Genomic DNA, 288,358 nt, shown 5'->3' on the forward strand with positions numbered 1-288,358 from the left:
ATCATTTCTCAGTTTGAAAAATAAAATAAAATTAATGTATTAACAATATGTGACGTTAATATCTGTAAGTTCATCCAATTTTATATTTTCAGTTTTTATTATTTTTATTTGGTTTTCATTTATTTTTATTTCAGTTTTAGTAATGCTAACATCTTTTTTTTAATCAACTATTTTTATTTTACTTAGTTTTAGCTTTATTTCAGTTAACGAAACAATTTTCTAATAGTTTTAGCTAACAATAACAACATTACAAATAACCTTTTCTTTGCATTAAAGAATTAAACACAAAAATAAAATTTTCACATTTCTATTTCTAAACTTTCCATAATGTCTTCCTCTATTTCTATTATAAGTGCATTGTTTTATATATATATATATATATATATATATATATATATATATATATATATATATTACATTTATATGTAATATATTAATGTGAGATTACTTTTCTTCATGGTTGAATTGATTACATTTATTTGATATTAATATTCACAACATTATTGATTCGATAGGTCTTAGTATATAGCCAACTGTTGCAGTTTCTATTGAATGTGTGTGATTTACTCTTAAAACAATCAGGTTTGATTGGAAAGAGAGAGGCAAAAACACGCTGCAATCAAACCATTTCTGAAATCTATTAGCTTTCCAATGTTTCAAGATTTCCACTTCACCGTGTCAGTGGAGAGAGAGTGAGACGGTCGATGTCTGTGAAGCATGAAAGATATTCACAGCTATTGTGCCTGTAGACGGTGGCCACGCCCCCATCCTGACATCCAGCCTGTGATTGGTCAGTATCCTGAATTCCAGCAACAGCTCTTGGGTGTCTCCTCCCACTTTTTGTCTCCACAAAGAGCTCAGCGCTGAATGAAGTGAATCAGCCTCAGACTGTTAGAACAGTAAGAACCTTTTCTCCCCGTCTCTCTCTCTCCGTCTGTCTCTTCAATCCCATCTCTCCTTTTCTCTCTCCATTTCTCCTCTTCTCTATCTCACACACACAGACAAATGCCATTATATACTATCCGTCCATCCATCCATCCATTCATCCACTGCACAGTCCAGTAAAGGATCAGCTAGACAGGGAAAAGCAACAGATCATGCTCTCTGAAGCAGATCCAGCACAGCTCTGAGACATCAGCCTCTGGGATGAGACTCCATCCATCCTAATTCTCTGTCCTGAAGACCTGGACAAAAACAAAACAAGGACATTGCAGGCACCAGAAACTCTGGACATAACATCTGGAAAGGATTCTCGAACCCAAACCAGGTCCACAGGGACTTCCGAGGGTGCTTTGGTGTTTGTTTTTCTGTCTTGTACGGGGCTGGCGAAGGGGCCGGTGAAAGTTAGCCAAGACGCCGCGTGCTGTGCTCCGCGTGAAGAATGCCCAGGCGCGCCTGCCCAAGCCGGTGGACACGGCGCCGGCACCTACGCCGGGCCTTTACATGGAGCGCTCGCAGAGTCGCATCAGCTTGTCTGCTTCCTTTGAGGCCCTGGCCATCTACTTCCCCTGCATGAACTCCTTTGATGAGGACGATGGCGGTGAGTGGACTTATATGTGTGTCTGAGAATGTGGGATTGCTTTTGACAAACCATGACACCTGGAAGTTAGAACAGAGGTTATAGGTACTGGTTGCAATAATGCAGCGATCTGGTCTGGAAGCCAAAAGGTTATGGGTTTAAATCCCACAAGACGTATATGAGTTTTCACCAATGCGTCCTTAAATCGATCCAAAACATAATGGCAATTTTGGATGAATTTGTTCAATATGATTCCGATAGAAACATATAAAGCTGTGTCTCATTTCATAGGATGCACCCTCCAGAGGTTGCATGTCGGTCACATACAAAGATCAAGGATGTGCCATTTGAGAAAAGTAAACATTATAAAATTGACTTATTTCTTGTGAGGCGTAAGTTATTGTTATTTCTTTCTTTTTTAGATCAATGGTTACTTTTCTGAAATGAAGCTGTTTTAATGACACATTATAAGTGTGACCTGCAGAGGGTGCAGCCTTTGAGAAGAGATGCAGCAACAGTTTTTTTTATCAAAAAAGTAAGCATGAAGGTCCATCCCTAAACATAACCGTCAGTGGGATGTAAGCAGATCGTATGAAAACATATGAATGCGATTACAGAATAGCCACCAATTCACAAAAATGAAAAATATTTACGAATTGCCATGAGATTGGATAGTTGACCAAAAATGCAAATTCTTTCATCATTTCCTCACCCTTGTGTCATTTCAAACATTTATGGCTTAAAATAAGCTATTTTTTAAGATTGTTGAAACTGTTTATCTCTATACAATCAAAGTCATTGGGGTCCAATGCCACACTGGACTCAGTGACTTTCAATGTATTGACAAATGTGTGTCATACAGGTCTGAATTAACTTGAAGTTGAGTAAATGATGACATAATTTGCAGTTTTATGTCTCTTTAACCAAGACACCCCAGGTTAATCCAGGGAATGTACTTTGGATAAAAATGCCTTCTAAATGACAAGTTTGCTTTCACTCAGCTATCATAGATAAAAATGATAATCATGTGGTTTTGGGACTCATTTGGGTCAGCAGCATTTAATTGGTGCAAAATGATGTTCAGTTCCTTTCCCAGTTTGGGGTTATTGCAAGCCCCCAACTCTTGAAAATGGTGCCACGTGCATGATTTGGAAAGGCCATGTTATACTGTTCATTTTGATATGCAATAAAGTAAATGGGGTGGTTGGCCATCTGAAATGGTAAAACAATTGTTCTTTATGATGAATACATGCATATGCACACATAAAACGCTTCCTCCAACCGGCATTCTAATCAGACAGACGTTTTTATTAATGAAGGCATTTAATCACAGTGTTGACACTCAAATGTTAATATAGATGTGGTTTTCTCCAGGTATGGCTGTGGCTCATTTCAAACGTCTGATTGCAGTTTCAAATTCATCAGCAGACATCATGGCGTTAATTTAGTGCTCATTAGAAATATTCCAACTGCTCACACACACACACACACACACACACACGCACGCACACTCTACCCTTGGCCTGATTACAGACTTCTCTGCAGGAGAGAGACTAGTATCGAGAGGAAAGATTGTGCCTAGGTGGTGATCATCTTCATTCAACATGTGTGCATCACACACAAACACACACTCTTCTCAAAAACAATGTACACTTAATTGCACTTTCTGGTTTGGATAAAAAAAAAAAGCATGCACTACTCCTCATGTGCATCTTAAATTTTCACTTTAAGGTTTAGTTTATAAAATTGTGCAAACATTTGCATGATCATATAATATTGCGTGAGAATTAAGAATATGGCCGTGTTTATTTTGGCCTGTGTTGTGTTTGAATTTATAGCGTACGCTAATGGTTTTAAACTTATAGGCCTTTCATTTAACTAACCAGCTCACTGCATCTTCTTTTTTTGCTGATACATACTTGCATAAATCAACTTAATCAATGCAAATCACACTAATGAATATTCTAATTACTGGAACACAAATGAACACATTGCAAGTGCTTTAGTTTAACATCTATTGCTGACTGTCACATGACTGCAAATGCATTGGTGATTTAATAGCAAATAAGACTCAATACAATGATACACTGTGCAAATTACAATTTGATTTCTGGCTTGTGTTATTGGACATACTATTTGGGATGGTTTAAACCTGTCGTTTATGAACATGAAGATGGACGAAGAGATTTTCTACAAAAGAAGGGGAAAATGTGAAACAAATGCTGTAATAATAACTCGCCAGTGACACCCATAATTTACTGCTCAAACCCCGGGATATTTTTAACCACAAATATAGAAGCAAAATGATCTCATAAAAAGATAAATAAATAAAAAATAAGACTCCTGCATGATATTAATGCTTTTCGGATGGATCCATTAATCTGAAAAACGAGTGGAGTTAATGATGTCTTTGTCTGTCCATTTCTGACAAAGAGACTGCTGAATGTAAAGGTCCTTTGGTTGTGTTAAATGCACATCTCAAAACACCTGCAACCGAACTTGATAAGTGCAACCTGCTGAGGGTTCACCCTTTGAAAAGAGATACAGCGACAGTTTTTAGGAAAAATGTTAGCATGAAGGTCCATCCCTAAACACAACCAGGGTCTAAGCAGATGGATAATAGTTATGAATTGCCATGAGATTCGATAGATGACCCAAAAATGAAAATTATATTTTATTTTTATTGCTTTTTTTCTTAAAACCCTTTCTGGTATTTGTACAGTTGAATTTTGTGGTATTCTGTTTTATTGTAATTCTCTTCAATGCCAATAAAAAATAGACCACTATTAAATGCAGTTCAATACCTGACACATAGGTGGTGAGTTATGAAGTGGTGTTCCTACAGTTTCTGGACTTCTTGTTGTCATTTCTGCAGCAATTCTGTTTTCATTCAGGGCTGAAAAACTGGCTGGAAACTTTGCCGCTTCACATCTGGTTAGGAAATGGCATCAAACTGCATTCATCTTGAAGAAATGATGCCGAAAACCAGCATAAGCTGGAAAAAAATGAGCTATATTTTAAATGCACTGAAAAATACGATAACATCTAAGTTAACTGGTTTTATACAAGTCAAAATTATTATTTAATATCGCTGAATAATCCTAAATAAATTAATTTATACTGAAAAAATCTAGCTCTTAAATGTAAGTTTGGAAAATACAAAATGAATGCTAGAAAGACACATTTTCAGGGCTTTTCCAAGTAAATATATGAGTGCTGTGCGACCACAAAAAAATTGAGAAACGACTTATTCCGGTACATTTATTTAGCATATAATCATTTGATTAGTGTCCTCCCAAGCTTTAACAACTGTGTTAAAGTTTCTCTGTTCAGACTGCTTTCACCATTGCTTTTTCTTCACTGTGTGTTAAGATTTAATCTAACAGCCCAACAAGGGAGTTCAACACCTATATAACACACTCGTTCCCCAGCCACGTTGATACGAAGGGCCTGAAGCCTTTGTGGCATGCGGCAGATCCAACGTTGCCTCCCACCGCTTGTCTTGGTGCATTCAGACTTCATCTTTCATATCCTGTTTGCTGTTAACGCTGTTTGATGAAATGTGTATTAAGAATCCCAAAGCACAACATGTCTCGGCTCCCCCTTCCACCAGCACAGGAACGAATCTCTGCCGAAGAAAGGCGAACGCTCTGAAGTCTTGAGGCTTATTAACCCTCCTACACTGACAGGTCCTGCATTGATGCTGCTGCTCAAAATAACCCGCAAACAAACACACGCACGGCATCAGTGAGATGTCATATGGCGGCAGGCGCACATTCTGTGTTGCATAAGAGCGTAGTGAATCAAGGACAGAGGAAAAGATAGAAGGAGGTCAGGGTGATTGATACTTGTAGCATGTGTCTGTGTGCATGAGATTTAATGCTGACACTGATTATCAGCATGTGTTTATGGCTCCGGTTTACAAAACTGGTGAAGGATGATGGGTGATATTTATATTTTAAAACCAAAAAAACAACTTTTTGAAGAATCTTTGTGTTGCCTTTCACACGTTCAAAATTTATATTTGATTCAGATCTTTGTTATTGAAACAAAATAAAACAATAGCTTAAAAAATATTTCAAAGTGTTGCCAAATACCGTGCCTTAATTTTCATATACTTCTTTTATTTCACATTAAATTAGCTTCTACGTTTTACATTAGAAAACAAAAACATGAACTATAATTTAAATAATAATAATAAAAATAAAATAAATTATTAATAATAATAATGCTTGTTATGTGCCATTTTCCCCAGGATTTCTATATTGCCTAAAATATCCAGGTTTTGACTTTGTTTTCCTGTTTTCATACTTGACGAAGTTAATGATTGAAAAGTAGTTTGACCAATAACATGCAGGCATTGTACATAATCGACCAATCGTGGCGCATGAGAAGGCACAGGATCTACAGAGAAACCCTCTCCCTTCCCCAGCTCCACCTGTATGGATCTGCAACGGGGTGATTTCATGTATATTATATATGGGGGTTATTTAATATGTGTTATGTGTGCAGCAGCAGTATTTCCTGCTCACGGCAGCATGTCTGTGGATGTACTGCCAGTAGCAAGTCTCGGCAGGAGCTTAGCAGATCTGTTCCACCAACACCAAACATTAACATTGCCATGTATATTACCATATTAAACTCTCTGAGAGTTGTAAAATTTAAAAATCTAGTCTTATTTCTTATTTTTGAATAGGCGTTTCTGGCAAACTTATCATCAGAATCAGTCAGGACTCATTCAAATAGGTCTGGCTGTGAAGTCATATCAAAAGACAATCTGAAGTGGCATCACTTTATCAAATGTTATGCTCTTTTGAAATGTCATGAAACCATTTTTTTTATCATAGAGACTGCATGTCTGTTTCCAATGTACAAGTTCAGTTATTTAGAAAATGTCAGTGTGATAAGTGTGCAGTGGTTGATTCTCATCAGCTCATATGAGCCACTGTGTGTGTGTACTGATACTGAATCGATGGCCGCTGAAATGCTGTTCGATTCCCAGCCATCGGGCACAGGTGAGAAAGTGATCTGTTGTTTTTTTCCCCAAGTGCAAAAGAGAAAAAGTCGGCCAGGGTAAAAAATCTATCACATGACGCCAGTGTGAAGACAACAGTCTGTCCAATCAGATAATGAAATTTCCTGTTTCACACTGATGCATAGTCTGACTCATAATATCATTTATTGTTCCTAAATTCTTTGTTCTAATACTATACCTACATGTTGAAATGCTCAATAACTCTTTCTATACAATGCTATAAAAAATTATTTTAATGCATGAATTATGTTTTGTAATGCACCTTATAATGCACTGTATGATCTCATGAATATTTGTAACCACACTATTATACATAACAATACGTAATTTTAACTACTGTATACTATTTCTGATGTAATACGGAATGTTCAAATATTATTATTATATTTGGCTACAATTATTTATGAAAAGATAAATAATGCATTATATTGTGGGTTACAAATTTGTATTTCATACTTCAAAATTTTATGTTTAATTACTTTAATTTAATTTGTTACTTGCCATTCCTCTGTAATTGTTTTTAAAATTTACAAGTAATTTCTGCATCACCTCCACACACTTCAGCTTTAAACTGAGCAAATAAATCTGCAAATGGAAAAGGACCAAATACACATACTCTTCATTCTCTGTAAACATAATGATGCAGTTTCAGGTAAATTTATTTGATTTTAAGGACGTAAGGAGGACAGACAAAAAGATACTGAAATTAATAGTGATTGTATCGCAATGTTTTTTGTGCCTCAGATTATTTATGCACACACAAGCCTAGCAAATGCAGCACTGATTGATCTCTCTTTTCTCTCCCAGCATGACCTCTGGTAGTGTAGTGTGCAGGTGCATTTGGTCTGCACCCTTTGTGTTGGCATATGCAGTCGGAAAGCACAGCGATACAGTGACGCATGGGAGCAAGAACAGATGGATGTGCACAAATGCTCAGATTTACCTGCTGTCATGTCCTTTACTACAGTCTAGAAGTGAAATTAATGTTCTGAACTTTTATTTTCTCATTACTGTTATATACAGTATATTTTTAGGCTTAATTTTCTTCATGCAAAACAAACATATACCTTAAATATAGTTTTCATATTATATAGTGGAATACAAATTGTATTTATTTTTATTTTTTTTAAGTTTAAAATCAAGTTTTCAATTTTGAAGTAAAAAGACTGAAATATTATTCATGTAAACCATACTCCAAAAACAATGGAGTGCATTAAGATTTTCTTTTTGCATTGTGACATTATTTTCATTTTAATACATATTTAATAACATGTTTAATAACATCATTTCTGAATAATAAATAGAATTAAAATCTTATTACTGTAATACAGTATTTTGAGGCTTAATTTATTTAATACAAAATATAACTAAACATTTTTATACAATATAATGTAAAACAAATATAATATTAAACATAACTTATTTTTTTTTATTTTAAGTAGAAAGAGGGAAATAGTATTTCTTGTAAAACATACGCCAATAATCTTTTTCATTTACAACATTGAAAAATAATTTTACTACAGTGCATTGTTTTTGCTTTGTAACATTCTTTTAACTATTCTGAATTCTAAATATAATAAAAAACTTATTGCTGTAATACAGTATTTTGAGGCTTAATTTTTTTATGCAAAATATAACTAAAATGTATTTTAAAGAAATTAAACAAATAATTTAATATATAAATATTATATAAAACATAACATATATAGTTTTCCATTTAAGTTAGGGATGAAATATGGTCCAGTTCTTGGCAGGTTTTTGTGAGATTTACTGTTTTTGATCTTTGGAACAAAATAATCACATTTCGTACTAGCAGGGTGTACATCCAATAACTTTAAGCTCTCATAATTAATTCATTCATTTAGAAGTGTAGTTAAATTGAAGAATCAATATATATTACAATGAGTATTATATCTGTATAATGATGGAATAATGGGATAACATGTGTCCCCTAATGCTAATCACTATTGTAACAAATGAAGATCATAATTGAAACTCCTAACCAAACATGAATTTGTTTTTAATATGCTGCTTGGCAGAAGCGTTCAGCGAGCACATCAGTTTAAGTAGCAGTTGACTTGTGGAGTAAATCACAGCGTGTTTCGTCTGTTTTATATAAGCCACTCTGAGCAGATCTGCAGAACGAAATTGTTTGAAGCTTCACACAATGTCGACACTCACGCGCTCAATTACTGCCGCCTACACATTATGACTGAAGTATCTGAAACAGCATCCGGTGGCCCACATTTTGAATGGGCACATTGTTCTGAAAAGACATTTATTCAAAGCTTTGACTTAGTGGTATAGTGGTGATCATGCAGGAAATATGAGTTTAAGTATGGCTTGTGTGTTGCTTTCTAAACTTGTTTTCTTCTTGGCTACTCTCATATTTTCAATGTACTTTAATGTCATGATTGCTTTATCTTAGGGATGCACGATAAATATCGGCCGATAATTAATGTGCATCTCGTCGGTAAAGCCGGCTTTACTGACGAGATATGCATTAATTATCTGCCGATATTTATCGTGCATCCCTTCTTTATATATATTTCTGCCAAATAATCAAGCAGTACAACAACAACAAAACATCCAGAACAAACTGCAAACACATGCAACGGATACTAATAAAAAGGTAATTAAAATGTTAGATTCTACACAAACGTTTTTTTTTAAGAAATTAATTACTTTTATTCAGCAAAGACACATTGGGTTGATCAAAAGTGTTTCGAGAGATTTCTTTTTCAAATAAATGCTGTTGTTTTGAGCTTTCTATTCATCAAAAAATACTGACAAAAGTATCATTGTTTCCACAAAAAAAAAAAAAATTAAGCAGCACAGAATTATTTCTGAAGGATCATGTGACACTGAAGACTGGAGTTATGATGATATTATGATGTAATGAAATTACTGTTTTACTGTATTTTTGATTAAAAAACAGCTTTGGTGAGCATAAGAGATGTCTTTCATAAACATTACAAAACCTTCAGTGTATAGTGAGATGAAATCAAAGTTTACTTTGTTTACTTTCTTAATACACATTTCTGATCTCATAATTATTCAAGATTATTACAAAACAATTGTTTATAATCGTAGGGATATGTCTGATTTAAGGTGGTTGCACAGTATAGATTAATACTAATATTACTCTGAGGAAAAGCTATTAACTGATGGTCTGGAGTGGTGTGGATTATTGTGACATCCATCAGCTGTTTGGACTCTTATTCTGATGGCACCCATTCACTACAGAGGATTCGGTTTGAATTTAAAATGCTCAGTTGACTGCTAAGCAAATAAGGAAAATATATAAATGATATTAATACAGATCTATTTAAATGAACAACAATTATAAAATACTGAAATTATAAAACAGAAGACAAATGTTTCAATCTAAAGTCTGTTGTGAACAGACTCTTGTCTCTGGTCTGCAGCTACTGAAGCTCCAGTATGAAAAATCAAACTCATAAAATCCCAGAAATATCTCAGGTATATTAATATAACTCTGATATATTAGATTCTGATAAATGACCTTTTGAGGTCATTGTCCCCCTTGCATCCATTTATAGCTCAGATCTAAGCTCTTACGTTCACAGTTTCCTGATTCTTATTCACTTCTCATTTAGCCTGTAGGCAAAACATCGAAGCTGAATTTGGGCAGAATATGAATAAATATTTGGCATGACTTTTGGCTGAGAAGAATCATCTGTGTATGATCAGATTCTCCACTGTGATTAAACAGATGGGCTCACATCTAACAGTCAGCACATGCTTAATACTTCTGTACTTTGGGGATTTTAAAAGGATTTTAACACATTCTTATGTGGAGCTGACAGTGAACCTTACAGGGTAAAAACATTTCCAGGGAACTAAAAATAAAAAAGAATAAAATGTATTCGAAATAAGTGTTTTGAAGAAAATGCGGTGGCCTATTTATCCATTTTAGTTTGATTAGGATTTTTGAATTGTGATTAAATTCATTTAAATTTGACTGAATTCAAATGAGCATAAAACCTCAAAATGTGGATTTTACAGGTTATTAAAAAAAAAAAAAAAAAAAAAATAATTAAAAGAACTTTGAAGCATATTTATCCATTGTAATTTGACCTTTTGCATTGTGATTGCAAAATAAAGTCTCAAAATGCATCTGTAAGTTCTAGTTTGAAAGTTTTTTTTATATATATAGTAAGGACATTATAGTAAGGACAATGAAATACAGTAAGACATTTACATGACAATTTTCATGAGAATCAACCACTTCCATTAACAAGTAGTTATAGTAAAAGTAGTTATAAGAGCAGTGCTTTGGTTGGAAATCTGGTTAGAAAGAAAGGTCCGGATTTCCCTCTTTGCTTCAAAAGCAGTAGTGGTGTTGGGTTTCGCATCTGATTAGGGAGCGCAGAGGTTATAGCCTCCGACCAGGCATCTATCAACATCACTGCAGATCAATAGACCTCTAGTGCTACTGATTTATCAAAGAGGTAATAGATAATTAAGGCAGGCTGGGGTAATGAGAGGTAATGGCATGATCGATAGCATGGACAAACCAGAAAACTGACATGCTTATTTAGATGACAATCAATGTCTGGCCTAATGATCTTCAACAAACTATGTTTCAATCAGACCCAAGTTAAGAGTATCCTATTCCTGTAACCCTGCACATGCACAGTTCCTTAGCAACACATCAAAACACTGGGCTTTTAAAGAGACAGTTCAAACAAAAATGTAAATTATGTCGTTCATTTCTGCTGTGCAACACAAAAGATAATGTTCTCTGTGTTCTTTTACAGCTCTAAGCTCCAAAAAGGACAAAAAACATAAAAGTTACCCATAAAAAGCACACTTTTGCCTGTTTTTGGAGCTTCAGAGCTCTTGTTGGAAAATAACTTCTCCTATTGTTAAATAAAATGAAATGATAGGTTTATAACAACGTGACTGATGGCAAATGACAAAAAATGGATAAACCATTTAATTAAGTGAATGGCGCACATATTTGCTTTTAAATTTGCATATCAATCTTTATATGTTGTTCTTGTAATCAAATTTAAAGGAAATCAATTTGAATGCCCTGACAAGTGACAAGCGTGGGGCATAAACCACAAGCAAGACGAGATAACAACTAGCACTTGTTAGAAAAGCCTCTTATTTCTTTCTTGTTCGTGGTAAATTCATGAATGTCACTTTGATTAATGATTGTTGGCCATTCTGATAAAATGTGATACTTTATCCGTTATCAAAGGATCTTGACAGCACAGAAAACGCTGGTGAGATGTCCAGGGAACAAAAATATCACACTTACACAATATATAATTAATGCCAAAATGAAGTATTTATAGAGCGAATTCATTATTGCTCATACTTGTTTTGAAATAACACCCAACAACCCACTAGCACACACTCAAAACCAGTGGATGATGAAGTATCAAATACTCGAGTAAAAGAAAATATTAGTCTACTCCAGTAAAGCATTAAGTAGACTACTCCTTTTTAATTTTGCTGTTGAAAGTATGAAAACAATTTTTTAATGTACATAAGGATTACATTTAAAAAGTACTAACTGATGAATGTTTATTTTGTTATTTGAACTTATATATTTTTAAATTGAATAATTGTATAGTATATATTTTATATAATCCTACTGTTCAAAAAGAGAAGGGGGGCTTTTCATACACATCAAAACAATAAATATATAAAAATATTTTTAAATTTATATTACTGATAATTCATGTGTGCAAATAAATTATATATATATATATATATATATATATATATATATATATATATATATATATACAGTATTTAAAAATGAGGAAAAACTAAATATGTGTTGACAAACAAGACATCACAGAGCAAAACGATAACAAGAAGGACGCTTTACAATACTAGTATGAAACTCAACAGCTTAAGAAATGTCGTGAAATAAAAAGTACAATACAATGCTTAGGAATATAGTTAAGTAAAAGTTTCTCATTGTAAAAATACTTAGTTACACCACTGCTCAAAATAGCCTGGAAACCACCAAACAACTCCCAAGCAGCCACATAGCAGCAATCAATCAATCAGAACATCTTAGCAACCACATGACAACACCCTGGAGACACCCAAATGCACATGTAAAAATCACGTTTTGCTATAGGACTTGACCGATTTTTAGTGAAAAGGTGAAATGACTTTTTCAGGGATGTTCACCAAACATAAAAAGGCCAAAGAGAGAGAGAGAGAGATGCAGTGAAGCACACTGCTCTTGTCTCCCATAGCAACCCTGGCATTTCTGGTGCATTTCCTGATACATGATGTTCTGTTTTGGAAGGTTACGTTGACATGCTAGTTAGGATGTGCCAAGTGCACCAGAGAGGCAGGAACAGACAAAAGAAGACTGTATTTTTAGGAATGGCCTAACTAGGTCATGTGCTTCACAGCCAAGAGAAAGCTGTGAAAATGGCTGCTTTCCCATCACTGCAGAGAGCGTGTGCTTTTCATGTGGATCGAATGCATTCAGCTGTCAGAAATGACAAAAAGAGATTATATGCATGCATCAAGCTTACTTTCTGTTGCATTATATATATATATATATATATATATATATATATATGTATTTATTTATTTTTTTATTTTTTTAAGTAGCAAATCAGAATATTAGATGCTTTCTGAAGGATCAAGTGACACTGAAGACTGCAGTAATGAGGCTGATCACAGGAATAAATTACATTTTAAAATATATTCATATAGAAAACAGTTATTTAAAATTGTAATAATTATTCACTATGTTATTGATAATAACAAATTATAATGATTTTGCTCAAATAACTGCATCCTTGGTGAGCATAGAGACTTTAAACAAAATTTTGATCGACCCCAAACATTTGAATGGTAGTAAATATTTACTGTATGTTTTCCTCTTAGAAAGGAAGTAAAATTAGTTGGGAACATTGTTTTATGTTTATTTACTGTGTATAAAGTGCATGCAAAAATAAGTAACAAAACCATTATGAGATGACATCCAGCTTTGAAATGACTCTGAAAGTCATTCTCTGAAAAGAAATGTATTCGTGAGGTCATGGGCTAGTAAAGCTGATCCCCTTCACCTTTACTAGGAAAAGTCCAGGCTTTGTGAATCTGTCCTCTAAGCCTTCAGAGTTCAATAAGCCACCACTACAGACTTGAATTATACAAGAAGATTATATTTTTCAAAGGATTTATTTTTAATACAACCAGTGCACTACCTGGCGGCAACGTTATCACAACATTTTTATTCAGTCTGATATGGAGAGGATTTGATATATAACTTGCTTTTTTCCAGTGCCTTGCCAGGAATACAAGAATAACATGGATATTTCTGAGTGATATCTTAAATCATGCGAACTTTTATGTGCTGGACAATAAACATTCCCACAAAATTACACTGAAGGAGTGACTAAAATCAGACACTTGGTTCCAGTATGAGCAACAATCTAAAAATTTAAACATCTTATGAATTAAATGTTGGTTTGTTGAACTGACCTTTCTTTCTTTGTTTCAGACCCAGAGGGCCGCAGGTTAAAGGGCATTCAGAGAAGTACAGAGACAGGGCTGGCCGTAGAGATGCCCAGTCGCACAGTCCGGCAGGCGAGCCACGAGTCCATCGAGGACAGCATGAACAGCTATGGCTCGGAGGGAAAGTGAGTATTACAAATCAGGACTTCTCAAAATATTACTTTTCTTTAAAAAAAAAAAAACACCCAAAAATGACAGTTTGCTGAAAATGGCTCACCCTCAGACCATCCAAGAGTTTGTTTCTTCATCAGAACAGATTTGGAGAAATGTAGCATTCCATCACTTGCTAACCAATGGAAGCTCTGCAGTGAATGGGTGCCGTCAGAATGAGAGTCCAAACAGCTGATAAAAACATCACAATAATCCACAAGTAATCCACACCAATCCAGTCCATCAAATGACTTCTTGTGAAGCAAAAAGCTGCATATTTGTAAGAAGACGTTTTTAACTTTAAACTGTTGCTTCCGACTTCTAAATCCATAATCCATAGTAACGCTTCCTCCAGTGAAAAAGTCCATCCCCTAGTTGTCCTCTCACATCAAAATCCACATAATAGTTTAGAACTGTTTTGGCTTGTAAACTGTGCTTGATCTGTGTCTCATGATTCAGATGAGATGCATTTTTCACTAGAAAAAGGAATATTATGGATATTAGGGACTCATATTTTAGCTGGAAGTGATGGTTTGAAGTTAAAAACATCTTAATAATGGATTTGTTTCTTACACAAAGCTTTTGACGTCATAAAATGTTAATTTATGGTCTGGAGTTGTGTGGATTACTTGTGGATTATCGTTTTTATCAGCTGTTTGGACTCTTATTTTGAAGGCACCCGTTCACTAATATTATAAAAATAGCCATCATCACTGTGATGACTCACTTCAATACTGAAAGTGAAAAACAGACTGCTTCCAAATATAGAATCTGTTATTTTGCAACCACATTTAGTTTGTAATCAGTTTGATCAGGTGATACATTTGATGGGATAAATATAGAAAAGAGGGTTGCATGACATTGTGTAAAAGTGCAGGTGAGATGAGAAAAGAGCTTCAGAAATCTACCTTTGTACACAGCCTTTGGATATTATATTCAGCTACAAGTTTCATCCAGACAAATCTTCCCTTTTCTTTTTCTTCCTATCCGAAAAATCTACAAAAAACAATAAAAAAATATTTCTTCTATCTTTTGACAGCCTTAGTATTTATATATATATATATATATATATATATATATATATATATATATATATATATATATATATATATATATATATATATATATATATATATAATTAAAAAACCATTTCATTATTATTAGTATAACAAAACAAAATTAAAATCTGGAATCTACTTAAATACCCTTCATTGTGAATAACACAGTTATATAGGAATCAAAGGTCTCACATTCCTATTTTATTTGGTTTGGGATACATTACATGTATTATTGCATTACATTTCTCTAAATACAGGGATGTTCATCCAGTAACTCTCAGGAGATTGTGCTATCTTATTGATTATCTAGCAATAAATAACAAGTGTTTGATTTATCCCCATAAGTTACATAACCAACAGTATAAACCCCTCTTCTCAGTAATAAACCTTTTCTCTGCCGGCTCAATTTCTGAATGAAATCCAGAGTTGAGAGCTTCTGTGTAGATGTACTGTAAACTCATTTCAGATCTGGACACTGTCTGGAGTGTCACATCAAAGCCGCAGGTTTTTATCTTATTTTAGCTCTGTGGAGGACAAAAGCTGTTTAACTTCAATTCTATTGTGCCAGAAAGTTTTGCACAAGTTTGGATATATAAATGGAAAAGATATTTGCTGGGTTGGGCTAGTTTGAACCAGGGCTGTTATCATTATAAAACAAACAAACAAAAAACATTCCTGTTACTTGAAAATAGCGACATTTAAAAAACCTAATTTATTTCAGCTAGTTGCCAAATCAACAATTCTCATTTTCAATCAGTTTGAAGTTGAAGTAAAACTACTAAATCTAAATAAACCATAAAAATAAAAAGAAATTGATAAAAATAATGATTAATAACTGTAATATAAACATGTTTAAAAAAGAAAAATGAATAAACATGACACAAACGCACACCAGAATTGTTATAAGATTAACTGAACTACAGTGAAAATAAACAAACAAATACATACATTTGAATGAAAAAGATAATAGTATATCAATATTTACCACAATATTTATAATATATATTTTTTTTCAAATGAACAAACTCAAATTGTAAATGAATTATCAAACATTACGAGACATACCATGTCCAGAAATATATTTGGACATGTAAGGCACACTTAAAAAGAATCAATGTCATTACATTCGATGGTAACACTTTACAATACAGTTCAATACGTTGATATGAACTAAGAATGAACAATACTTATACAGCATTTATTAATCTTAGTTAATGTTAATTTCAACATTTACTTATGAATTATTAAAATCACGAGTTGTGCTTGTTAACATTAGTAATGCACAGTGAATTAACATGAACTAACAGTGAACAACTGCCTTCTCATTAACTAACATTAACAACGATTAATAAATACTGTAATAATTGTATGGTTCATTGTTCGTTCATGTTACTTAATACATTAATTATCAAAGCAAGTGGCAGTTATTTAAAAGAAAGATTGCACATGTACTATTTTCATACAAAACATGATAATATAAACAACAGATATCTGGTTCAAAATGAAGACAAAACATATTGGGACCAATTGCCAAAAGCTAAAATAGAAACATTAAGAGAGGATGCAAGATGATATAAACTTGAAATAGAATCATGAAGATTTTTCAGGCAAAATCATTAAAATGAGAACCACTCATTAATAACAGGAACTTCTGAAATGTGCTTGCAGACAGTTCACTTCAAAACAATATGTTCAGTTACACAACTATAACAATATGTTGCGCTCAACTGACGGTCTATTCTGCATAAATTTCCCCTCAAACTCTCTGTCCAATACCCAGAGCTCCATTAGAAATTCACATACAGTCAAAAACTCCACACAAACCTTACGTAATGTAGTTGGAAGCTCTTCCTGTGCTGCTCCATCATGGGAGTAAAGATCCAGCCCAATTCAGTGGGATTACTGCACAGTTTATAGAGCGTGGGGATTGCTGCCACCACTGAGGATATTTTACCATATTACATAGCATCTCATGCATCTCATGCATCTCATGAATACGTAACAGAGTAAAACATAAACACTTATTGTTAGTCTGGACTTTGCAACCGTGATGGAAACTTCTACAGAAGATTCTGTAATATTTATTGAATATCTAGTGTTTATTTTGATCTGTTTCCATTGTGTGTAACTTGTCTTTTATGCAAGATAAAGTTGGGCTTTTTGGCTTCAAATACCTAAAATGTTATGAAACATTATACAAAAATGTATAAAACATTACAACTTAAAAAAAAAAAAAAAAATCTGAAAAAGCTTTACTTTACAAGGAGCACTATCAAAACATTAAAAAGAGGACTATAAGCATTGTAAACACTCAAGAGTATATGTAAAAAGAATAAAAATGATAACTTTACTCAACATTACACCAAAAATTATTAAAACATTTTAAAAAGTACACATTTCTTTAGTTTCTACTGCAAAACATTAAAGTCTGTTGATTTCAAAACACAATGCAAGCATCATCTTGCTGCAGCTGTTATTCAGCTATAGAAGCATAGCTGATTATAGTTGTTTAATAGGGGCTTTTGCTGTATTAAAACACAAATAGTATGAATCTACTGTAGATTAAAGACTGATGCACTTTCTCAGTTATACTCCATACAAAGTTTTGAATCTCTTGCATGTCTGACCTGAACAACTCCCACTTTTGTCAGTAAAAATGTCTTATTTGGGGAGCAAAAGAGGCCACTTTTATGGGCCTGTCAAAATGCCCTAGAAAGCAGCAAGCACTGATCTACCGCCCTAATTAAAACTCCAAAAGCAAAACTGCTCATGGTGCATGGGCCAAAAATATGATCATATTATTTGTCCTCTATTAAAATCACAATTTTGACAATTTTTTTTTAAGAAACTGAAATGTAGTGCAAATAAGTATGACTGCAAAGGTGAATGCCCTTATAAGTTCACATAGGTCTTAAAAAAACAAAAACAAAAAATAACCATAGGTTTGACATCTGACATCCAAGTTCAAATACTTAATTATGAATAAACTTATTTTTTATGTTTTGCATGAAACCATGCATGTTCTACCTTTCTTTAAAATCAATTGTATTTCGTATGCTATAAAATTCCTAAATTTTTTAAAGCCCAAATACTTTTTGGGGCCTCTGTATAAAATTAAGGCAATGATGTGATCTATCTTTTATAAATTCTCAAATAGTAGGTTAAAAATCTAGCTAAATTGAGAGATATAAATATAAAAGAAAAGCAGATCATCTTCATTTAGGGTTATTATAGTTAAATAAACTTAAAGCAATAAAACATATTTTCATTACTTCAATATATAAATAAAATAAAATATCAAAACATTTTTTTATTTCAACTAGTTGCAAAGATATTTCTCACCATGTTCATTGCTGAACTTGATATAGTTACATAAAATAAAATAAAAATGAATAAAAACTATATAGACATATTTAAAAACAAAAACGAATGGAAAAAGAAAAAATGTATTACATAAAATTAAAAAGAAAATAGAACAACAAGAAAATAGAAAAACTAATTCAAATATTGCTCCAACTACAACAGTATCTCACTGACACTAAAATAACACGGTCTCCATCACATTTTAAAAGAAGTCTGTGCTCTATTTCAGATATATAAACATTTTCCACATACCTTTCACTTTTTCTCTAGAAAACAATAACTCCTGTACTTGCATGCAGGAATGGGGCCTCTGTTTAGAAAGGTTTGCATGCAATGAATACCAGAGCGCCAGAAGAGCAGCACAGAGACAGTGATATATAAAGCAATTGAGAGCAGTGCGCTGAGATGCCATGATTAACACATAACACAGACAAATGTTTATTCTAGTGACATCAAGAATGTGGCGTGTAATATGTGGAGCGGTGATAGGTGTATTTGTCACTCTCCGAAGCGTTTGTATGTGTGTTTACTGATGACTGCTGCTGACGCCAGTGCATGCAGGGGCCAGTGACTAATAATGACTCTCCGTTTTGCCAGATAGAATGATGGAATGTCACATGTGAGAGAGGACTAGGGTGAAAGGAATAGTTTATTCAAAAATTAATGTTCTGTCATCATTCACTGAACCTCAAACCCAACCCAAGCTTTCTTCTGTGGAACACAAATGGAAATGTTTTAAAGAAACACATATTGGTCCTAATAATAAGAAACACACACACACACACACACACACACACAACCTTAAAATTAGTCCCACTTTAGTCTTCTGAAGCCATATAAAATAACTTTGTGAGATGAACATATGTTGTATGGTTAGATGGACTCTGTGATTCTCCATTTGTGTTCCAAAAGGAAACAACATCAAGGGGAGAAAATTAAGATGATTCCTTCAAGAACAGAGAGAGAGAAGCAGATAGAGACACCAGACGAGAGACTAATGATGAACTAGATATTGACATGGGACAAAGAGACAAGAAGGAGTGAAAAATGAGCAAAAGAACGAGGAGGCGATGAAAATGGTATCTCTTGGGATGCCCAGTCTGAGTATTAGGCATCAGGATCGTCTGGACCCTCCCAAAAGCATTTTAAAAATAGACCTGTGCGGAGACGACAAGCGAAAGAGACAGAACTGGGAATGGGTGGAGGGGCGCTGGAGGGAATCGAGGTCAAACCACAGAAAGAAAATTAATTATGAATCCGTCCACATTAGTATGGAGGATAATTGAGAACAAACACAGAGGAATGGAAATGGAGAAAGGAGAGATGCGTTTGAAAGGAGGTCTGAATGAGAATGACAGTCATATAGGAGCGCCTATATACATTTAAAAAATCTATCTATTAAAAATGAAGAAATGTGTCATTTCTGTGCAGAAAAGCAAAAATACTGACTATTTTCAAACAGGTTTCCATACTACTCACCCCATCTGCAATTGGTAGATCAAAACAAATAATCCTGGCCCAAGCTCATGCCATTCATTCTGCCAATTGGACTGGCCGGGATGCTCAAATAAAATAAAAAATGTTTGGGGGGAATCAACCTGGGGTGCATTTCCCAAAAGCATAGTTGCTAACCTGTTAGCAACTTAGTTGGTTTGCAATGGGAAATTGTATTGCAACCAACAAAGTTGCTAACTTAATTAGCAACTATATGTTTTTGGGAAATGCACCCCTGCTCAGTTATAGTTAGAGGAAAAGAAGTAAAAATGAGTAGCATGTCTTTCAAAAACAAGATCTGCCTAGTTTCAACTTTTACATCTTCACACAAGATGTAAAAACATCTTATGTTGGGGTGGTTACATTTGCTCAAACAAGCACCCTTTGGCCATTTTTGCTCCCTTTCTTTTTTCTATTTTTTTTGTTTGCAGAAGGAAAACACACTTTTTGCCACCACCATCTGTTTCTGTATCTAAAATGGATCTTGTTACAAAAAATTAGAGCTAATTAATCTCATCCGAGCACAAGTGGCTGCTTTCGGTTTGCTGAATTTTTTTTTTTTGAAAAAGCTGTGATAAGCAATATGGGATTCTTCACTTGTGTATATAGCTGAAATTACATCAATTTCTTTAAGAGGATCTACCTTAATATTAAAAAAAGATAATAATATAATATAATATAATATAATATAATATAATATAATATAATATAATATAATATAATATAATATAATATAATATAATATAATATAATATAATATAATATAATATAATATAATATAATATAATATAATATATGTCATAGATGAATATAATTATTTTTTATACTTAAAAATGCATTAATTAAAATACAATTATATTAATAATAAATAGGACCTATTTTAATGTATTAAAGTTATTTTATATATACTGTCAAAATGTATTTTATGGGCTAATATGTAATATTTTGACAGTACATTAAATCAGTGGTTCTTATGTAATTAGTTTATTTAATCCTAAAATATACCTTTGTCTTTTTGTTTAACCTGTTAACTGTAACTCACATTTTTTAACATAGATTTGAAAGTGCATGATCCAAACCTAGATTTTTAGAATTCATGACTGAAAACATTTTGTAACATGACTTTGATGTACCATTTTCATGGTAAAGCAATGTTTGATTTTAAAGAATGAGTTTCAAAGAATGAATTTTGAGATTTTAAGTTTTGAAGTGATATATCATTTCTGATGATTTCTAAAGTATGATAGAGAAAAAGGCAGAACTCGTGTTATGATGTAGGTTTTTGAGGTGCACTCCTGCCATAAATTAATCTATTGCTTTTCCTACATAATTTTTAACAAAAAATAAAAAATTTCTATTTAGGAGTCTTAGACCTTTCCAACGATATATAGTTTGTCATGATTAGATTAGGATTTAATTGTAATATAGTGAAGTAAACGTAGGCGTCCCGTATACAGGACAGGGTGACAGTTAACAGGTTTTAAAATATTGTTTATAATTTAGTAAATCGAACTGCAGCTTGTTGGTTTAGTTTAAGGCTTCTTAATTGAAGATGTTTTAGGGGGAGAAGATTAATCTGAAGAATAATTTTGGAAGGCTGATGAAAAAGTGGGCAGTCACTGTTGTTAGATGAAGGCCAGACCTCCTGTTTCAAGAGGTCATGAGGGTGAATATGACATGGAGAATGCAGCTCATCGTCTAGAAACACATATACTGAAGTAATTTTTGGCCGCATACATCTCAAATCTGCCTATAGGTACAGGAAAGCAGTGTGATTATATGCGTCTGCACTGGCTTTACTCCAGCGGAGCACTCGGCACTATCAAAGCAAAGCTTCACCGTTAGGGTTAAAGGCTGTCTATCCTCATTACATAAAAGAGAAGTGCCTTCCACCCATCGATCCCGTCCCATCACAGAGCTAAGCCGTTATCAGTTCAGCCATCGCAGAATAAAGGAAAACTTGTAATGTCCGTCATACATTGCTCATCTGATGTGAATCTTCAAAGCCATCACAAGCAGCACACATAACAGCATCATTCTGCAAAATAAAATTGTTTGTCGAATCCTGAATGCTAGACATTTTTCTTTAAAGAGATGGTGAGCTGAATATGAAATAAACAAAATGTTTGGAAATAAACTCATGTTGCTTAACCTTTACAAAAGACAGAAAACAAAATGTTCTGAACCTTATTTTAAAGCAGCATTGTGTACTGTACATATATTATATCCAGCAAAATATGTGGTGGACAAAATAGAGCACTCAATAAACTGTATGATTAAAATGAAACTTTTCACAGTAACCCTGCCGTTTTCTTCCCTCTAGTCTGAACTACAGTGGAATGTGTTTAGCATCAGATGCCCAGTTTAGTGACTTTCTGGATGGGATGGGACCTGCTCAGTTTGTGGGCAGACAGACACTAGCTACAACTTCATTGGGTGAGAGCCCTTACAGTATATACGTCAAACAGTTAATGTAGTACAAGTGAACAGGCTTTTCTTTAATGCAAATAAAAGTTAGCCATATAAAACCACACATTTTTGTATTTTATTGTGTTAAATGATCATTCAAATCAAATCACACATCATCTTTTTAGATGTGCATATGTAACTAAAGTGATGGAGAGTGACATCTTCTTCTATGCACGATAACTGGTTGGTAATTGTCAGAGCTGCTGGTCAAAAGGTTGCTTGTATGACAAAATATTCAATAAAATAAAAATTTAATTTCAAGAAATGGCCACTGAAAGCTTACCAATACTAGTTTAATTCTCAAATATTGTAGTATGATTCTGTGACATGAAAGATATAGTTCCTGAGATATGAACAATAACAAAACATGTCTATATGGTGGCTGTTTGGCCAAAATGACCAATGAGCATCAGTTTATAATCAATAAAATAATATTAAATAAGACACCAATTTTTTTGCATAGTAGGTACAGACATTGTTATTAAAATATTGGTAACATTTCACAATAAGGACTCATTAGTTAACATTAGTTACTAACATTAACTAACAATGAACAATACATTTCTTACAGTATTTATTCTTTGTTAACATTAGTTAAAAAAGTAGAACTATTCATTTATAGTTTATGTTATCTCAGGTCCATTAAATAATAATAAAAGATACAATATTTGATTTCAGTAATGTATTAGTAAATACATTGTTATTCGTTTTTATTATTATTTCATGCTATCTAATGTAGTTATGTAATGTTAACAAAGGCAACCTCATCACCAAAATATTAAAATAGCTCAAATCAATACAATGCTGTTGAAAAAGAAAGAAATAATGTCACTCACCCACATGTCACTTGACACGCGTTAACGTGCATACTGATGTTTGCAGGAGATGTTGAGATCGGTCTAATGGAGAGGAACGGACAGCTGGAGGTGGAGATCATTCAGGCTCGAGGACTCATCATGAAGCCTGGATCTAAGGGCCCTCCAGGTGATTCATCAGACAGAAGGATGAACCTGATGGAGCGATTAGATTCATTTAGCCAAAGGACAAAACTGACTGCAAATGTTTATAAACCGCTTCTCAAATACACAAGTTTCTCTTAGATTTTTTTCCTATTCTTATCTGAATATTCATTATCCAAAAGTGTGTGTGCGTGTTTTGAAAAAAGATGGGAAATCAAAAAGGGACATCTAAATCGGTGGCTCTTCAAAGTTATTTAAAATTTTTAGTGTATTTCAAGGATGCCGTTTGAATTTTATTTAATCTTTTTCAGCTGCCTATATTAAAGTCTACCTTCTGGAAAACGGCATCTGCATTGCCAAAAAGAAGACGAAGTCCGTCCGGAAATCGTTAGATCCCCTTTACAATCAAGTCCTTGTTTTTTCAGAGAGCCCGCAGGGGAAGGTTGTACAGGTAAACTTGATTTTTACCTTTTCTGAAGAAAATGTGGGTTACTTGTGCAAAACTTGCTGCAATGAGGGATTTTTACACATTGCTGTGCGGTTACAAAGAAGTTCTGGATGATTTCTCTTGCTAATTTGGTTGTTAGAAATACCTTACATTTTATTGTCCACCAATCAAAAAATGTCCAAGTACTTTAAGGATGGTTTAAATCTCAAACGCTAAGCATGAGCTATAGAAATAGTGTTGCTTGCCTTATAAGACTGCATCATACTTGAATTTCACGATGCATTAAATATTAAGGTGTCAAGCACTTCAAATGCATCTGTCTAGTTGGTTATTTAAATGACAAAGAAAATAGGCTTTAAATTACAGCAAAGTTTACCCACGTCTTTTCCAATTTGGTGTAATTTCTCTGTAGGTGACATGATGTCAGTGCATGATCATTTCTTATGCATTCCCTCCATCATTTAGTTCCACTGCAGAGAGAACTGGCAGAGAAACAGCAATGCAGTGAACACTTTATTTTTAGCAGCGGTGAAGGAATAGGGGGAAACGTTTCAAATCTCTCTGAATTAGACATTTTTCTAAGGACAACATTTATGAAAGTCTGTCACAACAAACAATAAAGGTTAGAACAGACTGCAGGATGTTCAGGAACATCGGGTGGTGGGAAAAACATCTTTTGCAAGTTTAATCACTGGTTTACGACATCTGTCATTATTATGTAATCTAAGGGAACTATTAGATTGATCTAGGACAAATTCATTATCATGTTTGGAAAATCAAGTTATTGCAGTTTACTGCAAGATGGATGAATCACACAAAAGCTGTCGAGAACATGGCCACGTCATATTATGTCAAAAATAAAAATAAAAAGAGAGAGAAATTTGTTTTGCTTAAAGAAAACGTTGCTTATTTTAATTACCTATTGCACTGTAACCTTATTTTCTTTACAATAAAGCACATTTTCCCCCAATTCTCATGACTGTAATGCATTGAATTTCTACTACTTTAATACTGACAAAATATGATGTAGTATTTTAATTGTAAAAGAATTATAGACTATGAAATAATTTGTTGATTCGTGGCCTAGTGGTTAGAGAGTTTGACTCCTAAGGTTGTGGGTTTGAGTCTCAGGCTGGCAATACCATGACTTGAGCAAGGCAACACCCAACTGCATAAATGGCTGCCCACTGCTCTGGGTGTGTGTTCACGGTGTGTGTGTTCACTGCTGTGTGTGTGCTCTTTGGATGGGTAAAATGCAGAACATGCATTCTGAGTATGGGTCACCTAAAATATGCTTTATTTTCTTTCTTTATTCACCCAGAATGATGGAATTAACAAATAATGACCATGGATTATGGTATATAAAAAAGTGAGAATTCTGAAATGAACTACAAGGATTGTATACACATTAAAAATTTAGAATATTTTAGTCAAAAGTACTTTTTTATTGCTCCTTATGATAAAATAATACTTCCATTTTTCATGAACAGGTCATCGTTTGGGGAAACTACGGCCGGATGGATCGTAAATGCTTCATGGGCATGGCCCGCATCCTATTGGAGGAGCTGGATTTGACAAACATGGTGATTGGCTGGTACAAGCTTTTCCCCACCTCTTCTATGGTGGATCCTACGATGGCTCCGCTGATCCGCCACTGCTCACAGCTGTCTCTGGAGAGCACCGTCGGGCCGTGCTGTGAACGCTCATAAGACTAACAACTCCACTAGATTTATTTTTCTCTGGAAGGGCTCTCACAGCCCCCGATCCTAAGAGTGCTGGCTGTGCATGACTGCGGCACCGGAACCCTCTGGAATGTTCTAGAATTTCTTCAGAACAAATGACCTTTCTGCAATATTCCAGAATTGACCACAGAGGGAATGCTCTTTTTCAGCCTCCGAGACCAAGATTTCAGGACAGGCAAAGAATGCAGGCCAGACGTCTGGGCTTTATTTTAGCTTTCAACACATTAGCTTGTGATGGTCTGTATGAGGAAACATCCTCAAGTTAGATCTGATTTCCAGAAAGCAGGTAAATGTTTGTGCAGTCATCATGTTGGGTGCTGCAGTGGATTGGATGAAACGGATGGGTTCGTGCAATATGACATCCAATAGAGACAAGAATGTATCGGTAATAAAAGGGCGGTTTTGCATTCATTTTCTTGTGTAAGGAACAATACAAGAATAGATATACATCTTAAAAAGATTCAATATGTGTAGTTTGAAAAGAGTCGATGATTTCGTTTGCACACAGATCTTTTTCTGTTTGTGTCTCTTCCGTTTCATCTTTCTCATTACTCAACAGTGCCAATGCTGCCAGCGAGTGGCTTTATTTGTGGTTAGTGTCGATATTCAGTGATATGAATCAGTAATCTAAGCAGACACATATTTAAAAAGACAAATTTTACACACTCTTCTCCTGAACGGTGACATAATCCTGATGAGGAATTTTTAATGTCATTGTATGCTTTTCACCATTAATATTATATGGGAAAATTTAAATGGATGCAAGATGCTGAAGTAACATAGTGATTATATAATAAATGTGAGTAAATTATATACTTACAGTTAGTGGTCGACAGATATGATATGATCAATGGCTGAAACCAATATCTAGAGAGCAGAGTGACATAAACAGACATGTTATATACATAATATAAATGCCATGTACATGAAATGGGTGAATTTAAATGAACACACTTTTAGAAAAATATTGAAACGAGAGAAATCTGTTCTATCCATTAATAAGGTTGTGTTTTTGACCACTTATGTTAAATAAATAAATAGTATTGGTCAAATTAATCGCCATGCCCAATATTTAAGAGTCTATTACTAATCATTAAAAGATATTTTAGTTTTGCACTTTATAATCTTAAATGTCTTTCTTATAAGTAACTGCTAGTTTGGGATAAGCCAAAGTTCATTTTCTTCTTTATACTATAATATTATTTGTGACTACGGGATGCAGAATCTTTAGTAGCAATGATAAGGCTGTAGCATTAGATAGTAGCATACGCATGAAAGGCATCTTAGTTTGCCACCATCTAATGAGATTTTGCATGGAATTGATTGATAGCGGATTACAGAGCATTTCGCTGGCAGTCGAGCAAACATGTAGCAGCGGACGATCAAACGAAAATGCTGTTACATCGCACTGAGATGTGCTGTGTGTCGTCCTGAGCGTCGGGGATTAATAAATACTGATACAAATGTTTTCATACGTCCTGAAATCATGAAACATTAGCACAGAAAGCCAAGAAAACGGCATTCTACATAGCCAAGAATTATTATACTATTTCTGAAATAAATACACTATTTACCACTAGACAAAAGGATTGTTTTTTTTGTTTTTTTTTTAAGATTTATTCCTCTCAGAAAAGTTCAGGAGGAGTGATTATTTCAATTAACACTGAAAAACGTACCTCAAATACCCTCAACATAATCATGTTGTAAAGGCCATATAAAGCACTGCCACATTCTTTTTAAAAACTTTCAAACTTTATTGTCTTAAAAAGCAATAACTATATGATTTTTTTATTTGAATGTTTTGCTCACTTTATTTGTTACAGGGATTAAAGCCAGATTGTCTCTGCATCACATTAGGAACTTCTGCATCCATGTAGCAATATAGTACATAATTGGTTTTAGAAGAAGCGCTGAATGTCCGAGATCCACATTTTTAACATGTGTTGATGGGCTAAAAGACAATTCATGATTTGGAAAAACCTTTTTGAGCACTGTAGTGATTAGCATTGTATATTAATATACATGAATTTAATATAGCATAATTTAATCAGTGTCATGTCAATCGGTGTCTAAAAAAATCATATATTTTGGTCTGTTTATTGTAAATAGAAAACTTGTGGGCAAAACAACAATAAATCATCAGGGTCTTGTATGGGAAGTCAACATTGGCATTTAGTTTTTAGGCTTTAAGCAACACATTTCTCCTGTTTACATCAGCATGAAGTTATTGCTGATATTTTACAATCTGGATTGGATATTTAATTGCTTTTAAACTCCAAATAAACTCCAGATGTTATGAAAGAATGTGATTTATAGAATATAAAATGAAATATCTCCATTCCACATGTTGAATCATTAGGAATAGTTTTGTAACGCCTTAACTTGTAAACCAGAGGTCTTAACACAATTCCAGTTTACGATGCGGAGGAGAAAGAGCATGCGAGAATGTCATTCTGCTTTTATTTCTATTCATTTTATGTCTTTCTCTTTCTTTTTGTATTTACTATTACTTTAATCTGATAAAAAGTCATGGCCTTTTATCATCACATTTTTCACCACACAATTTTATAACTAATTAATCTACCATATCAACTATACTTGTTGAAGTTGATAGGGCAAAATGATCAACATATTCCTATAAATTGGATGCTGTGATATTTTTCTTTGTGGAGGTTTAATTCCTTATTACTATTCATTATATGTACATTTGAATTCGTAAAATAATGTCACTGTTGATTAATGCACAATTTAGTGTATTGTTACTCTGCTGAAAATGGTTATACAGAATAAAATAGTTCACTCTGATTTACAAAACACATTTTTGGCTGATGATTGCCTGATGCTTCTTGGTCTTAAGAGGGGATTTACCCTTAAACCATCCGATAACCTTTTCCAACTAACTTATAATGTTAAGCTTATTGTGCTCGGCAGAGAGAATCAGATATTGAGTGTTATAGTTAGCCTGTCTGTCTGCTGCACTCAAGTCTTTATCAGGAGATGAAATGGCTTTTTAAGAGTTAGATCAAGGAAAATTAGATCAAGCACTCTTGATTTGGGAATTGAGCTGAATGTTGGTATTTGGGGGATATGGCACTTTTATTATCATGTGTGTGTGTGTGTGTGTGTGTGTGTGACCACTGCCACTTACAAAAAGTGACAGATGAATAATTGTGTCCCTGTTTGATGTAACTACAAAGAATAAAGATTGCTTTATATACATCAAATGCATCCCACACACATACATTTCAGAATATAACTTCTTACATAAAAAACAATAATAATGATAATAATAAGTATTATTATGTATTATTTATTAGTCTAATATATATATATATATATATATATATATATATATATATACATACATATATATATATATATTTACACACACACATACACACACACACACACACACACACACACATAGATATATACACCCACACACACAATTTGATTTATATAATTTCTAAAAAGTATTATTAATATATACTATGTAACATATAGTATTAATAGAATGAAATATTATATTATTAATAACTTGTTTTTAGAAATTACAATACAATAATATTACAATTATATAACTGACATATTATATTAATATTACTACTAATAAAAATTATAAAATAACTGATGGTTAATTATACAAATAATAATAATAATAATAATAATAAAATGAGACATCCTCTCATTAGGACAACGGTAAAACAATTTTTTATTGTAACACAAAAGTGGTTTTATTTCATCCTTTACTGACAGGAAAATAATTCAACATCAAATAAATAAATAGTTGTTTTATTTACTACAAATGCTTCTGTAAGAAGGTTATTGTGCTTTCATTTTGAAAGAGGTTATTAAAAACGAGCCACAAACATCGAACAATAAAACAACAGCACATTTCTTAAAGTAGACGCAAATTAACAAAATGTTCAGATGCACCAAAGCAAAAAAGACCTTACCCCTATATTCTCACATGACCACACTGATTTGTCATTGAATTACAAGCATGAAACCTGAGATGATTTCTAAAACATGTCTAGACATCAAAGCTGGTGTGCAAAGCATTCAGAGGATGCCTGATGTTTGATGTGTGAGGAGACAAACACGAGATCCGTATATTCCCTGTGAAAACTGTGAGCTCAAATATAGATCTCCTCACTACTAAAACGAAATCCGCTTTCAGACCAAGTCATGCACCAGAATGGACACAGAAGAGCATATGTTCATCTCAGAACGTTCAGCAGGTTTCTGGAACGTTCTCAAGGTTCTAACATTTCGTCTTGCTAGAAAAAAATTATAAATAGAGGGCTAATTTGAAACTAGATATCTAGAACCTAACTTAATGTCATTTAACTACACTCAACTTGAAAGTAGTTAGTTTAACTATACGCATATAATATGCATAAAAACAGCAATGAACCATTTTGACATGCTACACCAATACTTGTTTGAAAAAGTAGGTTTTTAGTGCAAATATAACAGTATTTTGAAAACAGCTGAGATACTGAGAAAAATAAAGTTCAAGAAATAACTAGTTACTTTTTAACATTGCAACTTATGGTGCATTCAGGTCATGTCAGTTAGATCATATTTACAAGTCGTTATTACGAGTGGGAAACTCTGAATTTGGAGCATGTCAAAGTATCTGTATTGGCAGTAAATTTGAAATTAATAAAAAAAAAACATTTTGTCATGTACAATTAAACTACATAAGCTACATATCCAAAACATTATGTTATTCTATAATTACCAAAGAATGCATAATAATTCCATCAACATCCTATATTGAATAAAAACAGAAAAAAATCAAAAACAATGATGCACCCTATTCATCATTTTGTAGATGTAGATAAAAAAAAAACCAAAAACATTGAACTTTATGTAGAAAAGTTGAATCGCCATCGTGTTCCGACCAAAGTGACTTGATAGCACCTAAGAATATAATTACAACTTGTTAACTCATAAGTACAAACTTCCCAGGAGGACTTGAATGCAGCATTAACAGCTTTCTGGGACATTATTCTAGTAATGTGATTATAATGTCATCATCCTGGCCCTTCCAGAGCATCTCGCCCTCAAAGTCCACCATCTTGTGTTTGCGACAGCGTAACAAAATTCCCACAACTTTATCAGAGATCTTAACGTAGCGGTCAAACAGGCGGCCGAAGGTGACGTAGATTCGTCCCTCTTTATCCCGCTGGCCCATGCTGCGTATGATAAAACACATCTCCTCCATCTCACGGTGGATGTGTTTTTGAGCCCGATCGGCGCGTTGGGCTGTTTTGGATCCATCTTTGGGCTGTCCGTATCCCGCGTCGCCCTTTTGGAGTCGAATAGCCATGGCATGTTCATAGTCAAACTCTTCACTGAAAGGGTTGAGCTTCTGGCCTTCAATGTGGTCTTCAGCGAACCGCTGCCACTTGCTCCTCAAGTCATTCATCGTAGTTATTTTAATCTGAGAGGACAAGATTCATATGTTATTCATGACCATTTATTCACATCAGAAAGTGTATGTTTTAAAGAATTAGTGCCCTATCATACACCCGGCACAATGCGTGGCGCAGGTGTTTTTGCTAGTTTCAGCCCGACGCAGTTCTAATTTTCACATCCTGTGCCGCGTTGTTTAAATAGCAAATGCATTTGTGCCCATTTTATCACCCATGGGCATGCTTGTCTAACAAGTGCAAGTGTGTTCAGGTGCATTGTTGGCGCGTTGCTATTTTGAGGAACTGAAAATAAACTGCCCCATAGACCAACTCAAACCTGGTCTAAAGTCTGGCGTAATATTTTTTCTGTTAATTCAAGAGCTTGTTAGTAATTTGCGCCTATAGACAGGTGCACAAAAAGCCTACACTATGCTTATTACACACACAGGGATGTGCAGCAGCAGCAACATTTTTAAAAATGAAAAATTACATTCAGCCATGTAAATAGCGAACCCGCCATGGCGTGAACACAACTGGTTTTTAGAGATGAAACTCTGATTGGTTTATAGCATGTTACACCCAAAAACACCCATTACTCATTAAGAGACATCAGGGTGACATCATCTACAAAGGCTTCAGAGGTTATTAATTATTAATTACTAGTAGTATTAATAATGATAATAATAATAAACATTCATAGTAAGAATAATAATTCACTTTAAAAGATAAAAAAAATTTCATTTTCATTTGGACTTTAAAACATTTTTTTACAATAATATATTATTCATATCTTGTTTAAGGTGTAGACAACCTGGCTTGTCACCAGACAGTCAAATTACACTACTGTCTGTCTGACATGCCTGAGGATTACTGTTAAATATTTCTCAGGATGTCTTCAAGGGGCACTAATTTCACATGGGCGCCATCTGAACCCGTGCTAATGCGTCCTGTGAAATGAAAGCTGGTGATATACAAATACCAGATCGACACAGCTGTGATGGATCTCACTCATCAAGTTGAGGGTGAGCATGATGCTTTTCGAAGGTCAGAGTAAAATGATCTATCACTGTATTTATTTACATATATTCCATTGAGTTTATGAAGGAACATTATGCTGCTGTGACGATACAGTTGGACTGTGACTTGTTCTAATGCTCTAAAGCCCAGATTTCCATTATTATTAATAGGGAAAAAATATTTAAGGTTGGCTGTGATTTTCATCTTTTCAACCAAGAAACTTGTATTCAACTATTTAAAGAGTCATTCAAAAACATCAAAAGATTCACTATCAAAACACGTTTATAACTATAGATTTTGTGAGTACTTTCAGAGAGACAACCACATTTAAATTAAAGGGATCATATGATGCGATTTCAATTTTTCCTTTCTCTCTGGAGTGTTACAAGCTCTTTGTGCATGAAGAAGATCTGTAAAGTTGCAAAGACTAAAGTTTCAAATCCAAAAAGATTTGATTTTTACAGTGTGTTTGCCACAAACCGGTAGTATCAGTTTTGCTTTAAATTTGTTTTTAGGCTTGCCATTTATAATTAATGTCTTTATTATATGCCACTATAATTTAAGTGTGTACAGAAGTAATACACTAACACTATACTAACGCTATACTAATGCTAAACTAAAGCTAAACTAACGCTATAATATCTAAGCAATTGTGGGCGGAGTTAGTGAAAATAGCTTTTGCTAATAAGCTTGGCTATGTGCACTCAGTACAAACAGAAATTACCAGAACATAGCTTGAATTGAACAGATAAACACACCTTTTGTCTGTTGACATGTTTCTTCGGTTCACTCTCATTCTGATCACTGTTGTCGCTTAGAGACACTTCCTCCCCAAGACCACTGTCCTCAGCATCTGAACCACTACTTCGGGATCCCAGCGTCTTCACCAAAGTTCCAGCTTTCCCACCACAGTAGCGTCTCCTGGTGGGAGATTCATTGCCAAGAAAGTTTTTGGTGTCCTCTGATGTTAGCTGATTGGTGTTGATCTTCTCCTTGATGATGTTCACTAGGTCTTTTCCATATTCAGTACATTTTGGCGTGATGCCTTTAGTCACGGTCACTGTCTTGATCTGGTCGTCCGCACCAACTTCGCTATTCACCGAAACCACACGAGGAGTAACCAAGAGTTTCATCTCACTCTTTTCCTTCTGCTTGTCTTTCGTGTCCTCAAGGATGGTGTCGGGCATCCATCCACTCGGGATCATGTCTTGCTTTTCTGTGTTTTTGTTCGCCCAACTTTGCCAGCTTTTGGCGAGGCTGTTCACTGTTGAAGCCACCTTGATCTTTCTGACGGCTCTGCTAAAAGGCCGGTTTTGCTGGACGGCAGCTGTACTCATGGCTCTTATTGTGTTTTCCTGGTTGGTGAGGTTCAAATCTCAAGGTTTGTAATCTGTTTGGATGCTGCTGGTGGTCACTGGTGTCTTTTATATGAATGGAATGAGGAAGTGTCCTCTGAGGTGGGCGGTGTTACATTTCTCTGGATGCACATGGTGTCCACTATGACCCCAAACATGCAAATGGAATTTCTCCAGTTGAATAACAGGTGGCCATGTTATGACCAACCAAAAACACTTCTGTCTAACCATGCAAACATGCAAAAAACTTTTCTGACTGCGTCTCTTGTTTTAGATGCACCCATGATCTCACAATACCCTAAAACCGCTCAAGGACGCCTATAGATCCTGATGAAACGACTACAAATGCATGCTCTTCTCCACTGCCATGGCATGTTTTTGTACAACGTGCCAGAACTCAGTGTGATGATCTATTTTTGCAGACTGGGTGTTGAATTGTGCATGTGCGCGCTTCTGTTGATTGATACACAGGCCTGTTCTCAAAGCGCAAGCCAAGCTATTTTAAGCAGGAGTCGTGCTGAAGAAAAGCTTATCATGAGCCTTGGATTTGCACATCCCCTCTGTTTCATTTATACAACCTTGCTGATAAAATGGTGAATGGGATAATTAGAGTATTAATCTGCTAGACATTTTCATAAGGCTAACCATTAAGCAACTAGGTTACTGCAGAGATAATGCGTAAAGCAATGGTTCATAACTGCTGTGTGCCAACCTCAAAAAGGGGCTGCAGACCTGTTCTGATAAGGTCACGCACAGCTATGATAAATTAAAATAATAAAATGTAACTAGCCATATAATATTTACCATATTTTTCATCAAACTCTGCAATATTTTCTAGGCAGAGTGCTGCAATGTTAACATTTAAAAGACAAATAATGTTTCTAAAATCAATACTGGACTTTTACAAGCCAGAATTGACCATTTTCTTATGCAGCCATGGTCATGATAAACATTTAGCATAATTCATGGTAACATTAATAGATTTTAAATGTCTGACGTTTTTGCTTATATTTGTACAACAATTTTGGTACTTTGTTCTGTCACCAGTTGTAAAATGTAATGCAAACACTTGCATTGTGTTTCAAACCCAGCTAAAAACAAGTCTGCGTTATACTACATTATAACGTGAGAACTGATAAGGTCACACACAAAAATGCTACATTTAAATACGGTAATAAAATGCAATTTGAGAGACTTTTTTTTATTATTCAGCCTTAGTTATTATAATAATTATGCATATAATATCCATATTTACTTTGGCACTTGGGTCACCATTTGTAAAAATGTAATGTAAAGACCCAGTTTGCACTGACTTATACAACAGGGTTGATTTTGTAGTATTTCATACTAAATGATGAATCCTGCCCTAGATAACTCAAAGTGATGCTACCTTAATTGCTCAAGGATTATCTGAAATCTGTGCGCGATAAATATATATCCACCTCTTAAATGTCTTTGCTTGTTTTTAGCTCCCACACAAGATCCCTGAATCTTTGGGGACAAAAATAAAAATGACTGTCATTTTGGATGTTATTTCTCATCTCTTCCTGCTTCCTCTGGCTTTTGGTGACTCACATATGGAGAAGTGTACCGAGGAAAGAAACCGTCACTTATATCACCGCTAACACCACCAGCTGGATGCACTTACCAGCTCAGAATGCAGCTAAACACGCTTATTAAAAGCTTCACTGACTGGCCATTGTAGCATCTCCTAATGTATTTGTAAAAGCAAGACATTCACAACCTCAGACAATTCACATTTAACTCATTCGGAGATGTAAATGGCTTTTGTAGTAAGAAAATAACAAAGGAGATATATCTCTCTCAATAATAGCTTTAATATTGCAATAAATAAATCTCAAAAACAAAATTATAGGAGAACAAATCAAGACTTTTCCCTGTCTACTGTTTCAGAAGAGATTTCAACATCTCATCAAATGTGTGTTCAGATTTCCCAAGTCTCACTATGAACTCAAACATTTCTCATCAGACTCTTCCAAGGCCAAATAATCAACTGTTCTGAAATTTCTGCAATGTATTTGTATGAAAATTTTGCCTTCCACTAAAAACTATTATTTACATATTTTAATGTAACATAACTGAGAACTCTATTTAGACTCAATTGTCCTTGACGTATACAACTCACACTACACCAGATGATAAATCTATTAGCATCGAAAAACACATTACAATAAATGTGCTTTATAATAAATGTCATGAGCCGACATTCAACTGAGCTCTGTTTTCCAATAATAATCTGAATGCATGTCTAATCTCAGTTGGGAATTAGTGCAAAGATTGAACTGCATATAGAATCATTTCTTCTTTTGAGCAGTCGTCTCATTAACAGACCATGAGTAATGGGCTAATCAACAACACTGTGCTAGGATATGACGTTAGCCGTGCACAGTAGTCAGTCGTTTACAAGCTTTAGCGCACACAGCTGTAGTAGTTTGACAGCTCGGGTGTCATTAGAAACCAGCTTGGATGAGACAATTAGTGTCCTCGCATTCCATTTGGTCCACGTAAACAAGCCAACCCAGCATTTTAGCACACAGCTGTATCGCTAATTGTCTCTGCTTATGCTAACCAGCAAAAACAGGGTTGATTTTGTAGTATTTCATACTAAATGATGTGTAGCACCAGCTAGCTCTGTATTAACAAAGGTCATTGATAATAAGAAGTCGCCTGCAATGAAATGGAAGATGGTATTAAAAAAAGTTTATACTTATGTTTGAAACTATATTTATGTTCACACATTATGGTCAGCCCATGCTTACAAAATAACATGGTATTTCCACATTTTTTGGTCATGGTCTCATCACAAGTCTTTCCTGTCAGGATAAAGTTATGAATGGACTCTAATAATAGTGGGTTACCGCCTGACAATGATATTAGAATGACATAAGCTCAAGTCACTTTGTATTTCTGTCTTTGTTCTATTAATAGACAACCTGACCCACAAAGTACCCTCCTACTATATATATTCACCACCATATTTTTACTATGCTTTGTCAGTAGCTTTGGTATGACATGGTTGTAATGCTATCACCACAACAGCTGCATTACATTATTTATTTTCGTACATTTTAATACTCCTTTATCTTTCTGGGGCGGCAGTGGCTCAGTGGTTCATGTAGGTTGTCTACAAACCGGAAGGTTGGTGGTTCAATCCCCGGCTCCACCTGACCAAGTGTTGAGGTGTCCTTGAGCAAGACACCTAACCCCAGCTGCCTCTGATGAGCTGGATGGCGCCTTGAATGGCTGACATTGCAGTCGGTGTGTGAATGTGAGGCAACTTGGAAAGTGCTTTGGATGGCCATGTGGTCTGTTGAAAGTGCTATATAAATGCAGTCCATTTACCATTTCTCTTGTACGCCAATTCTACTTTTTTTTGCATATGACACAGATGAACTGAATATATCAGTGGACAACCTACAATTACTCTTATTTAAAAAAAAAAAAAGAAAAAAAAAAAGGAAAATCCAAGGTACCTCCAAGAAGTAGTATTCTTTATTTGTATGGCGAATCATTCTGTAGCATGGTATATTAAAGTATTGTGCGTTATATGTATTGATGTACTGATGTATGTATTGTTTTTTTAATGCCATGCCAGCCTCTATAGTTACTTTCATTGGGAAAACTATACTTGGCTTACTAATATATAAACAGTTTTCACTCTAAAATGCTAGTAATTTTCACAATTAATTACAAAGAAACAGCAAGTAATACATTGAATCAAGAAGTAGATGCCATATTACCACACGGACCACCTAATTTTGCCATCCAATGAGTCTGAATGAACAAACCAGATACATAATAGTCAGCAGGTACTGCGAAAGATGTTAAAGGACACCAAGACGTCCCTCTCTCTTTCTATGTATGACGAAGACTGGTGTTGTTGTGAGTCATTTCTGTGTATGACTCAGATTAGATACTCAAACTGTCCTCAGACACTCTCAGCACCTGCTCAAGACACACACGCACACTCTAAAATAAACCCTCCTTCTCCATTTTTCCTTCTTACCTCACCCACCCACCCCGGTTTTAAATCTTGAATCTGTTTTGTCTATTGCTTTCCTGCTTCTCTTTCTCATATCAAAAGATGCAATCAGGTCTGAATCGTGAGCGTGTCGTGACCCTTGACTGCATGCAGACTGAAGTCACTGACTGTGCTTCGTTGAATACGTCTGATGAGATTAGACAAATGTCAAGTCATTCTACACAAGCCTCCGCATAATCTAAATGATTTATTGATTTGCTGTAATAGCCCCTGCAGATATTTACTTTATAACCTCTTGGACAGCAGATTGGAAACATGTAATGAAAGGTGAGGGGGACAAATGCTAAGTTTATACATAGTGTTGTGTCTAGTATTACCTCAGAAAACACACAAACACTACTAGAAAAATACAGCACAGCGTGAAATAATAATAATAAAAAACAAATCATATAATGTTATCCATAACATGTGTTTAATTCATCATGTTTAATTATAGGTGTGCTCTTTTGCGCTATTTTCATTATCAAACAGTATGTGCCAAGGTTATTAACATTACCAAGAACACTGTGTTTCAAATAAACACAGCCATTATGCTGATCCATGTAAAAACATAGAAAATGTGCATGCACATGCCCCATTTTGACTGCAGTTAACAAAGGTACATGCAGAATGCATCTCTGTAATGTACACATCATTCTGTCACTGTCATGAAGTTTTCATGCTTAGGTGTCACACATGAACTTCAGCATTTCTTTTAATACTACCATCTAACGTCATATATATTCATTGGCAAAGAAAATTTTGATTTCCTATTCATTTCTGAAGAAATGATACATAGGTATTACCGGGTAAAATGTATGAAATGTGAAATAAAATTGAGATATCCAACACTTTCATACTGACATTCATGTATAATTGAACCCTAATGAATCAGTTTGGCAGTAGTGAAGCACTAATAAGTTATTGATGACTGCAGCGACATGAAGTCTGATAGGTCACTATCATCTATTTATAATAACAAGTACTATACTATCATGGTATATTGGGCATGTACACAAGCATTTCCAATATATAATGGCTAAAAAAAGGACCATGATTCTACCATGCGATTTATACAGGATAAGACATGGCATTCTTTGAAGGGAAATTACAGACTTTTTTAAAGCATATACATAAAACACATGTATGTATTTTTTTATTTAATGTTTGTATGTGTGTGTGTTAAATTCTTATAATGCCTTGATATTACATTGCAAGCAAGATAAAAATATATATACAACATCATATATTAATACTAAAATGAATGCACATAATCAGAGAGTATAAAAGACTCCATTATCCAGTTCTAAAATTATGCTTCAGCATGGACATATGAATGCATAAAAAACAGACTAACATCAAAGCAGCCATGATACATTAAACCACACAGAAATAGATCCAAACAGCAGCATAGTCTCAGTATCCTCAGCTTCCCCATGAGCTAGAATGTTTACGATCAATCTAGAATAGCTAAAGCTGAGTGCATTTACAGACCCCCTGGGTTAAGAATGATGGGATGGGACAGCTGCATTACCAACCACTGTTTTGGAGAAGTGTTTTGCATGCCAACATTGCAGACAGTTTTCCATGTTAATTGCATACGGCACATCAGTGACAAGGTACCCAGGGTGAATTGTGACTACATCCATCTAGTGGCTTATTAAGGTTAAGGAAATGTTCCCAAATCTATACCAGTTAAGCTCTATTGACGGCATTTGACTCGCTTCTCATTATGTAAAAAAACAAGCAAGATTCAGATTTACAGTATTGCACTTGAAATGGAAGTTTATGGAAAAGGGTATTGAACCAGGATACATGTTTCTGTTTATACACCATATCAAAACTGTAGTCACAAAACATATATAGGCCTAACACAGGACTAAAAGGTAAAAATCACTATAAACTTTATCTATGCAAAGTTAACTGCAAATATTTTAAACCCCATTATAACGATGTCAACTCTACAGCTCAAATAACACAATTTTGAAAGGAAGTATTAATATATTTTACAGTATGCTACAGTGAAGTCCATTGTAAGTGTTACACTGCAAACGATCAAATTATTGTTCATTCTGGTTAAGCTATATTTATATATCACATACACACAAACACACACAATAGCAATTCATTTTGAAACTGTCAACATCATTTCTGTAATTTTATCAAACAACATGTTATGTAATAGAATGAAACAAAATAACACAACAAAACATCAGAGAACTCATCAAATCAATCGCTAATACTAACTAATGTTTGCACTGTTGTTTTCCCTCCAAAATTAAGTCACTTCATGGAAATATCTTTTATTATTTAAAGGGATATTTCAAAAGACGATCAGGATATAGAGTGTTGACAGAGAAAAAAATAAAAATAAAACTACTGTTTATTATCAGTGAAACGTTTTGAAACACGCTTGAACCAGACAGAATCAAATGAACAAACCTGTTATATTCCTAAATATTATAAATGACAATATCTGCTCAATATACGCTCAAAATTATTTAAAGTTCGTATCTCACGTAATTGTGATTAAAAACCTAAATACTATGGTTTCCATCTTTAATATTTACATGTTTATGCGCCTTTTACATAGTTTATTACGACAAATGAAAACATAAGCCTACCTCATAACACCAGTGTGACCCTGGTGTTAATCTCTGGTCATTTCACCCTTACTAATAAACCACTGTCCCCATCTGCCCCCTACTGCTCAAATCTGACCATCTGCACATCATTATGAAATATTGTTTCCTATATCTTGGACTTTGGTATCTTGTTAATATATATGAATTGTAAAGATAAATATAAGTAAAATAAAAATGTACTGTGACCGTCTGCAGTAACCTAAAATAAGTTTCTGTGGTTTAGACATCCCTCTAGCTTCTCCAGAGGAGGGGCAGAGCCAAAACAACAACAAAAAACTGAATCGAGGTCGGAAGAGGAGGGGAGGGCGAGAAGGACTGAGAAAAGGAACAAGAGAGAGAGGATGATATAAAAGAGCAAAGAGGGTTTTGAACACATCCAGTTTCACTTCACACAGCTACATTACTGCTCTGAACTACAGAACTCTTCAACCAGACCTGAAAAACCTGTTGAAACTGTTATGGATATAATTCAATATTTCATTATATTTCGATTAATCCTTTATAGTGGTCATGCTGTAGTTCTGAGGTGGTAGATGCTTGTGCAGCCTACATACAGAGCTGTCAGCAGATGGCGCTAGAGAATAACTTCTTATCAAAACAACAGCCAGTTTGACTACCGTCCCACAAGGTTAATAATGTCTAACATTTTTCAGCTATCTGGGTAATATGGTTTACGGTGTCAAATTCTTTTTGGAAGCTTTTTACAGTGCAACGGCCTTTCATATTTTCCCCTCAGCTCGCAAGAAGATACTCATCTAACAAAAATATGAGAACGTTACGAAACATTCAATTTTTTCTCTGAATGTTCTCTGAAAACGTTCTAAATATTATCTTTTTTCAAACATTATGGAAACTTTTGAATGTTCTCAAACACGTAACATTGTCAAATTAAAATGTTTCAGCAAAAAATTGATTCATAATGTTTTTGTATGGACGTTTATATATATATATATATATATATATATATATATATATATATATATATATATATATATATATATATATATATATATATATATATATATATATAACTTTGAATGACTGTTCTATTAACAGGCTGCTGAAAGAATGTTTGTTCATAACGTTGAGAGAACCTTGCCAGAATGTTAGCCAAAGTTATGAGATTATTCCCTGTAAGGATTAGTTATATGCAGTTTGATTATTAAAGATCAATCATTATAATTTAAATGCTATATATAAAGTATCTTAACAGATCGACTTTTGAAATATGTTTCAGAAAAAACAATTAAGACACAGTGACCTAAACTGCACCAAACATCTATATAAGAAGCACTTTATTGCTTATGTAGAACTCTTAAAACAAAACCAAAAAAAAAAGGAATATCTGATATGACAAATTGACATTTTTACAAAGTGAATAAAGAATCAACAAGAGGGAATGTCTTCCATATGCTCCTGATGTTCTTGGCAGAAAGTTGGAATTCAGTTAAATAAAAACACTGTTTGAACTAGGAAGCTTGAACCACAAAAAGACAGGAAAGCCTTTGGCATCTTCAACTTTTAGTTCACAATAGTAAAATAAACGTCAACCTGCTGAAATCCTGGTATCCAGTTTGACTCCAGAACTGATCTGTAGGGTTTATTATCAAACTGCAATGATATGTGATGAAAGGTTTATGGTCATAAAGTATTAATACCACAGCAGCATCTAAAAGTATTGTTCACACTGTACAATTGTAGGAACAGTCAGCTCCTATCAGCGTATCTGCTGTCTAACCACATGACCGTCATACTGTGCTCCTTAAAGTGCATCCTCCTAAAAAATGACAACTAATCTTGAAATGGGAACAACAGGACACACAGAACATATTTAAAAACATTAATAAAGAAAATATAGTATCTTTCTCTTGCATACAATACATACACATCACACGGGTACAACAATTTTAAGGCCAGAAACATACTTTATGCAAGTGGGCAAATGCAGCATATTGCTTTCGAGTTGCTTTAAAGAATTTATGTACAAAAGATTGCAGAAAAGAGTTACATTCAGTAGCTAGTTCTAAACTTCCCAAATAAACCTATTCTAAGCTGCCCGGCAAGATTTACTTGCAAATGTTACTCCGTTAAGACCATAAAGATTATAGTTTATGCTAAATAGCCTCCATAGCAATACTAATAACACGTTAAACAAATAGAATTTAGTCTTATTATATTACACACTGGAGTTAGAAGTGTTTGCATTGACATTCTTGCACAGAGTATGTTTCAGGCCTAAAAAGGACAAAAAAAAAAAAAAGAAAGAGTTGCAAAAAATGAAAAATATCCAGTTATTAAAAATATACATAACATTATACAATGACTCAGTCTAACCAGCTGACTTGCTAATAAGCTACACTAGCAACACTACCATTCAAAAGTTTGGGGTCAGTACATTTGTTTAAAGAAATTAACACTTTAATTCAACAAGGATAAATTTAAATGAATTAAAAGTGACAGTAAAGACATTTATAATGCTATAAAAGGTTTCTATTTCAAATAAATGCTGTTCTTTTCATTGTTCTATTTATCAAAGAATACTTACAAAGAAAAAAATGTATCATGATCTCTACAAAAATGTTAAGCAGCACAACAGTTTTCAACATTGATAATTAAGAACTGTTTCTTGAGCAGCATTTTAGACTGATTTCTGAAGGAACTTGTGATACGGAAGACTGGAGTAATGATGCTGAAAATTCAGCATCAAAATTAAATATTTAAATAGTATATTCAAATAGGTATTTTAAATTATAATACTGTATTTTTATCAAATAAATGCATCCTTGGTGACTATAAGAGATTAAAAATCTTACCAACCTCAAGTTTCTGAATGGTAGTGGAACTAGTCATCTGTCTCACTAAATTGTTAATAGCTATTATCTTTTACAAAATAGCACCTTTTAGAAATTAAGGTTATTCCTCTTGAACATCCAGAACAGTTCTGGAATCAGACTCATTAGGTTTGAAATGTTTTCCTTTGGAATTACATCATGCCACAATTTTGCCACATTTTGACACCATCACTAAGAGTTTCAGGTTATAAGCCACACATGGACTCAAAAAGTTGGTGTAAAGGTGAAAGACAAAAGTAGGTGTAACGGTGAAGCATGTTTAAATGTGTAAAAAAGAATATGGTGGCGTAGTAATGAAACCGAATATTCAGTCTGATAGTTTTTGTCCACTCCAGCTCTCTGTAGTGAAACATCGCTGTTCATCCATTAAATTATATCTTTATTTGCCTCCACCTTGTTGCATCTATGTCCCAAAGCAAGCACTTTATGTCCTGTCATTATCAATATGACAAGCTTGTGGCAATGCTAATTTATTCTCGTCAGAAATCAGCTGGACGGATCATCATGGAAGTGGACCGGAGTGAATAGCTGGGTCCTCTGAAGTGATGCCACTTAATCCCATTGAGCTTGCGGATATTGTGACCCACGGTGTAGTAGATTCCATTGAGGTTGGACAGACCGCAAGCATCAAACCACCAGCCTGAAAGAATGATAAATACTTGACACAATTTTAGGCCTTGATCAGTGTTATTACTGTTAACTAACACCAAATCTATTAATAAAATAAAATAAAATATTAGATGATATGAAAATGATACATTTTGCCTCGGCAACTGTGTGAAATCAGTTTAAGTTTAATAACTGGAAATAAATAAAAACTTAAAAGTACTTTTATGCTGCCTTTTGTCCTTTTAAGAACTTGATAGTTACAGAGCGTTTTTACTGAATGAAGAAGAAAAAAAAATCAAGATATAAAAAATAATTATTTAGCATACCACAAAATAAAGAAGGTCATACTGGTCTTGGAACGACATGAGGGTGAGCAAATAATGGCAGGCTTAAAAAATTGCATCTCCTCAAAACAAGCAAAGCCCTTGATACATCTTTCTCCTCTATAATGTGTCTTTTTATTTTTCTCTCCACAGTCTATCAGTGTTTCAAAGAGTATGTTATTCCCACTGTGCGGTCGATGTCTCAGCGAGACCTGTCAAAGCAAACTGTGATTCTTCAATAAAAACCAGACTTTCACTCTTCAGAGAGGACACCGTCTGTCTATCCCTGATTAAATCAGTATCACCTCCCGCAACGCGTGTTTAGTTTGGACAGGCCGCACAGATGGATCCATCTTTCCATCTTTTTATTACCATTTGAAATGCAAACAGAAAGGGCACTTAAAGTTCTCCAGCCAGTTCGACGGTAATTAACTCCAACAACTTTCAAAATCAATAGCAATGCATGCTATTAAAAGCAGTTTATCTTGTCCCCCAGTGGTGTGGGATCTGCAGTCGAGTGCAGCCATAGATTAAATTGTTTGCATAGCGAGCATTGAAATCACATCTGAAATCTGGATGTGTTTTACATAATTCTGTGATGGGCTAGCGTTTTCTTCAGTTAGAAGAGGATCAGAGGGATTTTTCATGACAGTTTCAGCTTAAAATCCAGGCCACAGGTGAAGAAATGTGACTGCGAGGATATGAATGTAGATGGCTTGTGTTCAATAAGTGCTGTCGAGTGCCTATCTACAATCAGATTAGTCTTTACATAACAAGTATTTTATGTCAAATGATCATGGATGTGACAAGACTGTTTATAATCTAAGATCATGGACTTTGCTCGGTTCTGAAGATGTTTTTATCAATGGGATGGCAATTAAAGATGCAAAAAGCAACTTCACTGATGGACATTAAATATTTGTGTGAACAGGAGAATTTGATTAAATTGCAAGACACTTTCAGGTGAGAACTAAATCTTCTGATAGTATTGTCTTCTGTAGAGCTGCTTTACAGCTGAAATAAATTAGTTTGATGATGAATTCTGTGACTGTTATTGAATTAACTGAATTAACACTGGAGCTAAATAATGACACATGTCTTTTGTAGAGCTGCTTATAACTGAAATTTTGTTTGATAATTCATGAATTTTTCACAGTCATTGAACTGAACTGAATCAACCCTGAACTGATTCAAACTGAAGAATGACACTATTGTCTTTCTCAGAGATGCTTTACTGTCTAATATTTGAAGAAGTTTGCTTAAATGATTTTGTTTTCAAAAAAACATTTCAGGAAAGCATGTTTGAGTGTGCAGCCTCACATTGCTCAGCTAACAGCTATGCTTTTTATGCTATACCACAAACTCATCTAAATCTGGGATGACCTGAGGGTGAGTCAAATTTGTTCAAATTAAAATTTGTTGAGTGAACTATTCATTGAAGTACTTCTCAACATTTGAACAGTTTGGTTTATAACAGTTTGGCTCATGTGCAGAAGCTCACCTCCGGTCATCATGAGGGCACACTTGCAAACACACTTGTCGTTGTCAGCGTCGCGAGTGCTGAAGCCTGTGCCGTTTGATGCTAAGCTACTTTGCTGTCCTGCAGTTCCACTATAACTTCCTAGCGAGAGTCTGGAGAAAGAGAAAAACATTGCAAGATTATGATAATGATGCCAAACCTTATTAAATGATCAGGTCTCGCACTGTTATCAATCTTGGTTGTTATGTTAACACAGGTGATACCTGTACTGTTGTTTTTCACCGGCGAGCTGGAATTTGTCATACAGAGCATAGGCTCCATTCTCCTCCCAGTCCTTAAGTTCCACTCGGAGGGAGTACTGGGCTTGACTGGTGATCAGGTGAACAGCCTCATTACCCAGCCAGTGCTCTCCACTAAGATCACCGAAACCCTGAGAGAACAACATACAATGAACCAATGCTGTATTCCATTCATCTTGTAAAGGCGGGTTTTCAGACTTCCTATTTGGGAAAGCTATAAAACGGCAATTGAAAGAAATCTGAGTGGAAACTTTCCAGATAAGATTGTAAATAGTTAATTAAACACACGCACGCACACACACACACACACACACACACACACACACACACACACACACACACACACACACACACACACACACACACACACACACACACACACACACACACACACACACACACACACACAAAGGCGTCAATGAGTCAAAGTTAAATGATAATCTCTGCTGCCATTTTGCCTTTTTATACTTCTTTATTACCACTTTATGATTAGATATCAAGCAGGAATATCACATTTCCAACTTTAAATAAAACACAGCATTAGACACAAGACAACTGTTTTGTTTCCTTGAGATAAATAGGTGCATTGTCAGTCTTTTGTTTAGCAGAAAAGAGACTCATCCTTTTCAGCTTTTTATAGAAAGGTAGGCTCACAATAACATTTGGCAAGATGAACAAAATGTAGAAAATTGCAGTACTGATTTTCACTGCTACAGTTTCAAGAACTACCAGTTTTCAATCCATTTCAGCATATTTAAGCACTTAAAATATCAGCAGAATGTACCAAACAGCTCAGCTACTGCCAGTGATGCCAATCTGTCACGTACAATTTTAGCCGCCGTGCTTCATCCTGTTTTGGCTGCTTTTTGAGTCTATATATGTCATCAGAATAATGCCAAACTTGTAATCAAGTCTTCTCAGCACAGACAGAAAATCCTTTCTTAAATGTCAACAATTTCTTTAAACATAATCAATATGGATTTTCATCATTATCTACAAATGCAACAAGTTTCTTTGTCTGTACACTGATATAATGCTAGAGTGGTTGCTGTGGTATTCTAAATGGTTGTTATGGGTATTAGTGTGGTTGCTAAGGTTCTGCACAGTCAATTCTAAATGTTTTGCACTTTTTACATCTTCATGTCCACCTACCAGTTTGTAGTCTTTCCACCCTTTCTGGAAGTTCACATTTCCGTTGGCTCTGTGCTGGAATACCGTCCAGCCACCTCCGCTTGTCACCATATCACAAAAGACCTGTCAGAAGGATATGAAACATCTCAGTCTCACTCTCTTATATTTGTGCCGTTCCTCATTCTGTATGTCACAGCCAAGATATATCACACTAATTCCTCATACTTGTGAAAGAATGCATCCCACACCTTGGTTGGCTCGGTCATGTCTCCGATGTAAATGTGGTAGACTCCACTGGTGTTGTGACCGGATTTATAGGCCTCGGCACAGTCTCTGAAGTGCTGCTCATTTGATGAGAAGCCTGTAAGGAACAAATACAGAGGCTTTGTGGTTTAGAGTTGATTTGAACGCAAGTTGAAAAGATAATCAGCAAACAAAAGAATGATGCGGCATAGCTGTAAGTGTGAAATAATTTAGACAAGGTCTGGTATTCCTGTGTGAATCCATACTCTGTCTTATGTATTTTATTTTGTGTTACTGAAATAAAGTAAAAAATTACTTGCTACAAAGAAAATATTAAAAACTTACATCTCTCAGTGAGTTGCTTACTTATGAGTAAAACTAAAATTAAATCAAAATATAAAAAAAAAAACTAAGTGACCATTTTTTAATATAAAATATATTAATTCAAAACATTAATAAATACTGTAATAGTGTATTAATTATACTAAAGTAACACTGATTTGAGATGTAACCGACTTTATTAGCATAAAAAAGTAAACTAAAACTCAAATCTAACTTCTATTATTTTTTTTACTTGAAATAAAATGAACTTTACCTGAAATGAAATATAAAATATTAAAAAAATAAAATAAAACAGAATAAATAAAAACAGAAAATAATCAAACAAATTCAAAACATTAATAAAAATTTGATACTAAAATAACACTGATACATATGATGCAACTTTTTGTGCTGAATCTTCACATGCTAAAGACTTTTTATGGATTTGTCACACAGTGTGACAAAACAAAACGACGTGGTTTCGGTTGTCAAAAAACTAGATTTATAATCATTACATAGCCTCAACTGTTCAAATATAAAACCGTAGTGGTCTAGTTTTGGGATGAGTCATTTAAACATTCAACACAATGTGTTTGTCAAGAATTTGAGATAGAGTTTATTTAGAAAATTTGATACATTTGGTTCTTCAAATGAGAACCTCCACACAAACATTTATAAACTGACATGTCTTCTGTCCATATTAAATGCTGCAGTCTTGATTTAGCTTATCACTGTGTTTGTGATGCATGTGAACTTCATCCAAGACACGAGAGCATGCTGCCAAAGACATCACTAGCAAGAGCTTATCCTCTTCTCTCTCCATGAATCACAGCTCGATTTATCATTAGCGTCACAGCTAATTAACTAAAACTTTCAGGTCATGTTAAGTATCTGCCACTAGATTTCTAAGCTGTTATAAGCTCAAGAATCAGACATGACCATCATTCTTAGACAAGTAACCTTACTTTGTACTCTAACCAGGTGTTGAGTCACTTTTCTTTCCTCACAGACAGTGAAATGTTGCAGCGATGAAACCAAAATCAACAATGACATTTGAAATGCAAGTTCAAGTGAAACATCATGCACTTATACGGCATGATAGACAATCTAGGTTGTTATAGACTAATATTCTGAGCTAATTTTGCACAATTTATGATGATAATCACATGTAAACAGAACAAATACAACTTGTAGACTTGGTGCTGCTGTCAGGAGTCCAAACAGCTGAGAAAAACATCACAATAATCCTACGAGCAATCCACCAGTCCTCTTCAATTCAGCAATTCATATCTTGTGAAGCAAAAAGCTGCATGTTTGTAAGAAGCCAATTGAAATTCTGTATCCATAATATTGCTTATCTGAATCAGGATAGAAATATGCACAGTTTACAAGGAAAAACCATCCAAAACACTTTTTCATCGGAAGAAGTGTTATTATGGATTATGGATTCTATTCTGACCAGATGCAACAGTTTAAAGTTAAAATGCCTAGTTTCTGGTGATCATGCAGCTTTTCACTTCACTAGATGTTTATTGATGGACTGGAATGGTGTGGATTATTGTGATGTTTTTCTCAGCTGTTTGGACTCACATTCACTGCGGAGGATCCATTGGTCAGAAAGTGCTGTTAAACTTATCCAAATCTGTTCTTGTGAAGACACAAAGTCATCTACATCTTCTATGGCCTGAGGATGAGTACATTTTGAGCAAATTATAATTTTTGGGTGAACTATTTGATTAAAGGTGTGTACTCTTACCTGTACCAGAAGACACCATGCCGATAAGTGTGTGTATGGACTTCATGAGCTGCTGATGTTGTCTCTGTAAGACTGAGTTGTTGCTGCTGGCCGCACTCAGCTGTCTCTCCAGAGCCGTAATGGCAACTGTCTGTCTTTTCACCAGGTCCTGCAGCCGCTCCTTCTCCTCCCTCATGTCCTCCAGCTCTGTCCTCTGCTGTGACTCCAAGACCAAGACTTTACTCTCCAAATGACTGGTGGAAGCAATGTATAATGCATTCTTTAAAAACTTCTACTAATAGTTTAAGTCAAAAATAAACTTTTTCAAAGCATCAACAGATGTTTCTAAGAAATTCCTAGATAGAGCAGGAATGAATGCCAAATGGAGACATTGGGCCTCCACCTTGGGACTTGGGACTACAATAGGATGGATAATGGTGTTTTGCAACCTACAGGAGTTTATTTTAAACATTTAGACTTAAGTATTAAACTTTGGCTCTCAACCCGTCCCTCACCAGTTGCACTAGACATGAATTCAACCACAAAACATTTGCCTTTTGAGATGAAGTGTGCTATTACTTTTAAGATGTCAGCAACTGCCCAGAATAACCTAGCAACAGGACAGAATACCCCAGTAACCACCTAGAAGTCCCTAACAATCACCCATAACACTAGCAATAAGCCAGAACACTGCTCAAAATAAACTGCTCGAAGTACCCTGGCAACCACACAGAACAAACACCCTAGCAACCATCTAGTAATCCCACGCAACCACCCAGTACTACCAAGCAATCAGCCAAACATTCCATAAATGTATGTAGATGTAATTGAGGGTACGATTAAACAACAACTATTGCATTATAAACTTTTTTTTAAAGCAGAGAGACAAAAAATATTTTGTCATTGTAAAAACAAATAAAAATACTGTATTATGCATGCCAGGCCAGTAGTTGGCGATATCACTTTTAAAAGAAACACTACGCGCCTGCACAAATACCTTTAGACTGAACACATAATACGCACACACATGACATCATTGCTTTCACAAATTCATGTTTTCGTAGTTTGTTTTCAAATGTTTGCTATTGTCGTGGAAATGAACAGCCAAAATGCATAAAACGTTTTCTGTTTTTTAGTTGAAAATGGTGTTGTGTAAACATCCTCTTAGTCTGCAGTTTCTTAACAACAACTTTCTGAGCATACAGCATGTACAGTTTACATAAAGTACCATCGATATAAGCATCATACCAATATGAACTCATATGTAACCGGTCCTACTCGCCTCACTCCCAACGGGATTCGAAAAGTGGTCTCCGGCGAGGGAGGTGGGCGCTCTAACAAAGAGGCTAAAGACTGCAGCCTCTAGCATCAATCACTAAAGCACCTCTTGAGACCAGGGGAATAAGGTTTACACACACAGTTCTCACTGACAGTTACACTCATCCCCCTAAAACTCACTCCCATCCGGGTCACGGCACCAAATGTAACCAGTCCTACTCGCCCCACTCCGAGCGGGATTCGAATCGAATTGTTACTAAAGCTGTTTGGTTTCTATTGTCTTGTGGGTTACTGTGTCATGTGAAATATCTCTGATCTCTGAACCTTTAGAAAATTATATTTTCTTAAAGTATTTCCACAGTGCTATACATGTAGGTTCATGATTTAGTGTCTGGATCAGAGGAGATAGCACTGAATCAGTCTCGCCCGCTATCAAAACAATTTACATCTGCACAACAATGAGCCACTGCTACAAAAATGAGTTTCTGAGGAACTCCACAAAATCCTGCCGGCTTTTATCTGTGTGTGATTTAGTGAGCGAGTGTGTATGTGAGTGCTAAAAAAATAACACCACCCGAGGGTTCGAGGCCGAAAATAACTGGAAAGCAAATCAAAACCCCATTGAGCCATGTAACTGGAAGCTTACTTTGTTAAATTACAGTAGATAGTCATTAAACATACTTTGGTTGCCAGTGGTTCTGGATGCTTATGTTTATAAATTGTTCATGATTGATTACACAAATAGTTTCGCACAATCGTTTGGCATGGACTGTTGAAGTCCCTTGCCAGAGTTTGTAACATGTACACAATGCTGAGCAATTGTTTGCTGCTATTACACTATGAAGCTGACCCTCTCTAAACCTGCATCAATTCTGGGAGCAATTATCAAGTTGTAAGTCATCTTGGAAAGGTCGAAAACTCTCTGTTCTCACTCATACGAGAAACATGAAAAATTGAATTGTTTGTAAAGTAGTGGTCCATTATAATTACGTCTGATGCCCCAATGCAGCTACCAAAACATCACTAGCAGCACAGTTCAATTGGTCGTCAAAGTTGAATGACAACAAGCGTTATCTGTATAATCTAGTGAGAGCCAAGTACAAAGTTTTCTGGGAAACCCTTTGTTCGGCTTTGTAAATGTGCAAAGGAAACTTGCCTGGGGTCTGCTTTCTGTGCAGTGCTTACTCCGTAGTTATTAAACATTACAAACAATCAATTAGGTTGCTGATTATTTCCCTTTACAAAACCTTTACCCCTGCTTTGCTCTCCGACTGGCCAGTATGGGAAAATATCGCTTTGAGAACAACAAGAGCGACAAGAGTTGCTATACACTGTGTGAACGTGCAGTTGTGGACATTATCTGACCCTAAAAAATGACTTGCAGAGAGCTTTTGGCTCAGCAGTTGTTCAGAGTTGTAATGAGCACAATTACATAATGCAGTTCTCAGTTATGACTCACTCAAGCATCATTTTGTAAGATGTTTCTCATACAATATCATTCGAGAAATAAAATGGACACAAAAATGAGAGAACTGCTGCCATGTAAGGAGAATAAAGCTATACAATGAATGTGGAAGAATATGATTATCTCATTGCTGTCTATGACAAACAATCAAGATGTTTTGGTTGATACAGTCACATTAAGTAACTGGTTTGACAATTTTCTGCTGATGTTACCATAAAAAGTAAATTTTAAGTTACCAGACAAGACAGTGTTACAGTGTAGACTGCATTTGAAGCAGAATGAAATGTAAGAAAAAAACAAAGATTCATTAAAATGTTTACCTGTTCTTGTCTTGAAGTTTGGAGATTTCTGAAATCTGTGTTAAGAGTTCCTTCTCCAGTTTGTTTGTTGACAATGAATTCTCTAATAACTGGATTGCAATTCTTGATGTCTGGTTCATAACCTTCAAATGGAATTCAATAAAATGAAGAATGGGAAATTACAGAAAACTATCACTTTATATATGACATGATACAGTGGGGTCCTAAAGTCTGATTGTTTGACAGCATTTTAAACAAAAAAATGATTTTTTTATTTTGTTTAAATGACAACTAAAGCAACTACCAACAAATGATGTTTTCCAGAATGATTTTAGATGTTCTTGAGCTTCAGTGGAAGAAAGAAAATCGGACAGTCATTAGATTTGATTTGTGAAAAATCATTATGATTTTCCAATCACAATCTTCCACCATAACATTTCTATGTTTCATATTTTGAAGCATTTAACAACTTTCCAGGTTTATTTCCAGGTTTAAATTCAGGTTTTCAGTGTGGTCTATAGTGTGTGTATATATATATATATATATATATATATATATATATATATATATATATATATATATTAAAAACTTTAATATTGTGATATATAATTACAATTTTAAGCAACCGTGTTTAAAGTGTCACATGATCCTTCAGAAATCATTCTAATATGCTGATTTACAGCTCTAGAAACATTTCATATAATTATCAACAGAAACAGTTGTGCTGCTTAAAATTCTGTAAGTATTCATGCATTTTTTATAAAGTATAAAGAGATTACCTTGGCTTCAACGACATTGAGTTTCCTTGTTTGCTCTGCGGTTTGGGTGAGCAGGTTGGTGCCGATCTCCAGCATAGTGGCCGTCTGGTTATGGACTGCATCAGCTTGAAAATGCACCATCCCTGTCTTCTGATGGATGTAGTTTTCTAACTGTTGAGAAAAGGAAAGACAATTGGGATTTCAGATAATACTGCATATTGCAACATGTTGGACTGACTCTTAAATGATAATATATTATGGGGGAAGTCGTGGCCTAATGGTTAGAGATTCGGACTCGTAATACAAAGGTTGCGAGAATTCCAACTTTCCAGTAGATTTTTTTTTTCTTTATGTCAAGAAGATTTTAAAAGTATGTTTTTACTACTTTTGTGGAATGGAAATGGTTCTATGGATGATAAAGGTTCTTCATAAAAACAACTTATTTTTTAACAGTGTATGGTTGTTTTAGTCCCATTTGTCATTTCAAAATTCAGAAGGGTGTTTACGAGGGCCACTTTTGCGGCGGTGATGTGTCCTCTCTGCTTCCTTTCTGAGAAGCACTCAACAGTGTGGACTCAAGAGCTGGAAAGTTGATCACAGGATTTTTTCCATTACCCAGTGGGTTTAAAATCCACTGGGAGAAGATCCAGTGCCAGGCAAAGGTGCAGTATAGTGACCCTCAAAAAAATAAATAAAGCATCACCAAGACTACACTGACCCTGAGAGAAGGACTAATGAAGGATAATTTTATAATAATGGAAATAAACATGTTAAACCCTGAGGAAGAGCTATGCACTTGATGTGGTCTATCAGAACTTATATGGAAAAGGAAGATGCTTTTTGATGTAGAGACTGTGTTAGAAATGTATAATAGTGATATTTCAACATCAATCGCTACAAAACGCATTCAATACCCTGGCATGAATTGTTCCAAATAGAAGAACCATTTTTGGTTCATCAAAGAACCTTTTAGTGAACAGTTCTTAAAAAAAACATTTAATTATTTGTATGTAGAGCATTTTAAATATCTAAAGAACCTCTTTCCACTATAAAGAACATTATTTGGAATGGAAGGAAGTTCTTGATGGAACCACTGATGCCAGTAAAGAACCTTTACTTTTAAGAGTGTATGTTAGTCATAATTAAAACATGATGCTTGGTTTGCAAAAATGAATTAACGCAAACAAGAATGTAAAGGTCAGGTTTTCTTTTGTTGTTTTCGTCTCCCTAAAGACGCAGTGTGTCCTGACCGATTAATTGACCCAAGCTTCCTGCCTTGGATTAAAATCACATAGGACAAGTCCAGCTTGGGAACGCTGATCTGGATTCAGTTGGATCCGCTTTACGAGCGCTAACCAAAACCAGGTGTTTCATCTCATTTTGACCGGAGCTTCCTTACTGTAAAAACACCACCAATGTAAAGGTAATGTTCTTCAGAGACTATTTCTGCTGAGTCATGGCGATCTGCATGCAGTCACGACACGAATGATCCTTCACACACACTACAGATGTTTATAGGAGATCACTTCAGAATGATTGTGTTGGGTTGTTTGCTTCATAAAGATTCATGCAGATGACATCATTTTCAAAAACATAGCAGTATGAATTCCAGTAATTGTTTCGTGATCAATCATTGTTTTGTTTGTTATAAACTAGCTACTCTGTCATTTAGCTGACAAAGTGATTTATATGACACTTACGGAGCAACCTGGGGTTAAGTGTTTTGCTCAAGGGCACATTGGTAATAGTTCATGGATCAACCCTTGTGGGGTTTAAAAGTATAACTTGTCTGTTAACAGCCCAGATTTTACGCTGCTATATATTATCAACATGGGTTAAATGAGGACAAATACTGATTTACAAAGAAAAAAATAAATGGTTTAGTATTATAGTTTTTGGGATTGCACTTAAATTACATCAGAATTTATAACACATTTGTTAACATATGTTTTTATACGCAATTGTTTTTTTTATAATTCATGTATATATATATATATACACACACACTGACAAGACACTGATTATTGATGTTTCATAAAATGAAATGAATGATTAATAAAATAAGAAAGAATGAACATATTGATAGAATTAACATGATTTGATATATCATTAAGATTCATGCAGATATAAATAAATGAATAAATATTATTCAATTATGATAATTGTATAAATACAAATTAATGAATAAATTCCATTGTTTTTTATTATGATTAAGCATAATAATAATAACAAATAATATTCATCAGAACAAAATGAGAAAACCCCTAGACACTAAAGTAAACATGAAATCAAAATGGACTCTATATTTACATTCTTAAAAAATGTTCCTGGTCTTATTGCATAGGATTCTTCAGTGCATGTTATTTTATAGAACAAAACTGTTCATATTTATAATCTTTAATAAGTCCTGCACACCCATATTCAGGTCTGACAAACCATTCCCAATGGGTATAAAGTTCTGTATTACATTTTGTTATCCATACGGAAGTAAAATGGGTTGAAACGAATGCCGTTTTCTGTTTCTAAATAAAAGAACCATGTGAAACTTGAAAAAAGACATTTTGAAGAATGTTCACACTGTTCTTTACTATACAATGAATGTGAATGGCCACTAGGGGCTGACAAACTTCAAAAAGCATCATGGAAAACAATAAAATTAGCCCATATGACATGTATTTCAAGTCTTCGTGTGAGGAACAGACTGTCATTTTTTTATGGAAATCCTGCTTGACAGATGCGGTCACAGCCTTGACTTTCACCAGTTGAACACTATGCTATAAATTTCCCCTTTTTAGAGTCTTATGGGTTTGGAATGACACAAGAATGAGTAAATCTTGACATCATTTTAATTTTTGGGTGAACTATGTAACTGTAACAGAGTAAAACAACTCAAACAAACACACTGGAAAATCGCTGTCAGTGTTTAGCCTTTTTAACACATTTGATTGTGTTCAAAAGATCTGGGAATCTGAGATTTGCCACATGTATACATTGCAGGAAAGCTGTCTGCGGTGTAGACAACTTCATGAAATATAATGGGAATGTTATAGTTTCATTGTGTCATGTTTCTCACTCTCATTATAAACAGGGTTTAAGACAATACATATTCAGAACTAGCAGTGTCATTCTACATGATGATCAGATTTTAGTGGCTGTGCAACTTGAGTTCTGTTTTCTCATCTGTCAGGATTTGCTTTGACGTCTACTGCTATAGGCCCGGAAACCCCAATGATTATTTTTAAAGCCAAGACCTCTGAGAGATTTTATCATTAATACTTTTCTGCAATTAATTATAGGCCATGAATAAGTTATGGAGATACGTTACTGACATGTTTATGAAAACGGCTCAAAAGAACTGTTGGCTCCAGATCAGCATTTTGTTCAGAAAGTCAGGAATTCATCATATACTGACCAAAATGTACATTGAAAAATTACATTGGGAGAAGGTACAGGATCCCACGATGCAAATTGAACCGTTTTAAAAACCTGTGTCTGTGTCTATCAAGTTGCTAAATCTAGAGCAGTGACACTTATTTTTTTATGTGTGTGTGTTTTTGGATGGATATCTATTGTATGTATTGTGTGTGTACCAGGTTATGTTGGAGCGTTTGGAGTCTACTCCAAATTTCCCTACTAGGGACAATAAAGTATATTTCATTTCATTCAAAATGTGAATCAGAGGTTGGGAAAAGCATGTGAACTGACCATGAGATCTGCAAAATAATAATAATAATAATAAATAAATATATATACTGTATATATATAGTTTAGGACTGGTAAAATGTTTTAATGTTCTAAATAAGCCTCTTACGCTTACAAAGGCTGCATTTATTTGAACAGATATATCGAGAATATATTACAATTTATTACAATTTAATATTTGACAAAAATCTTTTGTAACATTATAAATGTGTTTAGTGTCACTTTTGACCAATTGAATGCATTCTTGCTGAATAAAAGCATTGATAAAAAAAATAAATAAATAAAGGCACTCTATGCTTTTGTCTGTTCCACTCAAAATATATATGTTATAAGTTAAAAACAACTGAAGTGGACTAAGACAAACTACACTTATATGTTATATACAATCTTAATATCGTATTATTTAACAAGTATTTTTCTCAAGTATTTTAAGATATTTTATTTAAAAAAAAGTCTAAAAGACATTTATTAAGAAGCATTATTTTAAGTGCAAATATAACAGTGAAGAAAATGTGATTGATGCTTTTTCTTGCAAAGGGTGATATCAACATTAAATAAAGGTGTTGTGGCTGATTACCAGGTTATTGCCATGCAGTTAATATGATGTTGCTATGGGTAGATGATTGCACACTAATTGAAGTCAAAAGAATATGTGATATATTGCTTGAGTTCCTACTTAAATGTATGGATTTTTTTTCACCCAGTTTATCATCTGCACATAAAAAATACTAGACCTAGTCGCGTTGAAAGGAACCAATAAGACACAAAGTTTGAGTAATCAGTCATGTTCACAGCACAAATGGTGCAGGACGGGTTACACACTCAGGTTTAATACTTAAATTACGGGTCTTTTGCTTTATTCCTTTTGGCAGCTTTAGCATACAAGTTTGGAGAAAAGAAGAGCAGTGTTCATCTTTAACTGTTGTGATTACTGTTCACTTTAGTGCTTTTAAGGGTCAACGCTCCATTTTACGACAAATCATGTCAAATAATGTCTGATGCGTTACATGACCTCCAGTGTGAAGCTGTTTTTCTTTGTGTGGGGGAAAACAGGAATGTGTATCTTGATTATTGCCATCATTTATATCTTAAAATATTGTCATCTTTTATATCTTTATCTTATATATGATAATAGTGATACTAATCTTCTGTATGCATTTTAGCAGGATATTCAGTAACATTTCTGACAGGCTGCATCTTGGGTCCTTCAGGAATCTTTTCCATAAAATGTTTTCCACCCTTATAAAAAAAAAAAATTAAACGTACTGTCTGTTTTGACAAGCAGAAAAACCATAATTCAAGCACATGTGGCCAGGTGTCTGTCTTCAGCTATGACCGTAAACATACATGCAGTATGTTAGCATACTACTACACTACTTCTGGTGTATATATACATATAAACTGTATACTGTACTACACCAATGGAGTTTTGATTTCTTGGCACAGTCACCTTTGTCTTGCTTAGTTGAGGACACTTCATTTCTGGCAATATTGTTGGCTTGATTGCACAGACACTATTATAGTTGGATGATGACATCACTGAATCAACAATGAACTGACTTAAGCTGAAAAATGTACTGTGTACTATTGTCCTCGGACATTACCAACACTGCAAAGCTGCTTTGACACAATCTGTATTATATAGGTGACTTGACTTAACAATACTGCACAAACTGGCTACATTTAGAATGCGTGTAGTTTGTTAATATGTGAACAGTAAAGTATGCTTACTGCATACTGCACAGTATATGCCTACAGTATGCTGCATACTGTATTTATTTTTTGTCCTACTAAATTAACTCTCCTGTCTGTTTTTTTTTGTCAGACAAAATAGCAGATTCGGCATTATGATTTGGTATAATTATGGTATAATTCTGAGATGTAAACTGAGATGTAAAAAAAGTCAGAATTACGATAATAAAAGTCGTATTTTTTTTTTAATTACTCGTATTATTTTTTATCCCGTGGTGGTAACAAGCAGCCTTTCATTGAATGGAATCAGGTAATGTGACAACTAGCAAACTAATGCAATAATCAACAGTGTTGCGTTATGTTACTTTTGCCTTACTTTTTAAATATGAGCAGGGCTTGATTGTTTTTAATATAAAAAAATGTATGGCAAATGTAAAAGCCCTTTCGCGCCAAAAACTTTAGTCATTAGTCATCATAGAGAAGAGGGTTCAACACTCTTCATTAATAAAAAAAACAATGAAGCACGTTTGTTAGTTTATCTAAAGTAATTGTTGCTTATTAGTATGGTTGAACTGGATCATCAAAGGTCAGCAGCAAAGACATTATTTAATCAAATGGGATTAGATACATTTGTGTTAATTAATTTTGATGAATACTACATTTTTGTTTTCTTGAGTGAGATGAATTAATGCACATTCACATTTAGTCTAGAACTACAATAACATCATGTTCACACAGCGCACACAACGCCTCTGTACTTCTGATTTCTCCCAATATGGGGGCAGGAGACTTGTCAGCCAATAAACTGGAAAACAAAGTAACTCAGATTTTATTTTTTGCAAATTAGAAAGTAATGTGTTACTTTACTAGTTACTTGAAAAAAGTAATCTGAGTATGTAACTCTCATTACTTGTAATGCGATACCCCAACACTGGTAGTAAATCCAATAGTATTCCATTCAGAACTTAATTACAAGTTTCAGTCATCTACTGCATTCATTTCAAGAAATACATGAAACTCTTTAAGCTTTCAGATTTGCCATTGTTTTAGCATTGCTCAACTCTAAAAAATCCCGTACAAAATGTTTATACACCACTGCGAAGTCTTCACAAATATAACATCTTTCTAAAAACATTTATTCCATAAATATTTTTCTATTCTGTTTATAATGTAGTGTTTAATGTTTGCAAACAAAGTCTGCTATGTTTTATTAGGGGAAAAAAATTAAAATGTTCCAGCTACAGAGCCTTTTTCCCCCTTAAATTTATTAATATTCCAGGATATTAAGTTTTGAACATCCTTTTATGGTTTTGAGTTCGTAAATCTGTAAGTGTGAAAAATATGGCTCAGAAGACCACTAGGCTCAGTATGCTGCCTAGTTTAATTTTATTATGTTATCTTTCAACTTTAATACCCCAGGATGCCTCACTGCTGACCATTGTGTGGTTAGACAGAAACTCAACAAATGACATGACTAACATGATTAACATGACTAGATTTGAGCTCAATTTAGCAGGCCTCCTTTTGTCACAAGGACTTCCTGAGTTTAAATTTTATGTTAATACTAGGACCAACTGTACTAAATTGTGGCGAGGCCATAGTGAGCAGAAACAGAGTTGATCCACAGGTAATCATTCCTGCAACAAATGTCTCACACATCTCACTTTTAAAATAAACCAGATGGATAAAATTAGTGGTGTCGAGTCTATAATTGCTCTTCACAATTTCTCCACTTTTCTAAAGAGGAATATTGATTTTTTTCACCTGCCTTTTCATTTTGTCCACCCACTCATCATATAAAATCTAAGTGAAGTCATAAATGACAGTCACTGATATTAAAATAGTGGGATGCAGACGTCACGTTAGACAGACGCAGACATAGATGCAGATGTCACGTTCATTCAGGTGGGTGCAGGAAGCAAAGTGCTATTTTTGGTCCTTTTTATAATGCCATAGGTACAGCTGTACTGGGCACCACTGGTAAAATGATGCTACCCTTTATGCTGAGCTCATATGCTATGATAATAAAAGCTTTGTAGGACCACATTATTTGGATAATTCAGTTAAATCTGATTCTGGTCCATGGAACAGAAAAAAATTCTATATGGATATTCAATATTAATATATTCTCTGTCCAATTTTACTGTTTTACTTTCAGTAAAAGTGTATTATTGGCTTTTTTTTTTAATTCAGTATCACTAAAATGATTTAATCATCAATTTCGGTTTTGTTTTTCAACCAAGTGCATCAAGAATTTTCATTTCGGTGCATCACTATTAAATAGATATAGAATTAAGTGAACGCATACACACTTTCGATCTTATTCACTACTAGTGTTATTGTATTAACACTGATATACTACTGTAGTTTTGATTAATATATTTTAGTCATTTACTCTCATTTTAAGTTAAACCTTTAGCAGTGTAAAGTTTGTATAGTTTAAAGTGTTAGAATAAAGCTACAAGAATGTACAAAAAAATACACAGGCTAAATGAGTTTAAAGATACTAAAAGATTCCTTTATAATGTTCTATGGGGGTATTTCATCTTATTTAGAAACATAATACTGCTATTGGGAACTATGTGTCCAAAACAATCTAGTTTTGTTTGGTACTACATTGAAACTCTTCAAGAAAAGTCCCTTTAGGATTGGTTCCAAATTTCCAACAGGCATCCTTGACTAGATCTTTTCAAAAGAGTCTCAGAGTGTCAGTTTATTGTAAATGGGAAACTAACAGTGCATAAAAACGACTGTGTTGATGGCTGGGCTGTTTATGGTGGCATTGAGCCACTAATCCATTATTACAGTGTGCCGGTGAGGGGACAGGAATGTGCACATAAAAAACAGCCTGGACAGGGATATTTCCAGCTTGTCCTTCTGACAGCTAAATATGTTCAATTAATTTGTGAATAGTATTAACATGCTCTCAGATTCACTGCAACAACAAGTTGTTTTCTCAGACAGCAATTAGACACTCATTTATCATCAATATGCATCATATGTTTTTGTACTATGATTAACATTCATCACACAAGCAGCGTCTAGAGAGAGTCTGGATACTCAGAAAAGGAAAGAGTGGGATGTTATGTGTCCCTCAATGGCTAAAGTGTTTAACCTGATGTTAAAGGGAAAGCCCTATGTGTATGTTCATATATATATATATATATATATATATGGAATATCTCCAGTTTTCTCTTTACTCTACAGTTTCTAAAACATTCAGAGTGAGGTCAAACAGAGAGGCTTTCAAAAAACACAAAGATCTAGTCTCTTGTCTCTATTCTCTTGTACTGAATGCCCCAAAAATACACCCGGTCTGAGAACATCCTATTGCTAATTCTGTCAGCATGGTTACAGAGACGCCCCACTGTCACAGCCACTGAAGACTTCAACATTACTGACGTGTGCATGGATTCGTCCCATTGACTCACACATAACCAGATACTGATGACTACAAGACTGATACTATATAAAGAGACCGAGGCTAGTTGTCACATGAAGAAGGACTATCAGTAAGTAAAGATTTAAGTCAAATGTCTAATGTGTCTGTGTGTGTCTATGATGACTAACGTTTCTGAAATTTTTACTGTTTCGTGAATTGTTTTTAATTTCCTGTTGAACAATTAAGCAAAATTCCTGTATTTCTGAATAGCGTGTGTCAGGGTTGAATGTGGCATTGTTTTTATACATTTTAACATACTAGAAGTTAGATTTTAGACACAATATTTCCAGTTATTTGTTGATTATTTTATTTTATTATTATTATTTATATTTCTTTTATATTTTTTTTGCTGAAACAGCGCAATAGATTGTTTGAACCAAATCTGAATCATATGTTTCTCCAATCAACACGCAGTAGCTGTATTTTTTTCCTGAATCATTTGAATGAATCTGTTGAATGATTGAATGACTCAGTCATAAAGAATTCACTTTTTTCTTATTTTTTTACTAATCAGAATTCAACGGTTCATTTATACAGTCGCTTGTTGCCACCTGCTGCAGCATCATGTTGATAAAAAAATAAAATGCCACAAAAATTTTTACCTTTTGGAAGCTCATGTGGCATTGAAAAAGAAAACAACTTTTTTAAAATGAATGCCATCTTACCTGGAAAATAGCTTTTTAAGTCATTATTTTAAACATCACACTGAGAGAAAATTACACGTGGCAACTAGCCCGATCTTGCATAGCCTATGTAAACTCTTATTCAATGTCATGGTTCATTATTATATTTTAAAAATGACCCCCCCCCACCCCCACCATAAAACTGCCATTTTTATTGTAAATTGTTCCCTGATGGATTAAAGACCAGAATTAGCTTCCATCCCGTAGAATTCATAAACAAGCCAAAGAGGATTGTGGTGAGCTAAATTTATGATTGTACTGGGATTTTGGTTATGGCTTTATCATCTGTAAACCCATCACAGTTGGTGAAGCTTCAAAGATTATGGAAAACAAATACAAAATCCAGAGCTGTGCTAAAAGATGTTAAATATACGATTGACCTGTCAAAGTAAATGTACGTTTTACAGCACAATCTGATAATGTGATCTGCCAAGCAGACCATCAGGGAAGAAAGCAGTCCATCATACTCAGTAGAACATAAGCAAGGGAAATCATATCATGTCATATCTTACCCTTTCATTGTACAAAGTCACCATTTCTGGTAATGCAATCAGATAAGGTTGAAAATTATCTTCAGCTGGCACAACAGATAACATCAAATTTTCTGGAACCGCTGAATTTGGGAATGAATTATTCTGTCTTTTGAACTGAATCAACTGATTCATTGAGAAGATTAGACTCAAGAGAAACATTGGGCTGTGGCAGTTGATTATGGTGCAATGCAGTTCACAGTTCATTTTTAAAGGACGTTGTGCAGTTGTTTCCATTATATTCAGGGAAGAGTGTATTTTCAATTTATTAGTTACTGTTTATGTTTTTATTGATATTAACAATTAGCTCTATTATTACAGCTTTTATTTTAGTTGTGCATTAGTAGCTTTATATTAAATTCAATTTATGCATTTAGCAGACGCTTTTATCCAAAGCAACTTACAGTGCATTCAGGCTAACATTTTTTACCTAACATGTGTTCCCTGGGAATCGAACCCACAACCTTTTGCACTGCAAATGCAATGCTCTACCACTGAGCTCTACTACTATTTAATTAAGCTAACAATTATATCAACATGCAGTATCAATATATCACTGTGAAACACAAGTTTTGAGATTATTGCAAAATGTTGGCAATTTAAAACATGAATTTACTGCATTTTTTAAACTAATTTGAACATAAATTATCTGACCATCCTTTTTATGTTCAGTTATATGAAATTAAAATTAAATCTAAAGATCCATTTAATGTCATAATAATGCTTCTAAACTATTAACCACTTTTCTCTGCAAATACTGATGTGCTTGAATACAATTAATTAATTAGCATATCATGTAATTCTATTAAAATACCTAATGCTGTAAAGAAAATTTAAAAAGCCACTCCAAAAAACTGTTGCTTAAATATTAATTTCTAATCTCGGGTCTAAGATTACTTAGAGGTGGAAGGGTTAAGACTATATTTGATAGAGCTAGACTCTCCCATCAGTTATGATTATCAGAGTTACTGCTCCTCTGGAAGACAACCATGTTTTCTTTGCAATTGAGAGCTTAAAACTTAAAACCGATGTCACTTCCTGGAGGATGATTTCATTATGGGCTGGCTTTTGTTATTTCAAGGGGTATATATAAAAAAAAGTAACAGGATGGAAAGTGACACAGGGAAAACTTTTCAAATGTGCACCAATTAAAACAATATTCATTAGAAAACATGTAATGTTTGAAAGTGTTTAAATGAAAATGGCAAATGATAAATAATTTATGCAGTAATTATAAATGTATAAATAAGTGTTGAATAAAATATTATTTCATAATTGATATAACAGTTCGTAAATAAAATATAAATCAATTTATATGATTTTTATGTCAGTTAAGTTCCAATATAATTAAGAAATTCATATAAATTATCAAAAAGCTGTTAATTTAAAGCTTTAAGGATTTTGAATGCAAGATTTTCAGTGTAGTCTCATACTTTAAACCAAACTGTATCTGACATAAAAATGTATTAGATAGATAGATAGATAGATGATGATAATGTTTGGAGAGAGTAAGACTCCCATCTGTAGCATTTCTTGAATGAGCATCAGTTTTATTCCATATAATGGATTATTGCAATTGCGTAATGTGCCGTTGGAAATTCTGGCTGAATCTGCCCAAACTGAAATTTTATACGAAGTTCCTTCACATCAGCAAGAAAAAAACAGAAGTGTAAGAAAACACTGTAAAGAACAGAACTATAACTCGTTACAAGGAAAGGCACAACAGATGGTCCAGTACTTGAGGGTTTTCCTTTTGTTGTGCTTGTTGAGGATTGAAACACTAATGGGTTTTCAAGTGGGGACAGGACAGGTTGAAACCATCTATTTCCATGTGATCACCACATTTGACCCTAAAACAGGATACACATTTATTATATTGTACTTGTTATTATTAAACAGCCTCTTTAAAGGAAATTGAGGAAGACAGTTATCACAGTTTTAAAGATGTACTGCATGCACATGGTGGTGGGGGTAAATCGCTGCTACCAGTTAGTATGAGTTGACTTAGAAAAATGCCTTTGATCAACCCAAGACAAAACCCTGTGCCTCATAAGAACAAACAGCAAACCTCAAGACTCTAATCACTCATCTGTAATAAGATTCAGCTATAGTTCCAGGTGTAAGATGCAATTTGGTTTTTGAAGTTCAGTCTTACTGAAGACCTTAACTTGAACTTGAACATATTAATTGCATTGCTTTGGTTCACAATGTGTTGCTGTATTATATAGTTTATTTTTATGTAGTCTCAAGATTTTTTTACATGGTGAGCAACGCCTCATGGTACCATCACAGAGAAAGGCACACTATCACTTTCCAGAACATTTTCATTCGTTGTTCCTTGCTGGTGACATTATCTTCCCAAAATGGCTATCCATCATAAAGTTGAAGTGTGCAATTTCTGTGCAGTGTAACCAACTGAAATGGCAAAAGTTTGTTTTGTTTTTTGGCTTTTACATAAGTAGCATTATGTTGAATTTAGATGCATACACAAGAGCAAAGAATGAGAAGTGCTGACTCAAGCACCCATAAGCACGTCTCAGGACACTTGTGATGCAAGATAAAGAACAGAGTTTGTGTCTCTAAATCCCTCTGCTTACTTAAACCATGTTTTCTTTGGTCCCTTATCATTACTGAGACAAACTCCAGGATATTAGCAGTATAAGGACATAGGATTATAATATAAGAGCATGATTTTGTAGTTAAATCCATGACGAAAAGTGTAATGAAGTACAATAATGTTCACACTGCAAAGTCAATAATACCACATTTATCAATAGCACATGGCAAAAAAAAAAAATTGCTGTATCGTCTGATTAGCTGAAATGTAATAGAATATGATAAATTATTAAGATGTTTTAGAAGATTAACAGGCCAAAAGATGAATCATGGTTTAAATTCTTATTATTATTATTTAAGTCAGGGACAAATTAAATCCTGGCCAAGCCAAGAACACTACAACACTTTTCAGCACTACAAAATGCTGTCGTTTGCTTTCATATTCCATAATTTATCCTAACATCTTATTTTGAGTCTGGAGACTCATAGTTCAAACCACACACACACTTTCAAATGCAACACAAAACACACTTAAAGTCATAGTTTAAACGAAAATAAAAATCTATCATTTATACTCACCGTCAAATTGCTCAAAAGAAGCAAAAAGAAGATATTTTCAAGAATGTTGGTAATTAAACAGTTGTTGGCAGCAATTGACCACCATAGTATGAAAAGAAAAAAATACAATGGAAGTCAATGGCTATCGTCAACTGTTTGCTACCAACATTTTTTAAAATGTCTTCTTTATGAAAGAAACTTTGAACAACTTTACGGTGAGTAAATGCTGATAAAATTTTCATTTTTGGGCGCACTATCCATTTAATATTAATCTTATATAAGAACATGATGAATGTCTAGTTGCTATGACAATTTATTGAAGTAAAATTATGTTTCTTTTAGAATTTTTATTTAGTTACTTTTACAAATAACATGTTATTTCTGTTTATTTATATACAATACAAAGGAAGCTCTAAATAGAAACGGTAATTGCAAAATAGTTTTTATTAATTTAGATCTCGCAAATGCATTTCTTGTAATTGGGATTTTTTTATCTTACACAGTGACTTCATTTCTTACAGAGTTTAAAATCTGAAATATGAAAGTTACACTGAATATTATACAATCAAAATGACAAATAAGATAAAAACGAATTAGGGTGCAAAACAACAATGAAAGGTCTTGAACTCTAGCAGAATTTCGGTAATATTTCAATGACAGCTAAATGTTCAGTAGATACAGCTCTGGTTCCAAAGCGCCTGTGAAGTTCAGCTCTATCAGCGAGGCGCTTGTCACTCTGTAGGAGTTCTGGCTCCAGGGGAGATCTCCTAATGTTGACTGATGTCAGTGAAAGCAACACAAGCGAGCCCACGTCCAGCTCTTCCCCAAGCCCCACATCTCTCTTTGCTCTCAAAGACACTTCCCCAAGAATGATAAACACGAGAGCAATGTTTGTTTAACAAAGTGAAGCCTTCTGCTGTGATCTGAGCCAAACTCAATATACGAGCAGGAAAAAATAGAGACGACATTTATAAGAGACAAGAACACGCAAATTTAACACACTGTGCGTATTATTCAAACTCAATATCTTGCTGTGCCACTGGACTTCTGCAGAGATCCAGAGTACAAAGCGGACATTCAAATACTTGAAAGCAATTTATAGGCATTTGGCTTAAAGAATCATTCAGAGCTGTCAAAAATGTGCATCGATTTTTACAGAAGATGCAAGTGAACTAATCGAAAATGACTTTAAATTCATTCCAGACCAAAAGTTATGTTACAATCAACGCAACAGTCTCCAATTCTCAGGGATCCCTAACATATTTGTGAGTCTCCCACAAGGGTACGACTTTTATTTCGAGCTCCTAGAGAACATTCTTCACAAAAACATGCGCGCTGAGTGAGCGTTTGATGTGTACGGCTCAGATTTGGCACGTTGATAGCAAGTAATCAGCAGTTCAGCCCCTCCTTCCACTCCCAAGGAAGTCCTGCAACCGTGGCGTTTTACAGGCTCATTAAAGACAGTGCCGAGACATCGTAAACTCGGCAGGCTTTCGCATTTTCCCATCCTCTGCTCTGTTTCATCTATCTCTCTCAGTTCTCCACTGAGGAATGATATGCACAATAGGCCAGAGAACAAAACACTATTAGCTGATAAGCTGGAGGCTTGTTAATATGATGTTGCATTAGAAGAAACAGCACATATTAGATCCAGTCACATGCTGAGAAGTTTTACTGTCTTCTTTTTGTATTTACTTTCTAACTTTAATTTTCTAAGTGGCTCTGGTGCGACGTTATAATTGAGCCACCTTTGCACAAACAGTTGAAAGCAAGCCTTTATTTGGCTCTAAATGTTGTTTTTACAGCGTCCTTGGAAAAGAGCATTGATTGCCGAGTGATTAATGCATAGCTGTCACCAAATTGCAGGTCTTGCTTCAGTTATGAGGCTTGCTGACCATTGGCATTGTGCTGTATTGCCAATAATTAGGCAAGCATCACTATTACTATTGCTCAAACTTAGGGTTAGGGATTTGAACAAACCCCTAACGATAAGTATTAAACTTTTGTGCATACTTGTCCTGCACAATTTGCACTACAGACGTGAATCATACCTCAAACCATGCGGCTTATTGAGGAGAGCTGGGATTTAAGCAGAAAACTAGATGTAGTCTTAAGATCATGCTAGACACTTATTCCACACTAGTCCAAACTTTGGTGGATATATCCTAATATATATATATATATATATATATATATATATATACGTGCTGGCTGAAACACGTCTCTATATGCTTGTGTGCACTTTGATTGTGTGCGAGAACTGCATGTGAGTTTCGATATCAGGTTTCTTTCGTGAAACATGACTCTTTCTTGTGGTTTAAAATAGCTTGAACGTGTAAACTGACAAATTATCTGCGAACAGTATAGGGTCTTGTCCATACATACCACGGATCAACTATAAAAAGGGTAATATATTTATAAAAATTTTATTTTAGATTTATTTTAGCAAGTAGAATGCATGGTGTTAAGTTGATGTATATATATTTTTTTTGGGGGGGGGGGGGTGATAGAAATTAATACTTTTATTTAGCAAGGATGCTTTAAACTGATCAAAAGTTATGATAAAGACATTTATAATGAAAAAAATTCTACTCAGCTGTTTTCAACATAATAATAATAATAATAAATGTTATTTGAGCAGCAAATCATAATATTTGAATGATTTCTGAAGGATCATGTGACTGGAGTAATGATGCTAACAATTCAGATTTGAAATCGTAGGAATAAATTACATTTGAAAATATATTCATATAGAAAACAGTTTTTTTGAATAGTAAAAATATGTCACAATATTACTGATTTTGCTGTATTTTGGATCAAATAAATGCAGGCTTGGTGAGCAGAAGAGAATTGTTTAAAAAAACATAAAAAAACTTTTGACTGGTATGTATATATATATATATATATATATGCAGCTTTTTCCCTTGCTTTTATAAAAAAAATCTTAAACATCTTAAATAAAGATGTTTTCACAACTTCACATTAACAATTGCTTCTTTTCCTCAGCTCCAATGTGTTTTTTCTATACCAATCAGAGCATTAAGCCAAAAAGCCCATGAATAGAAGTTTTGGCTGAGTGCTCTGAAGGATCTTTTCTAGTCATTTTCTTGTTATTCAGTGTCCAGCGAGGCTCCCACTCAAAGGGGTCTGGGGTTTTGCCATATCTCAAGCTGCTCTAAATGGGACGTACAATCGCTAATCCCTTGGCCTTTGAAGAACTCTTTTCCAAGGAGATCTCTGGTCCACGGTCATTACACAAAAAAATAAGCAAATACTTCAAATGGCTCCTCATGCTTTCCATATACTCCTATGCGCCATATACCAGCCTCCTCCCTCCTCTCTTTCCTGTTAATGGAGTCAAATACATGGCATGTCTCCTATTGCTTGTGAATGCAGTTATCAGGTAAAGGGTGAGCAGCAGGAGCAATCTAAGAGGGAATATCCGTTTAGTTTCAGTCATTTGCGAATAAACTAAACACTCCTCCTCCATAAACATTTTGCCCAATTATACAGCCAGACCAACACATGTACTAGGCCCTCAAAGGATTTTAATTAGCTTACTGAATAACATACATTCAAGTCAGCACATTCAGCCTGTTGCTTGTTAGCATTTTAAAACAATGATACATATTATATATATATATATTATATAAACATTTAACTCTAAATACAATTAGATTAGATTATAGTTAGTAGAGTTTATATATATATATTTATATATACACTAGGTTTTTAATATTAAATATTTAAATTTAAGCTATGTACATTTTATTTTACATTTAAGTTGCATTTATATTAAATTTAAGTTGTATACAGTGGAGTTCTAACTAGTCTTCTAACTATTTTTCTAAAGAATAATCTTAACTATTACAAAAGAAAAAAAAAGAGAGAAATTACAGAAATAAACAGAAGTTTTCGTGCTGCTTGTCATTTACCACAAATGTAATTCATAAAGGCATGAACGCAATGAGAGCAGCAAGTGTTTATAATTTAACGGCTCTTATCGGAATCTGACCTTTCCTTAACCAGAGTCGAAGGTCGCGTCTCTTTCCTGTCGAGGTGCAAGCCATTTCCCTTTGAGCCTGTCAACTTGGGTGGTGTACTGTATACATAGAGACAGATGCAAAACATGCCCATGCATGGCAAACTTTCACTCTACACTGTGGCACTTCATCTATTCATTAGCTCAATTAATGTCACCAGGCAACGTTCCCTTGAAGTGCCAATCAAGCATTGTATTCTACACATTTGAATGGAGTAATAAATCACTCTGCAAGGTCAAAATGCTTCTCTGGTTTTGTCATCTGGCTCCTGTTTAATTGCCACTTCTGTATTATCACCGAAATGATTGTTTCATCTATTTATTCAGATGTGAGAGTTCTTGCAATCTCACTTTGATGTCTGAAACCGGGCTTAGTCAATGCACTTGGCTGAAGTTGCAAATAGAGCCCTGTTAATGGAAATCACACATGACAGTTCCAAAAGCATTGGAGGTTTTGGAATCCGTCAAATGGCTGAGTCGCCTTTCAACAGGTCGTGTTTTTGGAAACCATTCTGTATTGAGTATTCAACCAGAACTTCTTTCCATTCAGTTTTGATAAATGTATTTGCATCGCTCAGCTTCTCAAACCATTTCAGCCAGCATCTACATCTGGACATTTGGCCGGCATCTGCACCCTAACAGTTCACTCATCTGAATATAAATGGGCTGCAGGTCTGAAATAGGGGTGCTCTGACCGGTATGATAATTTGTTAAATGATGCAATGCATCATAAAATCTGCAGTTTGGTCATTAGTTTAATTATTTTACTATGCTGAAGACCCACATTCACCTACAGGGACAATTTACTTTTACATTTTGAAATTGAATTTTTATTCAGACAATTAACTTTTCATTTTACACAATACATTATAGGCTAATAATTGTATTTTGGATAAGAAATGAATGCAGAATACATTTAATTTTGTTATAGTAATTATAACGACAATTAAATTCTGATGCACTGAATTTAATTGTCAGATCACAATGCACCAGTGCAGTTTTCAGGTTGCTTTCAAGTACTCCTGGTAAGTTCTTAATTATGAGTTTAAAGTCATAAACTACAAGGTCTGAAAATGTTTAGAATATCGGTCAATGTCATATTTATTTTCCCTCTTTCTCAAAGACAAAGCATTTTGGATGCTACTGCATCAAAGTGCATTAGGTGAGTAATCATAGTGTACATGGGAGAATGATGGTAATGTAGTTTTGTTGCCCAAGCCTGTTGCCTCATAAAGCAGCTAAACGAGCAGTATTATCTGGCAAGCTTTTCCACTATTTTTCATCATTAGTACACTAAATTGTGAACAAACTAAATTCCACCATCAACAATAACAATTTAAACTTAATTATGATAAATACCAGTTGCTTGCTCTGTGATTTGCCTCAGACTTGGACAGTTGCGGTTAAAAAAATGTGTTTATCACTCATAAATACAATTATTCCCAACATGACTTGAAGCCAGCATTGCAGCCCAACTTCAAATAAAATATTGCTAGTGCCCCAAAATATGTGCTTTATGTGAGGAACTTCTGAATTATCTAACATTTCATATTCTATTGCGAGAATGATGGGAAGTGTAGTTTTGTTGCTGAAGCCTGTCGCCTCATAAACCAGCTACAGTAAATGAGGAGTTTTTTCTGGCAAGCTTTTCCTCTTATTCTCTAATCTAAATTGTGTACAAACTCAATCAACATTAACAACTGAAACGTAATTACAATAAATTTCAATTGCCTCTGCCATGATTTTTTAAATCTGCATTCTCCCAGACTTGGAAAGTAGAAAATTCCTGACATGACTTGGAGCCTGCATTACACCTCTACTTAAATACTGCCAGGTTTGAGGAAATGAAAGATGTAATGATGCCAGTCACCTGTGTCTCATTATGAGGTCATTCTCACCTTCTGCAACCACTGCGTGTTGTTTTCCATGGCCGACTCCAGATGCTGCAGCTTTTGATTGGACCACTCGCCATCGGCCGGCGGGGAGTCCCGCTGAACCACGCTGGTCCCGCTCATCTGCTCCGTTCCACCCTGACAGCTCTCCATCTCCGGCAGGATGAAGGTGTAGCTGCACTGACCGTACTGCACCTGGTGAAGCTTCCTCCGCCTTTCGCCTCCCCCACGTCTCCCTTGACCGTTCCCTTTTCCAGAATTTACCAGGCCTACGGATGCCAGCAGCAGTGCCAATTGCCAACCGCTTCTGGCAAACCTCATGGCAGCAGGAGCAAAAGCAAAGGCCACCTGCAGTCAAGAGAAGGTGCCAACTCAGTAGTTCAAACTCTTTTGATGAAGGAACACATGGCTGAGATGCTTTTTGGACTCTTTTCTCTTTACAGTCGGATTGCAAGAACCTCTGATGCTGGAGAGGTTCCTGGTTTTCACGAGGCTCCCCTGAAGAAATGGCAACAGGCACTGAGGCACTGAGCCTTGAGTAACCACAACACACTCACACAGACAGATAAGAAGGCTAAGAAAGAATTCAAGGAGAAGCGGAGACAGCCCTTCTAAATGAGTCTCCCAATCTGTATGCTCTTACCATGAGAGAAAAGTAAACAAAAGAGGAGAACTTTCCTTCCTATCCCAGAGCAGTGTGTGAAATGACCGGAGCGAGAGAGTTCTGCCCTCTTATCTGGGAGCGAGGGAGTGTGTGGAGGATCGGAGGGAGGCTGAGGGAGGTCTATTAACACACGTTCTGTCTCTCGTCTCCTCTGTAGCATTTTTCACCCCCGAAGCCTGGAGGAGAGAGAGTTTCTTCTCCCCATTCAAGGCTGCTCTGAAATTGATTATGGGTCAGATTTAGCTCAATAATGAAAAATTCTCCACATAATTCTCTCTTAGGTAATAAAAGGGTTGTGCACCATTGAGAAATGGACTGAAATGCCTTTTAAATTCTAATTCGGAATTTGAAAATAGATAGATAGATGGGCAAAAATATAGTTTAAGTGACTCTATTTTTAGCATACAGATAAGCTTTTGCAGGCTCATTTCATGCTTCAGATTAATGTTACTTTTCATGAGACTTTTTAATGCACTATGCCCCTTACCCACTTGTTTATTTTTACATATTTTTATTTTGGTTCAGTTTGCAGTGAGGCTGTGCTCTTGGGGATAGTAGAGGTCAAAAAGAGTAACTCTTTGCCCCAAATGAAATCATTCTCATGGGAAACACTCGGTAGAGAGAGTCAGTGCCAGAATGCTCCTCACAATTACCCAAACTTAAGGTCCTTTTTTCTGAAGGTGAAACTTTACACGTAGCTATTCCCCTTTCCTTTGGGAATATCACAGCCGGATTGATCCGATGTTTGTTTTCACACATTGTGCATAGCTCTCTTCCACTCAAGGGTAGCTGTGTTTTATTGTACCTCCAACTCAGTTTTGTGTGAAGTGCTTAGCAGGACTGGCATAGCTCTTGGTATACATCAGGGTTTTCACCACTTCCAGCATCTATGTAATCCTGACCCTTTGATACTGCCATGGATTGACTGCATTTGAATGTATAATAAAAATTTACATAGTTTAATAGGATTAAACTGTGCAGTTAACATGCAGTGTCCTGTATTAAAACTAGGGGTGTTGAAATTAATCGTTGCATCGATGCATCGCAATGCAGATGTGGACGATTCTGCATCGATGCAGTAATAGACCTTAATCGATTATAGCCTTTGACGTCATTTGCATATACGCGTTTCAGTCACGCGAGTTTAAAATGGCGGAAGGAAGCAAAACACATACGCGAATATAAAAAAATGCACCTACAGTACCAATTTGAAATCTGAGATCTGGGCACATTTTGGTTTTTATAAACGAATTGGTAGGCACAAAGAGCTGGACAGGACACATGAGGTGTGTAAAACCTGTCAAGCTGAAATAAAAAATGTTGGGAATACGACTCACTTAAGAAATCATGTTAGACGTTTTCACCCTGAGATGCTGACGGCAGCTGCCCCAAAGGCCGACCCTGTATTTTCTGTATCTGTATTTATTAGTTCTAACTGCTCTGTTGTCTGTTGTGTGCAGACTTAAATTTAGTTTAATGTTTGCTATATTCAGGAAGTGCCCAGTGCTGTTATTTCATATTTATTTGATTTTATGTTGTATATTAGAGCTGTGCAGAAAGTTTTAGTTTTGAAGACTGTACTATTTATTATGGGTTATAAATTAAGTAAATTTTTATACATTTGTTAACATTTAAATACTTTTTGAAGTAGTACACTGCACTTTAAATGCATTCAGTACTTGACAGTTTCATGTGCCTTTAGTATTTATTTACTAGTGTTCACTTAAAACTAGTGTTCATTTACTATTTTATTTACTATGTTCAGACTTAAGTTTTATTTGAAGCAGATAAAATAAAAAGGGAGTTCAAATATCTGACTGCTTGTAGACTATTTACTGATGAAAATGTAGCCATGTGCAGGATTATTGAAAACCGAGGTTGCAAAGAATGTATCGTGATGCATCGTGAAATTGAATTGAATTGAATCGAATCGTTGACATGATAATCGTAATCGAATTGAATCGTGAAACCAGTGCCAATTCACACCCCTAATTAAAACATACACCAGGTAAAACAGCACTATTTGAAAGTTACACATTTTTATGCATGCATTTTTATATGATATGAAACATACTATTTTGCATGTAAAAATTACTGTACTATTATTTCTAAATTATTTTATAGAGCTTTATCCTAAAATCTTGATGTTTTTTGTGCCCACTTCTTCAAAGGTACAAGTTGTAGGACCTGCCACTAGAGGGCGCATTACCAAAACAATAACAATCGCGGGGTTTGATGACACTAAGAAGGAGCGTGGAAAGATGGGATTTGTTGTCTTCTACCCAACCGCTGACGGCCATCAATCAGACGATATGAAAACGATTACCACTTGTTCAACAGATATATACACTCGTGCACATTCAAACACAATAATTGGGCATACATGTGAGTTTAACGATTTGCGTGAGTAGATTACATAAAAAATGTCAATGCAAAGATGCGATCAGACTATGAATCAGACTATGGATCAGACGCGTCCTCGTGCGGGTCTAGAGATGCGATTCCCCGCGTTTGGCGTGTATGCCCCATAATACCAATCTTGTTGATCGTTACAATAGCATAAGTTCCTTTTCAGGAACTCGAGCTGCGTCTAGCGCTTTGGGGAACGTCCCTGACGAGACCGACTCTGAATATCGTGTGCAATCCGTCCATCGGAAAGGCGTGACGTCACGGGCGGGGTGACGTAGCAACAAGGAAGCTATAAAAGCACGTGCCGTGCAGCTGGCCTCAGCTTCGAATCTGTCAGCAAGCGCTCTGTGTGTGCATGTCAAAAGTCTGTCCTGTTGGTCCTATTTATTGTTGTCTGTCCCTTAGCCATTAAAAGATCGCTAAAACAGCTCAATATGCCAAAACAAAAGCAAAAGACCTATCATATGAAGGGCGATTCCAAGCCACGTTATAGATTGTGTGTTCCTCCCTGCCCTCGCTACATTACGAGTGGGGATACACACAGTTTGTGCGTGGCTTGCCTGGGATCGAAGCACGCTGAGTCGGCTCTCGAGGGGGCCGACTGCCTGCATTGTGAACGAATGCCAATGCGGATGCTTCGATCCCGCAGGGCTCTCTTCGAGAAGTGAGCCTTCGCAAGCGTTCCTCGCGATGCCGGTTCCGCTTTCGCCGAGGCGAAGCCGCGCCGGCATTCGTTGGGTTCGCAGATCGATCTGCTGGAAGGTATGGAGACGGGCACGTCCTTATCTCCTACCGTACCCACCAGATCTGCCTGATTCCGGGGTTTGGAAGCCCGAGCTTCGGCTCTTCCCCCCGAGCGTCGGGCTTGACGCTCTGCCTTTCTTTCTCCGAGGAGATTGATACGGAGGGCGTCGGCGAGCTTGTAGTTGCACAAACAAAGTTGCATAAGCACAGTATAAAACAAACAGTGTCATTATACGGGCAGCGTTAGTGAGCAGCTATTTAATCTCCGAGGGGATTAATATTGTTTGTGTGACTAAGCTATTCGCGCGCTGTCGAGGCAACGCGTGTATTACATCATTTTCAGTTTTGATGTGAATTTTTCCATACCCGACCGCGTGTCTGGTTATTTTAACTCCATTTAATAAGCAGGAGTTGGTTCTATCACTTCAATGTGTACTTTATCACAATCTAGACCGTGTTTACTTGTCTGATTGTTTGATTTCACTAAATTCTGAGGAATTTGGATTGCATTAGATTCTGAGGAATCTAATGACTGTTATCTAACTTCGAGAAGTTCAATATATCACTTTAATGTGTATTGTATCACAATCCAGACCGTATTTACTTGTCTGATTGTTTGATTTCATTAAATTCTGAGGAATATAATGACAGGTATTTGACTCATGAAGTTAGATGTACTGGAGGGACTGCTGGGCGGGAGCAGCCCCCTCCGCATACAAACAGTCACGACTACAGAGGGCCGCCCCTACTGGGGTAGAGCGGTGTCCACCTCATTACACGGTGCCCGTCTCACCTCAGTGCCCTCGGGAGGTGGGTCTGCCAACCCTGCCGGAGTTTCAGGGTGCAGCGGCCTCCAGCGAGCACTACTCAGTTATTTCCGCCCGTGAGCGTAGTGGAGCTGGGATGCTCGCCTCCCCTTCGGGGGCCTCTTACTCCAGAGATCAGTCTCGAGAGACTGATTCCCTTAGTACATTAGCTAGCAGCGTGGAAACTACTGCCAATGTATCTCAATGGGTCCTGCGCACAGTGGAAAGACAATAGTCGGCCTCCTGCAGGCTCTGGTTATGGAACAAAAAAGTGAATACCCTTTTTAGGAAGGAGGCCATCGAGGTGGTCCCTCCTCTAGTCAGGGAGTCCGGGTTTTATAGCCGGTATTTCATAGTTCCAAAGAAGGATGGGGAGTTGCGTTCGATCTTAGACTTATGTCATCTAAACCTCTCAGTAATGTCACTGAAGTTCAAAATGCTCACTGTCAAACAGATTGTAGCTCAAATCAGATCCGAGGACTGGTTTGTCACAATAGATCTCAAGACGCATACTTCCATATCCATCCTTCCACAACACAGGAAGTTTCTGAGGTTCGCTTTTGGGGGCAAAGCCTACCAATACTGAGTACTTCCCTTTGGCCTCGCACTCTCACCCCGCACGTTCACGAAATGTGTAGATGCGGCTCTGGTATCCCTCCGTATGCAGGGCATCCGCATTCTGAACTATATCGACGATTGGTTGATTCTAGCTCAATCAGAGCAGATGGCGGTTCGACATCGAGATGTCGTCCTCGCACACATGGGGGAGCTGGGTTTGAGACTAAACGCCAAGAAGAGTGTACTTTCTCCAGTTCAGAGAACCACCTATCTAGGCGTAGTGTGGAATTCGACCACGATGCAGGCACGCTTGTCTCCTGCTCGGATCGAGTCGATCCTCACATCAGTCGAGAGAGTCAAAGAAGGCCAGTCACTCACTGTCAAACAATTCCAGAGATTGTTAGGGCTGATGGCAGCTGTGTCCAACGTGATACCTTTTGGCCTGCTGTACATGAGACCCCTACAGTGGTGGCTCAAGTCCAAGGGCTTTTCCCCGAGGGGAAATCCACTTCGAGTTATCAAGGTCACGCGGCGGTGCCTTCGTGCCTTAGACATGTGGAAGAAACCTTGGTTCTTGAATCAGGGCACGGTGCTGGGAGCTCCTTGTCGCCGTGTAACGCTAGCGACAGACGCGTCCCTCACCGGTTGGGGTGCGGTCATGAGTTGACACCCTGCCCGCGGTCTGTGGAGCGATCGCCATCTGACATGGCACATCAATTGCCTAGAGATGCTAGCAGTCTACCGAGCATTGAAATATTTCCTCCCAGACCTGAGAGGTCACCATGTGTTGGTGCGCACCGACAACACATCAGTGGTCTCTTATATCAATCACCAGGGGGGTCTGCGTTCACGCCCCTTGTACAAGCTGGCACACCAGATCCTTCTGTGGTCCCAGGGCAAACTCCTCTCGATCCCCTATCGCTCTGCTCCCGGGAGTTCTGGCGAGAGTACGCCAGGACGGGGTCCGTCTGTTATTAGTAGCCCCGTTCTGGCCGGGCCGACCATGGTTCTCAGATCTAGTCTCGCTCCTCGACGGCTCTCCGTGGGAGATACCGATCAGGACAGACCTACTCTCACAGGCGCAGGGTACGATAATTCACCCTCGCCCAGAGTTGTGGAAGCTGTGGGTGTGGCCCCTGAGGGGGCACAACTGTTAGCAGCTGGTCTCTCAACCGAGGTTGTTGAGACCCTACTCCAATCCAGAGCTCCCGCTACGAGGAAACTGTACGCCCTGAAATGGAAACTCTTCACTTCATGGTGCAGAGACCGCCAGCTTGACCCAGCAAACTGCCCAGTTGGTACAGTTCTGGAGTTTTTACAAGCCAGGCTCTCTGCGGGGTTATCCCACTCCACCTTAAAGGTTTACGTGGCGGCCATAGCTGCTTTCCATGTCCCTTTCAATGATCAGTCAGTGGGTAGACGCCCCCTTGTTACACGTTTCCTCCGAGGTGCGCTGAGGCTGGGACCTCCAGTACGGTCCCGTGTTCCCCCCTGGGATTTGGTTGTGGTGCTAGAGGCTCTTTGTAAAGCTCCATTCGAGCCAATTCAGACATCTCAGACAGACATCTAACAATTAAAACTGCCCTGTTATTGGCAATCACCTCTCTAAAGAGAGTTGGAGATCTCCAGGCCCTCTCGGTGGCCCCTACCTACCTAGACTTTGCCCCTGGTATGGCCAAAGCATTCTTACACCCTCGAGCGGGTTATGTTCCGAAGGTTCCCTCTGTCACACCACAACCTATCGTACTGCAGGCCTTCTGTCCTCCTCCCTTTCGGGAGCCAGACCAAGAGAAGCTAAACTGTATGTGTCCAGTGCGAGCACTGGACGCATACGTCCACAGAGCTGCCCTGTGGAGAAAATCCGACCAACTGCTTGTTTGCTATGGTCCTTCTAACAAGGGTTCTCCTGCCACCAAGCAGACCCTTAGTCGTTGGATAGTCGAGGCTATCAACGTCTCCTATGAGTCCTCTGGTCTTCCCCCTCCTTTGGGGGCCAAGGCTCACTCTACTCGGGGTATGGCGGCCTCTAGGCCTTCTCAGCAGGTGTGTCCCTCTTGGACATCTGCAACGCTGCGGGGTGGTCCACGCCCTCCACATTTGTCCGATTTTACAATCTTGACATGCGAGCCACGCCGGGCTCTTCTGTTCCCTCGTCTTAGCTGTGCTCTTCGGATACACACTAGGCAGGGATTTGGAAGTCTGGCAGCGTTGGCACATCGTTCCCCAAAGCGCTAGACGCAGCTCGAGTTCCTGAAAAGGAACGCCTCAAGGTTACGTATGTAACCCTAGTTCCTTGAAGGAACGAGACGCTGCGTCGCAAAGCCTTGCGCTTGCTTCCCTACTCGAAGCTGAGGCCAGCTGCACGGCACGTGCTTTTATAGCTTCCTGGTCGCTACGTCACCCCGCCCGTGACGTCACGCCTTTCCGATGGACGGATTGCACACGATATTCAGAGTCGGTCTCGTCAGGGACGTTCCCCAAAGCGCTAGACGCAGCGTCTCGTTCCTTCAAGGAACTAGGGTTACATACGTAACCTTGAGGCGTTTTCTGTAAAGATACGAATCAAAACAACTCACCTGTTGAGTAAAACAAAAGCGAGATCGGCATTTCTTTCTAGTTTTAGTTTGTCGCAAAGCTCTCTCCATCTAGAAAATGCAACACCGATATTGATCCTCACTCTTTCTCTCCTCTTGTCCCAAATTCTTCTTGGGTTGTTTGGTTGGTCCGTACGCTTACGGGAGCTGTCCTTGTTGAAAGAACCAGCGACAGACGGTAAACAGTAATTATGTTCCATAAATAAGTAACACAATCCACCATAAAACGTGCAAGAAGAAATAATAAGGAACTGCTTAAAGTACACTAGTGGTTTGCTGGACGCTATACACTACTTCCGCATTTGTCCGTGACACTGTTGTCATGTGGTTTCTACGTCAGTAAAGGCGGTAACTAAGTGTAACTAACGTCATTGACAGGCGACTGCACTGCCCCGTGTCACTGTTTAGAATGGGAATTTTCTCAAGATTTACAAGTAGATGAAAACATTAGAGATATTGTTAGTAATCAGCTGGACAAAATATATAACACTAGCCTAGTGGTTTTTGGATATTATACTGCAAATATCTTACAAATTGTACCTTTAAACAAGAAATGTCACATTATATAATATAACAGCAGAGTTTATTAGCATAGCTGTGGTGGTTGCCCTGATTCAGTCAGGGCTGCTGGATTTAGTTACCTAATGTAGAATTTTTGTTTTAAAACAACAACAACAACAACAAAAGCCTAATTCAGACCAGAAATGAGCAGGGGAGAGAAAACAGCTTCCTGTCATAAATCATCTACCCTGAAAATTCACTCAAGGTTAATCTTTCTGGACAGTTCCAGTGTTGTCCTTTTGTCATCCCTCAGACTGTAGGGATTACAGTTTTGAGTTTGCGATTTACGGAACTGTTATGTAAGACGTAAATTAATCATAGAGACCTGATTTTGTAGAACCAAACCTAATATGGTTTCATGCCCAGAAAATATATTCAGCAAGTCAATTAAAATGGATGATGTACAGGTCAAGAATGAGATAAAAGTTTAAATGAATACTCAAATTAGTTTTTTCATAACATCGATTGTACCGTGATTGGTTAGCGTCTCTAGTGACTGAGGACCTCTTGCCCTGCAGCTTTGGTCAGATGGTGATGTAATCCACTTTCACGGATGTTCCTCTGCCATTTTAATGTAAAGTTCCTTATAAAGGTTGGAAATCAATTTTAAATATTGCTTATTATATTGCTAAGGTCTTTGATTTTTAATAATTTATGTAAGGAATACCTCATATGATCTATTAGTATGAGAAAAAAAATTATTATTATTATTATTAAAAAAATACACTCACAGTAATATGAATTTAAAATAATTTCATTCTATTTTAATTTTACTTCACATTGATTTGTATTCTAAATTTGAACAATGTAATTTAATTTCAAATTAATTTAATCTTAGATCATTTACGTCACTTACGTCATTTCTTTTATTACATGTTTATTTTAATAGTTTTTCTGTTCTTTGTGTTAAATATGTGTTAAATATTGTGTTGTATGTGTAGAGAAAACTACACATACAAGTTATAGTGATATCATTTAATTCTATTTTAATTTTAACTCACATTGATTTGTATTCTAAATTGGAATTTAAGTATCTTAGATTAAATTAATTAATAAAAAATTAGATCTCAAAGCTTTTTAATTTAATTTAATTTAATTTAATTGCCCGTTGCATGTTTATTTATTTATTTTACAAAAAAATTTCTCCATTTCACTCTATAAGTGTTTTGAGAAGCTCTCTTTAAAGGTGCTATATAAAATAAAGAAAATCTAAATTAAAATATATTTTTTGTGAGGAAGTTGAACTGTTCCACCCTAATATTTACATAATCATTTGGCAGAAGGACGCTTTCATTCAAAGCGACTTACAATAGATAAAATCTATCAAAAAAAAATTATATATATATATATATATATATATATTACAAATGCATATAATGATAGATGTTTTAAAAGAGCATCTTAATGACAAACTAGCACACTGTTTTACATATGGGATACGGAGGGGGACAGTTCAGCTTTTGAGTCAGAGCAGGAACCTTCAGGTAAAGTTTAAGCTACAGTATAAGCAAAACTAAACATGCTGGCTATACTCTTAGAAAAATATGTGCTTTTATGATTTATAAGGTCATCAGTAGTAGGACTGTGATCATTGTGACATACAACTGATGGCTTCATAATTAATATAGATTATTGAAAGTGCTTATTTCATATTGCAGAGAAACTCAGAGTGAGAGAGAGGGGGATTAAGGGAAAGATAATAGAGACAGTGAATGCCTTGATACTTCTTGTTACTTCATTTGATTATTTTGCCCGTCCACAGTCTAAGGATTTTGATTTATTTTTTAAGTATAACCCAATTCAAACATTTGAAAGAGTCAAAGAGTTTAGCAGTCTGGTGGACACATGAATTGGGTGGTGGTGACTGCAGCAACAGAGGTAGCCTGGGGTGGAGTCAAATTCCCGGCCTGATTTACTGTTCCAGTCCGCCACTGGTTGTAGTTATACTGGTTTCAAAGGAATTAACTCACAAATATACAGCTAAAATGTTTGAGAAATTCCTTAAATTGCCACCATGTGTCAGAAACATTTGCTCACAAGTTTTTGTAGTTGGACTCCAGAGGGTGATAAATGGTGAAATTTGAAAACTAATTAAGTAGATATTTGCTTACATACTGGCAAATTTCTCCTAAATATAAATCTCTGTTTGAGAGATCAAACGTGTGAAGATTCATCCAGACAGCATTTATGTCTGTAAGATTAGATGAACTGAAAACAATACTGATGTATAAACCATAATTAAAAGTCTTTTTGGCAATCCGTGCTTTCTTTTTCATTCTTGTTCACTCTCATTTTCAAAGATTAGGTCAAGATGTGCCTCACTCTCTCAGTAATGTTCTGCACCTGCACAAACATACACACACTCACTCTTGAAGCCTAACAAAAATAAAACCATCAGAACAGTATGACAACTTCTCAGTTTGGCCTGTCGGAGTGTGATGATAAGGATGATTGATTAACTTTCCTGTGATGATTCGGTAGCGTTTACGATTGAAGTGCATTAATACCTCATAAAGGCCTTCATTAGGCTGAGAGAAACTTATATTTCGCTGAGCAGGATTTAAAAAGAGATCTTATTGAAGTGCTAGAATTATAGTGCTCGATAAATAAATGAAAGGAAGAGTTCACCCAAAAATGAAAATTGGCTGAAAATGTACTCAACCCTCAGGACATCCAAAATGTAGATGAGTTTGTTTCTTCATGGGAACAGTTTGGATAAATGTAGCATTATATCACTTGCTCACCAGTGGATCCTCTGCAGTGAATGGGTGCCGTCAGAATGAGAATTCCAAACAGCTGATAAAAACATCAAAATAATCCATACCACTCCAGTCCATCAGTTAACCCCTTGTGATATGAAAACTGTGTGTTTTGTAAAAAATCCATCATTAGCATGTTTTTAACTTCCAACCATTGCTTCTGGCTAAAGCACAAGTAAACAACCTCTATCATTAATATTGCTTTCTCCAGTTAAATGGGTCATATGACATTGCTAAAAAGAACATTATTTTGTGTATTTGGTGTAATGCAATGTGTTTATGCAGTTTAAGGTTAAAAAAACACATTTTCCACATAATGAACATTATTGATTCTCCTCTATGTCCCGCTTTTCTGAAACATGTCAATTTTTACAAAGCACATTGTTCTGCAAAGCGAGGTGTGCTCTGATTGGCCAGCTATCCAGTGCGTTGAGTTTAGGTGAATGCCTCAAATATTACGCCCCTTACCACCGCGGTTCCCAATCCAGTCCTCAAGCCCCCCCAGAATATTTTGCATGCCTCTCTTAGTTAACACAACTGGTGCATGGTGCAGGTGCACTCAGGGTGTGTCCAAATCCACTTTTGCTATTTTAACGACAGAAAAACGGTCTGTGCTTTGTACTTAAAAACTGTCGTTGCAAAGTTGTAACTGCATTGTCTCAATCTGTATATATGGGTTGAAAACAAGAGTGTTGTACATACAACTCAACCACTGATTTCTAGCTGTATCATCTTTTGGAAGTCAAAATAAAGTAGTTTGGCTTTCACAGCGAAACACAACATCTCCACAACATTTCGCCGGGGGCAACAGCGAGAATAAAAGTTACGCCTTCTTTCTTTGCGTGCACATTTGGGTGGTGTTATGCAAATTTTCCCACTTGCAACAGTGAGAAAGGAAAAATTGAAATCGGATCATATGACCCCTTTAAAATTATGTCTAATCTGAATCAGGAGAGAAATATGCACAGATTGAGCACTGTTTACAAGCCAAAACAACAAATATATTTGATTGAGTTTGATGTAAAAGGACAACATGGAATGGACTTCTTCACTGGAGGAAGCATTATTATGGATTATGGAAGCAACTGTTTAAAGTTAAAATCCCTTAATGATGGATTTTCTTTCTTACAAGCATGCAGCTTTTCACTTTACAAGGTATTAATTGATAGACTGGAGTGGTGTGGATTACTTGTAGATTATTGTGATGTTTTTATCAGCTGTTTGGACTCTCATTCTGACTGCACCCATTCACTGCACGGATCCATTGCTGAGCAAGTGATGCCATGCTAAATATCTCTAAATCTGAAGAAACAAACACAAACTGGGCCTGAGGACAAGCACGTTTTCAGCAAATATTCATTTTTGTCTCCTGTTTGCAAATATTTCATTCAAAATAGAAATTTCTGTCATTATTTACTCAACTTCATACTGTCAAAAACCCGTGTGACTTTTTTCATACCAGTCTTTCAAACTCTGAAAGGACAAAAGCAACACAATACTAATAAAAAAGCAGGTCCATCTGGCTTGTGCACTATGTTCAAATACTTCTGAAACCCATGTGATCCCAGTTTTTTTCTAAAAACTTGAAAACCAATGAGCTTGAAATCATCAGGTCAAGTCTAAGGTGATGCATCTTCATGCATTCTGAATATAAACACATTAATATTTGCCAGTTAATGAACAGCTGTAAACCATAAAACATTTAGGTAAGATGATACCGAAATGTGTAAAAATGTCTAAAAGCTGAACTCTACCTTGTGATCATTATGCAAGTCCAATTTCATTGCCAACAGAAAACCCTAACAATCATTCACCCAATACCCTGATGCATATCTCAGTTCTCAGAAAGTTCAATCAACTGGACGCTATTTGGCCCAATTATTCAGATATGATGAAATCTTGACAAACTGGTTGATGTATTTTGAAACCGAGTAGTTATATGGCTAGTTGCTTTGGATTGCTTTTTAATCATTATGCTCAGCCCATAGGTCCAAGCAAGTCAAGGTGATGATTGCAGCCAGAGTGCTAGAACGTGTTTTCAATCATTTATTTAATCATGTATGTGATCTGCAGCGCTCTAATACTCCTGGGGAAGCCTTAGCTTTGGTTTTGACCAAAAATGTGTTTAGGAGCTCAGTGGTTTTGCAGTAAGGTCTGTTTTGGGCAGGTTTTCCACAAATGATGATATGTGACAACTTATAAGGTGAGATATGAAATACAAGAGAAACCTTATGGTAAAACTTTAGACATTTTCGTGTCTTCTTGTCCTTGAAAATAATTTTTCAAGGTTGCCAAACAGCATGATACATGTGAGAAAATTATAAAGTTCATAAATTCAGGTTTTCATTTAGATTTTCATATTTCATATTGTATATTTTCATCTAAAGGTTTTTTCATGGTAGTAAGAATAGCAGTCACCATGAGCTCTAGCCTGGACATCTTGGTCTCTGGCAAAAGTTGGAAGTATTTAAAGGGGCAACTTCAGAAGGTCATGAGCAAATGGCCATCGTGGCTGACAATTTTAGAGTCTTCACATAAACACAGTGCTCAGTTCCCATGACAACATAAATACACTGAAGTTTAATCGCAACCTCAGGCTTGTCTTATTAATAACTCATTTTGATTATTCTGTTTATATAAGCCTCTGGTGTTGTTTTATCAAGCAGTTGGTACTTGACTGTGAATCACAATTATCTTTCGAAAGGCAACAATCACCATCATACTGTTGCGATTCCATCAGGTCCTCTTAAACAAATTAGGGCCGGGTATTTTAACTTTTTGTCGAGTGTTGCCATTTGGATTTCTGGCTGTTTAAGGTCAGCGTAAATCCTATCTTATCTCTGTTTTTCTTACAAGATTTGAGTCAGTTTCTACGAAATCAAAACCACTCGTAAACACATTCCCTACAAGCTTTATTTCCTTTGGAGTGACCACTGGAGCTGGCAACATGGACCAGATTTGCAATCTCAAAATGTGAGCCAGCGAGAAATGTGTTTAAGGTTTAAGGAATGACCTTCTACATATACCAAGAGAGAAAATATAAACAGTTTCAATAAGAAAGCAATCAATCTTATCTGGAGGAGTGCACTCCATTAGCAATTTAAATGTGATGTTGTACATGCTATATGTCCTTTAATATATCATTCAGCAAATCATTTATTTTATGTGGAAAAGCTACACTTACAGTGTTCTGCTGATCTGAAAACCATGAATGTGTCATAGTATTCAACATCTGAGATAAAAGTGTCCAGGAATGGCAGGACATGTTTAATATCTCACATCTTATGTTCAGCTGTGATTAAATTGTGCAACTTGAAGCAGCATTTCAATGTCTATGCTTAGATGTATGCGAAAATGTGTCTGTTGGCTGTTTTAATTAGCCGAGATTTTCCTGATATTCAGCATAGATGGCGATTGCTTTTGCATGTGATAATAAATAAAACATCCAAAATCATCTCTTTTTTGAGGGTTTCTTTTGAGGTCAAAGGCATCACAATAAAACATAATATAGAACTGAAAATGTTCCAGCCCCAAAGCACTATTTATTGAAACAAAACTACAAAAAAAAAAAAAAAACCTTGTTCCTATTTTTTTTTTTTTGATGGATTATTATTGATGATTCCATTTTAGATATCATTACATGAATATATTCATATCTTTGGTGTGTGTGTGTGTGTGTGTGTGTGTGTGTGTGTGTGTGTGAAATTTTCCTGTTAGGAAAAAAAAAACTCTTAGTAATCACTGTTGCACATTTCACTTTCAAATAGGTTAGCCAATTAAAACACATGTAATTTACGTGTTCATAAAGTAGCAAAAACAAATTTTTAATGCTATAAGTCAAAAAGAGGCTCTTAAATGGTCAGGAAAACTAAATTAGAACTTTTTCTGGTCCAAGGAAGCTTGACAAACACTATAAATAGACTTAAGAGAAAAATAGGATAATTAACAAGAAAAATGTGACTACCAGACAATACGCGATTTACAAAGAATGCCATGTTTGTATCATATTTTCATTATACTATCAACAGTAACATACAAAACAAATGAACAAAATGGCATACTATTTGCATAACAGAATATTAGCTCAGCAGGACAACAGAGATGTAAAATAGCTTGCATAAATAGTAAGATTAATATTTATACTGAGGAAAGTATAATTTTACATTTAGATGAATATTTCACTCAAGTGGTGGTGTGATGACAATTTAAATGGTACTGAAGTAATTCCCAGTTCCAGCTCACAAAACACCAGGGAGGGATTTGTTTAGTTTGTTCTGATTTATTTTGCTCTTGCTCTATCGGGACAGTGACGAAACATATATAAATCTACGTAATGTTAATATCAATAGAAGATGGACTTTTTGCACTGGAGGAAGCGTTATTATGGACTTGTGTTTTGGCCAGAAGCAACGATTTAAAGCTAAATCGCCTTAATGATGGATTTGTTTCTTACAAACACGCAGCTTTTCACTTCACAAGATGTTAACTGATGGACTGGAGTGGTGTGGATTGCTTGTGGATTATTGCAATGTTTTTATCAGATGTTTGTCTCTCATTCTGACGGCACCCATTTACTGGTGAGTCAAGTCAAGTCACCTTTATTTATATAGCGCTTTAAACAAAACAGATTGTGTCAAAGCAACTGAACAACATTAATTAGGAAAACAGTGTGTCAATAAAGCAAAATGACAGTTAAAGGCAGTTCATCATTGAATTCAGTGATGTCATCATGCAGCTAAGTTCAGTTTGAATAGAATCTGTGCAATCATTTGCAATCAAGTCAGTGATATCACTGTAAATGAAGTGTCCCCAACTAGCAAGCCAGAGGCGACAGCGGCAATGAATCAAAACTTCATCGGTGACAGAATGGAGAAAGAACCTTGGGAGAAGGATCTGCTGCTCGCAGTTGATTTTGATATTCTAGGTATTATCAAACTGAGTTTTGAGAATGCAGCGGACATGGAGGACTATAATGTAACAAGAGCTCATTCAAATACTGAGGTGCTAAACAATTCAGGGCTCTATATGTTATAAGCAAGATCTATACAATGTTTAATAGGTAGCCAGTGTAGGGTGTTGACAGAACAGGGCTAATATGGTCATACTTCCTGGTTCTAGTAAGAACTCATACATATTACATATTTGTAATATGTAAAGCGTGAAGATTAATGGCCCTAGTACTGAGCCTTGAGGTACTCCATACTGCACTTGTGATCGATATGATACCTCTTAATTCACTGCTACGAATTGATGGCGGTCATGTAAGTACAATTTAAACCATGCTAATGCACTTCCATTAATGCCAACAAAGTTTTCTAGTCTATGCAAAAGAATGTTGTGATCAATAGTGTCGAACGCAGCGCTTAGATCCAATAGCACTAATAGAGACATACAACCACGATCAGATGATAAGAGCAGGTCATTTGTAACTCTAAGGAGAGCAGTCTCAGTACTATGATACGGTCTAAATCCTGACTGGAAATCCTCACAGATACCATTTTATTATTTGGAATATAGAATATATTATATTAGGAATATAATTGTGAGAATACTACCTTTTCTAGTATCTTGACCAGAAAAGGGAGATTCAAGATTGGTCTGTAATTAACTAGTTATTTGGGGTCAAGTTTTGTGTTGGTTTTTTTTGATGAGAGGCTTAATAACAGCCATTTCGAAGGTTTTTGGGGACATATCCTAATGACAATAACGAATTAATAATAGTCAGAAGAGGATTTATGACTTCTGGAAGCACCTCTTTTAGATGGAATAGCGAGCTTAGATGGAATAGGGTCTAACATACACGTTGTTGGTTTAGATTTAACAAGTTTATACAATTCTTCCCAGAAATGTAATGCTAAATTGCTCTAAATCTGCTCAGATGATGAAACAAACCTGTCTGCATCTTGGATGGCCTGAGAGGGAGTACATTTCCAGCAACTATCCCTTTAAAATTTGATTTATTTTTATTATATTTATGCGATTTTCGACTTTCACAAAGAGTCTCAAAAATGTTGTTTGATCTTTGAAAATCTTTAAAGATCTTTAAAAAATTAATATCAGTTCATTTAAAAAATGCACAACAATATATGTCAAGAATGTCTGCTAAATGACTACCTATAAAGAGTCAGCTTCGCATCAGCATAAACACAGAAACTCAATCTACTTCAGTCTCTTCAGAGAAAAGAGAGCATGCAAGGTTTAAGGAGGCATGTTTAACTACAGTCAGTTTCTAAGGGTATGGGGTCTGTGCAGTGTTCAAACTTCCCTCATTAATCGTCCTCTGAGTTGGAAACTTCCTGCAGCTAAGAGCACTGCTCCCTAGAGAGAAGTAATTTAAAGACTACAGCACAATTGTTTCATGAACGCTGTCCACAGCATTCTCTCTTTCACATGTGCACACAAACATAAACAAGCACACCAAAACGTCCTAACCCCCAAAACAGGACAGCACGCGATTGATGTCTGTTCAGGTCAAAGCTGACAATGTCCCAGAGGGGTTGTTTCGCACTTTGCATTTTGACAATGGGAAAACATTTTCTAGAATGTTGCCCTTAAAACAATACAAGGGCGAGCAATGATAATAATTAGTGAATGTCTATGTTCCCCTAGTCAAATAGAGGCTCTGTATTATTGCCTGTGTATGTGCATGCATTAGCGCAATCTTCTACATGCCAAGGTTGTATGTTATATTTATACTTCACGGTTTATATTGTACACATTTGTCACAAGGCTACATAAATCTGGGGGATGCTTAAAAGTTTTCTATATATACAATTAATGTTCTTTAAGATTTTTTTATGTTTTTGAAATAGTCTTTTATGCTCTACAAGTCTGCATTTATTTACAGGGAGACATTTTATTACAATCTAAAGTAACTTTTTTTTCTATTTTCAGCATCATGAAATGTCACATGAAATCATTCTAATATGCTGATTTGCTGCTCAAGAAACCTTTCTTATTTTTAGCAATGTTGATCATTTTTTACTGCATAGTGTTTTGTGGAAACTGTGACTCAAAAAGTTTGGGGAAAGTAAAAAAAAAAGTTAATTAGTACTTTTATTGAGCAGTATAAGTGCATTAAATGGACTAAATGAGATAGAAAATATCTGTATTTTCTATTCATCAAAGAATCCTGAAAAAATGTATGATGATTTCCACAAAATTATTATTATACAATGTTTTCATCATCTATATGAAATGTTTATATGTGTATGTATTTCTGGGTACTTTCTGGGAAATCTGAGCAACCAATTCATAAAATTGTTTCCTTCAATTACTGTTACTTGCATAGTACCTTCTCATTACTTACCTCAGAATCAGAAATAGCTTTATTGTCAAGTTTGTTGTTTGCTCACACAAGGAATTTGTTGTGGTGACAGAAGCTACCAATACACAGAGGCAACAACACCACACAGATAATAAGAAATAAAGATTACACATCGCAATATGTCACAGAAATCTGAAATGCAAAAAATTTCCCACTTTAGGGCAATTCACCCTATATATATATATATATATATATATATAGAGAGAGAGAGAGAGAGAGAGAACAGAAATGTATCTACAGTTGTGGTATAAAGAACTGTAGAAATATACTGATGGACACCCTTATGCTTGAACATGGTGTTCGTTATGGACAAGCTGTAACTAGCACAGAAGTACAATAACTGAACACCGCTCAGGTTCAGATCAGGGGGGCCGTTCCTCCCAATCACGCCCCTCCAGGTGTCACTGTCGTTGCCCACGTGGGCGTTGAAGTCCCCCAGTAAAACGACGGAGTCCCCAGTCGGAGTACTTTCCAGCACCCCTCCCAGAGACTCCAAGAAGGCTGGGTACCCTGCACTGCCGTTCGGCCCGTAGGCACAAATGACAGTGAGAGACCTATCCCCGACCCGAAGGCGCAGGGAAGCGACCCTCTCGTTCACCGGGGTAAACTCCAACACATGGCAGCTGAGCTGGGGGGCTATAAGCAAACCCCCACCAGCCCGCCGCCTCTCACCATGGACAACTCCAGAGTCATGAAGAGTCCATCCTCTATCGAGGAGTGTGGTTCCAGAGCCCAAGCTGTGCGTAGAGGTGAGCCCGACGATTGGTAGTCGGAACCTCTCAACCTCACGCACAATCTCGGGCTCCTTCCCCGCCAGTGAGCTGACGTTCCACGTCCCTAGAGCTAGTTTCCGTGTCCAGGGATCGGGCTGTCGAGGCCCGTCGCCTAGGACCTGTTTGCCTTGGGAGACCCTACCAGGGGCATATAGCCCCAGACAACATAGCTCCTAGGGTCATTCGGGTACTCAAACCCCTCCACCACGTTAAGGTGGCAGTTCAAGGAGGGGGACCGGAGGGTGTGTTCCAACTACAGGGGAGTCACACTTCTCAGCCTCCCTGGGAAAGTCTATGCCAGGGTACTGGAGAGGAGAATCCGGCTGATAGTAGAACCTCGGATTCAGGAGGAACAGTGTGGTTTTCGTCCAGGCCGTGGAACACTGGACCAGCTCTATACCCTCTACAGGGTGCTGGAGGGTTCATGGGAGTTTGCCCAACCTGTCCACATGTGCTTTGTGGATTTGGAGAAGGCATTCGACTGTGTCCCTCGTGGCCGGTTCTGTTCATGATTTTTATGGACAGAATTTCTAGGCGCAGCCAGGGGCCGGAGGGGGTCAGGTTTGGTGACAACACGATTTCGTTTCTGCTCTTTGCGGATGATGTTGTCGTGTTGGCCTCATCAAGCCAGGACCTTCAGCATGCACTGGGACGGTTTGCAGCCGAGTGTGAAGCGGCTGGGATGAGAATCAGCACCTCCAAATCCGAGGCCATGGTCCTCAGGAAGTCGTGGTCTAATGGTTAGAGGGTTGGATTCCCAATCGAAAGGTTGTGAGTTCGACCCTCGGGCCGGCAGGAATTGTGGGTGGGGGAGTGCATGTACAGTTCTCTCTCCACCTGCAATACCACTACTTAGGTGCCCTTGAGCAAGGCACTGAACCCCCAACTGCTCCCCGGGTGCCGCAGCATAAATGGCTGCCCACTGCTCTGGGTGTGTGTTCACAGTGTGTGTGTGTTATCACTGCTCTGTGTGTGTGCACTTTGGATGGGTTAAAAGCAGAGCACGAATTCTGAGTATGGGTCACCATACTTGGCTGAATGTCACTTTCACTTCACTTCACTTTCACTCAGTCGGAAAAGGGTGGCTTGCCCACTTCAGGTTGGTGGAGAGTTCCTGCCTCAAGTGGAGGAGTTTAAGTATCTTGGGGTCTTGTTCACGAGTGAGGGAAGGATGGAACGGGAGATTGACAGACGGATCGGTGCAGCTTCTGCAGTAATGCGGTCGATGTACCGGTCTGTCGTGGTGAAGAAAGAGCTGAGCCGCAAGGTGAAGCTCTCGATTTACCGGTCAATCTACGTTCCTACTCTCACCTCTGGTCATGAGCTTTGGGTCATGACCGAAAGGACAAGATCCTGGATACAGGCGGCCGAAATGAGCTTTCTCCGCAGGGTGGCTGGGCGATCCCTTAGAGATAGGGTGAGAAGCTCAGTCACCCGGGAGGAGCTCAGAATAGAGCCGCTGCTCCTCCACATCGAGAGGGGTCAGCTGAGGTGGCTCGGGCATCTGTTCCGGATGCCTCCTGGACGCCTTCCCGGGAAGGTGTTCCGGGCACGTCCCACTGGGAGGAGACCCCCGGGGAAGACCTAGGACACGCTGGAGAGACTATGTCTCCCGGCTGGCCTGGGAACGCCTCGGTGTCCCCCCAGAAGAGCTGGAGGAAGTGTCTAGGGAGAGGGAAGTCTGGGGTTCTCTGCTTAGACTGCTGCCCCTGCGACCCGGCCCCGGATAAGCGGAAGAAGATGGATGGATGGATCATGATCACGTTTATTAACCTCTGAGTAGGTTTGTAGACCGAATTATTAAAATTACTCATTCACAGCACACAAAAGGCGTTGTTGCCACCTACTGGTGTAATGACATAATCGTCTGAAAGAGTCATGAATCTGAGTAAATCTTTTTCATGCTAATTGGGATTAATCAAAATATTTACCACAGTTAGCAAGCTAGTGGACTGGGCCTCAGCTTTTCAGCTTGACCTTAGAAGTGTTCGCTGATGATAAGTTTATGTAATGCTAATAATAAATTAAATAATAATGTAAAATAAAAATACGATTTTAAGGGATTGTAAATAGCTCTGTTTGTTGAACGTTAACACATGGTGGGTGGGTGCATGTGTGTAGGGTTAAAAGGTTACAGCCATCTGATCGATTTACTTATAGCACACAGAGACACCTGTGTAACACAATGTTGTAGCTTAAAGGGTTTGACTAGAATGATTACCAAAACTTAGGTATGCACAATTGTGATGCTTCTCTTAGCAAACAGCACTAATAACAACTCAACCAGAGGCACTCTAATCATATGGAGCGTGTTTGCATGATTGAAAAGACGTGTCAGGTCGAATGCTGTTCACACAGCATCAAGCTCAACGCATCATATAATGTGTCACTTTACATTGTATATGGCATGTTTTCTCTGAGACTCTCACAGAGATGTTTAGGGTTTGTTGTGAAGTTTCATTGGGAACTGATGACCCTGCCCTGAGCGGATGACCTCTGAACTTGTTCGGTCTGTTGAGATGTAAAAACAGCCCATATGATGTACATTTCTATTGGAAGCCTCATTTAATGCAGTGTACAGTTATATATCAGGTGAACATTTCCATCTAGTGGCTGAATATGGAACAAGTGCAGAGGCTGGTACTGTAATGGTTGTTTTAATCATTTAATCATCAATTAGCATTTCACTTAGACTGCATATGCCCTGAAAATGGCCCTTTTTAAAAACAGGTCTATTTTATTCAAATTTAGTGTAATGCTGAAAAAGAAAGTGAAATACTTTCTTTCAAAACGACAGTAACCTGGTTAATTTGGAAAAATAAAATTACTAGAAAATATTTAGAAACTGTCTGAAACAAACACACTTATGGGTATAAACATGTATTATGGGAGGGCGGGGTTAGTTTACACTTTAATTAACCATTAGTTAACACTTTTTACTCCAGTGAATATTTTTCATTTATTAAAAATCTGTTTTTTCTCTGTACACATGTGTTTTGATTTCTAAAAGCTATTGAACATTACTGAACAGTATAACTGCACAGGAAATACATATCAACTTTTTGTGACCCTATAGCAGGGCATGTTTTAACAGTAAACAGGTAGAGATTTTACGTTAATTTGGAAGAAAAGAAAAAAAACGTTCAAATCTGTAAGTGTGTATTTAATATGCATTATAAGATATTCATTTGTTCTTCTATATAAATATAAACAACTGAATATAAACAACGTACAAAAAGCTGTATACAATCAGAGTATGCAATATCAGAATTTTTGTAAAGAGAATATACTTAAAAAAAATAACTCTATATCCCTGTAAAGCTGCAACAAATATCAGAATTAATTTATTTATTGTTTTCTTGTTTGTCACGTGATGGCGAATCCCTAAGCTTTTATTTTCAAATCATATTTCAAATATATATATAATCTCTTTCTTATCTGTATCATTTTCAGAACTGCTCAAGAAAAATAGTCCTTAAGAAACTCAAAAAAAAAAAAAGTAAACATTCCTTTGGGTGTAATTGCTTTAGCGAGCAAAACTGTGATTTTTCCAGTAAATACATTTCAGCTGCCTGAGAGAATACTGTGGAGGAAAGCGCAAATAAATCACATTGAAATCAGCTCATTCCCATCCTTCCCAAATCAAAAGCAGCATGTTGTAGAACATTTCAGTTTTCACAGGGGGACGATAATCAGTTTCAAAAAAGAGAAAAAAAGACATAAAGAGTTTAATGGTAGAGTTGAGGCTCTAAGAAAATAATGCAATATTATAGTTTAATTTAAGCTGTTTAGACAAAGTTTGCACACTTTAAGCAGGTTAACTTAGAAATGTACATAAAACAAATATTTATCACTTTTCTTAAGAATAAATCTGTGCCAATCATTTGGTCACATGACCTGTCTACAGCCAATGACACGGTTCAAGACTGAATAAATGGAGTACAAGGTCATGTTTTTGGTATCTCTTTGCACGATTTTACATCATTCTGTGTCTCTTTTTTCTCTAATACAATTATTGTGAAGAAGTGCAAATAAAAGGAGAGTATGTGGTTGGAAAACACAGAAACAGCCGAGGCATGCACAGAAAGATGTGAAGATACAGCTCAAACCACATGAAGCTGTTCTTCTGTTATTCATCAGATGGAAATGTACAGTGTCATAGTCCAATATGGATCTCGTCTTTGTCAAACCACACTTTACTGAAGGTTTAAGTCATGTGGTAGTGTTGGGGGAAACCCTTCCAACTTGTCACTTAATACATCTGCATTAAAAAAGGATGTGCAATATCTTGCTATATGTCACAATTTTTAAAGTAGCCATATAACAATTATTTATACAAAAATATTGTTATATATATATATATATATATATATATATATATATATATATATATATATATTACTAAAGAATAAAACTTTCGTTCCAGAACTTTACATTCTTTATGGAGATTCTGTGATGGTTCTGTTCCCGAAGAGCTTTAGCTTTTTCTGTGACTTTCTTCTTTCTTCTCTCCTTTCATTTTGCCTTTTATCTGTCAAGATAAAACCGTAAAACCATATAAGAAAGTGAATCATCTTTAAGTTATAAAATGTAGGCAGTGAAAATATATGTTCTTTATTATTGATGTAAAGCATTAAAAATTCAGTTTGATCACTTCAATATGTCTGTCACATCTATACCCAGAGAGATATTTTTATTACACCAGCACTTGAAATTCAAATTCTGCTGTGATGTTTTTGTGTATTGATGCATTGCTTTTGTTTTTCTGTTTTGAACATGTTGACACGACATATCATTTTGAAGTCAAAGAAAAGGGCCTTTTTGCTTTTATATTTGTATAATTTTGTTGAACAGAAATAACACAGATCTTGTCCATTAAAATCAACTGAAATGGCATAAAAAAAGGAAATTAAGTATAATATAGAAATTATCCTCATCTTCAATTGGGAATGTGGATGAATTTAAATATACTGTTTAAATATATTGATTAATTTAGCTCTATTTTGAAAAATATAAAAATGTCTAAAATAAAGTCTCAAAATATTAATTTGTCACTAGTTATGTGAAGTGTCTCAGAAAATACATTTTAAATACATTAATTAATTTAATTATGCTCTTAATAAAATTAAAGAGGCTGTTGACTTTCAGTGCCTTAGTTTTAATTCTACATGGGGAAAGCCAGTGTTTATTTTTTGTGTTAGTGGTCAATTTCTCGCTGTCATGCAATGGTCATGCAGCTTATAACCTGAGAATATTGTGTTAATGTTCATGTCTGGTTTGACTTTAAGATTCAAAATCAACAACAGAGGAGCTTCAGGGTGGCACATACTGTCATCTGAAGAAAAGAGCCCGAAGAAAAAAAGTTCTGGAGCAAAAGCAGAACAAACAGTGTGCAGAGGGGGGTGTTTGAGTATTTATTTAACATTTTTGTGTGCTAAAGCCAAATCATAATACATGTTTGTCTTTTTTAAAAATGACATAATAAAAGCATAATAAAACTGGAGTAAACAGATATTATGGCTGGAGGAGTCCGTCTGGCAAGAATGACACTTTCTCCATAATTGTCCTTTTTTCTCCTCTTGGATCTCTCCAATCTCTTTTTATCTGTTGTCACTCTCTGTCCTGCTTTTTACATGCTTTGATTAAAGCTTCCTAACTTCTTCGTTTTCTCAGATTATGCACACACAAAGCACTAAAAGTCGATATTTACAGCCCTGCAGTCATCTGTGTTAGCCTTACCCTCTAATCCTAAAACCAACATAAATCTCCATCTTAAGATCAGAGGTTTGTGCGTTATGATTTAGTCTGGTAAGTTTGGGTCACGTGTAGGGTCCAAACAGAAAACACTGGAAAATCTTCAGCTGTGAGCCGTTCTGAGATGTGCTGCCTGACTTTCATTAACTCTCAGGGTTACATTTGAAGACAAGGAAACTTGAAAAGAAAGGCAATGATCTTGTGTTAATCTAGAGGACATCCTAGGACTAAATTAATTCATCAGGTTCTCATTGGTCACACCACAAGTGAATCTTTGAGGTGTCAGCTTCAGAGATAAACCACAATGGTACTGATTGAGAACATCTGATGTGGATGGTAACAGTGCATTTTAGTACTGTTTTTGAGCTGTTTTTTTCTGTCTGAATTCTTATATATATATATATATATATATATATATATATATATATATATATATATATATATATATATATATATATATATATATATATATGTGTGTGTGTGTGTGTGTGTGTGTGTTTGAAAGAAGTATTTTATGCTCACCAAAGCTACATTTATCTGTTCAGAAATACAGTAAAAATCAGTCATATTTTAAAGAACTATTCTATGTGAATATATTTTAAAATGTAATTTTTTCCTGTGATCAAAACTGAATTTTCAGCATCATTACGCAAGTCTTCAGTGTCACATGATATTTCGGAAATCATTCTAATATACAAAATAATTAATATATACAGTTAATAAATATAACTCCTCTTTTCTTTTTCTTTTTTTGATGAATAGAACGTTCAAAAGAACAACATTTTGAACAACATTTGAAACAGAAATCTGTAACTGTAATTTCTTTACTGCTGTTTTGATTATTTAATGCATCCTTGCTGAATGAAGGTACTAATTTCTGAAAAATAAAATAAATAAATACAAAATTATTATTTTTTATTTAATTTTTTTAGTCCAGTTGAAACAGCTGCAATTACTTATTTTTTCCCTGTCATATTGCATTGCGTTGTTGGATACAACATACATGCAATGTATGCTATTCATGCAATAGTGCATGAAAGCAGAAAATGTGCATACTGTGCACCCACTGCATCCCATTTTCTCTCAAAAACAGTACTAAGTATACCATTCTAAAGCATTTTCTCATTTAAAAATGACAGCAATGGAAATTCTAATGATAGAAATGGCTGTCATGCAGTGTTTCCATCACACATGGGTGCCATTCACGGTGACTGAAGGTGACAGAGAAAATATCATGCTTCATTTTCTTAATGCCACCAAACATTTGATCTACCAGTGACAACATGATTTCAAGTAGAGCATCATATGGAAACAAAACACAATTTCGCAATTTAGCCAAGGAACCAATTTTTCTTTTTCTTTTTTTGATCTTTGTTTCGTGTAATGTGATAATGTGTAATCGTGTGAGAATCTACAAGAAAGATGATATAAAGAGGCTGTGGTTGTGCGTGGCCGTGTTTTCTCTCTCTCTCTCTCTCTCTCTCTCTCTCTGACTTTTCTTAGGGTCACTCCCCTCTGGCCTGGTGATTGGCTTTGAGACCTGTCAGTATCTATCACTGGCGTGACATCACCTCTCCCACAGCCGATCAAGTTTTCCACCTGCAGCCAATCAAGTTCCTGCCAGCAGTTAAAAGGACGCTGAAAAGAACGCGAGAGGCAACTTGTTTTGATGCCACTCTGTTTTTGTTGTTGCTTTGTACGCTTGCTTTGTACGCTTGCTTTCAGTAACCCTTTTGTTTTCATTGCCATCTTGTTTTGAACATCGTTTTGACATTTGTTTTACTTTATGTTTGATTTCGGACTTTTTGATGGTATTGAGTAAAAGACCCAGAGTAAAGTGGACAGGTAAAATGTCACGTGACTTACATAAAACAACACCTAGGTGACTTGATGTATATACACCCCAGGTAAGAAAGTGAATGCCAATTTCGGTATGTTTTGTTTGTTAGCTAGGGTAAGTAAGTTAGGGCGTTTTCTGACGCTGAAGATTTGACGTCTTTTCTTTTCTTTATTTTATTAGTCAGGTAAGAGGTTTACTTACAAGTTAGAATGAGTTTTGTTTTGTTCTTTTCATTTCTTTGGCTTCACTAATTGTCCCCTTTTTCTCTTGGGTTATTTATTTTTCTGAGATCTTTTTGAGTTGTAAATACTAATTATTTCGCCTTTCTTATATTCACCAGTATTACTATTACACATTTTTGTATACTTATTTTCATTTAATGTATAATAAATCATTTTTCTTTCACCATTAGTTCGTTACGTGTTGTCTCTTGTCACCCCAATCACACCGAAAAACTATCATGACCTCAATGTTACCTCTTTTGACCTTAGGCCATAAGAGTTCGTAACAAGGCTTAAAAATATGAATCACCTTTTGGACACCTTTTCTTAATCCTGCACTTTCTGTGCTCAGTCTGATGTGAACAGCCTGCGTCTGTTTCTTCAGGCATGTTTCTGGGCAGCTCATGGGTCCTGATCTGCTGCCCCCATCTGACACCGCAGCTCAGGCCGTTGTGCTGGCATGGGCTCCATTCACCCCAGAAAGCTAAGCTACTGAACACACAGCCTTCTGGAGTACAAACAGATAAGTGAGATAAAGAGTCACAATTACCTTTTTAATTTTTTCTGTATAGAAAACAAAAAATGTCTCGGTTACGTCTGTAACCTCGGTTCCCCGAGAAGGGAACGAGACGATGCGTCGATAACGCTTTGGGAACGCATTCTGCGTGAGTGCGTCTGAAGCATCCATGTCAACTAGTCCAATGGCGAGAGTGAGCGTCAGGAGTGACGTCACGACCAGGAATTGATAAAAAACCCCAACCGGAGCAACCGGTGTTAGCTTCGACAGTGCCGAAGCAAGTCGATCACAGAAACGAAGGAAGTATGGCAGGGAGACGCATCGTCTCGTTCCCTTCTCGGGGAACCGAGGTTAGAGACGTAACCGAGGCGTTCCCCATCGAGGGAGAGACGATAACGCTTTGGGAACGAGAATACCCAAACTGCCATATAACAAGTGCCTGAGTGTCAGCCAGAAAAAAACAACGGCTCAAGAATTAAAAACCTGAGACCCGGGAGTAGCGTCCAGGTCTAGGCTATAAAACCTGACGAATGTGAGTGGCGAGGACCAGCCTGCCGCATCGCAAACATCCTGAAGAGAGGCCCCAGATAATAAGGCTCTAGAGGCCGCCATACTCCTAGTAGAATGAGCTCTGACCCCCAAAGGGCACGGTAGGTCAGAAGACTCATAGGCAAGAAGGATAGCCCCAACTATCCATTCAGTGGCAGGAAGACCAATCTTAGGTGACCCGAAACAAACAAACAGCTGATCGGATTTCCGAAAAGAAGTCCGATGAACATAAGTGTCCAATGCTCGCACCGGGCACAAGAGGTAAGACTTTTCCTGGTCCGATGATGCAAACGGGGGAGGACAGAAAGCCTGCAGAACAATAGGTCTCGGAACAATGGTCGGTACCTTAAGGATGTATCCCTGCTTAGGGTAGAGAAAGGCCTTCTAAAACTATAGCCAGGTCCCAGGCCGGCACTCTAGTACGAGTTGCAGGTCTCAGCCTCAAGGTGCCACGAAGGAAACGAGAGATAAGAGGGTCACGACCCAGAGATGCACCACCCACTGGGGCGTGGAAAGCCGAAATGGCCGCCACGTAAACTTTTAAGGTGGATGGACATAGACCAGAAGTGAAGCGGTCCTGTAAAAACTCAAGAACTGAGCCAACAGAGCAGTGGACGGGGTCACACTGATGTTGGTAACACCAAGAAGAAAAAACATTCCATTTGAGTCTATAAAGTTTTCTCGTAGCTGGAGCTCTGGAGCTAAGAATGGTCTCAACAACCTCAGTTGAGAGACCACTCTCTATGAGTTGCGCCCCCTCAGAGGCCACACCCAAAGCTTCCAAATCTCTGGCCGGGGGTGAAATATAGTGCCCCCGGCCTGAGATAGAAGGTCTTTCCTGATCGGGATCTCCAAGGGAGGACCGTCGAGGAGATGAATCAGGTCCGCAAACCAGATTCGACTCGGCCAGTGTGGAGCTACGAGAAGTAGACTTACTCCGTCCTGGCGGACTCTCTCCAGAACTCCTGGGAGCAGAGCAACAGGGGGAAAGGCGTACAGAGGTAGCCTCTGCCACATCTGTACCATAGCGTCCAACCCCAGGGGGGATGGATGAGTAAGGGAGAACCATAGTGGACAGTGCGTCGTGTACTGAGACGCAAACAGATCCACTTCTGCTTGGCCATAAGATTCCCATATGAGCTCCACCACCTCGGGGTGAAGCCTCCATTCCCCTGACCTCAGCACCTGCCTCGACAGGGTGTCTGCTCCAATATTCTGAGTCCCTGGTATATACATTGCCCTCAGAGAGCGTAATTTCCCCAGGGACCACAGGAGGATCTGGTGCGCTAATTTGCAGAGTGGGCGCGAGCGCAGACCCCCCTGACGGTTGATGTAAGAGACCACCGATGTATTGTCTGTGCGGACCAGCACATGATGGTCCCTCAGGTCTGGCAGGAAATGCCCCAAAGCTTTGAAGACCGCCATCATCTCCAGGCAGTTGATGTGCCAAGAGTGATGATGGCTCTCCCACAGACCCTGAGCTGAGCGGCCTTCCATTACCGCTCCCCAGCCGGTAAGGGAAGCATCTGTCGAGATGGCAACCCGATGACAAAGAGCTCCCAATACCGGACCCTGGGACAGGAACCAGTGTTCTCTCCATATGACCAAGGCGCGGAGACACCGCCGCATGATCTTGATCGTACGAAGTGGGTTTCCCCTCGGGGAGAACCCTCTGGTCCTGAGCCACCACTGTAAAGGTCTCATGCCCAGCAGGCCAAAGGGGATCACATTGGACGCTGCTGCCATGAGACCCAACAATCTCTCTAACTGTTTTACAGTGCGTGACTGGCCTAGCTTTAGCTCTGATGTGGCTGTGAGGATGTTGGCTACACGAGCGGGCGAAAGAGCAGCTCGCATCGTGACCGAATCCCATACCACCCCAAGAAAAGTGGTCCTCTGTAATGGAGATAGCACACTCTTCTTGGTATTGAGCCTCAAACCCAACTTCTGCATATGAGCGAGGACGACATCTCGATGCCGAACCGCCAACTGTTCTGATTCCGCTAAAATCAACCAGTCGTCCAAGTAATTCAGAATACGTATGCCCTGTAGCCTGAGCAGGGCCAGAGCTGCATCTACGCATTTCGTGAATGTGCGGGGTGAGAGAGCTAGACCGAAGGGAAGTACCCGATACTGGTATTCTTTGCCCCCGAAAGAAAACCTTAGGAACTTCCTGTGCTGAGGGAGGATGGAGATATGGAAGTACGCATCTTTCAGGTCTATCGTGACGAACCAGTCCTCGGATCTGATTTGAGTCACGATCTGTTTGAGTGTCAGCATCTTGAATTTTAATTTCTGAACTGTACGATTCAACAGACGAAGATCTAAAATGGGACGCAGCCCTCCATCCTTTTTTGGAACAATGAAGTAACGGCTGTAAAAACCCGATGCCCTGTCGGGAGGATACACCTGCTCTATAGCATTTTTCGCTAAAAGAGATTTCACTTCTTGCTCCATGACCAGAGCCTGCTCGGGATGCACTACTGTGAGCAACACCCCGTTGTAGCGAGGGGGACGAGAACCGAACTGGATTCTGTAACCCTTCTCTACTATCTGCAGGACCCATTGAGATATATTCGGCAGACTTTTCCATTCTGTCAGACATTCTACTAAGGGAACCAGCCTCTCGAGGCTGGCCTCTGGTGTAATTTGAACAGCTAGTGCGGGGACCTGAAGCCGAAACGCAGGAACCACCGGAGCTAACTGCTCTTGAACCCCCCTCAGAGGGAGCGAGCCCAACGCAGCGTCTGAGAGACACAGCGCCAGAGACCCGCTGGAGACCGCTGCGCCCCGAGGCACCAAGGGTGGCGGGGTTGGCAGGACGGCCCCGTGAGAGCACCGAGACCGGACGGGCCCGTATACTGAGGTGTACACCGCACCGTCTCGGTTGGGGCTGCCCTCACAGGTCTGACCCATTTGGCGTCAGGACCTTTTCTTCTGAGCCGAAGCTTTCTTAGCGAGAAGAACGGTCCTCAGAACCGGCTTCTGCTTAGATTGCTTTGGCTGTGAGTGCTGGCTCGGTCCCCGTGATTTTTGAGGAGGAGCGCGGTCGCAACACTCTCTTTTTGAAAAACACGATATGAGGAGCATGAAGGCTGGGGCTGCCTTGCACGCCCAGCAGCATCAGGATTAGATCAGCGAGGGAGAAAACTTTTAAAAGCTTCAGATTGCTTTTTATTTTCTTGAAATCTTTCAACCACTTCATTCACAGCATCACCAAACAGACCTTCATGAGAAATGGGAGCGTCTAAAAGAAAAGATCTATCTTTATCTTTAATATCTGAAAGATTAAGCCAAAGGTGTCTTTCTGTAGAAACCAAAGCAGCCATAGATCTACCAATAGCACGTGCTGTTTCTTTAGTCCCCCTGAGAGATAAATCCGTAGCCCGACGAAGTTCGCGAATTTCGTCACGGCTGACTCCCTCACTGTTATCTAACTCCCCCAGCAGCTCAGCCTGATAAGCCTGAAGCAAAGCCATCGAGTGAAGGCAAGCTCCAGCCTAACCTGCTGCTGTATAAGCTTTACCCACTAAATTAGATGTGATCTTTAAAGGCTTCGTGGGCAAAGTCGGGTTCTTAATAGATGACGCTGAACCAGGGGAAAGATAGCTCGCGAGCGTCTGTTCCGCCCGGGGCATCGCTTCATAACCATTTTTTTTAGCCCTCTTATATCAGAATAAATGCGCACTTGAGGGCTGAAAAGACGTGATGAATATGGCTTATTCCACGATCTAGACAGCTCACTGTGAAGATCAGGGAAAAAAGGGAGACCCCGTGATGTAGGAGATGTTTTAGAAGACAGAAAACGCTCGTCTAATTTGCTTTTAGGACGAGCGCTCTGTTTATCAGATGGCCAAGATATATGTAACTTATCTACAGCTCGTGTTAATACATCAACCAACTCCTCATATGCTGGGGAAAGAGATGGCGAATCCTCTTCCCCCCTGATTGTGTCACCTTCACTGCCCGTTACATCTAACTCCTCGGAGCTAGAGCAACGAAGCAATTAGCTCTCCCCCCGGGCTGAAGAAGCCGCGGGGCGGGCTTCCGACACCGGAGTTTGAGCTATGGATCTCCCAGGTAAGGGAGGAGAAAGAGCCCTCGGACCCATCTCCAACCCCGCTGAGAGATCCATTTGCGAACCCCAGGAATGCATTCTCTGTTCTGCCTCGGCAGAAGCGGGTCCTGCACCCTGAGGAGCGCGAGGCTATACCATGATATATAAACTTTGAACAAGACAACAGTAAATATGACAGACAGGTTTGACACAGATCGCTTGCTGAGGCACAGAAAGCTAACACCGGTTGCTCCGGTTGGGGTTTTTATCAATTCCTGGTCGTGACGTCACTCCTGACGCTCACTCTCGCCATTGGACTAGTTGACATGGATGCTTCAGACGCACTCACGCAGAATGCATTCCCAAACCGTTATCGACGCATCGTCTCTCCCTCGATGGGGAACAACTGTTACCTCATAATTGTAAGGAATAAAGCATAATTGCAAAATATAAAAGTCTCGCAATTCTTGGATTCTGTCTTGTATTGTAAGATAAATTGTTTTGTATTGTCACAATTAACTTTCTTTTACCTCTTTCTATCTGCTTATTTATTTGTATCCTGTGGCAGAAACTGGCTTCCATAGATTTGAAACAGTCTGTATTGTATAAAGCACTATATAAATAAATGTGATTTTACTTGACTTAATCTTGACTTTATTTTTATTTTTTTTATCAAAGCTCCTGTGTGAGGCAGCAAGTCAAGTTTTTGCACAACATCAAGTTAATGGCATGTAAATACCCTGGTAAATGCAACCAGAAATTTTCCTCAAGACTATATCTGCTGCTTTTCATTGCCTTACATGAGAAAACATCTTGATATAATTGTTCCAAATAAAACAAGACTGATAGGTTTCTTTCAGTATGCTAATGAGAGTTTAATGGCATCTACCCATAAAGAAGGTCTGACAACGAGTAAAGCACTTACCAACACAGTCTGTGGACTGTGGAAATGTGCCCTCTGGACAGTTTTTGAAGCATTTGCCTTTGAAGAGCAGATGTCCTCCCTTGCACTTAGTGCAGAAGTCTTTGCTGAAGCACCTCTCACACTCTGGAGCTTTGCATTCTGGGAGAAATATTTATGAGGATTATAGTTATATACAGTATAAGGTGTGTGGTATTGTTCCAGGCTTTCTCAAGATATCAAGTTCTAAAGAGATTAAATAATAAGGACATATTTTGAAACACTACTATTATTATTAAGAGTTCCTTATTAATATTAGCAAGAATGTTAAATAAAGTATTAATATGAAATAGATATGAAATAAACACACAATATAATAATAAAGAAATACAACATTTCCAAGAGGTTTGGACATGTAGATGATGATTATTGTGTACTTGTTTGATAGTATTAACTATTGTCTCGGATGGACTCACTCATGCAGCGGTTGAGATCTTTGCCTCGGAGGCCGAAGTGTCCGGAGGGGCAGGAATAAAGACAAGAGCCGTGGTGACTCATGCCATCTCTGTTCAGGAACAGGAAGAGGCGCTCAGAGCAGCGCAGACAGCCATTTTCCTTCGAACACTCCAGACAGCTGCTGCAGTCCTCTGAAAACATTTCAAATCATTATTATCAAACATCGCAAGGGAGCGTGTCTAAGACTGCACACTGGGATTTAAGTGCAGTCACATTATCTAACACATTACACTTTCTACATTTGAGGGTTTTGAGATGACAAAGGCTACAAGCCTGTATGTCATCACTTTGACTGCTTGAAAAGAACCTGTTTTTTTTCTGTCACCTAACTAAACTCAAGAAAGTAAAGTGTGCATTTTAGCAATGCAGTACAGATATACATTTTGATGTGTGCATTATCATGATTAATTGTGATAAATGATGCAATCAGACTTAAGGTGAACTCCTGATGGATGATATCTCGAAAGAAGAATGTCAGCGAGACTCATCTTTTTTTCTTTTTTTTTACCTTTATTTTTACAGGCAAGTCATTAAGAACAGGTTCTTATTTACAATGGCGGTCTGACAAGTAGAATAACCACTTAGGGAAAGGGAAGTAGGGCTAAAATAAATACAGAACATTAGAAATATATACAGGTTAGCAATTAAATAAATAGGATTTAAAACATCAAAAGTCGTCAATCTATGTTTTGCAGAGCATTCCAGTCGCGAGCGGCAGCAGATTGAAAAGATGCAAGACCAAACGCAGAGTTGGTTATGGGAATGCTTAGTTGAAGATGAAGTGAGGACCAGGTGTTATATGTGACAGGCTTTGGCTGCAGCAGGTGAACTAAGTAAGGAGGTAAGTGGCCGAGAAGGGTCTTGTAAATGAAGGTGAACCAGTGAATTTTATGCCGATTGTGAAGGGAGGGCCAATTAACAGATTAATATAGAGCACAGTAGTGTGTATTGAAGGGTGCATTTGTGGGAAACCTGACTTGAGCAACCACCTAGCAACCACACAGAAGTCCTACAGATTTCAGCTCCAACCCTGATCAAAACATCTGAACCAGCTAATCAAGGTGTTCAGGGCTACTTGATAATTACAGACAGGTGTGTTGCAGCAGGGTTGGAACTGAAGTCTGCAGGATGGTAGCTCTCCAGGAGCAGGGTTGGAGATCCCTGCCCTAGAACATAGTCCTGATGGCGCCACACATGGCAGCCGAGATGCTTCGCTCTCCAGTTGTTTTAGTTTGTTTTTCCTGTTTTTTGTTTTGCATACTCAATCAGTTTCACCAGGGATGAACTGATGAACATTCGGCAGAACATACCACAAAGTCTCCTACCGGTAAGGATTTCTCACATTCTGCTGCTCTGTGTTTCACGGAAACCTGGTTGAATGACGCCATTCCAGACAATGTGCTCCATCTGGCTGGCTTTCAGCTGTTTAGAGCAGATTGCGACGCAGAATCAACGGGGAAATCACGTGCAAGCAAGACATGCTTTTACATCAATGAAAGGTGGTGTACAGATGTAACTGTGTTAAAGAAGATGTGCTGTCCTGATCTAGAAGCGCTCTTCATTAACTGTAAAAACCGTTCTATTCGCCACAGAAGTGAGAAGAGTGTTTACATTCCTCCTCAAGCGGACGTGAGTTTGGCTTTGCAAAAACTCGCTTATCATATCACAGAGATGGAGCACCCGAACTCTGTTTTAATAATTCTCAGGGACTTTAATAAAGCAAATCTTTCCAGTGAACTCAAAATACAGACAGCATGTCACATGCAACAGCTAGTGAGAATGGGAAATTGGTGTCAAACAGCCGCTCCACCAACAGCGGAGCTCCTCTCTCAGGACCTGAAGTGGGACAATCACACTGACTCCATTGTTAAAAAGCCCTACAAAGGTTGTACTTCTTTTGCCTGCTGAGGAAGTTCAACCTGCCACGGGAGCTAAAAAATCAGACATAAGAAGATTGCAGAGAACGGTTCAGACTGCTGAAAGGATTATCGGTGCTCCCCTGCCCACCCTTCAAGAACTGTATACATCCCTTTTTGAACTTTTGCCATCTTGCCGTTGCTTCAGAGCCACAAATACCAGTACAGCCAGGCACAAGAACAGTTTTTTCCCTCAGGCAATCTACCTCATGAACAGTTAAATGTTCCCCACTTTATGCAATAAAATGTGCAATAACCTTATTTATTTCTTACCACATCGATCAGTACATCACTGCATCTCACTCTATTCTATTCCATTTTATCATCTATAGCACAACTGTTCATACACAATTATTTATATTTCAATATTTGTCTATTTATATTTACATATGTGTATGTATTTTTATTTATTTATTTTTTTGTCTGTGTGTTGTTGTCTCTGTGTACTGGAAGCTTATGTCACTAAAACAAATTCCTTGCATGCGCAAGCATACTTGGCAATAAAGCTCTTTCTGATTCTGATTAAGACTTCCTCCTGGTGGATGATATTTAGAAAGTAGAATGTCAGAGAGACTCGTCTGACTTGAGCAACCACCTAGCAACCACCCAGAACACCCTAGAAACCACGTAGCAACACCCAGCATTTGCATGGGTACCGGTATGTATATTGCACGGTTAATCAAGTTTAGGCCCATGGAAAATCAAAATAACTTTTTATGTACAAATCTTAAAACTGGTACATGCAAAATATATATTTCGTTTAAACTTTGAAAATGCACAATATATTACTAAATATGCATTTTGCTTATGGCTACTTTTTGTTTTCTTCCACCTTCTATACAACTATCAAGTCCGCATTTAAAACCATTAGTGACCAACAACAACAACTGAGGTCCATTGGATAAAGGCCAGGGACTTTAAATAAAGTAACTGGTTCAATCCCTTCAAAAAAAGAGATATGAGCCATCACCACTGTGCCCTTGATCAAAACATGTAACCCTGGACTGCTCCATGATGAGCTGGATGTTGTAATAATTCAGCTGTATAAAAGCATCTGCTAAATAACTGTTTACTCTCTCTCTCAGTCTTTTTCTTTTCACAAATGTGTTCTTAATATATAGAGTGCATGCATGTGTACATCTGACTAATTCCAAAGACTTGAGATTGAAGTCTCTTGTCTGTGTGTGTTGTGTCAAACTGAGCCACTGGAGAGGGTCTGCAGGGGGGATATGTGAGGAAACTGCCAGATGGTTCTTATCTCAATGTCCTTCGTTAGGGAAATAAAGAGAGACACCACTGTCTAAAAAGACATCGGTGAGCCAAACCAAAATACTTACGCTGCGTTCTCATCAATATATTGTTCCCTATTTTCTGCATGGATGTCAATCAAATGAAATTGAGAAAATATGGGGAAAGATACAAATAAGAAATGAAGGCCAGATACTTCTATAATGCTTATGTGCTCAAATTGAGAAATGTTTTTCTGGTCTGTATATCTGTATTCTAAAGTTTTAGTGTTTTGTTTTTTAATAATTGGTTAGTTACATAAAAAATAAATTGAAAATGAGGGTTTCAAACAATTTTGCAGTTACATTTCTTTGGATTTGTGGCACAGCGCATCAAGATTTATTACCAAATGGTCTATATGTCAGTCTCGTTCTGCCGAAAATATGCATGTAACGCATTAAAACTTCATAATCATCGGGAAGAAGGAGACGGGAACCGGCGGACAATCAAATGAAACTTTAATAATAAAATAAACACAAAACAGCGCGGCAGCCCCTCACCGACGACTGCCGTGCACAAACAAAAACCAAACACAACTAAAATCCAGGCCTGGTCCTACTAGTACTTGATAAAGTGTCACTCCAAAATCACACACAAGCACAAGTTATATACAACTAATCCACTGAATGAACCTTTGGAGACAAATTTTTCATGCAGGATGAACTGAAGCCTCAATTGTTGTAAAAACAAAATGCCTAGGATACAGCAGCACTAAATTGCAACAAACACCACCAGTACCAGAAATTGTCCTGCTCCATCATTTCATCTTGCTGTATCGAATTATTTCCAGAGGGTGACAAAATATGCACTATAACTCACTTTTGCCTCTGTATCTATACATTCTCACTATACTCCCCAAATGGCCTTTAGCCCCAAATTCAGATATTTAAAAATCGAAATAAACAACTCTTTGCAAGCTAAAATATAATGGTTGCCAAGTAACGTAGAAGTCCTCACATTAATATAGAATTCAACTAATAATCACACACCTCTACACTCTTTTTGTATATTCACATAAATAACAGCTTAATAAATGGCTTTGAGTCAGGCTCATCCAATCAGATTTGAGAGCTGGAACTAAACATTGCATTTATGTAAACAAGCAATATTTTGGTTTTGGTATACGTACTGAAAGTACCATGGTAGCACATGAATTCCACTACCGTGGTGAATAAAGAAATACTCGAAAGAATACCATGGTACACTCTCAGAAAAAAAAAGATACAAAAGCGGTCACTGGGATGATACCTTTGAAAAAAGTGCACCTTTGTACCTTACTTACCCCTAAAGTGTACATATTGGTAACTAAATGGCATATTTTAGTACCTTTTGAAAAAGTACCTCTCCAGTGATAACTTTTGTATCTTTTATCTGAGTGTACATGTCCATAAACTATAGTGTTTGGTAATTTTCTGAACGTGTATACAGTTATTTTGCAAAAATAATTAAAAATAATAATAATAAAAAAATAAGACATTATCATTAATAAGCAGATATGAAACACAAAAGATAAATAAAATAAAAAAATGTTCTTACCGCTTCGTTTTCTTGCAGCTAACGTCAATATAAGTGTCTGACAAACAAGGGAGAGGAGAGCCAAAAGTTGCCAATGCATCTGGACAAGCAACAGGTTCCGTAACATCTGCCTGAAAGACTGCCTCAGAAAGAGAGACAGCCTCCTCTCTGTCTCATGGAAACTCATGGTTAACAGCCTGATGCTCACCCTGCCCACATCACCTGATCTCCACAAACATCTGTCCAATTTACCTTTCAGCTGTTGAGTAATTCTGCTCATTTCAGGATGTCATTTTGCGTGTATTCCACCTTTAATATCACATACCTGAGGCAGAACTCAAATTTTGACCTTTTTGTCAACCCACAATCCTCAGCCTAACTATTTCATCCCTCCATATTTAGATGGTTTAGAAGAGGTTTATTTTTCCAAAGACAGTGGAATACAGATTTTTTGGTTTGCTGTGGTTGTGGTGCCCTGGATCGTGCAGATCTCCTTCCTGTTCTCCGGAGCTTTGAGGACTGGGTTGTTTATTTTATTATATAAAGTTGAGGGTATCATTAAAGATCTGTGGGGGTGGAGAGTGGTGGGGTGAAAAAAGTGAGTGTATATGTATGAAATACATCTTGTGCTTTCCATCTGCAGTTTTTCATGGGGCAGTCTTAACAAACAGCAAATGTTTTACAAAAATGCAGGAATTAGACTAAATTGTATGGTACATGAATATGGTAAACATTCAGTCCTGTGGTAAATGTCACAGTAAAATTCATCAAACATAATACCATGGTATATTTCAATATACCATTATCTGATACTGCTACTGTACCTAGGTGTGAAATTCATCAACTGAAATTACGTATCATTCGAGATCAACCAAAACCGTGTGTCAAGCACACAACCATATCACAAAAAATGTAAGGTGGTGAACTCTCAAATCGACTCTGTGTTTGATAACCAGGCTGAAAGTGCATGGAGGGGGGATAGACATCCCACTAAATACACACCAGATGCGGTGGGTAAGATACTGGCCGTTCAGAGGCACGCCATGAGGCAGTGACACTACACATCTCCGTTGCGCTCTCTTCCAATCAGTGTAACTCCACTGGATTCAAAGCTCGCCGTCAGCCCTGGGTCTGTTGTGATGTCGGAGAACCCACTTCCCTGCTGGTTCTAGTTTGTTGGATTGTCTCTCTGGTTTCCTTTGAGGCTGTTATGGATGTACTGAGAGGGGCTGCTCTCCTCCACAGCCTTGAAGGGCTTGGTACTCAGTCTCATCAGAAGATAAAAACACAGACTTACAGATACATAACCAATATTACATAACTACCATTCTTTTTTTTTCAAAACGGTTTTTAGATTTTAGAATACCAATTCACATCTTTAAGGAGTCAACTCAATTTTCCATTTACCAGTTCATTTGAAAGAGATCATGCTTTACATAGGACTGCCATAAACGCATGCATTAATTTAAAAGAGAAATTCATCCAGAAATGAAAACTGTCATTATTAACTCAACCTCATGTTGTTTCAATTCCCACAGGATTAAACAATATCAGATGTTTTGGAGAAATGCACATTAAATGAATTAAATGCATTAAATGAATGCTTATTGTGACCTTGGATTGAATGGACAAAAAAAGCTTCAAAAGGAACCAAATGTGTGCTATATATGTGAAACATCTTATATGCACATACGTCACAATATGTAATTTAAAAAAATAAAACTAATTCCCATTAAGAGAAAAAACTAAATTCTTATTAAAAACTTATTCATTAGTTCACCTTAAAACACAAACATACAGATGACTGAAACTCTACAGTTGTGGCCAAAAGTTTTGGCAGGGACATACATTTTGTGTTTTGCAAAGTTTGCTGCTTTAGTATTTGCAGATTATTTTCCCACGTTTCTATGGTATACTGAAAAACAAATAGGTATATACGTTTTAAAGGCTTTTATTGGCAAAAATAAAAATGTCTATATTTTGTTTTCATAACCTCTGCCATTCACTCTGGATATTAGCTTTTGGGCCAAATCCTGACTGATGGCCATCCATTCTCTAGTCCATTCTTCTTGGTGTTGATCACAATTTGTGGGCATCTGCTTGTCCACTCACCTTTTGAGGACTGACCACGGGTTCTCTGTGGGATTGAGATCCAGGGAATTGCCAGGTTCCAAAATTTCAATATAATGATCTTCAAGCCTCTTCTTTATCACTCATGCTTTTTTGACATGTTGCTCCATCATGCTGGAAAATGCACGGATCATCACCAAATTGCTCATAGGTCGTTGGAAGAAGTCCCTCTTGCTGGGTGTTTTGATACCATTCTTTATTCGTGGCAGTGTTTTTGGGCAGAATCATGAGAGAGCCCACTCCCTTGGATGAAAAGCAACCCCACACATGAATGGTCTCAGGATGCTTCACTGTTGGCACGTCACAGAACTCATGGTAGCGTTCACCTTTTCTTCTCTGAACAATATATTTTTTTTTTCCAGATGTCCTAAACAGTTGAAAGGCAGCTTCATCAGAGAAAATAACTTTGCCCCAGTCTACTGGTGTCCAATCCTTGTACTTCCTGCAGAATTTCAGTCTGTCCTTGATGTTTTTCTTGAAGAGAAGTGGTTTCTTTGCAGCCCTTTTTGACACCAAGCCTTGGCCTCACTGCATGTGCAGATGCTCTCACATCAATCTGCTGCTATTCCTGAGCAAGCTCTGCACTGGTTCTGACACGATTCTGTTGCTGACTCCTCAGGAGGAGACGGTCCTAGCACTTAGTGGACACACTGGGACATCCTGTAGACTTCTTCACTGCAGTTGAACCTCCCTCCTTAAAGTTCTTGATGATCCAGTAAATGTTTCTTTCAGGTGCAATATTCTTTGTAGCAATTTCCTTGCATGTGAGGCCATTTTGATGCAAATCAATGAAGGCTGCACGTAACCATTGGTAACCGAGGTAACCATTGCTAACAACAACAATGATCAGAAGCACTTCTTCCCTCCTTTTATAGCAATTTGTCTGCTCTTACAATATAATTCGTATGATAGTAATATTACCTGACTAGTACTCATTCACACTTCCACATTTACTGCTGATATGTTAAGTCAGTTTATTGTATGTTAGCTGGTCATTTTGGGTCAGGATAAAAAAAAAAAAAAAAAAAAAAACAATGGCCAATGAAGCTTTTAGCAATAATTAAAAATACATCTGATCGCTCTACACAATAATCTAGAAACAATGTGAATGAACACCACAACAGCTTAACCAGCAAACTTTGCAAAAGACAAAATTTATATCACTGCCAAAACTTTTGGCCATGACTGTATTCAAAGTCTGCAGGTCTGGAGTGGAGAATGTACATGGAATGCATGAAACATTCCTCCAATATTCCACAGATGGAATGTGAGTTTGAAGATATTTCTGTTAATCTCAAATGGAATAAAATGTGAGGTTTATTATTCATATCCTTTTAGTATTAATTTGATTAAAAAAAAAATTCAGGGGCCAATCCACCCTCCTGTCAGTCATTTCAAAACTGAACATTTACAGTAACATTTAATAGACGGTTTTACAATATTAGCTGATTGACAGGTTGGGAATGGTCTAGCAGTATCTGTCTGTAAAAGAGAAAGACAAGAAGTGGAGACTCACTCTGAAGTGCAAAGAAAAGAAGCAAAAGACTTCACAGACTTCAGCTCAGCTATATAAAGTAGCAAAGCATCTCAAACAAGGACCATATGCTCCACCTGGACTGTGTGTAATGTGCTCAACAGGACAAGAGCAGCCAAAGCACGCTAACAACATCTCACACTCAGCATGGATTCACCCTCATCCATCCATCCATCTATCGTCTTTTATAGTTGCATACCTAAATTTCATGTGTTTTGACACAATGTTTTGAAGATTTAAAGCATTTCTTGGTAATGTTTGATTTTTCTTACAATGCTACTTGCAACCACACTATTGTGATTTTGTTATGCAGTAAAACCTTTACTAAGCAATCATAATTTATAATTACAGAAATATTTTTGTATCTAAACTTATGCAGATGTATGGCACATACTGTCTATGTAATGCTAGAATAACAAAATAATTATAGAAATAAAATAATATTAAAAACTAAGGAAGTACCGTCAGATGACTCTCCATAATACAGTTTATTTGGATGTTTTATCACGTGATATGTTATTGTGTAAGTAGCTTCTTGGAGGTGGTCTGGCTTTGATGTGCAATATGTGGAATAGTTTGTTTTTCATGATAATGCTGCGCCATGTCTGGACCTCATTAGGCAACCAGATGAAAAACTTCACACATGGTGGCCTTATTTTCAGGCAAACCTGAACCTGTGTGAACAAACCGACTGAAACTATGATCCCTTATTCTATGTATGTGATCTGAAGTCAACATATGCCTTCAAGACAGCTGGCTCTAGAGCTATATACCTAACAGACTTTGAGAAGAGAACTGATCTATTCTTTCTAATCTGAAGACCTAAAGTCTTTAACAGGGAAATGAAAACTGCGTTCGTTTGTTAGGTTTCTTTTTATTTTTTTTGCATGTCTGTCCCCTGTAGTGAGAGGAAAAAGTTACAAATGCTAGAGTACTATGGGTGGTTGCTAGGACGTTGCTATGCAGTTTCTATGTAGGCATTTTAGGAGTTTGCAATGATTCTACAGCATTTTATTTTTCAAGTGACTTCCTAGTTTTTAGGGGTACCGTGCAATTTCCCTATTCAAGTTAAAAAAGTTACAAATATATATATATATATATATATATATATATATATATATATACTCTTATCGGCCAGTAAAATAAATATCGCCGTTAATCTATTCTCAAAGTTGGGTCAGGAGCTGGGTCTATACTACGCAAGCTATGATGACTTTCACCTTGATATTTTAGTGCGGATGTATGAAATTACCACATTAAATGTGAGGTGCTAACATGGATGCTGCTGGAGCTGCCGGGTTTGCTTCAGGGAATTTTTTTTAAAGAAACTTCCCAATGGAAACCTCGACATGTCTGTTTCACACATACTCCGTCTGCAGTGCGTCTGCAGTCCGTGTGCGTTACGTGTGTGGAGCAGGAGCAGCACGGACTCATTGTGCTTTCACACAGGACACATTTGCAGCATTTAGTCCACAAACACAACATTTGTTCATTATTTTATATTAAAAAAATAAATAAGTGAAAAAATAAAAAATCTTTTTCACCATTGTGACTTTTATCACAGAGCAGTAAAATTCTTTCATAATCATTTTAGTTTAAACTCAATAAATATAAACAACATATTACTAATGCATTTGACTCATATAATAAGCTGCTCAAATAAGTGACGAAACATTTAAACACAACAATTAGCCTACTTTTCTTGTTAGGATATTGCAAATATTTAAAATTAAAACACCACTAGCAGAAACAGTCAACTCTCGTGCCATTTAAATCTTTATTACAAGCAATTGCACGTTTCTAAATGAACTTTGTTTTTCTGCTTCCTTTAAAGTGCATATATTATGTTGCCTCGTTTATCTAAAGGTGCTCTTTTTCTTGTTTTAAATATAGCCAAAAACTCATGTGTTGCATGTGAAACACAGTAGGCTTTAATTAGTATACATTTATTGTGAAATTACTGCATTTCCATGTCAAACCATGTTTATTTTTACTGCGAACAATGCACTGTCACTTTCATTCAGCGTGTGCAGCACAGCAAAAATAGACTCGGTATGTGAATGATCGCTGCACTGCTGCAGACGCACCGCTCCTGGAACGCACTGACAGACCGCAACCGCAAGCTGGAATCCGTTAACATGGGTGCATAAAAAAATGCGCAACGCATACAGAGTATGTGTGAAACAGGCATAAGGTTGTTTGCACCTTGTGCAATGCGGAATTAGTTTACTGTAGGAGTTCTTCCAGTCTCAAGTACCATCTAAACACAAAGCATCCCTTAAAGTGACACGACATTCAGCCAAGTATGGTGACCCAAATCCAAAGTGCACACACACAGAGCAGTGAACACACACACCCGGAGCAGTGGGCAGCCATTTATAATGCAGAGCCCGGGGAACAATTGGGGTTCGATACCTTGCTCAAGGGCACCTAAGTCATCGTATTGCCAGCCCGAGATTCAAACCCACAACCCTAGGGTTAGGAATCAAACTCTCTAACCACTAGGCCACGACTTTCCCCTTCCCCTTTTAGCTAATGCGGAAGATGCCGGCCAAGCACTGATGTAGCGCAGGGGAAGAGTCGTAGTCAAACTACTATGTTTGAGTGCAATCGAGGCAAGCCCGTCAGCACAGCTCTATCAGTACTAACAAGTACATCTTATTGAACATAATTTATTTTCATCAACAATTATCATAGTAGAACAGCTTTCTCAAGCAGTTTGTGATGCATTTTGGAAACAGGAGATGAGCCCATGGTCTAATGCGCCACCTGGCTTAAGAAACCTGTTCTCAAAGACTTACTTCAAATTAGCCATTTTAATCTAGATTAATCTAGATTAATTCCAAGATTACAGTGAGATTAATCTAGATGAAAAAAAATTATCTATGCCCACCACTGATATATATCTATATATATAATATTTAAATATTTAATTAATAAATTTATTTGGCAGATATATTTACAAAGATGCTATGGATTTAGGTGATTGCATATAGTTAAATACATAGACTTAGCTCCTTTACCATACATCTTTGAGATTTTTTCACATCTTATCATAAGATAGATAAAAATCATAACTCAGATTGCTAATAAATGTAAAAGCATACCTCTATTCTGCACCTAAACAGTACGTCTAAATGAAGCAATGATGTTATTGGTCGCTTTAGATGTCGGTCAGACTGTCTCATGGAACGATCTTGGCTAAACTAGGCTGAAAAGTGATCTAGACAAAAGTCTAGTTAGACATTACTGTTGCCATTTATAATTTTCATTAAAGCAGATACTTCTGAGTACACATATGACAGCAGTAAAGGCTGATGTAGATGGGCAGTACTGTATATTACTCTCATGTTGTAGTAATAAATCTTTCTTGAAGGGGAGCTACTGTATGAATCATGAACCCTTGAACTTTGAGTGACATCAATCATACAGAGACGACACTGAGCTGACGCACAGGCTCTTGATTGCTGTGGGCATCAAATGCACATCTGGAGGCCAGAATGGCAAAACAACAATTTTCAAAAGTTCTTTGAGAGCAAATGAGTAGTTGACAAGAAATGTCAAGCTGTGACAGCAGTGTTCTGCAGTTTCACATGCTATATAAACAATATTAAACAACGTTTTTCTTATATAATTAATCAATCCACTACTGTTCCAAAGTTTGGGGTCATTAAGATTTTTAAATGTTTCTGAAAGAAGTCTCTAGTGCACACCACGGCTGCATTTATGTGATCAAAAATCCAATAAAATAGTATACAGTGAAATATTATTAACATTTTAAATAATGTTTATTCCTGTAATGCAAACTGAATTTTCAGCATCATTACTCCACTCTTCAGCATCACGCAATCCTTCAGAAACCATTCTAATATTATGGTTTGCTGCAGTTCTTATTGTTATCAAATTATTGAAAACAGTTGTGCTGCTTCATCTTTTTTTACATTGTAAATGTCTTTACTGACAAATTTGATCAATTGAATGCATCTTTGCTGAATAAAAGTATTAAGAAAGAAATCTTACCCCATTAAAAGACTACTGTACATAAAACACTCAAAATCATGTCAACTGCATAACTATCCACAAATTCACAGCATTCTTCATTGACCAGATTTTCAATACATCATGGTTTATATACAGTATTTTGTTTAATACAGTATTTATAGTTTACTACAGGAGAAAGTCACAGAAATTCTGTCAAAGCAGAAAATATCCAAGCAGTGAATCTATTTGTTCTTTAAATAAAAGTTAAAAGGTTTGTGGGGCTCTTGTAAGTGCTGTAATTGAATGTAAAGCAACACTGAAGCACTGATTAGACGGCAGGCCTGCTCTCTGAAGTAAGCTTCTGTGCAATGTGTTTTCAGTGCACTGTAAGTCAAACCAGATGTTGATGTTTTTGTTATTTTTAGCTTGAGAATGTCAAGTAAAGCCATGAACAATGAACTTTCAATCGTTCACGATTTTAAAGCACAACAAAGCTTAAAACCCTCATTTGAAGGAATATAATGCACTGCACTGTGATGCATATTATTGTTGGGAGTTATTATTTCATAATGTTTACGTCCTCATCCCATATGTAAATTAATATTTTAGCCAGTAAACATTAATTAAATAAATGTATACACAAAAGAAACAAGAAACATAACATAGCCAGTAAAGATTAAATGAATAAATAAATCTAAATGGCATCATTAGGTTCTGTCATTCAGAAACATGGCTTTTCATACCACTGCTATGCTGATGACACTCAACTCTACCTCTCATTCCATCCTGATGATCCGACAGTAGCTGATCGCATCTCAGCTTGTCTAACAGACATTTCTTCCTGGATGATAGACCATCACCTTCAACTCAGCCTTGCCAAGACAGAACTGCTTGTGGTCCCAGCAAACCCATCGTTTCATCACAATTTCACCATCAAGTTAGGCACATCAACCATAACTCCTTCAAAAACAGCCAGAAGCCTTGGAGTTATGATTGATGATCAGCTGATTTTCTCAGACCACATTGCTAAAACTGTCTGGTCCTGCAGATTTGCTTTATTCAACATCAAGAAGATCAGACCCTTTCTTTCAGAACATGCTGCACAACTCCTTGTTCAAGCTCTTGTTCTGTCCAGGCTGGACTATTGCAATACCCTCTTGGCAGGTCTTCCAGCCAGTTCTATCAAACCTTTACAATTAATTCAGAACGCCGCAGCAAGATGAATGAGCCGAAAAGAATACAAGTCACACCTCTGTTTATCAATTTGCACTGACTACCAGTAGCTGCTCACATAAAATTCAAGGCATTGATGTTTGCCTACAAAACTACCACTGGCTCTGCACCCATTTACCTTAATTTATTACTTTATTACATACAGACTTATGTGCCCTCTAGAAGCTTGCGTTCTGCTAGTGAACGTCGCTTGATTGTGCCATCCCAAAGACGCACAAAGTCACTTTTACAGACTTTTAAATTAAATGTTTCCTCCTGGTGGAATGACCTCTCCAACTCAATCCGAGCAGCTGAGTCCTTAGCCATCTTCAAGAATCGACTTAAAACCCATCTCTTCCATCTTTATTTGACCCTCTAACTTTAGCACTCACTATTCTAATTCTATTCTTAAAAAAAAAAAAAAAATCTAACTACCTTTATTATACCTTTGTATATAATATATAAGACCTCTAACACTAGCTCTATACTTTTTCTATTGTATCTGTTTTTTTTATTATTATATTATTTAAAAGCCCTTGCTACGTGTACTGTGTTAACCTGAGACTTGTTATAGCACTTAAATATCATTGCTCTTTTTGTTATTTTTGATTGCTTCCATTGTCCTCATTTGGATAAAAGTGTCTGCTAAATGACTAAATGTAATGTAATTTAATGTAATAATAATAGTTATATATACAACCCGAATTCCGGAAAAGTTGGGACGTTTTTTAAATTTGAATAAAATGAAAACTAAAAGACTTTCAAATCACATGAGCCAATATTTTATTCACAATAGAACATAGATAACATAGCAAATGTTTAAACTTAGAAAGTTTACAATTTTATGCACAAAATGAGCTCATTTCAATTTTGATTTCTGCTACAGGTCTCAAAATAGTTGGGACGGGGCATGTTTACCATGGTGTAGCATCTCCTTTTCTTTTCAAAACAGTTTGAAGACGTCTGGGCATTGAGGCTATGAGTTGCTGGAGTTTTGCTGTTGGAATTTGGTCCCATTCTTGCCTTATATAGATTTCCAGCTGCTGAAGAGTTCGTGGTCGTCTTTGACGTATTTTTCGTTTAATGATGCGCCAAATGTTCTCTATAGGTGAAAGATCTGGACTGCAGGCAGGCCAGGTTAGCACCCGGACTCTTCTACGACGAAGCCATGCTGTTGTTATAGCTGCAGTATGTGGTTTTGCATTGTCCTGCTGAAATAAACAAGGCCTTCCCTGAAATAGACGCTGTTTGGAGGGAAGCATATGTTGCTCTAAAACCTTTATATACCTTTCAGCATTCACAGAGCCTTCCAAAACATGCAAGCTGCCCATACCGTATGCACTTATGCACCCCCATACCATCAGAGATGCTGGCTTTTGAACTGAACGCTGATAACATGCTGGAAGGTCTCCCTCCTCTTTAGCCCGGAGGACACGGCGTCCGTGATTTCCAACAAGAATGTCAAATTTGGACTCGTCTGACCATAAAACACTATTCCACTTTGAAATAGTCCATTTTAAATGAGCCTTGGCCCACAGGACACGACGGCGCTTCTGGACCATGTTCACATATGGCTTCCTTTTTGCATGATAGAGCTTTAGTTGGCATCTGCTGATGGCACGGCGGATTGTGTTTACCGACAGTGGTTTCTGAAAGTATTCCTGGGCCCATTTAGTAATGTCATTGACACAATCATGCCGATGAGTGATGCAGTGTCGTCTGAGAGCCTGAAGACCACGGGCATCCAATAAAGGTCTCCGGCCTTGTCCCTTACGCACAGAGATTTCTCTAGTTTCTCTGAATCTTTTGATGATGTTATGCACTGTAGATGATGAGATTTGCAAAGCCTTTGCAATTTGACGTTGAGGAACATTGTTTTTAAAGTTTTCCACAATTTTTTTACGCAGTCTTTCACAGATTGGAGAGCCATTGGAGAGCCTCTGCCCATCTTTACTTCTGAGAGACTCTGCTTCTCTAAGACAAAGCTTTTATAGCTAATCATGTTACAGACCTGATATCAATTAACTTAATTAATCACTAGATGTTCTCCCAGCTGAATCTTTTCAAAACTGCTTGCTTTTTTAGCCATTTGTTGCCCCCGTGCCAACTTTTTGAGACCTGTAGCAGGCATTAAATTTTAAATGAGCTAATTAAGTGGATAAAAGTGTAAAATTTCTCAGTTTAAACAGTTGCTACGTTATCTATGTTCTATTGTGAATAAAATATTGGCTCATGTGATTTGAAATTCCTTTAGTTTTCATTTTATTAAAATTTAAAAAACGTCCCAACTTTTCCGGAATTCGGGTTGTATATACAGTACAGACCAAAAGTTTGGACACACCTTCTCATTCAAAGAGTTTTCTTTATTTTCATGACTATGAAAATTGTAGAGTCACACTGAAGGCATCAAGGGCTATTTGAGCAAGAAGGAGAGTGATGGGGTGCTGCGCCAGATGACCTGGCCTCCAGTCACCGGACCTGAACCCAATCGAGATGGTTTAGGGGTGAGCTGGTCCGCTTAAATGTACTTAAATGTTACAAGAAAGGACTGTGAATGATATCACGTTGTATAAGTTATACACTATAAATTAATCAAACGCTGTAATACTTACATTGTGATCTATAGGATTACACAGTAAACTCCACAAACAAAACACCCAATATTTCCAGGCAAACAAACGATAGTAATAATTTGAATACATTCGGGTTAATATGTATATGATTGATATAGCGGGTGCTAGGGTATATCAGTTTCTATTTGGTTATGGTCAAAGAGTGTTCTAAATCAGATATTTGAAATTATTTGAAAAACAATTTTTCCAAAAGTGTCTCTTCGCTTTTAATGACAGCGGAACGAAGGGTTCAATCAGTTGTTTCCAGTCGGGAATAATTCTGCTCGGACCGCTTCAGCGTGACAAACAAAAATAAACATTTGTTAAATATAGGTTTAAAAAACCAGTAGACCTTGCAAAACCCAAGTTATATTAAAATTCAAACTAAATATTTAGAGTTACAGTTGCGGCGTCCATACGCTATGCATTCAGAGTGAAGTCGCTATTTATTTTCACGCAGACAGCGGTTTGTTTTGGTTTCATTTCTTCTGAATATCACTGTGTTTAAAGATGGCTGGACTGGAGCTGCTTTTCAACTGCGTAGCCAGCTCAATAACCTCTTCCCAAGATGCTCTGATTTGTTTTGTACACTGGGAAGTAGTGAAAAGTGGCTATAAATGTCTGGGCATTGGAGATGAGGTAAGGCAATGCTGACTCTTAACTCTTTATACGAGATAATCTGTCGCAAAAAAAGCAGGAATGTGTGTTTACTACAATTTCATACAAAAAGACACATAAGACACACTTTAAATATCTGGTTGTCATTGCATTACGTAAAATATCAAACCAACATAAATCTGCAGCAAATGGTGTACTAGTTTGTTTTAGTGCAAGGAATCACAAACATTTGCCTGATTAGAAATTATCAATTTCCAAAATAGCCTAAAGATGGAGAAAAGAAGTCAGAACTGCTTCCAGCTGGCTGGAGTGAAAGCAAGGAGCTGTACGCACTCAGATACAGATCAAATGATGACAAGTCAAACCTGCTTCTCAAAGCCTTCACAGTGGATTCAACCCTGATCTTCAATCTAATGGTAATAAAGCTGAATTACATGCGGTTCAGTCATTACTGCACGGCTTGCCATCACAGATGAGAGATTAATGTTTTTTTCACATTTTTTTGCAGGACTCCACGACAGAAAAAGTAACCGATCTCACAGTTAACGTAAGTGAGTATGTTGATGAAGCCAATCTGCAGACTTTTGAAAGGTTTGTGAACTTATTTGGTGCAGTTTCATGCTTTTTATGCTCTACATCATCAGTGCAAAATGTCTAAAATGCTTTTACACCATTTTCTGGCCTGTTTTTCATATTTTATGGGGTGTTTATGTTATAAAAAACTTAGATTTATTTACTATATGTTACATTTTTAACAATCCAGTCGTCGGTTAGGGGAGAAGAATTAGAAAAATTATATGCACAATGATGCAACCATTTATATTAGTGTAAATACACTTGTATAAAGGTTTGGAAATGTTTATATTTTTGAAAGACGGTTTTAATTTGCCAAGCATGGCTTAAATTGATCAAAAAACAATGTTGCAATTTTCTGTTTCATATAAATGCAATATGTTTCAAACTTTGTTCATCTTAGAATCTTCTGTGTTTGAAATTTTTTACAAAAATCATTACTTCTGGACATATTCAAGCTCTCTTTCTTTCTAAAAAAATGTTCAATGCCTACGTACTGTATATGGGATGGTTTTAATATCATACATGTTCTCTAGCCATCATAAATCATAAGACACGACAATACAATCTTCAAAAACATGAATAGATGAATCAAAAATATATGTATACGTGCTCTAACATATCCATTTTGCTCTTTCAGCGTGTTTAAGAACACAGACAAGCTGATCACGAAGCTAAAGTCCTCACTGCTACCCTCTAAAAAAGAAGAGGGTCAAGGAAAGACAGAGAAGAAGACAAAAAGCGAAAGAGTCTCAAACTTAAGGGACCCTCACAGTGATCCTCTCCTGATCCCGACCAGAGGCCCTCCAAGCAGACACCCACACAACTGGTGAACTTTCATCAACTCATTCCTTTATCTCATGCAAATTATAGATCGATTTTAGGGGTGTCAAATTTTTAAGGGAATTTCTGGGTCATTTTGAGATCCAGTCTGTGGAGATTTGTATAGCACAGTTGCCCTAACAGCATTCAAGCAGCCAGTGGTTCACAAACATCTGTTTGATGGCAGGTGAAAATATGCACACTGAATAATTTGTGATTTCACTTTTGTGGTCGGTGCTGTTTAAAAACAGTTAAAACCTGAAATAGGATAGTCAGTCCCCTGTGTTTGTACTTTCAAGGTTTGTAGGTCCATGATTTAAGAAATGCTGAAGTACAAAAACAAAATATTTACTGTTAGCAGGATGAAATAGTCATAGATTTTGCAGGATTGGATAATTATCTGCAGAATGATACTTTTCTGCAATAGAGTGCATTAGTGCTCATCCAGTTTTTCAGTGGTGCTGGTTCCAAGTATTTTTTTCAACTAATTTTTGTCTATAGAGTTTTTGTTAAAGAGTTGTAAGCTATGAACCCAAACAACTGGCTATGAGGTGAATCACAAGATTACAAACTTTAATTTGAAGCAAAAACATATTTGAAATGGGTCAAAAAGACAAAGATGCAAGACTGTGTACTTTTGAGCTACAATCCCATTAAGCACTGCCAATGACATAATTCTATTAAAAACAATTGTGGAAAAGTTTAAAGTTGTTGATTATTATCTGTGGAAACAATATATTTAAGGTTAAATTAAAAACTCAATTACATAATTATCAGTGTTTCATTGGGTTTCCTGTTCCCTGCAAGCTCTTTTGGTGCAATTTGCTGGCCGTGACTCTGATTGGTGGAATTTCCTGAACAAGCATCATGGGTAATGTGGTTTTTCACCACAAATGCTGCTGTTAACTTTTAAAAAAACAAGTTGAAATAAAGAAATAATAAAAAATAAACATTGAAAAGTATATGCCAGTCAGCAACCTCGTAGCTATCTTTAAAAATCTGTTTCCCAATGGAGAAAATGAAGTTTTTGTTATTTAACGAAAGAAAAACATTTCAAGAAAGTATCTTTATTTTAGTCTATTTACTTATTTGTTAGAAACTTAAATATTATTAACTGAACAGCAACAGCAAACTAGCATGAGAAACCCCAGAGACTGATTATTCGTCATTACAAGTTTATCCATATTCTTAACATACTGTGAATAGAATAGAATAGAATAGAAACTAGATAAAAATAAGTCTTTGTGCTGCCTTGCCTCCAAGTTTTTGTCAAGTTAAGGTTCATCTGTAAATGAAGGTGTTTGTGTGTGAAGGACATTATGGCTGCTTTGGGATTTTGAGGGTTTGTTTTGTATGTTTGTGTGTGATTGTGCTATGTAGGTGTCAGCTCATTTCCTCTTTCTTATTTAATATTTAGCAGCATGAGAGCTCTCACTGCAGCACTGTGTCTATTATTTGAAGCACTGAGGGTTTTGTGTGTCTGGCGCTGCAGACTGTGGACTGAGAGATGCCCATTGCCGGCATCACTTCCTTCAAAATCAGCCAGTTTGGGGGATCTATCTATCCATCTATCTATCTATCATCTCACCAGCCAACAGAATAATTAACTAGAAAATACTTAAAACAGGACTGCTAAAACTAATTTCAAGAAAAATTACAAATTAAATTTAAAAAATGTTAAATGCAGAAATAAAAATGTAAGGGTTATTTAAAATACAGAATGTTTCTGAAATGTCTTTCTTTGTGTGTTGTTTTTTAGGCCTGATCCGATGAATCCATTTGCCGCAGGCGGTGCCGATCTGGACCCTTTCGGGTGAGAAATGTCATCAATTATTTGTCAAAACAGTCAACTTTAAATGCATCATGCGTGTTGACCTGTAGATACAGAAGTATCTTTGGACCACCCTTATGTAGAATGAAACAGATGGGGGGAAAATGCTTGGTTTGTCCTCTTAGAATAACAGATATCAAAGAATATTTAAGAACTCTAATGAATAAGTGCACCTTCAAGGAACGACCATCCTCACTGAATTATGAATTGTTCTTGTTTCTTTCTCTAGGGGAAGAGGAGCAGGAGGGATGATTGTGGATCCATTACGTGCCGGGTTTCCTCGCTCAGGGTTTGACCCCTCCTCTGGTATTCCTGGAGTCCTTCCTCCCGGCGCTGTGCCCCCTGGTGCACGCTTTGACCCCTTCGGGCCGGTTGGGCGACACAGACCTGGGTAAGAGCTTTAATGGTATATTTACAGTTTGAGTTCAGATGTAAAACTGCTGTTACCTCATTTGACATCATATCATCGCCTCTGATAAATTTGTTTTGCTCTACCTTTCAGGCCAGACCCTGATCACATGCCTCCACCAGGATATGATGACATGTTCATGTAGATGCACTAACATCCCATAGTTCTCGCTGTTCTGCAGTGATACGCACTTTGTGTTTGAATAAACTATGTTGTGGTCAAACATTATTCTTAATAATTCTGTTAAATAATTATTATTAAAATATAACGCAGTTGGTTTTCATTTTGAAATTGCCACAAAAAAAAATAATAATAATAATCACTGATAATTCAATATTTTCAGATTTTCTTTGTTTGCTCTTTTTTGACTCATTCTGCACTCATTCAGTTAAACTGCTTTTATTCGGTCACATTTCTCTAATGTTATAAATATTTTTGTGATATTAAAGATACTGTTAAAAATAGCTTATACCTGCTAAAACAGTCAGATTTGAGTCATACTGGTTTGCTATTCATTTTCTACCTGACAGATAATAAAACATTTGAAAACAACCAATTTCACTGACTGATGCACCAGCCATATACTATTGTCGTTTGTTCTTTATATTGTATGTAATGTGAATTATTTTGTAGTTTTCACTTTAAGTCATTTTAGTAATTCTATTGAGTTTTTATCATTTTCACTAGATATTTTTATTATTAGTTTTTAAATAAATGAATACCTTTTATTATACATTTTTATTTATTACGTTTAGTTTATTTCAGTACTTCAAGTTAAACTTAACTACAATGATAAACTACCGAACATAAATAAATTATATATATATATATATATATATATATATATATATATATATATATATATATATATAGAATTTTTTTTTTCTCTGTTATTTCTGTTAACATTTCTGTTCCTGGGGTTCAAGTTGTAGAGCATTGTTAGCAGTGCAAGGTTGTGGGTTCGATTCCCAGGGTACACATGTTAGGTAAAAAATGTTAGCCTGAATGCACTGTAAGTCGCTTTGGATAAAAGCGTCTGCTAAATGTAATTGAACCTATTTATTTTAAAGTACAAAAAGTATTTTTTTTAATGGTTTTAGTTAATAATAATAACTGCTTGACCACCCTAGTAACACACTTTAGTGCACTATTGCATGGTAAGCACCCATCACATTTTCTTCATTAGAGTAAAAATATAGTTTAAACGTGTCATCTGAAATGTTACAAGTGCTTATATTTGTGTAAGGGCTTTTCACCTACGAGTAATTGCCCTGAACTTGCTCCCCAGTCTCTTTAAAGAATCAGTAGATAAAAGCAAAGCTTCTGGAGATGGTGGCTTCAGTGAGAGGGACACCAGCAGCAGATGTAGTGGAAATCAATGCCTGTAATGGACACAGTGAGTCATGATGACCAAATTGTCAGTGTGACCGCCCGCTACTACCGGAGATATAGACACTCTTGAGTGTCCTCTAAGCATGACTGCACTAATAATACTGTGAGAATTATGTGACAATTTGTTTAGGGGGTTTTAGAAGATATAGAACTGAGTCACGATACAGAAAAAACACATTTGTGCTTCACATTTAATGGGAACTATACCATGCAATATTTAGGTTTGTCGCCGTTTCAAGTACATGAATGACTCAAATGGGTATAGCAACAAAACCATTTATTTCACGCAGTTTGAAAACTGTATAAAAAGGTGACACATTTGCCTTGAATATACACAAAGTGGTTACAGACTTCAAATGCACAACTCACATTGTCCACATGCAATTCAAACACCCCCGCTTTCTACATTAAAAAAAAACAGAGTGATTGACCCAAAAGTACTGTGGTACTGGATTTCATTTGAATACATAACAGTCTGTTTGGCCCACACAAGCATTATGCACATCATTAAGCCTCTGAAGTGTTAAGAGAGCTGTGTGTGTGTGTGTGTGTGTGTTTTCTAGCTCTTTATAGCCTGACTTCATGATTAACTTTCACAGATTGTACTGTGATGATAATTTATTAACAAAGATGAGCAGCTGCTTCTAATCAGCCCAAACGATTAACAAGCCCCATCATTGTGCTCATTTGTATAATATACTGCCATACTACATTTAATATTTCTGCAATACCTGCACATTTTCAGTATACATGTTGCAGTACACAATATGATTGAAATAACCATATTTATTCAGGAAATTATTTGTGGTTGCATTTTTTTTTATAAAAACTGCTGTACAAGCAGTAATATTGTGAAATATTATTCAAATTTAAAATAACTCTTTTCTATTTGACCATATTTTAAACTGTAATTAATTTCTGTGTTACAAAGCTGAATTTCCAGTCCCATCCTCCAGTCTTCAGTGTCACATGATCCTTCAGAAATCATTCTAATATGCTGATTTGCTGCTCAAGAGACATTTCCTATTATTATCATCAATGTTAAAACAGTTGTGCTGCTTCATATTTTTATGGACATATTTTGTTATGTTATAAATGTCTTAACTGTCACTTTTGGATCAATTTAATTCATCCTTGCTGAAAGAAACACCTTTCTCAATACAGTGACATGCTCAGTTCAGGCTGTCCTTTTGAAAAAGCATTACAGCATTTCCTAATGTCTTTAAATGACACTGACATTCATTTAGGGGCTTGTGCATGAGCAATGTGACCAACAGCACAGATTTGATGTAAGATAAATGTGCTCAATAATAGTTCCTCTGTGCATACAAGACAATATTTTACACAACTGAAGATGTGAAAGCAATTTACCACGTTCCCTTTTCCTTGTACCTTTACATCACACCATAACCAACATCTTACAGTTAATACAATGATTTAATGATGCATCAATGAAACATTTCCAACTAGTCCATTTCATTTTAAACAGCACTTAGTTAGTGATGCATCAAGCAGCATGTGCGCATCACACTTTTTACACCACCAAATATTCAAAGGACAGTATAGAGTAGTTCAAACAATTCAAGCAATTTTCCAAATCTGTTCTGATGAAGAAACAAACTCATCTACATCTTAGATGGCCAGAGTGAGTTCATGTTAATGTTTGGGCAAACTGATTCTTCAGTGCCATAATAAAGCTGTTCTACACAGATCAGTGTATTTTGGATACCCCACACCTGGAAACATAACTTTGCAGGGTAATCTTTACAACATCTATGGTGTGTAATACATCTGCTTAGTTTTGATTACAATCTTGATTTTGAAAAGTGTACTTATAGAAAAGTCAGCTACTACCTCAGTATGAAAACCAAACTAAAAAGAGGACAGCTGGGATCACGTACATGAACCTCTGCTTATGTGATATAACATTAGCTTTGCTTTGAAAGGGTTGGTGATGAGCATATTCTTAAAGCATACAGTAGCATGTATCTGTTGTGACATTATGAAGACAACAACCTTGTAACCTGAACACTGATATGGAAACATATATAATATTTCTCTACTGGTATCTAATGCATATTGCACCATTACAGTAAATCTTCACTTTTTTATTGTTAGAACAAATCTACTAATTTACCATACTGATTAATATTGTAAAATTTAAAACGTTAAGCATTCACATGTCTATTCCCTTGGTTGCGGTACATTGTCTTTACTCAAAGAATGTGGGTTGATGACAACGAGTAAGTGTGTGACACATATACAAAACACCAACAGTATACAAATACAAACAATGTTAAATGTGTTCACGGTGAACATTTGTAACGTCTTAAGGCATATTGCATCCTTGGATAATAATAGCTTGTATATGGGTTATTTCACTCATAGTGTCTTTAGTGATGTTATAGATTATACAGACATTTATTTCAAGTTTTGTAAAGTAGCTGATGGCTGTTTGTTCTGCAGCATGTTGAGTTATTATGACGCTTCACCATTGTGCTTTCATTCAACAGTCTTTTGAGTTTTTAGCTTTTCTTTTTGCATCGTCCCATTCTGTGTTTTTGCGTGTTTTCTTTGTTAATATGACAGTGCTCGCAAGTCAGCATGACCAGGTTACTGTATGTGAAAACATGTCACATTCTACCCCAGAATTGAAAGGAGAAAATAAGAATGTATATTTTGGCACAAAAGAAAATGAAAAAAAAAGTTTTATAGGAGTAACAATATTTTGCATCATGACATAAAATTGTTTAATGATGGCTTCAATTTTAAAACCAAAGACAGTACAACCATTGCTACTATGATGAATAAATGTACGTTATATATCACAAGTTTTCACATTATTGCATGACTCATTTTTTGTTGTAAAATGAGAATGTAAAATGATACAGGTTTCCTTCGAGTTCACAGTTTGTTTTCATGATTTCAGCATTGACTGTCAGTTTTATATATATAAACATTATACTTTTTAAGAAATTTAAGATGGAAGGGAAAGAATCTGCCACTGATTTGAATTTTTAGTGTTTACCACTGAAAATCTAACCGACACGTGGCACTATTCCACTATTAGCAATTCGTTTTTTTCTTCCTTTCTCAGGTATATGTGAATATAAAAAGATGCAATTAAAATACATTTATCAATTGAAGTGATTAATCTAGTCTTTATGTAATCTAATTTTTGTTTTCTCTGTTGATCAATTAATTATTAATTCAATTATTATTATTATATAAAAAAAAGAAACTTAAAGCAAGTTGCTTATCTGCAGCTTTTTTTTTTTCAGACCAATTTGCTTTTTGAGAACTGGTAACACAATAGACAAAAAAAAAAAAAGTATGGCAACAGCGACTGCGGCTCTGATGAAGTGCTTAATTTATAGATGATCAAAGCCAACCATTTTTATTTACCTAAAACCTTTATTTAAGCTGCCTTGCGAGCACTGTTTCTGTCAGATTAAGGTTTTTCAGTGTGATTCAGTTGTGCTACGTGTTTAGCATTGCAGAAGGAACCTGATTGCCGTTCGCAGCGTCTGCAGTGATGTTCGGTTCACATTCCACAAGCGTCTCCCTCCCATCTCCCTCAGCTAACTGTCTCATCCTCATATTAATGGATCCGTAGGATTTCATGGGTCTTCTAGCGAAAGTCCTGCGGCGATACAGTTCCCCTTTGCATATAGACACCATTAATAAAACCGATAAGAGCATTCCCCCAAGAGTGAGCAAACCAAGTCCAGCGATAATACACTTGTCAAGGTGAGAACCGAGTTGTGCGTAGTACATCTCTAGTTTCTCCATCTGGCGTGCTGTCACTTTGTCCGGGTTGACTTTAGCCTCTCTTGGGATTGTGTAGGCAATTACCACTAATATGATTCCACTTATGAGGAAAATGAGTGCGAAAATGAAGCCGTAGTCCACCGGGTGGCTGCTATACTCGAGCTCAGGTTCGTCTTCGGAGCACGGTGACAGCACTTCTCTCCGAATAGGCAGCGGATTCGACTGAGAGTCGATGGACATGAACCCAGGTCCCGATGTTCTGGAGGTAACACGGATCCTCGTTCCCGAATCCTCATCCTCAAACGCTGCGTTCTCGATGCCAGCCGCAGGCCACGGTCCTGAAGCCTGAGGAGGTTCTCGCCTGCTCCTATCCCCCAGTTCACGGAGCTCCACAGCGTTCAGAGACTCCATCGACACTGACCGCTTTCTCTCATGGTGAATCAAAAGCCTCTTATTTCACCTTGCAAAAAAAGAATAGCATACAGTATATTATGTTTTGCACCATGAAAGCATATACAGTACAGTAGATGCCTTTGAAATATTTATAACAGCAATGAACTCAGATCAGTTCATATCCAGAGTCCATTCCAATGAACCTCACTTTGGTTTTCTCAGGTGTGCTTGAATTTTTATATATATATTTAATTTATTAATTTTTTTTAAATAAAACATGACAGTCTGTAAACAAAAAAACTGTAAACTGTAAAACTGCTAAATGTGATTTTAGTACTAATCACCTTACAAATTGTGTCCAAAACTCAAACAGGTTATCAGGTTATTTCAGACCAAGACAGAAGTTATCAAATTGGTATTTTTACATCCAAACCAAAAGCCTGTGTAGTAACAACAGAGGTAGGCATTCACATTGCTTATGGTTTGACATTCAATTTGGAGCCTTTTTCTCTTTGGGAACATGTTAAAGTTTCTTTCCAAACTGCTACAACAACTACTGGAGATCCAAAAGAAAGGTTTCATCAACAATATATATATATATATATATATATATATATATATATATATATATATATATATATATATATATAATTTGAAATTTACTCTAGTTTATATTTAAATGGTTATTTTCTTTTCTTACACGTCAATTTCAACTTTTATACGTTCAAAATTACAATTTAAAGATCCTGAGCCCAAATTCTATGTAACCTCTCTCAAGCCACGCAAATTTGAACATTTCTTGCAATTACATAAATGAAATGATAAATTCCTATAAGTTACAACAGCATTTGTTTCTTTGTTCAAAAACAGGATTGTACAGATTGCCCGTTTGACCTGAGCACGTGCATCTGCAGTGTTGACAGATGAGGACATCGGACATTTCAATAGCTTTTGGGCTTGTTTTCGTGCCATATTTCAAACGAATACTGATAAAAGAGCCCATAACACACAAACAACCATCTGGACGATGTGCAGAGACATCTTTAAGCCCCTCCGATATGATTTACCAGAGAGTGGCCCGTATTACCTGGCTTCACTAAGCGCGTAAAATCGCATTTCATAAGAGCGAAAATAACTAGGCTAGCCTACAGTATTTATCCGTGCAAGCTCACATATTCGCGTTATGTGCATTTATAGTTTCAGATATGACCTTTTAACACCACAAGCGTTTTATGTTTTCCTTTGAATATTTTAAAAACAGCTTAATTGAAATACAAATGTAGCGCGCGCCATTAAGCACCTGCTAGTACGTTCTTCACTTGGTTGGTTAATGTTCTCTTTGAGAGAAAGCGAGCTTACCTTCAGCCTTCAGGCGATCGCTCCACAGATATCATAGTAACGGTGGGATGCTCCTGACAGGAAAACCTTTATCAAGGAGATCTCGAGGAGAGATTTAGCCAAGCGCGATAGAAACACTGTCATTTTTAAGAATTAACCGCGAATGCAACAACACGTCAGATTATTCATCATCAATACCGCAGCCCACTGCTGTCGAAGCACACATTGCGTTTTATGGGTTAACGTTAAGACGTGCTAATTTAGTATGCACTAGATCAGCTTCAGTGGTGTTTCTATGGTGGTATGCGTTATATTTAATTAAATATAAAAAATATATATTTATTAATTAAATTATATAATCAGGTGAATTATTAGAATCTACTTAAATCTAGTGTTGGAGTTTAATCATGAACTGTGAATTATTTATGAATGGTTCAGACTAAAAGACTGCTGTTTGTTCATCCATCTTTAAAAAAATAATAATATTTGCACTGCTTTCCCCCCTTGTACCTACCTTGACATTGATGTTAGAGTGTGTCATAGGGAGATAATATCCTTCATCTGCTATCTAGATATATTAATAATAATATTTCAGTTGTATAAATACAAGTAGCATATACATTTCTTAAAGTTTTCTAATTAGTGTCCATCCGTTTGAATGGTGGAAGCACAAACAGATGTTTTATAAGCACTAAAAGCCAGGAGGTGGGCCAAGGGCATATATGTCAGTATATATGGGTGCATATGTCAGCAAAACCCAATTAGACAATACTATGAATTATTACCAAAGACATACTTTTTTTTCTTTCAACCTTGTAATTACATTAAGTACAACTACATTAATGACAAACACCGTTTCAGTTTAGTAAGCTAAATGAATGTGGTTGGTAGGTTGATATAAAATTTAACATCGACATTTTTGGTCGTGGAGCCACGGTTAAACAGAAGTAACATTTTAAACATTAATGGAAATGAAACGTGTAAATAAGAGTACTTACAACCCATGCGTATTCGATACCAGTATCATGCAATACTTTGATGAAAGGCAATGCATATATGCAATAAGTAAACTGAGAATATGAGAAATAAATGCATGACTAAAAATTAATCTTTGATCATTTGCATCTTTCTCAAATTAACAGTACATCAATTTTAATCAGGCATCTGCGGGACACCGGCCGTCGGTTGGGTCCTTTCCTTACTTGCAAATCTACGCATTCACCTGAAGATCTCAATGGCGACGGCGTATATGAAGGTAGAGGTGGCTTGGTCGGTGGTGGACGACAGAACTCACTCTGACGTGGACTGACACGGAGGCAAACATTGTGACAAATAACTAGGAGGAAAGACTAGGACTGAGAAGTAAAGGTAATATAAATACAGTTTAAATAAATAAATAAAAAGAAGGGAAAAGGGTTGTGTGAGGAATTTGCAGTGGGATTATCGACCGACGGCCTGTATAGGTCCGGAACGGTGGTCTCACGGAGTTTCTTGCAATCCGTAGGAGATGGTAGGAAATGACTCTGACAGTGAGAGTAATAACATGGCTTGTAGTGAGGAAGATGAGAGGAAGCTAAATGAATGGGAAAGTGCTGGTAAGGGAAAGAAGGGAGAGAGTCGGAAAAGAAAGAAAAATCATGCATCTAGCATTGGAGAATCAGAAAGTGATGAAAGTGGAAAAGGGGAAAAAACAGTAAAGGAAGGAATATTGAATGTTGTTGTCAGATTTGAAGAAGAAGGCGGAGTTAAGAAAATTGACCCGATTAAATTAACAAAAATCATCAAGAATCAGATTGGGGAAGTGAAATATGCAAGGATTTTAGGAGATGGGAATTTGCTAATTGGATGTGAAAATGGGACCCAGTTAGACAAAGCTAAAAGGATGACATATATTGGTAAAGTTAAGGTTCAGAGGGTTGTAAAAGTTGGAGAAAAGAGAGATAACGGAGGTAAAGGAGTGATTTATGGGATTCCCATTAATATCAATAATAAAGAAATACTGGAAAACATGAGAGTGAATAAATTCACAGTGAAAAGTGTCAAAAGATTGACCAAAGGAATAGAGAAAAAGGACACTGAGTCAATACTGATTGAATTTGAGGAGAAAGAGTTGCCTAAAGAGGTATACTTTGGATATGTAAGATATAGTGTGAGAGAGTATGTACAGAAACCAATGAGATGCTACAACTGTCAGGAGTTTGGGCACACTGCTAAAATGTGTAAGGGGAAAAGAAGGTGTGCTAGATGTGGAGGTGAACATGAATATGGGATGTGTGGTGAGGGAACAAAACCTAAGTGTTGTAACTGCGGAGGAAATCATAGTGTAGCATACTGGGGATGTGAAGCACTTAAAAAAGAGGTGGAGGTACAGAAGATAAGACTAAAAGAGAAGGTGTCATATGCTGAAGCAGTTAAGATGAATGGACAGAGGAATCAGAATATAGAGGGAAGAGTGAATAAAGGACAAGAGGAAATGGATGATCAGCAAGGGATGAGGAAAGCATGGATAGAAAAAAAGAAACTGGTCACATTCATTGCAGGAGTAATTAATGCAACACATGAGATTAAGTCAAAAACAGAAAGAATTCAAGTAATTGTGAAAGCGGCAGAACACCATTTGGACATGATAGGGCTGAAGTGGGAGGAAATAAATGATGAACTCAGGATGCAAGCAAGTCAGGAGGCATCATGATTAGGTTTTTAATCCTAATAATGCTGATTTTACAATGGAATGCGAGAAGTCTCTTAGCTAATGGGCAGGATTTTAAGCAATTTGTTGGTAGTAGGGTAGAAAAACCAGAGATAGTGTGCATTCAAGAAACTTGGTTAAGACCTCAATTGGATTTTGTTTTATATGATTATGTGGCGGTAAGGTATGATAGAAGGGAGGGGGGAGGAGGAGGGTGTGTTACATTTATAAAGCAAGGAATACCGTATAAAATCTTAGGAGTGGGAAATGAACAAGAATATGTAGTAGTGAAAGTATGGGCAGGAAAGAGAGAGTTGGTGATTTGTAATTATTATAATCCTTGTAAAAGACTAGAGAAAACTAAGCTAGAAAAGATAGAGGGACAAAATTGTAATAATATTATATGGTGTGGGGATTTTAATGGACATAATACTTTGTGGGGGAGTAAAAAAAGTGATTACAATGGTCAAATAATAGAAGAAATGATAGATGAGAAGAATTTAGTGTGCTTAAATAATGGTGTAGGTACAAGAATTGATGTTAACACTGGAAAAGAATCAGTATTAGATCTCACATTAGTTTCAAATAAAATTGCAGCAAGATGTGATTGGACAGTGCATAAGGATGGCACAATAGGCAGTGATCATTATCCGGTGTGGTGTAAAATAAATATAGAGGTAGTATGTAGTATTGGGGAAGCAAGTGGAAAATGGATTTTTGAGAAAGCTGATTGGGGAAAATTCCAGGAGGAAAGTGATAGGTTGTTTAGGCAAACTAAAGATGAAGTTAGTGTTGAAATATTAGATAATCAAATTAAGCAAGGTATAATATCAGCAGCAGCAGAATCCATTCCCAAGAGTAAAGGAAGATGTAAAAAGAAAGTAGTGCCATGGTGGGATGGAAAATGTAAAGAAGCAGTGAAAAATAGAAACAAAGCATTTAGATTAGTTAAAAGAACACATAATTATGATCATTTGATTCAGTATAAACAAGCACAGGCAATAGTTAGGAGGATAATCAGACAGACAAAAAGAACATTCTGGAAATCTTATTGTGACACAATAGGAAATACAACTCAAATAGGTGAAATATGGGGAATGATTAAAAAGATGGGGGGGGATAAAAGAGAATGGAATTATCCAGTTCTGACTGAAGGAAATGAGAAGGCGATAACAAATAAAGAAAAGGTAGAGATGATGGCAAAACGTTTTGTTAGTATAAACAGTTCTAATAACTTGTCAGAGGAAGGAAGAGTAGCAATAGAAAGAACAAAAGCGCAGTATAAGGATGTGATATGCAGGAAAGATAATGGGGATGAGGAGCAAGATGCTCCTTTTAGCATGGGAGAGTTGCAGAGAGCGCTGGATAGGTCAGGGAAAACGGCTCCAGGGAAAGATGAAGTGTGCTACAGTATGTTAAAACATTTAAGTATAGAGGGTTTGGGGAAATTATTAAATTTATACAACAAGGTGTGGGAGGAAGGGAGACTTCCACAAAGCTGGAAAGAGGCAATAATTATTCCAATAAGGAAGCCTGGAAAGGATCCAAGTAATCCTGGTAGTTACAGACCAATTGCATTAACATCGCATATATGTAAGATAATGGAACGTATGATAAATGAAAGACTAATATATCTTTTAGAGAGTAGAAATAAAATGGCTAGATGTCAAAGTGGTTTTAGAAAAGGAAGAAATACAATGGATCCTGTGATCATTTTGGAGGAGGAAATAAGGAAGGCACAAGTGAATAAAGAAACTGTAGTAGCAGTATTCTTTGATGTGGAGAAAGCATACGATATGCTGTGGAAAGAGGGTCTTTTAATCAAATTACATTTAATGGGAGTTGGAGGGAAAATGTTTAATTGGATTATGGATTTCTTAAATAGAAGGAATATACAGGTGAAAATTGGGGTAGATTTATCAAAGCAATATGTTGTAGAAAATGGAACACCACAGGGAAGTGTGGTTAGTCCAACTTTATTCTCCATTATGATTAATGATATTTATTTAAATCTTCCAGGGGATATAGGGAGGTCTTTATTCGCAGATGATGGTGCTATATGGAAGAAAGGTAGAAATGTTGAGTATATTTTAAAGAAGATGCAGGAAGGAATTGATCAAGTTGAAAATTGGGGATTAAAATGGGGATTTAAGTTTTCAGTGGAAAAATCAAAAGTAATGGTTTTTACAAATAAAAAGAAGAATAAGGAAATTAAGCTGGAAATGTATGGAAGTATGTTAGAGAAAGTAGAATGTTTTCGTTTCTTGGGAATATACTTTGACACAAAACTAACATGGAGAGAACATATAAAGTATACAGTTAATAAATGTAAGAAAGTGCTAAATGTGATGAGATGTCTTGCTGGGTTGGAGTGGGGTGCAAGTGTTTCAGCTTTAAAATATATATACATTGCTTTAATAAGATCTAAATTAGACTATGGGAGTATTGCGTATGGGTCAGCAGCAAAGACAACATTAGCTGAATTGGATATTGTGCAAGCGTGTGCCTTAAGAATATGTTTAGGGGCAATTAAAACTTCTCCAGTATGTGCACTTCAGGTGGAGGGAGGTGAAATGCCATTGTGGCTTCGACGGAAACAACTGACTGCAAACTATTGGATAAATCTTCGAGGGCATGAGGATAGTCATCCAACAAAAAAGGTATTACAAAAGTGTTGGGAAAAGGAGAGAAGAAAGAAAGAAAGTTTTGGCTGGACAGCTGATTTAATTGCAAAAGAAATGGAAGTGTATAATAAAAGATTTGCTAATACTGTGTTATGGCCTGTTAAGCCATTTTGGACATTGGAAATTCCGAAGGTTGATCTAGAGCTTTTAGTAATTAAAGGTTGTAACAGAAATATAGATATAATCAATGAATATTTTAAATATAAGAACAAGTATAAGGACAATACGGAGATTTATACAGATGGGTCAAAGGACCTACAAACAGATGCGACAGGGTCTGCGGTATACATCCCTAAATATGAGATAGGAATTAGCAAAAGAACATCTGACAGCATAAATGTTTATGCAGTTGAATTATGTGCTATACTTGTTGCATTAGAATGGATTGAACAATGCAGGGATATTAACATTCTAGTATGCAGTGACTCAGTATCAGCTCTTATGAGTATGAAGACTGGAAAAGCTAGTAGTCATCAAGAAATATTATATGAAATCTTGTGTTTAAATTCAAGGGTATGTAGACAAGGGAAAAATATAACATATATGTGGATACCAGCACATGTGGGCATACAGGGAAATGAGAAAGTTGATAAATTGGCAAAAAAGGCAACAAAAAAAGAACATGTTGACATGGAAATTAAATTGTCAAAATCAGAAGGGAAGAGTCTAGTGTGGAAAAAGATAATGGAAATATGGCAACATCAATGGGATCATGAAAGTAAAGGAAGACAACTATACATGATTCAAAATAAAGTAGGCAGTATAAGAGAGATGTCAAGTAGAAGGACAGAACAAGTGGTAATAACAAGACTTAGGATTGGGCATTGTAAGTTAAGTGGAACTCTTCATATGTTAGGAAAACATCCCACAGGCCAATGCGATGAATGCCAAGAGGAAGAAACAATTAGTCACATTTTTATGTCATGCAGGAAATTTATAAAAGAAAGACAAGAGTTGAAATATAGCTTACAAGAAATTGGTATAGGACAGTACAATTTAAAAAGTATATTAGGATGTGGAAAGAGTGAGCAAGGAAAGAAATATTTGTTTTATTTTTTAAAGAGGACTGGACTGGAAAAAAGAATATAATAAAAAAGTGACATGATAATAGACAACAGATGGCAGTAATGTAACATATTGGATACCAACTGCCTTAAAAACCCAAGGAAGAAGAAGAAGGAAGACGGCGTATATGCGAGATCAGGATTGACTTTAAAGAATGGCAGGTCTGAACATGATTATTTCTGTCTTTTTAAACTTTAAAGATAGCTTATTTAAGACTGCCACGATCATATATTGTTATACATGTGATCGGACGGTTTATTTTCGTGCTAACACATAGCCACATGCTACTCATACTAGAAGTCCGGTTAGCATCACAATGTTTTATTGTTCATATCTGTTTTGTTTTGAAGTCATCATTTAAAAAACACAATCTGAAAAGTAGAATGTACATAATTATTTATAATGTCACATTAATTGCTAGATTTATATCTCTTTAACACATTTGTGTTAACAATGTAAGGAATGCCTGTCTAAATAGGGAAATTCAGTATACAGTTAAAATGTTTAGGGGTGTGCAAAGTACTTAAAAAAAATATATGTATGTATCAAACCACAATCAGTAATATTGAAAATGTTCTTAATTACTGAAATTATTTATCATTTGTAGTTTATTCTCGGTCATTTATGTAAACAAACCGTGTACGCAGTGTCAGACTAAATGGAGAAACTTAATTGTTTTCCTTAAAACGACCACTTTTATTAGATATCTAAATGTTTAACTTTTTTTTGTAGTATACACCCATAAACTTTTTAAAGTTATTAAAAGACATAGCCTTAATATTGAAGCATCCGATTAATAAGTCAGGAATATTTAGGCTAAATTTGCACTAATTTTGTCTACATTTAACATGTTTAGAGGTATGCAAAGTGTAAAAACAATCAAAACACAAACTGAAATATTGGCCATGTCCGTAATTGTCAAACTAGTTACTGCATTTTTACCTTTGTTGACAATTAATGATGTAAACCGTGTAAGAAATGCCAGTCAAAAAGGGGAAATCTTTATTATTTTATATATATAAAATAATATATTATGTATGCAGTTATTAAAATAAGCTAAAAGTTTTAGTATCATATTAATGTCTATTAAATCTTCCTCTTGTGGAACATTTATTGTTTAACTAGTCAAATATGATTTAAAAATGGTGCGGTCTTGTTTTGTAGCTAGAATTTAGCGTGTTGTCATGTAGAATTCAAGGCCAGCAACTATAAATAGCACAATTTCTTAAAATACATGCATGCTTTGACTTTGGTGCCTTATAAGGAGGTGTAAGTAAAACTATTGTAAGCTGTGCGTATTAAATAGTTTTCTTTTTCTCTGTCCTTTTCCAAAGGCCTCGTCTGGTATTTGGACGCCGCGTCTAATCCCTCACAGATACACAAGGGATTTGTGATTGTGTAGTGTCACGTCAGATATCTGAGCTCATACTAGGCGGCACAGCACACAGAGACCATGTACTGCCTCCAGTGGTTACTCCCGGTCCTCCTGATCCCCAAACCCTTAAATCCAGCCCTGTGGTTCAACCACTCCATGTTCATGGGCTTCTACCTGCTCAGCTTCCTGTTGGAGAGGAAACCGTGTACCATTTGTGCCTTAGTCTTCCTGGCGGCATTGTTTCTCATCTGCTACAGCTGCTGGGGAAACTGCTTTCTGTACCACTGCCATGATTCTCCACTGCCAGACTCAGCATACGACCCCAACATTGTGGGCACCTAGGCTCGGTTTTCAACACGGACAACCCCGGACTGCGAATACAAGAGCCACTGGGAAGTTTCGGTTCTTTATACCCATGTTTACACCTGCTCTCCTCTGTAACCCGTAACAAATCACGATTTGAATCTTCTCGCAGGGGCGTCTGAAGCTTGCATGTGATCCATTCTCGTTGTATTCGGTGCACATTCTTTCATTTCTGGATGCTGAATTTTTCCAAAGGGGTAGATGATAATGTGTGCGTTTGTGTATATTGCGATTTTGGTTTTTTGTTCATGTGTCAATAATCAGTATGAGTACAAGTGTTAAGCGGATAGACGGCAGATGAATTTTGTCATGCAAATTGAGCTGAAGGCATGCTTCTGCATTGCTGAGTTAGCTCAAATGCTGTCTCCACTTTTAATTCAATAAAGTTTCTAATGATCAAAATCGAGCAGCTTTGTGTTTGTACATGTGAAATATCATCTGCTGTTTGACAGTGTGATGCTTTAAACAACTTCAGAACAGCTGTGTGGATCAAACATGATTTTACCCACCGTTTTTCTTGCAGGTCCATTCTGCGGCAGATAAAAAAAGTTTTTGGGGGGAATTGGTAGTTAACCAAATACAACAACCCGTAGTCCTTTTCATTTTCAGTCTCATGATCTGTCTTCGGTTTCACTAGACAGATTGGCTCACTAGGCAAACATTTTATTCATAAGGATTTTTAACAGTTGTTTTTAAAGTTGTCTCACCAGGTTTATCAAGTTCTGACAAATATCAAATTGAAATATATAGTTTGTTTATAATAACAAAAATAGGGTAACTATTTTACATTTTATAGATGTACAGTATAGATGGAAATTTAATTTACAGTTAAAAAATGTTTCCAAAATTTACTGGAAATGTTCCACCTTTTTGCAACACATCTTTTTTAATTTTAATATAAATTCATAATTTAATTATGAATTTATATAGTTATCTCAGGCCCGTTCAATGTGAACACATACAACTTTTGATTTTAATAATGTATTATTAAATGTTGAAATGACCATTAAGATTGATATAAGCTCTAGAAGTTTTTTTTTTGTAAACTAATCCAAATTGTAGGATGTGGATATTTAGAGCTGTGAGTGAATGAATCATTTGATTTTGGGTTGCTTTAATAATTTTGATGAACAAGTCAAAGTTCTCTTATTTAAATTTATTGTAAATCTATTTCACGTTTACTCATTTTGATACATAAGAAATATAGAAGACAGTTTATTCATAAATATGTCACTTAAAATTATATAAAAGAGAATAGAAAATAATACAACTGCATATTAAATACTTGGCAATATGTGTACACACACACAGATGAAATCTTTTAACAAAAACCTTCCAGTCTCAGCATCATCCAATCAGGTAGCAGATTGGGTCTGTGGTCTTCCTATAAGATTGTGATTTCCGTTTCCAGGTTCTTGTAAACCTCGTCCTGGAGCTCATAGATCTGGTCCATACGCTGGAATGCCATGTGACCTCTCTTACCTAAGAAAGTAATTAATTTAAATCAGCTGTGACCGGTACCTTTGTATTTTACAAGCAGAACTGTACACTGAGGACAAATTACATGCACTTTAAAAGAAGAAAGGCACCCGAGTGAATATTATTGATGCCAACCTAAATTATAGTAGAATATTTAAAAACCACATTATAATAGAAAATTCAATATTTGCTGTGATTTTTCAAACTTGAATTTGTAGCTTATAATTTGAAAGGTAGCTGTCTTTGGATTCAGATGCAGCCCATATAGGGAACAAAACAGCACATGACACAGATGCAGTAGTCACAGGTTAAGGGTCACGTACCGAAGGACAGTACAGTCTCCCGTGCAGCGTTCCTCAGGTCTTCATCTGTGGAGCGCCACAGTTCAGCCACCAGCTCTGAGCTCTCTGAGGCCTAAGAAACCACAAAACCACTTAATATTGTGAAATATCACAATTTAAAATAACTTTTCTGTCTGAATATTTTTTTTAAATGCAATTTATTTCTATATGCTTTTAGCATCATTACTTCAGTCTTCAGTGTCACATGATCCTTCAGAAATCATTCTAATACTGATCTGCTGCTCAAGAAACATTTCTGATTATTATTAATGTTGAAAACAGTTGTGCTGCTTCATATTTTTATGGAAACTGATCATTGAATTCATTGATGAGTAGAAAGGAACAGCATTTATTTAAAATGGAAAACTTTGCAAGATTATGTCTTTACTGTCACTTTGGATTGCACCATAAACATCCACAGCATTGATAAAAGGTCAATATAAACCCATTCTGACTGAACAATTTGTTGTTTGACGACAGAACTTACCTTCAGATATTTCAGAGCCAGACAGGCCTCATGTTTTACATGGGTGTTGCTGTTTCTCAGCAGATCTGTATAGTGAACCACTGCCTATAAAACACCCACACAACTACATCACACACAGAAAGCGCAGCTCACTTAAGCCACACTTCAAACGCTTGAATGTGATTATGTTAGATAACAAAATGAAGCTGGTTGGGGTTTAAATGGGAATCTTGGTTAGCAACATTCTACAAAATATTTTCCTTTGATTTGATTGAAAAAAGGGCAGAGAATTTACTTACCATCAGGTCAATCAAGATAGTCACCAGTGGATCCTCTGCAGTGAATGGGTGCCGTCGGAATGAGAGTCCAAAGAGCAGATAAAAACATCACAATAATCCAAGTAATACACCAAACCATGGTTTTGTTACATGAAAAACTGTTTACGAGGAACAAATCTATCAATTACACATTAAAAAAAAATACTCCAAACAAATATGTTGGTGGATTTTGATGTGAGAGAACAACAGGAGATGGACTTTTTCACTTGATTAAGCATTATTATAAGTTATGGACTGATATTTTTGTCAGAAGCAATAGTTTAATATGTTTCTTACAAACATGCAGCTTTTGGCTTCACACAGCATTAATTGATGGACTGGAGTGATGTGGATTACTTGTAGATTATTGTGATGTTTTTATCAGCTGTTTGGACTCTCATTCTGACGGCACCCATTCACTGCAGAGGATCCACTGGTGAGCAAGTGATGCAATGCTACATTCCTCCAAATCTGACGAATCAAACTCATCTACATCTTGGATGGCCTGAGGGTGAGTACATTTTCAGGAAATCTTTATTTTTGGGTGAACTATTCCTTTAAATAATGACTGAATTATGGTTGGACTATCCCTTTAATTGTTTGGTATGAGAAGCATTTGATGTTTTTTTTAGCAATTTAGGCCTTTTTTACCTTTGCCCTGAAGGTTTTGGACCGCGAGGCCCTAGTGAGGCAGGACGTGACCGCTGAAGCCACCTTGTGATTGGCGTCTGTCTGTAGCTTGGCCAGGAGCTGGAGGGTGCGTCCCGTCGGCTGCAGCTCAGAGATGCGCTTGCCTTTCAGCTTTTTCAGAGCGCGCCTCCTCTTGGGACTCTCCAGACTGGCTATCAGATACACTGCAGCAAACCGATCCGAGGGAGAAACACAGAGGGAAGTCTCTTAATGAGATCTATTGGGAGGGTGATTGACTGATGATGAAAGCAGTAAACTCACAGTGAACCGATAAAGACAAAAGCATCTGATGCAGACGTTTGCATCCTAAAATGAGCTGTCTCTGTGAACACTCTGTGCTGTTACCTTCTTTAGAGAGGAGAGAGATGTGCTCCCCAAAGTCAGTGATACTCCATCTGTTGAGGTAGACTAAGAGCTGAAACACAGTCACTCGGTCTGTAGTGCACTGAGTCACAGACGCCATCATACAACTGCACTGCACCTGATGCAGCAACTGACTGAAAACTGCAGACAAAAGAAGACACTCATCAGGAATCAGAAAGAGAAGACAAACCTTTATGCCTTGCAAGTTAATAAATTATTTCAGTTGTGCGAGAATTACATTCTAAAAGAAAAATAACAGAACACATAACACAAGATCTATTTGTTTTATTTTACAAACAACAGAACAATTATTTCTATAGACTGAATATAGTCTCGAATTTTCTGAAGCAATACTGAATAGAAGAGATTTATTTCTTACACTTTATTGGGTTTTAGTTTATTAATTAAATTCTGAGGGAAGAATAAGAATAAAATACGTACATCTATTTTAGACAGCAAAAATATTCAATATTTCTTTACAAATTTAGGCTTTTTGAAGAATAGAATAGACCTTTCTTTTTCATGGAAAGCTTACTAGACTATTTCAAAGAGAAAATAACTCTAAATAAACAATGCATAGAATAGAAAAATATCAGTAAAAAATACAGTAGAATCATAATAATATTCATATATTAAGAATATTAATATAGTAAAATATAACATTTAATACAATTATTTTATAAATATGATATATTAAATATTATTAGAGATTTATTTACAAACTAATGGATTTAAGTTGTTTGAAAATTAAACATTGACTTCTAAAGGACAAATATAATAAACATATATTATATTACACAAAGATAATTCAATTATTTTAAAGACAATTAAGTAGTATTTTTAAAGAGACACCAATTCTTAGCAGCAATGCCTATAATAGAAATATCCTTCAGAAAAATACACTGCTACTGCTACTATTAATAATCATCATACAGTATATTATAATATAAAAGTATATACCATTATCCTATACATAATAAGATATTATTAGATATTTATTTACAAATGGATGGACTGTAGTTGTTTGATAAATAGAATAGACATTTATTTTATCATACAATCTGATTAAATTATTTAAAGATGATTATTTAAAGGGAAATAAATTCTGAGCAACGAGTAGAACAGAACAGAATAAAACAGAAAGGTCCTGCAGAAATTAATTCATTAATATTTAAATATTTTGTGAATGAAATCATCAAAGAAGAAAAATATATAATAATAAAATATCCTCTAAAATGTATTCCTTTATTTTATTGTATTCCATTCTGCCTTGGATGCATTATTTCATCAGTTTGTGGATTCAGTTCTTAGGAAGCATTGGAACAGAACGGAGCAGCTGACCTTCATCAGCCTGGCCTGGCTGTTTGGCTTTGACTTTGTGGATATAATGTTTGCGCAGTGTCCTGAGAAACCCATCCGTGGAGCAGCAGAAAGACGAGTCACTCTCGCAGCACTCCCTCCAAAATACTCCAATCCCCTTAGGAGCTCTGGCCAACACTGACACACATCCACACACATGACTAATGCATCTACAGCGCTTCACACTGACACGGGAAAGAGCCTGTGATCGTCGACAGTATAAAGTAACAGTCACAGCACATTATTGCATATTCTAGTGTTACCCAATAACCTTAAACACTATGGGAAAGAAAATCTGTTATAATCGATCATAAACTCTGTCATATTAAAAGTTAGCGCTTGCAGGAAATCTATAAATCTCAATTATCAGTATCTGAGAAAAACTTTTTTCAGTAGTTTATTTACTCATTCAAGGCCTGGTATGTCGCTATACTTACGCTCTGTAACTGAGATCTCCTCGAGCATCTTCTGTGACAAAGCACCGATTTTTTCCAGCATGTCAACTTGCCGCAAGAGCTCCTCCATGATGTCTTTGTGTACAAGATCAGACTCAGAACATTTCAGAGCCTGGAAGAAGACAGAATGTGAACTTATGCAGACACAAAGAAACAATTATGTTGATAAGAGTCTGATGATTTGGTTAGACTGATTCCTCACCCTCAGCAGCACTGCGCAGACACTGAGGTGGGTTTCAAGAGCTTGATCCAGACTGTAGACCCCTGTGCTGAGTGATGGCTTTACTGCACCATCTCCTCTGTGTCTGACCAGTCCTTCAGCCGTGTCTTTTGAGGGCTTATCCTGAGATAACAGACGCATGCTTTTCAGGCTGTTCTGGTTGACTGAACCAATCCTAAGGAGAGAGGAAAATTTTGATATTTATATATATCTTAAAATTATTTAATTAAGAGATACATATATCTTAATTCAATTATTTTATCATAATAATGAATACTATAAATATTATCACTATTTAAATGTTAAACTTTAACCATGTTATACAATTATATTTTTATATGCCAAAAATGTTGTGTAATATCATATCCATGTAAAGGCATTTAAACATCTTGTATAGTTTGAATGTCTCAGATAGCTAAACATTATAATAATATGAAGAGGCATCTGACCTTGACCTGACAAATAAATGAGTGTACACTTCATGCATTCCTCCACTTCATCCACAAGATGGCACTTGAAGCCTTCATTTAATATATTAGCGCAGCAGCTTGCCTTGTGTTACATGGAGTGACTTTGCATGTATACACTAATGCATTCATTATTCCAAGTGATCAGCTCAAAGCTAAATACAACAATCTTTCTTTTATACTAATGGGCTTATTTACTTCCCCAAAACCCATAAAAAATGGTTTACACCACAAAATCAAACTAACAAACAAATCTAGAAATTAAATATCTTTAATTTAAAAAGAATATGCCATTTAAAATATGGCATATTTTTAGGACCATTCCCACCCTTAGTACCAAAAAAGTTTATAGCACTACTAAAGAGATTATAGCACTATTTCATTTGAAGATAAGTTTTGAGTTCAAGAGAAAAAAAGAAATACAAATATAAATAGATATTTTATTTTTATTTTTTGACATTTCTTCAAGGGATTCACTCAGACACACCAGCTAAAAAAATTGTTGACTTACCCAGTGTACCCAAGTCTGATGCTGCCCATATCTGATATTTCATCTTCATTACAATCTGCAGAGAGGAAGTCGAAACTGCCCAGCACTTCCTCTTCCTCTACTGCTAGTGTCTGAGATGAGGGCCTCTGTGAAGGGTCAAGGTCCTTCTAACATCAGGAAATATGCAATCGCATGAAAACATCTTCAGGTCAGTTCCAATTTTTTCCAAAAAATAGAATGAAAGAAATCAGACTCTCACCTTCAACACCTGGTTCATTTGGTGTATCTGCAGGTCTAGTTTCTTTAATGTCTCTATGTTGCTCATATCCTCCAGCTCTGTATTCAGATCCTCTAGCAGTGAACTAACTCTCTTAGCCACAGCTCTCTTCTGTGCTCTGCCCACTTTTCTGTCCTTCACCAGGAGTCTGTCTTCAATTCCCTGCTTGAACGAGGTCTCCTCTTCAGGGGCCTCATCCAGGGCCGTCTCTTGTGCGTCTCCTTCTCCTGTGCTGGGGGTCACCTCCCCATTTTGCTTGAGGATGTCAGGTGTGCTGTAGCGGTGGAAGAGGAATATGGAGTCTCGCTTGCTGCCCGCGGGACTGGGGGAAGCTGTGTCAGTCTCTGACGGCCATTCCACACTCTCCTCAGCCTAGGGTTATGAATGGAAAGGAATTAAACATTCCAGCAATTTGATTTTTGAAGATTTTTTTTGTAACTGTATATTTAAAAAAAAAAAAACTGTAAAAAACATTTACAGATGTTTTCTTAAAATTCATTAATACAATAACATTTCACTCAACACAAATACATAATAAATTAATGTTTAAAATATATTATTTTAATTTTTATTATAAAGGTGGTTATTGCTATTAATTATAAATCTATATAAAAATATATTTATTATTATTATCCATTTATATGGTTTTTTTATTATCCATTACATTTTTTTGCATATATATATATATAAAATCTCACATTAAAAAAAAAAAGAAAAAAATCAACTTATGGTTTAATAGCAGACTATCACACAGCTGCTATTTGGAGCATGCAGGCTCTTCATCAGCTGAATGGCCTGCATGCTCAAAAAATCTACTTTGCCTTTAATAATAAAAATACAAATAATTATAGTATTTATTATAATGTATTTAAATTTTTTTTAAATATATATGTACATTTATAATAATTTGATTTCAAAAATACCACTAAAGAGTTTTAAATATATATAATTATATATATATATTAACAGGATCAGTTTCATACATCTTCTGTGGGTGTCTTTGAGAGATTGTCATCCTGTAACTTAGTGTCTAGAACAGGGTAATGTGTGGTTGGTGGGTCGCTTGTCTTCTCATAGGCAGGAGGACTGAGTGCCTGGGTGGAGTCAGCCAGGTAGCTGAGTAAAGACACGCCCCTTGATTCACGTGAGCCAATGGATAAAGAGCCATCTGCATCCTGTATCTGACGCATCATTGACTACAACATTAAAGGACAGATGACATCATGAAATGACATTTAAGCTCTTCAGGTGAAAAACAACAGAAGAATGTGGTGAAGTGGCTAATTTCTTTTTGCTAAATGACACCAGACTCTAGTCACTCAAAAACCTTGCCAACATCAGCGCAAATCTTTTTTGGGTTTGTGCGGCACAATTTCAACATTGTGTGTCATAATGATGACATCAGAATGATTTTCTTGAATCATTTTTTGTCACAGTCTTCTGTGTGCATGTAGGTTATAAACTCACTAGAAAGTATTTCTCAGTGAAACTGGGTGTGTTGGGAGGCGTCCAGCTATATACAGATCCCTTTCTGCTGTGGATGGACTGACGGCTGGTGGACGCTGTGAGAGGCCTCACCTCACAGCTATCAAATGGACTAAAGGAAAGGAAAAGTGAAGGAACAAGAAACTGTGAAGGAAAATTGACACCAGACTGCTTACATGTGCAAAATAACAATTTTATGAAAAGACACAGACAAGTGTCTAAGGAATAAATATACATGATGTTCGGATTTAAACTGGAATATCTATTGTGCTTAGAGATAACTACAGATCTAGCTAGTTGTTACCCATATATTGTCACAATTGTAGGTGTAACATCACTTCCCAACATAACCATAGTCCAACACATAACCCCACCCTTAAACCTTCCCCATAATCCCACTCCAAACCCGGAGCATAATTCTGAGTGTCCCTGAGTCTCCTATACTTACTTTAAATTACAATAAACTACCACCCAATGCTCAAAATGACTCTCAAGTTATAAAATATAAGGTTATATTTTTAAACTTGTGATCCCAAACAAAAAATGTTGTTGTTTTAAGAAATTTGTTTTATTCAGCAAGGAATTAGCAAGGATGCAATAAATTGATCAAAAGTTACAGTAAATACAATTACAATGCTACAAAAGAAAAAATCTATTTCAAATAAATTAATCAAAGAATCCTGGAAAAAAGAAAAAAAAAAGAAAAGAAAAGAAAAAAGGAAAGTAAAAGGGAAAAAAATAGCTTTTTTAAACCTTGATTACAATAAAAAAGATATATATATTTTTTTGAGCAGCAAATCAGTATATTAGAATGATTTCTGAAAGATCACGTCACACTGAATAACGACTGGAGTAATGATGCTGAAAATTCAGCTTTGTATCACAGGAAGTTTATTAAATTTTAAAATATATTAAAATAGAAAACACATTTTAAATTGAAGTTATAATATTACTGGTTCACTGTTTTTTTATTATTATTCAATAAATGCAGTTTTGGTGAGCATAAGAAACTAATGGTTTTAAAATTATTTTTATTTAATTATTATCTTATGTTATATATTAATATTTAATAATTTCCCAATAATGTTGTCAAATTGTTTAATGCAAAATCTAACCTTCATTGTAATCTAACATTCAAACTAACTTGTGATTGGTCTTTTTTCCTGCATTTATTTGCACGACAATTTAAGATTTTTGTTATATATCTGAAGTCAACATGAAACAGCATTCACATGGTTTTCCGTTTTTTCTAAACCATGTATTTATTTTACACATACTTGCTTACATTTATAGTTTTACTCAATAAAGAAGAGAGAGATGGCATGAATAAACCTCACTCAGGTTCTTATTGCACATGATGTGTGGAGTGACAGTGTGTTTGTCATCACTGCTTGAGACTAAACAGAACCAGAGGAAATGAGGTGACGGCTGTGAACCAACACACATACACACACACACACACACACACACGGTCACAGCAGAGCGTGGAGATGCTTAACAATGCTGTGAGATGTGTTTAATTTACTGACGCTGTAAAAAAGAGGCTATGAAAAATCTTTTCCACCTGGTCTGTGTAAAGAGCAGTGTAATTGGATCTGTGTGTGTGAAAGGGAAGAAAAAAAATGAACTATTCATCCATCTCTCTGCAGTCAGCTGGTGTGTGTTAGCCAATAGCAGAGCTGTACTTACAGGGGATGTGTTTTTGTATGAGATCAGTGTCATATCTAAAAAAAATGTTAGGACCATAAAAGCAGTCCACATTTGCACCATATTCCAGTTCTTCAGAAGCCCTACTGAAGTTATTAGTTCCTGAAACTTTTGCCCTATGAAGCCCTCAAATATCATTTGTGATTCTACAAATGAGGTACACTGAACTACGGTCTAAAAGTTTTGGGTTGGTAAAATATTTTTCAAATGGTTTTGAAAGAAGTCTCTCCTGCTCACTAAGGCTGCATTTGTTTAATCAAAAATACAGTAAAAATGTGTAATATTGTGAAATATTTTATATGAATAGTTTTGTTAATATATTTTAAAAATGTAATTTATTCCTGTGATGCAAAGCTGAATTTTCAGCATCATTACTCCAGTCTTAACTTGATCCTTCAGAAATCATTCTAATATGCTGATTTGATGCGCAAGAAACATTTTATTATTATTAACAATGTTGAACACAGTTATGCTGCTTCATATTTTTGTGGAAACCATTATACATTTTTTCAGGATTATTTGAAAAATAGAAAGTTCAAATTAACAACATTTATTTAAAAATGAAGTAGTTAGTATGAATGTAAAAGTATTTAATGTTACTTTGAATTCATTTAATGCATCCTTGCTTTATAAAAGTATTAATTGTGCAAAAAAAAAAAAATCTGAACCCAAAGTTTCTTACAGGAGTGTACAAGATGTGTGTAAAAGTTAAGTTTGGTGCCACTGATATTAAATAAAGTCAACATTGTCTTAAAGTGCCCTGCCAAGCACTTTCAAGTATTTGACAGCACTTTTAGCTTTGTAAACTCCACACGTTCACTTACTTCCAAACCACCTCTAGCTGTAGCTTGATGGTTCCCAGTTCTGTAATGTCCACAACCATCATCTGCGGCCGTGCTGTGAAAAAATCTGCACTCCTGCATGTCACCATGCCGACCAGAATAGAGCTCAACCCCTTGACCTCTGTTACCTGCAGGACATTTCAGAAAACCTTTCAGATTTGGCAGATGTTGTTGGCTTGACTAGAGTTTTTGAGGGAAATTATTTGTTTAACCTTCTGTTTTATCATGTATGCTGGGCCAAAGGTCTCTCAGGATGGACTGTACTGTTGGCAATAACAAAAAAGTTGACCCCATCATTACGCTGCGGTAGGTGGTTGACATGGCCTTCCTATCTGGTTGTTAAGGTGTTTTGAGTAGTTGTTAACTCATCACCGTGTGGTTACTATATCTCTTCTAGGATGTTTCTGGTAGTTGCTTGTGTGTTGATTTCTGGTTATCATAGTATTTTTGGATGGCTAAATGTAGAATGATGCTTTGTGGTTGCTAGGTTGTTATTGGTGGTTGCTAGAATGTTGCTTTGCTATACAGTAGTCGCGCATATCTTGCAGCTTCCCTTTCATTCATGGCAGCTTTCATTGGCCAAGGCCCGCCCATGAGGCCGTTTGACTGACATGTCAAAAAACCAATCATTGTTCGTTTCGTTCAACGTCACGTTTCGGGGCGTGGAAATGTCGCCACAATAACAGACCTGTGGGTAAAACTCTCTGACATATTTGAAAGATTCTATGCTGCGAACAATTAAATATTTTGCATACTTTTGACAATCCAGTGTTTAGTTGATCCTGATAAGTGCATGTCGTCACAGTTGTAAACACTACGGCTTTCTTCTTTCGTGAGGGGGTTTGGCGTCACAGCATATTTGTTTCCGAACAGAACGTTAAAGAACATGACACACACACACACAATTGCAACCAATCGGATGATGACTTCGACACTCCTGTAGTGTTTCCACTTTTGTGTCCCATATTTATCGGATGTCTAGCCAACGGTCCGTGAGTGTGATGTCTGAGGCTGAGACTAGCTATGCAGTACTAGGGCATTCCGGGTGTTTGCTGGGATGTTACTGTTAGTTGCTAGAGTGTAGCTATGTGGTTGCCATGATGTTTTTGATGGTTGCTAGGGTGTTCTGGGTGAGTAACAAAGTGTAACTGATTTGGAATTTTACATTTGAGATCTGATTCTGAGTGACAGGGGTTTAAGAAAGGATAACAAGCATTCATCTTTTTCATCTGTAGTAGTTTGGCTCAACGTCTATATTTTCAGGGATGGAATCAATTTGAGACAATCAAACCTTTCATAATCATTATTCCACTGGTCCAAAGGCTTCAGAAAGTCTGTTAAACATCTCTACTGTTCTCTCTCAGGGGTTTGAGGGAGAGGTTTATTGTGTCATATGACAATCTATTTAGATCTAACAAACAATAAAAGTACAAAAGGCCTGGAATCTTCTGTCATCAGAACCCCCACAGATCACCTTGATAGGAAGTGGTATTTGCTCAGGTGTGTGCATGAGCACAGGTGGACGAGCTCACCTTAATCTCAAAGTTCCCATGGATGTGAGGGAGGAAGAGCATTTCTTCTTCGTCCCACAGCTGTTGGTCATCAGTCTGAATTCGCCCTCTGATTCTCCATCGCTGTCGGCCCAGCCGGATCAACACCTACAGGAAACGAGACGTTCAGTGTGTGTGTGTATGTGTGCAAAATGACCCCGATGACTTTTGGACATTTACTATACCGCTCAAATTTTGAGGACAGTGTAATTTTTTTCCCCAATTTCTCTTAAGTGCACCACAGCTGTACAGTATAAACAGGAATACTGTCAAATATTATACAATTTTTTTAAATAACTGTTTTTTATTGTATTGCACAATGTTAAAAAAATTGTTTCACTTACATTTTCTATGGTTCTTTAATTTTGTGGTGCTAATGATTATTGTACTATTTATTTTCATGTAGCATTAATATTTTGGTCAGGTAAATTTTAGAACTTACATCATTAATTATTATACAATGGTTCAGTACAGATGAGTTTGTTTTTGTTTTGTTTTGTGTAGTTTTTTTGTTTATTTTTTTTAGGTTTTTTTTTTTTTCACGATATTTGGATATTTAGAAGTTTCTGTAACATTCTGGAATATTCTAGTGCTTATGGTGGGACTAAAAGACAAAAATCCTCCAATGTACACTTCTGAAGTTATGGACGACTCACTTTTGTTAAACTCCATAAAATAAAAAAATAAAATAAACATTAAAATTAAAGCAAAAGACTTTTCTAAAAATTTGTTTCCCTGTGTTATATAACAAAACATCAAACCAAGTTTCATTCATATAAAAGAAATACAGCAAAAGCACATTTTACAGGCAAAACAATAAAAACAATTTTTTTAAATAAAAAACAAAAGGAGTGAAAATGTGGAGTGATTAATAAAACATGTTGACAATGTTTGGAAACACCCATAGCTGAAGTAGTCAACCAAAATGCCAATACAACCCAGTCACATGTGAAACTCGTTAGTAAAATCGCCAACAACGTGGCTCAAAGGGGTGATTCACACCATTGCTCAATAATGCTGGAAATGTGATATTTTATCTTGTGAAAATGTGTAAATGTAGATATAAATAATGAAATAAATTACTGGCAATATTAATAATAATAATACAACATCATAACATCTAATCTAAATGTTCTAGCTATGTGACTGTTCGAAACTGTGCGAAAATGCGTTTTTATATGTTTGCCTGATATTTTGTCGAAGTCTATAGTTACAGATCCACTCAGTGGTAAAAGGCAGCAAATACACATGTTTCCGTGGCAAGAACTGCAGCAGTAAAAGTATTATTCCAGTTGATTACCATCTGTTCATAAACATGTCCATAGTAATTCTGATCATACAACCACTAAAAATCACTTTGGGTTAAAAATAATAATAAAAACAGTTTTGAGAAAACCTCTTAGTTTATGTTTGCATATATTGTCATATAGAATGAAATGAAGTTCATATTCCTTGTCTTAATTTCCAAATACTTTATGTTGTGACTGCATGTGAATGTGTGGTCTCGTGCATGAGTCGGCTGATGGCTCCTGAGACGGCATTCCACTGTGCATGAAGTCACTGGAAACCTGGCCTTAACAGTGTAATCTGTATAGCTGGTGAAATGTCATTTCTGCCTAATATTTTAACATAAAAGAACCATCATGTATTTTTGTCCTTCATATGATAAAAGAACAGTGATTCCTGGATTAAAAGTGATGTTTGGGGATTGAATGCCTTCAAGTCTTTTTTACTTTTACATATTAAACAGATAGTTCTGTCATCCTTTATTCATGTTGTTCCAAACCTGTTTGGCTTTCGCGGTAATTTTTGTCATTTCACGAGACCATCAATGTTTGTCCTCATCCACTTTTATTGGAAAGCAGCAGCATGAACATTCTGCTAAATGACTCTCAGAGGACAGAAAGTCATACAGTTTTGGAGCAGCACGAGGGTGAGTAAATGATGACAGAAGATTCATTTTGGAGTATATTATTCCTTTAAGTGTATAGCAACAGTAGGATGTTGGGCTAAACCTCCTCACCTCATACTGATCTCCAGGGCAGAGCCGAGCAAAGCCGATCAAACCTGCCTCATAAAGAGAGAAAAAATTAGATGGAGAAGGATGTTTAGGAGATCATCTTTCCTCTGAAACTCAAATGCATATATATGTGAGGTGATGTGTACCTTTCATTTTGATTTGCAGCTCACCCAGCAGGATTTCCAGTTCTCCTTCCATTGCACACATATCCTGCAGGCAGAGATGAGTGTGGAACAGAGAAATTTCTGAAGTGAGATGTTTGGATTTACATAATAGGTTATTTTTATTGGTGCACTGATTAGAAATCATGTGATAAGTGTGGTTACAATGTGTTGTTGTGTTGGGCTTGTCAGAATGTTTTAAAAGAGCCATCGAGCCACAGAATTTAACCTTTTGGGGAAACAACCACACAAAATGCTTACTTATTGTTTGTTGTGTGTTTGTATGGTGTCCAAGAGAGACTCTACCTCCAGACTATGTCTGTGGTTGCGTTTCAGCTCCAGTAGACTCTCTCTAGACTGTCGTGAAGACGGGGACAGAGAGAACGCTCTCTTCATGTTCAAAGCTCCTTGGCGCAGCCGCCACTGGATACAATAGGACTCATACAGCTCTTCTACCTGATGACATCCACATTCACATGATGCAAGTTTATTATTAGCACATATGACTAGTGTTCATATATATGACCAAATGAAAGTATTCTGAAGTTGTGTTACCTTACTAATGTGAAACTCAAGGCGCCGTATGTATCTCTCTAAGGCTCGTATCTCCTGTTGTTGGCAAGCAGGATATAAACAGCATTTCATTTTGTAACCTTCGACTTTAAGTGCAATTTTTTATAAACTATATGGTACAAATACTAATGTCAAAGTCTCAAAATTATTTGTGTTTGTAAAGGGAACAACACTCAAATGATTGAATATCAACATATGTTGACCCCTTACCTTTTCCAGGTCGTAAAAAAAAGCCTGGGGAATGAAGAATAGATTTTTGTAGTTATTTATTCACTTTAAATGAACAACTAGTGTAAAAAATAAAATAATGAAAAGCTGGATTATAACTAGAGTGCAAAGTTATTCTCATGCTACAATTACACAACAACAATGTAGTCGAAAACTGAAAAGTTTTTCCCTTGCGTTTCTAAATTTTTTTTTTTACATATACAAAAACAAAGTTTTCAGAACGATTCACATTTACAAATATTCGTGAAAACGGTAAAAACTATGTATTACGTACAACGGGCCAGTAGTTGGCACTGTCACCTTTATAGTAAACAGTATCTGTAGGGAAGTAATGATTATATGTTGTATATAATGCGTCTACTGTAAACTGTTGGTTGTAATATTGGTGAAGTAAATCCACACCTTGCCGAAGAAGCGTTAGCAAACTCTTGAGAAGCAACAACAGTACCATGTACTCCGCCAATGTTGTGTATGTTTGTTCGCGCTTGCCTTTAAAATCGACACGTACTGCACATGTCTACATACCTAACACATATTATGCACACACATGATGTCACCGTTTTCAAAGATTCCCGTTTTGTGTGTTTTCATGGAAACAAAAACAGTGGCGTTTTCAAAAACTTGCACTTTGAAACCCATTTTCAAAAATATGCGTTTTCATTCCCCAAAACACTGTTGTCGTGAATACAAACAGTCAAAATGCATAAAAGTTTCCCGTTTTTGGCTGAAAAGGTTGTCATGTAAACGGCCCCTCAGTATAAAAAGTCTCACCAGTCTGGAGTTTCTCTTTGTGTCTCTCTGCTGGGATGACAGGAAGTCCAGCTCTGTTTGATGGTTTTCCAAGTAGTCCCTGTATGAGATGATATGATATTAACATTCACAAGACTAGTGCGTGCGGTTCCATGAGTCCATTCATTTCTCTACTGCAATGACTGAACATACTTGAGCCCTTTCCTCAAAGCCTGGAAGATTCTGTCCACCTGCTCAGGCTGTTGCCCCCAGATGCAGCTCCCCAACCGACTCGCAGAAGGGATTCTGGTAGATTTCCCTGCTATGACTTTTGTGCGGAGAGAGTTACGAGTAGAGGAAAGTCTGTGGGATGAGGTGGAATAGAGACAAAAAAAAGTTAATTATTTTATAAATATATATATATATATATATATATATATATATATATATATATATATATATATATATATATATATATATATATATATATATATATATACTATTGTACACGTTAAATAAATCAAAAGTGACAATAAAGATATTTACAATGTTCGAAAATATTTTAATTTCAAATAAATGCTGTTCTTTTTAACTTTCTATTCATCAGAGAATCCTGAAAATGATGTATTGTTGTAATGGCTGCTGAAAACTATCTTAAGAGTGCATTGCAGTTATTTCAACTATAACAATCATTTTGAACATTAATAATGTTTTTGAATGTATTTTTTGTAAATTAAATACTTTGGTCAACAGAAGCATCAATCTCTTTTTTAAAAACAACATTTGTTTTAGCAATTCCAAACTTTTAAACAGTAGTATTTTTTTATATTCTGAATTTAATACTTATATTCTATTTTAGTTACATACACAATATAATCTATATATTTTAGCCTTGTTCTGACAGAGTATGCTTACACAGCATAACAGAGAGTGTGAGAGACCCGGGTTCGAATCCACTGTGAGACACCAATGTGTCCCTGAGCAAAACACTTAACCCCTAGTTGCTCCAGAGGCGTGCGACCTCTGACATATATAGCAATTGTAAGTCGCTTTGGATAAAAGCGTCAGCTAAATGAAAAATGTAATGTAATGTAATAACAAACCCAATGACTCTGCAATGTAAATAAACTGTTCTCTTAGGGAAGAGATTCCTCAGTGCTGCTCTGGGGTCACCAATAACACAAGCTCTGGCTCTCACATCAGTGTATTCCTTCCTGTCTCCATCACTGACATCTCTGCTGTAAATTGAAAAATCCCTCAGACATGACGCCTATTTTCTCAGGAATAAATGGTCTTTTTAAACTCAGTCTTCTGTGTTCTAACATACTTGTTAAAGTATGTAAAAGCATTTACCAGTTAAATACAACTTAACTGAATGTAACATAATTCATGTTTTTTTGCTTAACACGAATTAGTCACTAACCAACAAGGTTGTACAAGGTCTAATCTGGATTTTTTTTTTTTTTGTAAAAACAGACATAAAATTGTTGATATAGAGTGCTCACTTGATTACTCACAACTGCAAATAAAGGTTCATCAAAATGGGTTACAAAACTGGGAAAACAAATAGAGACCGTTTATGTATTTGGATTAATCTATTAAATATGTTCAGAGGTTTTAATTATTCTCAGAGGTTTTTGTTTTGATGCAACCTTGTTCATCTTCCAAGAAAATATTTTTTGTTAGCCACATAAAAGAACCTACTAAGTGACATTTTCTAAAAATCCCAATTTATTTATGATTTAGTTTACAGAGTAGGTTACAAAATCTAAGCACGATAACCTCAAAAATGATTTCAGAAATCAGTGTTGACAATCGTAGCGATAAACTAACCTTATCCAATCAACTCAATCTACAAAAGTCAAAAGAGTGGTTGAAAACTATGCTGTTGTGTTAAGCTTTTGCCATATAATAAAGAGTTAACAAATTGAAAGCAGGCGGAGATGCCTGTGAAGTTGTTTTGGCCTTTGTCTGCAATCATTTATTTGCAATCTTTTACTTGGATGGGAATGCAGGAATTTAGTTAAATTTTAGTTTATTAAAAATTTGCATACATGCACACGCACACAAACACAGAGGTAGCTTTGTTATGTAAGATGTCACACTGCTCAAATGATGCTTGTACACGAATCCGAACTGCACATCCTCTCAGAACCTTTGGTTCTTGAAATAATTACTCCTATTACATAATTACCAATGCTTGTTTGTGTTACAGATTGATTGGAATGGTGAATTTGAACTATAAGCAATCAAAGGAAACCATAAACCACATCAGATATAAGCTAAGCTCCGTTCCAAAACCTAGTGAGCTCCCTGCTATGGCCACATCCTATGCTTCCTAATTGACTGATTTGGAACAACAGTAGAACTTGCTGTAAGCTAACAAATTATATTCAAGTATCTAGTACATAAAAGTACATAATAAATATACATATTAGAAAAAAATATATCATTTTTAATTAGATAACACGACTTGAACTTCATCCATACATGTACTTTTCAATATTGATTGATTTATGATGCATTAAAATGCTGTTTACAGTAGGTAGTTAGCTCATTTGGACCCCTTTTTTCACTTTACTGAGTCTGGGAATGTTCTAGATACAATTAATTATTTAAAATGTCAAGGCAATAAGCAAGATAATGACTTTAGATGCCCAGAATGCATTAAACAATAAAATAGTACTTGAATATTATCACAAGTTGTCAGATGCCAGAGGTAGAAATTATCCAGCTGGGCTTTTATGTTGTTGCCAGTTTTATTTTAATATTATTTATTAATACATTGAATTCGTTTTTATCTTTAAAAGCTTCTGTCAGCTTTATTGTTAATATGTCTATATAAATGTATCTACATTTCTGTTTTAGTACTAGCAATTTTAATACTGTTCTTATTTTAGATTTTTAAGTTTTCACTCTAATATCAAGTTCAAGTTTAAGTTTGTATTTATTTATATAGCACATTTAAAAACAGCAAGCAGGGCTGACCAAAGTGCTGAACAATACACAAGATAAAAAATAAAAAAACATGATATCGCAATGAATTAAAAGCTACAGAAAAAAGTAGGTTTTAAGAGAAGATTTAAAAACATTTAGAGATTGAGCCGTTCGGATGTAAGGCGGAAGGCTGTTCCACAGCAAAGGCTCTGTCTCCTTATTTCTTTAGCCGTGATCTGGGGACAGCCAAAAGTCTCTGATCACCAGACCTCAGGTTTCGTGTGGGATTATGTGGACAGAGAAGCTAATATTTATATTCTATTTTATTTCAGCTTTATTTTAATAACAGTTTTAGCTTCACATATGTTGTTTTTTTTAAAGAGAAACTACTTTTCTAAAAAGTATATTCTAATTTATTTCAGCTTTATTTCAATTACTGAAAAACTATTTTTATAGTTTCTAGTTTTATTTTTCATTAAAAGTGACACCATGAATGGCTTTATTGCAGGAATAATCTGGACTGCTCCCAAATGTTTTGTTTTGTCCTCAATTTTGCAACAAGACCTCTCAGAGATGTCCTCATGGCATAAATTCCAGCGACCAAGAGTCATGCTTTCCATGGGATTCCATGACCCCTGCTTTGAGGAAATGTATCTTAATAAAAGTGGAAATAATGCAGTCTGACACACATCATCTTCTCTCAAACACAAACCATACTTGCTTACCTTCTCCGGCCTCCGAGTGTGTTTACTCCAGTGAAGGAACGGCTCCGTTGCACCATGCCGCCTTCAGCCGGACAATCAAACTTTAGCTTTACCGACATCTCGCCTCCACCTACAACATACACAAACATAGGAAAAACATTTGCTTTTAGTTCGAGTCATAGCCTACATGTTATCAACTGCATAGCAATGCAGTGGCAACCAATTACAACGCCAGAACAATGCATTAAAATCATTTAGAATGTTAACATCTTGAAAACTAAAAAGATTAGGACAACATTTTTCACATCTGCACATGTGTTACACTCACATCTGCTGAACATGAAGCTCCTCTTCACGAACCCTCTGGCTCTCATTTATCAATTGAGCGGCTACAACTTTAGTGACAGCAAGCCTTTTCTGCTCAATCACAAATATCCATGTCTCTGTTCCTTCTCTGCTCATCCCATAATTCCTCTCTCCTCTGTTATTGTACAGTTTTTGAACATTTCTCAGACACAGAGGCCCCCAAACGCCTACAGTGGCCCCATAAAGACACTAAAAGCTGTCACGAAGTGAAAATTCTCCAGTCTATTTTCTTAATGCATGTTATAGATCTTACTGTGAAGAGTTTTTCTGTGCATGTTTCATTTGTGCAGTTATTGGACCTTGTAATGTTTAATCAAATTGCCATAATAGGATCTTCCAGTGAAAAGGGCAGACTGTGATTAAACTGAAAAATGTAAAATTCATCTGGCTTTTTTTTTAAATAAAGAAAAAATTGAGTGCAGATGATTTTAAATGTAACTTAAGTGTCCAAATGCTGTTTTACCTCACTGCTGTTGGCTGTAGTATTCACATATGGCTTCACATTCACATTTGCACCTGTTTGGCTAAAGCAAACTTTTTTGTTGACAGTGGAACACAAGAGAGAGACAGAACGGAGAAAGTGAGAGAAAGGCAGGATGAAGAGGAGAGACAGAGGACAGGAAAGAGACAGAGAGAGATGTCTTGATTGCAAACGCAGAGGCGGTTATCAGTCTCTACAGGACAGTAACTCATGTTCCTTTTCTTACAAGGGGAAGAGTAAGATCTGTGGGGTAGATGAAGAACTGTGGGAGGTAGATGGGCAGGGAGTTTCAGAGAACCATGTTTGTAAGAACCATGGAAACAGTGTTATGACAGTTGCTATCACTATGATAAGTAGAGTTAAGGAAAATGTAAATCAAGGAAAAAGAAAATGAGTGGTGCTCACCTCTAAAAAAGTCACAACTATAGTGAGTTCCGTGTGGATGTCTACCTCAATTTGGGTCCCTCATTCAGTGTAAGTCTATTCATTTTTGGGATAAAAATCTTGATTTTCCAGTTAATCTCTATCTTTATTTAAATGATGTGCATATGCTTGCATATGTGTCCCAATAACGAGCCTTTCTGATCATTGCTTCCTGCACCTCTCTTTTAAAGGCCAGTTGAATCTACATCTAATTTACACTGCAAAATATGCCATATCTTACCGGAGTTTGCTGTCTGAATTAAATGTAATAAGCTTTAAAAAGATGTTTACTGTGTAATAATGGCATAATGACTGCGTGACCAGTGAAGCCAAAAGTTCGATTCGCGAACTATGAATCATTGAATCATTCAAAAAGACTCATGAACTTCCTAACTGTTTGAATCAACCTGACTGGATTCATTAGAGCGGTTAAGGTTGGGTTACCTCATAGACATAAAATACATATATTTTATATGTCTATGGGTTACCTAATCAATGTGAAGATATTTAGATACCAGTGACTGGTTAGTTTTATATATTATAAGAAAGATTGGTGCAATATGTTACATTTTATTTTAATAAAACTTTTAACTCCGGCCCTCGATTTTTAAGTAATAGCATCGATAGCATAATAAGCATAATAATCGACTTATTTGCAAATGACATCTCTAGTTCTGAACCCATAGTGAATATGCATTTATTTTTTATAAATACACACACATCATTCTCAGTGGGACACACAGTAAGACTTTCTAAAGGGGTTGGCCAATCAAAATATTAGCACAAACATCATGTCTAACATGAGAAACTGCCATACTAAAACTTTTTTCCATTTGTTTTTTGACAGGAGGAAGAAAAACAGAGGGGTGTAGAGGTATTGTGGATTGACTGGCTTGAACCGTGATGCAGAGTATGACTGCTGTCATTCCAAAAACACAAAAATTGAGCTTGAATATTTGCAGCCATGTGAGATAAATGAACATGGGGTACTCATTAACACTTAATGATAACACTAAGCAGTCAAGTATTTGAATCTTCCTGGAAACCGTCTGATTGTCATTGATCATTTGTACAGGGGACTCATGGGATTTCACGCCAAAGGGAATAGTTAGCTAGTCCAGTACACACAAAGTTGTGGATCAAGAAAAGCACGGTGTAATGATGGCATCGAAGGGGGGAAGGTTCACCCACACACAAACACATCACCCCATCAATCCATACTGGAACAAAGCCATGGATGACGGCACTCAGAACATGAATGTTGAGATGATACTTTCTTGTGAAAAATCATCACCTTTATTCTGCTGTTTAAGATATTATTACGTAATACCAACACAAACCACAAAGCAGGGCTGATGTGAAATGGGAATTGTATGTGGTGCCCCAAGTATGAGCAACAATTATAGTGATCTTTGTCTTCTTGATGATACACGGTGCAACTTTTAGAGCAATTTTGCCAGGCAACTTTTTTTGAGCAACATTGCTTGGGCACTTTCCCATTGAGAATGGGTAACAAATTTATATCTGGCTACTTTAGATCAGTCGTGGGCCCTGTGTCTCACCTGGTTGCCATTAGCCAAAGTTGCCTGACAACATTGCTCAAAAAGTTGCCCTGTGTATCATCAGCCTAAGACAAAGATCACTATAACTATTGGGGTTTATAAAATTTACAATGATGTAAACACTACAAACATAAGCATAACTTTAAATTGTCCTGATGTTTGAGAAGAGATATTAATACAGTGATCTGCCTGAAGGTTTTTGCCAACTTCCCATTGAGAATGGGTAACAAATTTCTATACTTTAGATCGATCGCGGGCCTTGTGTCTGGTGTCGGCAACATTGTCCAAAATTGCCCAGTGTATCATCAGCCTTAGATGATAAAACAGGTGGAAAAATGCTGTAGATGTGCATTCCATTGAGCCATACTTTAGAATAGCATTGAGAATGTCATATGGGTCTGGTAAATAACCACCTAGCAACCACCCAAAAGAGCTTAACACCTGCATAGAAATGTATTAAAATCAGAATGCTTTAACAACTGCATAGCAATGCATTGGTTGCTAACCAAAATACCTCAGTAACGGTTAAGAACAGCCTAGCAACCACATACAAAAAAAAAACCTCTGAACCACTCATAATACCTTAGCAACCATCAACTACACTGTAGCAACTACTCACAACAACGTAGCAGCTGCATACAAACATGCTAGAACATTTAGAACACCTTAACAACTGCATAGCAATGCCTTAGCAACCACTAACAACAGCCTATACACCTCTGCAACAGAAGAAAAAGGTGAAAACAATTTCTGTCGATTTCTATCGCTTCCTTTCTATTTTGTTAGGTGTTTTAACTTCTCTTTAACCATACTTCTTTTCACTCTGTTCTATCCTCTGCTGGTCAGGTATAGTATCACTAATCAGCTGTAGTGCTAATATCTTGTGTTTTCTGCACAAACTTGGCAAAGCTAAGGCTTCACTTTGATATGAAGGCAGGTGCAAATTCCAGGCTTTCTCAAGCTAGACGGCATTTGTGTGGACAAAACATTGTAATCCATACTGTAAATGTTTTCATCTTATATTTTCTTCACCTTGTAAACAACATGTCCTCAGTAATTTATATCTAGTGTTTTCTTTTTTTGTTGTTGTTGTTTTTTTACACCAGTAAAATCAACATGAAGTGGGTGAAGACAGTTAAGACGTGCTTGTGAAAGAAAGCTGGGTTGTCTACTCACGTGGCTTTGTTTACGTTTTCTGAGGGACGTTTGGCCCCTTGGCTCTTCAGTGATGTATGGTGTTGTGTGTGATATATGAGTGAGTAAGTGTGCATGCTTCTGAAAGGCTGTATAAGTCACAGAGGGGTCAGTCGTAAATTGTTTTTTCCACTGTATCACCCTGCGACCACAGGGGTCCCTGCACATACTCACGTGCTTTCACTCACAATTCAGCATGATCACATTAGTATTCTTAGGTTTTTGTATGTAGAATGTGCTCATTCATTTTTATTGTAAAATGTCACTAAGGTGTCTTTACACAGAGTTATGGCTGCTCTGTGCCTGCTCATATGCAGTGTAAAACCACAATGTTATATATAAATATATTTCTATGAATATACATTTAAATATTTAGAATAATTATAAAATATAATACAATAAGTAATAATATTAAGATTATAATCGTAAATATTTTTATATAATTTTCTGTAATAATTTAAATGGTTTTTCTGTATGTAAATCAAATTTTAATATAACAATATTATTTAAAAAAATTTTTTATCAGTATTAAAAAATGATTTTGTGACCTGTACAAATGCCTATTAATGTTAAAAAGGTTGCATTGTGCAGTTTTCCTGTATCTTTCTTTCTGTTTTTCCATTTTTTCTTTCTCTTCTCTTTCTCTTAAAGGGGTCATATCATGTGATTTCAGTTTTTCCTTTCTCTTTGGAGTGTCACAAGCTCTTGGTGCATGTAGAAGATCTGTAAAGTTGCAAAGACTAAAGTCTCAAATCCAAAGAGATATTTTTATCTAAGTTAAGACTCTGCCACGCCCCCTAAAACACCTTGTTTAAACACGCCCCCACATGTCTACATCACTATGTGGAAATATTTGCATAATGCCGCCCAAATGTTCACGCAAAGAAAGAAGGCGTGGTTTCAGTAAATCACAGTTAGTGTTGAAGCAGTCATGTCAGGAAGATGCTGTGTGTATCAAGGCGAAAGCAAAAGCAGTTTATTTGGCCTTCCGAAAGTAGATGCATTTAGCAATCTTTAAGATTACTTAAAACAGAACAGCAGAACATTTTATGGGCGAGTGTTTCTTGAACCTAGGAGAGGAGGTAATTCTGACTTTGCTACAACTATCTGGCGCTTCTGAATCAGCTACTGTAAGTATGTTTTGTTATTAGTTTAAGCATTTGCTATTGAATGTTCAAATGTGGAGTGTTGCGAAAGAGAAAGAGAGAGACAGGGTCACTCAGTGGAGTCAGCTGTCTTAACCCTCCATGGCTTGTGTACTGCAAACACATACGACCTTCATCACTGTGTCTGTTATGTGATTCTGTTCTTCTTTTGGCCTTGAACTGATGGTAAAACTAAGGACATTATTAACTGTCTTTACATTTATTTTGAAAGAAGAAGCTCACGATTACGGAAAGGGGCGTTATTTTTCCAACGAGTGCTTGCTGTGTTTGGCCAATCACAATGCACTGGGTCAGTTGGCCAATCAGAGCAGACTGCACTTGTTGGAAGCAGGGTCTTTGTAGAAAATGACTGTTTGAGAGAGGCAGGGCATAGTGGACCTACAATAATGTACAGTATTTGGAAGACAATGTGTTTTTTGAACATTAAAGCATGTCAAAATATTACTCCAAATACACAAAATAATGATATTTAAAAAAGCAGCATATGACCCCTTTTTAACATGCACATGCATAAATGTTAAAAGTCATTAGTTGAAGGCAGTTATGAGGACATAAGAATGTTGGAAGGTTGTAAACCTGTGTTAATTTGGTAACCTTAAACCACATGTTTCACTATTACAACAAACCAGCTCATAATTCCTCCTTAGACCCAAAATGTGGCAAAGCTTTGCATGTTTGTGGCTAATGGAGATGATCTTTATATTAAAGACTCCTGATGTTTGGTGGTTGAGTGGAATGTTTTCGCCAGATGTTGCATCTCCCCTTTTCCTTCTTTCAGTCCTATGATGATTCATGACCTTGTCTCTCAATAATCAGTTCCTGATTTCTGTCCCATATTTTCACTACGCCAGAGGTTCCTGGATTCTCATGATAGTATTATTGAATGATTGGATATCTCATGATTAGCGTTATTTATGGGGTTGTTTTTCTCATCAAAGTGAATCTAGTAAAATAAAAGCCCAGAGTTGGTGATAGCAGTTCATAGTAGTTCACCGAGGTTGGCTACATGCAAACATCCATCTAGATAGCTTGTTAGCAAGTTTTTAAGAGTAGCTTTTTCATGCACAGGGTTTTCATGTATTGGCAATAAACCTAATAGATACATCTTATGGGTGTACTTATGTAACATTTAGCATCCAAGAGTTGAGAATATTCAGAGGTTTTTCCATGTGCTTTGTGAAGTTGGTTACCTACCAGAAGTAAAGTATGGATTTGGTATCTGAGCCCATCTGGCAGGTTGCAACAGCCATGAAATTGGCCAGTAATGTGAAGACAGTGCTTTGTGTTACTATAACAGCTCAGAAAAATAGTGAAATGAAAAGCTATGAGCCAGTGAGAATGTAGCTTGTCACCAGAGGATGTGGGATAACATTTCATCCAGTATTTCTCTATGAGACATTGACTCATTCTACATAAACCATTTTGAACTCCTTCACCTCTTTGGCTGGTTTCTGGTGAAGATTGAACCTTGGCTTGAACGTTTTCTTGGATGGCATGATGTAGGCAAAAGAACGAAAAAGCAGCTGTCCAAACCAAACCATTTATGAGGTTTTGGATTATACAGCAGATGTACACCAGATTTAGGTGGAAGTGTTTGTGGCAGGATGGTTTATTCTGTGAACTGTCATCAGGTCAAAAAGGGTTCAATGTTGCATAGCCACATCGTTTACTGATAGTTTTCTAAATTTAAGGATTTTCATTCTAGATCAAACATATATTTATGGCCCTTTTTTAATGAGAATTCTTTTGATTTTTAGTTACATTTGAATCTTTCTATTTGCATGTAAGTCTTAAAGGGGTGGTTCGGGATTTTTGACATCGGACCTCATTTTTAGGTCAGCCTGGTTGTTATTCATCAGTGGAGACATTTTTTTTTTTTAATTATCCAGTCCTTATATTTGGATAGTTGGCCGATGCTAGGCTAGCGCGAGTCAATGGGTATATGTTAGCCAGCCATTAAAAACCGTTTTACCCACTCCACAGTGCACCAAACGCAAATCAATTATAACACTAGACTATCGATGCAAATGTCCGTTGAGAGAATAATGTTAGAAATCAAACTTACCTTTCATCTCAATGATCCTAAAGGAACTAGTTTCTCAGCCGCTGCGGAATTTTACTTTGCTCCGGTTAGTAATGATCAGTGTGCCAGCGGCAGGTAAATACACTTGCGTCATGTGTGGACCGGCTCACTCGGTTGCCTAGGTAATCAATATCACTCCGCTGCTGCTGTCGACAAGGCTTATGATTACAGGGAACAAATTATAACTAATGCAATGTGATGAAAGTTTGATTTCTAACATTATTCTCTCAACGGACATTTGCATCGATAGTCTAGTGTTATAATTGATTTGCGTTTGGTGCACTGTGGAGTGGGTAAAACGGTTTTTAATGGCTGGCTAACATATACCCATTGACTCGCGCTAGCCTAGCATCGGCCAACTATCCAAATATAAGGACTGGATAATTAAAAAAAAAAAATGTCTCCACTGATGAATAACAACCAGGCTGACTTAAAAATGAGGTCCGATGTCAAAAATCCCGAACCACCCCTTTAAGTCCATATCACTCTGTGTAAGTATTCTGTCAGAAAATGATTCATAGTGCTTTTCCACAAGGGCTGCTATAGAGAAAATGAGCATGTTTTGTCTTGTTCTATGATTAGTTTTCTCTTTCAGGTCAACTACTGGCATTGTAGAACAACAGTCTGAAGACAATCTGGCTGAGTATGTAAAAGTTTGTAAAACTACATCGCTGGATTATTATGCTACCTGAATAGCATGGTTTAATTGTGCAAACATTTGAAGGTAAATCATTCAGTACATGCAAAAACATCTCTCTGTTCTTTCTTTTGACATATTGCATGTTTGGATAATCATATAACAAAACATTATGGGGGCCATTACATTTTTGTAAAATTATTAAATATGCTGGAGGTGAGTAAAAAAAAAAAAAAAAAAACCCTGGTAGGGAGAGAGCTAAAATTCATGTATTTGTGTTCTTCTTAAAAAATAATTTTTCTTCAAACTTAGAATTTTTAAGGCCTGTAAGTACCCCCCTTACCTAAACACCCTAGCAACTGCATATCAATACTTGACAACCACCCACAACACTCTATGATGGGCGAAATATAAATCTTCCGCTTCATTTCAGTGGTTTTGTCATGTTTTGAGACACCCAAAATACAATTCACAGACAAAAATGTCTGTCCTCAAATGCAGAACAGCATGACTGTTTTAAGATCTCATGAATTATGTGATTAACAGAGGAAATGAATCTCTTGGTTAGTTAGAGCGTTGAATGTTTTTCAGCTCTGTTTTTTGCATGTTTTTCAGCTCTGTTTTTTGCATGTTTTTCAGCTCTGTTTTTTGCATGTAAACAAATCCAAATGACTACCTTGCATCTCTTAATATCAGTTTCATTTTTTAAATATTGATGGTGTTTTGAATTTAAAGACAAAGGTTTTAGCATACTTGTATCACTAACAGTCAAAGTAATAATATAAATATAAAATAAAATCATTCAAATATTTTCCTAATTATAATAACATTTTTTGTAAATAAAATAACTATTAGTATTAAATATTTAAAATTTTGTAGTAGTAAAAATATATATTTTAATTTAATATTTGTAATATTTTTAATGAATAATTATAATTATATTTTTAATGTATTATTCTTATTATATCAGACATGAATTAAACAATAAAAATTAATGTATTTGATATCACTTTATCTGACAGTAAGTGTTTATCTATCAATGGTTTTAGTATATTGATAGCACTTTCCCTCAAAGCACTGCTTTCCAATGCAGAAAAACTTTAAATCAGCCTTAAATCAGGTTTGCTGGTTTCCTAACCTGGTCAAGCCAGGCTGTCAGCTGTGTTTAAAGCTAAATCCAAACTAAAACCAGTTTAGGTTGGAATAAGCTATTATTTTAAAAGGTTAAAAAAAAAGCAAAACCGTATGGTTTATGTTTATGTATTGATTATCTGTCAGGGCTGTATTTGGTGTCCATCTGTGACTAAGAGTAGGAAACATGTCATAGCTAAATCCGACTTGTGAAAAAATTATGTTATAGAAGACCACCGAAGAAATTTTGGAAGCTTCTCGACTTCTGTTATCATGATATGACCTCTCTGACAGTCCTCACACTTAGTATCCCTTCGTTCTTGTGGGTTGTACTACTTGTGGTGGTGTGTTTTTACAAAGGGGGGCTTTCCGCTCTGGCTCGTGTCCACCTGGGTCCACCTTGCTTTAAGTTCCTCCACCAGAGCGATTGTACTTTTGGCCTGCATGTTTGATGTGCAAATCCCTCCTTTTTCTGCACTTCCTAGTTCTCTCCTTTTGTTTTTATTGTGTAAACGAATAAAGCATTGCAGAAATGAAATGAAAAAAAGGGTGAGTTCATCAGGGATGAGAGCGTATTGGATATGTGGGGTGTACGACTAGATGTGATGAAAACTATGTTCCTCTTTCTTCTCTCGCACACACACATTCTCTTTCTCTATGTACCCATTCCACACCTTTTAACGTAATCTGCTCACATTCCAGTACCTTTGTAAGTAATATAAACATTTGGAAATTGCATTTCATATCTGATAGTAGAAAAATGAGTCAACTTCCACTTCTCCTGCTTAGCATTAATGTAACAGAAATGGAAACGGCTCACAACTGATGGCATGTAACACATATGTGGCAATGTATGGAGTGAAATATGCAGTCCTTTTCTTTTTTTTCAGTGGCTATGATCATGCAGACCACTGTAGCCTCTAAAATGTATGTATTTTTGTATTCATAAACAAAATTGTTATATTTTTCTGTAAACTTAAACTAAGTTCCTGACTAAGCTGGTGAGTCGATAACCGTTTCAGACGGATAGTAACTAGTGGTTTTTGTGGCTGGTCATGTGTTATCTGAAGCAGACTTTTGGAGTTGTTGTCTATGTGCATAAGTGTAGATAGTGTAAGACATGATTGCGTATACACAGATGGTCATATATAAACAGGCTGGAAGAGTTTTGTACAGTATAATGAAACGGGAATCTCTGTGTAGTTTCTGTTCCCAGAACAGGAAGGCAATGGATTTACCAAGCATTTGATGAATTAGAAAGTTTATGTTAAGGGCTCATATAAGATTAAATGGGTGTGCAGAGTTCTCACGGTTGAAACCGAAGACAACATGAGTTCTGAGATGATCAGTTCTTGGGAAAGCTCCACCAACTCACACAGATGTTGAAGAATCAGCTATGGCTATTCTGAGGACACACATTCGTAAAGACACAACTAATCAACTGCAGACAATTAGGTTCTTGTTCCATGTGTCTTCCAGTCCAATGCTAAAATTTTTAGACATTAAATAATTATTAATCATATAAAATTATACTTATTTTTTATATGTAGAATTGTTAAGGAAATGATACTATTAGGCGTAGCTTTTATTATTGTCATTATTATTTAAAGCTGCAGTCCGTAACTTTTGACGCTCTAGCGGTTAATAAACAGAACTGCTTGCGTCTTGTGGAAGAACATTGTAGCCGGAGCTACTTCTCTCTGTTTATGTCTATAAAGAATCACAAAGGTACTGGGTTACTCCGCCGCGGTACCCCCGAAGCAATCTAAAATAGTCCGAATATAAACACTTATTATAGATGTACCCTAGTGATTCAGGACAGACTAAAAACACGGTTTGGAAAATGGATTCATGGTGTACTCGCTTATTATATACAATTTGTAAATCTTGAACACAAAAAAAGTTACGGACCGCAGCTCTGATTGGTTGTTTCTTACCGGGAGCGGATGAATTTCTGCAAATGTCGATAGGACCACTGGGAGGAGCCAGAGGAGCTTGATTTTTTCACAGATTACCTGTCTCATATTCTACTGTCAGAACATAATGACAGGTTTCACAAATACATTTTTACAAAAGTTACCTACTTCAGCTTTAATATTTGATTTAATTAATTTATCATTATAATTATTATTGTATCTAAAAAAAAAGTTCATCTTGTTTTTGTCATAACTTTATCTGAGAACAACGTGTACATTTCATATTCAATAAAATGCCTTCATAAAAATATGTATCTTTTTTGCCATATTCCCATATTTAAGGTGGCCATATACAAACCTGCCACACTTTCTGATTTATAACATGAGCACAGCTGGCACATCTTCAAATCTTTGACAAGTTTCTTAATTTAACAAAACATGACAATCCTGTATAACACTGCCATTGATGCTGTTAACTTATTTGGCTTTACATGAAGCAATTAGTGTTTTTAACTGGAATTCTAGATACCCAGATTCCTTCTTAGGGTGTTGTATCCATTCAATAGGAAATGAAGCCAACGAAGGGAGACAAGAACAAGAAACAAAAGAGATTGAAAGAGAGAGAGAGAGAATCTGCAATTTGGAATGGCTCGATTGTCATACAGTTTCAGTTTTTTTTTTTTTTTCACAACTACTGGTTTGCATAAAAGCATGACAGAGAGCTCCATTAAACATCATTTGTCTTAATTGAAATGCTTGCGTCCTCTTTCATTGCTTTTAATGTAGACTTGACTTTAAAGCAGTGTTTTAGGTTAAATGCAGGTTAAGTCCTATCATCAGCATCTCATACTGTCTGTGCTGACTCTTCACTCAGTTCATAAAAAAAAAAAAAAAAAAAAAAATGTGTTTACAGAAATACATTTGCATGGAAATCGATGGGGCAAGACATTGCACACCAGAATAAATGTTAGAATACATAATGTTTTGAAACTATTGAGATGTGGGTTAACAGGAGACTAAATCTAATGAACGAAATGCATTCCTGTAAACTCAATTTCTGTGTTTTTGTTTGTTACTAAAGACTGTTAAAGTCATAATCTACATAATTTCACATATGGATTTATAATATTTACATTTAGTCATTTAATTCAATTCAATTCAAGTGTATTTGTATAGCACTTTTTATGATGCAAATAATTGCAAAGCAACTTTACAGAAAATTATGTTTCTATTTAGTAGTAGCTAATCAGTGGTGACTGATGTGCATATGACAGAAATTTTCCGAAAAATTAATGCAAAACGTATTCAACCAGACGATGATCACTATTCCCAGCAATTATTATATGATGCAATCACACTTGTAGCAATATTTGGTAGTTCTGTTACTTTAGCAGGCGCTTTTATCCAAATCGACTTACAAAAGAGGACAATGGAAGCAATCAAAATCAACAAGAGAGCAATGATATGCAAGTGCTATAACAAGTACATCTGATTTGAACTTAAACTCATATTGATTTTTTTAAATTTAATAATAATAAAAAAATCATATATGTGTGTGTGTTTGTGTGTGTGTGTGTGTGTACATATATATATATATATATATATATTATTCCTAGGGCTAATCACCTGAAAACTGTTCATCCATTCTCTCTTTCCTCCAATAGCTTCAAAATCTATTATTACTTTCCAATTTTCCAAGAACGCGTGCCAGCAGCTGCAAAAATAAACATCATCTCTAGACTGAGAGAAAATAGTGTCCAACTCATAGCCTGAGGTTTTTTCCTTTCAGAGAACTTGTGCAGCGAACCACATCCCTGTCTGAATGCCACAGATGACCGCTGATACACAAAGATGTCTGTTTGGGGTTAATTTAGCAAAACAGGAATGCAGGGCAGCATGGGAGATTCTGACAGCCTTGATCCAGGTGTCTTTTGATAGCTGACATGGCACTGACATAAATTGTTCATAATAACACCAGGAGCATGCTTTAGCAAATAAACAAGGCCCATGTGTTCACAAAGTTATTGTTTTCAAACAGGTTTCCCAGACTTTCCCTCTGAGTCCAGAGGGAGTCCAGCACCAAACACATGATATGTAAGGTTAGTAAGTTAGTAAATATGCATCATTACATTTTAGCAGTCTACTTTTTGTTTTCTTCGTAAAAACACAATAATCTTTCAGCTTTTCAGTGAAAACAACACTTTTTTCTGGCTGAGGAGAGAAAACAAAGCAGTTCAAACTGCATGCAGAAACATGTGTAGTTAAAGAAGTTTGTCCTACCTGGTTTAGAGCTGGGTTACGTCTGACAACTAAGCGAACGCACATTTGTGCTCATCTCTGCAGTGGTGTGCATGCGTGTGTGTGTGTGTGTGTGTGTTGCAGCAGCAGATGTCTGTTGACTCCTGATAACATGTGTTCCTCCAGCAGCCAGAAATGACACCTGATTCTGAGAAGCTGCTTGTACAGACCAAAAAGCAAAGTGACTGGACGTTTCGAATCTGACTAGCTTTCTTTTCTATCCAGTACTGAGCCGGTCTCACAATGTTTCCTCATTGGCTTTAACTTCTCTCTCTCTCTCTTTCTCTCTCTCTCTCTCTCGCTCCTTTTCTCCTCCCATTTTTGTTCACTGGTGTCTCCCACACATTCCCTTGTCATTTCTCTCCTCTGTCACACCAGGCAGGAAACACATCAAAACTGTAAATTCATAATTCCTCCACATTTCCTTGGCTGCTTGGTACATTTGGCAGCGTGGCATGACTGAAAAACTTAGACCTGTTTCTGTGCAAACTGTACAAGTCCATTAAATATCCTGTGAATATGCTTGTAAGACACTTGGCCAAGACCCCCAATGGCTCATCTGAGTTAAACTATACTTGTATTGAAAGAGGAATAATTCCTTTTTATGGGGCAATGAGGTCTGCATACTGGCAAATAGTTTGTTTTACATTTTGTGAATTCTGTCCTCCAAAACTAAAGTTCAAGATCACATTTTTTAAATGATGCTTTAAAAAGTGTATGTAATACAAGTGTCATAAAAGTGATGTTGGGGCAAGTTGTCACATATGCTTTACAACATCGTTTAAAAGCTTGGGGTTGGTAATTTGTTATGTTTTTGAATGAAGTATCTTCTGCTCACCAAGGCTGCATTTATTTGTTTACAAATACTGTAAAAACTGTAATATTGTGAAATATTATTACAGTTTAACTGAACTGTTTTCTCTTTGAATATATTTAAAAAAGTAATTTATTCCTATGATGGCAAAGCTGAATTTTCAGAAACATTTCATATTATTAACAATGTTGAAAACAGATGTGCTGCTTTATATTTTTGCTAATTTATATTTTTGTGCTTTATATAAACTGTGATATGTTTTTTAAGATTCTTGGATGAACAGAATGTTCAGAAGAACAGCATTTATTTGAAACAGAAATATTTGTCACTTTTGATGCAACACTGTTTAATTTTAATTTCTTTCTTTTTCATAAGTTGCTCTTATTAATTGTTTTTAAATTTATTTTAATGTTTACCTTATGTATGTATATTTTTGCAGAAGGCAGACTATAATTTCATACATACAATTTTGTGGAAAATGGCTTCTATACTTTTAGATGTGTGTGTGTGTGTGTGTGTGTGTGTGTGTGTGTGTGTGTGTGTGTGTGTGTGTGTGTGTGTGTTTTTGTTTATAGAAAGTGACTTTAAAAACCTGCCTTGAGAAATATTCAGTGGAGTTAATGTTACAACTAACTCTACTTGCTAAAATTATGCCACATCTGCCCCCTGCTGGTTTTACATCCCTATCACACCTGTGTCTGGTTTCAGCTGTTTTAAAGTGGCTGAATATGAGGTTTAGGCTTGAGAGCACAAAGAAAGAAAGAGAAAGTGTGGTTAGTATGGCTAGATGGACTGTAGGAGTGTTTATGGTTTGAATATTCTTGAAGCAATGAACTACTTAAACTACTGCCAGTGACACTCTGGGCTCAGAGCCAGTGAAGGAGCAGAAGGGGAGAAAAGGAGAGGCAGAGAGCTTTAGGGATTTGTAATGTGCTCCTGATCATTTCCTTCATGTATGTCTTCTTACCTTAACATTCTCAACCTCTTTACCACTGGAAAAATATGCATATAAACATGAACAGAGCTTCTTAGCCCCAAAAGTATTTTGGACCTTTAAGTCACATTTAAAAAAAAAAGAAAAAAAAGAAGCCTTTTGCACCCAAATGCTGCAGGATGTTTTCTCTTCATTAACTCTTGTCAGCTGGTTTTTGGTGATTTTTAGTGGATGAAGTCAGTTCTCCAGGTACACACACACACACACACACACACACACATTACTCCATAATATAAAACCAAACACACATATTTTTTGCTAGAAAAGTGTGTCAGTAAAATAAAATAAAAATAAAAATAGATAAAACAGCAGGCTACCAAGGAATGATTTAAACATTTAAATAAACAATACTAATTAATATAATGATTATATTAATCAATAATAATATTTATGTTCTATTAATTATGATCATATATTAATTGTTATAAAAATTTTGCATGGCTTAATTTTAAAAGTCAACAAAAGGTTTTATTGCTAGACCTGGTCAGAGGACATTAAACAACAGAGTAAAATTATTATTGTTGTTGTTTTTAAGTTGTAATTAAACAATTGGATTATTTAAGTACATTTTACAAAACTATATAAAACAATGATTTCAATCTTTCTTCTTCAAAATTTCACATTTAATTCAATGTGTTTCTTGTCGCTTCTTTATAAAAAATCGTGACGTTTACAAGCAATTTCTATGTAAATATTGTTTCTATACCAATTTTTTTTCAGTGTAACTAATTGTTCTTTCTTCAATTCTTTTTTTTTTTCTTTCTTTCTTTCCATCCCTTCAAGTCAATTTAGCACATGTGCAGGGATGGAGCAGATGGTTTGGAAATGAGCTGCTGTGAGGAATCTCAATCAGTGTGTAGTGAGAAACAGTGTGCAGGTGAACACACGAGGGGGACATCCTCTCTGCAGCAATGAATCAACAGACTCAACAGAGGCATTCCCTATATTTGCCACTGATATTACAAACATACTGTGTCAGTGAAAGTGAAGGATTCCTTTAAAGGAGGTAATGTATTGTTTAAAGATAAAATTCTGCCGTTTTATTTCTCCCGGCTTGAACGAGACACTTAAATGCTTCAGATGGATTGTCCTCGACTATTGCCTGCTGTATTTTATGCAGTATGCTATCTACAGTTGTTTAAAAATATCATGTGAACTCCTTCACATTCTTTTTATTCAGTTTATCTTTTATTTTTCATAATTTTTGTGTAAAAAAATTGTTTGATAATTATTTTTGTAGTGTGACGATATCAAGGAAGAAACTATGAGGTCAAGATTGTGATGTAGTATTTACAGTGTGCTCCGTTGCATTATGCACTTAGTTGTGATATGAGATATGCACATTCTGTAGTTCGCATTTGCCAACCATAAAAATTTCAATTGCATGTAAAAAAAAAAAAAAAAATCAGATTATTAATTATGAATTAACAACTACAGAGACCGAAGGCCTCTTTACAGTGCGCTCCTGAAGGAGTTTTATAAATAAGGTTATTTGGCTCAGCAGTCCATATGTAACTCAGCCCCAGCAAGAACATTATTACAGACCAAAACAACTGCCAGAAAACCTTTAGAGGAATATGCCAAACTCAATCATCTTCTGGAAAGCTTTACAAAGTTGCAAACTTTAGAAATTAACGTTCCATGTTGATGTATATGAAATGGGGATTTATCTGGAAAAACGTTATATTCTGACAGCACTCCGTATGTACCAGGTTTAATGCTCATCAGCTACTGGACTGACTCTAACACCCCCTCACCTATAAGAGAAAATCCATGTGATTTTTAGTACTGGTGTGTTTTTGACATGTAAAAACTTCATAGGAGGCTAGACTGAAGGTAAAATGTTCTATTACATGCAAAAACTGCAAACAAATATACACTACTGTTCAAACGTTTGTGCCAGTAAGAAATGAATATATATATATATATATATATATATATATATATATATATATATATATAAATAAGTATCTTTTACTTACCAGTTTATTTGATCAGATTACAATAAAAACAGTAACATTGAGAAATATCATTAGAATTTAAAACACATTTTCATTTTTAATGCATTTTAAAATATAAATATTCCTGATACAAAGCTGAATTTTCAGCATCATGACTCCAGTCTTCAGTGTCACACAATCCTTCAGAAATCATTCTAATATGCTGATTTGCAGCTCAATAAACATTTATTCAATGTTAAGCATAATATGTTTGCAGAAACCATGATACATTTTGTTTTTAAATAGATTTAAAGTTTAAAATAGATAATACATAAATGTTTGTAGCTACTGTTGTTTGTTAAATATTTATTCTAAACAAGGCATTTTTCTTATTCCTTCCGAAAATAAATTAAATAAATAAAATACTATGGTTTTACCATCACTTACAAAAAGGTATCGAAAAGTATCGTGGTTCTAACAGGGTTTTGTACAGTGTTTCACGTTATTAAAAAGCTACCAAGGTATACAAGTACCAGTCTTGATTAATTACTGTACTTAAAGTAGTACAAGTCCGTGACGACTGACCATGGTGTCATGTCTAAACAATGGTACCAAGGTATTACCACGGTACTTTTTGGTTAGTGCAAGACAAGTACGCCCAATTTACAGCAATGGCATATCCTAGACTGTTTGATGCACAACGTTAATTTATGTACAAGTCAAACACAGCTTCGCATTACACAAAAGAGCTTCAGGAAACCCAACACATCACAAGGACATATGCAGCTTCACCCACACGCGTTATTATAACCCCTGCTATTCTCACATCCGGGATATGAAACATGAGCAAAGACGTGGAATGTTACTTTTTTTTCCCCTTCTCTCACAGGCGCCGTAATGATGGAGTAAAAAGCATCACGATTGGTGGATGCGGCGAGAAGAAACATAAAACCCCAGAGCGTATCTTTTGCACTCCGGACGCGACGCGACAAATGCGAATGAATCCAGCGCGTGCTTTCGGTCATCAGTGAAGAACTGAAATAGAAAAAAAACTCTTGAACTACAGCGAAAACATCCACATCCACACAAGAGGCTAAAAGTACACAATGGTCGCTGGCGATATGTGTCTCTCAGACAAGCTTAGCGCAGCGTCGCTTGCGTGACAGCTCGCTGGCCAATAGGAACCTCCAGCGGCCCAGCTGCGCTCAGACGCGTCCAATGGCGAATGGCAGAATACGGGCCTAAACGCAAGTTAGGCTGTTGTTGCAGGCGGCCAGCGCTAAACTTCACCAAATAATAGCTGTTTGTATTTTGGCTGCCGCAGTAGCCATTTTAGGTAAGCACATCTTTAAACTTTTTAATTTTAACGCGTCGGGTGCAAAACCGCATGGAGTAGGTGACCCGCGGACGCGTCAACTCTCACATCCCCTCATGAATGAACTGCTCTTGTGCGCTAGGATTAAAGAAATTGCTCTGAGTTTTTTTCCCTTTCCCGACTCCCACCCCCTCTAATTTTTTATGCATTTTTCTAAACTGTCATGGCGTTTAGTGTCCTTGGAAATAAATGCGGAGAGAGGAACGCGTAGGTTTTTAGACTAACTGATGTCCGGAGCCGGCGTGTCCAGGTAGGTGAGGTCGCGTTTGAGGGTTCCTCCGCGGAGTTTGAGCGGCTCTTCACGCGTGTAACGCCTGAAATATAGAGCACCGTTGCCGTGACATTACAGTTAGCACGCTGGCTAGCGCCCTACAGGGGCTAATGTATATGGAACACGATGTTAGGCTTTTTATAAGAGTGTTTTATGAGGCAAGTTTGGCATCTGTTGAGGCACACAGCATCCCATGCCTGCTATCAAGTACTAGGAACAATGTAACTTCCAGCACTCATGTGCTTTACATCAACTCCTGGTTTGTGTTATATCCCTGTTGAAATTAACGTGTTATTTTATTGATTTTTTTTTGTCACTAATACGAAAGCATTACTGTAACAAATGTATGCTTTTTCTTTTTTGAAACAATGAAAATGCCTTAGTGCTACATTGACTCTGTCCTAACTCCAGTAATAGGTTAGTTAGTTAGTATCAAGGGGCCCAGCTGGTTAATAATTTAGCCCTTTTGAAATGAATGTGTTTATATGGATTTATATATCTAATGATGTTGCATTAGTGTCAACACTTTTTTTGTTTAATACAGTGATAATGCATAACCGGTAGTTTCCCACCTGAATTACTTCATGCAATAGGTTAGTTAGTATTTGCGGTCCCACCTGGTTTTTGATGTGATTATTATCACAAATAATGTTGCATTACTGTGACAACTTAATGGATGCATTTTTAATTCCGTGGCACCACAGGTAGATTGATACCTGTTTTAAGTCAAGGAATGGGTTAGTTGGTATCAAGGGGCCATTGGATTTCTAAAGTGAACCTTTTGAAATGTATGGGTTCATATGGATTTATATCACAAGTGATGTTGCATTTTTATACAGTAAAATTTTTTTGTATATATAAATTGCATGACAAGTAGAAATTGAAGTCAATTAAATAGGATGCAAAAGTTGAGAAAACTTTGTGCTCATAATCTGTTATTAATTCAAGTCAAACAATACACAATTTTGCTTTTATAATCTTATGTCTTGGTGAAGGGTGGTGATTTTTTTTAAGCTTTTTATGTTAAAGCTGAATTATTAATTATATTTTTACTCCTCCAAAGCAAAAATAAATAAAAAAGACCTTGAACAATTGTAATTTATAGCTAGTGTTGAATATATATGTTTTATATTATTTATTAATGTGATATCTTAATATTGTCTGCATTTCTTTCCTACTATTTATTCATTTTTATTTATTTATTTAATGGTCAAGAATGCAATAATGATATATTAGTTAGAATTTCCTTTTAGGTTTTGTTGTGCATTTGGAATTGAACCACATTCTAAATGCTTCTATTAACTTATTATTATTATTTTTTTTATGCATTGCATAATTTCTATATTCATGGTTCCTTGTATCTCTGTATTCCAGAGGCAGACAGAAAGATCAAGAAAAAATGAAAATACAAAAGAAGGACAAGCAGGTCGGTGTATCACGTGTTTTTGTCAGTCACTCTGTGAGAGTTCCCTCTATCTCACTCTCTGTTTCACTCACACCGTCTCCCACACTTTCATCATTATTGCAAACTTAGCATAAGTTTTAGTTCTTGCACTATAGCTGTACTTCAGGAGATCCTTAACCTTATTTATCCTACATTTTGTCTTTAATATTTAAAGTGTTGTTTGCAGTATTTGTTTTCTAAGCTTCTTGGGTAAATAAACTTACCCTGATGCTGGACATTCAAAATGTAATCGTAAATTGGTTTTATTTCCTCCCAAAATACCGTTTTGGTTGTTTTTTTTCACAGTCCAGTAGATTTAATTGAGTTCTCAGCTATGTTCTATTGCAATATCAACTTTGTTTCTCCTACAAATCCTAATGCATAGTTTTACTTTTTAAATCAATGTTTATTTTTATTTTATTTTTTTCATATTAGAATCAGAAAACGGTCTGAACTTTTGATGACTTTTGACTTAAATTCAAGAAAAAGTCATGAAAGGCCTTGCATTGGTGTGATTTTAGTGTTTGTAGCATGGGTAAGGTGTGTTGTTAAATAGACAGTTCTGTTGGCTGCAGCATGTTTATAGTTGCTAAGCAGCTTGTCGTGTTATAATGGAATGTGCACTTGTGCGCATATCTGCATTTTATATGCCTTTGAATGTTGCTCATCCAATCAGAATTATTTGTCGTAACTGTCCATTTTATAAACTTGGATACTCAAATTACTAGGGACTTTTGATTTGATTTGATGATTCAAGGCAGATCATTTCTTCATAGCCTATATATAGCTGTGATTTTAATTAAGGAAAGCATTGAAAGGAAGATATCATTGAAATCTTTGGAGGTAGATTCAGAAGTTTTCATTTCAAGAAGAATCAAGAGTTTTTATTATGATGGTCTGAACATCTGTTTGGAGTATCTGTTTGACTAAACTGGCCATGGCACCTCAGTTACTCCTTCTCTGAGTCAGATGCTCACTAGAAGAGTAGGTACTGCCGACAAAGACTGGCTGGTGCAATGATTGCTGTTCTATAGGTAAATGCTAAAATTTTGAGTATAATATCTGTTGGCATGTTGTACTAATGTGCTTGTGACGAGTGGGGCGGGGCCGAGGGATGTGGGAACACGAGTGAGGCCGGTGGAGTGATTGGGAAATCCGCTACACCTGCGACCCACCACCGGTCTCTCGTCCTTCACTGTCGTCGCTCCAGTTTTATATCCTTCCATCTCCTCTGTGGGACTCAAGACCGGTGGTGGGTCGCAGGTGTAGCGGATTTCCCAATCACTCCACCGGCCTCACTCGTGTTCCCACATCCCTCGGCCCCGCCCCACTCGTCACAGTGCTGTCTGCAGCACCTACATGGTATGACTTAAACCCAGCGTAAACTCTGCACACAAAGTTGCAAGAAGTTTAAATTGATACTTTTGGCAATACGGTGACATTGGCATGTATTTGACATTACTGCTCTGCTACATGTCCAATTAATGTGCACCATCTGTGCCACTTATATTACAGCTTTAGCATATATTTATTATAGGCGTTTTGGGTGATCTAGTCACATGTGGTCACTCAAGACCTGGTGTTAACATGCATCTTAAAAATATCTCCACTGACCAGCTGGATTCATTGCTGGATGTTATGATTATTTTTATTTTTATCACTTACTACTTCAGTGTTCTTATGCATAATGATGTAAAACTATACTGAAAACAAGGTTTTCCACCTTTTATTGATGACCTTTTTTTTTTTTTTTTATATATTAATTATGCACTGTAGACTCTCTTCGATGTTGTCTTTTTATATCTGCATTTAGCAATTTATGCTTGTGTTTTTAGGGGCAGCTGTGGCCTAATGATTAGAGACTTGTGCTTGTAACCCGAAAGTTGCAGGTTCGAGTCTCGGTGCTGGCAGGAGTTGTAGGTGGGAGGGAGTGAATGAACAGCGCTCTCTTCCACCCTCAATACCCATGGCTGAAGTGCCATTGAGCAAGGCACTGAACCCCCAGTTGCTCCCCGGGTGTTCACTTCTCACTGCTGTGTGTGTGCACTTGGATGGGTTAAATGCAGAGCACCAATTCCGAGTATGGGTTACCATACTTGGCAAATGTCACTACTTTCACTTTCACTTTTTTCAACATCTCAGAGGACAATCACGTTAATATTGTTTTTAATTTATAAAAACATTAAATTAAAAATTTGGAAAACAATTCCAACTCAGCTTCTTAGAAAACTGATAAAACACTGAGGAACACTTAGCCAAGCTAGGTCTTATGGAATAAACTGAATTATAAACTCATATCTAATACTTTCTGGCAACTCCTAAACATTTAATGTTGTTCACAGTTTTTCGGTAGCATTTTTGGATATGTATATTTCATTATTTTACAGATGAACGTTAAATATCTCATGGATATTTGTACAGAAATGACTCAAATCCTCTTAAAATTTAGCTTTTACACTAAATGTAGTTCTGTGTCCTGCATATTAGCAGTAAAATTAATTGAATGCTACATTAAGATATAATGTTACATTAGCAAAATTTTTATTTCTATAACTGTGTATAGTTGGGTTTTTTTCCCTTAGATCTGAGAAAGTTATATAAAACATGATGCATAAATTCTGAAATCTTCAAGACTAGCTACCATGATTTACTATGTTTAAAATCATATCCATGGATTTCATTAAACACAAATAAAGTATGTTAAACAGAGCTAAGAGAGATTAGTATCTCAGTAAGTGCAGAGCTTTGTGTATAATGTGTGTTTGAAATCTGTGGAAATCGCCAGTGTGGACCTGCACAAAATACTTAACCTCCATACACCCCTTGTACTTCTAGATGAGGATGTAGAGATGATGGTTATGTTTAACTTTGTTTAATGTTTTGCTTTGTTAATGTTTGATTAGGAAACAATGAAATTCCAAAGCAATTTTCTATAAAATCCAACAAAAGTACTTGTAAAGGAGGTGTGAGGTGTAGCATTGTGTAGAAAGATATTCACTGTGCAGTTTGCATGATATTCTTTTGTACATCTCAATGCAATTTCTTTTCTAACTTGTTTTGATTTTCAGGCTGGCAACATGCACCTAATCATGCTAATTGTCTAGCAATCATTGGCTGTGCTTCGAAACGTTAGGGGAAAACAAAGTCAAAGTTGAACATTACCGCAATATGCTTCAGTCTGCAGAGTTCAGTGCATTGGAAAATGAAATCGGTAATTAAATATGCCTTAATGTGAATTCATCTGTGTGGTAAATTTTAGTTAGTCCATAATTAAGACGTTAGAAAAGAGTACCAAAAAAGTACAATACAGTATTTTAAACATTTGTGTGAACTCCTTTACCATGCATCAGGTATATCTATGTATCCTGTATGCCTGTCTGTTTCCACACTTTTGAGACCATAGTAATTATTACAAAGAATCAGTTGTGACATTTATGAATTGTGAATAAATCCCAGTCAGTGTTGTGATCATGCACTCGTTAGACTGAACATAAATCAATGTCAGCATCACTCAAACCCCTTCTGTCTCTTGTGCTCCCTCCTCGATCACTATCGCTATTCACAATTCACTATTAGACATAGTGTGTTGTAGTCATGCTTTCCTGGTTTCAAGAAATGTGCAGCATTTCTCACCTTTATGTGGAAAACCACTCAAGGACACTTCTGTGAATCTGTGGGATTGTCAGCCGGATCAGGGAGGCTTTTGGTCTGATGTCAGGTGCAGCGGATCTAGACTCTGCACTGGGATTTCTTGAAGTTAAGAACGGTTCTATGTCAGAAGTCAGTGCTACAATGAAGCAGTAAACTTGGATGAGATAAACCTTTCTCATACATTGGGATTCGTGTGTTTGTTGTTTCAACAGTGTGACCACATTTTTGTGATCCGCATTTTAGAGAGCAGCACGTTGGAGACACCAGCAGATTATTGATGACTTAAAAAGAATGAGACATTAAAAGTTAAGAAAGGCCAAAGAAGTGCTTTCACACTCACTCTTCTGGTAGTTTCATGCCACTGTCATTCAAATGATCTGATCTGCATTTGGATTTGAAATTTGGTGGTGTCAAAATCAAACTTGTCCGATTGAGTTTTTCCTTCCCGTGCTGCGAGACCAGTGATTCAAAGGGCACTTCCTAAGCACCCTGAGAGCTTCATTGTCAGGCCTCTCTGAAGAACCAGCAGGGATTCACACCAGCTTAAACTGTTATTTGATTTTGAGCAATTTGAAATCACTGCAGGTTGATAGTCTTAACATGCCAAAGGAGGCTTGTAAAACTAAATAAAACTATTTTATTAAAGGGGTCATATAATGCGATTTCAAGTTTTCCTTTCTCTTTGGAGTGTTACAAGCGGTTCGTGCATCAATACGATCCTTAAAGTTGCAAAGACTAAAGTCTCAAACCCAAAGAGAGATTCTTTATAAAAGAAAATGCCTCGTTGAAACATGCCCCAACATGTCTACATCACTGTGTGGGTAGATTTGAATAACGCTGGCCAAATGTTCACGCAAAGAAAGAATTAATAACTTTGATTCTCGCTGTTGCCACCGACGCCATGTTGTAGACATACGGTTTTGTTGTGAAAGCAAAAATACTTTGTTTGGCCTTCCAAAAGAGGACACAACTAGAAATCAGTGGTTAAGTTGTATTTACAACATGGTTCAACCCAAATATTCAGATGTGTGTGGCACATTTTATGGAGGACTCTTTCCTGATCCTGGGAGAGAAGACTAGAATGCTGGCTGTTTTGACTCACAGTCTGTAAGTACGTTTACATTATTAAAAGATTTGCCACCGATGATTCAAACGCGAGTTTTGAGCAGTGTAGAGTAGCGCTTGTTTGCCGTTTCTCCGATCACAAATGCAGACATGTTTTTATGTTTACGCGGCACAGTGCAACACAATGCGTAAAAAGACAGTATAAATCATTATAATACATAATTATGTCCCCACTGGGTGCAACAAATGCTTAGTTTGTAATGGGTTTTATTGGTTTTGTCTTGCCACGCTGGTGTTCTGACTGGGTTACACATCACAGTATGTTAAGGGGTGTAACATTTCCATCACACGCTTGAAGCATTCATCCAATCACAAGGCACTAAATAGCTGGCCAATCAGAGCACACCTTGTTCTTCAGAATGATGAGATTTGTTAAAAACAAAAACCATGTGTTTCAGAAAGGCGGGGCATAGAGGAGAAACAATGTACAATATGTGGAAAATAATAAGTGTTTTTGAACCTTAAACTGCATAAACATTTCATTACACAAAATATACAAAATAATGTTATTTTTAGCAACATCATATGACCCCTTTTATGTATGTGCATATATTCAAAGTTTGGGGTCAGTAAGATTTGTTTCTGAAGAAAGAAATTTCTATAATTTTCCCCTGAAAATATTAAGCACAGCTCTTTTCAACATTGACAATAATAATAAATGTTTCTTGAGCAGCATATTAGAATGATTTTTGAATGATCATGTGACACTGAAGACTGGAGGAATGATGCTGAAAATTCAGTTTTGCATCACAGGAATAAATTACATTTTACAATATATTAAAATAGAAAATGCTTATTTTAAATTGTGAAAATATTTAATAGTTTTTCATATATTTTTGATCAAGTAAATGCAGCCTAGATGAGCATATGAGACTTCTTTCAAAAACATAAAATCTTACAAACCCCATACTTTTGTACGGTGGTGTCAATAAGTAAATGTATTTATAATGGATGAGTTGGAGATAGTTAAGTGTCCAATGTACATGTGAACTTTTTTTATTTTGTTTAAAAGCATCCCAAGTTGCACTTCATGAAGATGCTATTAATTGCTAATGTGTAATAGAGATGGATCACAAAAAAACTCTTGACTGAATCCTGTTGATGTTACTGCTTTCTCATTTCCCTGCCTGTTCTAGCCAGCACTCCTAAATAACATTTAAAAAACTTTGTATTTTTATCACTTCTCATGTTATTGCCTTCTTCACTTGGATCACTTTGTTGTATTCATTGGACCAAAATGATTGCTAAAATAATAAATGTAAATGTAATAGGTTGACTGTAGTCATCTAGTCATCCAACAAACTACTAGTCAGCTAATAGGACTTTTCCCCTCTTATTTTACCCTTTTTTGTAAGTCAGTGTGTTGTTGTATAGTATTTTATAGTGTGCTGTTAGTTTAACTGTAAACTCCTGTTTTTTTTTTTAAATGTTTTTAAAGACACATACAGATGGTTTGCATTGTTTGTTTGCTTTTTTTATAAGCCTTCTGCCAAGAGCACCACAAGTTTTAGATAACTTGTCAAGTGAAAATAGTCCAACTTTTCTTGAGACCCCTGCCTTTTGTTCTTCTCTGTCTAGGTGTTTTGAACACAAGAACACATCTCTTTGTTTTCATTGAATAGATGGTGTCCTACTCATCTGCCTGTGACCATCAAAGTATGCAATTCATTTTAAAACGATATGGACTTAGATTAGGGAGGTTTGCAGTTACAGAGGTTTAAAGGACCAAAAAAATGAATTCTTTCATTATTATGCGCTTCGTTATTGCAGTTGGCATCACCGCTGTCGTGCAATTGATGGAGAGGAGGATGCATGTTAGCAGGAGTGATGTGTGCATGTTTTATAAAACACGTTTGAGCAAGGTGTGTTCGGGTTTGGAGCTGGCATCGACTGAACTGCAGCTGTCATGTTTGGGAGTTGGTATTGATTCATAGGGAAACGCGTGTATGTGTGTGCGCTTGTGGTTGGCAGATTTGCCTGGCAAGCATGCATACTGCAGCACGGCATGGGAATAGTCTGCAGTGTTTTTGCGCATGCTTGAAAAAGTAGTTTTCCCCCCATGCAGATATCACTTATATTACCTTCAAGAACAATGAGGTTGATGCTTTTCAGACCCCAGAAAGGAAAGGGTTACCACGGAGACTGTTTACGTTCCCGCTTCCCACAGCTTGGTCCCGAGCCTGTTGCCATGACAACGGCCCTGATTCCAGCCCGCTTGCTTTGGAAAGCATGTGATTCATTGACATTATCCCCATACCTGCCTGCAGTCGCATGCTCTGTTGGGGAGTGTGTATGTGTGTGTCCGTGTCTGCCTGCACATGCACACGCTGTTCCACAAGTGTACTGCAACGCTAGGGCGCAGTTAAAAATAAACGTGCTTTGTGGATGGAATAAGAGGTATAAAGCTAAATGTGAACCAGAAACACAAAGCTCACATATGGCACTAAATTCTGTTTACTTCATCCATGTGTTTTCCTTTAGAAGGAGGAGAACATTTGTATTTAATCTGCCCTTTAATGTCTCATTGCTTGGTCATCTTATGGTTTCACTAGATTGAAGAGATTTTTCCATGTCTTATTTATGAATGGGCACACGTAAATAAGGTTTCAGATGAAGTGAGCGTGAAGAAGGATTGAATACATAATAAAGCTCATTCACTTTGTGCCTTAACAATGTCTGTATTACATGCATTGCCCTGCTTAGGGAATTAAAAAATTTGAGTGCTTTTTAAAAGAGCTGTAAATGGATTACAAAGTTAACCGAGTGAAAAAGAACCCAGTTAATTTTGCATTCACACTTTCCTTGGCCTTGAAAGTGGACTCAGATTTCTCTCCCTTTGTTTTAAAGTCCATTTTAAGCTTTGTACTTCATAAATAAATAATATATTGTGTGTGTGTGTGTGTGTGTGTGTGTGTGTGTCTCTCTATATCTGTCTATCTGTCGATCTATCTATCGATCAATATGTATAGATAGATAGATAGATCGATTGATATGTATAAATATGTATATATAGATATGTATGCGTGTGTAAATTGTATTTGAATAATAATACTTATGAGAGTTTAATCCAGCCAAAGCCAGCATGAAAGTGCCCAAAACATAATTTCTTTTGGTAACCAGCAAACTGGAAACTCATGATGGTTTTAACTGGTCAAATCTGAGCTAGATTAGTTACTCTACAAAGTCTAGAATGTAAATGTCTGTTTGGGTTAGTCTAACTATGAATTGAATTATGAACTGTCTTAGATCTGTCTGATTTAAACAACACAAATAGTGTTTAATTAGAGGAGCACATTTTTAATCAAATTCTTTTGTTTTTCCAGATGTCTGCCATCCATGTACTAAAGCACACTCCATCCGCTGCTGCCGCGAATGCCTCTGACCAAAACGCACAAACTACATTTCCCATCGGCCACTTGGGCAAAGAACAGTTACGGATCATCGGAGGGCCGCCCAATCACTGCATGGCTCACCCAAAGCACTCTGGGTTACGGGAGGCAGGGCCTGCGGCCAGCAGTCATAGCCTCCGCCCTTTATCAATCAACAGCGAGGAGGATGATGGAGGGGGCGGGACCAGGGTGAAGAAGAAACGAAGGAAAAAAGATAAGAAAGAGTCAGAGTGGCAAAAAGATGAAGAGAGCAACGCTAAACCAAAGAGAAGGGAGCAAAAGGAAGGGAAGGAGCTTCTTCCAAGAAAGTCAAAGGTGGCGAAGGAACAAAAGGATCATAAGAAGAGGGAGCCAAAAGTCCAAAAAGAGGTCAAAAAAGTTAGGAAAGGTCAAGATGTGAAAGTGAAAATACAGGCCAAGAACACTGCAACACATCCGCCCTCCAAAAGAGGGAGGAAGCCAAAGTGAGTTGGTAGAAAATAACAAATAGTGAAAAATTCCTTTAAATGTACAAACACTACCGTTAGTGTTTTAAAAGATGTGTGTTATGCTTACCAAGGCTGTTTTTATTTGATAAAAAATATAGTAATCTTGTGAAATATTACAAAAAATTACTTAAAATGTAAATAAGATGCAGCGCTGCAGCTGCTTATTCAGCATCATTACTCCAGGCTCTGTGGCACATGATCCTTCAGAAATCATTCTAATATGCGAATTTGTTTCTCAGGAAATATTTCTTAGAATTATCAATGCTGAAAACAGTTGCTTGATATTTTTTGGGAACCATGCTGTCTTTGATGAATATGAACTTAAAAATATAGCATTCACTGTTTTGATTTGCAATTTAATGTGTCCTTGCTGAATAATTTCTTTAAATATAATATTCACTCAGTATTTTTGTGCTATTTTGACAGTGTAGTGCTACTGTATATGTGCTTTATGGCAAGACCATTATGACAGGCATATGTGGCACACTTGGAACCTAGTTTACTAAGAGATGTCTTGGAGAGCAAAAATCATGTCTCAATTTAAGTAAAATGCATCCTTTACATGTGACAATTTTGTGTGTATTGTCTCAGCACTGTTCTTGCTCAGCTCAATCACAGATCTTTTCATATGTTGATTGGGTGAAATGTGATGCAGCGATTGTGGGTGTTACAAGGTGAATGTAGGTAATTATGTATTTCCAATTTAAAACCAAGGTCAAAAATGAAACCTGCAACCATGTGTAGGGCTGTTTGACCTTTTGGCTATTTTTCCAGCATATTTGGAGAAGTTAAAATACATTTAATACAGTCATTCATAAGGAACTCAAATATGTAATTTTCTCCAGTGTTGCATTAAACAATCTATTGCCACAATCAGTTCAGTTCAACTTTATTGACAGACTCAGGGTCCATTAGAAAACCATACAACATTACAGGAACACACATGTACAGCACAACAACAAACAGACAATTACCAATTACCAATGATGGCGCTTAAAAATATACTTATGAACACAGAGTTTATGCCAATCCTTTGTGATTTAAACTTCCTTATCCACTTTGTGGTTCCCTTTCGCTACTTGTTTCTCCCAAAGTAAAACATTGAAATTTTATCCAAGTTCTGCAATTCATCAAAACCGTTGCGCTACTTGTCCACTTAAAAACTGCTCTGCAGATGTCAGTGTTTTGTACCATTATATGGCCTGATATTTGTCAGTTGAACAAGTCATTGGGTGGTTAGTGTTAAGATCTGTCAACCTGTGCAAAGCTGTGGATGTAAGATGGATTTTAAAAGTGTTTTGTTGCCATGTTATGCAGAGAGCAGGGTGCCATGCCTCCGGAGAAGAAAAAGAAGGGAAAGAGGAAAAGTGATGCTGTACTTGAGATGGTGGAGAGTGATGACACAACCTCTCTCAGCACGCTCGCCACTGGCGGTGAGGAAAGCATCGACCCTATTGATAACACTGTAAGTTCTCCAGAACCTATATACATCTGGCATTTGGGTTTCTCCTGAGCAGAACAGTTAATCATGATCTGTATTTATACAAATACAAAATCTTAAAGATCATGTTCAAAGTTCTGCTAGGTTTAATAAAACTTTCCTAGAATTATTTTCCTGGTTTTATACAAGTAACAGTTGCATTTTATCAATTACAATGAAAACTAGGAATGCACAATATTGCTTCCATATCAGTTATCAACCGCTGCTGTTTTTTTTTTTTGGTTGATATTGTATAGGTAATTATAATGTAATTTACCTTCTATTTTTACATTTAGTTTAAATTGCCACTCTCATAAAATTTAATAATCTGGAATTGTGAAACGTGAACTTTTCTGTGAAAGTATATTCCGGACTATTTTCGAAAGGAATTGCAAATTGTATTTTCCACTGCATTTTCCATATGTGGATACATAAATAGTGACATAATCCAAAGAAAATTGCAAATCGTGCATTACTACTTGCATTTTCACTAGGGGTGCGCCGATCACAATCGGCCGATCGATAATGCGCATCTCGTCAGTTAGGTGTGTAACAGTACGTGTATTCGTACCGGACCGTTTCGGTACAGGGCTTTCGGTACGGTGCACGTGTGTACCGAATGCAATATTTTGTATGCGGAACATAGGTACATTTTCATGTTTCCAAACGAACATATTAAGTGGCGGAAGTCTCCGCATTCATCGCAAATCCTGCCCTGCAGCTGATTCTAAGGCCGGTGACACACTGGCTGCATGACGTGAGCATGGCGTTTCTGCTGCGTGTCAGTTGCGTGATGGCTGCTTCGCGTTTTCTGTGTCTTTACACACCAGAATCATGCCTGACGCAGCGCTGGCGTGCTGCTGCTACTGTAGGTGACATGGAGGGAGGCCGCCGACAGACCAGGATCTTGTCTTCACAACAACAATATCTATACTTCATGTTGAGCATAAATATAAAGCCTACTGATAAAGGACACCGTCAACAGTATTGACGGCAAAATAGACTATGTTTGACAGGTACAATATGCCAGTGTGTCACTGGCCTAAGGTTTTCAAAAGGCATCACGAGAGTGTAACCATCACTAGAACTAGGAAAAAAACGATTGTAATTAAAACGCAGCTCCCGTCGGCATTTAAACAGACCTTTGCTCTTAATTCCGATCAGTCCAACACAATAACGAAATCTGAGCAGGTCTAAAAACTGAAACTGTTTATGCTGCACTTTACACTTTGGAAAAGTTATATATTTTTTTAATATGAGCAGGCCTACAAGCTGGGATTGGTTATGCTGCACTGTAATCATAGTTATTTATTTATATTTTTCATTATATTTTATTATATGATATTGGTTTGAGACTGAAAGTATTTTATTTAGTGGAGAACTTTGTAGCAGCATTTTATTTCTTATTTATTTCTTATATTTCTTTATTTTATATATATATTTTATTAAAAAGTATTTAAAAAAAGTGTAAACAAATTGTTAAAAAAAAGTTTATAGTGATAAACAACCTGCAGTTTAATGTTTGCATTTCTTTCCCTTACTGTACCGAAAATGAACCGAACCGTGATTTTAAAACCGAGGTACGTACCGAACCGTGATTTTTGCGTACCGTTACACCCCTATCGTCAGTGAAGCCGGTTCTCTAATCAGCGGTAAATTCCATCAGGTGTGTGATTTCACATAGAGCAGCTGTCACTACACTGAGCCGTTGTTAACTGAGAAGATGCACAAATATGTCACGTTATGTTGTGTTATGATTATGTTAACATTAAATAGGGTTAAATTAGTGTGATTTTAAAATTCTAAGAATCAATGTTTTATAAATATATAGTTACAGTATTTTTCACAAACACATTTTCCCAAAATTCAATTAATTGGGAATGGATTTTTGTTGTTAATTTATTTAAATGTTTTTGGTAATTGTTTTCTTTAAAATTTTACAATAATGTGTTAATATATTTCTCTCTCTCTCTCTGTGTGTGTGCAGAAGAGGCGATCAGGGCGTCAAGTGAAGCGACGGAAGTATAACGAAGATCTTGATTTCAAGGTCGTGGATGATGACGGGGAGACCATCGCCGTGTTGGGCCCGGGTCGAATTGCTGCCATGTCTTCCTCCACCCTCGCCTGGCAGGCTGAGGTAACAGGGACAACATCTGCCATCATGCCACACCACAGCCCTGCCCTACACACTAGAATAATTCCCACCTTCTTTCTTCCCAGGAACCCCCTGAAGATGAGGCTAATATCATTGAGAAAATACTCTCAGTGCGAACGATCAAGAAAGAGGTAACGGGGTCAGATTGCGTTACACTTATAAATGATGGATTACTGCATTCAGGTCTGCAATCATTTTTCAAGTTAAATAAAATTAAGCAGCAATATTTATTATATGTGACCCTGGACCACAAAACCAGTCTTAAGTCGCTGGGGTATATTTTTAGCAATAGCCACAAAAACATTGTATGGGTCAAAATTATTATTTTTTTTTTATGCCAAAAAACATTAGGATATTAAGTAAAGATCATGTTCCATGAAGATATTTTGTAAATTTCCTACTATAAATATATCAAAACGTAATTTTTGATTAGTAATATGCATGGCTAAGAATTAATTTGGACAAATTAAAAAAATGTTTTGCACTTTCAGATTTCAGATTTTCAATAGTTGTATCTTGTCCAAATATTGTTCTATCCTAATAAACCATACATCAATGGAAAGCTTATATAAATATTCAGCTTTCGGATGATGTATAAATCTGAATTCTGAAATTCAGTTTTGTGGTCCAGGGTCACATATGGCCTTGATTTACACCACGATACAAAAAGTCCAGAAAGCTGAATACACTTTACACTGGGGTGCAAGAAACATCTGCCTAAAAGTAAATCTTTTTCATGTAGACATCCCTTGATGAACCACCAGAAGAGATGGAGGAGTTTTACGTCAAGTACAGAAATTTGTAAGTGTACTCATGCAACTCAAACTGCTGTTGCCTTTTTGTGCTCTCAAACTCTCAAACACTAATCTTGTCAAACTGTCAGACCAAACAAGTAACTTACATTTATTGTGCAATGCATACCTCAAAATCATTTATGCATTAAATTATCCTTCTGCTAGAGTGGTAATACACCCTGCCTCATGGAATAATTTGCTGAATCAACAATGGTTTGATTTACAGCAAGATCTTCTGCTGGTTTAAATCTGGAAATTACAGTATTGCAAATAGGAACAATTTACTGGGTCACATTTAACCTCAAAAACAAAAGGGATAAAAAAATATTGCTTAAAGACTTTGAGAAATTTGCCTCGTGGGATCATAAAAAAAAAAAAAAATCATGATAATAAAGCATATTTCCTCCAAAAATACTTTTTTGTATTATTTTTTTTTGTAGGTTTACTGTGATGTGTATGTACTTTACATATGTTATTAATAGTATTATAATTTAAATATAAAACATAAAAATTGTATTACAGTAGTGGGAGGGTAGTGTGCTAAACTTTTGTGTCAGAAATACCTCCATACATAAAATGTATGGACCTAATTGTCCTAAAAAGCTTCATTTTCTTTTTTGGAGAATATAATAAATATTTTGTTCTTTTGATTTTGAGTTGAAATCGGACTTTGATAAGATTAGTATGGATGGATAAACAAGACATATTGTAAACAAAATATAGTTTTAAATTAAACGCATGCATGCTAGCTAAAAGGTAAAGCACACTGTGTTGTTATTGCACATTGTAAGCTATGAGAGTTTTTTTTTTTTTTTCTCGTTGCCAGCTCCTATCTGCACTGTAAATGGGCGACCTTGGAGGAACTGGAGAAGGACCCACGCATTAGCCAAAAAATCAAGCGCTTCAGAAACAAGCAAGCGCAAATGAAGCACATTTTCAGAGAGGTGCGTCTGCCAAAATATGCTGCTTTTTATTTGTGGTTCATTTAAAGTTATAAGCAGGAAAATGCAGCAGACACACGAGGATGTAAAAACTAAGATGCATGTGGAAAACTCTTTTCTTTTCAAGTACCTCACCTTTAAATCAATGCTGTTGTCATTGACTTTCTACATATGTGTTATTTGCCTAAAGCTGCTTAAGATGAAGTTGTGTTTCTCCTCAGCTGGATGAAGACCTGTTTAATCCAGATTATATTGAAGTTGATCGGGTTTTAGAGATCGCTATCACCACAGATACAGAAACAGGAGAGGTGAGGCGCTCTTCAAACTCTCTTGAAAAACAAAGCTTTTATATATATATATATATATATATATATATGTACTAGTGGTGCCAAGTCTTTTGATGTTTGGCTTGTCTGCATGTTAACAGGAAGTTATACACTACCTGGTGAAATGGTGCTCTTTGTCATATGAGGAGAGCACTTGGGAGCTTCAGGAAGATGTTGACCCTGTAAAAATCAGAGAGTTTGAAGAACTGAAGGAAATTCCAGAAATCAAGCATGTGGTAAGTCCTTGAATGCAAAAGATTGCATGGTTCAGCTGCAGGTTTTCACGTACAGTCCAAAACATTTGTAGCATCTATCTCAGACTTGGAGAAGAGGTGGCACTTCTCTTATCTTAACACAGGAAAGGCCTCTGCCTGAACAGTGGCAAAAGCTGGAGAAGACCAGAGAGTACAGGAATGGGAACCAGCTGCGAGAATACCAGTTAGAGGGGATGAACTGGCTCCTTTTCAACTGGTACAACAGGTGAAACAAACTTTTAATATCAGCACTTGTAGAGCCTACGAATTATCATGATCCTATTTTAAGGTATAAGGTAAATATTTAAGATAAAAACCAAGGTTAATATTAATAAATAAAATGACAAGGTTTTTTTTTTTTTTTACACTTGACATTTTGTAAAATAAAAAGTGCTAGGACTTCATGTAAATAATGATTAATCTATTTGTTTTATTGATTAATTCAGGTCACATTTAATATCCTGAAAGGACTCTTATTTTAGTGTGATCTAATAAAAAAATAAAATTGATAATGTTTAAACTGTTCACTTCACACTAATGAATGATTTTGTCTGACACAATATAATGTCTGAATTGTCTTTAATCTTGTAGGATTTTTGTCTGTTAATTTGAATAAATTACAAAACTTGAAATACACTATTATAAAAAAAACTAATATTAATAAATGTATAGCATATTATAACATATAATATATCATAATGTAATTAACTTTATAATAATTAACAGCTCTAGCTAAAAGCAAATGCAATTATAATGAACTTAAACTTTTTTAATTAATTCCATAATGTTATCCAATAAAAAGCCTGATAACTATCTAAGAAAATAATATGTTTAGTGATAACAATCACAGTTTCATACAGCAAAAAGATGCCCAGAACTGCATCAAATCTAAGATTGTTAATTAACTCCTCCACACCGGAACATGTTTCTATTGATGTAGGAAGAACTGTATTCTGGCTGATGAGATGGGGCTGGGGAAGACCATCCAGTCCATCACGTTTCTCTATGAGATTTACCTCATGGGTCTGAGAGGACCCTTCCTCATCATCGCTCCACTCTCCACCATCACCAACTGGGAGAGAGAGTTCCACACATGGACTGAAATGAACGCCATCGTCTATCACGGCAGCCAGATCAGTCGACAGATGATCCAGCAGTATGAGATGTACCACCGAGATGAACAGGTGGGGCAAACTGAGCCATTCTTTTATACTTTTATTGCTATTTGTTTGTGTCTGTGTATTATGTGCTGACAATTTGTTGTATAGTCATTAAACCCGTCACAAGTCTTAATATTTACATTTATTCATTTAGCTGACGCTTTTATCCAAAGCGACTTACAATTGCTATATATGTCAGAGGTCGCACGCCTCTGGAGCAACTAGGGGTTAAGTGTCTTGCTCAGGGACACATTGGTGTCTCACAGTGGATTCGAACCTGGGTCTCTCACACCAAAGGCATTTGTCTTATCCACTGCGCCAACACCACATAATATTACTTTTTGAGAACAACTTTTTGTTGTTAATTTACAAGACATTTATAATGTTACAAATAATTTCTGTTTCAAATAAATACAGTTCTTTTGAACTATGCATCCAAAAATCCTACAAAAAAAAATCAGTTTCCACTAAAATATTATAGAATTGTTTCAACATTGATAATAATACGAAATGTTTGCTGAGCAGTGAATCAGCATATTAGAATGATTTCTGAAGGACACTGAAGACTTGAGTAATTTGATCACAGGAATAAGTTACATTTAAAAAATAGAAAATAGTTATTTTAAATTGCAAAAATATTTAACAATATTACTGGTTTTACAGTATTTTTTATTAAATAAATGCAGCATCAGTGACTACAAGAAACATTAAAAAGTCTTACTGACCCCAAACCTTTAAACAGTAGTGTGTGGCAAATTTTACCCCACATAATAAATATCTAGCATATGAATATCATTTTGGTGGTGTTTTAACCCAAACTGTGGTTAATATCTAACCTTGCTTTACACCTATTTTACTACAGTGAGGGGGTGTGGTAGGCACAACTTTATCATTTTTATTACAGTGTGTACAATCAGTCTTTCTCTTGCTCCTTCAGGGAAACATTGTGTCTGGCCAGTTTAAGTTTCATGGCATCATCACTACATTTGAAATGATAATGGCTGACTGCCCAGAGCTGAAGAAGATCAATTGGCGCTGTGTGGTGATCGACGAGGCCCATCGGCTAAAAAACCGCAACTGTAAACTTCTGGAGGGACTCAAGCTCATGAACCTGGTAATTTTTTTTTGCTCATTTTTAGATCATGAAACATACACAGCTGTTTTTGTCATGGGATATAAGCGTCATGTGTCATTTATAATATCGACTGCTCTACAAATGATTCAAAGAGTTCAGGTCTAAATGCAGAAAAGGAGAAGTGAAGCCATCTGTGAGCTAAACTTCAGTGCTATCTCTTATGTACACATCTGCCTAGTTCTGCTTCACTGCATTTACATGAGCACAGAGCGAGTGATCTCATCTCTCTCACATTACATATTACTGCAGCCATGGCCAGTTTGTGCAAACTGAACTACATTTGACACAGTGCCATTTTATCCAACAAAATCTTTTGCAGCTTATTAGGTTTTCACAGATGCATTTTGATATACAGTGGTTTAAAAAGTATTTGGATGCTTTAGCCACTTTGCAGTAGTGAATGACATCCAGAAAGTATATACTTAGTAAATGGTGTTTTCACTGTATTTAAATTTGTAAATAAATGCCGTGTTTTTATATTTTATATCTAATGCATTTATTTTTAAGTGAGACTTCAGTGTCCGAATACTTTTTTTGGTCCACAGTATACAAATGTGCCCTTATGTTGGAGTCCAGATGGGTGACAATATGTTCAGAGTCCAGCTGAAAATGTACATACATATATAATGTTTCTATGCGTCTTCTCTCTTAAGGAACATAAAGTCCTTCTCACAGGAACCCCTTTGCAGAACTCTGTTGAGGAACTCTTCAGTCTGCTTAACTTTCTCGAACCCTCACAGTTCCCTTCTGAGAGCACTTTCCTGGAGGAGTTTGGAGACCTGAAGACAGAAGAGCAGGTGAGAGCTTGATAGGAAGCTTGTTATCTTCCCTTATTGACTAGATAAACATCTACACACCTTCACCTCCAATTGTCTGCTCCACCTAGATTATAGTAGGCAACGTCCTTAGTAAAATGTTGTGGTTAATGCCAATAAACTTGTGTTAATCCCAGAACTTATTTTAGGCATTTAACCAAAAACCTTTGAATTTGGAAAGATGGAAGTGGAAAATGCTCACTTGTTTCCAGGTTTTAGGACTCAATATTAAGCCATATGGCCTGATTATTATTGAATGATTATGTGGCCAGCTTTAACCTGAGAAACTTCAACATATCCACAGGTAAAGAAACTGCAAGCCATTCTGAAGCCCATGATGCTGAGGAGACTGAAGGATGACGTGGAGAAAAATCTGGCTCCTAAACAGGAGACAATCATTGAAGTGGAGCTCACTAATATTCAGAAGAAATACTACCGCGCCATTCTGGAGAAAAACTTTGCCTTCCTTGCCAAAGGAGCAAACCAGCACAACATGCCCAACCTCATCAACACAATGATGGAGCTTCGCAAGTGCTGCAATCACCCGTACCTCATTACAGGTGAAATCTGGTGTTCAGATCGAGTGTGAATATGAAATATCTTGGAAGCAGTTCAGTAGTCACACCTCTAATTTGTAGCGCTGACATAATCTCCCATGTTCCTTCTGTCAGGTGCTGAAGAAAAGATCCTTGAGAGCTTTAAGAAAACCTACAGTTCTGATGCTGCAGATTTTCAGCTGCAGGCTATGATCCAGGCTGCTGGTAAACTAGTGCTTATTGACAAGTTGCTGCCCAAACTGCTGGCCGGAGGACATAAAGTGCTGGTGTTTTCCCAGATGGTCCGGTGCCTGGATATACTGGAGGACTACCTCATTCAGAGGCGGTGAGACAGTTGCTTATTATTCAGTGCCATTAGTCATACTTCTATAAAAAAAAATATTCCGCTGTTTTTGAAACTGTAAGTGAATGAGGAAATAGACTTCGACTTTACTTCACTTGTTGCTTTTTTTCAGGGATCCCATTAATAAATAATTATTTTTATGCAGCAAGGATGCAATAAATTGATCAAAATTGACCATAAAGACATTGTTACAAAAGATTTCTAAAGCAGTTTTCAGCATTGATTAAAAAAATGTTTCTTGAGCAGCTTTGGCAACTTAGGAGTCAATTAAATTTTTTTACATTAGAAAATCATTATTTTAGATGTAATAATATTTCACAATATTCTTTTTTCTTTTACTGTATTGCTGATAAAATAAATGCATCCTTGGTGAGCATAACTCTTTTTTCAGAAACATCATCCCGACCCCAAACTTTTTTGTTTATTCATCAAAATATTTCTGTAAATAATGATATGAGAGCTATGGTAGAGAAAGAGTGGGATTGGTAGTTTTCATGCATAAAAAGTATAGATATGAAAAGGAATTGTCTTTGTATAACACTTGTAGGTATACGTACGAGCGTATTGATGGGAGAGTTCGAGGGAATCTCCGGCAGGCTGCCATCGATCGCTTTAGTAAGGTAGACTCTGACCGCTTCGTGTTCCTCCTCTGTACACGAGCAGGAGGTCTGGGCATCAACCTCACCGCCGCTGACACCTGTATTATATTTGACTCAGACTGGAACCCGCAGAACGACTTGCAGGTTAAGACATAGATCTTTTTTGTACAGTATCAGTGACTCTCTCCTCCAGTAGCAATTTCTATTCTTTCTATCTATCTATCTATCTATCTATCTATCTATCTATCTATCTATCTATCTATCTATCTATCTATCTATATATATATATATATATATATATATGTGTGTGTATATATATATATTATATATACACACACACACACACACACACACACATATATATATATATATATATATATATATATATATATATATATATATGCACACATGCTTTTCAAATATCCATTAATATTAAATTTGTTGTGAACGTGCTTTGAATTCCACAGGCTCAAGCTCGCTGCCACCGGATCGGTCAAAGCAAAGCAGTGAAAGTATATCGCCTTATTACACGAAACTCATATGAGAGGGAGATGTTTGACAAGGCCAGTCTGAAACTAGGATTGGACAAGGCTGTTCTGCAGGACATCAACCGCAAGGGCAGTCTTAATGGGGTGAGGGATCCACAACTTTTAACTTTATCTTCTATTGATGAATTGAGAAAATGTATCTGCCTAAAGTGGAATAGCATATCTAAAACTTGTTGGTCTTAGTTCATAGTTCTTAGTTCATAAGGCATAGTTCACCCCAAAAGATGAACTCTGTCATTGTTTACTCGCCTACATGCCAATCCAAACCTGTGGAGCACAAAAAAAAAAAAGATCAGGACAGTATTCTCTATTTACTTTGAATTCCTCTTTCAGGTTCAGCAGCTCTCTAAGTTGGAGGTGGAAGATCTTCTCAGGAAGGGAGCGTACGGTGCACTTATGGATGAGGAAGATGAGGGCTCTAAATTTTGCGAAGAGGATATTGATCAGATCCTGCAGCGACGCACACAGACCATCACAATCCAGTCTGAGGGGAAGGGATCAACTTTTGCCAAGGTAGACATCTCGACATACACCACCCCCTAATGTTTAGGACCTATAAGATTTTTTAAAAATGTTTTTGAAAGTTGTCTCTGAGGCTTACCAATGCGGCATGTATTCGATCAAAAATACAGTAAAAACTGTAATATTGTGTAATATTACTACAATTTAAAAGTACTGTTTTCTATTTGAATGTTTTCTGAAATGTAATTTATTCCTGTGAAGCAAAGCTGAGTTTCCAGTCTTCAGCGGCGCATGATCCTTCAGAAATCATTCGAACATGCTGATTTGCTGCTCATGAAACATTTCTTGTTATTACCAATGTTGAAAACAGTTGTGCTGCTTCATTTTTTGTGGAAACCGTGATACATTTGACCAGGATTCTTTAATGAATAAGAAGTTATAATCGTTAATCATCACCTTTGATCAAAGTAATACATCCTTGCAAAATAAAAGTATTAAATTCTTTCAAAAACAATTTTTACTGACATCAAACCTTTGTGTCCACTTGAGATTTGCACACAAAAAAAAACAATTGCCAGTGTTTTTTTGTTTGTTTGTTTGTTTTTTCTTGGTATCTCTGTTCATATTTTTGTGTTCAATGCTGTTGGTCATAAATATGGCAGATGAGTAGAAAAGTCATGTGAATGAAAAAGCTAAATAAGCATTATATCAGTATAACACAAGCTTTTATGTGTGATCTCTATCTTGATAGTGTTCATAATCCTTTATTATTTACCAATTCCAGGCTAGCTTTGTGTCTTCAGGGAACCGTACAGACATCTCTCTGGATGATCCAAACTTCTGGCAGAAGTGGGCCAAGATTGCTGAACTGGAAATTGACTCTAAGGCAGAAAAGGTAAAAATCTTATGCTTAAGTTTAAAAGCCAAAGCTTTGCTTATATGAGCTTCCTGTGACTCGGGTAGTGTAATGCAAGAGAATCAACTCCTAGACTGGAGACAGACTAGAGTTTATTTGAATATCAGCAGAGTCAAAGCAGATGGGTTGCTTTTAATGTGTGATTTTGAATGTGCGTGTTTTAGTCAGTTTGCATATTCGTGACATTTTAAGGAGTAAAATATTGAGAAGGCAGCACTTTCTGACTAATGTCTGTGTCTTCCAGGAGAGTCTGGTGATAGACACTCCTCGCGTGAGGAAGCAGACGCGTCACTATAACTCGTTTGAGGATGATGAACTAATGGAGTTCTCTGAACTGGACAGTGACTCTGAAGAACGACCCTGTCGCACTAGACGTCTCAGCGATCGCAACAGACGCTACCTCCGAGCGGAGTGCTTCAGAGTGGAGAAAAACCTTCTCATTTTCGGGTCAGTGCTTAATTTGCTTTTGGCTGCCCACTCATTCCTTCTGGGTCACCTTCTGTCGCCCTACAACAGGCTTGTTAATAAAGTGACTGTTTTTGAACAAGACAAAAACTAAAGGAATTCATCTAAGACCGTTTTCTGTCATTGCATATGCAGCTCAATCTGAATGTATAAACATTGGAGCCATAAATTAGACCATATGCAGGTAATACATCTCAGATGGATGAAATGTTTTCTGTGTGTACAGGTGGGGTCGCTGGAAGGATATTCTCAATCATGGGCGTTTTAAATGGCACCTGTCGGAGCGAGACATGGAGGTGCTGTGCAGGGCACTTCTGGTGTACTGTGTTCGCCATTATAAGGGAGATGACAAAATTAAGAGCTTCATTTGGGATCTGATCACACCTACTAAAGACGGACACAATCAAGCACTACAAAACCACTCAGGTTATAAAAAATGTTTTTCACAACCTCAGTTCTTTTTTTTTTTTTTATCAATTCATTCATTCATTCTTTTTGAGATGAGGTTATTCAGGATCTGTTGTCATTGAAGTAATTTGGTAAATGAGTCAATTAATAAGTATCCGTGCTCCATGCTTATGCAGGTTTTTTTAAAATAGGTTTTTGATTGCATTTTCAAATAAAAAAAATAAAATAGAAATTTTAAACAAATTTAATTATTTTATTGATTACTATATACTCAGTTTTTTTTTTCTAATATCAAAAGATAAATTTGATAGTTTAGTTAATAATTAAATTGATCATCGGTTTAATCCTGTTTAAATTTTTAGAGTCAGCATTTAATGTTCAATTTACCAATCATTATTCATAACAGTTAATAATTTTTATCTCCATATAAATATATTAAAAATATACTCAATATTCTTTCTTAAACTTTAAATATCTTGCATCAAATTGCTTTCACTGTTCGAATGAACTGCAAAATCCTTTACGCTGAAATTGATTGACAATTTATTTAAACAATGATTAATTACTATTAATTGAAGATCGTTTAATCATTGACGTCCCTATTTCTTATTTATTTGTCTATTTAAATAGAATTCAATGACTGTTCTTCACATAATTGTTGCAAAATGACTAGAAATATGTCATAAAATGCATTTTACCTGTCCAGGTCTGTCTGCTCCTGTCCCTCGGGGTCGTAAAGGCAAGAAGCTGAAGAACCAGTTGAGTCCACCTGAGCTGAAGAATGCAGACTGGCTGGTCCACTGTAACCCAGAGGTTGTGCTTCAGGATGACAGCTACAAGAAACACCTCAAACAACACTGCAACAAGTAAGACTCGTGGATATTGTGTAACATGAGTTACATTTTAAAATGTAGAAAAAGTACATCATATTACATAAATAGGAAGTACTTTAATCAGGGGGCATAGTTATATTTTTCATGTTTTCTGTCAAAGTCATGAAATTATATTTGTCATTATTTAATTTTCATATAGTGATGTATGTGTTGTGATAACATCATGATTACAGGGTTTTAAATGTGTGATCATCATGTATCTTTTCATAAACAGGGTGCTACTGAGGGTGCGGATGCTGTACTATCTGAAGGTCGAAGTGCTGGGGGAGGCTGCGAATCAGGCCCTTGAAGGAATCCCAGCCAGGTACTAGATGGCACACAGTCTCTCTTAAAGCATGCATACCTCATTAATTCCATATTAAACTGTTGTCATTGTAGAGTGGCTTAATATGCACGCATCTGTGTGTTTTCTGCAGTAAACTGGAAGTAACCCTGCCTGATATTGACTACATTGAGATCCCTACAATATGGTGGGATGCTGAAGCGGATAAATCGCTGCTTATTGGAGTTCACAAACATGGTGAGACATCAAAGAATGGGTGCAACCGTTACACCCAGTTTTATGATGCTTATGCAGTGTAGCAAGGTAAATCTGTGCAGGCACAAATACATAAATCTACTTTTTACCGGAGATGTGATACATTTGAATGCAATTACAGTATCTTTTTATATGATTTAGATGGTCACATGGTTCATTTTGACTTGCTCTTTCTTCACCATGTGCATTAACTACTCTTTGTGTCCCATGCAGGGTATGAGCGGTATAACGCCATGCGTGCAGACCCTGCTTTGTGTTTCCTGGAGCGAGTGGGTATGCCTGATGTCACTGCATTGACGGTAGAGCAAAGTGGAGCAGAAACTGCTTTAGATGCACCTGATAGGTAATATGCTTTTAAATGAGTAGCAGAGATATAACGGTTGTCGTGCCTCTTGGTGCTTACAACCATAAACATGCTTCCTCTTTTGCAGTATCAGCAAGAGTGATGAAATCAAAGATGAGAACGACATTAAGTCTGAGGAATTAGAAGAGAAAGTAGAGATCAAGGTAATAATAAGAAGTCAAAGGAATGTGATGTCGGATTAATTTTGCTAAGTGTGTTAACCAAATGCTCAGACTGTTCATTTAAGTAAAGTTTTCTTTTACAAAGGAGGAACCCATTTCAGAGGAAACAGGGAAAAATGATAATACAATAACAGGTATTGAAAACTTTATTTTCTATTTACTCATTTGCCAGTACTGTTGAAACGGAACCATTAATTGTTTGTAAATACTGTTAAGGAGATGGTCACAATAGATTTTAATCATGCAAAGTTATTTGAGATGATGTCATGCTTGTTTTTAATAAATTCTAAATCATATTTAATAATAAAATGTAAAAAATATACTGTCTAGTCCAGTTTCCTTTGACATTAAAAATTAGGCTTTGTTGTAAAAAAAAAAAAAAAAAAAACATTTGTTGGGTGCCAAATTAACTTTTTTCATACCTGCCAACAGTGTGGGGGTAACGCATTACAAGTAATGCGAGTTACGTAATCAGATTACTTTTTTCAAGTAACTAGTAAAATAAAGCATTACTTTTACATTTACAAGAAAATATCTGAGTTTTTCAAAGAAGTAATGCCAATTACTTTGTTTTCCCATTTATTTACTGACAAGTCTCCTGCCCCCATATTGGGAGAAATCAGAAGTACAGAGGCGTTGTGTGCGCTGTGTGAACATGATGTTATTGTAGTTCTAGACTAAATGTGAATGTGCATTAATTCATCCCACCGCAAAAAACTGATTTAGTATTCATCAAAATGAATTAAAACAGCGAAATGCAAACTCAGAATATGATGCAAACCTGCAATAATTAAATGTTAAATAACACAAATGGATCTAATCCCATTTTATTAACTATGTCTTTGCTGCTGAGCTTTGACGATCCAGTTCAACCATACTAAGCAAAAATGACTTTAGATAAACTAACAATTGTGCTTCATTGTTTTTTTTTTTATTACTGAAGAGTGTTGAACCTTCTCCTGTGTTCTACAGTACAGACGCAAATGTACTTTTCCTTCAGCCTGAGGTTTATTCATTACACTTTTTGGTGTGAAAGGGCTTTTACATTTGCTATAAATAGAACTTCTTATGTTAAAAACAGTCAACTCCTGCTGATAATTAAAAAGTAATGCGAAAGTAATTTAAAGCATTACTTTCCATAAAAAGTAATAAAGTAACGTAATTAATTATTTTTTGGGAGAGTAACGCAATATTGTAAAGCATTACTTTTAAAAGTAACTTTCCCCAACACTGCCTGCCAATGCTGGATAAATTGAGAAAATTTTCCAGCCATCTGTATTTTTATGCTATAAATATGGTTACACAGTGCAGAGTTTATAAACTTGAACTTTATATGTAGGTGAAAAAAAATCTATTTGTCATTTTGCTCTCTGTTGCATTGGCATCCTTATAAATGTGACACAAATCCAAAGGTGACCACCCCTTTATATGAACTTTAGGTTGAGTCTAAAGTAGCATTTTTTTGAAGGGGGATTTATAGGATCTCTCGCAGCAGACCTTGTTGCAGAAGTGATGGAGCAGGGACGGATACAGTGGCCAGCAGGCTCGGCTCTTACAGCACGTCTCCGGCGCCTCATTACTGCCTATCAGCGTTATACACGCCGTGAGCCGCTTCGTCATGATTTCCTCTTACACGAGGGAATTGCACCTGTGGCTTGGCAAATAGGAGAGTTTAGGCACTGCACTACTGAACCTGATCCACTCTTTTTGGAGTGGCAACGAAGGTGAGTGATGTTATAGTGGTTTTATTGTTCACAGTAGTAAACCAGCTCCTTTGGGTAAAATTTTAATACTCTCGCTGCCTTCAAGTCGTGTTGAAATAATCATAAACACTAAGCATTATGAGGATGAAGAACATCAAAAAGTGAACAAAACAGAGCAGCATGATAAAAAAAAAAGACAAAAGCAACGGCTAAAAACTAAATGGAATTATTGACTAGCATAAAATCCCTGAGGATTGTATAAACATTGAAACACTGCAGGTCATGATGAACAGTGGAAGAATGGTATTTTGATTCTGCATTGGCTAAGAGATTAATAATGTGTGCTGAAAATCAGTTAATTCAATTTTTGAGGGAATTTTTTTTTTTTGAGGAAAATGTATCTCCTTTGACACAGGTGGACACGTCGAGAGCAGGCTGACTTCTATCGCACAGTGTCGTCGTTTGGAGTAGTGTATGACCCAGAGAAGAAGACCTTCGACTGGAGTCAGTTCCGTGCCCTTGCTCGATTAGAGAGAAAGACGGACGAAAGCTTGGAGAGATATTTCCACAGCTTTGTTTCAATGTGTCGAACTGCATGTAGACTGCCGCCCAGAAAAGATGAAGGTAAAATGGATATTTGAGTTGATAGTTTGGTGAAGCTAATAATAATAGAAGCTAAATCTGTCATAATTTTTACACAACTTCTTGTCTCATGTAGGTAATGTGGATATATCACTGTTTGTGGAGCCCATTACAGAAGAGCGAGCTGCCCGAACATTATATCGTATCGAGCTTTTGAGAAAAGTCCGTGAGCAAGTATTGCGCCACCTACTCCTGGAGGCACGACTGCAGCTTTGTCGCCCTAGTCTGTACTTGCCTGTCTGGTGGGAGTGTGGCAAACATGACCGTGATCTTCTCATTGGGGTTGCTAAGCATGGCTTGAGTCGAACAGACTTCTACATCCTCAATGACCCCCAATTATCCTTCCTGGAGGCCCACCGGAACTATGTTCATAAAGAAAACCACAGATATCCTGTCCCAGGCTTGCCCCACCACCATTGCTGCTTGTATGATGCCAACCTTGGGCATTGTCAGTCCCCACAACCTCCAGAGTATCACCCCACACCTTCACACCACACACCAACACAACTCATCAATACTCTTGGGCATCGCCAGCCCACAGAAGTGGTGGCATCAGAGTCTGGGAATTCCCTAGAAATAGGTGCAGGAAACAGGGAAGGATTTTTGGATTGCCCTCCATTGGATGACTCTCTGGAGTTGGGGTCTTTACAACATGAAGGCTTGACATCAGACACACTACATATCAAGTCTGGTAAAGAGGCCTTCAATGGATTCCCGTTCAATTCTGCAACTGGTGGGCAGAATATGCTAAATTCATATGGGGTCCAAGGGGAGCTAAATGGGTCTCAAGGAGACATGGCAGACTCAATACCTGGGAAACTTCGCAGTGATGTTCTGGTGGGAGAGCAAGGGTCTTCGGAGGAGACTGGCTTAATGGCTCCTTCTGTCGAACTAGATGAACTTCAAGCTACATGGGAAAGCTCGGACCATGCTGAAGCCTCTGACATGTTCAACGAGACTGATCCCATCTTGGGAGCGCAAACTTTGGAACCCAGCTTTCTCGATGCTCCTCAACCAGAAGATGGACGTGAGGGTGATGAAACGCTTACCGACTGTTTGAGCATGCCTAGTTCGGACTCGCAAAGCAACCCTGTTGAACCACTGGCACCGAGCTTCATGTTGTTCAAAGACCTTAATGTTGGAGAGACTTCTGTGGATCAGACAGATCTATCAGCCAGTCTTCCAGAATATGTTTCACCACCACCTCTTGGACTCCCGGATGTGAGTCTTGACCAGACAGATCCCATTAGTGAGGAGCAAGAGGATAGGCTTAGTGATTCCAACATCACACATGGTGTTCCCAGTCCAGAAGAAGGAGCTGAAAGCTTAGGGTTTCAAGATCTTTCCCCAGACAGCCCAATGACAATGGATACTCAAGATGAGATTCCTTCAATAGCATCTCCAAGAGAAAATTGTCTCGAGGAATCCCAGAAAAGGGACTACAAGGTGCCATTTGAAGATTCCAATGGGGATTTTAAAGATCCTTGTGAAGTGGCCTTGAATGAACCTTACAAAAAGCCTCTAACAGAGCCACAAAAAGTGCCTTTAGAGGAGTCTTACGATTTGACTTGTGACGAGACCCTGCAGGAACCTTGTGATGGGTTTCAGCAAGACACAGCAGAACAGCAGTTGGTGGAAGAACCCTGCAAAGAACCACCAGAGCTAATAGAAGAGTGCAATATAACTAACACTAATCTCCCAACAGATTACCCTATTCCACCTTCACTCCGGTCATCCCCTACTACCTTACCTGACACCTCTGAATCCCTGAGCCTTGAAGGAGTCCCAAAACAAGAGCTCCTCATGGATCCAGTGGTGTCAGATGTGAAGCCTGAGCCAGATAGCACTACACAGACCCCTCACCTTGAGCAGACTGAGGTTTTGGAAGTAAAGGAAAAGATAAATGATGAAGGTGCAAAGACACCAGGTACCGTGACTGTAGACTTTACCTTTCTACATTTTGTCTTTTGTTTCTGATTCCGTTTGTTGTATGTAGTAGTTCCAGGTCTATTGAGTTTATTAATATTTAACCACATTCTTTACAAAACTAGTAATGGCAGCCGAAGCGGTTCACTCTTCTGGAGAAAAACAGTTTAAATCTGTCTGAGATGGTTTGCTGGCAAAGTTGGTGTTTAGTTTGTTTGGAAAGCTGTTTTCCAAGCCTGACCTTTTGATAAGTGTCCAAAAACTAGCAAAACTTGATCGGCTTACACAACAAGTTTAGGGACAAACCTATTTTAGAAAAAAAGGACAATGATATAAGCAGAATAACTGACTCCTGACTATTGAATTATTGATATTTATTGATGTTGTTGGCCGCATTACCACATTTAGTGTACATTAATTCAATGGTTTGTCATCACTTATTTCTAATTGTTGGCAAACATTAGTCTGATTTGCTTGATGGAATCACTTAATATTTTTTGTATAATAAAACTTAGACAAATTAAATGATGATAAATGATTGTTTCTCACTATGTTCATAAAACCCAATGGAAGTCATAAGGTTTTGGTCTCTTTCTCTCCCAGCATGCTTTGAATAATAATTTTAATTTTTTTCTTTGTATTTTTAGCATTATTGGGAGATGTTGATGGACCACGCTTTGCATTGCCCATGTGTGAGATGGTAGACAGTGTCCATGAAATAAGGGAACCAACCATTGCTCAGCTTCTACAAGAGAAAGCTCTCTTCTCCTTCTCAGAGTGGCCTAAGGTACTGTATTTTGTATTTTCTGCTCAAAATGTGAGCACTCGTTTCTGCGGTTAGACCCACTTCATACCCTGTTTTGTATTTTTGCTCCCTACAGGACAGAGTGATCATCAACCGTATTGACAGTATCTGCCACACTATCTTAAAGGGGAAGTGGCCTTCGTCTAGTCAGCAGTACGAGTCTCCCACCTCATTGGCTAACACCTGTGTGCCCAGCAGTGCCCATCAGAGGGCAGGGTTTCTGTCTACCAGAATGCCTATTTCTCAGAGCCTTAACTTTAACCTCCCACACGCAGTACCCCACTTAGCAAAGGTAGGTTTGAGATCACATCATCAGACAGGTTTTTCAAGGTGTCTGCAAATCCTTAAAAAGCTGGAAATAAATTATATGAATGGGAAAACCTGGAAATATCAGGGAATATCAGTGGATAAATTGTGGTTCCTTAGAACAAAAATGATTGCAATTGATTGTTTTAATCCATCTCATAAATGTAAATATCATCAAACAGCTAATAAATATCATGATTGCATTTGTTTATTTTGCAGCATTTAATATCATTCAAACAGTTAAACTGATCAATGCTGTAGTTTTGGTAAAACCATGCTAATTACTTGCTTATAGGTCCCATGACATGGATTATTTCCTTTTCTTTAAATGCTTTTTAATGTTTCCTTAGGTGTACTTATATTGTTAGTATGATTTTTACATTTAACATTTAGAAATAAAAAGCATTTTTATATCCTGATATTAGCCCTCTGGCTTGAATGCTCTGTTTAAGGGGCGTGTCTGCTGTGAGACTCCAAGTAAACGACAACTGTTGTGATTGGCTGACATCTTTGCATTCGAAATGTGTATTACATGTGGAACCCCTCTCAAATATATATATTTATTTTTACTATTACAGCTGTCGAGATTAACGAATCATGGAAGTGTTGATTATATAATTATTTTTTCAATCTTTTCACATCACATGAAAGGCTGCAGTGATGAGCATTGAGTAGACCGAGTCTGTTTATCGCGTGAATGCAGTGATTTCGTCATTATTGCAACACGTTGTCTCTCACAAAATGCTTCCACCACAACTAACAGCAAACACATGAATACACCACATGAATACAGTAAGAGCTTTGTTGTGCAGCATAACAGCATCATTCATTGTAACGGCAGTTTAGGCAAGAGTGCAGATTTACTCGCGATGTGTGAGAGCTCCGAAAAAAATAAAGGGAGCGTTCTTTGATCGCTCTCTGTAGTTAAATCACAATTTAAATAACAGATTTGGTTCATGCTACTAAGAGAAACAATGTGAAGTTGATCGTTTAGTCACTGGCTTGATTCACTGATGCATAAACAGTATTAAACGATTTAGAAAGAAAGTCTGTGTGAACTTGAATAATTAGCTACACATCAGAAATCATTGATCACAGATCAGGCATTAATGAACACTGTTACTCACTGTTTGTGCCGGTGCTGTCGAATCCATATCATAAAAGTCTGTTTGTAACGCCTGTGCTGACATTGCGACTGAATTATATGTAAATATTTGGGCGGGCAAAGCAGAGAAAGGGGAGGTAACAATTCTCCTTACAACGTCATAGAGAGGAGATTGAAGATCAGCCCGTTTGAGCTTCCATTTTCTCAAAGGCAGAGAAAGATAGCAAAATCTCGATTTACACCGATTAAAATTTCTAGAAACTTGGGGACCATATACAGGCTAGGGGAACTCATATTAATGTTAAAAAACCTCAGAAAGTGAAATTTTCATGCCATAGGACCTTTAATATGAATTTTCCATCTTTGGTTTGTTGCAAAAATTGGTTGAAAAACCTTTTAGATTTCATTAACTGAAACATGGAGATATCTTTTTTTTTATTATTATTATTATTTATCTTGTCCCAACAGGAGCGGTTAGTGGCCCCAGCATTTCTTTCTGAGCTCAAACGTCCAAGACGTAGTTTTGAATTTGAGGCAGAAGTCCTTGCCAAACCAAGCCATCTTGGAGAAAAGATCCAGGTTGGCTTGCCTCATCGTGCTAATGCTCTCCTCCTTAATGGCTGGCAGGATGCCGCCATTGACCTCTCCAAACCAACAGAGCTAACAGTTGGAGGAGACAGTGGGCCAATTGGTCAGATGAGCCACACTGTCCAGTCAGCGCCTCATAAAATAACTGGGATAGGCTCCATACAAGGCTCACTGGGATTGGATATGGCTGGCATTTTGCAGGCTGGCCTGATTCACCCAGTCACGGGGCAGATTGTCAACGGCGGTCTTCGTCGTGATGATTCAATGTTGAGACGGAGGAGAGGACGGAGAAGAAATATTGAGACTCCTGATCTCAGCTTTATAAAGGGACGAAGCGTGGACTTGCCTGAAAAGCAGGTTTGTGGAAACGCATATCAATGAAGTGGATACAATAGGACATCCAAAAATGAAAATGGCACCATGCCATTCTAGCATTTTTTTGTGATGCATAAAAGGAGATGCTTGGCAAATCTACTCTTCTGTACAAAGAAAGCTTATGATGATTTATCCCTCAAAGCTAAAAGAAAAAAAAGCACCATCAAAGATTAAAGTCTTCATTAAAAGTGCAATGGGGTACTATTTTTGATTTTACTTTTTTCAAACTAATTTGATGTTTCTAAAAAGATTTACCAGGAAATCATTTTAAATAATAATATGATCTTATTTTCATCTTTTGTGATGTTGGAAGAAGCTTATTTTGAAAGCTTTTATTTCAAACTTGGATCTTGCCACGAAAATAGCCTTTGATTATGATGCTGATATGGCACTAAAATAAATTAATTAATAAAATATATAAATAAATCAATATAACTGGCAAGTGTTTTGTTCATCTTTGTGTACTTTACAGAGCGGGTCAGAGAGTATCAGCAACCCTGTTGTGTCCTCCACATCCTCCCAGTCAGAAGGCCCTCCAGCCACCCCGACTACACATTCTCCTCACCCTCCAGCACCCTCTCCAGCTCCTCCTCCAGCCTCGGAGGCCACGAATGTGAGCTTGGACAGGGAAACAGCCAATAAAGGCCTAATGGAATGGCTAAGACAAAACCCCAACTACAACATGGAGCTTTCTGCTTTTCCGGTAATAATATTTCTGTGACATTTTTGTTTGAGTATTATAACATCTATGAAGTTCCTATTAGATCAAGTTGAAGGATCATATTTTTGTCTTACATTTTAAATTCCCTGTTTTACTTTAAAAGTACATCACATTACCAGTAAAACAGAATGTAATTTCATGTTTACTTTAATGGTATTATGTTTTTATTTGTGTGTACCTTTAAGGTGCTTTAAAAAAAGGTAGCAAGGTTGATAACACATTTTTTTTCTGTCTAGAAGGATATTTGAAAGATCCTAAATCTAAATGTTTGTTGTATACAGCTTATATAAGCCTTTAAAAAAAGACTTAGGTTATAGTAATCTATTAAATATCAATTATATCATTTAGTCTCAGAATGCAAGCATGTTGCACAGTTTCTTGGAGCGCCCAAAGCAGAGAAGGCATCGCTGTAAAGACCCAACCAAGCTAGATGTCAACTCACTGACTGGGGAGGAGAGAGTCCCAGTAGTGCACAGAAACACAGGCCGCAGGGTAACTAAAACAAGCATAGATACTCCTATAACCTTTTTTATTTGTTTCATTTCATTTTAATGCCACAATTCTTCTGGTTGCAGCTTGGAGGTGCTATGGCTCCAGCCATTAAAGAGCTCTCCCGATGGCTGGATGCAAACTCCGAATACTATGTGGCCCCTGATTGGGCAGATGTGGTGAAGCACTCGGTGAGTCATATATATTCTGTCTAGAAAGAGGCTGGAAACTGCAGGAAGCAGAGCAGAGACTTTTCCAGTGAAGCCACTTGTGAATATGTAGTAAACTGAACAGAAGCTAATTGTCGAGGTTCGTCATCTAAAATGTATTGGTTTAGAGTGGAAGAAATACGGAATCTTGCTTAATTCCTTGAGCTGGTGACCCTCTTTACAGTTTGATTTGGACAGAAAGAAGCATCGGCTAAATAAATAGCAGTTGAAATTTTTACTTCAACCATTTAAAAGTTCTGTGTGAAGGGTATCTACATAAAAATCCCCCATAGGATTTCTATAATAGTCTATGCTATAGTTTATAATCTTCTATTGTTTGTTTATTAATGTATTTTATCATTTAAAATATAAGGTTTCACTGAAATCTATTCCACTGGAATCAGAATCCAGTATTTTAGTGAGTTGGGATAATTAATGATTTTGAATGAAATTACTTTATATATCATATATGTGCACATTTGTACTGCAATTAACCAATCTGAAAAAAATAATTTCATATAGTTTTGAAATAATTGATGATTTTGGATGAAACTACTTTAAACTTCATACTCTCTCTCTCTCTCATCCTCTCTCTCTCTCTCTCTCTCTCTCTCTCTCTCTCTCTCTCTCTCTCTCTATATATATATATATATATATATATATATATATATATATATATATATATATATATATATATATATATATGTGTGTGCCATTTTTATCCTATACATTATTAATATTGTCTTTGACTTTCTAGATCCTGAATGAAATTGTTCCTTGTAAACCAACACTAAGTTTTCATAATCCCATTATTCCAGGGTTTTCTGCCGGAGGGCAAATTCACACGCATCCTCTCTGGACCTGTGTGTCGTTATCCCGGTCCACATAGGAGAGGCAGGCGACCCCGCAGCGAGATGCCCAAAGCCCCCGAGCTCCCCGCTGGCATGGGTCCGCTCTTCATGAACGGTGGGCTCATTGGCAGCATGGATCTGGTTAGCTTACCCAATCTCCGCAATGTCCCTGGCATCTCGCTAACTGGTATCATGGGCTTTCCTCACGGTTTTGCCACTGCTCTACCATCAGGAGATGACGCCAAGAATGGACTCAGCATGCTGCCCATGATGCTTCACGGCATGGCGGCCGTGCAGCCGTCCATGTACAGCGCTCACATGAGTGGAATGATGAATCAACCACTGTCCACTGCAACGTCCACGACGTCCACTGTAACTGCATCCTCCACTACAGCGTGCGTGACTCTTACAAACTCCGCAACCATAACCTCAACCTCCAACCCGGCGGATAGTTTGGATTCTGCGCTTCAGCATGATAACGCAAGCTCTCCGATGAGCATGGAGAATGGGAATAGGGAGGACATAAAGCAAGGGGAAGAGAAGAAAGTGTCTGCTTCAGTGTCTACAGCTGCGGCCACTAGCGGTAGTAGTAGCAGCATCACAAGTACCGGCAGCCATTTGACCTTTAACCCTTTTCTGATCCCAGGAATGTCACATAGTCTGTTGTATCCTCATATGTTCTTGCCACCGGGCAGTATAATGGCGCTGCCTGCCATGACTGCAGCAGACAGCACGGGCAGCCCCAAGAGGAAGAGGAAGAAGGTTAGGGAGGAAGGACCAGAGAAGGGAAGCAGCAATGTTGGTGTGCATATAGATGGTGTGGAATTGAAGGAGTTTAAAGACGAACAGACACCCGAACAAAAGAGCCAAGAGGGTGGAATGGAAGAAGGCAGACCTGATGGTGATTTAGCCAAGGTCAAAGATCCTTCTGAGGATAGAAGAACTGAGGAAAAAGACAAAAATGAGATGGGAGAGGAACCTGAGCCAAGTGCTCAAGGTTTGTGTGACAGTGAAGCCTAGAATGCATCCTCACATTTTGGCCGCAGTACTTTTGTGTGTGTCGTGTCGGTAAAAGTTTGTGTATAGGACTTTGATTATCAACGTATTGTTTATAGATCTGCCCTTGTAATTTCACTGACATCTACTCTTCCTTCTGGGTGTGTGACACTTGAAGCATGCAAACACTTGGAGGTCTTGAATCCTGAAAAAGGGACAACATCATCATTGGTGTTAGCGTGTTCCTTTTGCATAATGGGAACGATTACTCAGACGTTTCTGTCTATTGACGGAGAACGCTCTTAATGACCCCAGCGTTTTTCCCTTTCGATAAGGTGTTATTAACTAGCATCTTTCACAGATTCTCAGAAAGCGGTAGGATGTTGGAATTGTGCAAAAAACTTACAGCAGTCTCACTTCATAATCATGTTTCAGATCACGCTCTTATAGTTGCATAAGACCTAGGTTCATGTTTTGAAACATTTCTCAGAGTAATGTAAAAAAACAAAAACACTCGTCCCATTGGTAGATTACCAGCAGAGCTGCATCTGATACAGTCTCGATGGACCACAGTATTTCGTTCTTAGTTGCTTGCTGTTATGTATTCATTTTAGTGAAGATTTTAACCTAAATCCTTAACAAAGCTATAGGTGGCATGAGTGCAACATGGTGAGTGCAATGGAAACTCAAAAAGAGCAAGGCTTGAAATTGATGGCAAAGAACAATCCTGAGATTGATTTATCTTTTGTTTTGTTTGTCATATTGTTTTTGATGTCATTTCCACATGTTTGCTTTGGTAAGATGCCCCCTTGGGATACTACTAATCATTTATAGAGATGGCTATATATACACTTAGAGGTGCTGCATAATCAAGGGCGAAGGTTTAGTGCTGTAGATGAGACTCCGTTCTAAATGGTATTGGTGCAGGGGCTTATAATATAGGTCTGATGCAAAACAGGTGGTGGAACATTGTGAGAAGTGGTTTTTTTTTGGGGGGGGGTTGTGAATTTAAAGGGATAATTCACCCCCAAATTAAAATTCTGTCATTTCAGCCTTATGTCATTCAAACCTGTTTGACAGGAGCAGCATGCTCCCATTAAAAAGGTGGCTGTCAAGCTTCATAAATGGCCATAAAACCACTCCATACGACTATTTTCTGCAAAATAATATTTCTTAAAGTTTGAAAACCCATGGTCATTGTGCATTTGTTATGTGGGGAGGAGCAGCATAAACATTCTTTAAAACATATCCTTTCGTGTTCCACTGAAGTAAAGCAAGTCATACAAGTTTGAAACAACATAAGGGTGAGTAAATTATGCCAGAGAGTTGAGTTTTGGGTGAAATATTCCTTCACCCAAAGTAAGACAAAAATATCTTGCAAATCCCTATTTTTTTTTTGCCTTGACTAAAGCCCTTTGGTTGAAAGAAAGATGTCAGACTGACTCGTTCTCCTCATGGGTTACATTACAGCATTTTCAAATGCACCATAGAAAATAAGAGCAGAGTAAGACATGTAAATCTATCTAGCCGTTTATTGCCGTTACTATTGTTTACAAGCACACAATGTTATTTTTTTCCCTTGCCAGTATGTCTCATATTGGGAGGGTGTCTAAAATAATCAGCACTAGTGTTTCTTTTATTTGAAATAATTTACACCAGTTGACAACCGGAGATAATTGAACTGGTTTTCTCCCCCAGTCTCAACAGGGTCTCTCTTTTGTGGGAGTATTCATTTTCCACCTTTTCATCTTTCTTTTTTTATTTCATTTTATTTTTTATGTGAAAACATTTTTGCACAGTCTTTTTGGTGAATGTTTACCTGTAATTGTGTTCCGTCTTGTTTGTTTGTGTGTTCGTGTGGATGCATGCGCACACTTGCACGTCACTTCCTGTACATTTTGACCTATGTAAACCTGTACGGTAAATTTCTTGTCTTAACAACAACAACAAATCATGTTCACCTTCAAAAAACATAATGTTGTTGCCTTGTCACACTATTTGTGACACCAGGATGTAATTTATTTTGCTCGTATTTCTTTTTACTTTGCCAAATACACCAAATAGGACATTTCCCCATTCTCATCACATCTATTTTATTGTGTTCACTTTGCAATGCCTTATTTAGCGGTTTATATATGGATGTTTGTTACATCTTTATGTTGGAAAATATATATCAAAGTACTTGTGTACAGTGTCAACGTTTTGGGAAGCAGTCTCAGTCATACTAGTTCAAATCTAGTTGTACAGATACTGGCCTTGTAGATTTTTTTTGTGTAAAACTTCAAATCATAAAACCTTTGAAATAATGTAATCAGTTTCCACTCTCATCCAAAACAGTATTGCAAAGCACAAAGTCTTCTTGACTTTCAAAACTGTCTCGTTGTTAGTCTGAAAGCTTACCTCAGATCTTTCTCTATTGTCCTTACACTGCTTTCTGAGTAACATCTGCTTAACAAAAACCCACAGACCTCGTCTAGACCTCTGGATGATTATGCTATCCTTTCTTTTGACGTTTTGATAAGTTCGTAACTCCATTAAAGGCCTTCCACATTTCAGGAGATTCACAGCCAGTATATGTACATCTGGAGAGTTCAGACTGTTAGACTGAGAATGCTGCGTTGCTGGTTGTAAGTGTATTGATTTTATAAATGTACTGTTTGTTGGAAATGTACAGTTTGAAAACACAATACTGTTATTGGAAACTTAAAAACACTCCTGTTTAATTAATTTTTTTAATCAAGTCATTTGAATAGAAAGTCTCCCTGGCATAATATCTAGGCTCATCAGTGAATATATATTCAATTCTGTGTCCTAGTAACATTGCTTTTATCTTTCTGCTAGCTAAAACGGTTTGGTTGTTCATCCAAAAGCCTGATCAATTTAACATTCTACCTGTATTTATTGTTTTACTGTCTCAGCATTGTCTCTGTGCAATTGCAACATGTACATAAAATTGCTGTCAACAGGTTTTGGATGTTTTCCTATATGGGATATGTACACTTTCCATAAAAGCTGAACTGTTTTGAAAATGGTAATTTTGACTCAATTTGTGTGTATAAACACATCTCTGGATAGTTGCTCCCAGATACTCTTGAAAGAAAAAAAAGCCTTCCCATTGCCCCCTGCCTCCATTTTTTGATGGATTGATCAAAGTTAGATGATTTGTAGTAGCTTTGCGTAGTGCTTTTCCGATGGGAAATGAGAATTGGTAAATTTGTGGTACCATGTGCCAGTGTCATTTTGATCAGACTCAGCCTTGAATATGTTATTGTCAGTGTTTGCATGTCAGGACCTGCTAAAAGACCAGTCACCATGTCTGAGGCAGAGCAACATCCCATACTTAAGTGAATGCAAGTCATGCTTCTATGGAGTGATTCTTATAACAGCTATGTAGCCAGACAGAATAAAAGCAGAACTGCGCTTGTGTTGGAGGTTCTGTTCCTCTAGATCTTGTAGAATAACGTTGAATTAATTTGATCTAATGGTCAGCGTTTATGACAAGGAAGTACTTTAAGTTTGTAGTTACATTGAAGCAAGTGCACTCTATTGGGATGATCACTCGACAAAAAGTGAGCTTATACTCTTGGTATGAAATCTGCAGCAGTGCTGAGAGTCATGGGTGTTATTATTATTATTATTTATTTTTATTTTGGGATATTTTGTTTGTTTTTTGTTCCAGTAGCTCCTGTACACGGATGAGGACCAATCATATAATTCAAACCATGGTTTGTGATCTTTTATTGTGCAATAAAAGGTTACTTTGAACTGTCAAGTCAATAATTGTTGATCAATGCGTTTTTTGCCAGACAATTTTAAATGTGCAGGTTTTTAACTAGTTTTAGTATTTTGTTTTATTTGAGCAAATAAGAACGCACATTTGCAAAACATTATATAGTTTATAAATGTGTCTTTAATGTTTAAAGTCTTTGAAAGTAGGGCATCCGTTTAAATTTAATTTTATAATTGCATGTAATTACGTGTAGAGATAATTAGTAATACATGTAGTTATGTATTATTAAGAATACAAGATAAACATGTCAAATAATACCAGATAAGTATGATAAGTATGTATGTATGTATGTATGTATAAACGGGACATTTTTGTAAATTTGCATAGACAATTCTAAAAACATTTGTTTTTTCGGTTGTTACAGATTAAGTCCCGGGTTAAAAAAAAAAGAGTAACATTTTATAATCGGAGTTTATTAAATTGTGTTTACATTCCTTATATTTTATGTAATCGTTTGGTAAAAATTTGTGAGGAGGTTTAAATCCTCCACGCTGTCGTCTTTGTTGTTGTTATGACGCCATCTACTACTCTTCTTCTCCCATTGGCTGAGAGAAGCCCGTTTTCGCGCCATTCGTAAGTCTCGGCATTGTGGGATAGCATCAGGAGGTCAGCGGTGCACCGGGTCATTCCGTGTTTCCCGTAAACACTTTTCTGTTGACGTTAACGGATTTTAACTGATTCCAGCAATGCGCGGAGATGAAACGGATTCGGAGTCCGTTAAATCAGACGATGGCTCGGTTAGGAGGAGTCTCGAGGCGCTTTGTCAGGAGCTCAATATGGACGAAGAGACGGCGGCAGAAGCGCTTCAGAACTTCAGCTCCATCTGGAACACTTACACGCTCGAGGTTCGACTAATTCACATTCAGACGAGAACCTTATGACAGGAACAACCGACGCCTCCTGCTCTGCCTTGCCTTCAACTCATCCGTGTGTTCCTGCAGATATATAGTCAAAATAACTACTACTAATTAGTCAATCTTTATTTACAATTCCCTAAGAGGCAACAAGTACGGCATTCACTCTTGTATTCTCTCAAGTAACGTTACATGGTATTCATGGTAACCTGGTAGGAATACCAGCATACTACCATAATAACGTTACATAAATACCATGGTCGCACCGTCCAAAGATATCTCAACGTAATACCATTTAAACACATTTTTATCAGTGTTCTGCTTCTGAAATGACTAGGATTCTTGATGTGTCACATGACATAAACACAAAGAGAATATGAGGAAGTCATTTAAAGAGAATATGAGGAAGTCATTTAAAGGGAATGTTGGAAAAGATACATTTTCCCACATTTCTTATTGGTTTCTAGATCTTAGAAAGTAGACGACTGTTTTTAAATATACTAGTGGTGTTCATTTTTATTCAAGCTTTACCCTGTAAAAAACTGACACATGAAATAATATATATATATATATATTATTATTATATATATATATATATATACTTTTTTTTTAATAGAACAGTTTTATTGAACCTTTAGACAAAATATTTTGTAAAAGTTTATGCACGTGTGTTTAGTGTTTTGTATCATATTTGAAACCTCAGGCTTCCATGGCTCTTATGATATCGTGGAATATGGTGCTCATACTTAATTAAGATAAATACATATGTCTGTTTTATTCAGAGGTCCAAACTATTTGGTGCAGTTGCTGATATTTTTATGTCCAGTTTCTTGTAATGTAAATCAGTCAGATCTTTATATTGGTATAGCAGACTACTTGCATGAAATGCTTATAAATATTAATATGTACACTTTCAATGTCTCTCAATAATGTGTCATAGTATGATGGTATGCATAGTTTTATGAGCAAAGCTCTATGGTTTTTGTTGTGGGGGGAAACATACAATACAATGCAATGCAATACAATGATGAAAAACCATTAGATTTCACATCATAAAGATGTTTTAACCATGACCTGGAGGTGCTCATTTTTACAATTGTTTTAAAAGGCCTAAAAAAAGTGTAAACTATCAATTATATGACAGAAGGCATGTAGTAGATTGTGTATTACATGTTTTTCAGCAAGGTTCTGTTTATGCCGATCGTTTGTAGGCCGTAGAAATGTATGTGTCTCATATGATAGAGGAGGCTATGTGAGATGTGTTAATTTGTGTAATGTGTTTGGTTGTGTCAGGGTGATGTCGTTCACTGGCTGGCCTGCTCTCTGTATGCTGCCTGTAGGAAGAGCTCCATCCCCACAGTGGGACGGGGTGTGATGGAAGGCAACGGCGTTTCCCTTACAAGGATCCTGCGTTCGGCGAAGCTCAGGTAAGGATCTCAAACAGAGATGGACCTTTACCTGCATGATGGATGTCGTCTTCTGTAATTTCAGTTTATTTAATGGAAAAGTTTTAGAGTAAGAAGAGAAACAATGGCAAGAGCATTTATTTGGATTGCATTCAAGGATTTTCATTTGTAATAAATCGAGGTTTTTATATGAAAATGTGAGCGTTGTAATGCTCTCTTTCCTCTAGTTTGATCCAGTTCTTCAGCAAGATGAAGAAATGGTCAGACATGTCGAACCTCTCCCAGGATTTCCGCAGCCGTGTCGGTCGACTGGAACGTAATTTCGAAGTGTCGACAGTGATATTTCTTAAATTTGAGCCAATATTTCTGGACATGTTTCAGAATCCTCAGGGTGATCCTCCCCGTCTGCCAAGAAGCCGCAAACACCGGTAAATCTGCCTGCCTTTTCTCTCCTTTTTTAGCTTTCTTTTGTGAGAAGAGAATTATGACAAATATACTTATTTCATGTAGGCGTCTTCCATGCCACATCAGTGACGTCTTCAAGTTCTGTTGGACGCTATTTGTATATACAAAAGGTAATTAGACTGAAAGAAGTCTTCCCTGTTTGAACCATAGACTGTCAGTATAGTTTAGATAAGACTACTTGGCACAGGCTGCGTCAAATAATGCTATTAACTACATAAAAAGAAATCAGTTAATTATTTCAACAGCCATAAGGAATGAATACATTTTTGGACGGTTTAGCTTAAAGCAAAACCAAATGCGCTAATTTTTAAAAGTTTGGGATCTGTAACATTTTTATAACGTTTTAAATAATTTGTAATTGTGTAAGCTCACTAAATCTGCATTCATTTGATCAAAAAAATGGAGTCAAAACACTTAATGTTGTGGAAAATAATTACAATTTAAAATAACTATTTCTATATATTTTCAAATTACACAGTTATGTTGCTTAACAATTTTATGCAAACCATTATATTTTTTTTTCAGAATTCTTATTGATTTGAACCATTGTTTATTTTGAAATAGAAATCTATTTATAACATAATAAATGCTAAATTTAATGCATCCACATTAAAGAAAAGTGTTAATTTCTTTAAAAGAAAAATTCTGATTGCAAACTTTTGACAGTAGTGTATTTTTATGTATGGACATTTGTAATTCCGACTGATTTGGCATTTGATTTCTGGTTGACTTGTACGTTCTGAAAGTTTAGGTAAAACCCTTGACATGATTTCTACTTCATTTCAGGTAATTTCCATATGATTGGTGATGACCTGGTCAACTCGTATCACCTCCTGCTCTGTTGTCTGGACCTGGTGTTTTGCAACGCTCTCATGTGCTCCAACAGGAAAGATCTCATCAATCAATACTTCAGAGGTAAAATTCCCTTCACCTCGCTGTGAGAGAATGTTTCTTTAATTAATTGTTGATTTTCTGTTTATAATCATTATCCTTGAGAAGGCAGAAAGTGTTACAAGCGAGTCCACTGATTGTGTTAGTTACTTGCGAGGTAGTGCACTAAGTTTTGAAATATTGACTAAATATGTGAAGATTTAGTGCATTTTAAACACTACTTTTAACTTCAACTTAAGTCTTCATTTAAGGTGGTTGAAAGTGCTTCATTTATAGTGAGTTACTCTCCTCTCTTTAGGACTGCCAAAGGACACAGAAAACTTGGAGGAAATGCCTTGTGTCATTGACCGGTTGTGTGAGCTGCATGATGGGTTGGTGGTGGAGGCCAAAGGCATAAAGGAGCACTACTTCAAACCCTACATAAAGACACTGTTTGAGAAAAGAGTGAGGAACACACACATACACACACTTATACTCACATACAGTTATACTGCAAGAACAGCATGATTGTTTACAGCCTGCTTATGCTTGCCATATTCTAAAAAATATTCCCTTATTTTTCTCAGATATTAAAAGGTGATGCTGAGACTCTGACTGAATTACTGGATACCCCACATTTCCAAGACAACAAGTAATATGGCATGAAATATTTTGTTATTTTTGGCCTTTCCAGCAATTTTGCATTTAAAAAAAATAAAATAATAAAACATCAAATGAAATGCCTTATTTCAGTAAGTACTGATATATGAATATTTGTTTTTCCAGTAAAGCCATAAACCGTGAGTATGAGGAATATGTTTTGACTGTGGGGGATTTTGATGAGCGAGTGTTTTTGGGGGCCGCTGCAGATGAGGAGATCGGCACACCTCGCAAGGCCACTGCTGAGCCTCCATCAGGTCAACTATCGGCCCGCATGCAGGTGGAGAACAACCTTCAGCAGCACTTTGAGAAGGTACTGAAGATTTCTTTCTCCTGCCATATTAGAGTAACATTCATCATGATGATTGTCAATCTTAGTTGAAAAATGTATGTTTATGAAAACTAAATATGTTAAAAATGTATGTTTTTGAAAGATGTTATTATTACTGTGATGGCAAAGCAGAATTTTCAGCATCATTATTCCAGACTTAAGTGTTACTTAATCATTCAGAATATGCTAACTGCTCCTTAAGAAAAATGTATTATTATTATCATCATCAATGTTGAAAACAGTTATGCATCTTAATATTTCAGTGGAAACCGTGATACTGTTTTCAGGATTCTTTGACTACTTTAATGTGTCCTTGCTGAATAAAGAATTCTTTAAAAAAAGTCATACTGACCCCAAAATTTTGGCTCAACCTGCTGTGTTTTCTCATAGACGCGTTCCCTTGCTCCTTCTACTCCTCTAACGGGTCGGCGATATCTGAAGGAGAAAGAGGTGCTGGTCACCCCCGTTTCCTCAGCTACCCAAAGTGTGAGTCGACTGCAGAGCATGGTAACCGGCCTCCGAAACTCTCCAAGCGATGCTCTGGTCCAAATCTTTAAGTAAGTGTCTGCCAAAGACAAATAGTTTGTTTTGGAAATTAGACATGGTATGCATGTACATCCAAGTATTCATAACCCGTCATGATGGCCCTCGGCCTTTAGCCTGTTTTCTTATAGAGCTGTTTTATTTTCACCATGTTTTTATAGTTCCTGCTCTCGAAATCCCACTGAATCCATTCTGAACCGAGTGAAGACCATGGGAGAGAGGTTTAAACAGGCCTACACCAAACCCACAGATGACCTGCCAGGAGCACATATGGGTCAGATATACTGCACATCAAAAAAAAAAAAAAGGAAATGTTACGAAAGCCTCATATTTAATCATGTAAGTAAGTTCAGGTTCTTGTGTGTAGATTTTGCAGAGAATCGTCTGAAGCTGGCAGAGATCTTGTACTTTAAGATCCTGGAGAATATCATGACTCAAGAGATGAAGAGATTACAAGGGATAGACATGGCCGTAAGTCAGTGTAACTGCTTTACTAGATAAAAACACTAGCCCTAAACTAACATTCGCCCTGATACCAAATAATGTGTATTTATCACCAAACAGATTTCTGTTTTATATCTACAGCTTACATTCTGCTTTTTTGGTGAAACTGCAACCCCTTCCTCTCTTCTTCTGATCTCTATCAGGTCCTGTTGGAGCAGGAGGTGCTTCACTGCTCTCTGTTGGCGTGCTGTCTGGAGGTGGTGCTTTTTGCATACAGCTCTCAAAGAACCTTCCCCTGGATACTAGAAATCTTCCAGATACAGCCATTCTACTTTTACAAGGTACAGAATGGTATACTGTTGCATTATGTTGCAGTAGATATTGATGTCTACAGAAAAAAATCACAACAAACTGTTAAGTCCTTTAAAGAAAACTGTTTATTTTGAAGTACTAAAGCAAATGTTTTTTGTGTTTTTGTAGGTGATTGAGGTGTTCATCCGCTCTGAGGAGGGTTTGTCCCGAGATATGGTGAAGCATTTGAATAGTTTAGAGGAGCAGGTGCTGGAAAGCAAAGCCTGGACCAAAGACTCGGCCCTGTGGACTGCACTCAGTAACATGAATAACAAAGTCCCCACTGTAGAAGAGGTACATACTTACACAATCTCACAAACTACTTTATAGGGTGAACATATTGTAAAATTCTTCATAAGGATCATTGTAGCCAATAAAATTACAGATATGACTTGTTTTTATCTGTTTCTTAGGTGAATTTTCCCAGCAATTTTGACACGGGTAACAATGCAGGTGGTCCCAGTCACCTTCCTTTGCTGGCGCTATCCCCCATCATCCACCCTCGCATCAGGGAGGTCCGCACAGGCCTGGGCTCCAGTGCACGCAAAGGTACCACATGTCCCATAATGAGGCTGGACTCTGTGAGACCCCATAAATGTGTAGAATTAAAGAGGGGCATTCCAGAGAACATTTGATCGGATGAAAATATTTAGGAATATATTTGGTCTGTTTATCATTTTAAAATATGTTATATATTTCATATATAAATGCTTGTGTGAAATATTACTTATTTATTTATTTGTGTAACACTTTACAATAAGGTTAGTTAATGTTATTTAATACCTTAACTAACCATGTGCAATACATTGTTACAGTATTTATTTAATCTTTGTTAACACATACGATTGAACTAGTGAGTTTAGGTATGTTAGGTTGACATCGCCTTTTCCACCACTGGATCTCTAGCTATTTCGGAATGGAATTACACTTCACTGTCCATGGTTTCATCAGCATCCTCCCATTCCGCAAAGTCTATTTTATTTTATTTTAGTCTATTGTAAAAAAAAAGGTTTATTTGTTTCTAGTAATTTTATTTTGTTAGATATTTCCACTTTGCGGGAGTCCCGCAAATAACTTTATTTTCCCGCAACCCTATGGCGTTATTTTTTAGTCAAAAGTTATGACCATGTAAGACATGCTCACGAGCACATTATTTCACACGCGCAAAAATGAACCTTCAGCTGGCATGATAAAAGTACTCGCACACAAATTCAACAACCGAGAGGTGTACAGGTAGCTGCGAGTGCCTGGCATACTCTCATAGGTTAATTCTGCTTGTACAGTGGAATCCTGCTCGCGGAGTGCTGTTTTGCTCACGCAGTGGATTTCTGCTCGCTCAGCTGATTTCTGCTCCCTTGAGTCTACATGACTTTTGACAATTTGGGGGCGGAAACCAAGGAGGGCACTGACCCTCTTATGATTGGTCACTTTCACACAGGGACATCCTTGTACCTTGATTGACAGCTCTCATTACAGGAAGCACGGAGTTGGGTTAAGTTACCACCGAAGAAGAGTGGGAATGAATTAGAACGTACAAAAATGCTGCACATATAAAATGCTGCGCAGATCATAGTTAAATCAATTACCATCGATGTATATATTTGCGATGACGATGACGCCTACGTTTTGTTAAGTTAACATTAGCGTTACATAAAAGTACATGTGAAAACAATTGTTATGATTCAGTTAGAAAATATGTAACGTTAATGTTAACTTAACAAAACGTAGGCTTCATCGTTCGCTAATATATTCATCGATGGTAATTGATTTAACTATGATCTGCGCAGCATTTTATACGTGCAGAGACATTTTATGTATATTAGAAAACTCATTCTAATTCATTCCCACTCTTCTTCGGTGGTAATTTAACCCAACTCCGTGCTTCCTGTAATGAGAGCTGTCAATCAAGGTACAAGGATGTCCCTGTGTGAAAGTGACCAATCATAAGAGGGTCAGTGCCCTCCTTGGTTTCCGCCCCCAAATTGTCAAAAGTCATGTAGACTCGAGGGAGCAGAAATCAGCTGAGCGAGCAGAAATCCACTGCGTGAGCAAAACAGCACTCCGCTAGCAGGATTCCACTGTACAAGCAGAGTTAACCTATGAGAGTATGCCAGGCGCTCGCTCGCAGCTACCTGTACACCTCTCGGTTGTTGAATTTGTGCGCGAGTACTTTTATCATGCCAGCTGAAGGTTCATTATTGCGCCTGTGAAATAACATAATGTGCTCGTGAGCATGTCTTACACGCTCATAACTTTTGACTTAAAAATAACGCCATACAACCCGCACACAATAATATCTTGCCGCTCGCATCTGCATTCACCCATCAAATATTGTCCCGCGCCGCTATCGGTTGCGCTGGGTCCCGCGGGTGCAGGTCTCTACCTCGGACAGCTAGGGGGCAGATGGGGTGGTGCGTGCTGGTCTAGGCAACAGTGGGCAAAAGTTGTCCAAGCAAGAGGTTAGAGTGGCGCAAAGAGTGTCCGTAGCACTGTTCGTGTCCAGAGCTGAAAACTGAGAGAGTGAAGGAAGTGAGGATGAAACCACAGAAAGATAGGCGAGATGGAGAGAGTAAGCGTAGGTTCCGTCGAAAGGTGACCTGCATTGGAGCATGTGCCGCTTCAGGAGTAAGTGCTAGGTTAGCAGTAGTGAGGATCTTATTTTTAATTTTTTCCCCTTCAGACTCAGAATTTTTTTCACCTACCAAAAAATAAAGGACTATGACTGAAGCAACATAAAAATACTCAAATTTTAATCTTGCGTATGAACTAGAGTTGAAAAAGTTTTGAAAAGAATATACTTACTGTAACAATGAGCAATCCAATAAGAATGTAGAAGAGATGGTAAGTTGAAGTCTCAGAATTTTTAAATCTTTTTGTGGCTTGCTATGTATGAATTTATGTGTGTATATGTCTGCATGTATTTGTTTGAAAATGGAATAAAATGTACTCATATGGCTAATATTTATAATCTTTCTCTCTTAGACGTCCCTCAGTCTCCTATTTCTCTCCACGACCGCTACAGCTCACCTGCAGCTGGCAGTGCCAAGAGACGCTTGTTTGGTGACGATCCTCCAGCACAGTCCCCAGTGAAAAGAATCTCAGTTACTCCCATAAAAATAATTTCCAGCGCTGCAGAAAACAACCAGACCACTGGCACAACGACTGTCCTGTCCATGGCAACTGGAAACGGCCAACAGCTCACCATTCCACTGCAGAGTACCACATTTATTTATTTATTTTCTCTTCTTGTTGTGATAATTATTTGACAAAAAGATGCACACAACATTTCTGTATTTGTTGACATGCTGGTTCCTCATCCTTCAGTGGTAAAGAACGAGATGGGCGGCATCACAGTCATTCAACTTCAGGCCAATGAGATGAACCCCCTCACCGCTCAAGTCTTAATGACAGCCTCCCCCAGCCGAAGTGCAGCTCCACCCGCCAGCTCCGACACACAGCCCCCGGCTGTCAACAAACCCCGCCGCACAGGATCCCTCGCCCTCTTCTTCAGGAAGGTGAGGAGATGTGTGCTAATTTACACCATCTGGACTTTTTGCATCTGCTCTTGAATGGAGATATTTGTTTGCTGAAGTGCATATTTGCTGTTGCTTGTCCATTTAGGTGTATCATTTAGCCAGCGTGCGTCTGCGGGACCTGTGTCTAAAGCTGGACATCTCATCGGAGCTGCGAGGGAAGATCTGGACATGTTTTGAACACTCTCTGCTGCACTGCACTGACCTGATGAAGGACAGACACCTGGACCAGCTTCTGCTCTGTGCCGTCTACATTATATCAAAGGTACGCCTTTTGAAATGTGGAGAGAATGGCTACGACAGGGATGTCAAATGTAGAGTAGAGCTGTTTAGATACAACCCTGATACCCCTAAACCCTAACACACCTGATCCAACTAATCAGGTCCTTCAGGCTTATTTGAAAACTACATGATGTGCGTGTTTGGATCAAAACTCTGCAGGGCTCTGGCCCTCCAGGAATAGGTTGTTTGCAATCACGTGATTCTGATGACGTGCAGAATTCAGATGGAAGGGAGGAAGTGAAAAGCAGAATGGTTGGACGTGATCCTAATGTTATGAAGAGGAGCGATTTTTCTACTAAATTGAAATACTTGTCGCCATCGAGGTGGTGGATTAGGGGTTGAACCACTTCTGATTTTTTTTTTTTTTTAAGTTGACTTTTATGTGATGAAAGTCGAGTCTTAAGTTGACTAGTCGCTGATGACATCATTATTGAAACAAATATGTCTGGAGCAAACCCCTTGTGCACAGCTATGGCATATGGATGCTCACATGACTATTGCTCCTATAACAGCTCATTTTTATCTTTATTTCTCACAGATTTCTGCTTGTTCTAAATCAGGTACAGATAAAGTAGCACAGTAAAGATTACATTTATATGAATGCATTAGTGAGAGCGATTGCTTGTGTGAATTAATTCTTCATGGCAGCGTCTCTCTAGTAGTAGTGACGCTGTGGGATTTAGTTAAGAAATATATGCTTGAACTTTTCAGTTTCTAAGCTATTTTATTGAGAAATCACAGAACAGCGCTGAATGATGTGCGAGCGCGATCTGCACGTGACACATGAGCTACTGTCTGTAGCCTATGTGTGTGCGTTACAGTGCAGCAGCACATTAGATTAGAATAGCGATTAACTTACCTGTACAATAAGCTGTTCAGAATGTGCATCCTCCTGTTCAATTTCGAGCATCCAGTAATGTGTGTTTATGTGTGGTGTTTAGCATTGAGTGAATTCTGACGGTCTCAGGCTGAATGCATGAGATTTCTATTTTCTAATTATATATTTCTTTATTAATATCTTAATATATTATTATATCTTATATTAACCATTTGCACACACAAACAATATCCGACTCGGCTCCTCCCGATCGCAGACGCAGGTTTACGAGCCACTTTTCTTGTTTTTCAGTCAATTATTTGCCTTTCCCCCCTTATGAACAACAACATTTCCATACATGAAAAAAGCTCCTTGTGGTTTCTAGGTTTGACTGACTTGAGCATCCATAATGCAAAACAGGCATTTTGAGTTTCTGCTAGCGATTCCTATATAGAAAAATCAAGTCCTGCCCTCCAGCTGCATTTCACACCACAGCAACAACATCATGTGCAAACAACCTATTGACACCCCTACAACCTAACCTGAGTTTGACACCCCTGGGCCAAGGCAACATTGTTGTGCCAAGTAATTGAAAAAAAACAAACAAAAAAAAACAATGAACTTCACTACCCTTCTAAAGTTTGGTGTCTTTAATTTTTTTAGAAGAAGCTTCTTTCTCACCAAGACCGCATTTATTTTTAGTAAAAATACAGAAATATTGTGAAATATTACAATTTAAAATAACGGTTTTCTGTTTGAATATATTTTCAAATGTATTTGTGTGATGCAAAGCTGTGTTTTCATCATCATTACTCCAGTCTTCAGTAGGGATGGGTACCGAAACCCGGTATTAAACTGGCCCCGTGTGGGATTTAAATCCTGCCATGATTCAAAACTGAAAATACAGTTCTGAAAGATTGAAACTAAGTGTTCGAAAACTCAAAATCTTACAAAAAAAAGTTTCAAGTTTCAAGAGTTTCAAATTTGTCAGTGTTCTCCCACTGTATTAGATTGTTTTCCAGGTTTGAAACCTTGTAAATGGTGATCTGAAAACTGGTGTGCGAATGTGTGAATTTTTTTTTTTTTTGAAACTCTGAAAACAGAGCTTTGCAGGCTTGCAAAGTGGTCAAAAAATTACATCTCTTCAAACATAATTTTGTTTTTGAGTTTTCCCTCTTCAGAAGTGCAACACTCTTTTTAATGGTGTTGTGCAATATTTTTTTCAGAGTTTCGAATTTGTCACTGTTCTCCCAGTGTATACTTTGTTTTCAATATTTGAAACCTTGTAAATAGTGATCTGAAAACTGGTGTGCGAAAGGGCGAAACCTATTACATTACATTACATTTGCACTCCTATTGCAGACTATTTTTTCAGAGCTGAGTTTACAACACCCACTTTGCGGAGATACGTCCACACAGTTGCGAGCTTGTGACTCACGTGATTTGTGGCAGCTTTGTCACGCAGCTCTGCTCTGAAACTCGAAACTCAGACTGAGCGAAAATAAAGCTTCGCAACCTCGCAACTAAAAAAAAAAGCCTGGAGGGAGGGCCTTCTGCTCTTGGCCAATGCTTTGCTGTCTGCTGACGTACAGTCCAATCACAAGTCGCATTTACTGGAAAGGTGGGATTGACCGACTGCTCCGCCTATGACAAAAGCGCACAGGATACGCAAACAGAGGATGCACAGATTTCTGGCCACAAGGCGGTCCCGTCTAGGATGGCATGCGGTCCATTTCTAAAATAAGGTTACCGACTTGTCGCTGGAATTCACCACACAATTGCAAGTAGCCTCTGAGTTTACCACTGATATCTGATAGGCCGGCGGTGCATCAGTATACACACTCACCTCACTTTCCTTAGCTGGCGACTCACTTTCCTCACGCAGTTAACCACTGACTCTCTCTTCACGTAGAGACCGAATATTACAATTAAAGTGACTTCTATAGTGCATCCAAAAGAATATTTAGATATTATATTAAAATATTCAGAAAGTTGTACAGTGTATTTTTTACTTTTATTAAAATATTTCAGTAAAATTATAAATAATTGCCTATTACAAATTTATGAATGCATGGTTAACTTTTTTCTGCAATCACTATAGGCTATATGTATTGAGAAATTTTAAAATCTATATTTTGTAAAAATAAACCTGAATTATAATCTAAACATCTGTATTTTCATATATTATATAAGTAGTATATATATATAAAATATAAGTATATATATAACATAAATAAGTAGGCTAATAAATATATTTAAAACATATATATTTAAAACATAGGATAAACTATTTGTTCTCCACCACATCACTAAAATTGATACTGTGTGTGTGTGTGAGAGAGAGTGCTTTCTGTCAGGCTATCATTATGTCAGGCTGATTGGGTTAGAATGGCAGACTTGACATTTAGGAGGGTGATGCTTGAAATCATTGTTCTTCCATTGTTAACCATGGTGACCTGCAAAGAAACGCGTGCAGCCATCATTGCGTTGCATAAAAATGGCTTCACAGGCAAGGATATTGTGGCTACTAAGATTGCACCTAAATCAACAATTTATAGGATCATCAAGAACTTCAAGGAAAGAGGTTCAATTCTTGTAAAGAAGGCTTCAGGGCGTCCAAGAAAGTCCAGCAAGCACCAGGATCGTCTCCTAAAGAGGATTCAGCTGCGGGTAGGGCTGTGGCGATAACCGCAATATTGTAATACCGCGCTATTGACAAGCAAACCGCAGAGGAAAGATAGCAACCGCAGAAACCGCGGCAACCGCAGTGTTCAGGTTTTTTTTTTTTTTTATGAGGCTGTGGCCTTATTGTTTTTTTTTTTTTTTTCAATTTGTCACTGTGCATTCAATGTTAAATAAATTAATGATACAATATGGTTACGACTGTAATTTTCTCGCGAGCCGTTGTAGCTTTATGGTGCTTCGTTTGTTTTGAATAGGCCGGCTGAAACGATGGGAGACGCTCGATCTCGTCCCAAAACCTAATGTCACGTTGCCAGTTTGGGAACATTTTGGCTTTCAACCCAATGAAAAGGGCGAGCCAGCGAATATAAATGAGCCGATATGCAAAATGTGCTGCAAAAAAGGTTCCTGTGACGCGGCAATACATCTAATTTGAGGTCATCGGGACATTCTAAAATGCTTAACGTAGTTTAATACAATACAGTGATATTAACAGACCAAACTCACTAAACATCATATTAATAAAGTATATTATCTACAAAAAATCAGATGATCCCTGAATATGAATTCAACGCGTTTAATAACACGTTAAGCCTTTTCCTCTCATAGAAAACCATCATAAGGCTTAACGTGTTATTAAACGACTTGCATTCATATTCAGGGATCATCTGTTTTTTTGTTTTGTTTTTTGTACATTGTATACTACTTTATTAGTATAATGTTTAGTGAGTTTGGTTTTTAAAAATCACTGTCTTAGTACATTAAGCCACATTAAGCGTTTACTTATAACGGTTGTCTATGGGAGGAAAAGGCTTAACGTGTTATAAAACGAGTTGCATTTATACTTGGGGCTCATCTGATTTTATTTATAGATAGTATACTTTATAAGTAGGATTTTTTTTAGTGAGTTTGGTCTGTTAATATCACTGTCTTAGTACATTAAGCCATGTTAAGCGTTATAGAGTGTCCCCTGTCATCCAGCGCAGCTGCCCCCTCAAGCATCAGATCGCGGAGCAACATCAAAAAGAACAGCTGAGACCGGCCGACAGTTAGGAGTAGCTGAAGCCTTTGCGAAATCTGTAAAATACAGCCGTGAAAGTAACAGGCATACCTGCTGAAGTCACGGACAACCTCAGCGTCAGTGCCCATACCCAAGAGAGCGTGAGCAAATAACGAGCTCACACACGCTATCTGCTTGAGGAGTGCATCGACTCCAACGCGAATCCACTGTCCTGGTGGGCAAGAGGTGACGCGATAATCAGTCTAGATTTCCGCTGCTGTCCAAAGTCGCGCACAATAACGTGTAATACATGTTAGAACTCTTTGATTTCTTTAAAAAAAAAAACTTATTGGAAAACGCATGTTCTTGTTGCTGTTTGGCATTTAACAATAAACAAATGTTTTAAAACGTGTCTCTGTCAGTTAAAAAAAGCAACAATATATGCTACATAACTCAACGATAGAGCTTTGTATGCAGCAAAATCAGGATAAATTAGGTATGTTAAAAAAAAAAACGGCGGTAATACCGCATATCGCGCTATTGAGCCACCCATAATAACCGCAGGGGAAATTTCTTAACCACGACAGCCCTAGCTGCGGGATCGGAGTGCCACCAGTGCAGAGCTTGCTCAGGAATGGCAGCAGGCAGGTGTGAGTGCATCTGCACGCACAGTGAGGCCAAGACTTTTGGAAGATGGCCTGGTGTCAAGAAGGGCAGCAAAGAAGCCACTTCTCTCCAAAAAAAACATCAGGGACAGATTGATCTTCTGCAGAAAGTATAGTGAATGGACTGCTGAGGACTGGGGCAAAGTCATATTCTCCGATGAAGCCCCAACTCCAACAGCAACTTCTTCCAACAGTTTGGTAAAGAACAATGCATTTTCCAGCACGATGGAGCACCGTGCCATAAGGCAAAAGTGATGATAACTAAGTGGCTCGGGGACCAGAATGTTGACATTTTGGGTCCATGGCCTGGAAACTCCCCAGATCTTAATCCCATTGAGAACTTGTGGTCAATCCTCAAGAGGCGGGTGGACAAACAAAAACCCACTAATTCTGACAAACTCCAAGAAGTGAATATGAAAGAATGGGTTGCTATCAGTCAGGATTTGGCCCAGAAGTTGATTGAGAGCATGCCCAGTCGAATTGCAGAGGTCCTGAAAAAGAAGGACCAACACTGCAAATACTGACTCTTTGCATAAATGTCATGTAATTGTCAATAAAAGCCTTTGAAATGTATGAAGTGCTTGTAATTATATTTCAGTACATCACAGAAACAACTGAAACAAAGATCTAAAAGCAGTTTAGCAGCAAACTTTTTGAAAACTAATATTAATGTAATTCTCAAAACTTTTGGCCACGACTGTATACTGATGCACCGCCGGCCTATCAGTGGTAAACTCAGTGGCTACTGGCAATTGTATGGTGAATTCCAGCGACAAGTCAGTAACCTTTTTAAAATTTTAGGACCGTTTATTTTGCGTATCCTGTGCGCTTTTGTCATAGGCGGAGCAGTCGGTCAATCCCACTTTTCCAGTAAATATGACTTGTGATTGGACTGTACGTCAGCAGACAGCAAAGCATTGGCCAAGAGCAGAAGGCCCTCCCTCCAGGCTTTTTTTTTTAGTTGCGAGGTTGCGAAGCTTAATTTTTGCTCAGTCTGAGTTTCAGAGCAGAGCTGCGTGACAACGCTGCCACAAATCATGTGAGTCGCAAGCTCGCAACTGTGTGGGCGTATCTCCGCAAAGTGGGTGTTGTAAACTCCGCTCTGAAAAAATAGTCTGCAATAGAAGTGCTAATGTAATGTAAGAAGTTTCGCCCTTTCGAACCTCAGTTTTCATAGTTTCAAAACTTTTTTACACCTATTCGCACACCAGTTTTCAGATCACTATTTACAAGGTTTCAAATCTTGAAAAACTATACACTGGGAGAACAGTGACTAATTCGAAACTCTGAAAAAATGATTGCACCACACCATTAAAAAGTGTTGCACTTTTGAAGAGGGAAAACTCAAAAACCAAATTGTTTGAAGAGATGTAATTTTTTTTACCACTTTGCAAGCCTGCAAAGCTCTGTTTTCAGAGTTTCAAAAAAAAAAAATTCACACATTCACACACCAGTTTTCAGATCACCATTTACAAGGTTTCAAACCTGGAAAACAATCTAATACAGTGGGAATACACTGACAAATTTGAAACTCTGAAAATTTCTTTGCGCAACATCGTTAAAAAAATGTTGCAGTTCTGAAGAAGGAAATCCCAAAAACAACATAATGTTTTCAGAGATATTTTTATTTTTTTTTACATTTTGCAAGCTTGCAAATCTTATTATTCGATCTAGCAAAACTTTTTTTTGTAAGATTTTGAGTTTTCGAACACTTAGTTTCAATCTTTCAGAACTGTATTTTCAGTTTTGAATCATGGCAGGATTTAAATCCCATAGCCCCGGGGCTAAATTATGAAAGGCCGTAGTATCAGTAAGATCTGACGCTATCGGTTCTGCTTTCGGTACTGGAGGGAAAAAAATTAATGTACTATGTATTTTTGCTTAATAATGTTATCGTGCTCCTTTTATCTCACCAAACATTTCTAATGTGCGATCATATTAAGACGTTTGTCTGTGAGATCTGCGCTCTCATGCGCTCCGCTGAGGCTGTCTGTCAGTCACACACACACACACACAACAAGAACGAGCGCGGCGCACACACATGCATAAGGGGCCGTTCACATATCGCGCCTTTTGCGCGCTCAAGTTCGTTATTTCAAATGTAGGCGTGCGGTATGCGTGCTCATAATGGAAAATTTTTTGCATGTAAGGGCAGAAACAAGCAATCTGTCAAAGCATCTTTCAAAAGTGCATTATGTGCAGACAGAGAAATGCAAAGTTTTCGACTGCCTAACACAACACAAAGTAAAACAACACAAATTACCGAAAAGAATACCATTAAAGTACCGGACCATTAAGCAGTATCGGTAAGAGTAGTAATACCATTAAAACCTTAACGATACCCATCCCTAGTCTTCAGTCTCACATGATCCTTCAGCAATTATGATTTCCTGATTCTTTGAACAAAGAACTTTTTATTTTTTTTATAACATTATAAATAACTTAACCATCTTAACTCTCAGATGAAAATATAACAAATTGATATTTTCTTTTTGACTTGCCTGCTGCTTCTGCAGATCACAAAAGAAGAGCACACTTTTCAGGACATCATGAAATGCTACCGAACCCAACCTCAGGCCAACAGTCATGTGAGTATCAACAGTGTCAGTGTTTCCAAACCTGTGACTAACTGCTACGGTTTTAGATTTATTTTGTATATGTGCTTCGTGTGCAAATGTCATTGATAATGGTACAAAAATGGCTGATTGCCCTAGCTTCCTAATGTCAAAAACCTTGGAATTTGAGCTGTGATGAGAGTACATACAAGGCTTTGATGCAATGGCATCTACATCTTGTTGGTGTGTTTGTAGGTGTACCGTAGTGTTTTACTGAAGAGGCGTGCCAGAGAGCAGCAGACAGATGAGAACATGGAAGTGGATCCACCAGTAGACCAGTGTAAGGGTGATGTGGGCAAAGTCCTAAATGTCTCTGTCTTGTTTTGTTTAAAGCACAATGACAACTGGAGTAATGGCTGTTAAGAAAAGAAATCTGCTTAAGCATCACATAATGATTGCAAATTGTTTAAAATAGAAAACTCTGTTATTTTACATTTTAATTTTTCATAACATTACAGTTTTTACACCAATAATCTTGGTGAACATAAGATTTATTTTAAAAATATAAGGTTAACAATCCCAAACCTTTGAGCAGGGTGTGTGTGTATATACATATTTAGTTTTGATGATGGTGGCAAAAGTCTCCTTGCTTTTTATTGCTTTTGAAAATATATATATTTTTTTTTTCTGTTCACAGCCAATGAGAGGACGGAACAGGCTGAAAGTGAATCAGAGGAAAGAGGAGACCTCATCCAGTTCTACAACTCCATTTACGTGCTAAAGATGAAATTGTTCGCTCTCAAATATGCACATTCCATTCTTGACAACAAGGTTAGTGCATTGCTTAACTTCATTTGAAAATCATCTTGTAATAACTTTATTTTTTTTTTTTAGATAACCTTGAAAACAAGTATTTGAATCTTTCTCTCTCTGTTTCTCTGTAAAGATGGAGGTTCCTCCGTTATCTCCATTTCCGTCGGTTCGCGCTCAGCCTCTCTCTCCTCGCCGTGTATCTCAGAGACACTCGATCTTTGTTTCTCCTCATAAAAACGGCTCGAGTCTCACACCCAGTACTGCCTACACGTACAAATTCACTGGCAGCCCATCAAAGGTTAGTCAAAATGTAGGTTTTCACAACAAGTAAGAATTCCTTTAAAGAGATATTTCCTGAAAACATTTAATCTCTAATCATTTACACATCCACATGTCAGACACGTGTCCTAATCTGTCAGTCACGACTTTCTTCTGTGGATCTCAAAAGAAGATATTTTGAGAATTTTCATGCACAATGAAATACACACAGTGCAACTGTGCATTATTATTGTCAGATTAACTGATTAGTACATTTTTATTCAATTAAAAACCAGTTGATTTATTTTTTTTATTGCTTTATATTTTGAAGCTCCTACTGTAAGTTTTGCCAGTTACGGTTGTTGAACTTATAGTCTTCTACTTTCTTTTTTTCTTCAGGAGCTGAGTGATATAAACCAGATGATCCGTCAGGGTGGGGTGAGCAAGAAGCGGGCGTTCAACATGGAAGGTGATGAGACTGAGTCTCCATCTAAATGCCTGCGGCAGGAGAACGATGACGTGCTGCTCAAACGCCTACAGGATGTGGTTAGCGAGAGAGCGAGTCTCTGACCTGTGAGGATTCCTAGTGTAAAGCCAAAAACTCTTCCTATGTGCTGCTCAATGACTCCAGGATATAGAGAGTGATATGACAACAATCAGTCTCTTATCGGTTCAGAATAAGTACATTATGTCACAGAACAACGGCAAAGCCAAAAACCATCACGTGTTATGACAAAATTATTATTATTATTATTATTTTTTTTTTACACCTTGATTTCTGAGTATCAGGGAGATTGGTATAAACTTAATTTATACCGAATCTAAGAATCATGTATTTTGTTTTTTCATGATGCTCATCATGCGTTCAGAATGATTTGTTTCTTACAATACAGAGATATTCTGTAGCTGTTTTCTCAACCAAGAGTCACATGACCACCGTTTTTGCAGTAGATTCTCTCAGTGGTTTATTTGCCCTCACATACGGTAGTAATACAAAAGAAAATATTTTTAGATTTTTTTATATTAGCATTTTTTAAACTATTTTAATCCAGTTATTTACTGGCACAGTGTACCGAGCAAATATTACTTTTCCATTTTTTTTATTTTGTGTGTTTTTGGTGAACCTGTCAATGATGGAATCAGTTTTGCAAATCCTCTGTGCAGCTTTATATTCAGTTGTGTGGTATCTACACCCCTCAATTAATTGTAGTATTTCTCTTTAACATTTCATGCATTTTCTCAAAACAGTGTTCTGTTTTCTGAAATGGTCATGTTTATAGACCATTTAACATTTTAGATTTTAAATTTGGTGGATTTTTCCATCTTGTTTATGTGGTGTACAGTAATGGCGCTTTTCCACTACACAGTACCAGCTCGACTCGACTTTGTTTGGTTTTCCACTGTGTAAAAGTTGTACCTGTACCTGCTTCCAGGTACATTTTTTCGCATCACCTCCGGTGAGGTTCTGAGCGAGCTGAGGCGATACTAACATGTGACGTGAAAACACGGCAGACTTCTGATTGGTCAGAGAGAATTGTCAATATTCACTGCGTCATCATTGCACGCATCAGACAGAGTGTCCTGAATAACCCCACCAATTATAAATTAGTTTGGCAAGAGATTGCGTGATATTTCCATTACTATTATGGCAACTTGGAAGAATATGCCGTGGTCAAACGAGGAGGTGCAGACTTTCCTTTGTTTGGTTGCCGAAGAGAGGATCAAGCGAGAGCTTGATGGGGGAACGAGGAACGAGAAAGTATATAAAGAAGTCTTCAAGCTGCTGTCCACACATGGCTACAACAGGACTTTCCAGCAATGTAGGGAAAAGTAACAAAAAATCTTTAAAGTGACTACAGGGCTGTAAAGGACCACAACGGCCTCAGTGGTTCAAATCGAAAAAGCTGGAAGTGGTATGAACAGATGGACGGTATCTACGGCCATAGACCGGCGAGCAACGGGAGGGAGAGTGGACTTGAGTCCCTGATGGAGGATAGTAAGGCATTTTTGTTTTCTGTAGGCTGGCTTTTGGACAGCTGAAGCTCTAAAACTTGTTCAACACCGTTTATTTAAGAGTGATGCAGGTATAATTGTATTATTTGGTTTTAATTATGTTATTTTAGTGTCATTTATTGGTCACATGCTCAAAGGGGTGGAAGTGAAATGTTTTCTTCAAATCATGTGTCCAGTGGTATAGCTAGCTTTGTCTGTATTTCTCAGTATTGTTGGTAAATTTGGGATTTACTTTTTTTTCTTGTGCAAATGTCTTGCATTTTACCCATTATGTTCTTTTGCTTTCATCTATCTCAATATCTGATATCTCTTTGCTGTTGGTGCTCTGTATTACAGCTCTGAAATATTTATTTTGTTTGTTTATACAAACTCCATATTTTAAACTTTGAAATAATTCTCTACATTGTTTTTCCACAAAAACCTCTTATACTATTTCAGAATCAGGTGAGGTTCAGTGATTGTTTGTAATTAAGCTTTATTGTACGCATTAGTTTGACCAATCAGCTTTTGGTCTGTTCTAAAGTAAGTGCCTTAGCATGTACATAATAAAATGTTTATGTAAATGTTTGATTTTTTTTTTTTTTACCTGAAATATGATATCCTTCTGTTAATTAATGTATTTATTTATTGACCACTAAAGCTAATCTCAGTGTGTATTGAATTGATTTGGTCTTTCTGAAATAGGAAAACTGAAATATGTCTGCTATTCAAAATTAATATAAAACCAGAGATATCTCTTTATTTTCCAATAAGTGCATGATGTACCATTCATTGTATACGGCACCCTAAAACTGGTATTTGTATAATGTACGTGAAATAAATGAACGATTTGTGGCATTTCGAGTGTCGGAGCATAGACTGTATAAAAACAGTGTCGGACGCATGACGCTAAAGGGCTGCCGCTTGCCAGAGTCTGAGCCAATCACAAAGTTCGGAACGACTGACGCACATACGTCATGTACTTGCAGGCCTACGTGACGTGCGAGTCGTGAATCAACCTATGAAATCAACTGATGTTGTGTCTAAATTAACTCCCTACGTGATTTCCCAAGATTTTCACGCTGCGAAATGTATGAAGAAATGTCAGTAGAAAGAAACTGGACGGACACCGAGACGAGGGCGCTGCTGTACATCCGACAGGACGAAGACATTAATAGACAAATCAGCGGAACGGTTCGCGACTCTCTTATTTACGCTGAAATATCAAGGCTTCTCCGCGCGCAAGGGATCCACAGAACCAAGCGGCAGGTAACCACCAAACTGAAAACACTCAAGCAGAAGTTCCTGAAAATACACGAGCATCACAAAAACAACGGCCACGGCAGAGTGTACTGGAATTATTATGACCTCTGCAAGTCCATCTGGGGCAGCAACCGCCCCGCAGACGCTTTAACACTTCATAGAAACGTGAAGCTCGAAGAGCCGCAGAGTACGTCCATCGAGGACGCGCGGAATGAGCGCAGATCCACGGACATCGAGGAGGTGTCTGTCAGTCACGACGATGACATGACAGACGGTGTGTTGATGCGGTTTAATAATTTAGTGTCAAATAAAACAATTATGTCCTACTTTATGGTCACAGGATTTCACGAGCTATTGATGCTGCGCGCTGTATGTGCTGCATTTCGCGTAATACAAATATTGCAATGATAAACTATTCAAACAAATAGTGTGTGTGCAATGATAAACATGTCAAACACTGTAAATACATTGATGTAAAATGGACTACTTTTCATGTTCATTTGATCATTGTGTTTGATTTACAACTAATGATAAGTCAAGGGGAGGCTGTTTCAAATACAATATCAGTTTATCTTACTACTGCATACATAGTATACACATAGTGCACATTTTTGTCTTAAAATGGTTTGTTACTAATGTAAACCTTATTTAGTATGCTACTTTTTTGTCATATTGCCTCATTTACTTGTTTTAATCCATGAGTAATGTGTTTAAAATTTATTTGAATAATTAAAAAGATCTGATTTCAAAATCATTTATTTGCAAATCAGACATCACTGATTTTGTTTTCTGCTTTGTAGCTTAAAAATGGCAAATGTTGCTTTAACTCAAGGTTTTCTAAACTGGTGTTCATGAGTTGATAAAACAAGTGATTAATCATACAAATACTTCAGTAAAATAATAAGTAAAACACTTAGAATTGGTTTTTTTTAAATGTTAACAAAATGTAACAACAACAAAAAATATGTATCTGCCTGTCATGTGACCATTAAATGTGTTTTGAAATATTAATTTCAGTAATTTTAGGTGGTTTAAAGTGGTTAGACTAACCAAAAAAAATTCTAATTTGTGAATCCCTACCTGAACATGAATGATTATGTGCATGACTGACTATAATGTGTTCGTATATTTAAGTGGTCGCTCAACCTGTGAGGAAGAAGGCCAAAAAATGTTCCGTTACCGACTCTGTGAGAGCTCAAGAACCTCTCCACGTGCAAAACCAGAGGGAGTATGAGGAACGATTGCGAAGGGAAGCCAGAGAGGAACAGAAGGAGGACCGGACGAGTCTGATGGCCATGTGGAAGGAGATGATGGAGTTTCAAGGGAACCTCTTAAAGGAGTTCATACACCGCCCATCTCTGCCTTCACATCCATCTTACCACAGACATGCTCTTCACAACCAAGTACACTCTAGTTTTCCAAGCACTAGCTACATGCCACCGTACGACTCTCCAGGGTGAGCACAGACCTCTGATGACCCCGTTTCCTAGTTCCACTCCAATCATTATGTCAAAAGTTATTTTTGTTTTATATTATTAAAAACATAGTAGATTTTAAATTAGGTTTAATTTTATTTAAAATAAGTTTTCATTGTTACTTGTTTATTTGCTTTGTCATTTTTGTTAGTCTTTTTTGTTAATTTTATTTCAGATTTATTTAATTAACAGTAATAATATTGAATAAGTAATAGTAACATTTTGTATTTTTATGTTTTGATGCTTTTTCGGGAGAAAATCGTAATTTTGAAGAATCGATTCAAACATAAGAAAATGGTTATTATTTTCTCACCCTCATGTAATTCCAGATATGTATGCAGTTATTATATTGTAAATTATATTGAAATACAATTTTGATTGACATTTTTCAAGTACATTACTTCTATTTTTAAAGCTACTAAAATTTGTCTTTTTTGATTAACATTAAAAACATAGACAGTAGCAGGTATATTATAGGTAGCTGTTACTTTAAGACCTAATGCACAAATCCAGTACATTGATACACATACACTCTCCAAACTGTTTACATTCATTTAAGACATAACTATGTGAATACCCCCTAAGATGGGTATTTTGACATCATTTTGTGTGTATTTGATCATTCAAGTGCAATAGGTCATGAAAGGGTACTGAATTTAAGTTTAATATATTTGCCAATCTCCGTTTTTGCTAAATTAACAACTCTGCCCTTTCACAGAGCTGAAACTGAGAATGAAAGTGCAATCTCACATGAAGAAGAAGAGGAGGAGGAAGAGAAATATGTTATTCCAGCTGAGATTGCACCTGTTAACCTTGGAAACGACAGCCAATCAAACACAGCAGAGACTGTTTCCCCCCCGCCTACCCAATCAGCAGGAAAGAGCGATCTGGAGATGTCCGTGCTACGCAGACAGGAAAGAGTCTTACAGCTTCAGGAAGAGTACTATTCACTCAAAATCAACTATCTGAAACACAAGATGGCCAAGGATCCATGACGGAATGCTAAAGAGGAGTCTTTCAAGATGTGAAAACTTGCAAATGTAGATGTTCTCAGCTGAACTGTGGAAACTATTAGTGTGTATTTGTCTGTGCACCTCATATTCCTTGTAAATCTTATTACATATTTTGACCAGAAGATGGCAAGGTGGTTACTTCATATTTCCTGCTGTCATCATTAGACATGTGCAAGACAGATTTCATTTTTATGGCAATTTACTAGCAGTTGTCTTTGAGGCATTATTAAGCAAAATTGTCTCCATTTTCTCAACTAAATGTTACTGGTCTTTATTGTAAATGATTCATTAGTTTGTGTAACAGTCAGCCACACAGTTGTCAATCAATTCCTGATGGAGAACAGTCTTGCTTTACCCTTTATGTTCCCTTTTAAGGTTAGTTTAACACACATTATGGCAGTAAAATGGTTTGCAAATGCAGTTTAATGTTGACTATAGGAACTAACGTCTGCTAGATGTCACACTTCTGATGTGGACTATATCTGTTACTATTATTTTTCATTAAATTAATGAAAACCAGCGAGGAGTCAGAAATGTAGTATTGAAAATACTAAATCAAAAGCAAAAGTCTTTTCAATGAATTGTTTAAATCAGGGATTCCCAAACTCTTTTGTCAGTCGAACCCCCTTTGAACTAAAATATTTTCTTGAGATTTTAATTTATTTTAAGATTGTGTGTTCACAGTTTTGTGATGCCAGTTAGTGGTCACAGTGCATGCAGGTAAACAAATAAAATATTTGTAAAAAAAATTTTTAAGGTATCTTGTTTAATTTTTTTAATGAATATTGGCTTTACATTATCTCACAACCCTCTGCAGTTCCTTTGCATTTAAACTAACAGTTCATCTGAATACAAAAAAAAGACAAATCTGTTGTTCTGAACCCTTATGCTGTTATTTGTTCTGTACACAGCTCTTCCAACATCTGTCAAGCTTTAAAAGGGACCAAAAGCACACAAGTCATTTGGAGTATTTTGTGTTCCCTTATGTCTGTCAAACTCCAAAAAGGCCTTTTCTGAGCTTGACAGACCTGGGTCACTGTGAACTGTCAGTGTGTGGCAAGAGCTGTGAAACAGTTCTTAGAAAATGTCTACATCTGTGTTTCACAGGAAAAAAAAGAGCATACAGGTTTGGAATAACATGAGTAAATAATGACAGAATTTCCGTTCTGGTTTTTGCTATAGCTCCAAAAGTTCCAGCTATATCGTTTTTTTTTTTAATCCTTCAGTGTTCTATTCTGTTCATTATCACTCTCTTTCTCTTGTATTTCCACTTCCATCTCTGTTGTTCCCAGTCTCCTTCCCATTTTTTATATGACAGACCTGTCTTCTGTGCAGTGTTTTTGTTTTAAAATAATGAGTGATGCCAAATTGGCTGGGATTTTCACTTTCTTTCTTGTTAATTGATCATCTTTTGTGATGAAAGTGTATAGATCTGAACATGAAGGGGAAAAAAAACTAGACTTCCAATTACAAGGAATGTTTTGGATTACATACAAATCAAAATATAGAGCTTATTTCTATAACATGCTGTTGATTATATAAACACAAATATACATTTTATTTAATGTATTTGGAGCAGATGCTTTTATTCAAAGCAACTTCTATTGCATTTAATCATGCATTTAATACAAATGCACATTTTATCAAGTTAATGTCTCTGTTGTTAATGCTCGCTCTACTCTTTGGGATAGGAATGGAGCTAATCATTCGGAATTGTCCTTAAATTTGTAAAACAAGCTACAGTTGGTCAGTAATGCATTACCAGTAGTATGTACAGTATGTTTAAAGAATTAATGTAAGTACTTTAAAAAATAAAATACGAGCTGCATATTTCATCCTTTTAAGCCCACAAAAGTTTCTTTATCAGCATCTGTGGTTCCATGAAGACCTTTTTACATCCATGGAACCTTTCCATTGCACAAAAGTAAAAAGGTTCTTTAGATTTTTAAATTGTCCTTTACACAATGGAAAAAAAGAGGTTCTTTTAATAACTGTTCACTGAAATGTTCTTGGGGAACCCAAAAATTGTTTTCTGGAATCACTGTTAAAAGCCCTTTGGAAGCTTTATTTGTAAGAGTGCACCGGTTCATTCACTCCATAATATACTCAAATTGTAAATATGCTGTACACTTTTTCCTTTAACAGATGAGATGAAATTGTCTGTGGTAATCAATGAAATGCCACAAATGGCATTCACAGATAAGTTTTATTGAATTTTTACAATTGAAAGTCTGTTGGAAGCATTACGTCTGCAGAAGAAAGCACATATTGTATCCTTAAAGTATTTGTCAGGGCTTCATAAAACAGCATATCCAAGGGGCTTTTTTGATAAAGCCAAATGTTCTATGAAATGACACCCCTGTGAAAGCAGAAAGTAATTAATAAATAACTGGAATAAATATATAAGAACCTCACAAGAGTTTTCCTGTGGTTTTCCAGTGAGAGGCTGATGAGAAATGTCATACATGATATTCTTTTAGAAAAATACATTAATAGGCTTCTGTACTCAAGAGTGATTTCAGCTTTGTGGAGTTATTGTGAATTTATGACTCGTTTAAAGGGAATTCCCAGGCAAACACTTGAAAGTAAACGCTTACATTGTGGGAATGCATATCCAATGCCTGGTTAGCTGAAAAATGCATATGCATTTTACTTAAGAATGAATAAGAAATTTGTGTTTGCTACATAGTTTGAATTGTTATGGATTTTAAAATATTTTGTCCTAAATTTTTCTCTTGTCTCTTACACTTGTTCTACAGCATCATGGCCTAACAATAAATACGTTTTACTGCATCTAATAATATTTTTAAACACTTTTTTTTATAAATTATGTCGTATCTATTAACAGTATTCAATGTTCATAATAATTCATAATTCAAAAATTATTATAAATAATAAATTTAAAAATTATATTGTATCAAATTATATTTTAATTTATTCATGTGATATCAAGGTTGAAAACAGTTCAAACGTAATATTAATTTTTTTTTTTTTGTGGAAACGGTGATACTTTTCCCCCCAGGATTCTTTGATTAATACATTTATTTGTTATTTTGTTAAATTGCTAATTTGTGATGTTAGTCCACTATCTTTCATTTACAAATTGAGCCTTATTGAAGAATAAGAGCTCCACACGTCCCCCGCCTCCTCCTTGATGACGTATTTTGGGTATTTTTAAACACATTTAACTATTTGGATCCATTCCACAGATGCACAGATTCTGCCCGGGCCTCGTTTAGCAGCTTGCAGGAACATTTGACGGGTCACCGCTATCAGGTTAACCACTGGCGACCCACGCATCATCATTCTGCCTGCACCTCGGCCTCTGGATCTCTTCCCATCCCATATTCCGACGCGACTTAATGTCTTTCCGTTGAGCTGCTCGGATAAACCGGACACGGGCACACTTGAAGGACGCTTGATCCGCTTGTTTCCTGCAGATCTGGGCGAGTCGTCGGTTAAAGGCAGCACACGGGCTATGCTTATCCTTCGGCTTTTTGTGACTGTACACGTAGAGATGTTATCCGCATAATTTCGTTGTGACATTCAAGAGCCCAAATATAACCGGCATGCGCGGGGCTGAGAGTCAACTGTCACGCGAACCGTCGCGCGCGCGAGAGCTGAGCAACAATAGCCTCTTTCACACAGTAATACCAGTAAATTGCCGTAAAATTACCGGAACGACTTTACCAGTAAATTCAAAAATGCGCAGTTCACACAGTCAACAACATTCCGTCTTTTTGCCGGAAAAGCACCATTCACACATCCATTCCAAAATACCGGTAAATTCTGTGACGTCATTAACCTCTAAACAGCTGCGCTCGTATTTTTAAACATGGAGGGTTATACATGGTCAGTATTTCTGTTGATGGTTTCATTTTTTGTTTCAAACTTTAGTAGTATTCTTGCAACTGCTTTTGTTACAGAGACATCGTAATAGACGACTGGTTTGAATAATTATACTCACCATTAATAAAACACCTGATGCTGTAGGGAGCTGACCAATTTAGTGAAATTCGTCTTGAAAGGATTAATAGCACAATGAAGTGGCGATTGTAAATTGCAGTCTGTAAGACGCGCGACATGGCAGAAAAGGTGCGTTCACAAATGTAAACTATATGCTGATCCAAATTAATATCAAATAGGCTAGTCTATCAGCGCAGATAAACAGTTCTGCGTTCAAATTGAGTTAAAAATATGTTGCAAAGTACCGGAAAAAAGTAATTAGGCTACCATGAATGTGACAGAGGAAAAAAAAAAAAAAAAAAAAAATTATATATATATATATATATATATATATATATATATATATATATATATATATATATATATATATATATATATATATATTTGAATTATTTACTAATAAACTAGTGTTTTCTGAGTCTGTGTCCCAAGGATGAAGTTGCCTGACTTGTCATCTCCTTATTAGACACGCATTCTATATGGATTATGATTGTAATAAAATAGTTTTTTTGTTTGTTTGTTTTTATTATTTCGTTAAGTAGTAATTTAAAGCTTTCTACTGATATATGTATCATGTCTGTGAGGCATGTATTCGCTGAGCTTCGGTTTATTTTTGTAAGCGCTCTTGTTCAAGACAAGACGGCAGAAAGCATGTTTATTTTCTTTATTTTATATTTCTTTATTTTATATTATTATCTCGCTGGCACCTATATGTCCCAAAAAAGCGTGCTTTATCTTGCAATTTCCGCACAAAATATTCGATATAGTGTACATTTATATGGGTTTAACGTTAAAACATCGTTACATGCTTGAACTGTTTTATATCTTTAGATTTTATTTTAGACAATTCGTGATGATTTGAGAAGGCTAAACTGATCAAACAGGCTATGATCAACTCTCCCTCTCTGTGCTGGCCGCTTGTTACTTTAAAAACAAAACTTATAGGCCTGTTTAACGATCAAAAACTGCTCCAAACATTCAAAACTGAACTATTTTAATAGCTGAAACAGTATTAGCTGTTTTGGGAGAATAGGGGAAAAAGACGGGCTGAACATCCTCAAGTGTGTTGCGGGGCAAACTGAAAGTTGATGCCGAATGTCCAGGGGTGCGTTCTCCGAAACTACCTTAACGCTACGTCGTTCTTAAGTTGTACCTTAAGAAGTACCTTATCGTTAATACGTGGTTTCCGAAACCTACTTAGTTAAGTATACCTTCTGCAAGTCATACGTTCGTAAGGTTGGTCTGGAGCGCTCTTAGCTATACCTTATCGCTGCTTACGGTTCATACCGCTAGTGGCCACCACTACGCAAAAAGATTTTTTACATCGCAGTTTAATTACACATAGAAAATTTTATATGAACTTTTAATATAAAATCTGATTTAGAATTAAAATTACATTTTTACTTTACTTTAAAATTATACACATAAAATACTTAAGTTGTTATAGCCTACACCCAGTGTATGGAAGTGTTTTCATTAATAAAGTTTCCATACACTAATGGTTGTTAGCTTTTTTAATTACTATCCTAAGGCACATCAGCTGGCGAACCATTTGACAGAAAAGGCTTAGGAGTCTATATAAAGAAAGATGAGTTTACACAAACCTTATAGCTATGGCAGCGAGACAGCGAGTACTTGTTTTAAATCAAAGACGACGGCGTCCGCGGAGCCAGTTAGTGTATGTCAACTACTTTATAAGAGAACATTTTAGTCCACTGACTACCATGTCAGAAGAGACCATTGTAAAAAAAATTTGCCTGCCACGGGAGCAAATTCTGCAGCTCTTGCATCTTGTTGGCCCAGATTTGTCAAGACAAACTCGACGGAGCTACCCCCTCAGCCCCGAAATTCAGCTGCTGGCGGCTCTTCGTTTTTATGCTGTGGGGAGTTTTCTGGAGGTTGTTGGGGATGGATATGGGCTGAGTAAGACCTCAGTGTGGCTGGGCGATCTCTTTTTGCGGACTTTTTTCCCCGACATAGTGAATGTCGGTATGTCTCTCATGTTTGCGCTTTTATTGAGGAAATCATCCAATTACACAAATGAGCGATTTACGCCAATAATGTGATACGGCTGGTGGATAATCAGCATACGTTGTGGAGAACATTAACACACTTATGGCCGTGAGGGTTTGGGATTGTACACTTGCTAAATTATAAACACATACTCATATTTATTTCTGCATGTACGTATTTCAATAAGCCCCGGGGTGCGTTCTCCGATAACGTTGTCTCTTAGCGCGCTACGAATACTCAAAAGGTACACCTTAACTACAGGTATACCTTTGCTACGTGTGTTCTCCGAACTATACCTTTGGATGTTGCTTAAGGTAAACCTTCTTAAGTTCGACCTTAGCAGTTGCTGTCCATGGTGGAGGTGCTGAATAGGTTGATATCGACGCCTCGATGATCGATTGTGCGCTCTTTCCTTCACAGTGGTATAGGTAAAGTATTGAGAAAACAATATTCTTTATAAAGAAGCATTTTAGAAATAGTACAAACTGCATTTATCGGGGCTTATTGAAATAAGTACATGCAGAAATAAATACGAGTATGTGTTTATAATTTAGCAAGTGTACAATCCCAAACCCTCACGGCCATAAGTGTGTTAATGTTCTCCACAACGTATGCTGATTATCCACCAGCCGTATCACATTATTGGCGTAAATCGCTCATTTGTGTAATTGGATGATTTCCTCAATAAAAGCGCAAGCATGAGAGACATACCGACATTCACTATGTGGGGGAAAAAAGTCCGCAAAAAGAGATCGCCCAGCCACACTGAGGTCTTACTCAGCCCATATCCATCCCCAACAACCTCCAGAAAACTCCACCACGGCATAAAAACGAAGAGCCGCCAGCAGCTGAATTTCGGGGCTGAGGGGGTAGCTCCGTCGAGCTCCGTGCTGCTTCTCTTATAAAGTAGTTGACAAACTCTAACTGGCTCCGCGGACGCCGCCGTCTTTGATTTAAAACAAGTACTCGCTGTCTCGCTGCCATAGCTATAAAGTTTGTGTAAACTCATCTTTCTTTATATAGACTCCTAAGCCTTTTCTGTCAAATGGTTCGCCAGCTGATGTGCCTTAGGATAGTAATTAAAAAAGCTAACAACCATTAGTGTATGGAAACTTTATTAATGAAAACACTTCCATACACTGGGTGTAGGCTATAACAACTTAAGTATTTTATGTGTATAATTTTAAAGTAAAGTAAAAATGTAATTTTAATACTAAATCAGATTTTATATTAAATCTTCATATAAAATTTTCTATGTGTAATTAAACTGCGATGTAAAAAATCTTTTTGCGTAGTGGTGGCCACTAGCGGTATGAACCGTAAGCAGCGATAAGGTATAGCTAAGAGCGCTCCAGACCAACCTTACGAACGTATGACTTGCAGAAGGTATACTTAACTAAGTAGGTTTCGGAAACCACGTATTAACGATAAGGTACTTCTTAAGGTACAACTTAAGAACGACGTAGCGTTAAGGTAGTTTCGGAGAACGCACCCCAGCACTCTTCGTCACTGCTCCGACTTCTCGTTTGTACCCTATGTGTTTTTCCCTAGGTACAAACTAAAATAAGTTGTAAAACTTAAAAGTTTTTATTTTTTATTATTGTGTTCGGCATGATGGGTCGCGTGTGATGTGATTTCATGACGTGCCGCGGGTTGAGATCCACTGGTTTAGAGCTACAGGATTTGTGGAGTAGCATCCCCAAATAGATTGACAAAATTCATATTAGGAACAAGAAATACTCCCACTACTACTTCGTTTGTGATGGTCGTCTATTTTTTAGATATTAAGACGCAATGTTTTCAGTTTATTGATGACCTGACTTTGTCCTGTGAATGCATTGCTCTCGGAGACAGTTAACAGTTATTTTATCATACGTCACTGCATCACTAACAGTTCCTCTCAATTGACGACAAATTTCTTCATCCGCCCGGATAAGGAGGAGCGCTTTAATTTCACTGTCGCTTCAGTTGGATGACATTTATTTAATTTTCTTAAACGGTGCGTGAATGCGTCACATTGTTATGATTGGCCCGGAGTAGACGTCTTACGTCACCGCGTTCTGAACTCGTACGTACTCATACCGGTAATTTTCCTTCTGTGTTCACACAGAGCAGAATTCCGGCAATTTACTGGTAATGTTACAACTTCTCATACCGGTAAATTGCCAGAACGAATTTACCGTTATTTTTTAAAAGATCCTGTTCACACATGATCTCTTTACGGCAATTTACCGGTAATTTTCCGGAAAAGTCTGTATGTGTGAAAGTGCTTAATGAGTGTAAACAACTTTGGAATATACGAGACCCCCATCACACCAATGTGTCCTGCGCCTCGACACACGGAGGTAGTGACACTTTTGGTGGGGTGTTCCATTATAACGAGGACTAATTTATTTCTTGTTTTTTTTCTTCTATCACGGGAAGGGGTTGACAAGCCCTGTCACCTGTAGCTACAGGTAAAGCTTTGCCTCCTGAAAAGCCATCTCTGTATTTAGAACAAGTTTGACGATCCCACACAGTTGAATCTGTCTCCTACATTTGGAAGATTTCCAATTCATTTTCCTTTTTCTAATCCATTGCACTCCTCGCGCAGAAGATGAAGGATCATTTTAAGATGAATCAATGCACACAAAATGAAGACTTGATCTGAAACCTTAAAGGCACCATGAAATTAAAAAGAGAGAAAATTCTTATTTTTTAATAGAATACTGCAGAGTTTATTATAAATAATTTATCCGTGCACTGATTTTCTTTTCTTTTTGAATTCATGTGCCCTTGTAATCTTTAATCAAAAACTTCAAAACGACTCATCTTCTCTTCCGGTCTCGAGCTATGGCGAAAGGGCGGGGATGGTGACGTGTGGGTAAACCCTGGGATAAACCACTGGAGATAAACCGAAGCTGATACTTCACTTTAAATCAATGCATTGAGCAGCGCTGACGCAATGTCGAAATGTGCCACAATAACAGACCTGTGTGTAAAACTCTCGGACGTACTTGAAAGATTCTATGCCGCAAACTTAAAAAAAAATATTTCACTTACTTCTGGAAATCCAGTGTGTAGCTGATCCTGATAAGTGCTCATCATCATCACAGTTTTAAACATGACAGCTTTCTTCTTTCGTGAGGGGGTTTGGTGTCACAGAATCTTTGTTTCCAGGCCAAATGTTAAAGAACACGACACACACGTCTCGTGGAAATCCTGTAGAATTCAACCAATCTGATGATGACTTCGACACTCCTGAAGTGTTTCCACCTTTATGTCCCATATGCATCAGACGTTTAGCTAACGGTCCGTGGGACATCTGAGGCTGAGACTATTGGCTAATGTGACAAAGAAAAGTCCATAAAATTCATGCACCTTTGTAATATAGAGCAATTTGCCGGAAAATTTATGGAAAAGGTAATTTTCCTCCAGGACAGAACATTATCCGTTTTATTTTTATTTTTTTTAATGGGTCAAATTGGTATTAAAGGACACATGCTGCTTCTACAAAGAGATTATTCTTAACTAAAGCACAAATGAAAACTATTAAACATATATATATATATATATATATATTTCAATTAATTTAAATAAAATATATTAACTAAATGATAATTTTAAGTTGATGCACTTAAATTACTAATTGGGGGGGGGGGGTAAATGACAACTGAATAGTAAAAGAAAAAAATTAATAAAAATGATGAAAGCAGACAACCAATTTGCTAAAGATTTAATTAAAAGCAAAACATTTTATAAACGCTATAACATTCAAAATATTAATAAGATACTGATTTCATACAAAGTTGAATGTGGAATGTTTATTGCATATGCTATATGTGTGTATATATGTGTGCTTTGCAGTACTAGAATATTCGCTAAACACTTCTCTTCAAGCTTAAAAATATCTTAAAATGAATGTTTCTCATGATCTGTGTCTCTCTGGATCTCACCATGTTTGGATGTTAGAGGTCTAGAAGCCTCATATCACACTTGTTCATATAATTTGGGAACTGTCTCTTTAAGTTGCATGAACTGCATGATTAACAAAATTAGTGCACTTTTATATTAAAATAATTTACTTTTGTATTCTTGCAAAGACCATGTGAAGTTGAGATGCTGTTAGTTAAATAAAGCTCTGCTTTGATGGCAGATAGTTTGTTTTAAATTTATCCAAGCCCAAACTGAAAACACATAAAATAAATCTGACTCTAGATTCTGATTAAAAAGGCAGGTCTAGACACACTGTGCCTTATTTAGACAGGGAAACATTCGTCAGTTGCATCACCGAGACTTCATATGAATGCATGGACACCCTTTGCCACTACAGCACGGATATATTAGATCTGTGACTCTTTATAGATCAATTCTATCTCTTTCATTTGTTCTTCAGTATAATAAATTTATTAGCCATGAACTGAATATATACATAACTATCTGTGATGAATTTGTCTGTGGGACTGAAGCGTTTAACATTTTTCAAGACTCATCTTGCATGATACTTGGAAAGAATCATGAGTGGTGGAAAGAAAGGAAAATAGTGGAAGTGATACTTGTGCAAGTCTAAACATCATCGTCTGTATCATCATGTAAAGGATAATGTACCATTAGCTGATTCTTATTATAAACCAAAAAAACAAACAAACAAACAAAAAAAACATTAAATATTGAGTGGATGTTATTGTATTATGTTAGAAGAGAGCACAGAGTAATTGATAAAAGACATAAAACTAGACAGTTACGGAGAAAATAAGTTGCCTGCACAGTTGACCAATCAGAATCAAGTATTCCAGGAAGTTGTCTGATGAACATAAGTTTAATGGCTAAAGAGTTTTGAACTCTCTCTGGCTTCATATGGTAAAAGCTGACACAGCAGTCTACATAAACCAATTGTTTTTGTCCTGGGGAAATTATAACCAACATATCATATTGTTGTAACTGAGATGCTTTCAAAGACTATTACAAAGATTTACCTTTGACTTTATTGCTAAAGTTAGACATGTTATTCCAGCTGCCCACCACCAGAGGTCCTTCTCCAGACAGCTGACTGGTCTCCAGGACTCCTTTGATCATGGTGTATTTTTTCAGTTGTCTGTTATTTGTTTGTAACTCAGATCAAACATTACATGAGTTGTGTCAGGTTTGTTGTAAGTTTCAGAATTCTGCTTGTATTCTCCTGGTAAGTTGGATCTTTTTCTGTTCTTGGTTTATTGTGATGCTTTGGATTGTTTACAGGATTTGCATTTTGGGTCCTTTGCATCTTGGTCTATGATTGTATGATTGTGCACCTTTCTGATGTGTCTCTCTGGAATTTTGGATGGCCAGTTAAGGCATTATAGTGTGTGTCTGTGTGTGTGTGTCTGCAGGGAACTTTTGCTCTTGAGTTTCCTTCATTTGGTTCACCTTGAGGTCCACATTGTTGTGCTCACTTTAAAGTGCTCATGATACGTTTGCAATCAGGTCTGTCTTTGTTTCCTGGAGTGAATGCTTCTTAAAAACAGTAAAAAGTTATTTTATTGCACTAAATTGCACAACCCAAATGAACAGGACATCTGAAACAAAATCAGACAATATCCAATATTCTAAGTATCAGTTATATTACCTATTATTAAAAAAATATTGAAGAGCAGTATCTTTTGTTTTTAGTCCTTAAATTAGTTGCGATTGAGAAAGACTAATCTAACTTATGAGTGCAATAAAAAAATAGGGAAACAAATCGGTGTTATTGATTTTGCATTTTACAAAGACACTATCAAATATTCATTAAGGCATCCTCTCATAATGTTCAAGAAGGGCTTAATCATATTGGACTAGAAGTTTCATTGCAGTGAATTTGCACTTTTTTTTCAAATCTGTTCATAGTTTTATGCATGAATCCCCAGGACTGATATTGTCTCTCTCTCATGCACCTCTAGCCAAGACTGTTTGCAAATATACTGCGTCTTATGATGGAAAGAAGCTTCATTTTGGTTCAAATGGAATGTGCGTTTCATTCCATTGAAAGAGATAGAGATTTCTATCTGGAGAAGGAGGAAGTTCTGTTCTCATTTGTCAATATATTTAGTTTTAGTTGACAGCGATTCCCTTGATGTCAGGACTACCGCAGAGCTTGTGCAGCAATGAGTTTATTTCGCTGAAGTGTCAGTGAGAGGAAGGAGAGAGAAAAAATAACAGGTAAATGAAGGTTTAACCACTGGCACACATCATGCATAAAGTTTGGGATCAGTAAGATTTTTTTTATGTTTTATGCTAATCAATGCTGCATTAATTTGATCAAAAATACAGAAAAAAATTGTAATATGTGAAATATTATTGCAATTTAAAAAAAAAAAGGTTCATCAACCATTTCATCAATCTTCAGTGTCTCATGATCCTTCAGAAATCATTCTAATATGCTGATTTATTATCAATGTTCAAACCCGTTATTGCTGCATATTCTCTTTTCTTTTCTTTTTTTTTTAAACTTTGATTAATAAAAAGTTAAAAAGAACAGCATTTATTCAAAATATAAATCTTTTATAACATACACTACCATTATTAGGGTCAATAATAATAATAATAAAAAAAAGTGCTTTTATTCAGCACAAAATTTTTAATTGATTCAAAGTCATAGTAAAAATTTACTTTTAGATCTAATTTTATATTTTAAACAATGTGTGTGTATAAAATAAACATAAAATAAAAATCATTAGTTAAATTATATTATGTGGATTATGTTCTGAAAGTAACTTCACTTTTTAACTGTTGACTCGTTTACAGTATGTTTAATTGCTTGTGTTTTCCCTAATTTTTAACAAAAGCATGTGCTAAATGAATAAATAATAGAAACATTGAGTGCCAACATTTGTTAACAATACTAATGCCATTGATATTATGAGGGATGAGCCATTTTTTTCACTTTCAAAGTGGGGTCTAACAAAACCACATCTCAAAGCTAGTTCATGCTTTCATGACCTCTAGACTGGACTATTGTAATGCACTTCTAGGTGGTTGTCCTGCTTCGTCAATAAACAAGCTACAGGTAGTCCAAAATGCAGCAGCTAGAGTCCTTACCAGGTCAAGAAAATATGATCATATTAACAAAATTTTACAGTCTCTGCACTGGCTACCTATTAAGTTCCGTATCAGTTACAAATTATCATTACTTACCTATAAGGCCCTAAATGGTTTAGCTCCTGCGTACCTAACTAGCCTTCTACCATGTTACAACCCATCACGCTCCCTAAGGTCACAAAACGCTGGACTTTTGGTAGTTCCTAGGATAGCAAAGTCCACTAAAGGAGGTAGAGCTTTCTCACATTTGGCTCCCAAACTCTGGAATAGCCTTCCTGATAATGTTCGGGGTTCAGACACACTCTCTCTGTTTAAATCTAGATTAAAAACGTATCTCTTTCGCCAAGCATTCGAATAATGTATCTCTTAAATTGTGAGTGTAGTTGCATCTGCATTTTTATTCTTTAGCTTGGGTTAAACTAATTTTACTTTGTTGGATCAGCAGCTATGCTAATGATGTCTCTATTTTGTTTCTATGTTTTGCGACGGGATTTACATCCCGTGGTAACTAGGATTTACACAAGCTCCAGTCTGGATCCAGAACACCTGAGAAGAGATGATGCTGACCCTCAGAGGACCCCAGATGATCCTAACCTTGAATCAACAAACAGAACTAACAATTATTGCTACATGTGTGACTGCATCATATAATTACTATTAATTAATAATATTGATAGTTCATCATCTTGCTGACTACGTCTTGTATTATTATTATTATTTTTATTTTTCTAAAATCCTCTCAAACGTGCACAAACTACTAGCTACTACTAAATATTGTAGAAACATAATTTTCTGTAAAGTTGCTTTGTAACGATTTGTATTGTAAAAAGCGCAATACAAATAAACTTGAATTGAATTGAATTGAATGTACAAACCAGAACCGAAATACGAAACAAGCACTAAGAGATGTTAATGCTAAACTATATACAGATTAGGCAGAGACAGAATCATGCAGAGATAGGCCATAAAGCATTAGCATATGGTGCTAAGAAGCAGCAGTGAGTGACGGCTCGCTCCTGCCTCCTGGCCACAGACTGCCATCTCCTCCCTGCTGCTCCGGAGGCTTTTGTGCTCGGCTGTGATCCGGGGATCCGAGATAATGTTCTGTTTGCTCGTTCTGGCTTTAACATGCCCAGTTGTCTCTGTACTGCCAGGGGGTAGCAAGCGGGATGAATAGAGAGCAAGCCCATGTTAAGGCTCTTCCCTTGGGGACTGGCACTGGCAGAAAACATGTGGAGTAACAGCTGCACTGCTATGAACAATGGTGATATATAGCTAGTTTGTTCTCACTCTTCAACTATTTAAAATGTACTGTGTCTATTTGTATATTTTGGCTGCTAAAGCTTTTTGAAGTGAGATTAAATAAGTGTAATTTATTTTAGGGGTATTCAAAATGAAAGGAAGTGCTAAAGGGGTCTATGTAAAAAAAATTACAGAAATTGTGATATCACAAATCCCGGAAAATATGCGTTGTAGTCCAAACGAGTCGTTCGTTGTAGTTTTTGAAAAGTGAAAAGTGATTATCTGTCTGATTATCTTGTATATAATTGCACTTTTGCAAACTATTCTACCTCAGATTTGAGGGAAAATGTTTTTTTAAGACTTAAAGTGATGTCTGAAGCTTAGTTATGGCAGTGTTGAAGTCGTGCAATCTTTGGTGTAGTCCGTTTATAGCCTAATGTTAGCTTTTTATTTTTACTTTTGCCGATTGTATTTTGCTTAAAAATACAAAATATGTAAGTTGTGTTCATTTGTAAAGTTTATTATGAAGAACAAAATGTGCAAGAATCATAAATATTTTTTAGTCACAAAGCTTGTTTTCAGCAGTAATCCAAAACCCAATTGAAAAATCCTCTTGGGTTTTTGTCCGGGGAACCAGGATGATGCTAACATATGGGTCATTCCTGTAGCATAATGTACTCACTCGGAGAAAGAACATGTATTAAGTAAACAGGGTGCTTTTTGATTTCATGTTGACATCAGATGCATCAAAGATTTCACTTGATTTTTAAAGGAAACACTTCAGCTTATTTTATAGATTGCTCCCATTTAATTATTTATGACAATCGACTGCCCTTATCTTTATCTAAAGCTACCTAGCCAGTGCCAGTGTTTTGTTATTTGTTATTATCAGTCCTTTATGATGACTTGACCTGCCTGGATGTTGACGAACTGTGAAGTCGTCTAAGCTCAGCACAGCTCAGATGGGATAATCAGGTAATCCATTATCGGCTTAGCCACAGAGGTGACTGGTCATGTGTGTGTCATTGGCTCTTATTTAATGATGAAGAGACTTTTCACAGGGAGCAAGGACTAATGGGGGGATTTTCAAGGCCAGGATTCTGTCAGCTCCAAAAGCCCTGGAGTGTCCTTTCCACTGGACTACCCTTGCTTGACCCCTCGACATGATGAAATTCTGAATCCAGGTTGCCATTTATGTGCCCTATTATTGATAATGGTAAAGATCAAAGAAGGAGAAAATCTTGTAAATCCTCGTTGTGATTGCTTCCGTGGAAAAATATGTTTTCTCAGCTACAAAATGCTGCATCTCGGTATTCACCTTTCATCTCCAGATCCATCTCTCCAAAGTTTCACGGTGAAAACACCCTGAGCCAAACTGTTCTTAGAGGCCTGACTGTCAAAGTAGGATTTGTTTTTCTTCAGGAGGGATTTTATATCTTTTCTCAAGCCTTCTCTCATCTTTCTTTCAGTCACGCAGTTTGACGTCTCTCCTCTGTAGGCAACGGGAGTCGTATCTCGTTGCGCAGAAGTCATAGCGAGAGGTGTGAGCGGGTATTTCTCAGTCAGGAGATTAGTATTAGCATTGGATTAGCAAAGGCCGCTGCCTTCGCAAGCTCCTTGTGTATCGTCTAAATGTAGTGTCAGACCGTCCTGTGTGCAAGGTGCAAACAACACGTACACAGACACACACACGTCTGGTTCACTATCCTTGTGGGGACTCTTCATAGACATGATGGTTTTTATACTGTACAAACTGTATTTTCTATCGCGCTACACCTAAACTTACCCCTCACAGAAAACTTTCTGCCTTTCTAAAATAAAAATAAAAACTAATTCTGTGTGATTTATAAGCTTTTTTACACATGGGGACCTCCATTTAGTCCCCATGAGTTGGTGTGTATTCAGGTTTAAGTCCCCACCAGTGTAGAAAAACACACACACACACACACACACACACACACACACACACACACACAATGTTTGGATTGTGAAAAAAAGTAATTGGATATTGGGCTTTCAAAACAATTATTTGTCATAACAGATGATACATCACATTATAATATATATAATTATTACTATATTAAATTCATATTTAAGAATATCTAATATATTTTACATGCATTAGGCTAATATTCAAAAGTTTGGGGTCAGTAAGTTTTTTCATTTTTTATTTTAAATTCAGCATATACAAATGAATAATGCTACAAATGTTTTTCAGTTTCAAATAAATACAATTTTTTAACTTTCGATTTATCAAAGAATCCTGACAAATATGTATCAGGATTACCACAAGAAAATATTACCGAAGATTTGAGTAATGGCTGTTGAAATTTCAGTTTTGCCATAAATGACATTTTCAATACAATTAAAATAAAAAAATCATTTTGTTTCAGAAAATTTCAGTTTTTAGTGCATTTTTGAATAAATAAATGCACCCTTGGTAAGCAGAAGAGACAAAAAAATCATGATAAATGCATGTCAGAAATATTTTTCAAAATGTAATAATAATGATTTATGTATTATGATTAACAGACTGCATGCTTTAAATATGTGACCAGATATATAAATGAAATTATTTTCTACTGGTGCAATAACGTAAAATATTAAGAAATTGTTGTTTGTCTTTGTTTATTAAGGTCATCTCTCTCTCTCTCTCTCTCTCTGTGTGTGTGTGTGTGTGTGTGTGGTGTACCGCTGTGCAGAGATGATTTCACTTGCACAGATCAATGTTGAGCGGCCGGAGAAAGAAAATTATTAGTCTGCTCTCCCAATACCTTTTACTAGAGAAGCCTCTCATAGCATCCCATTGCACCACTTATATAAAACTGATGTGCAGGGGCTGTAAAATCATATAAAAATGCTATTTATTTTTCATGTTCTCTTATATTACTCTTGTGTACTTCTCTTCCCTTGTCTCCCTGAAGGTTTCAAGGTATTGTTCGGGATGAAATGCAGACAAATGCTGTGTTTTCTGTGTGCGTTGGCTATGGTGCGACATGCCGCTCTGTAAGAGAGATGAATGCAAAACATATATGTGTTTTGACATGCCATTATACACACAGTACAGACCAAAAGTTTGGACACACCTTCTCATTCAAAGAGTTTTCTTTATTTTCATGACTATGAAAATTGTAGATTCACACTGAAGGCATCAAGGGCTATTTGAGCAAGAAGGAGAGTGATGGGGTGCTGCGCCAGATGACCTGGCCTCCACAGTCACCGGACCTGAACCCAATCGAGATGGTTTAGGGGTGAGCTGGACCGCAGACAGAAGGCAAAAGGGCCAACAAGTGCTAAGCATCTCTCGGGGAACTCCTTCAAGACTGTTGGAAGACCATTTCAGGTGACTACCTCTTGAAGCTCATCAAGAGAATGCCAAGAGTGTGCAAAGCAGTAATCAAAGCAAAAGGTGGCTACTTTGAAGAACCTAGAATATGACATATTTTCAGTTGTTTCACACTTTTTTGTTAAGTATATAATTCCATATATAATTCCACATGTGTTAATTCATAGTTATGATGCCTTCAGTGTGACTCTACAATTTTCATAGTCATGAAAATAAAGAAAACTCTTTGAATGAGAAGGTGTGTCCAAACTTTTGGTCTGTACTACTGTACATAACCTGTATGGGTTGTGAAGTGGTACAATTCAGACAAAATGTACCTTCTATTTCTTAAATCTATAATATTAAAAGTGCAAGATGATTTTCACTGGAAAAAGTACAATTTAAATTTTAAATGTGTACACTAGCATATAAATGAGCTTAAAGCATAGCAAACATTGACTAAAAGCCACAAAACATCAATTTAGATTTTATGTTCTCTTTTAAATTAGATAATTTCAAAACATAAAGGCATGAGTTAACTATAAAATGCATTCAAGGAAAGATTTGACTTGATGGAAGAAAGCCGTCTTTGTGACATGGACAATGTGAGATTTAACACTCCATTCAGAATGCAAATTAACTCTCAGGTCCTTTGTATGAGGTTTGACGTCCAAAGCCTGATTGGCAAGATTATGTAATTGTTTGTCCTATTCTCCATGAGTGCAGGTGAAAAGAGGCTTTTGTATTTGTATGAATTTCCAGAAAATGGTATTAATGCGAGTTATAATAGTTAGGCAGGCAATCATTTTAACATTGTTCAGAGAATTGGCATCATCTGGCAAATATTTACCTGAAATTATACAAGTTCACAAATTATGTTTGTGAACTTGAGAGCATATATACACAGACTCAAGATATAGCAAACACCCCATGCACTGTTATAAGCTTCAACTGCACAGATGAATATTTTTAAATGTGCTTTGACACATGAATTATTCATATAGTTAAAATCTTAATTCCCACGACAGTGACTGCTGAAATCCAGACATGGCTACAAAGAAGTTATGTGATGTTGCCTTTAAACATGGTATATGGAACATCTTAACTTAATATGACAAAAGGAAAAAAAATTGCACAATGCATTTTCTTAGATTTTTCCACCTATTTTCTTCTTATTGTTCTAAATATGTTTTTGATTAATTGATAGATTTTTATTGGATGGGTAATTGTGATCATTTGTATGCAAGATTTGTAGGTTGTCTTAAAGGTACAGCAGCAAAACTGTTTGAAAAGCATTGATAACTTGGTGCTTTTAGTACAACTCACCTTATAAATTATGTTAATATATTCCAAGGTTTAGGTCTTTTAAAGGCATAGTTCACCCAGAGATGAAAATTCTATCCTTCATTCATTGTAGAACAGAAAAGAAGATGCTTTTAATAATGTCTCTGTATTTTGGTCCATGCAATGAAGATCAATGGTGTCCAATGTTGTTTCTACACCTTTGTGTTCCTCAGAAGAAAGTCCTTCAGTTTAGGTGGGTCACTTTTTAGTGAACTATCCCTTTAACGTTTTTTATTTTTTCCTTTCCATTACCTTGATATGTCTCCTTTTATTTAATTTATCCATTTTCGTTGGCCTTTTGGGAAGAGCTCATCAAATCATCCGTAATTGGCCATATTCAGCCACTGTGTGATTGAATCAAAAATATATTATCTGCCATGTGCACTTACAAAGTTCCCAGTGTGTTTTCAGACTCTTTTCAGGCCAGTGTATATCTGGGCCCTTTGGTGCTTTTTTCCAAATGATAGCCTCTTAATGTGCTAAACACATGAGATTCTGACTATTGATCATGCAATCATTAAATTATGTCCAAGGTAGTCCATCAAAATTGATCCATGCAGTTCTTTAGATGAGTGATGCTTCCGTCTACTCTCAAGTTTCACTTTACACTTCCCTTCTCCACCACTTACCCCACTGAACACTTTGAACTAACAATGAGGTCTTCAGGTCATTGTCTGCATCCTTGAGATGTGATCAGATGAGCTCAGAGGAAAGTCGCTTCATTTCCATAAGAGGTCTTTGTCCCAGGAGCTTGTGCTTTTTGCAAACAGCATGGGGTCCCAAGTCTCTTGAGCACACATGCGTTGGTATTAAAAGCCCAGAGATGCACTTCTCCAGCACTGAGGTGAAGCTGATATTACACACATTAGTCATCTCATTAAAAGGCTCCACAGGGAGAGATGTTGTTTGAGCTGTTTTAATTGAAAGAGAAGTCATGGGAAGGAGCGATGTGTCCATGTGAAGTTACGCAGCGGTATCTACCCTGGAACAGAGGACCTGATATCCCGAGGCTAGGCAAACAGGAGAAGCTATCCGAAGTTTCACGGCTGTGAAATCGATTAAAGTCAGTGTTACAGAGCTTCATTACACAAAAGTTGGTTTGATTAAACTTCATTCACAATAAGGGTTGTTTGTGAAGGTGTTTGTTTAGCTTGATGCCAGAGGAGTTGGTTAATTGAATCTGAAGTTTTGTAGCTCGTTCATGATTGGGGTTTAAGTTAAAATGTAATAAATATTTCTATTGATTTAGTTACATTTTCTATTATATTAATTTTATATTAAATAATATATATTGTATATTTTTATGTCTTTAAGTGTTTTATATTAAATATTTAATAGCTTAATATGCTTCGGACAAGAGTAAAACAATCAATTAAAAATATTTTAGAAAAGTTTGAATGAGCCTTTTAACAAAAAGTAAAAGATGAAAACTGTTATTTTTAATCATAAATGTGCCCATACTTGATGAAACTCTAATAGTGTGCAAAATACGGTTACTTGGTTATAAAAATCACATTAATCAGTTGAAGGAACATTCTATGGTATTATCTATAACTTTATGATTTGCATTTGGAGGTTGTTGAAGATTCCAGACATGCAGTTTAATCAATAAGTTGAGAACTAATATTCATACTTAATACATGAATTTAGCACCACACAAAAATCTTTCTTGCCCTCTAGTTTACCAGAGACATACTGAATCCTTAATAACCAGTCCATCTCTCCGGTAATTATAGAAATTGAACTCCTAAAAATACAGTTGCTAATTCCCTACCTTACCATTTTTACTGCTTTCCAATACCACCCAAAGAAATATCATTAGCTCACACTTGTTTTTTTTTGTGTGTTTTTTAAAGAAATGTCTCATAAATCGTCTAACTCGACCCAGCAGGCTTTGAGCCGGCCAATTAAATCTATTGACTAACCGAGAGATGTTCCATGCATGTAGAATAAAAGAAGTGTGGATGGCACATTGCATGCATTTGATGGTGGAAAATCAAGTTTATAAAAGTTATTTTTGACCTTTCCGATGACTGGGATGAGCGTGGTAGATGGTTGAAACCTGTACAGAGTACATATTACACACACATTCATGCTGTAGCAAGGCCTCCTGGTGGCTGTAACTATTGGCAGGTGTGTGGGGGGGGGGCAGCTTCCTACCTCTCGCAGCAACAGAATGATTTGCACCTACAGTATGGAGCTTTTCAATCCACAGCCACCTACTGTGTTTATTAACTCTGCTGCTGACACTAGTTCTGCTTTTGCCTTTAAGTTTAATACATATATATATATAGTACATACATACATACATACATACATACAGAGGAGAATGGGCAGACTGGTTAGAGATGATAGAAAGGCAACTGTAACTCAAATAACCCCTCGTTACTATCAGTGTATGCAGAATACCATCTCTGAACACACAACATGTCGAACCCTGAAGCAGATGGGCTACAGCAGCAGAAGACCACACCGCGTGACACTCCGGTAAGCTAAGAACAGGAAACAGAGGCTACAATTCACACAGACTCACCAAAATTGGACAATGGAAGATTGGAAAAACGTTGCCTGGTCTGATGAGTCTGGATTTCTGCTGTGACATTCAGATGGTAGGGTCAGTATTTGGCGTAAAGAACATGAAAGCATGGATCCTTCCTGCCTTGTCTCAACGGTTCGGGCTGCTGGTGGTGTAATGCTGTGGGGGATATTTTTGTGGCACACTTTGGGCCCCTTAGTACCAACTGAGCATTGTTTAAATGCCACAGCCTACCTGAGTATTGTTGCTGACCATGTTCATCTCTTTATGACTACACCATGTCACAAAGCTCAAATCATCTCAGACTGGTTTCTTGAACATGAAAATGAGTTCACTTTACTCAAATGGCCTTCGTCACCAGATCTCAATCCAGTAGAGCAGATTTAGGATGTGGTGGAATGGGAGATTTGCATCATGGATGTGCAGCCGACAAATCTGCAGCAACTGTTTGATACTATCATGTCAATATGGACCAAAATCTCTGAGGAATGTTTCCAACACCTTGTTGAATCTATGCCACAATGAATTAAGGCAGCTATGAAGGCAAAAAGGGGTCCAACCCTTTTACTAGCAAGGTGTACCTAACAAAGTGACCAGTGAGTGTACAGTATATGTGTCAAGCACAAGTCTAGTCACCTTTATTCATGTAGTGCTTTTAACAATACAGATTGTAAAAAAGCAACTGAACAGCATTAAATAGAAAAATAGTGTGTCAATAAAGCAAAAAGGGAGTTCATCTTTGAATTCAATGAGGTCATCATCCAGCTCAGTTCAGTTTAAATAGTATCAGTGCAATCAAGTCAACGAAATCGCTGGAAATGAAGTGTTCCCAACTAAGCAAGCCAGAGGCGACAGCGGCAAGGAACCAAAACTCCATCGGTGACAGAATGCAGTCACAGAATGGAGAATGAAGCACAAGCATAAAAAGTATATGATACTTATATATTTTTATGAAGCATTATTGCAGTAACATACGCAATTTAAGAGTTTTGCATAGTTCTTTATCATTTGAAATGGCTCTATTTTATTTTTCCCTGCTAAGCTGTTTTGAGAGCTGAGAAGAACAGATGAAAAGGCATATCATGCTGTGTCTGTGTGCATTCTGAGGAAGGGGGAAAACTACACATGGTTGACTCTTGTCCTCTCATTGTAATACTGATCTAAAGGCATTCTAGTTAACATGGAAATAAGTTAATGCTGTCTTGCAGAGTTATGAGATAGGGAGAGACTGACTGGAGCCATGGGGGGTACACGTTGATCTGAAGTTATGAGGACGTACATTTGAGATGTGCTCTCTTTTACTACTCGCACAGCAACTCGCACACCCACAGTGATTGTCATTCGCTTAAGTGTTTTTGTGTGGTTGGCAGGGCGTAATTGTGTGGTTGCTAAGGCATTATGAGTAGTGTTGAATGCAGTGCTAGGAGGACGCTATATATTTCAAAATATACAATTGTTATACATAACTAAAACTTAATCAAAATATTTTGGCCATTTTTTAATACATTTCATTGTAATACAGGTGCATCTCAATAAATTAGAATTTTGTGGAAAAGTTCATTTATTTCAGTAATTCAACTCAAATTGTGAAACTCATGTATTAAATAAATTAAATGCACACAGACTGAAGAACTCTTTTAATTGTGATGATTTTGGCTCACATTTAACAAAAACCCACCAATTCACTATCTCAACAAAATTAGAATATGATGACATTCCAATCAGCTAATCAACTCAAAACACCTGCAAAGGTTTCCTGAGCCTTCAAAATGGTCTCTCAGTTTGGTTCACTAGGCTACACAATCATTGGAAAGACTACTGATCTGACAGTTGTCCAGAAGACACTTCATGCTTCCTTCTGCTGACCAGCTTTTTGAAAATGCTGATTTCATTTTCCAGCAGGATTTGGCACCTGCCCACACTGCCAAAAGCATCAAAAGTTGGTTAAATGACCATGTTGTTGGTGCGCTTGACTGACCAGCAAACTCACCAGACCTGAACCCCAGAGAGAATCTATGGGGTAATGTCAAGAGGAAAATGAGAAACAAGAGACCAAACAACGCAGATGAGCTGAAGGCCACTGTCAAAGAAACCTGGGCTTCCATACCACTTCAGCAGTGCCACAAACTGATCACCTCCATGCCACGCCAAATTGAGGCAGTAATTAAAGCAAAAGGAGCCCCTACCAAGTATCGAGTACATGTAGAGTATATGAACACTTTCCAGAAGGCCAACAATTCACTAAAAATGTTTTTTTTTTTTTCAATTGGTCTTTTAATAAGAAAGTATTCTAATTTGTTGAGATGGCAGTGAATTGGTGGGTTTTTGTTAAATGTGAGCCAAAATCATCACAATAAAAAGAACCAAAGACTTAAACTACTTCAGTCTGTATGCAATGAATCTATTTAATACACGAGTTTCACAATTTGAGTTGAATTACTGAAATAAATTAACTTTTCCACGACATTCTAATTTATTGAGATGCATATACATTCTGCATTTACCTATGTTTATATATATATATATATATATATATATATATATATATATATATATATATATATATATATATAATCTTTTTATTATCATAATTATTATTAAAAATGTATTTTCTTGCCCGTTTATGCACTTTAATATATTTTGGCATCTAAACAAAATCAGTATTTTTTATCACTGTTTCTGTTTAATTGGCACTTTAATAAGCACTGTTAAGAAGACTCCAAATACATTGTCGAATAAACCTGCTTTTTTTTTGCCTTTACACAGCTGAAATCTATATGATGGGATGAGCAGAGGAGATTGATAGTGGAGTTAAGGCTCATGCTAGAGTGGGTTGGTATGAAGGATGAAAAGGCACCTTTATGTGTTAATGAGGCATTGATTTCCACATCCCTAAATAATGAATTCATAAATTAGACCTAACCATAAAACACTGTAACTAAAATCTGCCCACTCAGAGAGTTTTTTATCTTATAAATGAACCATGGAGTTGACCATAAGCCTTCTTCTATCTATCTATCTATCTATCTATCTATCTATCTATCTATCTATCTATCTATCTATCTATCTATCTATCTATCTATCTATCTATCTATCTGTCTGTCTGTCTGTCTGTCTGAATACAAAATCACTGGAGCATAGTTCTTTGCGTATTTCTGGGCATCTTATTATTGTAGACTTTTGGCCATCATAGACAGGATCACAACTTTAATGCCCCCAAATACTGCCTGATTAAGCAGCACACTAGGTTTTTGGACACAGCTTTATCTAATTTATTATTACTTTTAATCAGATGTAGTTAATGTCCTTAATTATGGGTATGTTCCACTAAGTTTTGGCGACTAGAAAGTTTCCATATAATTTATGTATTCGTTTTTGCAATCTATCTTTTGTTTTGACAGTTAAAACTGGTGTTTGTGAAATATTTAGCATGATGAGTGTTCTTGAGCTATATTTGAAATATTTGGTTTTATATTTTGTTATGTAATCCCACCGTATTTATATATGTTTAAGTGTCCAAATACATTTGGGACCTCTGTGCTGCATGTAACACCGTGGAAAACAATGAAACTAGAGTGGTCTGGAACCTGTCTCACTAATTGCTCAGGGGTGTAGAATTACTTTAGTAACGGCGCAAGTGCGCACCGTAGAGAGCGTCTTCAGCGCGCGCTACCGCACGCAAACCTTCATTTCACGTGTAGTTCGTGTCAGAACGGGCTGGCAGGCAGGTCTAAGGACCTGGGGGATATTGGAACCCTCTTTTCATTCATTCGCACCCGCTCTCCTCCCCACACACCCTGTCGTAGCACTACAGAAAGCCAACAATCAGACAGCTGTCGACTTGCAGCTCGAGTCGCGCGCGCGCTACATCACCGATGCCGGGAAACCGTCAGCTCTCTCGCGCACGGGCGGACAGTGACTATGTGAAGCAGTGACCGCGAGAATGGACCAAAGGAACTACTTCGCCGTTCTGCTGCTCGCTTTTTATCTACAACTCACATTTGGAGAGTTCTTTCCAGGCAAGTTTGCATTCTGTTCTGTATCTTTTTAGCCACTTTGCGGAGGTTGGCGAGCTTTGAATGCCGTAACCCAAGACGGGATGAAACTTTAATAATTGTATCTTGTTCATCAATGACGATGTTCTGACGGAAGATGTAACGTTAACTTATTGTTATAACATTAATGTTAGATGAAAATGAATTCCAGAAGATCTGCTGTTGCTTTATTTATCGTTTGTGACATTTTATAGTCGAATCATACCTTTTAATGACGGATCTGTATCGTTATTTACCTCAGGTTTTTCTTGTGGAGCCACAAGAAAGATGACTGTTTCCTCTTAAAGTATTATTATATTATATCATATCATAACCCATATCATATCATATATTTTATCTATTTAAAAATGACTATATTGAAGGGTATTATAGACTATAATTATAGACTATTATATGTAACGTTACATTTATAAATGACAGACTGGATTAAGAAAAGTTTACTCAATCAGTAATATCCTAAATACACAGTACGCTCATAATTAAAATAGCTGTTGGTTCTTTGTGACTGGGATAATTAATTATATATTTTTGCGTTTGCCAACGGTCGGTTTGGTGAACTGATGAACACGGCGATCAGATCTTAGAATAGTCTCGTCTCATGTGAGCGAATCGGCCACCTGCAGTTCATCTCTCCGCCGGAGGGTGGCGCTCTGGCCACATCCAAACCATGAACCACAGCGTCATTGTCGTATCGTGTGTTGTTGAGAAATTGTCCTAGAACAGAATATATTTATCTGTTTTTTTTGTTTTGAATATGATAAATATTTTTTTGAAAAGTATATTTTTCTTGTCGTAAATAACCCACTGTGTTTAAAGACAATACAGAAGAGCTACATTATGACAATAATTATATAGTTAATTTATAGGGAGAATTTCTGAAAAGAACTGAACAAGTTTTCACATCTGTTTGGAAGAAATTATATAAAACCGAATCGTCTAGTTTATTTGACTTGGAAGGTAATAAAATAATAACAGTCCATTATATTTTCAAATAGCTGTTTTAATGTTTAAATTAAACCAAGAATTTCTAGAAGAAAAGGTCTTGTACATTAAATCAATACCTTAAATTTGCCAAAGTGACAACTTATGGTGATAACAAGTGTCTTATACTTGTTCACATTTGAATTTAATTACCAGTTACTGAAACTGAGTTGAATCTCATAGAATTTACAGAGAAATTAAGAATAATTAGATGTAGGGAAACAAAGGTGTTGATATAACAATGGTGAAAACGGTTTGTTCACTTTATTTACAATAAATGATTACAAAACGGAGCAAGAATGATTTTAACCAGTAGTTTAATTATGCTATTTATTAATTAGGTTGATTAAGTTTATTAATTATCACCCATGGATTGTTTAATAAGTGTTGTGTGTGCATTTCAGCTTTTGCCTTGAGGTCTGTGTGTTAAAGACTAACACTCAGACAAAAAGTTAATCAACAGACTACCACAATGGACACATATTAATATAGAATTCACTAATTCACTCCAGGGGGTTGATTAATAAAACCAGGAAAATTTCACCGGATGTACAGAAATGTCTGTTGGCTTTGTTTGTTTGACACTGCTGACCTGTTGAGCAAACACGATGTGCTTCTGTTATATCTTTCATGGCTTAACATGTTCATCTAATAAGCCCCCAGACCAGTGTTTTAAAATTGCTTTTAGTGTCACGTCTGTAGCCTGGCTCTTGTTGCGAGGATAATTTGTGCTCCATTCTGTCTTTGCTTGTAATTTTGGCAGGGCCAACAAGACTTTCTCTGTGCTTCAGTGAACAGCTTGACAAGTATAGGCCTATCTTTATTCACCAGTCTGAGGAAATGAAAGCAAGGCTATCAACATAAAAAGACACCAACAAAAAAGTACATCTTTTTTTGGATGTGGTTCTGTGCTGGTGCTGTAGTATTCTTTGATGTAGCATTTATATTCTATGGGATGTGAGTATGGTGGTCATTTAGTACCATGTTATTACTGTCTAATTCCATTATTGCCCCCTGAGACCCTCAGGGCCAACCGGGCATAATGCCTCTATCACATTTATTCCACATATTGATGGACATCTCTTACACTTTATTGATGTTTACTTCATTTATAAGCTATTTGAGTGCACAACTGGTGCAGTATGTCTGTATGGGCAAAGCGGATGAGTGTACTATAATAGATTTAAAAGAGGCAGTTATCTCACTAAAAGATTTCCATTTGGCATTTATTCAATCAATACAATATTGTAGTGTTATTTATTGTAGTAAAGTGGTGTTATTTAAATGTTATATTTCATATTTAAACACTAATGAAGAATTTTTTTTTTTTTTTTTACTATATTTAAGTTCCATGGTATTACCACTATATTTAAATGTACTCCAAAGAATATCATTACCATTGTGCTTCTTGCCACTCTTTTTGTTAATGATAACATAAGCTTGCTTGAGAATTGTGCTTTCTTTCTGTAATCTAGTTTTACATTTTTAAGGCTGTTTGACTTCACCATTTAGATGGCAAAAAAGGTTTACTGGACAAAATAAATAATTCAGTTGTACCAAAAAACAAACTTAATGGTTCCGGGTCCTGTGATGATGAGGGCCCTCTATGTTCCTGTGATATAGCATAGGTCTATTCACTGGAGCCTGGCAGTAGGGCGGCCCACCCATGTAAATTATCCCCAGGCTCCGTCTGTTTTAGCAGCGGCATGATCATTTATTGCAAGGCCAGTTTCGTTTATCTAACTCAGACACATCTTTTTTTAATTTATTTGCCTTGCAGAAGTTTTAATTTCATTGAGGTTGCGAGGAGACGCATATTATTAATAAGAATGATTAATTAAAACTGATGAGAGATCATATACCCTGAGGGAGCTGTGGATTTGTCTCTCTCTCTCTCTCTCTCTCTCTCTCGCTCTCTGACAGCTACTGATTTGCAGCTCAGTGAAGTCTCTTATCATCCGCACACTGCCAGACTAATAGCTAATCCAGAAACTGCCAGGCTACTGGTTAATCCAGTTCACTCAGTGTGTGTGTGTGTGTGTGTGTGTGTGTTTTGGGCTCCTAGATTAATTCTAATATCCTTGAACATGAGGCATTTAGGAATTCATATATACTGCTTTTTTCCTACTGTCGTTTCTTTTCTAATATTTCATCTTTTCCTGCGATATGTCTTTCTGAAGGTCAGACTGTGTTTCTATTAGTGTTTATTGCTGTTGTTGACTTATTATACACTTATAAATTATACATTTATACATGTATTGCAATCACTTATTTTTTTATGCATTTAACCCTTGCAGCTTTGAATTGATTGTATATATGGTTATGAATCCATATGCAATTATATTATTATAATTAAAAAAGTTTACATAAAATTCATTGTCCTTATGCAACCCTCAAGTTAGATCAAGGTTCATAAACTGTTTTCAGTCTGTGACCACTAACTTTTATAGTATTTTTATTTTGCAAATTTTGTTATTAAGATAGAAATGTAAATATTAAATTTAAATATAAAACAAATCTATACTTAAATATTTATATATTAAAACCACAATATAAAGTGAACTTTGATTAATGCTAAGGTTAAATGAATATATTTACAATTTACATACATTATATATATATATATATCTCTCCTAGTCAAACAAGAGTAAAAAGTGGTAAAAACCGCTGAGTAAAGTGGGAATGAATGACCAACGAAACTTAAAAGGAAAGAACAAGACTTTTAAACTTAATTGAAAGTAACCGCCACATGTAGGATGAAAGAATTCTTGCTGAGGCTCGTAGGGCTAAATGAGCAGGTGAGTATGAAAGCCTCACTTTGTCGCAACTTGTATGGAAACAAAACGAGTTGCCTTACTGTGACAGCTTCCTCTTTTGTTGTGATTGCCGCTCTAGACCGAGATGGAGAGCCTGTTTGAGGGGGTGGAATAACAATGCAAGAAATCAGGGAGAAATGACACGCTGAGAGCCGAAACTGAGAGATAGACAGAAAATATCGAGAAGGGAAAAGGGGAAAAACAACACTTGAAGTGGACGAAAAAATGAGACACCTGACAGGACCAACAAATGACTTTGCAAGGGCTGTCGGAACATAATGGATTACACACACACACACACACACACACACAGGAACGTGATTATTTCCCGTGTGTCCATTAGAAAGCGCCAGGGCCGTAATTGTTTTCTTTGACCTGCTTGTTATCGCCCTGCTCTTGGTTTGCCAGGTTTCAGTGCTCCACTCTTGGCCTCTGACAAGCTGTCAATCAGTTGCCTGTTTAGTATTCGAGTGAGAGGGAGAGCGAAAGGAAGACTGTCAGAGGTGTTATCTGCATGACAGTGCTGGTCTAATCCTCCCCACTTATTCTATTTGGCTGACTAAATGACAGCTCAATACTGGAGTGCGGGCCAGGTCCACTATAAATGAGACGTCTCCTCCTCGTACTGTACACAGAGCGAAAACCTCTGGAGCAGCCATGTTTATTATCTGAGGAGCTATTTGGAGCCACATTTAGGCTAGTCAGTAGGTAAAGGGGTAGTTCACCTAAAAAGGGAAAGTGTGCCCTCTTCATCTTTTTAATGTTGCTCAAACCACATATTCCCCTGTAAAAGGCATTTTTTGTTGAAACAAAGTTGATTTCTTGTACAGTGAAAGCAGGGGCTAAAACTTTTTGCCAGATCTGCCAAAGGCCGGTGACTTAAGGAAATTTATCCTGCCAGAAATATATATACCTATATTTTTTTTACCAGCCATGAAAAAAACAAACAAACTAAATAAAAAGTTTTAGATAATAGCAAAAAATCACAATCCTTGATTCCAGATTCGATGTTAAAACTAGTAGCTTAACCAATATAAATTTAATAGGCTATATTTTTAAAGACTAGTAAATAGTCAGTTGTAAAATAAGAGCAAATCAAATTCCAAGTAATAGCACAAAATAGCCTACTATACAATAAAGATACACATGGAAATGGTGCATTTCAGGCAGGTCTAACAGTGATTTTCAGATCACCTGATAGCCTACAGAAATTGTATAAAATATGCTAATCAAATAACACTATAGTCTTTATATCTTTTTTTTTTTTGATCAACATTAAAATTGCAGACGACAGCAGGATTATTGGAATTCTGTGTCTATTACTTTAACACAGTGTCTGCACCGCAGCAGCCGGAAGTTGTCAACACTAGATGCGACGGAGCGGCCGTTGCTTGGACTATTTCAGATTTAGAATGTGAATCCATTTACTTTCGGGGATTTGTTGTGTTGCGCACAGTGCGTGAGTGTTACGTGAGTCATTTCAAGTGGCATAGCTCTTGGATATTTACATTACAAAGGTTTAAACAGCACTAAGCTGTCAACCATACGAAGCGTCATTTACATTTGTTCACGTTTATGTTCTTACAGCATTGCAAGAATTTAAAAAAATGTTATAATTAAGCTACTACTAAATATTGTAGAAATGTAATTTTCTGTAAAGTTGCTTTTTTCAATGATTTGTATTGTAAAAAGCGCTATACAAATAAACTTGAATTAAATTTAATTAAATTTGCCAAAGCCGTTTTTAACTTGCATTTGGTCCTTGGCGAGTGTTAATTTTAGGCCCTGAGTGAAAGTGATTCATGGCTATTGAGATAGTACTATATAAGAAAAAAAACTATAAATATACTGTACAGGTCCTTCTCAAAAAAATTGCATATTGTGATAAAGTTCATTATTTTCCATAATGTAATGATAAAAATTAAACTTTCATATATTTTACATTCATTGCACACCAACTGAAATATTTCAGGTCTTTTATTGTTTTAATACTGATGATTTTGGCATACAGCTCATGAAAACCCAAAATTCCTATATCAAAAAATTAGCATATCATGAAAAGGTTCTCTAAACGAGCTATTTACCTAATCATCTGAATCAACTAATTAACTCTAAACACCTGCAAAAGATTCCTGAGGCTTTTAAAAACTCCCAGCCTGGTTCATTACTCAAAACCGCAATCATGGGTAAGACTGCCGACCTGACTGCTGTCCAGAAGGCCATCATTGGCCATCAAATTTCTGAACGAACAGGCTGTTCCCAGAGTGCTGTATCAAGGCACCTCAGTGGGAAGTCTGTGGGAAGGAAAAAGTGTGGCAAAAAACACTGCACAACGAGAAGAGGTGACCGGACCCTGAGGAAGATTGTGGAGAAGGACCGATTCCAGACCTTGGGGGACCTGCGGAAGCAGTGGACTGAGTCTGGAGTAGAAACATCCAGAGCCACCGTGCACAGGCGTGTGCAGGAAATGGGCTACAGAGAAGCAGCACTGGACTGTTGCTCAGTGGTCCAAAGTACTTTTTTCGGATGAAAGCAAATTTTGCATGTCATTCGGAAATCAAGGTGCCAGAGTCTGGAGGAAGACTGGGGAGAAGGAAATGCCAAAATGCAATCAAGTACCCACAGTCAGTGATGGTCTGGGGTGCCATGTCAGCTGCTGGTGTTGGTCCACTGTGTTTTATCAAGGGCAGGGTCAATGCAGCTAGTTATCAGGAGATTTTGGAGCACTTCATGCTTCCATCTGCTGAAAAGCTTTATGGCGATGAAGATTTCGTTTTTCAGCACGACCTGGCACCTGCTCACAGTGTCAAAACCACTGGTAAATGGTTTACTGACCATGGTATTACTGTGCTCAATTGGCCTGCCAACTTTCCTGACCTGAACCCCATAGAGAATATGTGGGATATTGTGAAGAGAAAGTTGAGAGACGCAAGACCCAACACTCTGGATCAGCTTAAGGCCGCTATCGAAGCATCCTGGGCCTCCATAACACCTCAGCAGTGCCACAGGCTGATTGCCTCCATGCCACGCCGCATTGAAGCAGTCATTTCTGCAAAAGGATTCCCGACCAAGTATTGAGTGCATAACTGAACATAATTATTTGAAGGTTGACTTTTTTTGTATTAAAAACACTTTTCTTTTATTGGTCGTATGAAATATGCTAATTTTTTGAGATAGGAATTTTGGGTTTTCATGAGCTGTATGCCAAAATCATCAGTATTAAAACAATAAAAGTCCTGAAATATTTAAGTTGGTGTGCAATGAATGTAAAATATATGAAAGTTTAATTATTATCATTACATTATGGAAAATAATGAATTTTATCACAATATGCTAATTTTTTGAGAAGGACCTTTATATAATTTAATTTGACTCAATCAAATTCCTTAATTAGCTGCTTAAACTCAACATGAAATCAAAAAATTAAAAATTTTGTACACTTACTGCACAGCTGTGAATGTTTATTGGTTTGTCCGTGTAATATTTCATCAAAATAATATTGTATCTTCAGCATCGGAAACAACTTTCCTTTTCAGCTTTTCACCAAATCCTCTTAATTTTAATTCAACATTCAACATGACATCAAAACTAATCCCATTTATTTTTTAAAGCATGTTCCTGGTCTGATGTGAATGATTCATCAGTGCAAGTTATTGTTTTTTTTTAATTTTGCTGGTCACCAAACCCTCTTTTCTCAACCAACTGTCATAAAAAGACTTTTAAAATTATTTTCTTTACTTTAACATTCATCTTTAATTCATTCCAGATGGATACAATGAGATTCCAGCCTACCAAATATTAAATGTATTTTATTTTCTCTCTTATTTGACATGCATCTTTTTCTTGGATAGGTTTCATGTAATGTCACTGACATTAAATTAATTAAGAATGTGATTCTGATCTAGTCTTATGCTAAGAGAGAACATGAAAGTGAGATCTTCCACTTTTCTTTGATCCATTTCTCCAGGGCAGAAATATCCCTTCACCTTCAGTCAGCACTCTCCAGCAGGGTCATATTCATTCTGGATGGGCAGAAGGGCCCTCTTGAAGTCCAGGGTGTCAGGGGATTTAATGTGCGATAAAAAGTAATTGTATTATATTATATATATTATATTATTATTTCTACTGTGTGTGCATGGAAGGATTTACAGAAATTCTCTCTGAAAGATTCATGAGAGTTTAAGAGGAGAAAGAAAGAGAGGGGTCGAAAGAGACACTGCTCCTGTGGGAGAAAAAAAGAGACAATGTCAAAGACAGACAGAGGAAGACAGGAAGAGAGAGAAAACTGTAATGAGGAAAAAGAAAAACCCAACAAAAAGGTACCACAGAACTACTACAGCTAAAGATATATATTTAAATGAGAGAGAGAGAGAGAGAATCGTGTTTTATTGTGCATTAGGACACAATGTGAAGTATTCTCTGATATAAGGTGTTTTGAAATATGAACCACTTTACAACTTCTCAACATTTAATAAATTCCGGCACTTGTTTAAAATATTTCTGGAAGGAATTAACTATCTGGCCTGTCGTTCTTTTTATTCACCTCTTTGTGGGCTGGAGAATGAGCTGTTTTGTTGCTGTAGCATGTAAGGCTCAATTACAGCATCATTAAAGAGACAGGCTCATTTGATGCCCCATCAAATCACTGTCAGTCTCCGTTCAGCGCTGTCATCACAACACTCTCAGAATCAAGAGAGCAATAAAGAGCTTTTGACAAAAACAGCGAGGGACTCATTTGAATGTGACACCTTACACCTCTCTGTCCTGAGCACACAAGCAGGGGATGGATTTCTATCCACACTGTAAATGTCTCAAAGAAAGCATGCTAAGAGGTTCCCATTTAGACCAAACCATAAAAGATGAGAGAAAGAGAGACACTGGAAAGAAAACAAAAGATGCTTTATGATTGTACTATGTTTAAGGGGATTTCATTAGACGCAGTATGAATCATAGAAAGGTTATTCAATTCAATTTTTTCAATTCAAGTTTATTTGTATAGCGCTTTTTACAATACAAATCGTTACAAAGCAACTTTACAGAAAATTATGTTTCTACAATATTTAGTAGTAGCTAGTAGTTTGTGCACGTTTGACAGGATTTTAGAAAAATAAAAATAATAATAATAATACAAGACGTAGTCAGCTAGATGATGAACTATCAATATTATTAATTAATAGTAATTATAGGATGCAGTCACACATGTAGCAATAATTGTTAGTTCTGTTGTTGATTCAAGGTTAGCATCATCTGGGGTCCTCTGAGGGTCAGCATCATCTCTTCTCAGGTGTTCTGGATCCAGACTGGAGCTTGTGTAAATCCTAGTTACCACGGGATGTAAATCCCGTGGCAAAACATAGAAACAAAATAGAGACATCATTAGCATAGCTGCTGATCCAACAAAGTAAAATTAGTTTAACCCAAGCTAAAGAATAAAAATGCAGATGCAACTACACTCACAATTTAAGAGATACATTATTCGAATGCTTGGCGAAAGAGATACGTTTTTAATCTAGATTTAAACAGAGAGAGTGTGTCTGAACCCCGAACATTATCAGGAAGGCTATTCCAGAGTTTGGGAGCCAAATGTGAAAAAGCTCTACCTCCTTTAGTGATGGGTTGTAGCGTGGTAGAAGGCTAGTTAGGTACGCAGGAGCTAAACCATTTAGGGCCTTATAGGTAAGTAATGATAATTTGTAACTGATACGGAACTTAATAGGTAGCCAGTGCAGAGACTGTAAAATTGGGGTAATATGATCATATTTTCTTGACCTGGTAAGGACTCTAGCTGCTGCATTTTGGACTACCTGTAGCTTGTTTATTGACGAAGCAGGACAACCACCTAGAAGTGCATTACAATAGTCCAGTCTAGAGGTCATGAAAGCATGAACTAGCTTTTCTGCATCAGAAACAGATAACATGTTTCGTAGCTTGGCAATGTTTCTAAGATGGAAGAATGCGGTTTTTGTAACATTGGAAATATGATTTTCAAAAGACAAATTGCTGTCCAATATAACACCCAGATTTCTGACTGTAGAGGAAGTAACAGTACATCCGTCTAGTTGCAGATTGTAATCTACAAGATTCTGTGTGGTGTTTTTTGGTCCAATAATTAATATCTCTGTCTTATCCGAATTTAATTGGAGAAAATTATTTGTCATCCAATCTTTTACATTTTTAACACACTCTGTTAGCTTAGATAATTGGGAAGTTTCATCTGGTCTTGTTGAGATATATAGCTGAGTATCATCAGCATAACAGTGGAAGCTAATTCCGTATTTTCTAATAATATTACCAAGGGGCAACATGTATATTGAAAATAGAAGGGGACCTAGGACGGATCCTTGTGGCACTCCATATTTTACTGATGATAAATGAGATGACACCCCATTTAAGTAAACAAAATGGTAGCGATCGGACAGGTAGGATCTAAACCATCTTAGAGCCTGCCCTTGAATACCTGTATAGTTTTGTAATCGATCTATGAGTATGTCATGATCTATGGTGTCGAACGCAGCACTAAGATCAAGTAAGACTAGAAATGAGATGCAGCCTTGATCTGACGCAAGAAGCAGGTCATTTGTAATTTTAACAAGTGCAGTTTCTGTGCTATGGTGGGGCTTAAAACCTGACTGAAATTCTTCATACAGATCATTTTTATGCAGGAAGGTGCTCAATTGAGCAGACACAACTTTTTCTAAAATTTTAGACATAAATGGAAGATTTGAAATAGGCCTATAATTTGCCAGTACACTAGGATCTAGTTTTGGTTTCTTAATAAGAGGCTTGATAACCGCCAGCTTGAATGGTTTTGGGACGTGACCTAAAGATAACGACGAGTTAATGATATTGAGAAGCGGTTCTTCGGCTACAGGTAACAGCTCTTTTAGTAATTTAGTGGGTACAGGATCTAATAAACATGTTGTTGGTTTAGATACAGTGATAAGTTTATTTAGCTCTTCCTGTCCTATATTTGTAAAGCACTGCAGTTTATCTTTGGGTGCGATGGATGAAACTGAAGTGTTAGACGCTGTAGAATCTACATTCGCTATTGTATTTCTAATGTTATCTATTTTATCAGTGAAGAAATTCATAAAGTCATTACTATTTAACGTTGGTGGAATATTTGAATCAGGTGGCGTCTGGTAATTTGTTAATTTAGCCACTGCGCTAAATAAAAACCTTGGATTGTTTTGGTTATTTTCAATGAGTTTGTGGATATGCTCTGCCCTAGCAGTTTTTAGAGCCTGTCTATACCTGGACATACTGTTTTTCCATGCAATTTTAAAAACTTCCAAGTTAGTTTTTCTCCATTTGCGTTCAAGACTACGAGTTACTTTCTTGAGAGAGTGAGTATTACTGTTATACCATGGCACAGTACGTTTTTCTCTAACCTTTTTCAATTTGATGGGGGCCACAGCTTCTAATGTATTAGAGAAAATAGTGCCCATGTTGTCAGTAATTTCGTCTAATTCATGTGTATTTTTGGGTACAAATAGCAGTTGAGATAGATCAGGCAGGTTATTTGCGAATCTGTCTTTGGTGGCTGGAACAATAGTTCTGCCCAGACGGTAACGCTGAGACATATAGTTAATATCAGTTATACGCAGCATGCACGATACAAGGAAATGGTCTGTAATATCATCACATTGGGGTACAATATCTATAGCAGTAAGATCGATTCCATGCGATATAATTAGATCTAGTGTATGATTAAAACGATGAGTGGGCCCGGTGACATTTTGCTTGACTCCAAAGGAGTTTATTAGGTCAGTAAACGCAAGTCCTAATGTATCATTTGCATTATCAACGTGAATATTAAAATCTCCCATGATTAGCGCCTTATCAACTGTAACTAGAAGGTCTGAGAGGAAATCTGCAAATTCTTTTAGGAATTCTGTATACGGCCCTGGTGGTCTATACACAGTAGCCAGAGCAAGAGATACATTAGATTTCTTTTGCATGTCTGACAGTGTAACATTTAGCAGAAGTATTTCAAAAGAGTTAAACCTGTATCCTGTTTTCTGGGTAACATTGAGAATATCACTATATATTGTTGCAACACCTCCTCCACGACCAGTCTGACGGGGCTCATGCTTATAACAGTAGTTTGGTGGAGTAGACTCATTTAGACTAAAATAATCATTTGGTTTTAGCCAGGTTTCAGTCAAGCAGAGTACATCAAAACTATTTTCTGTGATCATTTCATTTACAATAACTGCTTTGGGTGTGAGTGATCTAATATTTATGAGCCCAAACTTTAAAAATTGTTTTTGTTCATTTACTTTACATTTTTCTGGTTTAATTACGATAAGATTTTTTCTAGATCCTACATTATATTTTGACCTCACTATTCGGGGAACAGACACAGTCTTAATAGTTTTTACAGCACAAGTACTTTTATCATTTAAGCGGGTGGAACAAAAGTCATCATAATAGTTATGAGAGAATTGTCTTACTAGTCACATGGAGCGAAGTGTCCTGGAGATGTTGTCAGAGAGCAGCTCCGCTCCGATTCTGCTGGGGTGTAATCCATCAGCGCGAAACAGCCTAGGACGCTCCCAGAAAAGATTCCAGTTATTAACAAATAGCAGTTTCTGTTCTTTACACCATGACAACAACCATTCATTTAAAGCAAAAAGTCTACTGAACCTTTCGTTATTGTTAATAATAATAATAATAATAATCATTGCAATTACAATTCTTTCACCATATTGTTAGTCACTGAGCTTTGAAAAAAGGACCTGGTGCAGTAAGTGATGTCTAGAATCATTCAGAATAACAGTTGCCAATTCCTTTACAATATACAATTAAGAAAATAGTTAATTGAAAAACTTAAAGCACTGAATAATATTATATTGTATAAAGTAATCAGTAATATACAATACATAGTTTTCACTATAAATTCAACATTCACTCTTATTTATTTTACAAAAGTAATTCAGTCAAGGGGCAGTAAATTACTTTCTGATGTTTGATTAACATTGACACAAATGTCACGGAAGAAAATTTTGAAAAATAACCACTGAAATGATGACTTCTGGTGAATATTGTGGAAACTAATTGACAAATTAAGATAAATATATTTCATACATTATAGCATATTATAATACAACTTATTAGGCCTATGTATTTATAGAATAGCAAAGTAGGTCTAATCAATATATAAGACTGAACCACTTAGATGTGAAATATAAAGGCTATCATGATAATTTTCCTAACAATGAACCATGGATTTGTTTAGTTTATAATACGTTTTAATTTTAACCTAAACAAATACAACAAATAACATGCAAAACTCATCGGCTTAGACTGCATTTGAAGAAAAATAAACACATCAGTTTTCTGTAGCCTTGTACAAACTTATTCAATAGAATTAGACTTCTAGAATGTTCTTTCCAGTGCAAAAAAATATATATTTTTAATTTAATTAGACAACATTTTAAGGAAGTGTAGTGCAAATATCTTTATATAATTATACTTCAATTATAGTTAACTTTCTTTCCAGTGGAAAACAATAATACATAAAAAACAATTATTAATTAAATAATCATTTTTTCACTCCTCCAGATACCTTCTTAAGAAACCCATCAGAAATGATTGACACATTATTAGGGAGCGGGAGACAGGAACATAACAAGGAGGAACACTGGGGAGATGTATATGGATGGTTAGGCTAAACCTGTACTATCTCTTTTAATAATAATCACTTTCTTATCAACTATATTTGAGTTTTAAAAATCCACATGATTACATAGCCAACCATTATATCAGCCTCTGGAGTCATCTGACGGACAAGGAACCTTGATGTCGCTCCCTCATGTGCCCGCAGCCTCTCACTCCTCTTGTGATTATCGCCTGAGGAGTGCTGCTTAATATCACACACTCCGCCATGACAAACAGAAAAAACGCAACGGCATATGGTACAATTGGCCTTGTATTCATTGTCCCTCATGAATTCCAGCCACGGGTAGTAATTTTCCCATTCAATTCTATATTTTTGTGCTCTTTTCTTTTTCACTGACTGCTCGGAGGTCATTTTTACATTTCCCGCTGTTATCACTTGTCGTCATCGTTGCTACGATACGTGACTCACAATGACTGAAACGACCAATTAAAAGGTCATTCTCTGATGATGTTCCAAGATGTTAAAAAGTTACGCTGATCATAGACAAACGGGGAGAAATAAGTAGGCCTATCTACCGCGCCGTCTGTTTTCTTTTCTTACCATAGCCTACAAATGTCTTAGTTCATAGTATGACAAATATTAGAAGCTATGTGTGTCTGTCATGAATTTGCACTTAATTGATTCTCAAAAATATGGAACAAAGTGCGTTACATATAAGTTCAATACGGAACAAGACTTTTATGTTTCAAATACGGGACGGTTCTGTGTAATCACTCAGTGTAACGTTAGTCTTTGCCCCGCGATGTATTTTTCACTGCGTGAGTGAGAACATGATGTGCGTGACTCGTGAGAGCGGCCTGGCTTGTCACACAGTAACTAAACGAGTCGGGTCTTTGCAAACGGTCACTATAATATTAATGATTATGATTCCATGATAATGCATGGAATACATGGCAAAGCACCACTAAATAACATGGCTAACTTGTGGGGGGCGTGGTAAGGCTTTGGCAATCAGATGGCTAGTAGTAGTCAATCTGCTCCACAGCCAATCACGGGCCCCCTCCTTGCTCGGGTCCCGGGGCTTTAGCTTGCCACTAGTCATTTAGTTTGTTTATGAGGTGCCAGGATTGTGTGAACAAACTACATTTGCCATCATTCTTAACAGCAGCAGGAATGCACAGATAATGCATCAATTACAGATCTGATGAGCATCATTTGCTCTTTATTTTGTTGCAGTATTGCTTTCTTTGTTTGTCAGTAAGGGTAAAATGGAAAAAATTCACATTGCATTTGATTTCTGAGCTTTTAAGTACAAACTTCACAGCAGAAACTCAATGTTTGTAAGCAGGATTGAATTGAATTGGGCATAGATGTTCCTCAGAGAGGGAATGAGCGATGGAGGGGTTGAGATAAAGAGGATGAGGCTAGGGTCTTCTGCCAGAGGGTTATGCAAGAGGTGGATGAGAGAGAGAGAAAGAGGAAGGTGTTGGCAGAATGATTCAGATGGTGCAGATTTGGAGAGCTGAGCAGACATCATATGGCAAGCATTGAGAAATATCCTGTCCTTCTGTTTACTCTACAGGTCTCTTTATGGAGAGGAACAAACTCAAAGAAACCTGCACAGATGTGTGTGCCCATGCAAACGCAGTAATTGCTATCAATGAATCCATCAATAAAAATTTAGTCTAACTAGATTGAGATGGAGAGTGTCTTGAATGAGAGTTTAGATTTGATTAATTGATAATTAAATTTGTTATTATGAAGACAGATTGCATGTGGTTGTACGCAAATCTTAATTTGAATAGCATTGGAAAGGTGTTGAAGGACTCCATTTTGGTGCGGCTGTTCATTTCTTTATGTGGTAATTATACAAAATCCAGCTGTTTCTTCATTATCACTTTGAACGAGGCTTTATCTCTCAGTTTAGTACTGACTAATGGAGATCTTAGGGTTTGTGTTAAGTTTAATGTGCTAAAGGTCACACAAACTTTGAGATAGAAGTTTGTGTGCTAGCATTATGAATGAGTGTGCAACTTAACTTAAAATTAAAGATTCTTAAAATTAAAAATAACTTTCACTTCTGACTTTCACTTTTGGTATGCACACACAATAAATCCTGTCAGTCTAATAAAAAAGATAACAAATTAACAACCTTAGCTATCCCCTTCATTAGCCATTAGAAACCCGATAGTCTGCCTTATTTTGCCCCACACCACGCAATTGATCCGCAGAAGGAAATGTGTGGGCAAATGTGAAGATGAAGTACCATTAATTGGCTGATCCAGCATGCTGAACGTTCTGTGATTTTGTACTATGGTTTGTTTTACTTTCATTGTTTCATTCATGCTGCTTCTCAGTGTCTAAAAACAGCTGCTGTTGCTTGACTTTTTCATCCACCTGTTGTTCAATCCTCCAGGTATCACATTTGCAAGAACTTATTAATCATTTATCAAAATGGCCACAATTTGCTGCATATTTTTTCCTAATATAATAACTAGGGCTGCCCTATAAATCACATGCGATATTAAATGTGCATCTTGTCACATGCACTTTCACATGGAGCAGCATTTACTACACAGAGACATTGTTGGCTGACAAGCTGCGCAAAACATGCACAAAATATGATCGTGGTTTTGCCCAGCTTGTCAGTGAACAATGGCTCTGTGTAGTAAATGCTGCTTCATGTGAAAGCACACAGGTGATGGAGATTTACTGCTGATTACAGAACTGGCTTTACTGACAAGATGCGCATTAAATATCGCGTATGATTTATCGTGAAGCCCTAATAATAATCTACTTCACTCTGAAATATGTCATTGTCATATATGTCATAAGTTGGCACTGCTGGTTCATGTTGACTTAAATTCCTTGTATAAACAAAGCAGCAAGTTAAATAAGACATGATGAGGAAAATAGCAAGGGCAGGAATATTTGCAGAGCAAAGTGACCCATACATAATGGACTGGACGGCTCTTATGTCAGGGTTCTGTCAGAAGTTAAGGAAAGGGAGAGATGAGTAACAAGACCCTACATGCTTTCATTCTCCTTACATTTCCTTCTCCAGAGACACCATTAACCTTTAAGGGCTGTGGTGGAAATCCAACACATACTTTTGGCTATTGAGAGGCAGACATTGTTCCCCAGTGCAAGATTAAAAATGCTTTTAATTGGTGTGGTTAATGGCGATTTGCTGGAGTGGATTCATGCTTTGGCGCATTATTTAGACAATATGAAAAGGTCATCCACTAGAGCCATGTGTTAGAGAATGAGAAAAGGACAGTGGTGTACACTCTTTTGCACTGTTTGAAATGTATTGTGAGAACATCAAACTATGTGCACTTTAGCTCAAATCCTCATTAAATATTACACATCCATTTCTCCTATGTCATTCTCTGCCTCCCCGAATTACATTTACATTTACATTTATTCATTTAGCAAACGCTTTTATCCAAAGTGGCTTACAAATGAGGACAGTGGAAGCAATCAAAAACAACAAAAAAAGAGCAATGACATACATTGATATTATTGATATACATGAATTATCACTGAATCATGAATCTGTACAATTATATTAAAATGAATATTAAAAATGTCAGCAAAATGTGTGACTTTCAGATGTATTGTGTTGTTTTCAAGGTGTACTCTGATGTTCATACATCGATTTTGCCGGTGCTTTAAGATAAATGCTCAGCATTTCTCATTTTCTGGTGGCTACTTCATCTCCCACGAATGCGAACGCAATCGTCTTTTCCGGCTCACCATTGTTCAAAGTGACAGTGTTAATTTGAATGTTTTCCCATTCTTTCATCTTCACACATTTACGTCCTGTTGACAGTCATTAATTATGTGAAAACCAAAGCCATCGTAAAAATGATGGATGAGTTACGCTTTCGACATGACAGCGAGATGCCAGAACCCAACAGGAGCTCCTTTGTGTAGAACATTTGCCTTGATCGCCGCTAATGGGAAGTATTAAAATGATGACTTTTGACCTAAATCATTATTGATATAACAGAGCATTAGGCCGCTTGTGGAATTGGGTGGAATTACGTGGAACACTGGTCCTTGTTCAGTTGAACTTGGAAATCCAAATGTTTTTTCCATTTCTCTATCTTTTGTAAGTTCCACCACACACACACATATACATATACATATATATATATATATATATATATATAGTTTTATATAAGGTTTTACTCAAATAGATTGACCTTATGCAAGTACCTGGAAATGGCTCTGGGAATTCATTGATTCACTCAAGGATACAGGGACATTGATCTTGGAGGTTTGCTCAGGGTTTGAAATGAGATCTTTCTGAGTATTTGGACTCTACTTGGGGTTGTGTTTAACCTTAAGGACAAGGTAACAAGTTTTGCAAAACACAAGGTCTTCTTTAAGGCTTAATAAAAGAGTTTTTCTTTGAATGTGGCTTGTCGATATGCTGCCTTTTTAGAGTGTAGCTGAATATATATACTATGCAAAGCTATTTTATTTTCGAAGCTGTGGTGTAGCTAAAATGTTGGAGTTAAACCTTGTATATCTGTATATCAGTGCACACAATCTAAAAGCAGCCAACATGTTATGGCTATTAATGGGAGTGATCCATATCTCAGGTTTTTTGAGCTTTCAAAGTGCACTAGTTTTCAACTTTCTCTTTTATATTCATATTTTATATCTTAGGTTATATGTGACAGTTTTTTTTTATATGGCAAAAAGAGTTTGCAGTATGTTTGAAAGTGATTTTAAATGGTTTTGAAAGTGTTTGCAGGGGGTTGTTTTGTACTCCCTGGTTAAGAAGCCTGTTATTAATTTTCTTTTATCAATTTGTAAAAAAAAAAAAAAACAGTGAAAGGTGTAGTTTTTTTTTTTGAGGTTAAAATACTTTCTACTCATATATAGGTGTAATATTGCATGTTCAAACCAGTTTATGATAAATGCGCATAACCGATGCTTGTTGTCATTTTCTTGAAATGGATATCATGTTTATTTGTAAATGTATGTCTTTTTGTCATTTTGTTTATTTTTTATGTATATTTTAATAATTATGTTTGTGGAGAGGTTAAAGTAGGGGAAGATATGATTTATTTTGCAGTTGTATTAAACTTTTTTTTTATGTTTTAGAAAAGATAAAGTTTGATTTCCCTAAAAAATGCTTATTCTGATAAAAAGTTCTAAAATAAAATACAATAAAATCCCTTATACTGGCACGCTTCTATGAAACGGGTTGATCAGTCTGACACAGTCATTCTAGCTCAACCAAGGGCATGAGAGGAAAACATCAATCTGTTTAAACCCTTTATGTGACATATGCATAATTCTTTCCTACATTATTTGTGGTGCTTGCCATGTAAACCTCTTTGTACAAACCCACGAGTCTAAGGCCACATTTATCTGACTGATTCAAACCTGGGGAAGTCATGGCCTAGTGGTTAGAGAGTTTGACTCCTAACCCAAGGGTTGTGAGTTCGGATCTCAGGCAGGCAATATCTTGACTTAGGTGCCCTTGAGCAAGACAATGGTCCCC

General features: G+C 36.7%; 12 protein-coding genes across 25 annotated transcripts in view; 7 read left to right on the top strand and 5 right to left on the bottom strand.

The window, feature by feature from the left end:
• The first annotated feature begins 579 nt into the window (after positions 1–579).
• Positions 580–26,802, top strand: LOC132151557 (regulating synaptic membrane exocytosis protein 4-like). Its single transcript, XM_059559740.1, has 6 exons — positions 580–1,540; positions 14,068–14,206; positions 22,470–22,582; positions 23,498–23,599; positions 23,886–24,025; positions 25,513–26,802. Exons 1-6 carry the CDS (start codon positions 1,444–1,446, stop codon positions 25,729–25,731), a joined length of 810 nt encoding a protein of 269 aa, XP_059415723.1. The 5' UTR covers positions 580–1,443; the 3' UTR covers positions 25,732–26,802.
• A 3,402-nt stretch (positions 26,803–30,204) lies between these two features.
• Positions 30,205–33,613, bottom strand: LOC132151558 (actin-binding Rho-activating protein-like). The gene is made up of 2 exons (XM_059559742.1): positions 32,963–33,613; positions 30,205–31,216 (listed from the first exon to the last, which is right to left on the bottom strand). Exons 1-2 carry the CDS (start codon positions 33,539–33,541, stop codon positions 30,779–30,781), a joined length of 1,017 nt encoding a protein of 338 aa, XP_059415725.1. The 5' UTR covers positions 33,542–33,613; the 3' UTR covers positions 30,205–30,778.
• A 9,097-nt stretch (positions 33,614–42,710) lies between these two features.
• On the bottom strand, positions 42,711–72,868 carry LOC132151559 (angiopoietin-4-like). The gene is made up of 9 exons (XM_059559743.1): positions 72,143–72,868; positions 53,061–53,210; positions 52,303–52,424; positions 49,261–49,493; positions 47,189–47,301; positions 46,962–47,063; positions 45,774–45,940; positions 45,532–45,662; positions 42,711–43,738 (listed from the first exon to the last, which is right to left on the bottom strand). Exons 1-9 carry the CDS (start codon positions 72,455–72,457, stop codon positions 43,578–43,580), a joined length of 1,494 nt encoding a protein of 497 aa, XP_059415726.1. The 5' UTR covers positions 72,458–72,868; the 3' UTR covers positions 42,711–43,577.
• Positions 72,869–95,744: 22,876 nt separating this feature from the next.
• LOC132151232 (R-spondin-4-like) lies at positions 95,745–110,540 on the bottom strand. Its single transcript, XM_059559344.1, has 5 exons — positions 110,426–110,540; positions 105,647–105,817; positions 105,195–105,332; positions 99,457–99,654; positions 95,745–95,862 (listed from the first exon to the last, which is right to left on the bottom strand). Exons 1-5 carry the CDS (start codon positions 110,529–110,531, stop codon positions 95,771–95,773), a joined length of 705 nt encoding a protein of 234 aa, XP_059415327.1. The 5' UTR covers positions 110,532–110,540; the 3' UTR covers positions 95,745–95,770.
• An 11,605-nt stretch (positions 110,541–122,145) lies between these two features.
• On the top strand, positions 122,146–126,682 carry psmf1 (proteasome inhibitor subunit 1). Its single transcript, XM_059559345.1, has 7 exons — positions 122,146–122,512; positions 122,755–122,907; positions 123,000–123,082; positions 123,705–123,893; positions 125,646–125,699; positions 125,947–126,108; positions 126,220–126,682. Exons 1-7 carry the CDS (start codon positions 122,384–122,386, stop codon positions 126,269–126,271), a joined length of 822 nt encoding a protein of 273 aa, XP_059415328.1. The 5' UTR covers positions 122,146–122,383; the 3' UTR covers positions 126,272–126,682.
• A 4,238-nt stretch (positions 126,683–130,920) lies between these two features.
• Positions 130,921–133,277, bottom strand: LOC132151234 (transmembrane protein 74B-like). Its single transcript, XM_059559346.1, has 2 exons — positions 133,049–133,277; positions 130,921–131,749 (listed from the first exon to the last, which is right to left on the bottom strand). The coding sequence occupies exon 2, from the start codon at positions 131,698–131,700 to the stop codon at positions 130,999–131,001; it is 702 nt and encodes a 233-aa protein (XP_059415329.1). The 5' UTR covers positions 131,701–131,749; positions 133,049–133,277; the 3' UTR covers positions 130,921–130,998.
• Positions 133,278–134,154: 877 nt separating this feature from the next.
• On the top strand, positions 134,155–141,598 carry LOC132151560 (bladder cancer-associated protein-like). Of its 2 annotated transcripts, XM_059559745.1 has the most exons (3): positions 134,155–134,281; positions 139,598–139,619; positions 140,793–141,598. In XM_059559745.1, exon 3 carries the CDS (start codon positions 140,912–140,914, stop codon positions 141,173–141,175), a length of 264 nt encoding a protein of 87 aa, XP_059415728.1. In that variant the 5' UTR covers positions 134,155–134,281; positions 139,598–139,619; positions 140,793–140,911; the 3' UTR covers positions 141,176–141,598. The 2 variants fall into 2 exon arrangements, with proteins under 2 accessions (XP_059415728.1, XP_059415727.1); XM_059559744.1 differs by lacking the exon at positions 134,155–134,281 and having other exon boundaries at positions 139,559–139,619.
• A 739-nt stretch (positions 141,599–142,337) lies between these two features.
• On the bottom strand, positions 142,338–161,184 carry LOC132151561 (RIPOR family member 3-like). Of its 2 annotated transcripts, XM_059559747.1 has the most exons (22): positions 161,078–161,184; positions 157,629–157,778; positions 157,458–157,536; positions 156,669–156,692; positions 156,441–156,494; positions 156,192–156,341; positions 155,871–155,934; positions 155,728–155,771; positions 153,687–153,812; positions 152,137–152,282; positions 149,588–149,717; positions 149,104–149,316; positions 148,103–148,492; positions 147,865–148,010; positions 146,869–147,061; positions 146,649–146,778; positions 146,194–146,349; positions 144,835–144,993; positions 144,451–144,653; positions 143,504–143,587; positions 142,999–143,089; positions 142,338–142,678 (listed from the first exon to the last, which is right to left on the bottom strand). In XM_059559747.1, exons 1-22 carry the CDS (start codon positions 161,173–161,175, stop codon positions 142,581–142,583), a joined length of 2,928 nt encoding a protein of 975 aa, XP_059415730.1. In that variant the 5' UTR covers positions 161,176–161,184; the 3' UTR covers positions 142,338–142,580. The 2 variants fall into 2 exon arrangements, with proteins under 2 accessions (XP_059415730.1, XP_059415729.1); XM_059559746.1 differs by lacking the exons at positions 157,458–157,536; positions 157,629–157,778; positions 161,078–161,184 and having other exon boundaries at positions 147,865–147,989; positions 156,441–156,733.
• A 17,842-nt stretch (positions 161,185–179,026) lies between these two features.
• Positions 179,027–216,573, top strand: LOC132151562 (chromodomain-helicase-DNA-binding protein 6-like). Of its 4 annotated transcripts, XM_059559750.1 has the most exons (39): positions 179,027–179,397; positions 180,252–180,300; positions 181,082–181,133; positions 189,251–189,780; positions 191,122–191,269; positions 193,272–193,421; positions 193,505–193,570; positions 194,182–194,240; positions 195,060–195,177; positions 195,396–195,482; positions 195,602–195,736; positions 195,859–195,980; positions 196,695–196,938; positions 197,852–198,028; positions 198,703–198,846; positions 199,169–199,424; positions 199,536–199,746; positions 200,312–200,507; positions 200,831–200,995; positions 201,245–201,424; positions 202,158–202,268; positions 202,534–202,736; positions 202,981–203,180; positions 203,869–204,028; positions 204,270–204,359; positions 204,472–204,575; positions 204,807–204,936; positions 205,025–205,100; positions 205,204–205,252; positions 206,587–206,842; positions 207,237–207,445; positions 207,540–209,390; positions 210,037–210,176; positions 210,271–210,486; positions 212,074–212,550; positions 213,041–213,271; positions 213,638–213,781; positions 213,865–213,969; positions 214,806–216,573. In XM_059559750.1, the coding sequence occupies exons 3-39, from the start codon at positions 181,107–181,109 to the stop codon at positions 215,856–215,858; spliced, it is 8,820 nt and encodes a 2,939-aa protein (XP_059415733.1). In that variant the 5' UTR covers positions 179,027–179,397; positions 180,252–180,300; positions 181,082–181,106; the 3' UTR covers positions 215,859–216,573. The 4 variants fall into 4 exon arrangements, with proteins under 4 accessions (XP_059415733.1, XP_059415732.1, XP_059415734.1 ...); XM_059559749.1 differs by lacking the exon at positions 180,252–180,300; XM_059559748.1 differs by lacking the exons at positions 179,027–179,397; positions 180,252–180,300 and adding an exon at positions 179,466–179,686.
• A 3,581-nt stretch (positions 216,574–220,154) lies between these two features.
• On the top strand, positions 220,155–238,723 carry LOC132151235 (retinoblastoma-like protein 1). Its single transcript, XM_059559347.1, has 22 exons — positions 220,155–220,469; positions 221,772–221,905; positions 222,112–222,312; positions 222,395–222,459; positions 223,136–223,264; positions 223,539–223,684; positions 223,807–223,871; positions 224,006–224,192; positions 224,601–224,767; positions 224,915–225,027; positions 225,121–225,224; positions 225,401–225,538; positions 225,678–225,842; positions 225,962–226,097; positions 228,531–228,764; positions 228,873–229,063; positions 229,170–229,346; positions 237,044–237,115; positions 237,338–237,422; positions 237,780–237,913; positions 238,029–238,193; positions 238,553–238,723. Exons 1-22 carry the CDS (start codon positions 220,311–220,313, stop codon positions 238,721–238,723), a joined length of 3,138 nt encoding a protein of 1,045 aa, XP_059415330.1. The 5' UTR covers positions 220,155–220,310.
• Positions 238,724–241,108: 2,385 nt separating this feature from the next.
• Positions 241,109–244,191, top strand: LOC132151236 (uncharacterized). Its single transcript, XM_059559349.1, has 3 exons — positions 241,109–241,682; positions 242,543–242,864; positions 243,602–244,191. Exons 1-3 carry the CDS (start codon positions 241,235–241,237, stop codon positions 243,876–243,878), a joined length of 1,047 nt encoding a protein of 348 aa, XP_059415332.1. The 5' UTR covers positions 241,109–241,234; the 3' UTR covers positions 243,879–244,191.
• Positions 244,192–269,070: 24,879 nt separating this feature from the next.
• LOC132151564 (receptor-type tyrosine-protein phosphatase T-like) overlaps positions 269,071–288,358 on the top strand; it is a 280,272-nt gene continuing 260,984 nt past the window's right edge. For all 9 annotated transcript variants that reach the window (XM_059559752.1, XM_059559755.1, XM_059559756.1 and 6 more), the window contains exon 1: positions 269,071–269,380. In XM_059559752.1, the coding sequence (XP_059415735.1) occupies positions 269,301–269,380 (80 nt within the window). In that variant the 5' untranslated portion in view covers positions 269,071–269,300. The remainder of the gene's footprint in view (positions 269,381–288,358) is intronic.

Source organism: Carassius carassius, chromosome 10 (genome assembly GCF_963082965.1).
Source record: "Carassius carassius chromosome 10, fCarCar2.1, whole genome shotgun sequence".
NCBI classification, from domain to species: Eukaryota; Metazoa; Chordata; class Actinopteri; order Cypriniformes; family Cyprinidae; genus Carassius; species Carassius carassius.

Coding starts and splice junctions, on each gene's coding strand:
- LOC132151557 (XM_059559740.1), top strand. CDS start 1,444: ATGGAGCGCTCGCAGAGTCGCATCAGCTTGTCTGCTTCCTTTGAGGCC. Junction 1,541..14,067: donor CTTTGATGAGGACGATGGCG/GTGAGTGGACTT, acceptor TCTTTGTTTCAG/ACCCAGAGGGCCGCAGGTTA. Junction 22,583..23,497: donor ACTAGCTACAACTTCATTGG/GTGAGAGCCCTT, acceptor TGATGTTTGCAG/GAGATGTTGAGATCGGTCTA.
- LOC132151558 (XM_059559742.1), bottom strand. CDS start 33,541: ATGAGTACAGCTGCCGTCCAGCAAAACCGGCCTTTTAGCAGAGCCGTC. Junction 31,217..32,962: donor AACATGTCAACAGACAAAAG/GTGTGTTTATCT, acceptor TTGTCCTCTCAG/ATTAAAATAACTACGATGAA.
- LOC132151559 (XM_059559743.1), bottom strand. CDS start 72,457: ATGAGGTTTGCCAGAAGCGGTTGGCAATTGGCACTGCTGCTGGCATCC. Junction 49,494..52,302: donor AAACTTCAAGACAAGAACAG/GTAAACATTTTA, acceptor TGCTTCCACCAG/TCATTTGGAGAGTAAAGTCT. Junction 43,739..45,531: donor TGCCCTCATGATGACCGGAG/GTGAGCTTCTGC, acceptor TCATTCTTTCAG/GCTGGTGGTTTGATGCTTGC.
- LOC132151232 (XM_059559344.1), bottom strand. CDS start 110,531: ATGTTACGGAACCTGTTGCTTGTCCAGATGCATTGGCAACTTTTGGCT. Junction 105,333..105,646: donor AGATCTCAACCGCTGCATGA/GTGAGTCCATCC, acceptor TATTTCTCCCAG/AATGCAAAGCTCCAGAGTGT. Junction 99,655..105,194: donor ACAGTCCACAGACTGTGTTG/GTAAGTGCTTTA, acceptor TTTGTACTCCAG/AAGGCTGTGTGTTCAGTAGC.
- psmf1 (XM_059559345.1), top strand. CDS start 122,384: ATGGCTGGACTGGAGCTGCTTTTCAACTGCGTAGCCAGCTCAATAACC. Junction 122,513..122,754: donor GTCTGGGCATTGGAGATGAG/GTAAGGCAATGC, acceptor TTTCCAAAATAG/CCTAAAGATGGAGAAAAGAA. Junction 126,109..126,219: donor GTTGGGCGACACAGACCTGG/GTAAGAGCTTTA, acceptor TCTACCTTTCAG/GCCAGACCCTGATCACATGC.
- LOC132151234 (XM_059559346.1), bottom strand. CDS start 131,700: ATGGAGTCTCTGAACGCTGTGGAGCTCCGTGAACTGGGGGATAGGAGC.
- LOC132151560 (XM_059559745.1), top strand. CDS start 140,912: ATGTACTGCCTCCAGTGGTTACTCCCGGTCCTCCTGATCCCCAAACCC.
- LOC132151561 (XM_059559747.1), bottom strand. CDS start 161,175: ATGTCGGTAAAGCTAAAGTTTGATTGTCCGGCTGAAGGCGGCATGGTG. Junction 156,495..156,668: donor TTTTTTACGACCTGGAAAAG/GTAAGGGGTCAA, acceptor TGCCAACAACAG/GAGATACGAGCCTTAGAGAG. Junction 155,935..156,191: donor ACCACAGACATAGTCTGGAG/GTAGAGTCTCTC, acceptor CTCTGCCTGCAG/GATATGTGTGCAATGGAAGG.
- LOC132151562 (XM_059559748.1), top strand. CDS start 179,664: ATGTCCGGAGCCGGCGTGTCCAG. Junction 204,029..204,269: donor CTCAAACAACACTGCAACAA/GTAAGACTCGTG, acceptor TTTCATAAACAG/GGTGCTACTGAGGGTGCGGA. Junction 213,782..213,864: donor ACAGAAACACAGGCCGCAGG/GTAACTAAAACA, acceptor TTCTGGTTGCAG/CTTGGAGGTGCTATGGCTCC.
- LOC132151235 (XM_059559347.1), top strand. CDS start 220,311: ATGCGCGGAGATGAAACGGATTCGGAGTCCGTTAAATCAGACGATGGC. Junction 226,098..228,530: donor GGGCTCCAGTGCACGCAAAG/GTACCACATGTC, acceptor TTTCTCTCTTAG/ACGTCCCTCAGTCTCCTATT. Junction 229,347..237,043: donor CCGTCTACATTATATCAAAG/GTACGCCTTTTG, acceptor CTGCTTCTGCAG/ATCACAAAAGAAGAGCACAC.
- LOC132151236 (XM_059559349.1), top strand. CDS start 241,235: ATGTATGAAGAAATGTCAGTAGAAAGAAACTGGACGGACACCGAGACG. Junction 241,683..242,542: donor CGACGATGACATGACAGACG/GTGTGTTGATGC, acceptor CGTATATTTAAG/TGGTCGCTCAACCTGTGAGG. Junction 242,865..243,601: donor CCACCGTACGACTCTCCAGG/GTGAGCACAGAC, acceptor GCCCTTTCACAG/AGCTGAAACTGAGAATGAAA.